Source organism: Homo sapiens, chromosome 7 (genome assembly GCF_000001405.40).
Source record: "Homo sapiens chromosome 7, GRCh38.p14 Primary Assembly".
Taxonomy (NCBI): Eukaryota; Metazoa; Chordata; class Mammalia; order Primates; family Hominidae; genus Homo; species Homo sapiens.
Window position 1 is genome coordinate 138346946 of NC_000007.14, and position 243793 is coordinate 138590738.

At 40.9% G+C, this 243793-nt stretch overlaps 1 protein-coding gene, 1 long non-coding RNA gene, 1 other non-coding gene and 3 pseudogenes across 5 annotated transcripts, besides 15 other annotated features; 2 read left to right on the forward strand and 4 right to left on the reverse strand.

Annotated features, from left to right (window-relative positions):
- Positions 5547 to 6510: a transcriptional cis regulatory region, noted in NCBI's record as "candidate enhancer chr7.4907 targeted for multiplex CRISPR interference". NCBI's record gives its function as "positively regulates TRIM24 gene expression with high confidence in K562 cells {active_cell/tissue: K562}" and the evidence as "EXISTENCE:mutant phenotype evidence [ECO:0000015][PMID:30612741]".
- Positions 31282 to 31888: an enhancer, noted in NCBI's record as "NANOG-H3K27ac-H3K4me1 hESC enhancer chr7:138062972-138063578 (GRCh37/hg19 assembly coordinates)". NCBI's record gives its function as "activates a minimal SCP1, AML or CMV promoter by ChIP-STARR-seq in primed H9 embryonic stem cells {active_cell/tissue: H9 hESC(primed)}" and the evidence as "EXISTENCE:reporter gene assay evidence [ECO:0000049][PMID:30033119]".
- Positions 49122 to 49976: an enhancer, noted in NCBI's record as "OCT4-NANOG hESC enhancer chr7:138080812-138081666 (GRCh37/hg19 assembly coordinates)". NCBI's record gives its function as "activates a minimal SCP1, AML or CMV promoter by ChIP-STARR-seq in naive H9 embryonic stem cells {active_cell/tissue: H9 hESC(naive)}" and the evidence as "EXISTENCE:reporter gene assay evidence [ECO:0000049][PMID:30033119]".
- Positions 56744 to 57706, reverse strand: PTMAP10 (prothymosin alpha pseudogene 10; annotated as a pseudogene).
- Positions 72539 to 72833: a silencer, noted in NCBI's record as "tiled region #5293; HepG2 Repressive non-DNase unmatched - State 7:EnhWF". NCBI's record gives its function as "represses a minimal TATA promoter and a strong SV40 promoter by Sharpr-MPRA in HepG2 cells {active_cell/tissue: HepG2}" and the evidence as "EXISTENCE:reporter gene assay evidence [ECO:0000049][PMID:27701403]".
- Positions 86432 to 86964: an enhancer, noted in NCBI's record as "H3K27ac-H3K4me1 hESC enhancer chr7:138118122-138118654 (GRCh37/hg19 assembly coordinates)". NCBI's record gives its function as "activates a minimal SCP1, AML or CMV promoter by ChIP-STARR-seq in primed H9 embryonic stem cells {active_cell/tissue: H9 hESC(primed)}" and the evidence as "EXISTENCE:reporter gene assay evidence [ECO:0000049][PMID:30033119]".
- Positions 86965 to 87497: an enhancer, noted in NCBI's record as "H3K27ac-H3K4me1 hESC enhancer chr7:138118655-138119187 (GRCh37/hg19 assembly coordinates)". NCBI's record gives its function as "activates a minimal SCP1, AML or CMV promoter by ChIP-STARR-seq in primed H9 embryonic stem cells {active_cell/tissue: H9 hESC(primed)}" and the evidence as "EXISTENCE:reporter gene assay evidence [ECO:0000049][PMID:30033119]".
- Positions 93628 to 95995, forward strand: IMPDH1P3 (inosine monophosphate dehydrogenase 1 pseudogene 3; annotated as a pseudogene).
- Positions 111769 to 112279: an enhancer, noted in NCBI's record as "OCT4-NANOG-H3K27ac hESC enhancer chr7:138143459-138143969 (GRCh37/hg19 assembly coordinates)". NCBI's record gives its function as "activates a minimal SCP1, AML or CMV promoter by ChIP-STARR-seq in naive and primed H9 embryonic stem cells {active_cell/tissue: H9 hESC(naive and primed)}" and the evidence as "EXISTENCE:reporter gene assay evidence [ECO:0000049][PMID:30033119]".
- Positions 112683 to 113465: an enhancer, noted in NCBI's record as "OCT4-NANOG-H3K27ac hESC enhancer chr7:138144373-138145155 (GRCh37/hg19 assembly coordinates)". NCBI's record gives its function as "activates a minimal SCP1, AML or CMV promoter by ChIP-STARR-seq in naive H9 embryonic stem cells {active_cell/tissue: H9 hESC(naive)}" and the evidence as "EXISTENCE:reporter gene assay evidence [ECO:0000049][PMID:30033119]".
- Positions 112976 to 113365: a silencer, noted in NCBI's record as "silent region_18685". NCBI's record gives its function as "represses an Ori minimal core promoter by ATAC-STARR-seq in GM12878 lymphoblastoid cells {active_cell/tissue: GM12878}" and the evidence as "EXISTENCE:reporter gene assay evidence [ECO:0000049][PMID:35858748]".
- TRIM24 (tripartite motif containing 24) lies at positions 113314 to 243051 on the forward strand. Of its 3 annotated transcripts, none has more exons than NM_015905.3 (19): positions 113314 to 113967; positions 157345 to 157463; positions 168267 to 168414; positions 172244 to 172376; positions 178296 to 178412; positions 182171 to 182285; positions 191712 to 191858; positions 204118 to 204235; positions 207753 to 208021; positions 220536 to 220709; positions 223885 to 224058; positions 226562 to 226697; positions 229428 to 229500; positions 230475 to 230643; positions 232259 to 232587; positions 233617 to 233749; positions 234752 to 234826; positions 236905 to 237054; positions 237797 to 243051. In NM_015905.3, exons 1-19 carry the CDS (start codon positions 113604 to 113606, stop codon positions 238004 to 238006), a joined length of 3153 nt encoding a protein of 1050 aa, NP_056989.2. In that variant the 5' UTR covers positions 113314 to 113603; the 3' UTR covers positions 238007 to 243051. The 3 variants fall into 3 exon arrangements, with proteins under 3 accessions (NP_056989.2, NP_003843.3, XP_024302749.1); NM_003852.4 differs by having other exon boundaries at positions 207753 to 207919; XM_024446981.2 differs by lacking the exon at positions 113314 to 113967 and adding an exon at positions 113996 to 114357.
- Positions 113426 to 113675: a silencer, noted in NCBI's record as "silent region_18686". NCBI's record gives its function as "represses an Ori minimal core promoter by ATAC-STARR-seq in GM12878 lymphoblastoid cells {active_cell/tissue: GM12878}" and the evidence as "EXISTENCE:reporter gene assay evidence [ECO:0000049][PMID:35858748]".
- Positions 113706 to 114185: a silencer, noted in NCBI's record as "silent region_18687". NCBI's record gives its function as "represses an Ori minimal core promoter by ATAC-STARR-seq in GM12878 lymphoblastoid cells {active_cell/tissue: GM12878}" and the evidence as "EXISTENCE:reporter gene assay evidence [ECO:0000049][PMID:35858748]".
- Positions 115639 to 115933: a silencer, noted in NCBI's record as "tiled region #12555; HepG2 Repressive non-DNase unmatched - State 2:TssF, and K562 Repressive DNase matched - State 5:Enh". NCBI's record gives its function as "represses a minimal TATA promoter and a strong SV40 promoter by Sharpr-MPRA in HepG2 and K562 cells {active_cell/tissue: HepG2 | K562}" and the evidence as "EXISTENCE:reporter gene assay evidence [ECO:0000049][PMID:27701403]".
- Positions 132100 to 132660: an enhancer, noted in NCBI's record as "H3K4me1 hESC enhancer chr7:138163790-138164350 (GRCh37/hg19 assembly coordinates)". NCBI's record gives its function as "activates a minimal SCP1, AML or CMV promoter by ChIP-STARR-seq in primed H9 embryonic stem cells {active_cell/tissue: H9 hESC(primed)}" and the evidence as "EXISTENCE:reporter gene assay evidence [ECO:0000049][PMID:30033119]".
- Positions 132661 to 133221: an enhancer, noted in NCBI's record as "H3K4me1 hESC enhancer chr7:138164351-138164911 (GRCh37/hg19 assembly coordinates)". NCBI's record gives its function as "activates a minimal SCP1, AML or CMV promoter by ChIP-STARR-seq in primed H9 embryonic stem cells {active_cell/tissue: H9 hESC(primed)}" and the evidence as "EXISTENCE:reporter gene assay evidence [ECO:0000049][PMID:30033119]".
- Positions 135535 to 135638, reverse strand: LOC124901843 (small nucleolar RNA U13). The gene has a single exon (XR_007060678.1). It is a non-coding gene; the product is annotated as a small nucleolar RNA U13 (small nucleolar RNA).
- On the reverse strand, positions 143598 to 144428 carry RPS3AP28 (RPS3A pseudogene 28; annotated as a pseudogene).
- Positions 195301 to 195420: an enhancer, noted in NCBI's record as "active region_26743". NCBI's record gives its function as "activates an Ori minimal core promoter by ATAC-STARR-seq in GM12878 lymphoblastoid cells {active_cell/tissue: GM12878}" and the evidence as "EXISTENCE:reporter gene assay evidence [ECO:0000049][PMID:35858748]".
- LOC124901755 (uncharacterized) lies at positions 209845 to 218758 on the reverse strand. The gene is made up of 2 exons (XR_007060556.1): positions 218443 to 218758; positions 209845 to 212830 (listed from the first exon to the last, which is right to left on the reverse strand). It is a non-coding gene; the product is annotated as an uncharacterized LOC124901755 (long non-coding RNA).

Consider the following 243793-nt stretch of genomic DNA (forward strand, 5'->3'; position numbering starts at 1 on the left):
TACTCTGTGAGAAACACATAATCTAAAATTGATGGGTCTCACACTTTGCAGTCAATGGATATTAAATAGAGTAGTGAAATAAAAAATTGATGTATATTTTAACATCATTCATGGGCTGGAAGAATATGTCAATAGCTGTTGCTAATGCAATAAATAGCTCCAAATATAGCAACTGCAGCCATGTATCTCAATACTATAATAGAGTGAGCCAAAGGAAAAATTCAGAAAACAATAAATATACACAGACTACAAGTGCACAAGGCCAACAAGAATTCCTTACCACCACTACCACAAAATAAATCTTTAAATGTCTTCCTCACTGGATAGAAATTGTTCTTTTTTTCATCAACATCCTATCCCATGAGAGCTATCTATTGCCTGCTACCCCGTCCCTTCCGCCCCTTCTCCCTCAGAGAAAACTACCTTGGATGAACTACATTTTTAGAACATTAATTCACTAACTTCTAAAGCTTTCCTTGTGTGTGTGTGACAGGGTCTTGTTCTGTCACCCAGGCTGGAGTGCAGTGGCATGATCACAGCTCACTGCAGTCTCAGCCTCCTGGGCTTAAGCAATCTTTCCACCTCAGCCCTGCAAGTAGCTGGAACTTGAGGTGCATGCCACCATGGCCAGCTAATTATTTTTATTTTTTGTAGAGACAGGCTCTTTCTACATTGCCCAGGCTGGTTTCAAATTCCTGGACTCAAGTAATCCTACCACCTTAGTCTCCCAAAGTGCTGAGATTACAGGCATGAGCCACCATGCCTGGCCCATTTCTTTTTCTCTTTTCTCTCTCTCTTTTTTTTTTTGAGATGGAGCTTCGCTCTTGTTGCCCAGGCTAGAGTGCAATGGCGTGATCTTGGCTCACCGCAAACCTCTGCCTCCTAGGTTCAGCCCAGCCCATTTCTAAAACTTTTATTCTTTTATTTGCCAACTGCGTAGAGAAAAAAAAATGTTAGAAGAAAGCAAGAACCAGACATGTTTAACTCTCTTAATTGAGGGAAAACTTTTAAAATGTTTCCTTGCTTAATCAACAATACCTAATTTCTCTCCATTCTTACTTGGTTTGTTTGTAAAGGATATGGTATGTCTTGTTAAATAAATACTTCTTGCCAAGCTGTGCACTGATTATTAAGACATTTTTTCTTCATTTTTAAGTGTTCTAAACTCTGACGACTAATATTTCTGGAGATCTCAATCCTTACATGGGCAATGCTGTTATTAAGTCTCTATTCTTTTTTTTTTTTTTTTTTTTTTTGACAGAGTCTTGCTCTGTTGCCCAGGCAGGAGTGCAATGGCACGATCTTGGCTCACTGCAACCTCTGCCACCCAGGCTCAAGTGATTCCCCTGCCCCAGCCTCCCGAGTAGCAGAGATTACAGGTGCCCACCACCATGCCCGGCTAATTTTTGTGTTTTTAGTAGAGATGAAGCTTCACCATGTTGGCCAGACTGGTCTCGATTCTTAATTTTAGAAGAAATACTGCTTGTCCAAGGGCCATTCTTCTACGGACATATGTGCTAAATTGTATTCTCAAGAACACTGTTAAGTGTGACTTGAAAAACAAGTTTGTGAAACACTAAATCAGAGTTAAGCAGGTATATTTACATCAAGACTTCTCAAAACTTTGATATAGGATATTAAATAAGATGCATGAATCTTCAAATGGGGAGTGTTTCATACAACTTTTCAAAATATATTGACTTTTATTACAAGCAGCATAAATTGTTATATACTTAATGTTGTCCTGAATACATGTTGAGAAATGCTAAGTTAGAAATAGCTGAATCCACCCGGTGCTGGTCTCCAACTCCTGACCTCAGGTGATCCGCCTGCTTTGGCCTCCCAAAGTGCTGGGATTACAGGCGTGAGCCACTGCGCCTGGCCCCTGCCTTCACTTTTGTGTGCAGCCAACCCTAGACCATGGCCCCAGCTGAGCTGCAAGCTGACCTTAGAGATCTGCCAGCTGACCTTAAAGATCTGCCAAACCAGTCCAGACCAGAAATCCTCCCAGCCAAACCCACAGAGTCCTGAGAAATAACAAATATTCCTTATTTTAAGCCACTAAGTTTTTGGATAATTTGTTATACAGCAAATCTGATGGATACAAACAATCTAAACAGATTAGGAAAACAGCATCAGGCCTGGTGGCTGGCGCCTGTAATCCCAGCACTTTGGGAGGTCGAGGCGGGTGGATCACCTGAGGTCAGGAGTTCAAGACCAGCCTGGCCAACATGGGGAAACCCTGTTTCTACTAAAAATACAAACTTAGCCGGGTGTGGTGGCACATGCCTGTAATCCCAGCTACTCAGGAGGCTGAGACAGGAGAATCACTTGAACTTGGGAGGTGGAAGTTGTAGTGAGCTGAGATCACGCCATTGCACTCCAGCCTGGGCAACAAGAGTGAAACTCCTTCTCAAAAGAACAACAACAACAACAAAAAAGATTAGGAAAACAGTATGTCAAATGAAAAATAGCAAAAGCAACTCAACAATAATTCATTTTTAAAATTTTTACATAGGCAAATGACATAAATAAGCTATTGACAAAAAAAGAACTTAACCGTGAGTTTCTTAAGAGAAAAAAATAAAAACATATGTAATAACATAGGAAAGAGATACTTACAAAGTAGTATATTCAATATAACCTCAATTATCTAAAAAAAAAAATTGTCTATATTTTCTGAGAAATAAATGACTGGAAAAATACAGAGCCAAGTGTTGACAATAGTTATATTTGTAGATGGAGTTAAGAGAATTGTAGTAGAAAATTATTTCAGGAACTTTATTCATTCTCTCAAGGCCTCAGAAGCTTTTACCTTCAATATTCAACAGTGACGCTTCCTCTGAGAAATACTCTCAGAAATACTGTACAGAGACTATTTATGCATATGGATGTTATGTGTAAAAATTAGAGTAGAAAACTGTGTCAGTCAAAATATAGAGATTATATATGGTACAAATTCAGCTCTGTGACAGACAACACTAAAATGATTAGAGAAAAACACACTTGCCAAAAAATATAAGCCTAAGTCTAGTAGGACTGAAAATGTGCCAAAAGAGAACATGAGTACAGTGCCAAGTGAAAACCCTCTGTCAAGTGTACCCTCTCTGTCCAGAGAATTGCACAGATGGATTGGAGATGGGGAAAGACAGGACCTCCATCGACGTGAACATCCAATAGCTGCAATAGACAGTCTAGGCTTTCATTCATTGCAGTACACATAAAACACACTCAAGGAGATTGAAAAAAAAACCCTCAAGCATCCCATATTCTGATTCTGATCAAATGGAACTGCTTCACAGACTGATTTTCCTGAGGATTCCATAAGAACACTTTTCCAAGCCCAGGAGCAGTGGCACAGGCTTATAATCCCAGCACTTAGAGAGGCCGAGGCAGTTGCATCACCTGAGGTCAGGAGTTCAAGACCAGCCTGGCCAACATGGTGAAACCCCATCTTAACTAAAAATACAAAAATTAGCTGGGCACAGTGGCTCACACCTGTAATCCAAGCTACTCGGAAGGCAGAGGCAGGAAAATGGCTTGAACCTGGGGGGTGGAGGTTGCAGTGAGCTGAGATCGTGCCACTGCACTCCAGCCTGGGCAACACTCTTCCAGCTATACTCATCTGCTATGAAACCATCGCCAAGGAAATTTTATAAAACTGATTAAGGGAAAAAAAATAAAATTCAACTAGGCTTGCAGCATAATCAGCAGTAATCATTCAGCCAGCTTGCCCTTTTGCCCACTTCCTTGTAGCTTGTTGCTGCTTACTGCCCCAGGATAACGTAGCCCTTGTCACAAGACTCTGTTCATTTTCTGTTCTATAGATAAAATCTAAGACATTGTGAAGTAAGCTTTCCATTTCAATTTCTCTTTTAGGTTCTGCTCACTGATAAAACTACTGACGTCAGCTGTTCTGAAGGACCCAGCAAGGAGCTGACTCATGGAAGATTGCAGTTTCTACCTAATGATCTCATCCTCCTTACCCTGACCAATCAATGACCCCAATTTTCCAGCCCCTCATCATCCATGATCCACTTAAAAACCTTTCCCCAGAACTCCTTGGAGAGATGGATTTGAGACTTGAGGATTCCATCTTTCTCCTCACTCAGTGGCCTTGGGATTACTAAGCTCCTTCTCTGCTGCAAACCCCACTGTCTCAGTGTATTGGTTTATTGCTATACACAGGCAAACAAATCTGCCAATCCTATAAGACTTAGGAGTCTCCAAAAGTCTCTTAGACTCAGATTTGGGATTTTACCTGGGTGGAGGTAGATCTCTTTGTCTCTCTTACTGATACTCTGTGAATAATTAAAAGTGGGAGAGGGTGTGAATTTTAAAATCTTTGAAAACAACCCTACCTTTGCATGATTGTGTTTCTCTAAATAGACTTATGGGGTGAATATTGTCTGTTATCAAGAAATTATTGAGATTCTTAATTAGAGTTTTCAAAATTCAAACTTGACACTACTAATTTCACCTTCTCCTTTTTATGTTATTTTTAAATTTTTAAATTTTTATTTTTTTGAAACAGAGTCTCGCTGTGTTGCCCAGGCTGGAGTACAGTGGCATGATCTTGGCTCTCCGCAACCTCCACCTCCTGGGTTCAAGTGATTCTTCTGCCTCAGCCTCCCAAGTAGCTGGGGCTATGGGTGTGCACCACAACACCCAGCTAATTTTTCTATTTTTAGTAAAGATGGGGTTTCACCAAGGTGGCCAGGCTGGTCTCAAACTCCTGGCCTCAAGTGATCCACCTGCTTCAGGCTCCCAAAGTGCTAAGATTACAGGCGTGGGCCACTGCACCCGGCCATCTTCTCTTTCTTAATTTAATCTCTATGTAATTATTTTCAAAGAGAGAAAAATTAATGTTCTTAATTTTCATATCTTATTAACAATTTATTTTTTAATGGCATTATTTTTAAAATGGCAAATATAAAAATCTCAAGGGGCTGGTGTCCCTGGAATTTTTTTTTTTTTTTTTGTCATTGTTGTTTGGTTTTATTCACTGCTAAGAGTCATATGAAGTCCCTGGGCTTAAATGCTAGATCTAATAATGAAGATAATTTGGCAGTCATAGTGGCCCAGAGCATGAATTCAGTCAGAAAGGTCTCAAAGACACAGATTTCTATCAGTGTATATAGATAGCCTATTTCTCTATTTCTCCCAGCTTTTTTTTTTTTTTTGAGATGGAGTCTCGCTCTGTCGCCCAGGCTGGAGTGCAGTGGCTCGATCTCGGCTCACTGCAACCTCTGCCTCCCGGGTTCAAGTGATTCTCCTGCCTCAGCCTCCCAAGTAGCTGGGACTACAGGCGCCCGTCACCACACCTGGCTAATTTTTGTATTTTTTAGTAGAGATGGGTTTCACCATATTGGCCAGGCTGGTCTCCAACTCCTAACCTCAGGTGATCTGCCCACCTCGGCCTCCCAAAGTGCTGGGATTACAGACATGAGCCACCACACCCAGCCTATTTCTCCCAGCTTTATAGGCCCTGGACAAATGCCTAAAATGTTGTAAACTCCCACAAATAAGGGAGAGAGCCTAATATTCCAAAAGAAAATGGAGGGGCAAAGAAGTATTAATATTTATGGCTATAAAAGACAATATATAACATATTAAATCTGAATGCTGGCCAAGTAGATGATTGTGGCCAGCGGCATTCCTCAAAGATGGTCACAGCGTTATCTCCCATCCTTTGTACTCATCTGCAATGTGGCCTTCACATTCTTCCTATGATGAAATGGGGTCTACTTTCCTCCCCTTTACTCCAGGCTGACTTGTGACTCATTGCCTTTCAAGGTTAGATCAGACGAGGCATTGCAGCTTCCGCCCTGCTCACTAGAATACTCACTGTTGAAATCTGCAACTGCTAGATAAGTAGTGCAACTACCCTGAGGCCCGGACTAGCCCAACCCAGTCGCATGGTGAGACCTGGAGAGGCCAGATAGTGAGAGAGTGGAGGGCCGGCCCCAGCGGCTCTAGCCCCATGCTGTTGCAGCCCCAGCCATTCTCTGACAGCAACCTCAGGAAGGATCCCAAGCCAGACCCACCCAGGCAAGCCCTCTTGCAGCAAAGCCCTCCCCCTCACCCACACAAACCAGGTGTGTCCTAAAGGAAAAGTACTGAAGGGCCTTAAGGGACATGATCAGGCCATCTCTGTCCACCAACTGGTGTTTATCAAAGTTAGGCTCCTACGCTTCCACAGAGACTGGAAGACAGGGGCCTTATCTTTCCTAATGATATTTCAAAGGGATGGCTCCCAGGTCCTTGAAAAACATATTCCACAGTTGAAGAAAATAGATATACACCTCAAAAAGACAGAGAAAGGATTTACAATTGCAAGATTTCAAAGGTAAATGGTCCAAGACAAAGGAGGTCAGGGGTCTATCATCAGGTTTTGGCTGCAACTAACAGTAAATTCTTTTGGCAACCTTAAGTTTTTACAGGCAGAAATGTAAGGGGGGCTGGGTTATCCCGGGGCATGGCCTTTGGCCACTAGAAGCCCTACTGGAGATTAGTTAACTCTCTTAGTGTGGAGGTTGAATTGTGTGTTTCTTCTTCTGGAGACTTTTTCACAGCTCTATTTTGCTTTATTTATTTTATTTTATTTTATATTATGAGGCAGCATCTCGCTCTGTCACTTAGGCTGGATTGCAGTGGCATGACCATGGCTCACTGTAGCCTCATTCTAGGCTCAAGTGATCCTCTCATCTCAGCCTCTCAAGTAGCTAGAACTACAAGCATGCACCACCATGCCTGGCTAATTTTTATTTTTTATTTTATTTTTAATAGAGATGGGGTCTTGCTATGTTTCCCAGGAACTCCTGAACAAGCAATCCTCCCACCTCAGCCTCCCAAACTGCTAAGAGTATAGGTGTGAGCCAGTTCTTGCAGTCCTCAATTGTTACACACAAAAAATAACAAAGAACAAACTTTGTTACCTAAAAACGAAGTGCCTTTGTATCCAAAACCTAAAACAGGTAGCATTAGCTTTTTAGTTTTTCTTTGAGACACAATCACCCAGGCTGGAGTACAGTGGCAAGATCATAGCTCACTGCAACCTCCACCTCCCAGGTGCAATGATGCTCCCACCTCAGCCTCCCAAGTAGTTTGGACTACAGGCACTTGCCACCACGCCCAGCTAATTTTTTTGTATTTTTTTGTAGAGATGGGTATCTCACTATGTTGCCCAGGGTTGTCTTGAACTCCTGAGCACAAGTGATCCACCTACCTCAGCCTCCCAAAGTGCTGGGATTACAGGCCTAAGCCACCACACCTAGCCAGCTTTTTTTTTTTTTTTTCTAACGGATTTTGCTGTGTCACTCAGGCTGGTGTACAGTGGTGTGATCATGGCTTACTGCAATCTCAAATCCTGGGCTAAAGTGATCCTCCCACCTTGGCTTCTCAAGTAGCTGGGACTACAGGTGTATACCACCACACCCAGCTAATCATTTATTGATTGATTGATTGATTCTTGAAATGGAGTCTCACTCTGTTGCCCAGACTGGAGGGCAGTGGCACAATCTCGGCTCACTGTCACCTCCGCCTCCCAGGTTCAAGTGATTCTCCCATCTCAGCCTCCCAAGTAGCTGGGACTATAGGCACACGCCACCATGCCTGGTTAATTTTTGTATTTTTAGTAGATATGGGGTTTTACCATGTTGGTCAGGCTGGTCTCAAACTCCTGACCTTAAGTAATCCACCCACCTCAGCCTCTTAAAGTGCTGGGATTACAGGCATGAGCCACCACACCTGGCCAGTTTGTTTTTGTTTTTGTTTTTAAGACAAGGTCTCACTCTGTTGCCCAGGCTAGAGTGCAGTGGTGCGATTATAGATCACTGCAGCCTTGGTATCCGAGGCTCAAGCGATCCTCCTCAGCCTCCTGAGTAGCTGGGACTACAAGTGTGCCACCGTGCCCAACTAATTTTTTGTAGAGATGAGGTCTTACTATGTTTTCCAGGCTAGTCAAGCAATCCTCCCTCCTCAGCCTCCAAAGTGTTGGAATTACAGGCGTGAACCACCATGCCAGGCCCACAATACAATTACTGTATAAAAAGCAGTAAAAAAAAAAAAAAATTCCCAGCAACTTGGGAGGCTGAGGCAAGAGAATCGCTTGAACCCAGGAAGCAGAGGTTGCAGTGAGCCGAGATTGCACCATTGCATTCCAGCCTGGGCAACAAGAGTAAACTCCATCTCAAAACAACAACAACAAAATCAAAATAATAGCTGGGTGCAGAGGCGTGCACTTGTAGTCCCAGCTACTGGGGAGGCTGAGAGTAAACTCCATCTCAAAACAACAACAACAAAATCAAAATAATAGCTGGGTGCAGAGGCGTGCACTTGTAGTCCCAGCTACTGGGGAGGCTGAGGCAGGAGGATGGCTTGAGCCCAGCAGTTCAAGGCTATACTGAGCTAAAGCCATGATTGCACCACTGCACTCTAGCTGGGCAATAGAGTGGGACCCCATTTCAAACAAAAAAAAAAGTAAAGAAGAGCAATTTTACTGTGGTGTTAATTCCACCTAACATGAGTAACTCCATTTTGAGACATTAGGATCACAGATCATTATTATTTATCAAACTAACTACAAAACATGTAAATATATTCCATTAAATCAGGCCTAAATATAGCCCCAATTCGTCTTCCCTCTTGCCCGATTTCAAAAATGCCTATAACCACTTCAATGATACCACCATGAGAAGCTACAGTGAAAAGAGAAAATAGTCTTAACATAATGGTGTAAAATTCTACTTTTGCGATCTTTACGAAAATGCAATACCTTACTAGGACTCCTCAGAGGAATGCTAGGACTCCTCAGAGGAATGTGGATAGATCCTATGCAAGTGAAGATCTATAAAGTTTAAAGTAAGCCCATCTATGTGTGTGTGTTTCTTTTCTTTTATAATTTAAAGGGTTTTGTTACATTTTTAACAACTTGAGATATAATATACATATCATTAAACTCACCTGTCTAAAGAGCACAAGAGTTTTTAATACATCTAAGAAGCTGTACAACTATCCACAATCTATATTTAGAACATTTTCTTTTCTTTTGAGATGGAGTCTCACTCTGTCGCCCAGGCTGGAGTGCAGTGGCATGATCTCGGTTCGCTGCAACCTCTGCCTCCCTGAATATAAGCGATTCTCCTGCCTCAGCCTCCCAAGTAGCTGGGGTTAGAGGCATGTATCACCAAGCCCAGCTAATTTTTGTATTTTTAGTAGAGATGGGGTTTTGCCATGTTGACCAAGTTGGTCTCGAACTCCTGGCCTTAGGTAATCCACCCACCTAGGCCTCCCAAATTGCTGGGATTACAGGCGTGGATGACCGCGCCTGGCCTCCATTTGTTTTTTATATGTGCCCACAACAGAAGTAGAGACAGTGTGATTTGGATACTACACAGGTCTGCTAATAAAAAGTACATAAATAAATATTAAATAAGTTAATTAATTAAAAGAGTGCAATGGATCCTTAGCAGCACTGTCCGCTGCAGACAGCATTGCTGATCAGGCCCTGTCTCTAGGCCTCAGCTGTTGAAACTTTCAAGGGCAATACAGACGGCTTTCTGCCAATCCCTGTTAAGTACTAATGTGAGGAAAACCCACTGTGCCAGTAGAGGAAGCCTCCATACAAGAGTTTTCAAGTAAATTTCACTGCCCAGTTTATCAAACTTTCCATGTGGAGTGCTTCCTTCCCACTCCTACCCGAATTCTCAAACTCACCCTCAAGGAGTTTGTTTTGTTTTGTCATTTGTCTTTTTTTTTTTTTTTTTTTTAGAGACAGGGTCTTGCTGTGTCACTCAGGCTAGAGTGCAGTGGCAGGATCCTAGCTCACTTCAGCCTCCACCTCCTGGGCTCAAGCAACCCTTCCACCTTAGCCTCCTGAGCAGCTGGGACTACAGGTGCATGCCACCAAGCGCAGCTAATTTTTGGAGAGATGGGGTCTTCTTGTGTCACCCAGACTGGTCTGGAAATCTTGGGCTTGAGCAATCCTCCAGTCTCAGCCTCCCAAATTGCTGGGATTACAGGCTTGAGCCACTGTGCCTAGCCCTGGCTGGGGCTTTTTTTTTTTTTTTTTTTTGACAGGGTCTCTCTTTTGCCCAGGATAAGGGCTGTGGTGATCGCAGCTCACTGCAACCTCGATCTCCCAGGCTCAAGCCATCCTCCCACTTCAGCCTCACTCAGAGCTGAGACTATAGGTGCTCGCCACCAAGTCCAGTTAATTTTTGTATTTTTTGTAGAGACGGGGTTTCACCATATTGCCCGGGCTGGTCTCGAACTCCTTAGCTCAAGTGATCCTCCCACCTAAGCCTCCCAAAGAGCTAGGATTCCAAGAGTGAGCAAGGGTGCCCGGCCAGGTTTTTTTTTTTAACAAAAGAATCAACCGATGCCTCACAAGAAACAAACGCAGCGCCTGCTTCAGTACCAGTCCAAGGAGTGGTCCTGTTTACCTTTTTGCCCCTCCCTGCCTCCCTGCCTGTGTCTGCTTTTTTTGCAAGGAAAAAAAAAATCAAGACAAATGAAGGTGGGAGATCCGCCAGCTCTGTACAAACGCAGGCATTAGAGGCTGGCCAGAGCAGGCGGGAGGGCGAGAAACACCCTACTTTGCATCTCATTCATGATATGGGTTTTTTTTTTCTTTGAGACGGAGTCTCGCTCTGTCGCCCAGGCTGGAGTGCAGTGGCGCGATCTCGGCTAACTGCAAGCTCCGCCTCCCAGGTTCATGCAGTTCTCCTGCCTCAGCCTCCCGCGTAGGTGGGACTACAGGCCCCCGCCACCATGCCCGGCTAATTTTTTGTATTTTTAATACAGACGGGGTTTCACCGTGGTCTCGATCTCCTGACCTCGTGATCCGCCCGCCTCGGCCTCCCAAGTTGTGGGATTACAAGCATGAGCCATGGCGCCCAGCCATTCATGATGTGGTTTTGCAGCTTCTGATTAGTTAATACTGCCACCCCCAGAAAATGTCTCACATACCAGAAGAATGAAGTCCTAACAGCTTAAAGGGTGTTTTCTTTTTTTCTTTTCTTTTCTTTTCTTTTTTTTTTTTTTTTTTTTTTTGAGACAGAGTCTCGCTCTGTTACCCAGGCTGGAGTGCAGTGGCACAATCCCGGTTCACTGCAACCTCTGTCTCCTGGGTTCAAGCAATTCTTCTGCCTCAGCCTCCCAAGTAGCTGGGACTACAGGCACCCGCCACTACACCTGGCTAATTTTTGTAGTTTTAGTAGAGACAGGGTTTCACCATGTTGGCCAGGCTGGTCTCGAACTCCTGTCCTCAGGTGATCAACCTGCCTTGGCCTCCCAAAGTGCTGGGATTACAGGCGTGAGCCACCATGCCTGGCTGGGTGTTTTCACCTGATGTTTAAATTTGTTCATCTACTGGGCCTTGCGATAAAGAAAATTCTGCCAAGTTTTAGGTGCAGTTCTGTCTCAAAATGATCAGAATTCTGCCACCAGTGTTCTTTTGAGACAGTACTAAATGTAAAAGGGAATTTGGCTTTCATTTTTTCTAATCTCTGAATTGTCAAGCTTGGGTCAATAATCGCAGAAGTAAGCAGCCCTCTGTTGTGAGAAAAAGTTATAATCAGTATTCGTCTCCTTGTTTTGTAACTGTTCTCTCTAATTGTGTCATTTGTATTGTTTGAAAGTATTTCTTCTATAAAATTAAACTAACCTGTCTTGAGAAAAAGTTTTAATTTAATTTAATTTTAAAAGGCTGGGTGTGGTGGCTCATGCCTGTAATCCCAGCACTTGGAGAAGCCAAGGTTGGAGGGTCACTTGAGCCCAGGAGTTCAAGACCAGCTTGGGAATATAGCAAGACGCTGTCTCTACAAAAAAATTGTAAAATTGGCCAGGCATGGTGGCAGGTGCTGGTAGCTCCAGCTACTTGGGAGGCTGAGGTGGGAGGATCACTTGAGCTCAGAAATTCAAGGCTTCTGTGAACTATTACTAGAGGGATTCAACCCAAAAGGACTCCATCTTAAATAGGGGCTATAAAATGAGGCTGAGACCTGCCGGGCCACATACCCAAGAGGTTAGGTATTCTTAGTCACGGGATGAGATAGGAGGTCGGCAGGACAAGATACAGGTCATAAAGACCCTGCTGATAAAACAGGATGGGGTAAAGAAGCCAGCCAAAACCAAGATGGCAGTGAGAGTGACCTCTGGTAGTCCTCACTGCTCATTATCTGCTAATCACAACGCATTAGCATGCTAAAAGACACTCATACCAGCGCCATGACGGTGTATGAATGCCATGGCAATGTCCAGAAGTTACCTTATATAGTCTAAAAAGGGAAGGAACCGTCAGTTCTGGGAAATCCCCACCCTTTTCCTGGAAAAATCATGAATAATTCACTCCTTGTTTAGCATATGCTCAAAAAATGACCATAAAAATAACCAACCAGGCCGGATGCGGTGGCTCACGCCTGTAATCCCAGCTACTCAGGAGGCCGAGACAGGAGAATCGGTTGAACCCAGGAGGCAGAGTTTGTAGTGAGCTGAGATCGCGCCACTGCACTTCAGCCTGGGTGACAGAATAAGACTCCATCTCAAAACAAACAAACAAAAAAACCAACCAGCAGCCTGTGCTGCTGCTCTGCCTATGGAGTAGCCATTCTTTTATTCCTTTACTTTCTTAATAAACTTGCTTTCACCTTGCTCTGTGGATTTGTTTTATTTCGTTTCTGTTTTGATTTTTGTTTTAATTTTTGCTCTATGGATTTGCCTCAAACGCTTTCTTGCGTGTGACCCAAGAACCCTTTCTTGGGGTCTGGATCGGGACCTCTTTCCAGCAACACTATGATGACACCACTGTACTCCAGCCTGGGCAACAGAATGAGACCCTGTCTCTACCAAAAAAAAAAAAAAAAAAATTATAAAAGAATCAGACGTATTGAGGTATAGTTATTATCAACCTCAATAAGAATCTGAAGCAAAATCTGAGGCAATGTTGAGGACTGCAGCCCAGGACACACTTCCAAGTTTCCTTGAAAAGTCCACTGTTCAGCCTTTGTTACAGCAGGATTTTAAAGACAATGGGGACCAGGAATGGGCTGGTCCAAAGTTGTCTCACAGGAATTCTTACTGGTTTACAGAAATAGCATTGGTTTGTGATTGGCTATACGTTGTTGAACTACAGGGTATGAGTTATGGTGTCCAGCATGTGGCATTTTATGGCTACTTGGCGTCTGTCAGTCTGGAGCCCACATACCAAGTGGCTTCAAGAGGTACTTACTTAGCCTAAGCGGGGAGTGAGACGTGACCGCTGTTGCATTTCAATGCCTCTCTGGGTCTGATCATTAAATGGGGCTCACATTTCTTAGAAAAAAAGTTTCTTTTCTTTCTCATCATGGTAGAGTAAAATACGTTCTTTTAAGGTGTATAGATCTGAATTTTGACAAGCAAAAAAGTTGTGTAATAACAATGTTGAGTTTTGCCTAAGCCCTGTGATCTCAGATAACAGTGATGATGAAATCTCCCAAACTTTTATGTTCCAGGAAACAACTTATTGCAAAGAAGGACCCTTCCCCAAGAGACTGAGATATCTCCCTTGTTTACCCATAACAAAACCAGATACACAACCTCCAAATTCCCATGTGTTGCCTCCTAAAGGATTAGTTGGACAACTGAAATGAACGACTGAGGCATAGATCTCAATCATCAAGGTTTATCAAGCCAGTTTTAAGGTGTGTCCAGGAAAAAACATAAGCCATAGACACACTTGTGGCTGTTTTTTGGAAGAGGTTTTGAGGAGGTTTAGTATTTATTTATTTCCTTAAGGGCTGGGGAGACATATAGGTTAGACAGTAAGACAAGCAACCGCATTCCCATGAGACTTTAGTTAGCGCCCAGTAAGTCTACATTTTACATAAGATAAGGTGAAAGTTTCAACAGGAAGAGGAAGTAAAGAAGAAGTCAATTATGAAGATATTGCTGGGTAGGTGGAGGAAATGATTCTTGACTTTAATAAGCTTGTTAATAGACATGATCAGTTTTAGGAGCTAGACTTAGATTGTTGACTTGATTTACAATTGGCGTGTCCAGGTTTATGGGGGGCTAGCAAAGAATTTCTCATGAATGATCTGTGGGGGCAGCCCTTGGAAGACGCGTGAGGCCATTTACCTTTCCCCGGGGATCTGGTTGACGGCTAATGGTAGTAACAGCTATTCATTTGGAAGAGGGTGTTCAAGGACTCAGCCTCTGCTTAAGCTTCCTTTATGCATAAGAAGTTTGCTGGGTCCTAAGTATTACCCAGACTAGAGGGCAGTGGCACCATCACAGCTCATTGCAGCCTTGAACTCCTGGGCTTAAGCCATCATTCCACCTCAGCCTCTCAAGTAGCTGACTATAGGCATGCCTCACCACACCTGGCTAACTCTTTTTTTTTTTTTTTTTTTTTCGGTAGAAATGGGGTCTCGTCATTTTACCCAGGCTGGTCTTGAACTCCTCGGCTCAACCAGCCTTCCTGCCTCGGCCTCCCAAAGTTTGGCCATTGCACCTGGCCAAAGCAAGTGCTTTTAACCAGACTTTGAGTTTCTCTTTTACTTTCCAGGCTCTTGAACTTTGATCCACCCTCAGCCTGAGCCAGTATACAACCCTTCCTTACAGAATTCACCCAAGAATAAGCTGACCTCAGTCTAAAACATTTGCTTTCCATCAGACCATCTCCATCCTTTCACCCCACTTCCCCACACCTTTCTAGCCTCATTTACTTTTCCCTGCAATAGAAAAGCTCTTTCTGCCCAACCTTTGGGACACTTGGAGATCTTAGGGCAAGAGCATTCTTCCAGTTGGAAATAGTCTCTTTTCCTCCTCCTCTACCAATTATGCTTTCAAAGTACTGTTGCCCCACCCTGGCTTATACACTGTTTTGCTTTCCGAGGTTCCAGTTACCCGGGGTCAATCTCGATCTGAAAGTAGTATCTTAATAAATGGAAAAGTCCATAAATAAACAATTCATGAGTTTTAAATTGCACACTGTTCTGAGAAGGGTGATGAAATCCCACACCATTCCACCTGGGAAGTGGATCAGCCATTTGTCCAGTGGATCCATGTTGTATACACTGCCCACCCAAAAATCACTTAGTAGCTGTCTGGGTTATCAGATTTAGAGAACATTATACATAGGATTGTGTATATCTGCAGTTCAGGCATCCACTAGGGGTCCTGGGACATATGCAGATAAGGGAGGGAACTACTGTATTTCCTTACCTAAATTCAGGAGTTGTTTTTTGACAGTGAAGAAAATTAAAATATTTTGTCCGGGCACGGTGGATCACACCTGTAATCCCAGTACTATGGGAGGCTGAGGCAGGTGGATCACCTGAGGTCAGGAGTTCAAGACTAGCCTGGGCAACATGGTGAAACCCTATCTCTACTTAAAATACAAAAATTAGACCAGATGCGGTGGCTCACGCCTGTAATCCCAGCACTTTGGGAGGCTGAGACGGGCGGATCACAGCATCAGGATATCAAGACCATCTTGATCAACATGGTAAAACCCCATCTCTACTAAAATACAAAAAATTAGCCGGGCGTAGTGGCACGCACCTTAGTCCCAGCTACTCAGGAGTTTGGGGCAGGGGAATCGCTTGAACCTGGGAGGCAGAAGTTGCAGTGACCCAAGATCGCACTACTGCACTCCAGCCTGGTGACAGAGTGAGACTCCATCTCAAAAACAAAAACAAACAAACAAACAAAAAAACACACAAAAACTAGCTGATCACGGTGGTGGGCACCTGTAATCCCAGCTACTCGGGAGGCTGAGGCACGAGAATCACATGAACCTGGGAGGCGGAGGTTGCAATGAACCGGAATCTTGCCATTGCACTCCAGCCTGGGTGACAGATCAAAACTCTGTCTCAAAAAACAAAAACAAAAATATTTTATCCCAAAATATATTTCTTTGACATATTTTGAAATGGCTGCAGCTTGGCTAGCAAACAGAAGTGGCCTTGCTAAATTGTCTTAAGTGGGGAAAATTTGGATCTATAAAAAATCTCTGCTAATGCAGCCATGACCTCTCCGTTTCTATCTCTTTCCCAGATCCAGTAAAGACTGCGCGTCTGACACCTTTAAAAGTCTCAAAAGGAAACATTTACCATCTGTTCTTTCTGAGGGAGGCTTCATCTATATAACAAGAAGACCACCTTTGCTAGCCAAGCCACCTTTTTTCCCCCTTCCCACAAACTGTTTTACCAGAATCCAAGCCCCCATTCTTTCTGTAACCTCTAAATGGTATATAAATTTCTGTAACTCATTGGGAAGTTGGGTCTTTATTCTGAAGTCTCCTTTGTATACACATTGTTAAAAGAAAAACATCCGCTGAATTAAATTTAAAGGAGTATAATTGAGCAGTGAACAATTCGCAAAGTGGGCAGCCCCCAGAATCACAGCAAATTCAGACAGACTCCAGGGATGCCTCGTGGTCAGAGTAAATTTATAAACACAAAAGTAAAATGACGTACAGAAATTGTAAGCCAGGTACAAAAACAGCTAGATTGGATACAGGTTGGCATTTGCCTTATTTGAACACTCAGCAGTGTATAGTGGGTGAAGTAAGGCTGCTGGGTTTGGCCAGGACTCAGCGATTGTTACAGGCACATACTCCTAGGTTAGGTTTTCAATCTTATCTACCTATTAAGTTAGGTTGCAGTTCATCAATATGGACTCAAATATAGAAGTACAGAGTCCTTCTCAGGCCGTATTTTATTCGCTTTAACAATTCCCTCCTTTTGGCCATTTTCTCAATTTTGAGAGATTAACCAAAACTTTAGTCACCATCATAAATGCACTTACTCGGTCTTGAAACCTACTGGGAAACAGTAGAACAGTGGGTTTTGCAAGGTAGGAACAAGGGCTAGAACAGAGGGTACCTCCTTATGCTGGAACATCCTGTTTACAGGAGAAAAACAAAACCCGGTCTGTTCTAGGATCTATGTGTTTCCTTAAAGTCTTAGTTTGATTATGTCACATTTAGCATGACTGACTCCATTTTGGTTTGGTTTGGTCTGTTGGGGCCTAGTGTGTGAGCTCAGTCCAAAACAATGGCCTCTCATAATTTTGTTTAAAATTTTTGGTCAGGTTCTCATTTAGGTGAGAGTGTGTCAAAAACTTAGGGCCTTAGGTAACTCTCAGTTACCATCATTTTGGGTTTCTGGTCTCAGCATATCATCCATAAGTTAAGGTGTCCTCAGGGTCACACACTTCTTTCAGCTCTTGTCATTCCAGTTGGAGAGAGACCATTTGACATTCTAGAGATAGCTGGATGCAAACACTTAAAACCTTTGAGAGAATACAGTATACCAGACTATTATGACTTTTGGAAGGATAATACCAAGAGTTTGGAGTACGCGCCTTACCCAGTGTTCCCATGAACCAAACCACCTAAAATCAAATAGATCAAAAAGAATGAGGTAGATAAAGAGTCGACTTGCTTAGCTAAGCAGTCTTTTCATTAATCCCCTATAACTGAATCTGTATAATACCCAATGTTTTCTTCATAGGCCATAAGTGCCAGCAGCTGCCCAGATACTTTTTACGTTTAGCAATTCTATTATTATTATTATTATTGAGACAGAGTCTCTCTCTCAAAAAAAAAATCTTTAAGTTATAGGGTCTGCTATATGATCTTTCAGTCGACACTACTAGCAATGTAAAGGAGTCACAGTTGTATCCCATCTTTGGCAGTACTTGGTATCCTCAGAGTTAGGGAGTTTTATTCATTCTAATAGGTAACAACATATTTCTGAGTTGGCAAATTACTGGCCTCCACTGTGAGAGAAACCCCAGCCACAACTCCAGCACACAAGAACTTCAAAACGTCTGAACCACAATGGGCCAGGCGTTCCTCCAGGACCGCCTCCCCCAGGATCTTGCTTCAAGTGCCACAAATCTGGCCACTGGCCAAGGAATGCCCACAGCCCGGGATTCCTCCTAAGCCATGTCCCATCTGTGCGGGACCCCACTGGAAATCAGACTGTCCAACTCACCTGGCAGCCATTTCCAGAGCCCCTAGAACTCTGGCCCAGGGCTCTGTGACTGACTCCTTCCCGGATCTTCTCAGCTTAGCAGCTGAAGACTGACACTGCCCGATCGCCTTGGAAGCCTCCTGGACCATCACAGATGCTTTGGGTAACTCTTAAAGTGGAGGGTAAGTCTGTCCCCTTCTTAGTCAATACAGAGGCTACCCACTCCACATTACCTTCTTTTCAAGGGCCTGTTTCCCTTGCCTCCATAACTGTTGTGGATGTTGACGGCCAGGCTTCTAGACCTCTTAAAACTCCCCAACTCTGGTGCCAACTTGGACAATATTCTTTTAAGCACTCCTTTTTAGTTATCCCTACCTGCCCAGCTCCCTTATTAGGTCAAGACATTTTAACTAAATTAACTGATTCCCTGACTATTCCTAGGCTACAGCCATACCTCATTGCTGCCCTTTTCCCCACTTCAAAGCCTCCTTCACATCCTCCCCTTGTATCTCCTCACCTTAATCTACAAGTATAGGACAACTCTACTGTCTCCTTGGAGACAGATCATGTACCCCTTACCATCTCATTAAAATCTAATCACCCTTACCCTGCCACACTTTAAAAGGATTAAAGCCCGTTATCACTTGCCTGTTACAGCTTGGCCTTTTAAAGCCTATAAACTCTCCTTACAATTCCCCCACTTTACCTGTCCAAAAACCAGACAGGCCTTACAGGTTAGTTCAGGATCTGCGCCTTATCAACCAATTGTCTTGCCTATCCAACCCATGGTGCCAAAGCCATATACTCTCCTATCCTCAATACCTCCTTCCAAAACCCCTCCATAACCCATTATTCTGTTCTGGGTCTCAAATGCGCTTTCTTTACTATTCCTTTGCACCCTTCATCACAAAGCCTCTCTTCACTTTCACTTGGACTGACCCTGACACCCATTAGGCTCAGCAAATTACCTGGGCTGTACTGCCACAAGGCTTCAAAGACAGCTCCCATTACTTCAGTCAAGCCCAAATTTCTTCCTCATCCATTACCTATCTCTGCATAATTCTTCGTGAAAACACAATGCTCTCCCTGCCGATCGTGTCTGACTGATCTCTCAAACTCCAACCCCTTCTACAAAACAACTCCTTTCCTTCCTGGGCATACTTTTGCCTTCGGATACCTGGTTTTGCCATCCTAACAAAACCATTATATAAACCCACAAAAGGAAACCTAGCTGACCCCATAGATCCTAAATCCTTTCCCCACTTCCTTCTCCATTCCTTGAAAAACAGCCCTAAAAGCTGCTCCCACACTAGCTCTCCCTAACTCATCCCAACCTTTTTCATTACACACAACCAAAGTGCAGGGCTGTCTGGTTGGAATTCTTACACAAGAGCTGGGACCCCGCCCTGTAGGCTTTCTGTCCAAACAACTTGACCTTACTCTTTTAGCCTAGCCCTCATGTCTGGGTGTGGCGGTTGCTGCTGCTTTAATACTTTTAGAGGCACTCAAAATCACAAGCTATGCTCAACTCACTCTCTACAGTTCTCATAACTTCCAAAATCTATTTTCTTCCTCATACCTGACACATATACTTTCTGCTCCCTGGATCCTTCAGCTATACTCACTCTTTGTTGAGTCTCCCACAATTACCATTGTTCCTGGCCCGGACTTCAATCCTGCCTCCCACATTATTTCGGATACCACACCTGACCCCCATGACTGTATCTCTCTGATACACCTGACATTCACCCCATTTCTCCATATTTCCTTCTCTCCTGTTCCTCACCCTGATCACACTTGGTTTATTGATGGCAGTTCCACAGGCCTAATCGCCACACACCAGCAAAGGCAGGCTATGCTATAGTATCTTCCACATCTATCATTGAGCCTACCACTCTGCCCCCCTCCACTACCTCTCAGCAAACCGAACTCATTGCCTTAACTCAATCCCTCACTTTTGCAAAGGAATTACACGTCAATATTTTTACTGACTCTAAATATGCCTTCCATATCCTGCACCACCATGCTGTTATATGGGCAGAAAGAAATTTCCTCACTACACAAGGGTCCTCCATCATTAATGCCTTTTTAATAAAAACTCTTCTAAAAGCCGCTTTACTTCCAAAGGAAGCTGGAGTCATTCACTGCAAGGGCCATCAAAAGGCATCAGATCCCATCACTCGGGACAATGCTTATGCTGATAAGGTAGCTAAAGAAGCAGCTAGTGTTCCATCTTCTGTCCCTCATGGCCAGTTTTTCTCCTTCTCATTGGTCACTCCTATTTACTCTCCTACTGAAATTTCCACCTATCGATCTCTTCCCACTCAAGGCAAATGGTTCTTGGACCAAGGAAAATATCTCCTTCCAGCCTCACAGGCACATTCTATTCTGTTGTCATTTCATAACCTCTTCCACGTAGGTTACAAGCTGCTAGACTGCCTCTTAGAGGCTCTCATTTCCTTTCCATCGTGGAAATCTATCCTCAAGGAAATCACTTCTCAGTGTTCCATCTGCTATTCTACTACTCCTCAGGGAGTGTTCAGGCCCCCTCCCTTCCCTACACACCGAGCTTGGGGATTTGTGCCTGCCCAGGACTGGCAAATTGACTTTACTCACATGCCTCGAGTCAGGAAACTAAAATACCTCTTGGTCTGGGTAGACACTTTCACTGGATGGATAGAAGCCTTTCCCACAGGGTCTGTAACCAGGCCATCACTAATCATTCTATACGACAAATGTTTCTTCTAACAACCCCACAATATCACCCCTTACCACAGAATCTTCCTTTAGCTTAATCTCTCCCACCGTAGGTTCCCACACCGCCCCAATCCCGCTCAAAGCAGCCCTGAGAAACATTGCCCATTATCTCTCCATACCACCCACCAAAATTTTCACCACCCCAACACTTTGACACTATTTTGTTTTATTTTTCTTATTAATATAAGAAGACAGGAATGTCAGGCCTCTGAGCCCAAGCTAAGCCATCATATCCCCTGTGACCTGCACGTCTACATCCAGATGGCCTGAAGCAACTGAAGACCCACAAAAGAAGTGAAAATAGCCTTAACTGATGACATTCCACCATTGTGATTTGTTTCTGCCCCACCCTAACTGATCTATGTACTTTGTAATTCTCCCCATCCTTAAGAAGGTTCTTTGTAATTCTCCCCACCCTTGAGAATGTACTTTGTGAGATCCACCCGCTGCCCGCAAAACATTGCTCCTAACTCCACCACCTGTCCCAAAACCTATAAGAACTAATGATAATCCCGCCACCCTTTGCCGACTCTCTTTTCGGACTCAGCCCACCTGCACCCAGGTGAAATAAACAGCCTTGTTGCTCACACGAAGCCCGTTTGGTGGCCTCTTCACACAGACACATGAAACAGTCAAGAATTCGAGACCAGCCTGGCTAATATGGTAAAACCCCTTCTCTACTAAAAATACAAAACTTAGCCGGGTTTGGTGGCATGTGCCTGTAATCCCAGCTACTCAGGAGGTTGAGGCAGAACAATCACTTGAGCCTGGGAGGTGGAGGTTGCAGTCAGCCGAGATCATGCCACTGCACTCTAGCCTGGGCGACAGAGTGAGACTCCAACTCAAAAAAAAAAAAAAGTTCAGTTTATTAATTTTTTTTCTTTTAAAGTTCTGCTTTTGGGTTCTAAGAAATCTTTGCCTAATCCAAGGTCATGAAGTTTTTCTCCTGTTTTTTTTTTTCTTAGAAATTATGGGTTGAGGCTGGGCACGGTGGCTCATGCCTATAATCCCAACAGTTTGGGAGGCCAAGGCAGGTGGATCACCTGAGGTCAGGAGTTCAAGACCAGCCTGGACAACATGGCAAAATTCCATCTCTACTAAAAATACAAAAATTAGCCAGGCATGGTGGCATGTGCCTGTAATCCCAGCTACTCAGCAGGCTGAGGCAGAAGAATCACTTGAACCCGGGAGGTGGAGATTGCAGTGAGCTGAGATGGCACCACTGCACTCCAGCCTGGGCAACAGAGTGAGACACATCTCAAAACAACAAAAAAAGAAATTATGGTTGAGTTCTTGCTTTTGCATATGGGTGGTGAATTGTTTCAACACTATTTGTTGAAAAGGCTATTCTTCCTCCATTAAATTGCGTTATTGAATGGATTATTTATTCTGTTCCATTGGTCTCTTGCTGATACCACACTGTCTTGATTATAGGACATTTACAGTAAGTCTTAAAATCAAGTAGTATGAGTCCACCAACTTTGTCTTTCTTTGCAAAATTGTTTTGGCTATTCTAGTCCATTTGCTTTTTTGAAATTGCCTTTGCAAAACTTATAACAGTGAGAAAGTTATGACAGTGAAAGAGATCTGATTGCCATCTTGCTGTTAACCTCCTAACTGTTCTCATTCCTTCCTAGGCATAGGCCAAGCTAACTATATGAGAAATTTGTGTACACTTTAACCTTGAAACAAAGATGATAACAGCTCTTTCACAAAACAAACTCCTTTCTTGCCTGGGGACCAGACCACCTTTGAAAGACAAATTAGCTGCATGATCAGAAATTGTGGTTTATAAGTCATGCACCCAAAGGCCACAAGATTTCTAACCTCTTCAATTGTGCCTGTGGATAACATCACTATTGTAAAAGCTAAGATTGGTGTTCAAGGTATTGTTCTTTCTTTTTTTTTGGAGACTGGGTCTTACACTGTCACCTAGGCTGAAGTACAATGGTGGTCCTTGAACTACAGACCTCAAGCGATCCTCCTGTCTCAGCCTCCCAAAGAGCTGGGATTACAGGCATGCGCCACTGCACCTGGCCTGAAATATTTTTAGACTCTGTCTTATGATGGACCAGCTGATGCCACCCAGACCAGTAATCTGGTGCAACCAGTTCTGTGATCCTACCCAGGAACAGAAGACAGCAAGAAGAACCCACTTTGACCCCCTATGATTTCATCTCAAATCCAACCAATCAGCACTCCCCATTCCCTGGCCACCTTGCCCACTAAATTTTTTTAAATCCCCAATCTCCAAATTTCTAGGAAGACTGATTTGAATAATAAAACTCTGGTCTCCTTTTTAACCAGCTCTGAATATATTAAACCCTTTCTCTATTGCAATCCCCCTGTCTCTATGAATTGGCTTTATCTGGGCAGCAGACAAGGAGAACTCGTGAGATGGTTACACTTTCATATACATTTTAGAATCAGTTTGTGAGGTTTTATCAAAACCCTCTGCTGAGATTTTGATGAGGATATGTTCACAGATAAATTTTGGGGGAAATTGACTTTTTTTTTTTTTTTGAGATGCAGTTTTGCTCTTGTTGCCCAGGCTGGAGTGCAATGGCATGATCTTGGCTCACCACAACCTCTGCCTCCCAGATTCAAGCAATTCTCCTGCCTCAGCCTCCCAAGTAGCTGGGATTACAGGCATGCACCACCACACCTGGCTAATTTTGCATTTTTAGTAGAGATAGGGTTTCTCCATGTTGATCAGGGTGGTCTTGAACTCCTCACCTCAGATGATCCGCCCACCTTGGCCTCCCAAAGTGCTTGGATTACATGTGTGAGCCACCATGCCCCGTGGAAATTGACATCTTAAGACTCAGTATTTTAATCCATGAATACAGCATATGTCTCCTTTTTTTTTTTTTTTCACTGCCCCCTCTCCATTTTAGATCTGTACTTGATTTATTAAATAGAAGTGTTATAAACTTTTTTTTTCCAGATAGAATTTTGCTGTAGTCACCCAGGCTGGAGTGTAATGGTGCAGTCTTGGCTCACTGCAACCTCTGCCTCCCAGGTTCAAGCAGTTCTCTTGCCTCAGCCTCCCAAGTAGAAGAGACTGCAGGCTACCACGCCTGGCTAATTTTTGTATTTTTAGTAGAGACAAGGTTTCACCATGTTGACCAGGCTGGTCTCAAACTCTTGACCTCAGGTGATCAGCCCACCTCGGCCTTCCAAAGTGCTGGGATTACAGGTGTGAGTCACTGTGCCCGGCCTGTTTTATTTTTATTTCCAATTGTCATTGTTAGTATAAAGAAATACAATTGATTTTTCTCTACTGACCTTATATATTATGTCATGCAACCTTGCTAATCTCACTTATTAGTTCTCATAGCTTTTTTCCTTTTTTTTGAGATGGAATCTCACTCTGTCATCCAGAGGTTGGAGTGCAGTGGCATAAACACAGCTCACTGCAGCCTCAGCCTCCCCAGCTCAGTGAGGTCATCCTCCCACTTCATCCTCCTGAATAGCTGGGACCACTGGCATTCATTACCATGATTGGCTAATTTTTGTATTCTTCGTACAGATGGGGTTTTCCCATGTTGCCTAACCTGGTCTTGAATTCCTGGGCTCAAGCAATCCACCCACCTTGGCCTCCCAAAGTGCTGGGATTCTGGGCATGAGCCACTATGCCTGGTCTCATGTAATTTCTCTTTAGCCTGTCGATACCATGGATTATGTTGATTGATTTTCAAATACTGAACCAATCCTGCATTCCTTATATAAACTCCACATTTTCAACTTACCTTCTGCTGGATCCAGTGTACTAATATGTCAAAGATTTATATTCAGGAAAGATATTGGTTTATGGAGTTTGTTTGCTTGAAAGTTAGTTACAGACATTTTGAGAGGTCACCCCTAAATATATGGGCATTGCCCTCCATGCAGCAGCAGGAGGCAGCCCAGGCCTGACATTTCCCAATCTCCTTTCCTCCCACACCAGAGGCTCCAAACAGAGATTGGAAGCTCACTGACACTTGGAAGGACTAAGAAACAGTCTTGGTCCTTTCATCCCCAGCATCTCCCACTCCCACCTAGCAGCACCAGTAGGCCCAGCAAGTGTTTTCACCACCACACATGGCACCAGCAGGGATTGAGGGGGTCCCTGCCAGCACTGGGCAAACTCATAATTGTGCTATCCTCCCTGTAGCACTGATGTCTCCCATGCCCACCTAGCAACACCAGGACCTGAGAAGTATATTCTGCCTAAGCAGGTGCCCCAGAAACCCCAGGTGAATCAAGCAGACCAGAATAGCACTATCAGAGCTCTGAAAACTAAATTGTCCTGGGGCCCACAGCCCAAAAAGGTAAGTCAAGACACACGCATTAACCCTATACAGATAATTACTTGCTAAAACAGAAGATTTAAATAGATTTCAGCCTCCTAACATAATACCAGAAATGTATAGGATGCAACAGAGAATCATTTGTTATACCAAGAACCAGGAACACCACAAATTGACATGAGAAAAGATTATCAACAGCCACAGTAGTGAGGTGAATCAGATGTTGGAATTATCTGACAGGGATTTTAAACCAATATCATTTAATGAATGCACTTGCAATGAAGAACTTTTAAAACTTGAAACCAGTTCAAAACAATGAAGAAAATTATTTGTTACTTATGTAAGAATTAAAATGTCTAGATATCGGCTGGGCACAGTGGCTCACGCCTGTAATCCCAGCACTTTGGAAGGCCAAGGCGGGCGGATCAAGAGGTCAAGAGATCGAGACCATCCTGGCCAACATGGTGAAACCCCGTCTCTATTAAAAATATAAAAATTAGCTGGGCATGGTGGCAGGCGCCTGTAGTCCCAGCTACTCGGGAGGCTGAGGCAGAAGAATAGCTTGAACCCGGGAGGCGGAGGTTGCAGTGAACCGAGCTCATGCCATTGCACTCCAGCCTGGGCGACAGAGCGATACGCCATCTCAAAAAAAAAAAAAAAAAAAAAAAAGCTTAGACATCAATCACAAAACAAGGTGGACAAATTACAGAAAGGAAAAATATTTGCAACATATGTGACAAGCAATGTGTCAATATCCTTAAACTATAAAACAAGAAAATAGAAATATAATATATAAAATCCTTAAATATAAAAATATATTAAAATCCTAAAATCCTTAAAATATAAAATCAAGAAGAAAATACAAATCAAAAAGAAAAAAACAGTCAAACAACCTGGTGAAAAAATGTGCAGGGGACACGAATAGACGTTTCACAAGAATGGCCACTAATGATATGAATAGATAGCCTTATATAAATAACTATATGTTAAAATTATAAAATATCATTGTTCTCGATCAGTTTGCAAAGTACTAGGGAAGTAGTTTCCATTACACTATTAGTGGGAGTGTTAAGTCTCTTCGGAGGGGATTATAGGGATGTCTATCAAATTTTTTAATGTATTAATACATTACCTTTGACCCAGCAATTCTATTTTCTAGGAATTTATCCTATGGACATAATCATGTACAGCCGTATAGACGCTGAGAATGGAGAATTTATTTATTTGTTTATTTATTTTGAGACAGAATTATCGCTCTTGTCACCCAGGCTGGAGTGCAGGGGTGCGATCTCACCTCAGTGCATCCTCCACCTCCCAGGTTCAAGTGATTCTCCTGCCTCAGCCCCCCGAGCAGTTGAGACTACAGGCGCCTGCCACCATGCTCTGCTAATTTTTGCTTTTTTTAGTAGAGATGGGGTTTCACCACGTTGGCCAGGCTGGTCTCGAACTCCTGATCTCAGGTGATCTGCCTGCCTCAGCTTCCCAAAGTGCTGGGATTATCGGCGTAAGCCACCACACCCAAAGAGAATGGAGAATTTATTAGAACATTTTAATAACAAAAATCTGTATATACCCATTCACAGGTGAGTGGTAGAATAAATCATGGTTCATCCAAACGATGGCATTTAATATAACCAAAGTAAAGAATGAAGTGTAGCTATGTGTGCTAAATGAAAAGGTATCTATGATATATTATTGAGAAAAAAATAAAAGCAAAGTTATAGAGAGTTATATAGTATGACCCCTTTTGAGTAAAAAAAGCAAATAATTATAGTTTAAAAGTTCATCAGTCTCGGCTCACTGCACCCTCTGCCTGCCAGGTTCAAGCAATTCTCCTGCCTCAGCCTCCCAAGTAGCTGGGACTATAGGTGCACGCCACCATGCTTGCCTAATTTTTTGTATTTTTAGTAGAGACGGGGTTTCACCATGCTGGCCAGGCTGGTCTCGAACTCCTGACCTCATGATCCGCCAGCCTTGGCCTCCCAAAGTGTTAGGATTACTGGCATAAGCCACTGTACCCAGCCAGTATGTGTGACTTTTATGATACAAAATTATTTAAATAATTAATAATAAAAAGATAAGAAAATCAAAGAAAAAAATGAACAAAGTATAACCAAGTACCTTAGCTTTAAAATGCATCTTAGATTATTTTTTTTTCTAATCTCAGAATGTAGTCTTGAAATGTACTTTAAAATCCTTTGTTTTCCTCTCTGTCCCACCAGGCACTTCCTTGCCTGTGCTCAATTATCTAATTATGTACTTCCTTAGAATTTCCAGGGGCTAATCTTGAAAGAAACCAGGCATGGAGACCCAGTTTTGCAGTTCTCTGCCATCTAGAGATTACCTCAGGAAGTTAATCTACAACCTGGCCATTGTCAAGATAAGATGGCACCAGCCCACACTCCAGGTGAACTATAACTCAAGACAGCCATTGCAACAAGACACACAGACCCTGCACCCTACACCACTCCCATGTATCTCCCAGACCAGGGCTCCCTTCTTTTTTTTTTTTTTTAATTTTTAATTTTATTTATTTTTATTTATTTCTTTATTATTTATTTTATTTTTTATTTTTTATTTTTTGAGACAGAGTCTGTCTGTTGCCCAGGCTGGAGAGCAACGACACAATCTCAGCTCATTGCAACCTCCACCTCCCGGGCTCAAGTGATTCTCCTGTCTCAGCTTCCTGAGTAGCTGAGGCTACAGGCACGTGCCACTATGCCCAGTTAATTTTTGTATTTTTAGATAATTTTTGTATTTTTGTATTTTTTGTATTTCACCATATTGGTCAGGCTGGTCTTGAACTCCTGACCTCAGGTGATCCACCCACCTTGGCCTTCCAAAGTGCTAGGATTACAGGCATGAGCCACCACACCTGTCCCAGGTCTCCCTTCTTAAACCCCTTCACTCTGCCTAAAAATTTGATATGATTCTTTGAGACCTGAGCACAGCCATTCTCTTCAACTGCTACCATTTGAATAAAATTGCTTTCCTTTTACCACATGGCACTTTGTTTTTTGGCTTCCAAGTGGCGAGCAGCCAGACCTGAGTTTGGTTACAAAAGGACTTAAACTGGCAATTTTTAATAATGAAAATAGCCAAAAATGTTCAAAAATGTCTATTCTCTCAAACACACATTTGAGCAAATATACAGTAAAGTATTTTCAAAACATTTCTCATCCATGAGTTTGGATGAGATTTAAAATATTTGACAAATATTTGATGAGGCTATAGAAAATAGGTATACAAAGAAGCACTGATGTGATTTCAGATAAAGTTTCAGGAATGAAACAGTTTAGCAATTTTATTTAAAAAATTTTTTTTTCTACCAAGCACGGTGGCTCACGACTGCAATCTCAGAACTTTGGGAGGCTGAGGCAGTTGGATCATCTGAGGCCAGGAGTTTGAAACCAGCCTGGCCAAGATGGTGAAACCCCATCTCTACTAAAAATACAAACATTAGCCAGGCATGGTGGCAGGCGCCTATAATCCCAGCTACTCATGAAGCTGAAAAGAGATAATCACTTGAACCAGAGATGTGGAAGTTGCAGTGAGCCGATATCAGGCCACTGCACTCCAGCCTGGGCAATAGAGCAAGACTCCATCTTAATAAAAAATAAATAAAATTAATATTTTTTCTTTTACTATCATTCCCAATGTTTATCAAAAAGTTGAAAATGCATATTCTTTGAACCAACAATTTCACTCCTATAAGTTTTTCCTAACAAAAAAATTGGCTGGGCATGGTGGCTCATGCCTATAATCCCTAGCACTTTGGGAGGCTGAGGCAGGAAGATCACTTGAGCCAGAAGTTTAAGACCAGCCTGGGCAATATAACCAGACCCCATCTCTACAAAAAATAAAAATATTAGCTGGGCATGGTGGCATACACCTATAGTTCCAGCTAACTGGGAGGCTGAGATGGGAGGATCACTTGAGCCATGGAGGTCAAGGCCTCAGTAAGCCAAGACTGCCCCACTGTACTTCAGCCCGGGCAACAGAGCATGACCCTGACTCAAAAAAAAAAAAAAAAAAGCCAGGCATGATGGCTTATGCCTATAATCCCAGCACCTTGGGAGGCTGAGGCTGGCGGATCACCTGAGGTTGGGAGTTCGAGAACAGCCTGACCAACATGGAGAAACCCCATCTCTACTAAAAATACAAAATTAGCCAGGTGTGGTGGCACATGCCAGTAATCCCAGCTACTCCGGAGGCCGAGGCAGGAGAGTCACTTGAACCCAGGAGGTGGAGATTGCGGTGAGCCGAGATCATGCCATTGCACTCCAGCCTGGGCAACAAGAGCAAAACTTCGTCTCAAAAAAAAAAAAAAAAGGAAGAAGAAGATAAAGAAGAAAACAAACAAGATATAAAGATTTATTTATAAGGAACTTTGCCATAGTGCTAATTATAATTTTAGATCATTTTTAAAGCCCAATTGTCCATCAATAGGAAATCAGTAGAACTATTGTTCATTCTAAAACTAAATACTTGACCAGCCATTTTTAAAATAAGGATATATACCTGTACTATTGATATGAACAGAGCTCTATGTAGTATTGTTAGGTTAAAATGCAGGATACAATATATCACTCTAGTATATAGTATACAAATAAGCATTTTTTGTATATGTGCATATATGTCCTATAGCTAGAAAAATATGACAATCTACATTAAATCTGTAAAATATTCTACCAAAAAAAAATTAAACCTGAACCCAATCAAACCACTAGATCTAACTTCCAGTTTTACCAGAAATTTAAGGACAAGAGGAGCATGATAAATGATACCATCTAAATTCAGAGTGTAGAAAATTCAATAACTAAATGGAATTGTTACAAAAGGGAGGAAAGATCTGTTTTTTTATTAAAAGAAATTTGTGAGATAAATCAAACAAATGCAATGTGCAGACCTATTTGGATTGTGATTCAAACACTGGAACACAGGTCTGGTGCAGTGGCTCACGCCTGTAATCCCAGCACTTTGGGAGGCTGAGGCAGGTGAATCACCTGAGGTCAGGAGTTTGAGACCAGCCTGACCAACATGGTGAAATCCCATCTCTAATAAAAATACAAAATTAGCTGGGTGTGGTGGTGCATGCCTGTAGTCCTAGTTACTTGGAAGGCTGAGTCAGGAGAATTGCTTGAACCCAGAAGGCAGAGGTTGCAGTGAGCTGAGATCATGCCATTGCACTGCAGCCTGGGCAACAAGAGTGAAATCCATCTCAAAACCAAACAAACAAACAAACAAATAAAAATGTTGGAACACAAGCTGGGTATTAGAAGATGTTAAGAAATTAACACTTTTTTTTTGGTCAGGTGTGATGATATATATTTTTTTAATGTCTTTATCCATTGGGGATACATACAGAAGTATCTATAGGTGAAATGCTGCAATTTAATATGAAATAATAAGCAAATAAAGAAAGTAGAGGAGTGTATTAGTCCATTTTCATGCTGCTGATAAACACATACCTGAGACTGGGCAATTTACAAGTGAGAAAGTTTTATTGGATTTACAGTTCCACATGGCTGAAGAGGCCTCACAATCATGACAGAAGGTGAAAGGCATGTCTCACATGGCAGCAGACAAGAGAAGAGAGCTTGCTCAGGGAAACTCCTTTTTTAAAAAACCATCAAATCTGGTGAGATTTATTCACTATCACAAGAACAGCACGGGAAAGACCCACCCCCAAAATTCAACTACATTCCACCGGGTTCCTCCCATGACATGTGGGAATTGCAGGAATTACCATACAAGATGATATTTGGGTAGGGACACAGCCAAACCATATCAAGGAGTATACATCAAAAGAAGATTTCTAAAAATTGATAATTTTTGCAAATAGATGATGGCTACATAGTTCTGTGCTATGTTATTCCCTCCACTTTAAAATATACTTAAGATTTCCATAGTAAGAAGCTTTATTAAATATATAAATAATTGGAAAAAATTCAGTGGCATATTTACAAGTTATCTCTATGTGGTGAGATTGGGAATTATCTACTTCTTTAACTTTTGTGTGCCTGAATTAGATGATTTTTTTTTTTTTTTTTTGAGACAGAGTCTTGCTCTGTTGCCCAGGCCAGAGTGCAATGGCTCGATCTCAGCTCACTGTAACCTCCGCCTCCCGGGTTCAAGCGATTCTCCAGCCTCAGCCTCCTGAGTAGCTGCGATTACAGGCATGCACCACCACGCGCAGCTAATTTTTGTATTTTTAGTAGAGATGATATTTCGTCATGTTGGCTAGGCTAGTCTTGAACTCCTGACCTCAGGTGATCCACCAGCCTCAGCCTCCTAAAGTGCTGGGATCACAGGTGTGAGCAACTGCACCCAGCCCACCAGATGATTCTTTTTTTTAATTTTTTTAGTATTTATTGATCATTCTTGGGTGTTTCTCGGAGAGGGGGATTTGGCAGGGTCATAGGACAATAGTGGAGAGAAGGTCAGCGGATAAACATGTGAACAAAGGTCTCTGGTTTTCCTAGGCAGAGGACCCTGAGGCCTTCCGCAGTGTTTGTGTCCCTGGGTACTTGAGATTAGGGAGTGGTGATGACTCTTAACGAGCATGCTGCCTTCAAGCATCTGTTTAACAAAGCACATCTTGCACCGCCCTTAATCCATTCAACCCTGAGTGGACACAGCAAATGTTTCAGAGAGCACAGGGTTGGGGGTAAGGTCATAGATCAACAGCATCCCAAGGCAGAAGAATTTTTCTTAGTACAGAACAAAATGGAGTCTCCTATGTCTACTTCTTTCTACACAGACACAGTAACAATCTGATCTCTCTTTCTTTTCCCCACATTTCCCCCTTTCCTATTAGACAAAACCGCCATGGTCATCATGGCCCGTTCTCAATGAGCTGTTGGGTACACCTCCCAGATGGGGTGGCGGCCGGGCAGAGGGGCTCCTCACTTCCCAGACGTGGCGGCTGGGCAGAGGGGCCCCCCACCCCCCAGACGGGGCGGCTACCGGGCAGGGGCGCCCCCCACCTCCCAGACGGGACGGCTGCCGGGCGGGGGCGCCCCCCACCTCCCAGACGGGGTGGCTGCAGATGATTCTTTAATTAAAATATTTGTGGAAAAAAAGTAAGGTTGAATTTTCTCTTAAATCTAAAATTTTCTGACCCAATCTTTTATCAATCCACTATGCTAGCTCACTCACTCCCGTTTCAACTATATTTTTACCTCACTAATCTCCTCCATTCTTCAAACACTACTTTCTCCTCATATGTCTCAGCTGCTGTCACTTTCCTCTCAATCCAGATAATATTGAATGCATCAATCACTCATGTAGGATATCAGCAACTTCTTTGCAACATTTTTCTTCCGTCCCATCCACCTGGCAAAACCCCAACCACTGGATCAGCCAGACTAGCTGCCTTCTCAATACCAAAACTGCTGAATGTTCACTTTCTGGATTTATGGTCTCTAACCTCAAGTGGGCTCAGAAAATATACTAGGAAGTTCTCTATTCAGATCTTCTTCCCATTTTTCACAGTGACTTTTACACACAGGCTCATCTGCAGAGAGCAAGCCAATAGAGAAAACTGCTCCAGTTACCGCCCCTCACCTATAATCCTAATCTGCAAATTGTAGTCCATTTTGTGCTGCTACAACAAAATACCTGAGACTGGGTAATTTATAAAGAATAGAAAGTTATTGTCTCACAGTTCTGGAGGCAGGGAAGTTCAAGGTCAAGGCACCAGAAAGTTTAGCGTCTGGTGAGGGCTGCTCTCTGCTTCCAACATGGTGCCATGCTGTTCCATCCAGAGGAGGGAAGAAGTGCTGTGTCCCCTCACAAGGTAGAAGGCAGAAAGGCTACAGAGCAGAAAGCTGCCTGAAGCTGATTTTATAAGGGCCTTAATTACAATCACGAGGGAGGAATGGCTTTATGGCCTAATCACCTCTTAAAAGCCCCATCTCTGGCTGAACGCAATGGCTCATGCCTGTAATCCCAGCACTTTGGGAGGCTGCAGCAGGTGGATCATCTGAGGTCAGTAGTTGGAGACCAGCCTGGCCAACAGCCTGTCTCTACTAGAAGTACAAAATTAGCTGGGTGTGGTGGCAGGTGCCTGTAATCCCAGCTACTCGGGAGGCTGAGGCAGGAGAATCGCTTGAACCTGGGAGATGGAGGTTGCAGTGAGCCGAGATCACCCCACTGCACTCCAGCCTGGGCATCAGAGCAAGACTGTCTCAAAAATAAATAAATAAATAATAAATTATATAGGCAAGAAACTCGTTAATTATTTGATCTGTATTTTTACAATTGGTGCATATATATTACTATACTGTCCGCAACTCTTGTCTGCATGTTATAGAAAACTTAACTAGCAGTGACTCAGAAAAATGAAGTTTTGTTTTGTTTTTTTTTTTCATATAAGGAGTTTGTAGATAGGGAATACTGGCATCAAGGTCCAGGCCAATGTTCTGAGATGCTCTTTGCATATACTTCATGACTAAAAATAGCTGCCAGAGCTCTGGACATTAAGTCTGCTTTCAAGAGAGGAAAAAGAAAAAACAGAAGAGATGGTGTTGGCCACATCTGCCTCTTTCATGAGGAAATAAAAGTCTTTCCCACTATGCACCAATAGTCTTCTGTTTATGTACCAGCAGCCAGAATTGCCTGCAAATAAGATTAAGAAGGTCAGTATTTGGGAGGCTGAGGCGGTGGATCATTTGAGGTCAAGAGTTCGAGACCAGCCTGGCCAACATGGTGAAACCCCATCTCTACTAAAAATACAAAAATTAGCCAGGAGTAGTGACACATGCCTATAATCCCAGCTACTCTGGAGGCTGAGGCAGGAGAGTCACCGGAACCCAGGAGGCAGAGGTTGCAGCAAGCCGAGATCTCGCTACTACACTCCAGCCTGGGAGACAGAGCGAGACTCATCTCAAAAAAGAAAAGGTCAGTATTTTAGGCTTTCCCAGTCTTTGTGGTAGAGATCACCGTGATCTGTGTCTACCATAAAATTGCAGGTGAATTCAACCCTAAACCATTGTGTTCCTTGGACAATTAAGGTCTTTCTGGAACATACATAGCGGAGGAAGCAATCTGGCATCATTTTCTTTTGTAATCTTATGCTTAAACTCTCCTAGTGCTTAAAGCACCTGTTCACTTTTTATTTTATTTTATTTGTATACTTTTTTTGCTTTTTCAGTTTGTTTTGTTTTTTGTTTTTGAAACAAAGCCTCATTCTGCCGCCAAAGCTGGAGTACCGTGGCAAGATCTCGGTTCACTGCAGCCTTGACCTCCTGGGCTCAAAGATCCTCCCACTTAAGCCCCCCGAGTAGCTAGGCATGTAACACCATACCCACCTAATTTTTGTTTATTTTTTGTAGAGATGAAGTCTCAGTATGTTGACCAGCAGGCTGGTCTTGAACTCCCGAGCTTAAGCAATATTCCTGCCTCAGCCTCCCAAAGTGGTTGGATTACAGTTACGAGCCACTTCATCCGGCCTACTTTTTTTTTTTTTTTTTTTTTTTGAGGGATGGGGTCTTGCTATGTCGCCCAGGGTGGTCTCAAACTCCTGACTTCAAGCGATCCTCTCGCCTTGGCCTCCCAAACTGCTGGAGTTACAGGTGCTAGCCACCTTGCCTGGCCTGATTTCTTTAGAGATGTAGTTCATTTTAAGTTTTACTAGAAGGAGGTCAGATGCAGTGGCTCACACCTGTAATCCCAGCACTTTGGGAGGCAAAGGCAGGTGGATCACTTTAAGTCAGGAGTTTGAGACCAGCCTGGCCAACATGGTGAAACCCGTCTCTACTAAAATTACAAAAATTAGCCAGGCATGGTGGAAGGCGCCTGTAATCCCAGCTACTTGGGAGGCTGAGGCTGGAGAAGCGCTTAAACCTGGGAGGTAGAGGTTGCAGTGAGCCGAGATCGCGCCACTGCACTTCAGCCTGGGTGACAGAGTGAGACTCCATCTCAAGAAATAATAATACTAAATAAATTTTACTAGAAGGAAGCTAATACAATTATAGGCAAGTCAATCTGTTGGACAAAGATTCTGGGTTCAGCACCACATATTTCTGTCACATCATGAAACTGCTCCTCTTTGGAGCCCTGTGACAAAATTCAAATATTATGTTTTATAATTCATATTTTCTTAAATAAAAATTATAAAAACAAGAAAGACTAAATTATAAAGATAGAAGGTTAGGCTAGTGTAATAACAAGATACAGCTTCCCATAATTAATTCAGATAGTAAAATTTGTTAATAATTTTAAAGAAGAACTATAGAGATGGGAATCAGTGATCAAAGTAGTTATGTATTTAAGACCAATATTCATTTATTATATTTTTAATAATAATGAACACACCATAATCTATTTTTAGTAATAACATAACAAAAATACTATCACCATAAGATATTCTTTCTTCCCACCTTTCACGAGCTAATTATACAAACAAGCTCTGAGAGCTCAATATCCACCACTTCCATTTTCTTTGACTTTCTTGTTTTTGTCTACGGTGTGACTTTATTTGGCATTTAGATTCTCACACGACATTCATAACAAAATCAATTCCAGGTAAAATAAAAATTAATGTATAGAATGTGTTATAAAGAATAGTAATTTAGGCCAGGTGTGGTGGCTCATGCCTGTAATCCCAACACTCTGGGAGGCCGAGGAGGGCAGATCGCTTGAGCTCAGGAGTTTGAGACCAGTCTGAGCAACGTGGCGAAACCCCATCTCTACCAAAAATACAAAAAATTAGCTGGACATGGTGGTGTGTGCCTGTAATCCCAGCTACTTGGGAGGCTGAGATGGGAGGATCGCTTGAGCCCGGGAGGCAGAGGTTTCAGTGAGCCAGGATCACACCACTGCTCTGGAGCCTGGGTGAGAGAGTGAGACCCTGTCTCAAAAAAAAAAAAAAAAAAAAAGAAGGAAAGAAAAAAATAATAATTTAAAAGCCTTGGTTCTGATGCATGAATAAACAAACAGATCAGTGAAACAAAATATAAACTATAGAAAGAGGTCCAAATGTACATGGAAAGTTAGTAGAGGATAAAGGCAACATATAAAAACAGTAGGGAAAAAGCTGATTTGTGATCAATGGTGTTGGGATGCTGGGAAGCCATCTGGAAAGAAATGAACTTGGCTCCCTTCCTCCTTCCTTTTGCCAAAATAAACTCCACATGACTCCAAATTTTAAATGTAAAACTGAAATCTTAAAAGTAGTAGACAAAAACATAAATTAATTATGGTATGTGTCTAAATAAGATGCAAATCCTGGAAACTATAAAGGAAAAGATTCATAAATGGACTACATAAATATTTAAATTTTTCTGTATGGCCAAAAGTACCACAAACAAACTGAAATAACAAAATAGGGGAAAAAATAAAACATATAGGCAGAGTACTAATTTTCTTGAAATTGGAGAGTCTTAATAAACAATTGCTTTGACTCAGCAATTCCAGTTTTGAAAATTTAACCATTGATATTTCTGCCTATGTACACAGACATACTTACAAAACGGTTCATTGCAGCATTATATGAAGTATAGTAGACTAAGAGGCATCGCTGTTTATCATCCTGAGCTATTCAGTAGAAAATTGGGCAGCTATTTTTTTTAAATGGGCTACATATACACATACTAATCTAGAAAGATATCACAGGTATACCAGTAAGTAAAAGAGAAAAAGAGCAGAAGAAAGTTTGAAACAGGTTATCATTGCTTAAAGGCTATATGTGTGGGTATGAATTGATGAAAGAACAGACCCATTAGTATTTCTGGAGATCTGGGTTGGGAAGAAGTATAATTTGACTTTTTTTCATAAGCATGTAACATATGTGCATGTATTTCTGTTCAAATAAAAAGTAATTTATATACAAAAATAACTTAATACTTACCAAATTTCTAAAGGGGAAGAACTGTAAGAGTAAAGGCAACAGAAACAATCAGGAGGGAAAAGATTTTATCAATTTGACAACATAAAATTAAGACACCTAGGCCAGGTGCAGTGGCTCACAGTTGTAATCCCAACACTTTGGGAGGCCAAGGCAGGAGGATCACTTGAACCTAGGAGTGAATTCAAGACCAGCCTGGGCAACATAGGGAAATTCCATCTCTTCAAAAATTTTTTTAAATTAGCTGGGCATGGTGGTGTGCACTGATAGTTCCAGCTACTCAGGAGGCTAAGATGGGAGGATCACTTGAACCCAGGAGATCGATGTTACAGTGAGCTATAATCACACCACTGCACTCCAGCTTGGCCAACAGAGTGAGACCCTGTCACAAAAAATTAATTAATTAATTAATTAAATTTAATTAATTAAATAAATATGTGGCCAGGCATGGTGGTTCACGTCTGTAATCCCAGCACTTTGTGAGGCCATGGAGGTAGATTGCTTGATCTCAGGAGTTGGAGATCAGCCTGGGCAACATGGCAAAACCCTGCTTCTACAAAAAATATAAAAATTAGCTGGGCATGATGGCAATTGCCTGTAGTCCCAGATACTCAGGAGGCTGAGGCTGGAGGATGGCTTGAGTCTGGGAGGTGGAGGTTGTGGTGAGCTGAGATCGTGCCACTGCACTCCAACCTGGGTGACAGAGTCAGATCTTGTCTCAAAAACAAACAAAAAATAAAATAAAATATCTAAGCTAGCACAGTGACACAGGCCTATAGGCTCAGCTACTTGGGAGGCTAAGGCAGGAGGACCACTTGAGCCCAGGAGTTCAAGGCTGTAGCGTGTGATAAATGCACCTATGAATAGCCACTGTACTCCAGCCTGGGCAACAAGGCAGGAGAGACTCTGTCTCTATTTAAAAAGGGGGGAAAAGAATAATCTAAGATAAAATTAACACAATACAGTACTACTTTTTTTCTCTCAAATAAGCAAAGGTTTCCTAACACAATCACATTTAATGCTAGCACAGATAAAGGGATACCATCACCCTCATGCATGCTGGTGAAAATTTCACATTTAAGAAAGCAATTTGGTGCTGGGTGCAGTGGCTCACGCCTGTAATCCCAGCACTTTTGGAGGCCAAGGCGGGTGGATCACCTGAGGTCAGGAGTTCAAGACCAGCCTGGCCAACACAGTGAAACCCCGTCTCTACTAAAAATACAAAAAAATTATCTGGGCGTTGTAGCACCTGCCTGTAATCCCAGCTACTTGGGAGGCTGTGGCAGGAGAATCGCTTGAACCCGGGAGGTGGATGTTGCAGTGAGCAGAGATCACACCATTGCACTCCAGCCTGGGCGACAGAGCAAGATTCCGTCTCAAGAAAAAAAAAAAAAAAGCAATTTGGCGAACTGATTTCCTTTAAAATTAATTAGAAAAGCCTGTTGATCAAGGAAAGGTAAGTTTATTAGAGGCACTGCAGTAGGGAAGAACATGATCTTGCCAGAATCCAGTAGTTTCTCAGAATGGGAAATTAGGACAGAATGTTTTTAGGGTTTCATTACCTGGGTTGGGTGATGTTTAAAGAAGGCCTTACAAAATGGGGGACTGTTGGGGATTGAGTATAGTTTATGGCATAACTTTTAATTGGTGGGTACAGTGTGGCAGCTGAGTCTTGATTTGTAGGTATGAGTCTTAATAAGTAAACTAATTTGTTGATTCATAAGATATTTCCTGCAGCGAGCAGCTGACTTGCTTTTACTTGTTCTCAGTTTTGTTTTGTTGTTGTTATTATTATTATTTTTTTTTTGGCCCAGGGTCTTGCTCTGTCGACCAGGTTGAAGTGCAGTGGTGGGATCAGGGCTCACTACAGCCTCAACTGCCTGAGCTCAAGCAATTCCCCAACCTCAGCCTCCTGAGTATCTGGGACCACAGATGTGCACCACCATGTCCCGCTTTTTTTTTTTTTTTTTTTTTTCCTTTAAGAAATGAGGTCTCGGCTGGGCGCGGTGGCTCTGGCCTGTAATCTCAGCACTTTGGGAGGCCGAGGTGGGTGTCTCCCCTGAGGTCAAGAGTTCAAGACCAGCCTGGCCAACATGGTGAAACCCCATCTCTACTAAAAATACAAAATTAGCCAGGCATGGTGGCACATGCCTGTAATCCCAGCTACTCAGAAGGCTGCAGCAGGAGAATCGCTTGAACCTGGGAAGCAAAGGCTGCAGTGAGCCAAGATGGCACCATTGCACTCCAGGCTGGACAACAAGAGCGAAACTCCATCTCCAAAAAAAAAAGAAAAGAAAAAGAAATGAGGTCTCACTATGTTGCTGAGGCTGGTCTCAAACTCCTGGGCTCAAGTGATCCTCCTGGGATTTCAGGTATGAGCCACAGCCCCTGGCCTACTGTTCCCAATTACTTATTTATTTATTTATTCATTCATTTTGAGACAGAGTTTTGCTCTGTTGCCCAGCCCAGAGTGCAGTGGTGTGATCTTGGCTCACTGTAACCTCTACCTCCCAGGTTCAAGCGATTCTCCTGCCTCAGCCTCCAAAGTAGCTGGGATTATAGGCGCCTGCTACCACGCCCAGCTAATTTTGTGTTTTCAGTTTCACCATGTTGGCCAGGCTGGTCTCGAACTCCTGACCTCAAGTGACCTGCTTGCCTCAACCTCCCAAAGTGCTGGGATTACAGGCGTGAGCCACCATGCTTGGCCTCAATATTGGTCTCAATATTGTTTAGCAGAGAGAAGGGTGTACGCTTCACCTTAGAATTATTTAGCTCTGGGACAGGAAGTATGTTTGGTCCCAGAATTGTTTAACTTGGGGAAAAGAAAATATGCCTGCTCCCAGTACTGTTTAATAAAGGGACAGGGAAAAACTTAGAATGCAATTCTCACATCAAAAGGCTCAAATGCTCCTTTAAAAAAAAAAAAGTATGTTTCTGTCATTTATTTTTACAGAGAAAAAAAAGAAAAAGTAATTATAAAAATAAAATAACAAAACAGCCTTAACTATCCTTCATATTATAGAGTCCTAGGATAAAGTTTACATACTCGCAGCTCAGGTTCTATCTAAAGCACTTTAACTGTGGTGATGTGAGATAATGTACCTTCTTTTGGGATTTCACACCAATGATGTAATCCATGAGCTAAATTTTTTCAAATGAATAAAGAAATATTCTTCATATTTAAAATATTTCTTACAATATTGCACTGCATACTTTCTGGTATTTTTGACCAGCCAGAGGGATGATATTCAACATATTTTAATAAGCAGCAGTGCATAGGTGTTGAACAAGCAGAATGTGAATGGGATGTAACAAAACCAGTTTTTTTTTTGTTTCTTTTTTTGTTTTTTTTTTTTTGAGATAGAGTCTCGCTCTGTCACCCAGGCTGCAGTATAGTGGCACGATCTCGGCTCACTGCAACCTCCGCCTCCCGGGTTCATGCCATTCTCCTGCCTCAGCCTCCCGAGGAGCTGGGACTACAGGCACCCACCACCACGCCCAGCTAATTTTTTTTTTTTTTTGTATTTTTAGTAGAGACGGGGTTTCATCGTGTTAGCCAGGATGGTCTCAATCTCCTGACTTCGTGATCCACCCACCTCAGGCTTCCAAAGTGCTGGGATTACAAAACCAGTTTTAATATACTAACATACACCAGAAAAATACCAACCTAGCTATTGCACAAGCAGACATCAAATCCACAAATCGATGAGAAAGAAGACTTCACCACCCACTACAGAATCGTAGTGAGCTTAACACAACATAAATTTATTCCTCATTAATGTTACACGTCTTTTTTTTTTTTTCCAATTTTATTTACTTTTTTTGAGACAGAGTCTCACTCTGGCAGGATCTGGGTTTGCTGCAACCTCCGCCTTCTGGGTTCACGCAATTCTCCTGCCTCAGACTCCCAAGTAGCTGGGACTACAGATGTGTACCACCACGCCCAGCTAATTTTTGTATTTTCAGTAGAAACGGGGTTTCACCATGTTGGCCAAGTTGGTCTCGAACTCCTGACCTCAGGGGATCTGACTGCCTCAGCCTCCCAAAGTGCTGGGATTATAGGCATGAGCCACCACACCCAGCCACTGATGTTACACTTCTACTGAGAGTTTATGGGGCTCTGCTGTGTCACTCAGAACCCACAATGATAGAGCAGTCATTACCTGGAATAATGCCAATCACTGTGCAAAAATGAAACAAAGCCATTGAGGTTCTCACATTAGCAATTATGGGTCACTTCTGCTCACAACTCATTTGTCAGAACTAGTAGCTAGACCCCACACAATCACAAGGGGCCAGCAAGCACAATTTTATATGCTCAAAAGGGGTTAACAAAACATATACTGAATGGCAGTAGTAACTACCACAGGATACCTATCATTGTCTGATGGGTTCTTCCTGCCTGCTGCACAGACAAAATCAATTCACTGATACAACTGCAGTATTGCAGTAAAGAAAGAATGTAATTAATGCAAGGTCAGCCAAACCGTAGGATGGGAGTTTTATTATTACTCAAATCAGCCTCCTGGAGAACTCAGAGGCTAGGGTTTTTATGGATAATTTGGCAGGCAGAGAGCTAGGGAATGGGTGCTGCTGATAGGTTGGAGATGAAATTATATAGGTGTGAGGCCGGGCGCAGTGGCTCACGCTTGTAATCCAGCACTTTGAGAGGCCGAGGCAGGCGGATCATGAGGTCAGGAGTTCAAGACCAGCCTGGCCAACATGGTGAAACCCTGTCTCTACTAAAAATACAAAAATTAGCTGGGCATGGCAATGGTTGCCTGTAATCCCAGCTACTCAGGAGGCTGAGGCAGGAGAATCGCTTGAACCCAGGAGGCGGAGGTTGCAGTGAGCCGAGATCGAGCCACTGCACTCCAGCCTGGGCAACTGAGCTAGACTCCATCTCAAAAAAAAAAAAAAGAAATTATGCAGGTGTGGAAGAAGTCCTTGTGAGCTGAGTCCATCATGAGTCATGGGTCTAGGTGGGGTTAGTCAGTGGCCAGAATGCAAAAGTCTGAATAACATTTCAAAAGACCAATCTTAGGTTATCCAATCCTGATGTTATCTACAGGAGCAATTGGGCAAGTCACAAATCTTGTGACCTCCAGCCCTATGACTCCTGAGCTAGTAAAAGATTATAGAAACTATGCCTATCTTATCAGAATTCAGGCCCCTCTCATAATCCTAATCTTGTGGCCTTTCATTAGTTTTACAAAGGCAGTTTGATTTTGGGAAGAGCTGTTAAAGCAAAGATGTTTGCTTTAAGGTTAAACTATAAACTAAATTCCTCCCAAAGTTAGCTTGGCCTATACCCAAAAATGATCAAAGACAGCTTGGAGGTCAGAAGCAAAATGGAGTCAACTGGGTCAGATGTCTTGCTGTCATAATCTTGCAAAGGCAGTTTCAGCATCACTGCCAATCATTTAGGCTAGAAAAGGGAGTTTGAGAATTCAGTGTCTTATCTGTGTAGTTTTATTTATCTGCTTCTCCTTATACGGGAGTGGGGGTCCAGGGAGGAAAGGTAGTAATGATTGACTTTGCTATTAGAATTTTTGAATAAAAAGAACAGACCTCAATCTCAAGGAGGGTTGAGGAAAAAGTGCAGTCAACTTGGGATAATGGATTAATATTAAGTTTAAAAATACTATTGAAAAATCTTTGTGACACTTTATACTTCCATGAATTCTAAATGTTTTTTGCACCATTTTCTCCAATGAACCAATTAATATAGTGCTTGGCAAGGGAGTAGCATCAATCTGGGCTGGGCGTGGTGGCTCAAGCCTATAATCCCAGCACTTTGGGAGGCCAAGCCGGGTGGATCACCTGAGGCTGGGAGTTTGAGACTAGCCTGACCAACATGGAGAAACCCCATCTCTAATAAAAATACAAAAAAATCAGCCGGGTGTGGTGGTGCATGCCTGTAATCCCAGCTACTCGGGAGGCTGAGGCAGGAGAATCGCTTGAACCCAGAAGGCGGAGGTTGTGGTGAGCTGAGATTGTGCCATTGCACTCCAGCCTGGGCAACAAGAGTGAAACCCCGTCTCAAAAAAAAAAAAAAAAGAATCAATCTGTTCTTTGGTCAAGAATTCCTTCTCAACAAAGAGTGCAAGGAAGGCATATCAGGCACAGAAAAGCATTATTTAATATCAATGAGTCAGTCCGGGCATAGTGGCTCATTTCCCTGTAACCCCAGCACTTTGGGAGGCCAAGGTGGGTGGATCACTTGAGGTCAGGAGTTTGAGATCAGCCTGGCCAACATGGTGAAACCCTGTCTCCACTAAAAATACAAAAATTAGCTGGGCGCAGTGATATGCGCCTGTAGTCCTAGCTACTCGGGAGGCCGAGGCAGGAGAATCGCTTGGACCCAGGACCGGAGTTTGCTGAGCTGAGATTGCGCCACTGCACTCCAGCTGGGGCGACAGAGTGAGACTCGGTCTCAAAAAAAAAAAAAAAAAAAAAAAATCCATGAGTCAATGAATGGAATAGAACTAATAACTCATACTGGGCTGGTTAGAATAGAAGACCCTGTAGGAAATAAAGGCAAGAGAAAGTTAGATTGATTGAGATCAGTCACCAGGGAGCGTCACCAGTGCCTTCCTTTCTTGTGTATAACATTTTATTCTAGGCCCCTTTCACCTTCTCCTGGGATTATCACAAAATATTTCTAGACATTGCATTTGCCTCCAATCTGCTTCTTTAAATGTTTTCTAATTATTAGGGCAATGTGTTCCTCAAATGTCACTTTCATTATATGAATCTGCAATTGTAATCTATGTTCATCCCTTCAGTCTCTTGAAGGCCCTATCCATTTAGCCTCATATTATCATTTACTTGGAATTTTACAGGTTAGTTAAGGCTATTATGAGGGATAATATTCACAAGTATTTTCTGAAAGTAGAAATAGGCTGGATACAGTGGCTCATGTCTATAACCCCAGCATTTTGAAAGGCAAAGGCAGAAGGATCGATTGAGGCCGTGAGTTCAAGACCAGCCTGGGCAGCATAGCGCCAGGCGCAGTGGCTCACGCCTGTATTCCCAGCACTTTGGGAGGCTGAAGTGGGTGGATCACTTGAGGTCAGGAGTTCGAGATCAGCCTGGCCAATATGGCAAAACACCGTCTCTACTAAAAACACAAAAATTACCTAGCTGTGGTGGTGCATGCCTGTAATGCTAGCTACTGGGGAGGCTGAGGCACGAGAATAGCTTGAACCTGGGAGGTGGAGGTTGCAGTGGGCCGAGATCACACCACTGCACTCCAGCCTAGGCAACAAAGCAAGACTATGTTTCAAAAAAAAAAAAAAAAAAAAAAAAAAAGACCAGCCTGGGCAGCATAGCAGAACTCTGTTTCTAAAAAAAAATAAATAAATAAAATTAAATTAAATTAAATTAAAATTAAAATAATTTTTTTTGTTTTGTTTTGCGATGGAGTCTCACTCTGTTTCCCAGGCTGGAGTACGGTAGTACGATCTCAGGTTAGTGCAACCTCTGCCTCCTGGTTTCCAGCGATTCTCCTGCCTCAGCCTCCTGAGTAGCTGGGATTACAGGCATGCACCACCACGCCTGGCTAATGTTTTGTATTTTTAATAGAGACAGGGTTTCACCATGTTGGCCAGTCTGGTCTCAAACTCCTGATCTCAGGTGACCCGCCTGCCTCGGCCTCCCAAAGTGCTGGGATTACAGATGTGAGCCACCGCAGCCACCCCCCACCAAAATTTTTTTAATTAGCCGGGCTGAGCACCATGGCTCACTCCTATAATCCCAGCACATTGGGAGGCCAAGGCAGGAGGATTGCTTGAGCTCAGGAGTTCTAGACCAGCCCAGGGAACATAGTGAGACTCCGTTTCTACAAAATTTTCTTTTAAAACTTAGCCAGGCATGGTGGCACACTCCTGTAGTCCTAGCTATGCAGGGGGCAGAGGTGGGAGGATTGCTTGAGTCCAGGAGGTTGAGGTGACAGTGAGTATGATTGCACCACTGCACTCCAGCCTGGGCAGCAAAGTGAGAACCTGTCACTAAAAAAAAACAAAAAAAAGTATAAATAGATAGTGTTCTAAATCACTGTAGAATGACTATAGTTAACAATAATGTATCATATAGTTTCAAATAGCTATAAGGCGGCTATTGAATGTTCCTAACACAGAAATGATATATAGTTAACAATATGTGGCCAGGCATGGTGGCTCAAGTCTGTAATCCTTTGGGAGGCCAAGGCAGGTGGATCACAAGGTCAAGAGATCGAGACCATCCTGGCCAACATGGTGAAACCCCATCTCTGCTAAAAATACACAAATTAGCTGGGTGTGGGTGTCTCAAAAACAACAACAACAACAACAAACAATATGTATCATTTCTGTGTTGGGAACATTCAATAGCCTCCTTATAGCTATTTGTTAACAATATGTATCATTTCTGTTGGAAACATCCATATAGTTAACAATATGTATCAATATGTATAGTTAACAATATGTATCAATATGTATAGTTAACAATAACTGTTGATACATTTGTATCATATCATTTCAAATAGCTATAAGGAGGCTATTGAATGTTCCCAACACAGAAATGATACATGTTTGAGATGATGAATATGCTAATAATCCTGATCTGGTCACTATATATTATATGTATCAAAACATCACTAGGTATCCCATGAATATGTACAATTATTGCCAATTGTTTTAAATGGAGGAGAATAATGGCTATCATAAAAAAAAAACAAAAGATAACAAGTGTTGAAGAGGATGTGGAGAAAAGGGAGCCCTTACACACTGTTGGTGGGAATGTAAATTAGTACAGCCATTATGGAAATCAGTATGGAGGCTCTTCCAAAAATTAGAAATAAAATTACCATATGATCTACCAATCCCAATACTGGGTATATATCCAAAGGAAATGAAATCAGTATGTCGAAGAGATATCTGACTCTCATGTTTGTTGCAGCACAATTCACAATAGCCAAGATAAGTAATCAACCTAAGTTTCCACCAACAGATAAATTAATAAAGAAAATGTGGTATCTATACATGATGGAGTACAATTCAGCTATGAAAAGGAATGAAATCCTGTTATCTTATTTGACGTGGATGAACCTGGAGAGCTTATGTTAAGTGAAATAAGCCAGGCACAGAAAGATAAATACCATATGATCTCACTCATATGTGAAATCTAAAAATGTGTTCACATAGAAGTACAGAATACAACAGTGTTTGCCAAAGACTGGGGAAGGGAGGGGCTGGGGAGAGTAAGAATGAGATGAAGCAGGGACTCCTCTTAGGGGCCTGTTGGACACCCCCCCAAGCATGGAAATAAAGGAAAACCTTGAGTTCCTTCAAGGGAAACTCCAGGCACCCAGCTAGCCTTGAGAAGTAAATGAACTGGATAAGCAAGAAGGTAATAGTAGCTTAAAGCAATAGCCAAGAAAGTTCAAGTCACAAAATGATTGATTCCAAATAAAATTTAAAGACAACATCTTAACGTTTGTCACTGAGATGTTTCTCAGAAACCCAGACCCCCACCAGAAGTACAGAAGTTCTTTCTGAACTTCTTCCTGAGGGACCTGGGGGAAGTCAAACCCACAGGCTACATCTAAGATTCTTTTCTGAGGACCCCAAGCTTTAGACAAAGCTTCCCTTCCTTCCTTCCTTCCTTAACCAGTTGCAAATGGAACAATCTTTGAATCTCCCTAAGACCTATAAGTAGCCCCCCCACCTCACCCCTGCCATATGGTTTTGATCTGTGTCTCCAACTAAATCTCATGTCAAATTGTAATCCCAGTGTTGGAGATGGGGCCTGGTGGGAGGTGATTGGTGATTGGATGGTGGGGGCAGATTTCCCTTTTGGTGCTGTTCTTTTTTTTTTTTTTTTTTTTTGAGACGGAGTCTCGCTCTGTCCCCCAGGCTGGAGTGCAATGGCGCGGTCTCGGCTCACTGCAAGCTCCGCCTCCCCGGTTCACGCCATTCTCCTGCCTCAGCCTCCCGAGTAGCTGGGACTACAGGCGCCCGCCACCACGCCCAGCTAATTTTTTGTATTTTTAGTAGAGACGGGGTTTCACCATGTTAGCCAGGATGGTCTCGATCTCCTGACCTCGTGATCCGCCCGCCTCAGCCTCCCAAAGTGCTGGGATTACAGGCGTGAGCCACCGCGCCCGGCCAGATTTCCCTTTTGGTGCTGTTCTTATGATAGTGAGTGAGTTATCATGAGATCTGGTTGTCTAAAAGTGTACAGCACCTCCTCCACCCGCTTCCCCCAGCTCTGGCCATGTGAAGACGTGCTGCCTGCTTCCCCTTTGCCTTTGCCATGATTTTAAGTTTCCTGAGGCCTCCCCAGCCATGCTTCAGCCTGCAGACTGTGAGCCAATTAAACCTCTTTTCTTTATAAATTACCCAGTCCCAGGTACTTCTTTATAGCAGTGCAACAACGGACTAATACACCCGCCTTTAAGATATCCCACCACTTTAGGCCAAAGTATAACCTCCATGCATTGATTTACAATTTTGCCTGTAACGTCTGCTTTCCTGATCTGCACCCCACCATTAAAAACCCTCGCGTGTACGTATGGCGCGGTGGCTCATCCCTGTAATCCCGGCGCTTTGGGAGGCTGAGGCGGGTGGATCACCTGAGGTCAGGAGTTCCAGACCAGCCTGGCCAACATGGCAAAACCCCGTCTCTACTAAAAATACAAAAATTAGCCGGGCGTGGTGGCGCATGCCTGTAATCCCAGCTACTTGGGAGGCTGAGGCAGTAGAATCGCTTGAACCTGGGAGGCAGAGGTTGCAGTGAGCCGAGATGGCACCACTGTACTCCAGACTGGATGACAGAGCAAGACTATGTCTCGAACAAACAAACAAAACCCTTGTTTGTAAGCTTTTGGAGAGGTCAGGCCTTAAGCCTGAGCTGCCTGATTGTCTTTGTTTGGCGCTCTGCAAATAAACGCCCTCCTTTCTCCCACTGCGAAACCTCAGTGTGGATGTTTGGTCTTAGCGCACCCAGCAAACAGACCCCAGTTCGGTTCAGTAACAGGAAGAGAATGGTCAACAAGTAGGAAGTTGTAATTAGGAAGAAAAAGTTGTGGTGTCCTGCACAAAGAGTGACTATAGTTACCGATAATGTATTGCATATTTCAAAATAGCTGGAAGAGAAAATTTTGAATGTTCTCACTACAAAGAAATGATAATGTCTGAGGGGAGAGATATGCTTAATTACTCTGATGTAATCATCACACAGTGTATGCATGTGTATATATAAAACAAAGCATCACATTGTACTAAACAGATATGTACAGTTATATGTAAATTTAAAAGTTTTTAAATAAAAAATAATGGAAATATAAAAGTTATCCACAGTTATATTATTTCTATAGAAACAATTGTTTTTCTTCTTCTTTTTTTTGAGACAGGGTCTCACTCTGTCCCCCAGAATGGAGTGCACTGCCTGGACTTCCCAGGCTCAAATGATCCTCCCACCTCAGTCTCTCAAGTAGCTGGGACCCCAGGAGCCCACCACCACACCTGGCTAATTTTTTTTTTTTTTTCCTAGAGATAGGGTTTCACCATGTTGCCCAGGCTGGTCTTGAACTCCTGAGCTCAAGCAATCCACCCACCTCAGCCTCCTGAAGTGCTGGGATTACAGGTGTGAGCCACCATGCCCAGCCATAACAATTCTTGAACAAGGCACTTAATCTCTCAAAACTTAAAAATTTTTTTAAAAATTAAATTTCTTATTTCTTTAGAGACAATGGTCTTCGTATGTTGCCTAGGCTGCTGTGAAACTCCCGTGATCCTCCCACCTCAGCCTGCCAAAATGCTGGGATTACAGGCATGGGCAACCGCGCCTGGCCAAAACTTCAATTTTTAAAAAATCTGATTCAAGTCATAGAAGAGTTGCTAAAAAATCAAACAAACAAAAATCTATAAAATGTAGGCAATTTTTTTTCCTGAGAATTAAATACATAAAAAGCATTTAGTAAAGTGCCAGGCATACAGTAATAGTTCCCACAAAAGTTTATTAAATTTTATTTATTTAAAAATTTAGACCCCTTTCTACAAAAAATAAAAATAATTAACCAGGCATGAAAGCACATGCCTCTGGTCCTAGCTACTTGGGAGGCTGAAGTGGGAGAATCGCTTGAACTCAGGAGGTTGAAGCTGCAGTGAGCCGTGATCACACCACTGCACTCCAGCCTGGGCAACAGAGCAAGACCCTGTCTCAAAAAAAAAAAAAATTACCGACTAACATCTGCATAAATATTTAAATAACAAATTGAGAATAAAACTTAAGAAAAAAATCAACTAAGTATCAAATAATTACTTTCTTAACTCTTAAACTGCCTAATCTAATGACATTCTAAGGCCAAAGAAAAAACTGATTTTGCTCCCAATTCTTGGTTTCCCATTAAGTGAGGTCTATCTGCAAGTTAAGGTTAAAAGTTCCTCTTGAACTAGAACCTTATAAGTGATTGTGCTTCACCTCAGGTGGTTCCCTTCCAATCAACATTCTGCCCATTTTCCTTCCCTTTGCACTTAAACACTTTTAGCACCATATAGCTTCCTGGCTCCAAATTACACTCTTAAATTGCCATTTAAAAACTGCTCTTCCTTAGAGCCAAGCAAAAGGACAGTATATTACAAAAGCAAAGATCACAGCTATACCCAGCCTAGGTCTACAACCTGATTGTCCGCTTTCAATGCTGAGAAGGTTGTCCTGGCAACCAGCTTTACTAACTTGCTCTATTTCTCTCTCCTAAAGCCTTTGAAGTGAGCCCCTCCTCCTTCCCAGCCTTTGAAGTGGTTCTGAATAGAATACTAAAGATTACCTATTAACTGGCCTAGCAGATTTTGATCACCCCAGAAACACCTGGGGCATTTTCTTGAGCCACAGGCACAGCACAGGCACAGAGTTTCATGTGATTACAGCCCAACCTGCTAGTGTAATTATTAATAACTAATCAACCAACTAATATTTCTTGAATATTTCCCATATCCTGGGCACTTTGATGGGTTCTACAAATATAAGAGTGAAATCCAGTCTCTGACCTCCATAGTTTCAATCTAGTGCCACCTAATCCTCTAACCTGCACTCTCCAGGGTAATAGCCATGGCCATACATGACCATCAAGAATTTCAAATGTGACCGGTCCAAAGTGAAATGTACCATAATGAAAAGTATTCATTGGAGCCAGCTGCAGTGGGATGCGTCTATAGTCCAAGCTACTGGGGAGGCTGAGGAAGGAGGATTGATTGATGCCAGGAGTTGGAGATCAGCCTGGGCAACATAGTGAACCCCATATCTACAAAAAACTTAATAAAAAAAAAACTTAGCAGGGCATGGTGGTGCATAGCTGTAGTTCCAGCTACTCAGGGGGTTAAGGCAGGAAGGTTATTTGAGTCTAGGAGTTTAAGGCTGCAGTGAGCTATGATCATGCCACTGCATTCCAGCCTGGGTAGGAGTGAGACCCTATCAGCGGGGTGTGGTGACTTACACCTGTAATCCCAGTACTTTGAGAGGCCAAGGTGGGTGGATCACTTGAGATCAGGAGTTCGAGACCAGCCTGGCCAACATGGAGACACCCTGTCTCTACTAAAAATACAGAAATTAGCCAGGCGTAGTGGCAGGTGCCTGTAATCCCAGCTACTCAGGAGGCTGAGGCAGGAGAATCACTTGAACCCAGGGCACGGAGGTTGCAGCGAACCAAGATTGTGCCACTGCACTCCAGCCTGGGTGACAGAGTGAGACTCCATCTAAAAAAAAAAAAAAAATGAAAAAGAAAAAAAGAAAAGAAAAGAAAGAAAGAAAAAGTTAATCCACAGATTGGGAGAATATATTTGTAAATCACATATCTGATAAGGACCTCATATACAGACTATATAAAAGAAATTTTATGATTTGATAATAAAAAGACAATCAAATTTAAAAATGGGCAAAGGATCTAAAAGACATTTTTCTAAAGAAATGGCCAATAAGCACATGAAAAGATATTCAACATCATTAGCCATCAGGAAAATGCAAATGAAAACAATAACAAGATGCTACTTCACAACCACTAGGAAAGATGGCCTATAATAAAAAAGACAAATAGTAACAAGCATTGGAGAGGATATAAGAAACTGGAACCCTAATACATTGCTGGTGGGGTGTGTTTTGGAAAATAGTCCGTCAATTCCTCAAAACCATAAACATAAACTTACCATAGGACCACACAATTTTACTGATAAGTAGAGACCCAAGAGAACTAAGAGTGTATATCCACACAAAACTTGTATACAAATGTTTATGCAGCAATATGAATGATAGCAGAAAATGAAACAAACTAAATGTGCATTAGCTGATGAACAGATACGTAAAATGTGGTCTATCCATATAATAAAAAAATTATTTGACAATAAAAATAAATTAAATACTACTGATATGTTTTACATTGAAGCTTGAAAACATCAAATGCTAAGTAAAAGAAGCCAATCACATAAGATTACGTATTGCAAGATTCCATTTATATGAAATGTCTAGAGTAGGCATATCTATAGGGACAAAAAATAGATTTGTGACAGTCTAGGGTTGGTGGGACTAGAGACAAATGGAATGGCTGTGGAAGGATGTGGGGGGTTTCTTTTGGGTTTGATAAAAAGGTTCTAAACTTAGATTGTAGTGTTGGTTGCACAACTCTGTAAATACACTAAAAATTTTGAATTGTTTATTTTAAATGGGTAAATTGTATGGTATGTCAATTTCATCTGAATAAAGTTGTTAAAATGTAATCAAGGTATTTCTAATAAAGAGTGAAAGCCAACTGCCACTGTTCTCAGCAATCATCTACAACACTGTCTTTGTCCATTTGTGCTGCAATAACAAAATACCTGTGGCTGGGTAATTTAGAAAGAACATAAATTTATTCCTTACAGTTTCAGAGGCTGAGAAGTCCAAGATCAGGGCACTGACAGGTTTGGTGTCTGGTGATGGCTCTGTCTCTGTTTCCAAGATGACAGCTTAAATGCTGTGTCCTCATATGGCAGAAAGGAGGGTGAGGCAAAGGCCTATGTTGTTCCCTCCAGTCCTTTTAAAGGTTGTTAATCCCACTTATGAGGGCTCAAGAACAGACTGGGCAACATAGTGAAACCCCATCTCTACAAAAATTAAAAAAAAAAAAAATTAGCCAGGCATGTTGGCATGTGTCTCTAGTCCTAACTACTCAGGAGGCTGAGGTGGGAGGATTGTTTGAACCCAGGAGTCCAAGGCTGCAGTGAGCTATGATCATGCCACTGCACTCCAGCCTGGATGACTTATTCCCCAGGACTTAGTCACCTCCAAAAGGCATTATCTCTCAATGCTATCGCAGTGGAAATTAAGTTTCAATATGTGAATTTTTTTTTTTTTTTTGAGACAGGGTCTCACTCTCTTGATGAGGTTAGAGTACAATGGCAAGATTATAGCTCATTGCAGCCTCCAACTCCTGAGCTCAAGTGATCCTCCTGCTTCAGCCTCTCAAGTAGCTGATACAGGCACATGAAACCACACCTGGCTAATTTTTTTAAATTTTTTTGTAGAGATGGGGTCTCTCTGTGTTGCCTAGGCTGCTCTCGAATGCTTGGCTTCAAGCGATCCTCCTGCCTTAGCCTCCCAAAGTGCTGGGATTACAGGTGTGAGCCACTGCTCCCAGCCCACATGAATTTTGCAGGACACATTCAAACCATAGCAAACAGGGACTTGGCAAATTGACAAATTTTATGCATTTTTCAATATCAAAAATCACAAACCAGATGGAGCTTTAGGAGCCTTCTCCATTCCATGCTTCACTACATACTAATCAGACTTGGCATTCAAGATATATTGTTGTGCCATTCCAGCTACATGTTCTTAAATATGCTAAGAAATAAAAAATGATTAGAAAGTAATATGGAAAAATGTTCACAGTCATAGTCTCTCTGGATGGTGGGACTTTTATCCTGAACTTTCCTAACTTTGAACAGCATGTATTAGTTTATAATCAGTAAAAAAACATTATCTTTAAAATAAAAAGGTATTTTCCTATCTTACTGGGGAGCAGTGTGGTAGTAGTGATTAATCAATATTCATAATGTATTATCCCTTGGGTCCTGGGGGCCTAAAACAAGTAAATATGATGTAATGAATATTTTTAAATCTTCAATAAAGTTATTATAAAATTTCAAAATTTTATAATAGGAGATAGCAGAATTTGTCATCACTTTCTGAGGAATGGTGTTAGGTATCTGTGAAGTCCACAGAGCAATCTTTTTTTCTCTTTCAGACAGCGTCTCACTGTCACCAAGGCTGGAGTGCAGTGGCATGATCATAGCTCACTGCAGCCTTGGAATCCTGGCTTCAAGTGATCCTCCCATCTCAGCCTCCTGAGTAGCTAGGACTACAGGCACATACCACCATGCCTAGCTAATTTTTTAAAAGTTTTCTGTGGAGACAGGGTTTCACTATGTTGCCCAGGCTGCTCTAGGGCTCTTGGCCTAAAGCAGTCTTCCTGCCTCAGCCTCCCAAAGCGCTGGGATTATAGGCATGGGCCATCACACCCAAACCACAGAGCAATCTTCTTTCTCAACATTGCTATCACAACTATTGAACATGGCCATCAGGGTAGGCTATATTGGGCTGAAGCAATGCAGAATATGCCATGTGCCACTCTGGCTTAAGGATTGTTTTGTGCTAAAGGCAATTGAGAATCAACAAATTCAGGAAGAGTTTTGTTCTCGCCATCTGCCTAAAAGCAGGCCGTAAATTTTTCTTTAATGAAAGTGTCACAGACATACACACACACGCATACACACACACACATTCCCCCTAACCTCTCCACCAGACCAGGGAGAGAAGAGCCACTCATCCTCAAGACGGGAAGTTGATGCCAAGATGAGTTTGCATAAACAGGTCTTACTCAAGCAGCCCTTATCTTCCATTAGTTCCCCCAGATGTTTCCTAGCCTTTTCCCCACAAATGATCATCCTTTAAGTCCAAACCCTCTTTCCATTGTTAAAAGGGTATATGAATCCCTGAGTCTAATCTCTTCTTTGAGTTTCACTTCTTTCCTCTGAACTCGTGTACACATAAATACTAATGCGGATTGGGTACTTTCTCCTGTTAATCTGTCTTTTGTCAGTTTAACTCACATACCTCCAGTTACAGAAATTAAGAAGACAGAGGCAAAGCTTTTTTCTCCCTGACATTTCTTGATTTTTAAAAATTATTAAATAATCTTCTTTACATAAAAATATTTTAAGAACTAAAAATTTATTAATATTGTTTTTATTGCTTTTATTTGTCAAGTATTGTGTAAAATTTATTAGGTTTTTATGTATTCCTTTTCTCCCTCAACTAGAATCCAAGCTTGAGGGAAAGACTATGTCCTAATGTAATGAGTGTTCAAATTCCCCTAAAATAGACCTTTTGAGGGAAAGGGAAAAATAAAATAAAATAAAATAAAATAGTCCTTTACATAGTGAAGGTAATCAGTAAGCAGTTATTAGATCTGTCTGTTATAAAACATTTTTTAGCAACAAAAAAGCATGCATTGTTGGTTGCTTTACATAAATGTCTCCAGCAACTACTTTGTGCTTAGCTACTAATCCACATATTTATAGCTCATTTTATTCTATGCCATATCGCCATGTTTACAAATCATCCTTTGGTTTTTATAGCCTATTTTATAGTTGCCTTTAAAATTTTGGTCTTTTGTAAAAGTCATCCTATATTCTAAAAACAAAAATGACTTATGTTTGAGTAACAAATGTGTTTTAATTTATGAAAAGTCTTTCTTGCATCTTATATTTCCATATCATATTTACTGAAGCTTGCATTTGAGTAGATTCTTATGATTTCTTTCTTTAGCAGAATTTTGCAGCTATTAAAATTAAAAAGCAAACTTTCAGTTTGAAATTAAACATTGATCTTACGGAATGTATTTAATAGTAATCAAATATCTGTAAGCAAATGTTCCTCATAATTAAAGTATGCCGTTCTAAATCTTATCTGTTCTTGGGCAATCTCACCACATATGAAAAAGATTACCTTTCATTCTGTCTTCACACTCCTTGATATTTGGATGAGTCAAAGGGTACATACATGTGAAGCAGTCCTACATTCTCTATCACTAGACTGAGTTGAAAGACTCTTTCGTGTTTCATGTAAATATCAGAACCAAATAAGATGGAATTTTTTAATCACCTCCTTCGTCGTTTCTTTCCTTACTTTCCTTCCTTTCCCCACCCCCACCAGTCTATCCCCAGTCATCTCTTCTTTCAAACTATCTCCAGATTAACAGTCAATCATATAACGTTCCTGCATACAAGGTTTTAATGGTTCATCCATTGCCTGAATAAAGCCTAATGTCAATACTAAAAGGAGACACATGGTGAAGGATATTGACTATTGTCTGGCTTGTCAAGGTGACATTTGCCTTGTTGAAGTCATCATTTTTGTGGTACGTCTTCATTTGAATTATGTTTGTCAATTTGCTAAGAGCACCGGTTCTCACTAAAGTAACGGAAGACTGACATGTAAACAACAATACTGCTATGGTCTCAATATTTGTGTCTCCCAAAATTCATGTGTTGAAACCTAACCCTCAAGGTGATGTTATTAAGAGGAAGGGCCTTTTAGGAGTGATTAAGTCAGGAGGGCAGAGCCCTTATGGATGGAATTAATGCTGTTATATAAAAAAGGCCTCAGGAAGCTCAGTCCCTTCTACCATGTAAGGATGCAGCATAAAGATACCATCCATGAGAAAGCTGGCCTTCTTCACACACAGAGCCTGCCACTGCCTTGATCTCAGACTTCCCAGGCTCTGGAACTGTGAGTAATAAATTTTATTGTTTATAAGCTACCGAGTTTTAAGGTATTTTGTTATACCAGCCTGAACAGACTAAGACAAACACCAATGTATTTAAGTACAATAAGAAATTTGGCCAGACGTGGTGGGTCATGCCTGAAATACCAACACTTTGGGAGGCCAAGGTGGGACTACCACTTGAGCCCAGTTCAAGGAGGTCAGCCTGGGTAACATGGCAAGACTCTCTCAAAGGGGAGGGGAGGGGAGGGGAAGGGAGGGGAAGGGGAGGGGAGGGGAGGGGGAGAGAGAGGGGAGGGGAGGGGAAAAGAAAAGAAGGGAAGAATTTTTGTTGTTGTTAGAGCAACTCCGCAAAATAAAATTCCTGTTACTTGTTGGACAACATTGTTTTATACATACATCAAACAGGCCAAAAAAATAATAAACAGCAACTCCATAGACAAAAAAGGGAAAAAAAAGAAACCTTTTATCTTTGGCCTTTTTAACCATCTCATACAAACCAACTACTTGTGGTACAGCTAAGTACATACCCAAAAAAGTTACTGGAATGCTCGTGTTAGATATGAGTTCTAAATTTCTTTTCAAATAATTACTATGTCAGTATGTTCAGTTCTTTGCCTTCTACTTTTAAACTTAACTTCCTCGTAAAGCAACCTTTTTCGATTACCTACTCCATCCTAACTCATTCCAATTACCTACTCCACCCTGACTCATTCTGATCACCTGCTCCACCCTACATTCCAATCACCTGCTCCACCCTAACTCATCCCAATTACCTGATCTGCCCTGACTCCCGCCAGAGCACTCACCCTGTCATTCTCTTTAAATTAGCCAATCGGAATTAGTTCAGCCTGTGCGGTCCAACCCTAGCCAATAGGGGAACGACACAGCGGCAGGGGCCACGTGCGTCAGGGATAAGAAGCCCTTCCCCTCCCTTGTCCAAGTGTGAGCTCACCATTGCTCCGTCTGTAAGGGCGCACCCTTCTATATAGAAGTAACTTGCCTTGCTGAGAATTAAAAAGAAAATTTTATATTTGAGTGCTATTCCTTTTGCGGCACCGAAACTTTATGTATAACACTTGGAATAAGATTGTTTTTCTGTTGTCGTTTTTGCTTTTTTTTTACAAGTTTTTTTTTTCTCCTTTGAGATTATAATGAACGTAGTCACACAACAAGTAAAGTCAGAAGTAGGACAGAGAACGCTCTGAAGGCTGGTTTGGTCATCCAAGATCATTAAAAACGGCGGACCCTAACAATATGTACAAAAATATAAAATGTAAATAAAAAATACAAATTTCCTTTTTAAAGTACATTTAAGAAAAAAAGCAGGGCCTTGGAAGTTTTGGTTCTTTTTCGTCCCCTGTTGCAAATTCTCATGGTTTGGGTTGGGTGGTGGAGAGCGTGTGTCACCCGCGGGTGGCACTGCCCGCGGTGGGCGGTGGGCAGTGGGTGGTGGTGGGGGGGCCTCTCTACTCAAAGGTGACCATGTTTAGATTCTGAGACGGGAAGTGGAGGGTGAATAGGTCACAGCGGTCTTTTTTTTTTTTTTTTTTTTTAGTTTAACTTTTCCTTTTTTGCTGTCTAGTCATCCTCGTGGGTCTTCTGCTTCTTGGTATCGACATCGTCATCCGCATCATCTTCAGCTGCCCGCTTGCCTGTAGCCAACTCAGCTTCCTCGTCGTCACCTCCATCCTCTTCTTCACCGTCACCTTCTTCTTCCTCCTCCTCTTCCTCCCCACCTTCTTCCTCTTGTTCATCTACCTCATTGTCAGCCTCCGGTCCCTGTTTTCCTCATGAGCATTCCCGTTAGCAGGGGCTTCTCTTCCATTTTCCGCCTCTTCCACAACTTCCTTCTTCTCCCGTAAGTCCTTGGTGGTGATTTCGGAGCTGGTGTCTACGGCTGCCTCTGACATAGGGGGTCACGCGGATGATCCAATGCAGGGGATTAAAAAGAAGCGAGAGTTCAGGGACTCTGCGCGATAAAGCTGCCCAGCCGGACAAGGAACAGTGCAAAGATGGCTTTTTAGAGCAGCCAGTGGGGAAAGGAAGGAACTGGCAAAAGAACTAGCTATTCTGACCACATCAATTCTGAATTCTTTTTTTTTTTTTTTTTTTTTTTTTGATACATAGTCTCACTCTGTCACCCAGGCTGGAGTGCAGTGGCACGATCTCAGCTCACTGCAACCTCCATCTCCTGGGTTCAAGTGATTCTCCTGCCTCAACCTCCCAAGTAGCTGGGTTTACAGGTGCCCACCACCACTCCCAGATAATTTTTGTATTTTTAGCAAAGATGGGGTTTCTCCATGTTGGCCAGGCTGGTCTCAAACTCCTGACCTCAGGTGATCTGCCCGCCTTGGCCTCCCAAAGTGCTGGGATTACAGGGGTGAGCCACAGCGCCCAGTCTAATTCTGAATCCTTAGAAATGTGTGAAAAGCTAGATTATAACTGAAATTATGTGTGCTTAGAATCAGGGCAAGAAGCAATGTGTTTTAAGTGCATGATGGCATTAGGCTTGATATTTCAGCAACAGATTTATACTGTATGTTGAGTCTTTAAACAGAGTGTCCAAAATATTCTTTTTAAAAAAAAAAAAAGTTTATTTGAGACAGGATTTAACTTTGTCACCCAAGTAGAAGTGCAGTGGCACAATCACAGCTCACTGTAGCCTCCACCTCCCAGGCTCAAGCAATCCTCCCACTTCAGCCTCCCAGGGTGCTGGAACTACAGTCACAAACCACTATGCCCAGCTAATTTTTGTATTTTTTGTAGAGATGAGGTTTTGCCATGTTGCCCAGGCTGGTCTCAAACACCTGAGCTCAAGCAATTCTCCTGCCTCGGCCTCCCGAAGTGCTGGGATTTCAGGTGTGAGCCACCCAGCCCAGCCTTTGTTTAAAAATTGTTAAGAATTTTGACATTGACAGAAGAACATCAAAACAAGTGCAGGGCCCTTCTGAGCTCATGGCCCTGTGTGACTGGCCACACATTCATAAAGCCAGCCTAAATATAAAACAATCCTGTAGTGCAAACTACCACCCACCATCTAAACCCAGCTTGCCCTCTGTTTCTCTAAATAAAGTTTTATTGGAGTGCAGCCATGCTCATTGGTTTCATACATGGCTGTTTTGGTTCTACAAGAGGAGAGTTTTCCGTACATGCAACAGAGATTGTAAGGCCCACAAAGGCTAAAATATTTACCATCTGGCTGTTTATAAAAGTTTGTTGCATCCTGCTATAGTGTGTAATCTGTCAGTTCTTGCCCCATACTTGCTATTCTAAATGAGCACTCAGCCATCTACAACGTGCTCCACTCTTCTCCTCGGAAACCATGTAGAGTCCACCTGGAGTCTATAGCTACAAATCAGAAGAATTTGGACACTGCTGACCTGCTCACAGACTGAAATGCCAAGAATTTCTGTGGCACTGTAAGGACAGCAATAACTGTGAATTCTCCATGGGGAAGCCTGCAAAGCTATATGATCTCTTCTACCCGAATCTCTTGTGTACCTGAGGTTTCTCACCACGCTACCACAAAACAATATACAGCTGCCAACTCCCAGTCAGCAACTTGCCTGGAGTCTTACGTTCCCCTCATAAAGGACAGGTCTCAAGGATTGCTCTTCTTGACTGGCTATTAATAAAGTCTCTAAAATCCTCTAGCACCATGTCTGGCATATCTGCCTCCCACCTAAATTCCCCTGGACCAGGTGCCCATGTGCTATGGTCTGAATGTCTGTCCCCTCCGAAACTCATGTTGAAATTTAATTACCATTGTAACAATATCAAAAGATGGGATCTTATTTTTATTTTTTTAATTTTAATTTTAATTTTTTTTAGACACAGTGTCTCACTATGTCATCCTGGCTAGAGTGCAGTAGCACAATCATGGTTCACTGCAGCCTCAACATAGGCTCAAGAGATCCTCCTGCCTCAGCCTCCTGAAGAAGTGATACCTTCAAGAAGTGATTAGGTCATGAAGGTTCTACCTTCCTGAATGGATTAATGCCATTATCTCAAGAGTGGGCTTGTCATGGCAGGAGTGTGCTCATTATACAAGGGCAAGTTCACTCCGCTTTCTTCCCCCTCTTCCCCGCTTGCCTTCTGCCATATGATGACATAGCAAGAAGGCCCTCACCAGATGCCTGCCCCTTGATATTGAACTTTCCAGCCTCCAAAACTGTGAGCCAATAAATTTCTGTGTATTATAAGTTGCCCAGTCTCAGACATTCTGTTATCACAGCACAAAAGACTATGTAACCTTAATACCTGGGCTAGGTCCTATTAGGACTTTAAGGATCATAGTTTACTCTGAAGGCTAGCTATCTAGTCAGCCTGCTATAGTTTCATGGATGCTAGTAGAAGACATGAGACATCTGGGTCAGAAATAAAGGACTGTTTATTACTTACAACAATAGCAATAGCCAAAGTAACAGCATTTTGGAACCAGTTCCCCAAGCCTCAGTTTCCACAGGGTGACACAAGCGCCCGTTGGTGTCTGCACAGGCAGTGAGTTCTGTTACAGGAAAAGCACCCTGAGCTTGGAAAAAGAATCCTATTATAATGGGCTATATAGCACACTTGTCCTTAGCCCTAGAAGGAAAGATTATTTTACTACACTGGATAGTAAGCAAACTTGTTCTTTTGCTATGAAGGGAGACACTATCTCTATCCTTCAAGACAGTTTGCTATATAAATGTCCTCTAAAGACAGATTAGAACAAAAGGCAGTCAGTGCCCTGGTTGCAAAATGTGCAGAAATGCAAGAAATTCTTGGAGAATTGTCTCTCAACAGCCTCCATATGGACTTGGTCCTTTATGGTGACTCTTCCCTCTCACTCCTATAGCTATAAATGAGCCCCTTTTTTCCTGTGAGCAAGCTGGAGTTTTGCTAATGATCTTCTCCCAGGTTTGAGTCCTTCTTTTCTAGTTTGCAGATTTATACTGGGCACTTTAGAGAAATATACCCTACCCATCGCATTGCCCCCAAACCAATATATAACTAAATGGTCTCTCATGTTTTGTGACTTTTCAAGTAGAATTTTATCAATTGTTTTTGTGTATATATAGCCATACAACTTAGGTATCACGATATGTTTAAAGCACTTAGCCATTTCCTCCCCCCAACCATTCACCATGTTCTTCCCAAATTCTTAAAGCTGTGTATGTGTATAATGCTACAAAAAATATGATATTAAACTCAAATGCCAGGGCATTCCAGCCATCATACATAAATGTTAGAGATTATTACTGGAATCATGTTTAGAATGTACCATGTAAGGAGTCTATTGTGCAAATGAGAGACTAAACGGAGTGGATAAAACGGAAAAGGAAGAGGAATCAGGAACTCATTCCAAACAAAAACATCATCCAGAGGAAACAGGATAAGCCTGTCCAGACACAGGAAGCTATAACGAGGAAGGAAAAGCAATTCTCAGAACAGATGGGCGGAAACTGAGCAACTAACAGAGGTGGAGCCATGTTTATTTGAGAAAGTGTATTCTGAGATTTGGGGGTTGAACAGAATCTGTGCTTATTCCCCATAGCTCCTGGATCTATAATGATGCTATATGTGGATACTGAACTGGCATGCATGAGCTCCTGTAAACGATCAAGCTATTTCTTAAACCTATAATTCTCTGTCACTTGTAACTTCCTGTCTTTTGAAAAATACATGTATGTTTTTATTTGAATGGATACTAACTTGATTAATTCATTTCCTAAATATTTGAATTTCTAGAGAACTGTGAAAGTTTATGGAGATGATTGAAAAGGATATTGAAATCAGGTCTATCCCAGAAAATATAGGACAGATGGTTATGGGGCATTAAAAAAAGAGAACTGTTAAGCCTACAATCCAGCATCCTATTGTCTGCTGTATTTTTTAAAAGCTTGCAGAGTAAAGCATATGTTATTGTTTCATCTCTTTTGATACAAGTAAATTCCTTCAAACACATACAATTAAAAATAATCCACTCTCAAGTAAATTGTATGTCTATGTGAATAAAAATGCAATCCCTTGTAGATGAGTTTTATGTTTCCCAGCTGTCCATGAGATTATTATGTATCATAAATTATATACTCTGTACTCTGCATTCCTTTGCAGCTACAAATGAAAAGATTTAGGCTTTTTTAAAATTTCTTACTGAAGTAAAGACCTCACTAATTATTCATCAGCTATAAAGACTTTATAATTGTTCAATATTTTGAAGCATTTGTGCACATAAACTAACCCTCATTTTAATAGTTTATTCATCTAACTGCTTTAATAAAGATAGAGTACCTCTTTTTTTCATACTCTAAACATCAAATGCAATCTTTTCAAAACAACTAGAATCATTGATTTTGAGAGCTGAACAATATTTCATTTTCTCAAGGTAAATAAAAAAACTGAGTCTCAGTGATTGCCTAAGAATCATATTCCCACAAGATCTGCCCAGCTAGAAGTGCATTAAAACCATTTTTTCAGACCCTTAAGGGTTCATGCTCTTTCTATAACATGCAGATTTTTCTCTTCATGATTCTTATAGGGAATTGATTCTAAATTTATTCAATTTATTAGTGCTCAGACAGATGTTTGTATATCTCTTATAACATGACCACTGGGCATTGCTTTTTTTGATTCTTTAGTTATCTAGGATTTTATTCTGTATTACTATTCCAGATGAATATTTTAAATCCTTAATTTATTCTTGTAATAAAAGATAGGCTTTTCTTTGGGGGCAAGTCCATTTTTCAAGCTAAACTGTGGAAAGCTGGAACTCCAAACCAAACATAAATTAAAATTTAAATTTAACCGTGTTGTGATGCCAACGAACCACTGATGGTTTTCAAAGTCTTCACGAAGGCTGGTAGAAAAACTTCACAGTGAATGAATTTTATTACTTCTGACTATAACGTCCCTACCTAGGGTGCTTCTGTAATGTTTGTGAGACTGAAGTACTTAGAAATGTGCTCCTGGCTACATTTTACCTTATTTTCTTTTTCTTTTCTTTTCTTTCTTTCTTTTTTTTTTTTTTTTTTTGAGATGGAGTTTCGCTCTTTTGCCCAGACTGGAGTGCAACGGCACAGTCTCAGCTCACTGCAACCTCTGCATCTCAGGCTCAAGCAATTCTCCTGCCTCAGCCTCCTGAGTACCTGGGATTACAGGCATATGCCACCACGCCCAGCTAATTTTGTATTTTTAGTAGAGATGGGATTTCTCCATGTTGGTCAGACTGGTCTCAAACTCCTGACCTCAGGTGATCCACCCACCTCAGCTTCCCAAAATGCTGGGATTACAGGTGTGAGCCACCATGCCCAGCCTATTTTACCTTAGTTTCATCTCTTCATTATTCTTGTTCAATTAGGCCCCCTGGATACCTTAATTTTTTTCTTGGATCACAAATTCTTTTGTGGAATTCTTTGCAAATAAAATTTCTACTTTCTGTAGAAAGAACGCTTATGGTGTAAAGTCTCTGTGCTCCTCAGTGTTGGTGGCTATAAGGATTTCTTGCCATGTCCAATGCGTAGGCTTTTCCCAAAAGGCTTATGCTGTGGCTCCCTTCCACGTGTTCACATTGCCATCATAAGGCACAACTGGCCAGGCACGGTGGCTCACGCCTGTAATCCCAGCACTTTGGGAGACCAAGGCAGGCAGATCACTTGAGGTCAGGGGTTCGAGACCAGCCTGGCCAACATGGTGAAACCCCATTTCTACTAAAAATACAAAGATTAGCCAGGCATGGTGGCGCACACCTGGAGTCCCAGCTACTCGGGAAGCTGAGGCAGGAGAATCCCTTGAACCCAGGCGGCAACTAAATTCCTTCAACACATATAATTAAAAAATAATCCACTCTCAAGTAAATTGTAGTCTATGTGAATAAAAATGCAATCCCTTGTAGATGAGTTTGCAGAGGTTGCAGTGAGCCGAGATCATGCCACTGCACTCCAGCCTGGGTGACAGAGTGAGACTGTCTCAAAAATACATACATACATACATACATACATACATACATACATACATACATACATATGGCACAACTGTGTCTGTCTTCCATTAGCACTTTTTTGGGGAGGAATTGCCATATGAATGGGTGCACCAATATATTTTCCCAGTGACAGTATACAAGGGTTCCCTTTTCTCCATGTCCTCACCAATACTTGTTATCTTTTGTCTTTTTTGATAATAGCCATCCTAACAGATGTGAAGTGATATCTCAGCGGTTTTGATCTGCGTTTCCCTAATGGTAAGTCATGTTGAGCACCTTCTCATATACCTGCTGGCCATTTGTATGTCTTTTTTGGGTAAGTGTCCATTCTGTTTGCCCATTTTTAAATCAGGATATTTCTTTGGGGTTTCTTGTTTGTTAATTTGTTTGCTATTGAGTTGTAGGAGCTTCTTATGTATTTTGGATATTAATCCCTATCAGATCTATGGTTTGCAAACATTTTCACCCATTCTGTATGTTTCCTTTTCATTGTGTTGTTTCCTTTGCTGTGTAGAAAGTTTTTAGTTTGTTGTATTCCCACTTCCCACTTGTCTATTTTTACTTTCTTTTAACCTATGCTTTTGGTGTCATATCAAAAATCATCACCAAAGTCAATGTCAGGATTCTTTTTCCTGTATTTTCTTCTAAGGAATTTTATGTTTTCAGTTCTTATATTTAAGTCATTAACCCTTTTTTTTTTTTTTTTTTTTTTTTTTTGAGATAGAGTCTCCCTCTGCCACCCAGGCTGGAGTGCAGTGGTGCGATCTCAGCTCACTGTAACCTCCGCCTCCTAGGTTCAAGCAATTCTTCTGCCTCAGCCTCCCGAGTAGCTGGGATTACAGGCATGTGCCACCAGGATTGGCTAATTTTTGTATTTTTAATAAAGACAGGGTTTTACCATGTTGGCCAGGCTGGCGTGGAACTCCTGACCTTAGGTGATCCACCCGCCTCGGCCTCCCAAAGTGCTGGGATTGCAAGTGTGAGCCACCGCTCCCAGCCCAATTAATCCATTTTGAGCTGGCTTTTGTGTATGGTGTAAGATAAGGGTCCAGCTGTCTTCCATTAGAATTTCATCCATGGTTAAAATGGACAAACTTTTCCTGTAATGGCCTTAAAGTAAGCTGTAGAATTTTATAATTTTATTTTATATTTATATTATTTATAAACTATCTTTTCCTCCAAATATATTTACTAACTATAGGACTTTTTTACCAGTTAAAATTTTGTGTCCATCAGTTTATATTGGTTGGGCACAGTGGGTCATGCCTATAATCCCAGCACTTAGGGAGGCTGAGGTGGGAGGCTCACTTGAGCCCAGGAGTTCAAGACCAGTCTGGGCAACACAGCAAGTGAAAATTAAAAATTAATTTATATTAAATATTTGTACATTTTTCCTCCCTTTCTTATTCCAAATATTCCTTTTTTATAACAGTATTTCAAAATCTAAGATTTTTTACGTCATTGTTTCTTTTTAAATCATGCAACTTTCTGGTTTTTTTTTTTAATTCTTGTTTATTTTATTATTTATTTTTTGAGACAGGGTCTCACTCTGTGACCCAGGATGGAGTGCAGTAACATGATAATGGTTCACTGTAGCCTCGGCCTCCTGGGCTCCAGCGGTTCTCCTGCCTCAGCCTCCCAAGTAGCTGGAACTACATGTGTGCCATCATGCCTGGCTAATTTTTTTGTAGAGGCAGAGTCTTGCTATGTTGCCCAGGCTGGTCTCCAACTCCTGGCTTCAAGCAATCCTCCCTCCTTGGCCTCCCAAAGTGCTAGGATTACAGGTGTGAGCTACTGCACCCTGCCAGGAAGATCTTCCTTGATAAGATACCGAAGGCAAAGGACAAAAAGGTTAAAATATTGATAAATTTGACTACATGAAAATTTTAAAATTTCTGTATGACAGAAATATGCTAGGAACAAAATTAAAGAAAATGCATAGACTGATAGTAAATATTTATAACAGGCAAAAGGTTATAAGCCAGAATGTTTATGTACTTTTATTTGTAGATAATCTATATTTAAGCCTCCTTTATATCAATAAGAAAAAGACAAATAACTCAATAGAAAAGCAAATTTGTATGAATGAGCAATTTATAGGAGGAAAAATATAAATAGTCAATAAACATATGAGAAGATAACAACCCTCATTGGTAATCAGGGAAATGAATGCTGAAACAAGAATGAAATACCACCTTTCAACCAACATATTGGTAAAGATTTAAAAGTTTGCTAATATCCATATTGGTGAGGTTATAAGAAAATGGATGGTCTCTTACATTGCAGGTAAGAGTATAATTAGTAAAACCACTTTGGGGGCAATTTGGCAATATCTAGTACTTTTCAATATGCGTATACCTTATGAACCAGCAGTTCCCCATCTTTGTATCTATGCTAAAGAGGCACTAACAGTTACATGCAAGAAAACTCATGCAAAGGCTCATTAAGTCATTTTTATCATGAAACATTAGAAACAACTAGCATCCGGAGAAGAGGAATGGCTACATAAACTGTAGCTATATTATACAATATTACGCAACATTTAAAAAAGAGGTATTGCTAGGTGCCGTGGCTCATGTCTGTAATCCCAGCACTTTGGGAGGCCAAGGCAGGCAGATCGCCTGGGGTCAGGAGTTCAAGACCAGCCTGGCCAACACAGTGAAACCCCGTCTCTATTAAAAATACAAAATTAGCCAGGCTTGGTGGTGTATGCCTGTAATCCCAGCTACTTGTGAGGCTGAGGCAGGAGAATCACTTGAAACCAGGAGGCGGAGTTTGCAGTTAGCCAAGATCATGCCATTGCACTGTAGCCTGGGCAACAAGAGTGAAACTCTGTCTTAAATAAATAAATAAAAGAGGTAGCGCTGGGCGCAGTGGTTCATGCCTGTAATCCCAGCACTTTGGGAGGCCGAGGTGGGCAGATCACCTGAGGTCTGGAGTTCAAGACCAGCCTGGCCAAGATGGTAAACCCTACTAAAAATACAAAAATTAGCCAAGTGTGGTGGCAGGCACCTGTAATCCCAGTTACTGAGGAGGCTGACACAGGAGAATCGTTAGAACCCGGGAGGCAGAGGTTGCAGTGAGCTGAGATTGCGCTACTGCACTCTGGCCTGGGTGGTGTTGCGAGACTCTGTCTTAAAAAAAAAAAAAAAAAAAAGGAAAGCAAAATAAAGCAGGAAACCTAAAGATACATAGAATAGCGTATCAGTTTCCTAGGGCTTCCTTAACAAGCCACCACAAACTAGACATGGGTGCCTAACCTTTGGCTTCCCTAGGCCACTTTGAAAGAAGAATTGTCTTGGGCCACACATAAAATACACTAACAATAGCTGATGAGCTAAAGAAAATAAAAAAGGCCCGCGCATAATTTTCATGATATCTGCCACTATAGATAAGCAAAAAAGTCTTTGCATTCAAAGAGTTGGACACCACTGGCTAACATAAACTTATATATCATTTCACTGTTCTAGAGGCTAAAAGTCGGAGCTCAAGGTGCTGGCAGGACCCTGCGCCTGCTGAATCTTCCTGGCTTTTGGTGGCCCCGGGTGTTCCTTGGCTTGTGACAGCACAACTCTAATGCCCCGTTTTCATGTGGCATTCTCCCTTTGTGTCTTCTCATCACCTTTCCTCTGTGCATGTCTGTTTCTGTGTCTAGATTCCTCCTTTCTAAAAGAACACCACTGGCTGGGCACAGTGGCTCATTCCTGCAATCCCAGCACTTTGGGAGGCCAAGGTGGGCAGATCAGTTGAGGTCAGGAGTTCGAGACCAGCCTGGCCAACATTGCGAAACCTTGTCTCTACTAAAAATACAAAAATTAGCCCAGTGTGGTGGCAGGTGCCTATAATTTCAGCTACCTGGGAGGCTGAGACAAGAGAATTGCTTGAACGTGGGAAGTGGAGGTTGCTGTGAGCCAAGATCACGCCACTGCACACCAACCTGGGCGACAGAGTGAGACTCTGTTTCAAAAAGAAAAAAAGGACACCAGTCATACTGGATTAGGGCCCATCCTAACAACCTTGATTATCTGTAAAGACCCTGTTTCCAAATAAGGTCACATTCTGATGTACTGGGGGTTAGGACTTCAATGTATCTTTTTTGGGAGAGACACAATTCATCCCATAACAAATGGTATACCATATATGGAAAAAAAATACCATATCTTTTATTTTCTTTTGAGGCAGGGTCTCTGTCACTCAGGCTGGAGTGCAGTGGCTCAGTCTTGGCTTGCTGCAACCTCTACCTCTAGGCTCAAGCAATTTGGCCACCTCATTCTCCCAAGTAGCTGGGACTACAGGTGTGTGCTACTGGCTAAATTTTTTTGTATTTGTGTGTGTGTGTGTGTGTGTGTGCGCGCGCTAGCTGAAATTTTTGGATTTGTGTGTGTGTGCTAGCTAAATTTGTGTGTGTGTGTGTATGTGTGTGTGTGTGTGTATAGAGATGGGGTTTCACTATGTTGCCCAGGTTGGTCTCAAACTCCTGGGCTCAAGCAATCCACCTGTGTTGGTCTCCCAAAGTGCTGGGATTATGGGCATGAGCCACCAAGCCCGGCCTCATATATTTTCAAGAGTTCATATGTACATATATAAAGACAGATGGAAATATTTAGAAAAATACACAACTAACCAGGCTCAGTGGCTCACAGTGGGAGCACCGCTTGAGCCCAGGAGTTAGAGGCTACAGTAAGCTATGATTGTGCCACTGCACTCCCGCGTGGTGACAGAGCAAGACCCTGTCTCCAAAAACAAACAACAACAACAAAAAATACACCTAACTGATAAATTAGTTACTATTGCTGGTGGTAGAAGATCATATTGGTGGATTTTAGTATTTTAGCCTTTAGCTTTGTTGGCAATGTTCACATTTTTACAAGATAATGAATTACCAGAATAATTTTTCAAAAATCATGGCTGGTCCAATGATAGTGGGTTATCAGAACTTATTAACATTAGTGTAACTAAAGTTGGTAGATAATCCCCCCTGCTAAATTTGACTGGCTAAATAAATAAAAATAAAAATAAAAATCATACAATCCAGAAAGATGTTAATTAAAAACAATAGAATGCTTCCCTACACTTCTTGACCTCTTAGTTCCATTTCCAGAGGAAATCACTTAAAAAAAAAAGTTTTTAGAGAAGAAGTCTCACTATGTTGCCCCATCTAGATTCAAACTGCTAAGCTCAAGGGATTCTCCACTTCAGCCTCCCCCACGTAGCTGGGACAGCAGGTGCATGCCACCATGTCCAACTGGGAGCCAGTTTTTAACTCTTAGTAGTTATCTCCATTGATCTAAATAACATACTTCAGGAGATAATAATAATACCCAACTCCTAGGACTTATTGAGAGAAGTAAATGAACTAAGCCAAGCACAGTGGCTCACGCCTGTAATCCCAGCAATTTGGGAGGCCGAGGCAGGTGGATCACTTGAGGCCAGGAGTTCAAGACCAGCCTGGCCAATATGTCAAAATCCTGTCTCTACTAAAAATACAAAAATTAGCAGGGCATGGTGGCGCATGACTGCGATCCCAGCTATTTGGGAGGCTGAGGCAGAAGAATCGCTTGAACCTGGGAGGCAGAGGTTGCAGAGAGCTGAGATCGCACCACTGCACTCCAGCCTAGGCAACAGAGTGAGACTTTGTCTCAAAAAAAAAAAAAAAAAAAGAGAGAATGAGCCAATACATGTCAAGAACTTAGAACTGCTCTTGACACATTAATACTTAATATAGATTGGTTATTACTACTTTCATTAATTATTATTTTGTCATCTATCAATTTTAGTCAATTACCTATTGATTTCAGCAGTGATAACTGAGGATTTGGGGCTCTGATACCACTCCCTCCTTTCTCTCACCTTCTCAATTCATTTGCCTTTTCAACTACTCATTAACTCTTTTGGAGGTCTCCTGAGTTGTTCTAATTCTCCCATTGTTTCAGCTTCAAACTCACCAGTATCTAACCAAATGAATCTTGTCAGAATTGCTGCACTGAAATTTGGAAGAGAATCTGGTTGCATTGATCGTGGAGAAGTGATTTTTAATTTCTTGCTGAACTGGTCCCTTTCTTGATTATCTTTCTTGGCCTTTCCTTTTGTCAATCAGCCCATTGCAATCTGGCGTATTACTGTGCTTCTCGTCTAATATGCTTCTCTCCAGCTTCTAGAGGTCCAGTTTCAGATGCTGACCTAACTAATACTGTCACTCTTCCAATTTATTTATTTATTTATTTATTTATTTATTTATTTATTTGAGACAGAGTCTCACTCTTTCACCCAGGCTGGAGTGCAGTGGCACCATCTCTGCTCACTGCAACCTCCGTCTCCTGGGTTCAAGTAATTCTCATGCCTCAGCCTCCCTCAGCCTCCTGAGTAGCGGGGACTACAGGCGTGCACCACTATGCCTGGCTAATTTTTGTATTTTTAGCAGAAACAAGGTTTTGCCATGTTGGCCAGTCTGGTCTCAAACTCCCAGCCTCAAGTGATCCACCTGTCTCAGCCTCCCGAAGTGCTGGGATTACAGGCATGAGCCACCGCACCTGACCCAAATTTTTCTTAATGAATCAAAAGCTCTTTTACTGTTGTTTTTACATTAATGGTATGAGTCTTACCAAGTTAGAGCTCACTGAGAAAGCCAGCTCTCAACCCACATGTCATCTCATGTGCTAGCTAATGAACTTGATGTCACCAAATTAACTGGCATGTCAACTTCCCTTTGGGTTGCACTCTGCTTGTGACTTTCATTACACCTATCACCATCCTGACTGCAGGGTTAACCTGCTTCCAAGTTAACTCTCTAGAGCAAGAAAAAGAATGCTTTTTCTGGCTTCCCTCAGATGGAATTGAAACAGACCAAAAATTTTAAAAATACTTTATTGAATGATAAAACAGAAATGCACATAGAATATGAGACATATCAGTGGTCTGGCTCACAAAGAAGAGATATCATATCTTGCAAGCCAGGGTTTCATATGCCTTTTGTATCCAGTCTGATAAACTTCCTTCCCCCTAAGTGAATACCGTTAAGTGGTCTTAAAATAGCTTCTCATACACGAACTGAGTTTGCCCATAGTAAACCTCCAGTAGTGTGATATTCTAATACAATAACTGTATACTAGAATTACCCACAAAGGGTAAGAGGGAGGAACAAATAGTTTTTCTTTCACTGTGCATATCTCAAGTTAAAAGAACAATATCAAGGTAAGACAGTGTCTGCTACACAATGCACAGAGACCTTGGTTTCTGTGGGGCTGAAATCATGGACATTTCTATCACCTAGTAAGGAAACAAAGGTTGTGGAGAAGCAGCTGGTCCAGAAGAAACAGAACACAGCTTAGCATTACATGATCTAGATTCTACTAATTGTTCTTCCAATTATTCAACTAGAGCTCTTTGTCCTTGGAAAAGTGAACTTTTCTGAATCTCAGTTTCCTTATCTAAAGAGTGAGCATACCAATATTTACACTACTTATCTCTCAGTGTTGTTCAAACAATTGTTAAGGTAACAATTTATTGTAAGCAGAGTCAAAGTTTACTTCAGTCTTGCTCGAGGGAACTTGAAGAAAGTTCATAGATTTCTTTCATAGACTCTTTGTCTGATACTCATGGGTAGCTAGATAACATTTTTAGACTAAGTACAAGGAAAACTATCTTGGTACAGGTTATTGGGCTCCTCATGTGCACGTTACTGTTTTTTTTTATTATTATACTTTAGGTTCTAGGGTACATGTGCACAATGTGCAGGTTTGTTACATATGTATACACGTGCCATGTTGCTGTGCTGCACCCATTAACTCGTCATTTACATTAGGTATTCCTCCTAATGCTATCCCTCCCCCCACCCCCGACCCCATGACAGGCCCTGGTGTGTGATCTTCCCCACCCTGTGTCCAAGTGTTCTCATTGTTCAGTTCCCACCTATGAGTGAGAACATGCTGTGTTTGGTTTTCTGTCCTTGGGATAGTTTGCTCAGAGTGATGGTTTCCAGCTTCATCCATGTCCCTAAAAAGGACATGAATTCATCCTTTTTTATGGCTGCATAGTATTCCAGCAAGTTACTCTTTACAAAACTGTGTGTGGAGATCTAACAACCCATGAAGAACCCTATTATAAGACATTGTATTGTGGTTCAATTTTTTTTTTTTTGAGATGGAGTCTCCATGTCTGGCTAATTTTTGTATTTTTACTAGAGATGGGGTTTCACCATATTGGCCAGGCTGATCTTGAACTCCTGGCCTTGTGATCCGCCTGCCTCAGCCTCCCAAAGTGCTGGGATTACAGGCATGAGCCACCTCGCCTGGCCCAGGCCAGTTTCAATTACACTACCTTTCTAATTTTGCATAAAATTAAACCACAGGCCGGGTGCGGTGGCTCACACCTGTAATCCCAGCACTTTGGGAGGCCGAGGCAGGCAGATCACAAGGCCAGGAGTTCAAGATCAGCCTGGCCAATATGGTGAAACCCCATCTCTAGTAAAAATACAAAAATTAGCCAGGTGTGGTGGTGGGTGCCTGTAATCCCAGCTACTCAGGAGGCTGAGGTAGGAGAATCGCTTGAACCGGGAGGCGGAGCTTGCAGTGAGCCAAGATTGCGCCACTGCCTTCCAGCCTGGGCGACAGAGCAAGAGTCCGTCTCAAAAAAAAAAAAAAAAAAAACCTGGCCCAGTTTTCCCATAGAACTAAAGCTTGAGAAACTTACATTTGTCTTAACTGAGTTCCTTTCTCAGGAAACTGACTATCAGGGCTTTCAGATAGGATCAAGGAACTGAAGTGTTCCAGATCATCATACCAAGACAATGAGACACCTGTTGGCCAACTCCTCTTCCTCATCCCTTCCTAATTCCTATTTGCCTTCCCCACTATATAAACCCCAAACTTTAGTTGGTTAGGAGATGGATTTGAGACTTGTCTCCTATCTTTAGGCTGATGTCACCCAAAAGAAAGCCTTTCTCCCTGTCAATATTTGTTGTCACAGGGATTGGCTTTCTGTAAGGTGAACAACCAGACCTACACCAAACCCCTGGCGTTCAGCAACATGATAGCCTGTACCTGTCACCTTGCTTCAAAGGTTATCAACACATAACCAATCTTATTGATATACACTCCTATCTATTCCACCACCCCAAATGGATTATTTTAAAGCAACTTCCAAATTTCACCTATAGGTATGTAGGAGATTAGAACACACCACCTCCAAATATGCCACTCTGGGATAAAGATTATTTTGAGCTGACAGCAATTGAGGAAGAGCAAACATAGGAAGAGCTCTCTGCCATCCCCTGTATGCCTGAAAGCAGATCATAAAATCCCCCCGTGAAGGGCACCCTCGGCAACTTCCCATACCAGGGAGGGAATAAGCACCTTAACACGTGAGACAAGAAGTCACCAAGAAAGGGCCTACATAAACCTCACTAGCCCTTTCCTTCCATTAGTTTCCCCATGTATTTGCCTTCCTATAATTTGCCACCCCTTGAAGTGCAAAGACCCTTTCTTTCATTTCATCACTTCTCTTCAAATGTATTCTCTTTTGCCTGAATGGTATAAAAGCCTCCAAGCTTAGTTTTTTCTTTAGAGGTTTTTTTCTCTTCTCTCCGTGAGCACTTCCCACCCCTACCATAGAAAACTTCTTTTGTTTTTTTTTTTTTTTTTGAGAATGAGTCTCGCCCTGTTGCCAAGGCTGGAGTGCAATGGCATGATCTCGGCTCACTGCAACCTCCACCTCCTGGGTTCATTCGATTCTCCTCCCTCAGCCTCCCGAGTAGCTGGGATTACAGGCACGTGCCACCACACCTGGCTACTTTTTTGTATCTTTAGTAGAGACAGGGTTTCACCATGCTGGCCAGGCTGGTCTTGAATTCCTGACCTTGTGATCTGCCCACCTAGGCCTCCCTAAGTGCTGGGATTACAGGCATAAGCCACCGCCCCCGGCCACCATGGAAAACTTTTAACATCAAATTCATTTGTGTGACTTTTCTCCTGTTGATCTTTCTCTTGTAAGTTTGTTTTGAAAATTAAGCCAGAGACCTAAGAAGGTAGAGGAAAATTTTCTTTCCCGACAGATACTTGAGTTTATACTTCTAAGATGTTCTCTCCCTCTCTCTTTAACATAACAAAAAAACACTAACAGACCATCATGGTTGTTCGCATCTATAATCCCAGCACTTTGGGAGGCCAAGGTGGGAGGATCTCTTGAGCCCAGGAGTTCAAGACTAGCCTGGCCAATATACTGAGACCATATCCTTACAAAAAAAAGAAAAAAAAAAATATATATATATATATGGACACACATATGCATACATATAAAAGATTAATAATATTTCCTTAATATCATTAAATATCCAGACAGTGTTCAAGGTTCCTTTACCAGTTCATAAATGTTTCATTTTTACAAATGTTTTGTTCCAATCAGCACCCAAACAAGATCTTCTCATTGCATTTCCTTTTTTTTTTTTTGAGATGGAGTCTCACTCTGTCGCCAGGCTGGAGTGCAGTGGTGCCATCTCAGCTCACTGCAACCTCTGCCTCCAGGGTTCAAGTGATTCTCTTGCCTCAGCCTCCCGAGTAGTTGGGACTACAGGTGCATGCCACCACACCCAGCTAATTTTTGTATTTTTAGTAGAGATGGGGTTTCACCATGTTGGTCAGGATGGTCTCGATCTCTTGACTTTGTGATCTGCCTGCCTCAGCCTCCCAAAGTGCTGGGATTACAGGCGTGAGCCACCGTGCCCAGCCACATTTGGTTGATATATTTTTTATGTCTCCTTTAACCTATGGTCTCCTTTTCTCTCTTTTTTTTTTTACTAGCCATTTTGTTGTCATTGATGTTGAAGAACCCAAGTTGTTTGTATTTGTATAAATACAAAACAATTCTATATAGAATTTCCCACGATCTGGATTTTGCCAATTGCATCTCTGTCATTTTCTCACTCAAGCACACACATATTCTTCAGCTCCCAGTGTAACCTACCTGTAAACTGGTACCATAGTTAGATCTAGCGGTGTGATCAGCTTCAGCTTCAAGTTTGATTTTTTTTTTCTTTTTTGCAAAAATAGTTTGTTGATGATAATGTGCACTCCCGGTTGCTTTATATCCAGAGGCATGTAATAACTAATGCTGTTTCTGTGATGCAAGATCAGCCTTTGGTTTCTGGTGCTATCAGCCGGATCCATTTTTTTTTTTTAGACGGAATCTCACTCTAACACTCAGGCAGGAGTGTACTGGTGCAGTCTTGGCTCACTGCAACCTCTGCCTCCCGGATTCAAGTGATTCTCCTGCTTCAGCCTCCCAAGTAGCTGAGATTACAGGCCCACACCACCACGCCTGGCTAATTTTTTTGTGTGTATTTTTAATAGAGATGGGGTTTCACCATGTTGGCCAGATTGGTCTCAAACTCTTGACTTCAAGTGATCCACTTGTCTCAGCCTCCCACAGTGTTGGGATTACACGCATGAGCCACTGCTCCTGGCCAATGATGTGGTTTTCTGTTGACTATCAACTCTTGAATTTTCACGTGATATGCTTTAATCTATTCTTCTTCTTCTTTTTTTTTTTTTTTTGAGACGAAGTCTTGCTCTGTCACCCAGACTAGAATGCCATGGCACGATCTTGGCTTACTACAACTTTGGCCTCCTGAGCTCAAGTGATTCTCGTGTCTCAGCCCATGTAGCTGAGACTGTAGGCGTGTGCCACCACACCTTTTTGACACACCTGGCTAATTTTTGTATTTTTAGTAGAGACGGGGTATCGTCATGTTGGGCAGGCTGGTCTCCAACTCCTGGCCTCATGTGATCTGTCCACCTGGCCTCCCAAAGTGCTGAGGTTACAGGTGTAAGCCACCACAATCCATTCTTCTTTTCGATATTTGAATTATCCCTTCTGTCAATAAGAGTTTGTTGTCTCTTCAAGTTAGTTTTTTATTTATTTTTTATTTTTATTTTTATTTTTTAGATGGAGTCTCACTCTGTCACCCACATCTGGCTGATTTTTGTATTTTTCGTAGAGATAGGGCTTCACTACATTGGCCAGGCCTGTCTCAAACAACCAACCTCAGGTGATCCACCTGCCTCGGCCTCCCAAAATGTTGGGATTATAGGTGTGAGCCACCGTGCCCAGCCTTCAAGTTGGTTTTGATAAACTTTTGACATGACCATGTAGTCTTTGATAGTTTCCTTGCTCTCTCATAAAGAAAAGATGTTCCAGAATCACTTTACACATTTTCTGCCCCAAATCTGAGATCAGTCATTTCTCCAAGGCATTCTGGCTTAAAGAATCTCTTAATCTCATCAAAGTTGTGATATTGTGAAATATATATTCGGTGTTCATCCTGTTTCTTGGCATACAGCTCCTAAGACCCTTGGATTCTCCAGAGTGATAAGAGTCTTTTGTTTGAGAAGTGACACTGTTGAAAAGTGTAAAATAAATAGATAAATAAAACAAAGAATTATCTTTTGTATGCTCATGTGACCCCTACATAGCTTCAGGATGGGAGCTGGTCACCAGAAAAACCAAGGCATGATCAGAGGGTTGAAACTTTCAGTACCACCTCCCAACCTCCAGGGAAAGGAGTGGGGCTGAAGATTGAATTGCTCATGAATGGTTAATGATTGAATCAATCATGCCTGTGTAATGAAGCATCCGTAAAAACCTAAAAAGGCTGAGTTCTGGGGGCTTCAAATAACTGAACACGTGAAGGTTTCTGGAGAACGGTGCTCCTGGAGAGGACATGGGAGCTCCGTGCCCCTTCCCACATACTTTGCCTTATGCATCTCTCCCGTCTCCCTGTTCATCTGTATTCTTTGTAATATTTTCTAGTATAAAAAGGTAAGAGTAAATGAAGTGTTTCCCTGAGTTCTGTGAACTGCTCGAGCAAATTTATTGTTATTATTATTATTATTGAGACAGAGTCTTGCTCTGTTGCCCAGGCTGGAGTGCAATGGCGCGATCTTGGCTCACTGCAACCTCCACCTCCCGGGTTCAAGCGATTCTCCTGCCTCAGCCTCCCAAGTAGCTGGGATTACACATGCCCACCACCATGCCTGGCTAATTTTTGTATTTTTTAATAGAGACGGGGTTTCATCATGTTGGTCAGACTGGTCTCAAACTCCTGACCTCAGGTGATCCACCCACCTTAGCCTCCCACAGTGCTGGGATTACAGGTGTGAGCCACCACACCTGGTCTTATTATTATTATTATTTGAGAGGGAGTCTCACTCTATTACCCAGGCTAGAGTGCAGTGGTGCGATCTTGGCTTACTGAAACCTCCACCTCCCAGGTTCAAGCAGTTCTCATACCTCAGCCTCCTGGATAGCTGAGATTACAGGTGCACACCACCACACCGAGCTAATTTTTGTATTTTTAGTAGAGACAGCGTTTCACCATGTTGGCCAGGTTGGTCTCAAACTCCTGGCCTCAAGTGATCTACCTGCCTTGACCTCCCAAAGTGCTGGGATTATAGGCATGAGCCCCCATACCTGGCCTCATCTAGCAAATTAATTAAACCAAAGGAGAGGATTGTAGGAACCCCAATTTATAGCTAGTCAGCCAGAAACTCAGGCCACAAACTGTGCTTGCTACTGGCATCTGAAGTGGGAACAGCTTTATAGGGCCGAGCCCTCAACCTTTGGGATCTGAAGCTATCTCCAGATAGATAGATGGTATCAGACTCTGAAATCCGAATAAGGTCTATGGATTGTAAAAAAGAAAAAACAAAAAGATAGTGTCAGGCCAGGCGCGGTGGCTCACACCTTTAATCCCAGCACTTTGGGAGGCCAAGGCGAGTGGATCACGAGGTCAAGAGATTAAGACCATCCTGGCCAACATGGTGAAACGCCATCTCTACTAAAAATACAAAAATTAGTTGGGTGTGGTGGTACACACCTGTAGTCTCAGCTACTCAGAGGCTGAGGCAGGAGAATCGCTTGAACCCAGGAGGCAGAGGTTGCAATGAGCCGAGATAGCGCCACTGCACTCCAGCCTGGGTGACAGAGCAAGACTCTGTCTCAAAAAAAAAGAAGACAGTGTCAGGGTTGAGTTGAATTAGGGAAACCCAGTTTGTATCCACGGCAGAATTGGGAGAATTGATTGCTTGCTTGTTGCGTGGGGAGTAAAACCCCACACACGTCGGGGGTCACAGAAGCATTCTTTGTTGATTGTTGAGTGAAAGTGTTACCAGCAGCAAATCTTACAGGTCTGCAGCAAACTCAGTTGTTGCCTCCTTGGAGGAAAGAATTCAGCCAAGGGGCAGAAGGCAGAGTGAGAGACTGAGACAAATTTTAGAGCAGGAGTGAACGTTTATTTAAAAGTTTTAGAGCAGGAACAAAAGGAAGCAAAGTACACTTGCAAGAGGGCCAAGCTGGCGACTTGAAAGACCCAATTGCCCTGTTTGGCCTTTGACCTGGGGTTTTATACATTGGCCTGGGTTCTGGGGTTTGCATTTCTTCTCCCTTGATTCTTCCCTTAGGGTGGGCTATCCACATGTGTGGTGGCCTGCCAGCACTTGGGAAGGGCCGCATGCTCAGTATGTTTACTGAAGATGTGTGCGTGCTCACTCACTTGGGACATTTTTTTCCCTTATCAGTGGAGCATTCCTTGAGGAAGGTCGCATACTGGTAAACTCCACCATTTTGCCTCTTAGTGCTCATGCTTGAGCCTGCTCATCCAGCTCCTGAGATCTTATCGGGAAGCTGCTGGTCACCAGCTTCAGGTGTTTTCTATCTATTGGGAGACCATCTTTCCCTGGCACCAGCTGTAACCAATTATTATTTTAGCCAGCCGGTTTAACAACCACCTGACCATCACCTGATGGTTGCCCAACATTCCTCTCTGCCCTGCTCATGTCTGCCTAGCTGTCTATTCTAACAAAAGAATAGGAAAAGCACTGGTTTTGCCTATGTCAGAATAAAAGTCTATCTGAAAATTGCTCAAAACATTTTCTTAGAAATGCTGGATACTTCACAGAAGAAGGTTTAATTACATCATATAAGAAAAGCTTGCGGCTGGGCGTGGTGGCTTACGCCTGTGATCCCAGCACTTTGGGAGGCCGAGGCAGGCAGATCACAAGGTCAGGAGATCGAGACCATCCTGGCTAACACGGTGAAACCCGATCTCCAGTAAAAATACAAAAAATTAGCCGGGCGTGGTGGTAGGCGCCTGTAGTCCCAGCTACTCAGGAGGCTGAGGCAAGAGGATGGCGTGAACCTGGGAGGCGGAGCTTGCAGTGAGCTGAGATCAAGCCACTGCACTCTAGCCTGGGCAACAGAGTGAGACTCCATCTCAAAAAAAAAGAAAAAAAGAAAAGCTCAAGGCCAGGCATGGTAGCTCACGCCTGTAAACCCAGCACTTTGGGAGGCAGAAATGGGTGGATCACCTGAGGTCAGGAGTTGAAGACCAGCCTGGCCAACATGGTGAAACCCTGTCTCTATTAAAAAAAATACAAAAATTAGTCGGGCATGGTGGCGTGTGCCTGTAGTCCCAGCTACTCAGGAGGCTGAGGCAGGAGAATCGCTTGAACCCGGGAGGCAAAGGTTGTAGTGAGCCAAGATCGTGCCACAGTACTCCAGCCGGGTGACAGAGAGAGACTCCATCTCCAAAAAAAGAAAAGAAAAGAAAAGCTCACACCTGTAACCCAAGCACTTTGGAGGCCAAAGTGGGCGAATTACTTGAGCCCAGGAGTTGGAGACCAGCCTGGGCAATGTGGCAAGAACTTGTCTCTATAAAAATAAATAAATACATAAGCAGCAGTTCTGCTCTAAACCCTTTTTTTCTCAAACTTAGGACAATGTTACTTCTCATGGAGTAAGCTATTTTACAAATTAATTAAAGAGCTGTACAAAATTTATGCTTATTATAATTAGGAATAGTCCTAAAGTAAGGAGTGAGAAGCAGGATAGAGCTTATGAATACATTTTGGGGATTAGATACAGAACCCAATTTTTTGCCCAGCATTTGGACTAATGCTTTGGTTCCCTGCTTCCTTCTTTTTTATTGATTGATTTTAAAATACTTCAGTTTTTAAGAGCAGTTTTAGATTCACAGCAAAATTGGTGAAAGTTTCAGAGATTTCCCATATACTCCCTACCCCTACACATGTATAGATTCCCCCATATCAACATCCCACACCATCATGGTACATTTGATGAACTTACATTGACATGTTATTATCACCCAAAGTTCATAGTTTATATTACAGTTCATTCTTGGTTGCTTTGACATTTTATTTATTAAAATATTTTGCTTGATTAAAAAAAAGAGCTGTTTACTGGAAAAGCAGAAAAATGCATAGAAGAAAACAAAATCACCTGTATCTCACTCAGGGAAAAACCACGGAAACATTTTCATATATACACTTCCAGGTCTTTCTTTCCATCCTTGCTTCCTTCCTTGCTTCCCTCCTTGCTTCTTTTTTTTTTTTTTTTTTTTCCATAAGTTAGTTCTTCACCTATTTATCTGGGACATATCCTATATTGTCCTATATTGTGTCCTATATATCCTATATTGTGTTCCAACAGGACAGTCTTAAAAGCTATGTAGCATTTCAATTCATAGATATAACTATTTAAGCAAACTCTCAGTACTGGTTTATTGATTGTTTCTAGTTTTTTGGCTATTAAACTATTGCTGTAATTTTTTAAAAACCCTCTATACATGCTGGCCAGGTGCAGTGGCTCACACCTGTAATCCCAGCACTTTGGGAGGCTGAGGTGGATGGATCACAAGGTCAAGAGATCAAGACCATCCTGGCCAACATGGTGAAACCCTGAGTCTACCAAAAATACAAAAATTAGCTGAGCATGGTGGCGCATGCCTGTAGTCCCAGCTACTCGGGAGGCTGAGGCAGGAGAATCGTTTGAACCTGGGAGGTGGAGGTTGCAGTGAGCCGAGATTGCACCACTGCACTCCAGCCTGGCCACAGAGCAAGACTCCATTTCAAAAAACAAGCAGGGCCGGGCGCGGTGGCTCACGCCTGTAATCCTAGCACTTTGGGAGGCAGAGGCAGGCAGAACACGAGGTCAGGAGATGGAGACCACGGTGAAACCCTGTCTCTACTAAAAATACAAAAAATTAGCTGGGTGCAGTGGCAGGCGCCTGTAGTTCCAGCTACTCCGGAGGCTGAGGCAGGAGAATGATGTGAACCCGGAAGGCAGAGCTTGCAGTGAGCCGAGATCATGCCACTGCACTCCAGCCTGGGCGACAGAGCAAGACTCCATCTCAAAACAAAAAACAAAACAAAACAAAAAACAAAAACAAACAAACAAAAAACAACAAACAAAAAACCCTTCTATACATGCCATTATTTACATTGGTGCATACTTTTTCCCAAAAACAAAATCCTTACAGTAGAATTTTGGGTCAAATATGTGAAAGTAATTTAGAGCTTTGCTATACCTTTCAAACTGAACTGACTTATACTCCTACTTGTGCACTAATGCTTTTGTAACACTATGCTTTTATAAAAAGTAATAGGAGGGCCAGGCATGGTGGCTCACACCTGTAATCCCAGCACTTTGGGAGGCCAAGGTGGGCAGATCATTTGAGGCCAGGAGTTCAAAACTAACCTAGTCAACATGATGATACCCCGTCTCTACAAAAATACAAAAATCAGCCAGGCATGGTGGTGCACACCTGTAATCCCAGTCACTAGGGAGGCTGAGGTGGGAGAATCTCTTGAACCCAGGAGGCAGAGGTTTCAGTGAGCCCAGATTGCACCACTGCACTCCAGCCTGAGCAACAGAGCAAGACTCTCACTCAAAAAAAAAAAAAAAAAAAAAAAGTAATAGGAGGCAGTAACTACCAGTCATACAGCTAATGGCTTCTAGAGAGGCTAAGGCTAAGTGGATATCGCTTTCCATTTCCAAGGAATGGGTGCTCACCAGTGTAAGAGACAAACTGGATTCATTCATTGTATAATTTAGAAAATATATATATACTTGAAGCTCTAAAAAGTTCTGAAATCCACTATTCCAGTAGAAAGCAAGGCTTCAAATTGCGTATTTTACTATCGAATCTCATCTGGAGTGATTCAACTCAAATATTTATGAGCAATGAATAATGAATTGAGTGTAATAACTAGTTATTTCTCTCAATGATTGATACTTATATGAAAGAAGAAAAATTTTCAAGAGGTAAAGTGTGATTGGACCTCATGATCTCAATATGAATTTTGACCCTTATGGAATAAGTTGTGGAAAATCATGGTTTTAAAATAACTTCACGGTGGAAGGAGAGAGAGAGGATCAGAAAACATACCTATTAGGTACTATGTTTAGTACCTGGGTGATGAAATAACCTGTACACCAAACCCCTGACATGAGTTTACCTATATAACAAAACTGCACATGCAACCCTGAACCCAAAAGTTAAAAAATAGATAAATAAAATAAAATAACTTATCTTTTTACTTTGAGGTAGAACTGGTGTTGGGGAAAGAGTTTGAAGTAATAAAAAAAATTATTTTGTTTTATTTTATTTTAATAAAACAGAGTCTTGGCTGGGCGCGGTGGCCCACACCTGTAATACCAGCACTTTGGGAGGCTGAGGCAGGTAGATCATGAGGTCAGGAGTTCAAGACCAGCCTGGCCAAGATGGTGAAACCCCATCTCTACTAAAAATACAAAAATGAGCCAGGCACGGTGGCAGGTGCCTATAGTCCCAGCTACTCGGGAGGCTGAGGCAGGAGAATTGCTTGAACCTGGGGTGGGGGCGGAGGTTGCAGTGAGCCGAGATTACACCACTGCACTCCAGCCTGGCTGACAGAGTGAGATTCCATCTCAAAACAAACAAACAGAGTCTTGCCGTGTTGCCCAGGCTGGTCTTGAACTCCTGGGCTCTAGTCATCCTCCCACCTCAGCCTCCCAAAGTGCTAGGATTATAGGCCTGAGCCACTATGCCTGCCCTATGAAGACATTTTTGAAAAGATTTCCAAAGATAGGAGATTCTGCAAAGTATAGCAACTATCAACATGAGGCCATTGAGCTCCTACCATATTCAAGGCCCTGTGAGAGGCTAGTGAGTGTAGTAAGCCGAGGAGACTGAGATGGTCACCCCCTAAAAGTCTAATGAGGAGACCATTGATCATAATACAATGTAAGTTACACTGGAGTTCTGAAAAGGATGTTGGAAATAAGAGCTTGGAGCCACAGAGAGAATGAACACTCAGACTAAGGATTTCTCAGCAAGGCAAATTTACTTCTGCAGAAGGGTGCTGCCTGCATCAGTCACAAGCCCAAGAGCACACCAAACAAAGAAGGGAAGGGATTGTTATCTCTAATGCAGTTAGTCCCTGTTGCTGTGTCCTGCTCTCATTGGCTGGGGCTGGACTGCACAATCTAAACTAATCCCGGCTGGCTATTTTAAATGGAGCAGGGGTGTGGGTTACAGCAGTGGGGTGAGCAGTTTTGGCGGGAAGAATACTTTTGGTGGGAAGGACAGTTACAGGCAGGGCAGGTAACCAAGGGAACAGGTGTGAATCAGATTAGAACTGGCGGGAATGTTGTTTACCATAACTAGGGACAAGGAGGCACAAAGAATGAGGAAGTTAGGCTCTGAAAATAGAGAACAAAGAACAAGGAAGCTGAACAAGCTGATTCTTTGAAGAGGAACTCCCTGCACCTAATAAGGAGAATTCCAATTCTTTTGGGAAGTCAAGTTAGGAGAGGTGGTGAGGCTACTTCAGAAACACCCTACGACTTTGATATGGTTTGACTGTGTGTCCTCACCCAAATCTCATCTTGAATTGTAGTTCCTATAATCCCCACATGTTGTGGGAGGCACCAGCTGTAGATAATTGAACCAAAGGGGCAGTTTCCCCCACCCTGTTCTCATGATAGTGAGTTCACACCAGATCTGATGTTTTTACAAAGGGCTTTCTCCTTCACTGGGCACTCATTCTTCTTCTCCCTGATGCCATGTGAAGAAGTAGATGTTTGCTTCCCCTTCCACCATGATTGTAAGTTTCCTGAGGCCTCCCAGTCATGCTGCACTGTGAGTCAAATAAACCTCTTTCCTTTATAAATTACCCAGTCTCAGGTATGTCTTTATTAGCAGTGGGAGAACGGACGAATACAAACTTCTAGTACGTCTCGTCGTTAAAGTCTGTAACAGGTAATGCTTTACTATGATTACAATGTTAAAAATATGGCAGTTGGGCACAGTGGCTCATGCCTGTAATCCCAACACTTTGGGAGGCTGACACAGGAGGATCACTTGAACCTAGGATCTCAAGACCAGACTGGGAAACACAGTGAGACCTCAGTCTCTACATCTCTACAAAAAATAAACAAAATTAGCCCGATGTGATGGCCCATGCTTGTAGTCTCAGCTCCTCAGGAAGCCAAGGTGGCAGGATTGCTTGAGCCTGAAAGGTCCATGCTGTAGTGAGCTGTGATATCACCACTGCACTCCAGCTCGGGCAACAGAGTGAGACGCTGTCTCAAAAACAAACAAACAAATATATATATATATATATATATATATATATATATGGAAAGACAGAGAGAGAGTGGTAGCAGAGAAGCTGAGAAGCAGGGTGCAGTGGTATGCACCTGTAATCTTGGCTACTTAGAAGACTGAAACAAGAGGATCGCTTGATCCAGAAGCTTGAGACCAGTCTGGGCAACATAGTGAGACCCCCCCCGCCCGCCATCGCCAAATATACATATATTGATACATTTATATAGCAAAGAGACACTATTCTCACGAGATTACTTTTCAGGCTAAAGAGGAGTAGAAATACATATGGTTACAGTCTTGCCAATGCGCCACAATGTAGCAATCTCTCCTTGTGAGGTATCACCTGGAGTTCTTTGTCTCACAAGCAAGAGAATTAAGGAGCTTGAACATAAAGGGTCAGGTTGGAGCAAAAGTTTAATAAGCAAAAGAAGAAGCCTCTCTGCAGTGGAGAGGGAGCCCAAAAGAGGGTTGCCGTTTTTACAGTTGAATGCAAAGGCTTTTATCAGAAACTGATGGGGGCAGGGCATCTCATTTGCATAAGATGCAAATTTCTGGTAGCTCCACACCAACCTCCTAATGCACCTGTGAGCCCTTAGCTTGAGTTACTCCATATTGCTTTGTTCCCCTTACTGCACATGTGTCAGCAGACAGAATTTTCCATTGCAGACACGTCTAGGCAAGTCAGCTGTGTAGTCTTTCTTATCTGTGTGGCTGTGGGCATGTCTTAGGCAAGTCCCCCCTGTGCAAGTTCCCTTATCTGTGCCTGCTGCTTGATTTTTCAGGCTGTTCTTTTGTTTGAAAGAATTCAGCTGAGGACCCACCCTAACTGCCTGCCTGACCGGTTTATTCCTTTCTCCTCTCTCAATATGATCATAGAGCTATGCACTGGTATTATCTCTTTAAAAATCATTTGAATAATACAGAAAAATGTTCAGGGTTGGTAATGATTTTTTCTCCTAATTCTGAAGGCTTTTCCCCATTGTCTCTAGCTTTCTGTGTGGCTGTTCAGAAGTTTGGTTTCATTCTGATTCTTAGTTCTATATCTATGACCTGGTTTGTTTGTTTGTTTGTTTGTTTGTTTTTCCTTCCTTTAGAAGCTTTTAGAATTGGCCCAGCATGGTGGCTTGTGCCTGTAATCTTGGTACTTTTGGGAGGCGGAGGCAAGAGGAGTGCTTGAGCCCTGGAGTTTGAGGTTGCAGTGAGCTATGATTGTGCCACTGCACTCCAACCTGGGTGACAGAGCAAGACTCTGTCCATCCTGTCTCTAAAAAACAAAACAAAACAAAACAAAAAAACAGGCATGGTGTCATGTTCTTGTGGTCCCAACTACTTAGGAGGCTGAGGTGGGATGGCTTGAGTCCAGGAAGTGGAGGTTGCAGTGAGTTGATTACTGCTGAGATCACACCCTTGGGCAACAGAGTGAGACCCTGTATCAAGAAAAAAAAAAAAAAAAAAAAGAAGCAGCAGAAGCTTTTAGGATGCCTTCTTATTCTATGGGTTCTTAACAGCTTTCCCTTCTTTCTTGCTGCCTAGTCCCAACTGCAGGTGTGCACATTTCCTTCCTTTCCCAATGATGATAGCTAAGACTTGGTGGAAACACTTTGTTTTTCTTTTTCTTTCTTTCTTTCCTTTTTTTTAGAGACAGGTTCTCCTCTGTCACCCAGACTGGAGTGAAGTAGCAGGATCACAGATCACTGCGGCTTCCACCTCCCAGGTTCAAGTGACCCTCTTTCCTCAGCCCCCCAAAGTGCTAGGATTACAGGCATGAGCCACAGCACTAAGCCTCACTGAAACATTTAACAAGACTTTAATAAATACTTGATGATTTCAGAATAAAATTTTCAGACATCAGACTTAATTTTTTTGGTTTTTATCGTTCTTAACCCACAGCAACTATTCGACTAACTTTTTACCATAATGGCCAAAATGCTCCTTTTCTAACTCCTTAAAAACAATGACTTTTCACTCAAAAATATACTAACTAAATATCCTATGAGAATATTTTGAGCTTATGGTTTCAAAGACCCACCCACAGATGACCTTGGCATGACAGTTTCTAGTTAGAGAATATTGCATGCAGTACATTTGAATTGTATGCTATGTTTGACTTTTGTTTTGTCAATGTTTCTATGTGCATTAAGTGACAGAGATTCTTCAAGTTGTTTTAAGGTCTTCTTGTGTTTAGCCTTCATTTGTCCCAAAGTTTTTTTTGTGTTATAGTTTTATTTAAAAAGCAGTTCAAATGCAAAATAGCTATGAATCTCCAAAAGGTAGAAGTATTGGCAGAAAAAATAAAATAAAATAAAATAAAAAAACAGGTCCAGAGAGAAGAAAACTAACCATTAAACTAAGATGAATGAGATAAAGAAAATGAAAAGGGAGTAAGAATAGAGTATATTGAATGTTTTTAAGGGAGAGCTCACTGTAGTGTGTATGATAGTTTTTGAAAATTACAAGAAGAGAAAGAAAAATTCTGGGACCGGCACAGTGGCTCACAATGAGCATGTAATCCCAGCATTTTGGGAGGCCAAGGTGAAAGGACTGCCTGATCCCAAAAGTTGGAGAACAGCCTGGGCAACTTGGTGAAACCCCATCTCTACAAAACAAACAAACAAACAAACAAACAAAAACCAAAAAAAACAAAAACAAAACAAAACAAAACAAACACCAAAAATTTGCTGGGCATGGTGGCACATGCCTGTGGTCCCAGCTACTCAGGTGGAAGGATTGCCTGGGGCAGGGGAAGTCAAGGCTACAGTGAGTCGTTATTCAACCATTGCACCCCAGCCTGGGCGACAGAGTGAGACACTATCTCAAAAAAAGAAAGGAAGGAAGGGAGGAAGGGAGGGAGGGAGGAAAGAAAGAAGAAAGGGAGGAAGGGAGGGAGGAAGGAAGGGAAGAAGGGAAGGAGGGAGAGAGGGAGGGAGGAAGGGAAGGAGGGAGAGAGGGAGGGAAGAAGGGAAGGAAGGATTGATTCTGAATTCGTTATATATTGTGGGAAATGGATCATATCCCCAAAAAGAGCTTCCTCTAGTTTCAATCTAAAGAAAGAAGAAATTATTACCAAGTTCACTTGACTCTAATCTTTTTGTTGTTGTTATCAAATATGGGATATTCAGTCTTGAATTAAATGATGTGCTGTCAACAATCCAGTCTATGTCATGTAGCACGATCAGTGTGAGGCAGGAAAATAGCGTCTGGAGGCAGGAAATATAAGGCCAATTCCCACTTCAGCTATGACAGGAAATATCCTCTCCATAGGGTGTAGGCTGAGTAAATAACTTTGTCATTCTCTTCATTTACATAAGGCATATTCCAAGTACAGGGTATATAAACTCCAAAAATTCTGTAACAAGACGCTTGAGCCCCTATGCTTGACCCACTCCCACACTGTGGAGTGTACTTTCATATTCATTAAATCCCTTCATTCCTTCCTTGCTTCGTTTGTGAGTTTGTCCAATTCTTTGTTCAAGACACCAAGAACCTGGACACCTGCCACCGGTGACAAGTGTAGTGCTTTTTTGGCAGTTTTTCCTCCAGCATGAAGGGATGACCAGGCCTGAACATCATTTCAGCAATGTTCGGTGCCACTGATTTTCTGTGAGTAACCAACACAATAAAGGATTTAACTATGGACAACGCCCAAGAGTAAGCAGAAGCAATTGCATGGGGCAGTCTGAGTCTAGGAAACAAGCATTTCTCTACATGAGAGTCTCAAGGGAAGAATATTTAGATATACAATTCTGTCTGCATTAAGACAAAAGTTATAGAACCCTGAAGAGCACTTTAGCCCTTAGACCACACCTTCACTTTAGAAAGTGTCTTCATTCACATTTGCACAACTAAAGCAAAATGAGAATGGTTTTCTTAGAACTCAGAGATGGTTGACCTCCATGTAAATCAAGGCTTTCCCTCTAGCAGGCCGAGACTTGTTTGCATATTTTAAATGACAATTGTTTTCTATTTTCAGTGTCTACTCTCAGTGGAGCCCAGTCTTAATATAGGTTACCCTCTCACACATCAAAACCAACTCTTTTTCTCTCCTTAATACCATCCCAAGGCTCTGGTCTACATCCTTGGCACTAGAATACAAAGAGAAATCAACACAAATGCTGTCTCTGGGAAGCCCATACTTGTGTTGGGGAGAGAGATACAATTGTATATACAATTAACTATAATAAAAATAAGAATGAGTCAAAATACAGTTACAACCTAATTCTAGAGGTCCTCAAAGGTAGAATTAATGGTGATGACCCAGACTAGTGACATAAAGATCATGAGTTAATATTTTAGCAACCATTAGCATCTGCATGCCACCTGCCATGACTGCTTTCTCAATAGTATGCACATATGCAGTGAACAGGTGTTATAAATAAAGTTTCATTGCCGCAAAAGAAATAGCACTCAAATATAAAATTTTTCTGCTCAGCAAGGCAATATTCTTCTATAGAAGGGTGCGCCTTCACAGATGGAGCAATGGTGAGCGCACGCCTGGACAAGGGAGGGGAAGGGGGTCTTATTCCTGACGTGCGTGGCCTCTGCTGCTGTGTCCTTCCCCTATTGGCTAGGGTTAGACTGCACAGGCTAAACTAATTCCGATTGGCTAATTTAAAGAGGGTGACAGGGTGAGTGATTTGGCAGGAAAAATGGTTATGGCAGAGCAGGAAATAGAAATGAGTTGGGCTGGAGGATGAGCAGGTAATCGGAATGAGTCAGGGTGAAGCAGGTAATTGGAATGAGTCAGGGTAGAGCACGTGATCGAAAAAGGTTGCTTTATGAGGAAGTTAAGTTTAAAAGTAGAAGGCAAAGAATTGAACATACTGACATTGATTCTCTGAAGAGAAATTTAGAACTCATATCTAACAATGGTATGCTTGTATACACTTAGAATTTTGCATTAAGTCCATGTATTTCTATTCAAAAAAATGCAATTTCATTTTTAAAAATCACAATTAGGTTTTTTAAATAGAACTTGAAAAACTAATTGCAAAGTGTATTTGGAATAGTAAACATTCAAGACCAGTCTAAATAATCTGAAAAGAGAAATACAACAGAGTAGATGTAGCCTCTTAGACTGAAATACTATATAATAAAGATGCATAAATTAGAAGTGTATTTAAGAATAGACAAATCAATAAATAAAAGGGAGACACATGCATATATGGAAATCTGATATAAGCTACAGGTGGCATTTCAAATTACAGAGAAACAGATGAGCCATTTAATGAATGTGGTTGGTACCACTAGTCATCTATATGAAAGTAAGAACAAATTTGGTTTTCCTTCCCTTCCCCACCTTCGGAAATAATAAAATGTTCATGTCACAGAGTTGTTATTATATTACATGATTGTGCAAAAGAATAAGGTATATTTATGTGCAAAAATATGAAGAAATCTTCAGACTGTAAAGTAAAAGGGGTAAGTCACAGAAAAAATATATATAGCACAATTCTATGTGTGTGTGTGTGTGTGTGTGTGTGTGTTGGGTTGGGGAAGACAAACCCCAGGCTCCAAGTGCACATGTGTATATGAATACATATGCAGAGAAAAATACCCTGGAAGTATGTACAACAACTGTTACCATGGTTACCATAAGGAGGAGAGTAAGAGGTGGGTAGAGCTGTGGGAGCCATTATTATTATTATTATTATTATTATTTATTTTTTTTTTAGACGGAGTTTTGCTCTTGTTGCCCAGGCTGGAGTACAATGGCATGATCTCGGCTCACTGCAGCCTCCACCTCCCTGGTTCAAGTGATTCTTCTGCCTCAGACTCTCGAGTAGCTGGGATTACAGGCATGCACCACCATGCCTGGCTAATTTTTGTATTTTTAGTAGAAACGGAGTTTCACCATGTTAGCCAGGCTGGTCTCGAACTCCTGATTTCAGGAGATCCACTCATCTCAACCTCCCAAAGTGCTGTGATTACAAGCATGAGCCACCGCACCCAGCTGGGAGCCATTATTCTTTATTCCAAGCTTCCATAGTGGTTAAATTTAAAAATAAATAATACTGTGAAACAGTCACACGGAAAGTATTATAAAAATTCTAAATCTCTAAATAAATATATGGTTATTTAATAAATCAAGCAGTTCAATTGGCTTTTTTTAATTAAAAAATGTTTTTCCTTTTTTTTTTCTTTTTATTTTCTAGAAGTCGTAGCTTTGAAGGGTAAAAAAATGTTTTTTCTTAAAGATGCAGGTTTTTGCTATGTTGCCTAGACTGGTCAAGTACTACTGGGCTCAAGGGATCCTCCCACATCAACAAACAGGTACCTGTCACCCTGCCTGGCTCTCAACTAGGTTTTTGGAAAAGTTTTCTACCTGCTAGTCTTGGGGTGGGGCAGTGGTTCTCAAAATGTGGTGTGAGAAACCCTAATGGTCCCTGATGCCATTTCAGGGGGTCTGTGAGGTCAAAACTATTTTTAAAATAATACTGATATGTTATCTGTATTTTCCTCCCATTCTTTAATGAGTTTACAGTAGATTTTCCAGGAGAGAAAGAGGGTCATGAAGTTAATGAGATAGATGGGACTATGGGAAGTAGCAAGATTTTTCACTGTCTAGCTTTCTTGTTGTATTTTAATCTTTAAACCGTAAGAATGTGTTACCTATTAAAATATATACATTAGAAAATCTTCAAGATGAATACTTGTATAATCTCTGGGTATGCGAGGTGTTCCGGTTGCCTTGAATGATGGAGAAGTGGAGCTGTGGCCCCACCCAGGTCTACGTTATATGACGGAGAAGTAAACTTGATATTATTTGAGCCACGGAAATTGTCATATCGTTCTAACTCATAACTAAACTAATAGAGGCTTAAATGTCTCTTCTTCTTCTTTTTTTTTTTTTTTTTTTTTTGAGAGAGAGTCTTATTCTGGGGCCCATGTTGGAGTGCAGTGGTGCAATCTCAGCTCATTGCAACCTCCAACTCCTGAGTTCAAGTGATTCTCATGACTCAGCCTCCTGAGTAGCTGGGACTACAGGTGTGTGCCATCACACCTGGCTAATTTTTGTAGTTTTAGTGGAGAAAAGGTTTCGTCATGTTGGCCAGGCTGGTCTCGAACTCCTGGCCTCAGGTGATCCACTTGCCTCGGCCTCCCAAAGTGCTGGGATTGGAGGCATGAGCCACTGCACCAGCCAAATGTCTCTTAATACAGCTCCTCTCCAACCAGTTATGTTATAGAATAATAAACCAGCATTCAAATAGATTTTATAAATCTATAGATGTCCATATGTATTACTGGGTTCCTTTATCTACTTGCGGTGCTATAACAAAGTACCATAGACTGGGTGACTTAAACAACAGAAATATCTCTGTTCTGAAGGCTGGGAAGTCCCAGGTTCTAGCCAGTTCCATTCCTGGGGAAGACACTGTTCCTGGCTTGCAGACAGCTGTCTTCTCCCTAGGCTCTTACATGGCCTTATTATTTATCTATTTACTTATTTATTTAGTGTGTGCCTGTGGAAGACAGACCATAGCTCTCTTTCTGTTCTTATGAGGATACCAATTCTATCGGATCAGGGCTTGTGATAAGATAAATATATATTTGATCTTTGTCCCAGTTTCTGACACAGAACCCCTAAAGTTCTTGTAATTTCCTGAGTGATAAGTGTGCTAGGAGTACCTTTTGTTCTAATATTTGGTCTTTGACCCTGGTTGCAGACACAAGAATTTCTAAAACTCTTGGAGTTTCTTCAGGGATGGGGAATGGGGATGGGCAGTGCCTTTTGTTATTCATAATAAGAACCTTTTAACCATAGAAGATTTGTGGTAATGATGTGACTCTTGCAAGGTGGAATCTGGTAACCAGAAAGACAAACACTTGGCCGGGCACAGTGGCTCACGCCTGTAAACCCAGCACTATGGGAGGCTGAGGCGGGTGGAGGTCAGGAGTTCAAGACCAGCCTGACCAAGATGGTGAAACCCTGTCTCTACTAAAAATACAAAAATGAGCCAGGTATGATGGTGGGCACCTGTAATCCCATCTACTTGGGAGCCTGAGGCATAGAATTGCTTGAACCCAGGAGGCGGAGGTTGCAGTGAGTCGAGATCACACCACTGCACTCCAGCCTGGGCGACAGCAACAGAACGAGACTCCATCTCAAAAAAAAAAAAAAAAAAAAAAAAAAAAACAACCAACACTTTGTTATAAATAAAGTTTTGTTGCTGCAAAAGAAATAGCACTCGAATATAAAATTTTCTTTTTAATTCTCAGCAAGGCAAGTTACTTCTATAGAAGGGTGAGCCCTTACAGATGGAGCAATGGTGAGCGCACACTTGGACAAGGGAGGGGAAGGGGTTCTTATCCCTGGCACATGTGGCCCCTGCTGCTGTGTCATTCCCCTATTGGCTGGGGTTAGACTGCACAGGCTAAACTAATTCTGATTGGCTAATTTAAAGAGTGTGATGGGGAGAGTGGTTTGGCGGGAAAAATGGTTATGACAGAGCAGATAATCAGAATGAGTCAGGGTAGAGTAGGAAATCAGAGTGAGTCAGGGTGGAGAAGAGTCAGGGTGGAGTAGGTAATCGGAAAAGGTTGCTTTACGTGGAAGTTAAGTTTAAAAGCAGAAGGCAAAGAATTGAACATACATATTAATTCTTTGAAGAGAAATTTATAACTCATATTTAATAACTTCCTCCTCTTGCATTTTTCCTTATAGCTTTTTCTTTAACTCCTTTAACATGTCTTGGCTTAGTTGTTCTGCCTGATTTTCCAAAAGAAGGAGCTTCTCTGGTTAAGGTGGAGAATAGTTAAGGGAGATCTTAGTAAGTACCACTTCTGTGAGCCTCGGCACCAACCCATGGATGCATGATATGACACAGCACCCGACAAGATTAAGTACACCTATTACGGCTACGAGGGAGGTAAGAATCGAGGTTATTACTCCTTTCCATTTACCAAACCACTTTTCTAGCCATCCTGTAAAGGGGTCATTTACCCCCGAGTTGCTGGCTAATTCATTGGATAGAGCAGTCAGTCCTTTCAATGCCTTTGTTATACTTCCATTAGGGGCGGTGTTGAAGGTGCAACATTGAGTTTTAATCATGACGTAAACTCCTCCTCTTTTTGCTAATATCATGTCTAAGGCTATCCTATTTTCTCAAGCCATCTGGCTAGTAGCCCCTAACTGCTCAGCTATTCCTTTAACAGCATCTCTAGTGTAGTTAATAAATCGCTGTGGGTTGTAATAGATGTAGTTTATCCAATCTACATTTTTATTAATTGTCACCCACCAAAATATTGAATCAAATCCTGCAGCTATTTCATTTCGGGCTTTAAATTGATCTGGTATTCCCCGTGGGACTTCAATTGTGTCTAAATAGATGTGAGAGTCGAAAGACCCATAAGGGACTTCTCTCACTTTACGATGTCTTATTTTTCCTTCCTCTGGTTGATGAAATGCCAGGGTGAAAGGGATACCCAACTGGACTAAAGCACAAGTGCCACTCCAGTTATTTGGCAGTGTCCAGTAAAGGTCCACCACAATACTACTACACATCCGCTCGGGGATGAACAAGGGCTGACTGATTGGTAAGCTCTTGAAAATTCTTAAGCTCGAGCCTGCCCGGCCTGCGGCAACAGCATGGACACGGTGCAGTGTCAGCAGCAGCAGCGGCAGCAGCAGTGGCTGGCAGCCACGCAGGTGTTTATGTCTGGTCGTGGGGTCTCGCGGCAGCATGGCAGACTACCTGATCAGAGGCGGCACCAGCTACATGCCTGAGGACGGGCTCACAGCGCAGCAGCTCTTCACTGGTGCAGCAGCTCGCGACCGCCTCACCTACAACAATTTCCTGATTCTCCCAGGATTCATAGACTTCATAGCTGATAAGGTGGACCTGACCTCAGCCCTGACTTGGAAGATCACGCTGAAGATGCCACTGATCTCCTCCCCCATGGACGCTGTGACAGAAGCTGACATGGCCATCGCAATGGCTCTGATGGGAGGTATTGGTTTCATTCACCACCACTGCACCCCAGAGTTCCAGGCCAATGAGGTGCGGAAGGTCAAGAAGTTTGAACGGGGCTTTATCATGGACCCCGTGGTACTAAGCCCCTCACACACTGTGGGTGATGTGCTGGAGGCCAAGATGCAGCATGGCTTCTCGGGCATCCCCATCACTGAGACAGGCACCATGGGCAGCAAGCTGGTGGACATCGTCACCTCCTGAGACATCAACTTTCTTGCTGAGAAGGACCACATCACCCTCCTCAGTGAGGTGATGACACCAAGGATTGAGCTGGTGGTGGCTCCAGCAGGTGTGATGTTGAAAGAGGCAAATGAGATCCTGCAGCCGTAGCAAGAAAGGGAAGCTGCCTATCGTCAATGATCGCAATGAGCTGGTGGCCATCATCGCCCACACCAACATGAAGAAGAACTGAGACTACCCTCTGGCCTCCAAGGATTCCCACAAGCAGCTGCTGTGCGGGGCAGCTGTGGGCACCCGTGAGGATGACAAATACCGCCTGGACCTGCTCACCCAGGTGGGCGTTGACGTCATAGTCTTGGACTTGTCCCAAGGGAATTCATTGTATCAGATGGCCATGGTGTATTACATCAAACAGAAGTACCCCCACCTCCAGGTGATTGGGGGGAACATGGTGACAGCAGCCCAGGCGAAGAACCTGATTGACGCTGGTGTGGAAGGGCTGCACGTGGGCATGGGCTGCAGCTCCATCTGCATCACCCAGGAAGTGATGGCCTACAGCTGGCCCCAGGGCACTGCTGTGTACAAGGTGGCCGAGTATGCCCGGCACTTTGGTGTGCCTACATAGCCAATGGCGGCATCCAGACCATGGGGAACATGGTCAAGGCCCTGGCCCTTGGAGCCTCCACAGTGATGATGGGCTCCCTTCTGGCCGCCACCACGGAGGTCCCCAGCAAGTACTTCTTCTCAGATGGGGTGTGGCTCAAGAAGTACCGGGGTATGGGCTCACTGGATGCCCTGGAGAAGAGCAGCGGCAGCCAGAAACAATACTTCATGGAGGGGGATAAGTTGAAGATCGCGCAGGGTGTCTCCAGCTCCATCCAGGACAAAGGGTCCATTCAGAAGTTCGTGTCCTACCTCATAGCGGGCATCCAGCATGGCTGCCAGGATACTGGGGTCTGCAACCTGTCTGTCCTTTTGTCCATGATGTACTCAGGGGAGCGAAAGTTTGAGAAGTGGACCATGTTGGCCCAGATCAAGGGTGGCGTCCAAGGCCTGCACTCTTACAAGAAGAGGCTGTACTGAGGACAGGGGTGGAGGCCGAGGTGGTGGAGGGGGTGCACCCCAGTGTCCACCTTCGGGCGCAGCCTTCCTCCATAACTGAGTGGTCCACAGATTTGCACTACGGGTTCCCCAGCTCCTTTCCAGGGAGAGAGGAGGAGAGGTCCAGAGGGGTCCGTGGCCCCTTGCTGGGCACCCCTGCAGAGTCAGGACTGCTCCCTGGGCCAGACTGCCCTGGGAGCCCCATCAAGCCTAGCCAGCCGGGCTCTCAGGCCTTTCTTGCTTCAGCCTGCTCCAGCCTGGCCCCCACCCCAGGGGCAGGTAGCCCCTCCTGGCTTCTCCTGTAGGGCACCTCCCTGCCCCCAGCCCCCCAGGAAATGGTGCTCTCCTGGCCCTGCCTCTGGCCCTTCCTGGGCCGCTGCCCCCTCAGCCTGTGGCACTTCTGAGCTCCTGACCTAGGCCAAGGGGAGGTCTCTGCCCCCTTCCCTGGCCCTGGACTACCCTTGGGCCCTGCTCCTCAGGCCACTTCCCTGTCCCTGTCCCTGGGGAGGAGGCTTCCCTGGTCATGGCCGCTTGCCTGTCATTTCTGACTCACCACCCTCCCCAGGTATACCGTTCCTGCCCTCTCCTCAGCTGCAGTTGAAGGCTTTAACTTTGCACACTTTGGGATCACAGTTGTGTCATTGTGTATTAAATAATCAGAATAAATCAAGCAGGTCTAGATAGAAAGAAAGAAAGGAAGAAAGAAAGAAAGAGAAAGAAAGAAAAAGAAAGAATAAAAGAAAGAGAGAAAGAAAGAAAGAAAAGAAAAAAGAAAGAAAGAAAGGAAAAAAGAAAGAAAGAAAAGAAAAAAAGAAAGAAAGAAAATTCTTAAGCTCACTGCATCCCTTCAGGTCTCCAAGGAACATTAAGTTTCCTCCCTGTTGTGAGAGACATGAAGTGAACTTGGTGTTGGGAAACGGAAGCTGGATGGCCCTCAGGGGCTGACCCGCAGGGTATCAGACTTTGGGATATAGCAGAGAGAGAGGTTGGCATGACTTGTTACCCCAGGCTGCAGAATCCTGGAAAAGAGCTACCATGCAACCCATGCCCAGTCAACTGGAGGACCACCCTAGTGGAAAGGGGACAATCTGGGCTTCTGGCCTGCCACGTGCACAAGCATAACAGTTGCTTTTGTTTAACGTGTGGATGGAATATTTGATCCATTCCAACCAGGCATTTACATCTTGGTATCCAATCTCAATTGTCAAAGCTTGTTTTAAGTCTTTAACTTCTACCATCGCTATCTTGGCCTTGTCGTTAGATGGAGGAGGAACAATGGTTCCGTTGTGAGAGGTTTTGGAAAAAGGCTTAGAGGAAGGTGCAGGCAGTGGGGGATCAAAGAAACGCATTTCAAAGAATCCCATAGGGTCTGTTCCAGAAACCTCAGCCTCCATACCATAAAACCGGCTTAAAGAAGGAAACCGGTTTAGAAAAGGGGAAGAACTTTGGGGGCTTGAGATAATAACCTGTATAGGATTGCACTGGTTTAGCTGACAGTTGAGGGTGCTGTCCCTTTAGTAAAATGAATGTATGGTTTTAGGAAACTACAGAAACTGGTTGGGGCACTCCATCCTTGCTCTTTGGTGGTTCACAGAACATTGGACCAACTACGGCATAAAAGCTCTACATCGGGGGGCAAGACTCCCGGTTGCCACTGGGGTCTTTATCGAAATCTCCCCAGATTAAATGGTCCCAATTCACTAATGCCCAGTCTGAGGAGAGCCAGGAGGCACACAGGCACTTTTCTAAAGCAGAGGGCTGTCTTTGACTTAACAAGTCCCCACAGGGTATAACAAGGCAAGCATCAAATGCAATAGTTTGAGGCAAAATGGACTTGGTTATGTTAATAACTAGATGGTCAGCGATAGAGCGAGGAAAGAAGAAAGAGTAATAGAATAGATGAAAGAGAGTTACATTTTTCTTAGCTTTAGTTTGGTAGGGTTTCCCCCCACGACTATGGTCGTGGACCATAGTCCCAGGCGGTGCTTTCTTGACTGGTGTGGTGAGTCCATCCTCTCTCTGCTGTGCGGACTGAGGTTTCAGTAGTTAGGAGCACTAAGTAAGGACCTCCCCAGGCTGGCTCGAGCTTCTCCTCTTTCCAGCTCTTGATGAGGACGTGATCCCCAGGCTGATGCTGATGCACCGGGAACTCCAAGGGCGGCACCTGTGCTAATAGACCTTTAGTTTTAAGATAAGAGAAAATAGAAGATAGACCAACTATATAATTTGTAAGGAATTGATCTTCTGTTTCAAAGGTAGGTATATCAGCAGTGGAGTGCAAATAAGGTAATCCATAGAGCGTCTCATAAGGAGAAAGACCAATATCTTTCCGTGGTGCAGTTTGAATTCTCAGCAGGGCAATAGGAAGACACTTGTTCCATGGCAATCGAGTCTCTAAGACTAATTTGGTTAAGTGGTTCTTTAGAGTCTGATTCATCCTTTCTACTCTCCCTGATGAGGGGGTGTGCCAGGGAGTATGGTGTTCCCATCTAATGTCTAATGTTTGGGATAGCTTTTTAATAATGTGTGCAGTGAAATGAGTTCCACTGTCTGAGTCAATATTTTCTATTAGTCCAAACCTGGGTACTATATTTTCAATTAGGGCCCTAACTACATTATTGGCTGTTGCATTTGAAAGGGGATAGCTTCGACCCAGTGAGTGGGGTGGTCTACTATCACTAGTAAATATTTTAGATGATCTATTGGAGGCATTTCTGTGTAATCAACTTGGATACTTTGGAATGGCCTTAAGCCTGGATTCCTTCCCCCGAGAGGTAATATTTTTATAGTATGTTAATTAGTTTTCTTAAATACTAAGCAACTATCTGTAACCTGTTTGGCCAGAGTATAAATTCCTATGCAATCATAAACTCTGAGAACTGCTCTCTGGTCTTGCAGTATCCATTTTCCTTCTGAATTCTCTTTAGCGCCTATTTTTATTAGTTTTTCTTTTTCAGCAGAAGAGAAAATGGGGATTATGGTAGGAGGAGGGAGGCAGGGAGTTAAGTGAAAAATACGCATTTCAGAAGACACAGCAGCCTGCTTGGCTACCTGATCTTCTAGGTTATTTCCTCGACTTTCAAAACAAAGGCTTTTCTGGTGTCCGGGAACATGGACAATAGCTATTTCTTCTGGCAACGGAAGATTATTCAATAGTTGGGTGATCAGCTCCTTGTGAACAAGGTCTTGACCTTTACTATGAATGAGACCTCGTTCAGTCCAAATTTTCCCAAACGTATGGGCCACTCCAAAGGCATATCTAGAATCACTATAGATGGTTCCTTCCTGGTGCTGCAAGTGCTTTAAGGCTTGGCTGGGTGCAAACAGCTCATACTTTTGAGCAGACCAACTGTTGGGCAATTTTCCTGACTCTATTTCTGCAAGAGTTTCTCCAACAATCATTGAATACACATTATGTCTTTTTTCCTCAATCACCTGGGAAGAACCATGTATGAATAAGTACCATCCAGTCTGGAAGGGGGTTTCTCCTAGGTCTGGTCGAACCTTTGTATGGTAATCAATTAAATCTAAACATGTGTGTTCCCTCCTTATATTTGAATTCCTTGTTAGGAAACCTGCTGGGTGGAGTGAATTATCAGTGGTCAATGTTAAATCATCCTTTTCTAACAGAATGGCCTCATACTTTAAGATTCTCGAGTCAGTAAGCCATCCCCCTGCTCTATGGTTTAAGATAGTTCTAATTTCGTGAGGCGTGCTTACTGTCAATTTTCTCCAAAGGTTAACTTTCTGCTTTCCTCGACTAGTATTGCCGTAGCCACGATGGACTGGATGCATTGGGGCCATCCACGAGTGACTGGGTCTACGATCTTTGATAGGAAGGCTACGGGCTGCCGATGGCCTCTGTGTTCTTGAGTCAGTACTCCTAAAGCTACCCCACTGTCCACATTAACAAAAAGGTGAAATGGCTTTTCTAGGGAGGGTAAAGCTAAAACAGGGGCAGTTATGAGCCTTTCCTTCAGCTTCTCGACTTGATCAACTTCCTCAGAAGTCCACAGGAGATGGTTAGGCTTCTCCTGGGCAAGTTTTTGATATAACAGTTTACTGTGTAGTGCGTATGAGTCAATCCATAAATGACAGTATCTGACTAACCCTAAACATTTCCTGAGTTCTTGTTTAGTTTGAGGCAAGGGTTGGTACACGATTCCCTCGATTCGTTCGGGCCGTATTCTTCACTTGCCTGCACTTATTAAGTGGCCTAAATATTTAACTTCAGGCTCTACATACTGAAGCTTTCTTTTTGAGACTGTAGCCCTTCAAACTGCAGATGTTTAGGAATATGTGTAGAGAAGTCAGTTACCTTCTCTATATCTTCACCAGATATAAGAATGTCGTCCACATACTGAAGAAGGCATATTTGTTCTGGGATGACAATTCTTTCTAGTACTTGTTCTAAAATTTGGCCAAAAAGATTAGGGGAGTCTGTGAACCCTTGGGGCAAGATTGTCCATCGATATTGTTGTTTCCGCCCTGAGTGGGGATCCTCCCACTCAAAAGCAAATATATCTCGGCTATCTTCAGCCAGGGCACATGCCCAAAAAGCATCCTTCAAATCTATTACAGCAAACCATTGATGATTATATGCAATCTTGCTAAGAATGGTGAAAGTATTGGGGACAATAGGGTGGGTAGTCTGGACTATTTGGTTGATAGCTCTAAGGTCCTGTACTAGCCAGTATGACCCACCTGATTTCTTGACTGGCAGCATTGGGGTGTTATAAGGTGACATACAGGGCTCGAGAAGCCCATCCTTAATGAGGCCTTTGATTATAGGTTTCAACCCTATCCTACCTTCTAGAGGAATAGGGTATTGCTTCCTTTTTACTACTCCCGGGGTTTTTAGCTTGATGTGGGTTAGAGGCACTTGGAGTTTCCCTCAGTTTCTGTCTTTGGACCAGACATTTGGATTAACATATTTTTCATCTGCGGTGGTGAGTAGGTTTAATGAGGTGAGGAATCCTCTTGGGCTGACTTGTAGACTTATGGCCAACTTAACATTAAATTAGTTCCTGCTTCAGGGATTAACAAGAACTGAATATGAGCTGAGCAATCCTCGTATCTAATTTCTGTGCTTTCTAAAATTTTTGCTCTAAATCCTTCCCCTTTTACCCTGGAGACTAAAAGTTCCTCTGAGGAGGAGACAAGATTAGATGGGGGAAACAAACAGAGGAGCGAACAGCCCCTGAATCGACTAAAAAGGTGATAAGCTCATGTTTAGGCCCCACCTCCAAATGTATCAAGGGCTCCTGGTGAGACTCAAGATAAAAGAGACAGAGCCCCTGACCCCCCTATTCTTCCTCGAAAGTCATGAGTGGAAGGGCTTCTTTCTCCTTTCTTAGTTCAGGACATCCTCTCTTGAAGTGGCCTGTTCTTCCACATCTGTAGCACCTATCTTGTCCTTCCTCCCTCTTAGTTCTGGGATTCTTTAACCCTGCTCCCCCATACTATTTAGGGGGCATGGTAGACGAGGACCTTGGTCCTCCAGATGGAGGCTGGGGTCATTTAAAAGAGGGTTCAGACTCTTTATAGTTTCTGGCTCCCTGGAAACTTTGTCTAGAAGTACCTGGGTTTGGAGCCATCTGTTGGAAGGTGGAAAACATAAGTTTTGTCTTTTGTTTCTGTTTTTCTTTGTCCCTTTTCATGTATAATTTCTGAGCTTCCCCAAGAAGCTCACTTAGGGGACGGTCTTCCCAATTGTCTATCTTTTGTAACTTTTTTGAAATGTCTGGCCAAATTTTAGTGACAAATTGGAGTTTCAACATTCCTTGCCCAAGGGGATCATCCAAATTGAGGCCTGCATACTGCCTCGTTTGCTCCTTCAGTCTGTCTAGGAATCTCATAGGCCCTTCATCCTTTTCCAGTTGTATATCAAATGCTTTAGAAAGATTTTGGGTTCGGGGTACTGATTCCCAAATTCCTTTTATTATCATCTCCCTTAGGTCCTGCATATTTTCCCGGTGATCTGCATTGTTATTGTCCCACCGGGGGTCTCAGGTGCTGAATTTCTGGTCCGTTGTAGGAACGTTTTCACTGGGAGGGTGCTCACGTTCCTAAATTACCATAGCAGCCCTACAAATCATACTCCTTTCTTCCCCTGAAAAGAGGATGCCCATGATGGACATTAACTGGACCCAAGTGTATAACTGAGGCCTAAGAATTGGTCAATTTGGTCTGCCACTCCATAAGGGGTCATCTAGTAGCAGTTTAAGCTCCTTTTTAAAATTCCGACTTTCTGAACTGGTTAAGGGAGCATTTACAAAGCCAATGGCCCCCTACTCCTTGTGGTACCTCTTTCAAAGGGAAGAAGGTTGGGGCCAACCTCTTAGGTACAGAGGGAAATGGGAAATTCTGAATATCTTTTTTACATTGTTCTATCTCATGCTGAAGTCCTTTTAGAGAGGGGTATTTAAGTTGGGAGGAAATAGGCTGGTGGGACGGTAATTTCCAAGAGTCAGAGTTGTAAGGAGGAAGGATAACGTGAGTAGAGTGAGGATTTGGAACGGGATCTGAGGCGGCAGTGGCTGTCTGAGGGGAAAGACTGGGGACACTGAACGGGGAAAGATAGTCTAGGGGATCCCATGTGCTGGAGTCTTCAGGCATGAGAGTTGGCTCCTCTGACTTTTCATTTTGAGGTGCCAGATTGGGTTCTTCCCTATTTGTTTTTAAGGGGAAAAGGAGCGCAGGTCCTTGCCTCCAACAAAGGGCATAGCCTAGTTCTTCTGGAGACATTGGACTTTTATCATTAACATATTGTATTAACAGCTGACACATTACATCCTCATTTGACCCAAACTTTGGCCAGAAGATTGAGGGTTTGAGGATGGGTCCCTGAGTCCAAATAAAACAGCAATATTTTATCATTTGTTGCTTTTTCCTACGTTTAGTCCTTTCATTATCCTTCCAGTGTTTTAGCATGAGACCTAGGGGGCTATCCGGTGGGGATATCTTTGTTATCATCTTTATCCCCCTTGCTTCCTGTCTTGCTTAGGGTATTTCCCATCTTGATGGTTTGGGGGTAAGGTTCAAGGTTCGATTTCCCTTACTGGAAATTTCTTGCCTTTTGGGTGAGGCTCAATTTTCTGCACTGGAAATATCTTGCCTTTTGGGTGAGGCTCAATTTCCCCCACTGGAAATTTCTTGCCTTTTGGGGTGAGGCTCAATTTCCTCCACTGGAAATTTGTTGCCTTTTCTACTACTGGAGGTTTGTGTGAGGTGCAATCCCCCCAACTGGGGATGTCTTGCCTCTTTTTAACCTCTAAGCCACCCTGACCAAGGAGTACTTCACCACCCCCTTGCAGCTTTCTTACCTTGGTCCTGACCACCAAGGAAATACTTTACCAGCTCCCATGGTGTCTTTTCCTTGGTCCATGCACAGACTTGCATGGTCATTATGGAGGATCCTTTAAGATAGGTTGCTGGCCAGTTTCTTTCCGCGTTGCTGAGAGCTGGAGTTATTCCTCACACTGGGTGGGTCTTGATTTGTCACCCCCCAGGCTGCCACAAGGGGGCGGAGCGTGCCTCCTCACAAGAGAGAACCAGAGACCACCCACGGAGGGGAATGTAATCATGGGCAAGCCCCCAAATTGTTATAAATAAAGTTTCGGTGCCAAAAAAGAAATATAACTCAAATATAAAATTTTCTTTTTAATTCTCAGCAAGGCAAGTTACATCCATAGAAGGGTTCACCCTTACAGATGGAGCAATGGTGAGCGCACACTTGGACAAGGGAGGGGAAGGGATTTTTTATCCCTGACGCACATGGCCCCTGCTGTGGTGTCCTTCCCCTATTGGCTAGAGTTAGACTGCACAGGCTAAACTAATTCCAATTGGATATTTTTTTGTTTGTTTTTTTTTTTGTTTTTTTTGAGACAGAGTCTTGCTCTGTCTCCCAGGCTGGAGTGCAGTGGCGCAATCTTGGCTCACTGCAAGCTCCGTCTCCTGGGTTCATGCCATTCTCCTGCCTCAGCCTCCTGAGTAGCTGGGACTACAGGCGACCACCACCATGCCCAACTAATTTTTTGTGTTTTTAGTAGAGATGGGGTTTCACCGTGTTAGCCAGGATGGTCTCGATCTCCTGATCTGGTGATCCGCCCGCCTTGGCCTCCCAAAGTGCTGGGATTACAGGCGTGAGCCACTGCGACTGGCCCCAATTGGCTAATTTAAAGAAAGTGATGGGGTGAGCGGTTTGGTGGGAAAAATGGTTTTGACAGAGCAGGTAATCGGAATGAGTCAGGGTGGAGTAGGTAATCAGAAAGATTGCTTTACCAGGAAGTTAAATTTAAAAGTAGAAGGCAAAGAATTGAATATACTGACATGTTAATTATTTGAAGAGAAATTTATAACTCATATTTAACAACTTGACTGGACAGATGGAACTTGCAGCCCCACACCCTGACCTCTGAGAAAGGGAGAGGGGCTGGAGATTGACCTAATCACCACTAATCAATGATTTAATCAGTTATGCCTGTGTAATGAGGCATCCATAAAAACCCTAAACGACGGGATTTGGAGGGCTTCCAGGTTGATGAACACATGGAGGTCTTGGGAATGTGGTACTCCCAGAAGGGCATGGAAACTCTCTGCATCTCCTCCCCACCCCCATCCCTTGCCCTACACAGCACATCTCTCCCATTTGGCTGTTCCTGAGTTTTATCCTTTATGATAAACCAATAAACATAAGTAAAGTACATTCCTGAGTTCCGTGAGCTGTTCTAGCAAATTATCGAACCTGAGTAAGGGGCTGTGAGAGCCCTCAATTTGTAACCAAGTTGATTGGAAGCACTAGACACCAGGGACTCGCATTTGGCATCTAAAGTGGGAGGCAGGCTGGGTGCAGTGGCCTGTAATCCCAGTTCTTTGGGTGGCTGAAGCAGGAGGATGGCTTGAGGCCAGGAGTTCGAGACCAGCCTAGGAAACAGTGAGAGCCTATCTCTATTAAAAATAAAAAAAGAAAGAAAAAATAAAGTGAGGGGCAGTCTTTTCATACTGAATCTTTAGCCTGTGGATTCAGACATTAACTCTGGATAGTTAATGCCAGAATTGAATTGAATCTTTAGACACCCAGTTGGTGTTTGCAGAAAATTGGAGAATTCCTTGGTGTGGAAAACCCACACATCTCGTGCCCAGAAGTGTTGTGAATATAGAAGAAAAGTAGTTTCCTTTTACAGCCCCACTCTGATGACCTCATTTAACTTTACCCCTAAAGATCTAAATACAGTTGCATTGGGGATTAGGGCTTCTATATATAAATTTGGTGGTGGTGTTGGTGGTGGTGGGTGGGAGGGGGAATGGGCACAATTTGGTCCAAACCTTTGGGTTAAAAGCTTACTAAAATTATATGTATTGTAATTCCAATGATGTATTGCAGGTGTATATGTATAGAGTATAGTTACATAGACTCTAAAAAGATGCTCCCCAAGTAACAATGAACTGTGGTAGTAAGATTTAGGGATGCAGTGACAGGCATCTTTGGGACTCTCGGTTGTCTACATTAAGAATAAGTTATAGGCCGGTGAGGTGGCTCACACCTGTAATCCCACCACTGTCGGAGGCCGAGGTGGGAGGATCGCTTGAGGCCAGGAGCTCAAGACAAGTCTGGGCAACATAGCAAAACCCTGTCTCTGCAAAAAATAAAAATAGCTATGTGTGGTGGCAAGTGCATGTAGTCCCAGATACTTGGGAGGCTGAGGTAATAGGATCACTTAACCAGGGAAGTCAAGGCTACAGTGAGTGTGATTGTGTCACTGCATTCTATCCTGGGCAACAGAGCAAGACCCTGTCTCAAAATGGAAAAGAACAAATTATAGAACAGAGAAGCAGAAAAGCAGGCATAAATAAAAGTTGATAGGCCAGGCATGGTGGCTCACGCCTGTAATCCCAGCACTTTGGGAGCCAGAGTTTGGGCGAATTGCTAGAGCTCAGGAGCTCAAGACTAGCCTGGCCAACATGGTGAAACCCCATCTCTACTAAAAATACAAAAATTAGCCAGGCATGGTGGCAGACGCCTGTAATCCCAGCTACTCAGGAGGCTGAGGCTCCTGAGAATCGCTTGAACCCAGGAGTCGGAGGTTGCAGTGAGCTGAGATCGTGGCCACTACACTCCAGCCTGGGTGACACAGCAAGACTCCATCTAAAAAAATAAATAAATAAAAATAAAAATAAAATAAAAGTTGCTGTATATCACCACCATGAAAACAAACGTTATGTAACAAATGAAGATTTGTCTCATATAAGTAAACTTAAATGTTTCAAAAATCCAAAAGAATGTCATTTCTTTTTTTTTTTTTTTTTTTTTTTTTTGAGATGGAGTCTTGCTCTGTCATCCAGGCTGGAGGGCAGTGGTGTGATCTTGGCTCACTGCAAACTCTGTCTCACTCCCACCACCAACCCCTTCTGGGCTCAAGCAATTCTCCTGCCTCAGCCTCCTGAGCAGCTGGGATTACAGGCACCCACCACTAAGCCTGGCTAATTTTTTTTGAATTTTTAGTAGAGACGGGGTTTCATCATGTTGGCCGGGCTGGTCTCGAACACCTGACCTCAGATGATCCACCCGCCTTGGCCTCCCAAAGTGCTGGGATTACAGGCGTGAGCCACCTCGCCTGGCCAAGAATGTCACTTTCAAAAGTACAAATGCATACAATGAATTCTACCTCCAAGGAAAATATTTCTTTAAAAGGAGAAATTGCTTCTGCTATTGCTGCATTTTTTGTTGTGTTGTGCTAGGATACTTGGCTTACAAATTATTTCCTGTGAATAAACCATGTCATCATTTTCATTGAGTCCTTTCAATCTCCCACTTTGGTCCACTCATCCAACTCACTTCCTGGCTCTCTTCACTATTTGCCCCTCATAGAGTGTGATGCATGTCCTCATTTTCCAGCTCCTAGTTGCTCTGTTTTTCTTTTTCATTTCTTCTTATGTTATCTGCAACCATTATTTTACTCCATTTGTTTTCCTTCATTTGTTCTCATTGTCTTCCTCATTCTCACCCTCTTTTCCTTCTCTTGATCCTCTTATTGGCTTACTCTTTATTGAGTTTTCCATTGCCTTTTTCCTCTTTTTCCTCTCTGCAATCCCTACCCTCATAATAAAACCTGGTAAAAAGTGCTTCCACAGAAAAGGCAGAACATTAACATGTAGGGATTCACTCTGCCCCGATATTCCCAGAACAGTGCTGCTTGAGTCTAGCCCGAGCCCTTCTGGTGATTGCCCATCCATAGAGTCGGTAAGTTGACCAGAATCCCATTAGTCAATATTCAGTTACAGCTTACCACTCCATTACTTCTGTTCTTCAGAGAGGGGAATAGCTATGCCCCTCTCTTGCCCTACCTCCACTCCCACCCCCACCCCCCACTGCCACTCCCTGGCTCTTTTCCTCCACACTAAATGTTCAGAAGACATTATTTACCTGGGGAGGGGAAGACTGGGGAGGGGAAGCAGTGAGGGAAAGAAATATCTCCTATAATTATCTGTCCTGAGCCTTCCATCTCTCTCTCTCTCTTTTTTTTTTTTTTTTGAGACAGAGTCTTGCTCTGTCTCCCAAATTGGAGCGCAATGGCACGATCTCGGCTCACTGCAATCTCCACCTCCCAGGTTCAAGCGATTCTCGTGCCTCAGCCTCCCGAGTAGCTGGGATTACAGGCACCCACCACCACGCCCAACTAATTTTTGTATTTTTAGTAGAGATCGGGTTTCATCATATTGGCCAGCCTGGTCTTGAATTCCTGACCTCAAATGATCTGCCTGCCTCAGCCTCCCAAAGTTTTGGGATTACAGGTGTGAGCCACTGCACCTGGCTCTTCCATTTCAGTAGAAGATTCAAAAAAGCTAAATACTTGAGGAAAGGAGATATAATTGAGGCAAATACTGAGAATACCACAGAGGGTGAGAGGACCAAAGCATGAGGAAGAAAGTTATAGATGTTTGGTCTCCATGATATTTCTGAGATATTAAAGAAATAGGCCCGGTGCGGTGGCTCACGCCTGTAATCCCAGCACTTTGGGAGGCCGAGGCAAGTGGATCACGAGGTCAGGAGATCGAGACCATCCTGGCTAACACAGTGAAACCCCATCCCTACTAAAAAAAAAAAAAAATACAAAAAATTAGCCGGGTGCGGTGGCAGGCGCCTGTAGTCCCAGCTACTCGGGAGGCTGAGGCAGGAGAATAGCGTGAACCTGGGAGGCAGAGCTTGCAGTGAGCAGAGACAGTGCCACTACACTCCATCCTGGGCGACAGAGCGGGACTCTGTCTCAAAAGAAAAAAAAAGAAATAGGAGCATAAATGATTCTTAGTCTAAATGAATTACAATCTAGTAGGAGAAACTACATGTCCTTTATGTAGGGGGTTCCCAGGATCATCCTTAGTTTCCACAATTTGCTAAAAGGACTCAAAAGATTCAGGAAAAGTTGCTATACTCTCAGGTACAGTTTGTTGTTGTTGTTGTTGTTGTTGTTGTTTTTGAGATGGAGTTTTGCTCGTCACCCAGGCTGGAGTGCAATGGCGAGGTCTCAGCTTACTGCAACCCCCACCTTCTGGGTTCAAGTGATACTCCTGCCTCAGCCTCCTGAGTTGCTGTGATTACAGGCGCCTGCCACCACACCTGGCTAATTTTTGTATTTTCAGTAGAAATGAGGTTTCTACCATTTTGGCCAAGCTGGTCTTGAACTCCTGACTTCAGGTAATCCATCCTCTTTGGCCTCCCAAAGTGCTGGGATTACAGGCGTGAACCACTGCGCCAGGCCTAATCTATATCCTTTTGCTGTAATAAACTGTACCTGAAGCCAGGCACGGTGGCTCATGCCTATAATCCCAGCACTTTGGGAGGCCGAGGCAGGTGAATCACTTGAGGCCAGGAGTTCAGGACCAGCCTGGCCAACATGGCAGAAAACCTGTCTCCATTAAAAATACAAAAATTAGCCGGGTGTGGTGGTGCATGCCTGTAGCCCCGGCTATTCTGGAGGCTGAGGCAGGAGTATTGCTTGAACTCGGGAGGGGGAGGTTGCAGCGAGCCAAGATCGCGCCACTGCACTAAAGCCTGGGCAACAGAGCAAGACTCTGTCTCAAAAAGAAAAAGAAAAAGGATACATGTTAGAATTAGCAAAAGGGAAAAGGTGCATAGACCAAGTCCAGGAGAAGCCAGGAGCGAGCTTCCAGTTGCTCCCTCCGGCACAGCCCCACAGACAGTGCTTCATTCTCCCAGCAATAATGTGTAACAAGACATATGAAGTCTTGCCAACCAGGGAAATGCACCCAAGCCTTGGATTCCAGGTTTTTTATTGGAGATCCTGTAGGCATGCAGCACCTATGTGACTGGTCTTGGCTACTCACTTTCCAGCTTCCCAGAGATCAAACTGACATATAGTGGCCAAGGGCCTCACGTATATAAAACAGGTGTGAGCCATAGGTCACATCCCGAGCATAAACTCTCTGGTCAAATTAATACAGTATGGCCCAAACTCTCAAGCTCTCCTCTTATCAGGCAGGATATTCCAAAAGGGCAGCAGTAACCCCCCAGGAGCGAGTCAAGGGTCAATCCTCTCTTTGGAATGTGCACCATTTGAGTAACCTAAGCTTGCTAAGTTAACCCTTTATTGCACATCCAAGAAGTGTGTTATGTTGACTACAAAATTTTTTAAAAATTATCTAAATTTTTAATCTTCCTGATGGTAGAAAATTTGATGTAGTCATATTTGAGATAATTTGCTTTTGTTTGTTGTGGTTTTGGTCATTTAAGTTCTAAACTCAATCACTACCATATTCATTCTCCCTTTTATCTATCGCTGATTTGAAGGTCCAAGGGTTTAAGAGGGCCATGGCATATGTGGGGAAACACATTAGGTTTTGGGAGGCATTCTTGGTTTACCGTGGCATATGTAGAGTGTGACTTGCCTCCATTCCCGCCCCCCCCCCATAATAAAACATCTGCAAATATTTTCTGTTGTTGTTTTTAAGAAACTGGGTCTTGCTATGTGGCCAAGGCAGACCTCAAACTCCTGAGATCAAGTGATCATCCCTCCTCTGCCTCCTGAGTAGGGGGTATTGCAGGCACGGGTCACCCTACCCGGTTAACAATACAGGTTTTGTTTTCGTTTTTTTAGAGACTGAATCTCGCTATGTTGCCCAGGCTGGAGTGCAGTGACTATTCACAGGCATGGTTATAGTGCACTGTGGCCTGAGACTCCTGGTCTCAAGTGATCCTCCCACCTCAGCTTCCTGAGAAGTGAGGACTACAGCAGTGCACCCTTGTGCTTGGTTTCCATTGGCTTTTGACTGTGGGCCTCCCCATGGACCCCACTGAGATAGTCTGAGATGGCCTTTGGTGCCTACTCATTGCATTCTCCTTATCCTGACTCAAGTCATCCAGACCTCTCAGCTACTTCTGGAAGTCTGAGAATCTTTTCCTTCTTCCTCTAAATCTATAAGAAATTGGGTGAAGGGGTTAGTTCAGACCCTGTATGTCTAAACACGCCTCACAATCAGAGTTCTACTGAAAAATGATTTTCTTTTTTCTTTCTTTTTTTTTTTTGAGATGGAGTTTCACTCTTGTTGCCCAGGCTGGAGTGCAATGGCGCGATCTCAGGTCACCGCAACCTCTACCTCCTGGGTTCAAGTGATTATCTTGCCTCAGCCTCCTGAGTAGCTGGGATTACAGGCATGTGCCACCAAGCCCAGATAATTTTGTATTTTTGGTAGAGATGGGGTTTCTCCATGTTGGTCAGGCTGGTCTCGAACTCCTGACCTCAGGTGATCTGCCCACCTTGGCATTCCAAAGTGCTGGGATTACAGGCGTGAGCCACCGCACCCAGTCCCGAAAAATGATTTTCTTTTCCTTTTTTTTTTTTTGAGACGGAGTCTTGCCTGTCACCCAGGCTGGAGTGCAGCGGTGCGATCTCGGCTCACTGCAAGCTCCATCTCCCGGGTTCACGCCATTCTCCTGCCTCAGCCTCCTGAGTAGCTGGGACTGCAGGCGCCCACCACCATGCCCGGCTAATTTTTTGTATTTTTATTAGAGACGGGGTTTCACTGTGTTAGCCAGGATGGTCTCGATCTCCTGACCTCGTGATCCGCCCGCCTCGGCCTCCCAAAGTGCTGGGATCACAGGCCTAAGCAAGCCACTGTGCCTGGCCGAAAAATGATTTTCTTAAGTGTCCCTGGAAGTTATAGAATTTCCACCCACTAGCACCTTTTGAGGGGTGGGATGAGAAATCTTACTAGCATCTAATGCTTTTTTTTTTTTTTGAGACGGAGTTTAGCTCTTGTTGCCCAGGCTGGAGTGCAATGGCACGATCTTGGCTCACTGCAACCTCTGCCTCCCAGGTTCAAGCAGTTCTCCTGCCTCAGTCTCCCGAGTAGCTGGGATTACAGGCATGCAACACCATGCCGGGCTAATTTAATGTTTTTAGTAGAGACAGGGTTTCTCCATGTTGGTCAAGCTGGTCTTGAACTCCTGACCTCAGCTGATCCGCCTGCCTTGGCCTCCCAAAGTGCTGGGATTACAGGCATGAGCCACTGCGCCCGGCCAGCATCTGATGCTTTTATTCTCCTTGCTGATGCCCTTCTCTTCCAGTTCAGACAGCTTTGATCTCCTCTCTCATAGGTGGTGGTAGTGGTGCAGTTAAGAAACAAGAAACAGCGCATCATCCAATTAGGCGGAAGCACAGGATGGATATGGGAAAGCAGTAACATCAGACAAGAAGATCAGATGGGAATAAAATTGTGGAGAGCTTTGGATGCAGTGGAGAGCCACAGAAAATTATGGGATAAGGGAGGGACATAGGATGAGAGCTGTAATTAAGGAAGAGTAATCTATTGGTAGTGTGGATCTTTGTGAAATATATTTGAACACGCTTTGTAGGGCAACAATATCCAAATAAAGAAATCATATGATTAAGAAAAACAAACAGTAAATTCATTTTCTGGACTTGAAGTTCCATATATGTGAACAAAGTACAATGTACGATTGTTTTACTCATGTGAAATTAGGAAGGCTAAAACGATGGAAGATCATTTTCTGTAAAACCATGGTGATTTGAAAAACTTTAAGCTAGTGGGTTTGATCAAATTACATGGAATTCTTTCAAAACCAGCCTATTCAATTTTACTTCTCAGTTTTCCTTCCCTACCACCATCATCTGGGGAATAAGAGGGACTTGTCTTTAGTAGGCTTGAATCCTGTATACCACCTATGTAATGAATTTTTAGCATATTAAGGGAGTTGATTTTTGAATACAAAATTCCATTCCTATTATGTGAATGTTTTCAAGGTGTAGCTTCAAAAATATACAATATGGTTTGAATTCTGGGGAAGGAGTGTTCAACTTTGGGGTGGCTTTAGGGGATAACAGATAAGTCAGAATTTTGAAGGAACTAAAACAAAGGGAACAGCGTGTACAAAGCAGGGTGGCCTTACAATTGCTGCAGCATGAAGCATGAGAGTCGCGGCGACTTCAGCTTGAGAGGCATATACGGACGAAATCGTGGAGAGATTTGTGAGTGGGTGAAGACCTGTGGGACAGACTTCCGTTTCTGGACCCACCCAGGTCAGAATCACTTGAGATGCTATCAAAATTGAATAACTGAATACGGAGGTGGCCCAAGCACCTGTTTTTCACTAAGCTTCTCAAGTTATTCTTATGCAAACTAAGGTTTAAGAGCTACTTCCATGCAAAAAAACAAACAAACAAAAAATCCCAAGCTTAAACAGGAACCAATGGGTGGGGGAGGCGGGAAGAGCTGTTGAATGTCTTGTGATTAAGTAAAAGAACCTCTCACTTGAGGCCTACGGAGGTTGTGTTTAAGGGCAAGGTCTTGAAGGAAGGCTACGTTGCCTAGCCCTCCCCCATTGCCATCCCATATAGTCCTCCAGGAAAACTGTGATTTTAGCAAAGCCTTTCATGACCCACTCCATCTTTCTCTAAAGTCCAGTACCGCTTCATTAGTATTGACAAAAAAAAAAAAAAAAGGTAAATACTTCTTAAAGTTACGTGTTACAAAATCTTGTTTCCTTCATTCCGTTTCTATTCTTCAAGTTCCTTAAAAGCTGCGCCATTTTTTGAGTGAAAAATGTGCGTAACTTCTGATATCAGCGTAGAGAGGTGAGGGAGGGAGGGAGGGAATAAAATAAGAGGGAGGGAGGAAATACAAAAGAATCCTGAAGTTATGAATTATTTGGGTAACAGTATTGAGGTTTATTTTTGCTTAATGATGCTATATTTATGCAATAAAAACATTTGTCAATCTGTATTAATTCCTGGGAAAACGAACCACTTTTAGTCACTTAAAAAGCAAATCACTGACTTTAAAAATTAATTTCACCTTTTTCATTGGGGAAACCCTTTAAAAATTTCCAACTTGCACGAGAACTTCCCCCCCTTATTCTTCATACTCATTCATTCTAGAGATGAGTAAAATTAGGTTGCAATATCCCTGCTGCCTCCAGAGTACCTCTTTCACACAGTATTTTAAAAAATTATTTCCTTGTTTGCTCTTCAGTACCTCCACTCCTTCCTCCTGTGACCCTCCGACCATATTTACTCCTCCTACAAGACCAGGTCTCCAGTAATGAAATCAGTTTTCCAAGCAGTTACTTAATTAACGGCATTGAGTAGACAAGTGAGGTCCCGCCCCCTAGGAGGAGCTAACACCGCGGACCGAATCAGGCGGATGGTCGTTAACAAATGAACCCTTAATCTTTTCAGAGGAGGAAACATACACAAAGGCCCAATCAGAAGCCGCGATTTCAGGCGTCCGGAGGGGGCGGGGCTGGGCAAGCACCTCCCACTTCCCAACCTCCCGCCGCGGCCGACGGAGCCTCGCGGGCTCCAACAGGTCCCGCCCCCTCGCCAGGCGCGGCCGCTATTGGGCGGCGCGCTCCACACCGAAGCCTCAGTTGCTGGGAGAGGGAGGGCGGGGGCGGGGGCGGGGCCTGAGGTGGGCCAGGGGGATGAAGAGAAAGGCGGGGAGGCAAGGGCGGGCTGGGCGTATTCCACGAGCGCCTCGGCGGTTGGCGAAGCGGACGGGGTGCAGCCTCCCCGGTGCGAGGAACGGTCTCCGCTGACAGATACCCTCCTTCCGGCCGCGCCACTCGGGAGGCGGATCCCGTGGGCCTGAGGAGGCTTCCCCCGCCCGGTTTGCTTTCCCTCCCTCGCTGGCGCTGCCGCGAGTCCACCGAGCGGCCTCTGAGGAGCAGCCGCAGGAGGAGGAGGAGGTCGTCGGGGGCGGCGGGCGGAGACCGCGCTCTCGCTTCCCCGGCGGCGGCAAGGGCAGGACAATGGAGGTGGCGGTGGAGAAGGCGGTGGCGGCGGCGGCAGCGGCCTCGGCTGCGGCCTCCGGGGGGCCCTCGGCGGCGCCGAGCGGGGAGAACGAGGCCGAGAGTCGGCAGGGCCCGGACTCGGAGCGCGGCGGCGAGGCGGCCCGGCTCAACCTGTTGGACACTTGCGCCGTGTGCCACCAGAACATCCAGAGCCGGGCGCCCAAGCTGCTGCCCTGCCTGCACTCTTTCTGCCAGCGCTGCCTGCCCGCGCCCCAGCGCTACCTCATGCTGCCCGCGCCCATGCTGGGCTCGGCCGAGACCCCGCCACCCGTCCCTGCCCCCGGCTCGCCGGTCAGCGGCTCGTCGCCGTTCGCCACCCAAGGTGAGAACCGGCCGCGGCCGCTGGGGAGCCCGGGGAGAGGGCCAGGAGGGGGCGGGCGCCCTTGTGCGGCGCGACCCGCTGTCATGTCGCCGCCGCCCGGGGTGCGCGGCGGGGGAGGGGCGAGCAGGAGGGTCTGTGCTGGCGACGGTGACATGGAGGGCCCGCGCTCTGCGGCGTGTCGCGCTCGGCCAGCAACTTCCCCGGGCGCTGTGGACTTGACCGCGCCGCCGCCGCCGCCGCTGCTCCGCATTCTCAACAGCCGGGCGGCCCCTGCCACTCGCACTTTTGCAGACCTCTGTCGGAGTCTCCTGCAGCCGGAATCTCGGGTTCTTTGCCGGCTGCAGCCAGTTAACTGCTACCCGCCCGCTGCCTCCACAAAGCTTTGTCCAGGTCCATATGATCCTGATCATCTCGTCTATACTCACGTTATTTGAGCTGCAGGGGAGAAGGGAGGGATGAAGATGAAGTGATGGTGACTTTCTTTGATGATTGATTGCAGATCGGATGTCATTTATTTCTTATCTTGCATGTTTGGGGCTCTTTACCTTAATGAGTTCCCAGTTCTCTTCCCTCTCCTCTGCTGGGGACAAAGGAACCAAGAGACGTTGTTTTGTTGTGTGTCTCTTTCAAAGGTTTTATTTTGAGACGGCGAAGAGAAATAATACAAAGTGATTTGGGTTTTCTGGTATTTTATAGATAAAGCTGGAAGTTACTGTTCTCTTTGTGGTGTTTATTACTGTAAAATTAGACTTTTGACAGGTGTTCCATTGCTAACTTTGACAGGTTTGAAACATTTAAAGTAAGTTTGAGTACAGTTTCGGGTAGAACACTTGGCGGTTTTTAAATTTTATTATTGCAAATATTTGAGCACCTCCTTTTTAAAAATACAGTGTAACTGGAAAAGCATTTTTAATACTTTTTAGAGGAAATAGTTGATTTAGTTTGAAATAAAATGCTAATTAAGTAATTATGCTAGGTCAAGGGGCGTATGAAATGGATACTTCAAATAGATTGTGGGCTGAGACTCATTTATTTGACTGCATGTTAGGAGCAGTATCCACTTGTAGGAGACAGTTTTCCGTGGGTCTCCGTTTCTTCACTCTTGCCAGCACCCTTGCCAGCGAGATACTGACTGCCCTTTGTTTCTATTTTTTCACGGATATTATCTAAAGAGCAGCCTTGGAAGATAGAGATAGTGTCTTCCACCAGAGCAAAAGGCGGGGATACATATTATCCAGTATAATAAGAATAACGTCTCCCTCTGGAGCGAAAGGGTAGGCATGCTTACTGCCCATCTTAAAAGATTAGGGTTCCCTAAGCTTAGGGTTCCTCTCCTGTAGAGAAGGAACTGCCTGTGTAGATGTCAACTGGCTCTCTTTACGTTGTCCAATGGGAACCTGGAGTTCTGAGAACTAGTGCAAAAATCTTTTTTTTTTTTTTTTTTTTGAGACGGAGTCTCGCTCTGTCGCCCAGGCTGGAGTGCAGTGGCGCGATCTCGGCTCACTGCAAGCTCCGCCTCCCGGGTTCACGCCATTCTCCTGCCTCAGCCTCCCGAGTAGCTGGGACTACAGGCGCCCGCTACCACGCCCGGCTAATTTTTTGTATTTTTAGTAGAGACGGGGTTTCACCGTGTTAGCCAGGATGGTCTCGATCTCCTGACCTCGTGATCCGCCCGCCTCGGCCTCCCAAAGTGCTGGGATTACAGGCGTGAGCCACCGCGCCCGGCCAAAAATCTTGATGATGCTTTGGCTTATGCTGTTCCTGTGAGTAAAAAACAAACTGCCCTGTGTCTCTGACCCTTGAATGTCTTCTGTCACCATCCATGAAACTGGTAAGGTTATTTGTTAGCTTGCAGGTTGGACACTCTCAGATCCTTCGCAGTAGTTTGCTCTGAAGAGGCCCACGACTGGAAAGTTCGAACAGGTGAAAGCTTAAACCTTAGTTCTTATTTATTTATTTATTTATTTTTTTTTTGAGACGGAGTCTCGCTCTTCTTGCCCAGGCTGGAGTGCAGTGGTGCGATCTTGGCTCACCGCAACCTCTGCCTCCTAGGTTCAAGCGATTGTCCTGTCTCAGCCTCCCGAGTAGCTGGGATTACAGGCATGCGCCACCACGTCCGGCTAATTTTGTGTTTTTTTTTTTTTTTTTTTTTTTTTTGGTAGAGGCGGGGTTACTCCATGTTGGTCAGGCTGGTCTTGAACTCCCGACCTCAGGTGATCCGCCCACCTTGGCTTCCCAAAGTGCTGGGATTACAAGTGTGAGCCACCGCACCTGGCCTGTTCTTATTTCTTAGACACAGTTTAAGGTTGGTTTTTCCTTCCTTCCTTCCTTCTTTCCTGCGTTCTTACCTTCCTACCTTCTTACCTTCCTACCTCGCTTTGTCGTTCAGGCTGGAGTGCAGTGGCACAATCTCAGCTCACTGCAACCTCTGCCTCCCTGGTTCAAGCGATTCTTGTGCCTCAGCTGGGCGCCACACCTGGCTAATTTGTGTTTTGTTTTAGTAGAGACGGAGTTTTGCCATGTTGGCCAGGCTGGTCTCGAACTTCTGACCTCAGGTGATCCACCTGCCACAGCCTCTGTAGGTGCTGGGATTACAGGTGTGAGCCACCCCACCCGTCCTCTTCCATTTATATTTTAAATGGTTAAACAGGCTTGTAGCCAATTAAGATCTGAATTGTGCATGATTATAGAATTATGACATATTGTTTGCCTGGCCATGACATATGGACTTGAATTAATGAGAACATGGGTCGTAAAGTTATCATCCTCAATTCTGAGACAAGTTTGTGATTCCATACTTCTCAAAATGTTCTGTGTAATTACAATCTGAATATTTTTTATCTTTATGCTGTATTGTACGCAAGAGTTCAAAGAAAGCGTTTAAATTGGAAGATGTTTTTGTTTTTATACTAGGAAAAACGTTTTAACAAATTGTACTTAAAAGTACACCTAAAAAGAATTAAAGTTATCTTTAAAAAATTAAAAATGCTATCCTGAGTCTTAGTGACTTGGGTATTTTGTCCCTTTATCTCTCCTTGCATACTTATTTTAATACTAGCTGAAGCAAAAATTTAGACTTTTTTTTTTTTTTTTTTTTTTTGAGACGGAGTCTCGCTCTGTCGCCCGGGCTGGAGTGCAGTGGTGCGATCTCGGCTCACTGCTAGCTCTGCCTCCCGGGTTCAGGCCATTCTCCTGCCTCAGCCTCCTGAGTAGCTGGGACTACAGGAACATGCCACCACGCCCGGCTAATTTTTTTATATTTTTTAGTAGAGACGGGGTTTCACCGTGTTAGCCAGGATGGTCTCGATCTCCTGACCTTGTGATCCGCCTGCCTTGGCCCCCAGAAGTGCTGGGATTACAGGTGTGAGCCACCGCAGCCAGCCAAATTTAGACATTGCTTAACTAAATAACGGGTTCATTTGATCAAACCAGTTCTTCATTTTCCTACTGAATTTGTGAGTACAGGCATCACAAGTCAAGTAATATCTATTACACAAAGGTTAAATAGGTAGTTGGGATGGAGAACTGTGTGAGCCTTGGGGTAAAATGGTAGGAAATGATGGGGAGTACAAGCAGGGGGGCAGACTCTTCTTAGCTATAGCAATTTGTCATGTGAGTGCAGGGCAAGTATTGAAGGATCTTTTATTTATTTAATGCAAATTCTGAATCTGGATTTTTGAACAAAATTTTTCTAGTATTAGATATTGTCAACTAATTAAAAATGTGTGAATATTTATACACATAAATATATATACACACACACAATTAATTTATGGGCCCATGCTATAGGCCAAACAATAGGTTTGTTGAGGCCAAATATGTTATATTTCATACACTTTTTAGATTTCAAAAACTGGAGATTTTCAAACTTTAACACCACTAAACTTTAACACCTAAAAAAAATTTAGATTTTTAGGCCCCTCCCTCCTGAAAATCTGATTCTACCTAATCTGGCGTAGTTGCAGAATGCTAGGGTATAATACAGTTACACTCTAGAATTGTTTCTTTAATGCAAGCAGTATTCTAAAACTGTTTCAGATCTAGTTTCCCTTTCTATAAAATACTTTTCATGCTCTCTTTGTCATCCTAAATGAATTTCATGGGGAAAAAAAATCCTAACACATTTTTCTTACAAAAGTAAACATAATGTTTGAACTGTTTTAAAGGAGAAATAAAATGAAGCAAATAACAGCAGAAAAGTATAATTTATAAATGCTCAGATACAATTACACTGGCCACCAAGCTCCCATTGAGAACATTTGTTTTAAAACTTCGGTTTAACTGTCCTTTTTTCTCAGGCTACATGTTGGAAGGAATGAGGGTGAATGACCACAAGTTAAAATTGGATGACTCCTTCAGTCTTGACTGTCATTTTCTTAGTATGCAGTTATATCTAGGAGAGAGGCAAAACTTTAGGAAATGGATTTTCTTTTACGTATGTTAAGAAAACAAACTGATCTTAGAGAAATGTTATAATATTGTGTAGTATTTTGTGTTGTTAACGTACTGTTCAGCTAATGAGTAGCAAACTGGGAGTTTGAGAGCAGTTTTTTCCTCTCTACCTAAAAGACAATATTGAAGAGCTATTTTTAACAAATACTGAGAACATACTTTTGAAAGGTATTATTTGTCTAGAGAGGGTTAAAATATAAGACTAAATCCCTTTTCCAAGATTTCTTTACTAACTGGCAGTATACAAGATACGTAACTATTCTGGGACTGATTTCTTGGCAAAAAGTATAAATCATCTCATGAGTGCAATCTTTAATGGCAAAGGATTAATATTTAAGAATGATCTGTGTTACCTGTCAGTCCTATATATATAAAAATATACATATTTTTATTCACCTGTTAGTAGGTATCAGTATTTTTTAGTTTGGAGCTATTATGAATAAAACTTAAAGGTATTTGTAGAAAAGTCTTGGTGTGGATACATTGTCATTTCCCTGAGGAAATAACTTAGAATTGGAATTTCTTGTTTTTATGATAAATGTATGTTTACACTGCTTGTACTACTTTATAGACCCTCCAGCAGTTCTCTCCAAAGTTTGTTCACACTCTCCCCAGTTTTGGGTATTGTCTTTAAAAGTTTTTTTTGTTTTTGTTTTTGAGACGGAGTCTCACTCTGTCGCCCAGGCTGGAGTGCAGTGGTGCCATCTTGGCTCACTGCAACCTCCACCTCCAGGGTTCAGGCGATTCTCCTGCCTCAGCCTCCCAAGCAGCTGGGATTACACTACACCTGGCTAATTTTTTTGTATTTTTAGTAGAGACAGGGTTTCACCATGTTGGCCAGGCTGGTCTTGAACTCTTGACCTCAGGTGATCCACCCGCCTCGGCCTCCCGAAGTGCTGGGATTACAGGCGTGAGCCACTGTGCCTGGCCTGTCAGTCTGTTAAATTTTAACCATTCTAGTAGGTGAGAAAAGCTATCTCATGGTTTTGGTTTTCATTTCTCTGATGAATAATGATGAGCATCTTTTCTTGTGCTTAGTAGTCATTCTTTTTTGGTGAGATTTTGGTTTGTCTTTTGCAAATTTCAAAACTTAAGTTGCTTTTTTTTTTTTTTTTTTGGAGACAGCATCTCACTGTGTTGCCCATACTGGAGTGCAGTGGCGCCATCTCAGCCCACTGCAACCTCCGCCATGTTGCTCAGGCTGGTCTCTCAACTCCTGAGCTCAAGTGATCACCCATCTCGTCTCCCAAAGTGCTGGGATTATGGGCGTGAGCCACCACGCCTGGCTGGGAGTTTGCCTTTTTATTGAAACGTAAAGTTCTTTATATATATTCTATATCTAGGTCCTTTGTCAGATACATGTATTGCAGGTATTGACTCTGGCTTGCATGCTCATTTTCTTGGTGTCTTTTGAAGAGCTAAAGGTTTAAATTTTGATTAAGTCTGGTTTATCAATTTATTTTATGGTTAATGACTTTTGTGTCCTATCTAACAATTTTTTGCCTACCCCAAGTTTACTAAGATTTTCTCCACTTTTTAACCCAGCATTTTTATAGTTTTAGCTTTAAAATATAAACCTGTAATCCATTTTGTGAGTTATTTTTTGTGTGAGGTTGAGGTTCATTTTTTTAAAAACTGTATGTTAAAACACCATTTATTAAAGACAGTACTTTTTCATTATATTATTTTGGCATTTTTATACAAAAATCAGCCATCTGTGTGTGGTCTGTTCTTTATTGATTTGTCCATTCAGCTAATACATAATGTTTTTTGATTACAGTACTCTTCTCAGCAAATTTTGAAATTTGACAGTTTGTTCTTTTTCAAAATTCTTATGATTCTTTGAAGTCATTTGCATTTCTTTACATTTTAGAATCAGCTTTTCAGTTTCTACACAAAAGTCTGTCATGGTTTTGATTGGAATTACATTGAATCTAGATATCAATTTGGGTAAGGGGGAATGTGTTTTGTTTTGTTTTGTTTTGTTTTGTTTTTTTGAGATGAGTCTTGCTCTGTTACCAGGCTGGAGTGCAGTAATGTGATCTCTGCTCACTGCAACCTCCGCCTCCCAGGTTCAAGTGATTCTCCTGCCTCAGCCTCCTGAGTAGCTGGGACTATAGGCATGCGCCACTACGCCCAGCTGATTTTTGTATTTTTTAGTAGAGACGGGGTTTCACCATGTTGGCCAGGATGGTCTCGATCTCTTGACCTGGTGATCTGCCCGCCTCGGCCTCCCAAAGTGCTGATATTGACAGGCGTGAGCCACTGCACCCAGCCATAATGTTCTTAACAATATTGGTTCTTCCAATCTGTGAATATGTGTTATCTCTTAAATTCTCGGCACTGTCTTGTGGTTTTCATTGTAGCATTCTTGTACAATTTTTGTTTACATAGTATAAATATTAAACATTTTATAATGTTAAATGATATCGTATATGATATTTTTAAAATTTTCATTTCAAACTGTTGGTAGTATATTGAAATACGATTATTGGTTTCATCCCATTATCTTGCTAAATTCGATTATTAAGTATCTTTTTTTTTTGTTTCAAGGACTCCTTAGGATTTTCTATGTAGTCTACAGGGAGATAGCTTTACTTCTTGCTTTCTATTCTTAATAATTTATGTCTTCTTATTGCACCAGCAAGGACTCCAATACAATATTGACTAGAAGTTGAATTTCAGTATTAAATGAGAAAGGATTTCCTTACCTTATTCCTCATCTTAGGAGGAAAACACTCAATTTTTCACCATTAATATGTTAGCTGTTTTCTATAGATGCCCATTATCAAAATGAAGAAGTTCCCTTCTATTTTTAATATGCTGAGAATTTTTATTATGAATGGGTGATGAATTTTGCCATGTACTTTTCCTGTGTCTATTGAAATGGTCATGCAATTTGTCTCCTTTTTTTGTTAATGTATGAATTACGTTGATTTTTAGATGTTAAATCAATCTTGCATTCTTGAGATATACCTCACTTGGTTTTGCTACAGGTATTTTGAAGCTTTTATGAATTGCCTGCCCTTTTTTAAGGTGAAATGTTCTTTGCTTCCTATAATGCTATGTTATGGTCTACTTTGCCTGATATTAATGCCATTGTTTTTTTAATCTATGTGTTTGAATGGTATATTTTTCCCATGCTTTTACTTCTAGCTTTTTAAAGTATCTCGTAGATAGCGTATAGTTGTCTTACTTTTTTATCCCAGCTTTTAATTTTTGCTTTTGTTTAATCCATTTATATTTTATGTAATTGTTGGTATGGCAAGGTTTAAGACTGACATCTTTTTATTTGTTTTCTCTTTGTTCCTGCTTGGCCTCCAGTATCTTTGCTTCTCTCTCAATCCCTTAGCAGCTGCTCTCTGGTAAACTTCCCATGGACTTGCTCTGCACATGCGTAGTAGCCTTCAGCCAAGGACTTGGCAAAACCCTTACATAGACTACTGGCACCCTTTCTCTGTTCAGCTCCCTTCTCCCAAGTGCTTTGCCCTATATATTCCATCTGGTTCACAATCCCCGAATCTCTCTGGCTCCTTTGCTATGTTCTGCATTGGCTGTAGCTCCATGAACCATGATCACAAAATAGTCCTCAGTTAGGGAATCAAGATTTAGGGGGCTTATTCACCTGAGCTTTTCTTTCCTCATGGATCACAGTACTGCATTGCCTTTTGTCCATTGTCTGAAAAGTTGCCTAAGGTATCTGTCCTGGTAATATACAGTAATTAATGACAGGAAAGCTTGTCTCAGTACTAGTTACTCTATTCCTGGTGGAAAACTGATGTCAGAAGAATGCTTTTTAATTTCATTGTACCTTTTTAAATATACCCAAATGTGGGTAATTTGTAAACTTTCATTTTTAGGTCTCTAGATTTCTCTGTTTAATTTTTCTTCAAGAAGTTAAACTATCAACTAGATGCACAAGTTTTTCAAATTTCTTTCTGCAATGTAACCTTGACCCCTTTCTCAATTTTTTTTTTTTTTTTTGAGACAGTGTCTCGTGCAGTGGCCATCTTGGCTCACTGCAACCTCCACCTCCCCGGTTCAAACAATTCTCCTGCGTCAGCCTCCCAAGTAGCTGAGATTACAGGCACACACCACCACACCTTGCTAATTTTTTTGTATTTTTAGTACAGACGGGATTTTACCCTGTTGGCCTTGAACTGCTGACCTCAGGTAATCCACCTGCCTCAGCCTCCCAAAGTGCTGGGATTACAGGTGTGAGCTGCCGAGCCCTTTCTTAATTTTACTCCAGCATTTTGAATACACACTTAGACCAGTAGTCTCCAAAATGGCATGACTAAGTGCCATTATATTTTATTCTGTAATGTGGTGTGGCACACCACATATGCAATAAAATATCCATTCAGGTGAGGGAAGACATTAGAACTTCTTTTCAGAAATTGAGCTTTAAAGTACTTGATATATAGTTTGTCACAGTCACATGAATAAGCATGTCAAATGGCTACATTTCACATATGCTGTATGGAGTATCCTGAGAGAAGGGATTAAGGCTGCCTCAAGCCCAAATGGTATTTGTGTGAGTTAGAAATTAAGAGTCCTCTTGACATACAGGACCAAAGGATGTGTGCCTTAGGAAGTGGAATGTGGACCCCCATTTGCCTGTAAGTCTACATTTCCCCTCCAGTCAGGCAGTTCCTTGTACTGTATAACCTATCTTAACTGTACACAGCTGCCCTAGAGGTCATGGGATTTCGATACTGCAGACTCTGTTGTTTGTTTTTGCCTCCTACAAGTATAATTTTTTTTTTTTTTTTTTTTTTTTTTGAGATGGAGTCTCTCTCTGTCACCAGGCTGGAGTGCAGTGGTGTGATCTTGGCTCACTGCAACCTCTGCCTCCTGGGTTCAGGCGATCCTCCTGCCTCAGCCTCCCAAGTAGCTGGGAGCATAGGCGTGTGCCACCACACCCAGCTAGTTTTTGTGTTTTTAGTAGAGACAGGGTTTCACTATGTTGGTCAGGATGGTCTCAATCTCTTGATCTGCCCACCTCGGCCTCCCAAAGTGCTGGGATTACAGATGCGAGCCATCGCGCCCAGTCTTTGTAACATAATTTTATATGTACTTGTAAAAATAGGTTTATGGGTTTTAATATCTGTTTTTAACTAAATGTCTGTCAAAAAATAGAAGATTATGGTAGGCCATTACCAGGCCTCTGGCATAAAACCCTTAATCTCATTTCCTAGGGAAGTCCCATATGGAGGCTGCTCACAAAAGCCCCTTAATTTCAGCAGTTTGGGAAGTCCCTAAGTTGTAGGATATAGGGTACATGTATAATAACCTTAAAAAGTGATCGCTTGTTTCAATTAACGACAGAGACAGTTCCATTTAAGTCTGTAACTTCACCAGTGTTGTATAGATGGATGTATACCTGTCATTCTTGGGACCTGAATATGCAATTAGCTGACAAGGGGATTAGCTGGCAAGGAGATCCCTGTCCTATAGAAAGCTGTAGCTGTTACTGTCTCAATTTTGTGTTTCATGTTATCAGTGTGTGGAGTTGATGGAGCTTTAATTTTTCACCAGCTTTAAATTATTTGAATCTTAGAAGTCTTATTTTCAGTTATGATAAAGATAGTACTCCTTTGCAGGTAGAATAACATTAAAGTGGCAGAGCTGGCACTTTATAGGCTCTTATCAGTTTTATTGTGAGGTTAACAACTGATTATCTAACCAGATCTAACAAGAAGTGGGCCTAAAAGTTCAAAATTAACAAGATTACTCTTTGAAATTGACTGACATCCTCCATTACAAATGATGGACCATGCATTAAGTGTATACTGCATCTGAAAGCATTAGTTGACAATAGTGTGAAGCTATCTTGATTAGCAAAACATTTAAAAATATTTATTTCATCTTGATTTTATTCCTTATATGTTTTACGCTAATATGATTTATTATGTATAGGATGTACTAGCACTGTAGTATATGTACAGTACATGTTCAAATATTTGTGTCTAAAATAAACATAACTATTATCTGAATTGCCTCAATATTTTTGCTTTTCATCTAGTCTTTCAAAACCTTTTTCAAATGCCATATCCTCTTTGACATTATGAAACCACCTTATTTCTCAAAGGACTTTCTTCTGATTTTTTTTCTAATATAAATAATCTATAGGTTCTCATCTCATAGTATAATAAATTTATTTTTATTTTATTTATTTATTTATTTATTTTGAGACAGAGTCTCACTCTGTCATCCAGGCTGGAGTGCAGTGGTGCAATCTTGGCTCACTGCAACCTCTGTCTCCTGGGTTCAAGTGATTCTCATGCCTCAGCCTCCCCAACAGCTGGGATTACAGGTGCGCGCCACCACAGTTGGCTAATTTTTGTATTTTTAGTAGAGATGGGGTTTCGCCATGTTGGCCAGGCTGGTTTCAAACTCCTCACCTCAGGTGATCCGCCTGCCTCAGCCTCTCAAAGTGCTGGGATTACAGGCATGAGCCACCGCACCCGGCCTGGTATAATACATTTAAAAGAAAAATGTCTTCTATAGGAATTAGGAATCCTGACTACCAGAAGATCTTTATTTTATTTTGATTATAGGTGAAGAGTCTCCCTTATATCTCTTACCAAAGGCAGCAGTGTTTTACAGGGTCATGCTCCTCCTGCAAGGTCAAGTAAGAGAAGACTAAAAAAAGAAAAAAAACCAACCATGGAAAAGCATATAGGTGGAGAGATAGATAGTGAAAGCCAGATTGGGGTAGGTTAAACAATGAGAGGGAGATGAAAAGACATAGTTGGAAAGTTTAGACAACTCTGAAGTGGGGAGGAATGGGATAAGGTAATACTTAAGGGGAGAAAAAAAATAAAAAGTTGAGGAAGGTTTCTCACTTTCTTTTTATATAAATCAGGCTTAAAAACATTTAAATGGACATGGAAAGGATCCACGAGAACTACTGAATTTATAAAAAAAAAAAAAGATTTGGTGAGGCTTCTGAGAAAGCAGAAAGGCATTGATCTGAGGCATGGGTAGAGATTGGTGACTTTGGATAGGAGACACACTTTCTCTTGTGAATAGGAGAGAAGGTAAGAATAGGTGCTAAATACAGGTGTGTGTGTCCTCAAAATGGGTGGAATTTCTGTATTCTGAGCCCCCCACTGATTTCTCCCTTAAATAGAAAGTGAGGTCGTCTGCTGAGAATGAGAGGGTAACAGGAGTGGAACAAGGTTGAGAAGGGAGTTTTGAAGTTGACCAATAAAATGTAGTGTTAGTGCAGGTTGTGTTGAGGCTTGTTTGGTGCTAAAGACCATGAATTAACAACGATACCTATCTGTCTTCTTATAGTGCTATCTAGTGCCTTTTTGAAGCAGGGTATTTTAGGGCAGTGCTACTCAAGGCATGAGCTGCGAACTATTAGGGTCTGAAACAAGATAAGGACATTGCCACAGAATGTTGACCAGTGTACTGCTTCCTTCATCCAGCTGAACTAAATGTCAGCTGAACTAAATGATCTTGGTTGGTTTACATTCTGACACAAGCTCTTAAAAAAATTTTTTTTTTAAATAGAAACAGGGTCTCACTTTGTTAGTCAGGTTGAACTCCTGGACTCAAGCAGTTCTCCTGCCTTGGCCTCCCATTCAATCCCTTACGATGGTTAATAATTCCTTATGTTGGCTGGGTGCGTTGGCTCATGCCTGTAATCCCAACACTTTGGGAGGCTGAGGCAGGCGGGTTACCTGAGGTCAGGAGTTCGAGACCAGTCTGGCCAACATGGTGAAACCCTGTCTCTACTAAAATTACAAAAATTAACCAGGCGTGGTGGCATGTGCCTGTAGTTCCAGCTACTCGGGAGGCTGAGGCAGGAGAATTGCTTGAACCCAGGAGGCGGAGGCTGCAGTTAGCCTAGATCATGCCACTGCACTCCAGCCTGGGTGACAGAACGAGACTCTGTCTCAAAAAAATGATAATAATAATTCCTTAAGTTAAACTTCATTTCAAATTAATGTGTGGTTTCTCTCTACTTACTGTATGCAGACTGATGCATCATTTTGGGCAACAGTGATTTGTCTTTTTCAATGCCTTACATTAAGAAACACATGATTGTCTTTCTGTCCCGTTGTTAGTGTTGGCCTTGATCACTTGTTTAAGGTGGTGACTGCCAGATTTCTCCACTCTAAAGCTATCTCCTCCTCTCCTTTTGTAATTAACAAATAACCTTTTAGGAGATACTTTGGAGTCTGTGTGAATATTCTGTTCCAAAAAAACTTAGATTGGCATCCACTGATTTCTTGCCTTTATCAGCTATTACTGTGATAGTACAAAATGGTTTTTCTATCACTGTATGCTTACTAGTTGATAGTCTGCTGTATGGATAACCATTTTCTTTTCCATTTATCTATCATGGACTTATGAAATATTTTAGTCAGTATGTTATAGCCATTCCTTTCTTTACTTCTTTTGACAATCAAATTGCCCAAATTTGGACAATAGAAACCTCTTAAAGTTGACAGTCATGGCTCACTACAGCCTTAACCTTCCAGGCCTGAGCCATCCTCCCACCTCAGCCTCCCAAGTAGCTGGCACCACAGGAATCTACCACCATACCTGGCTAATTTTTATTTTTATTGTAGAGACGGGATCTCCCTACATTGCTCAGTCTGGTCTTGGACTTCTGAGCTCAAGTGATCCTCCTGCCTTGGCCTCCCAAAGTGCTAGGATTACAGGCATGAGCCATGGCACCCAGTTGAGCACTTTTTTATTTCCTGGCAAAATAAGAATTTCTAGATTTATCTTGTACTTTTTCTTTTTTTTTTTTTTTGAGACGGAGTCTTGCTGTATCACCCAGGCTGGAGTGCAGTGGCGCTATCTCAGCTCACTGCAAACTCTGCCTCCCGGGTTCACGCCATTCTCCTGCCTCAGCCTCCCAAGTAGCTGGGACTACAGGCGTCCGCTACTGCGCCCAGCTAATTTTTTGTATTTTTAGTAGAGACGGGGTTTCACCATGTTAGCCAGGATGGTCTCTATCTCCTGACCTCGTGATCTACCCGCCTCAGCCTCCCAAAGTGCTGGGATTACAGGTGTGAGCCACCGCGCCCGGCCTATCTTGTACTTTTTCTATGCCAGCTCTCCAAGGAGCCCCAATTCCTTATTTTGGTGAAATCCAGTTTATCTTTTATGGATTATTCTTTTGTGCCATATTTAAGAAATCTTTGTCTAACACAGGTATTTTATCCTGTTTTCTTCTTGGAAGTCCCATAGTTTTGAGGTTTACATTTAGGTCTATGATCCATTTTGAGTTAATGTTGGTATGTGGTATGAGATATGGATCCAAGTTCATTTTATACATGGATATGCAGTTTTTCTAGCATTGTTGTTAGAGGACTGTCCTTTCTCCACTGCATTGTCATTGTCAAAAATCAGTTGTCCGTGCATGTCTGTGTTTATTTCTGGACTCTCTTCTGTTCCATTGGTCTTTTTGTTTATCTTTACACTAATATCATGCTGTTGAGTCTGTATTAAAGCCAAGAGATCTTATGTCAGGAAAACAATAGGGAAGATGTTCTGCAGGAAATCCTTGTGTCTAACTGTAGAACTAAATTTAGTGACAGAGAAAAGGGGTGACAAAGTAGTATATACTTGTTATGCACCCTAACAATGTAGGTATAATACAGTTATTCAAGAGTATAAGGGATATCATTTATGTGAATACTTCCTGAGGAAGCTGTTAGAGAATTAAGTTTCAGACAGCCAAGAAATGGTTTAATAGGCTCATTGATTGATTGTTTTATAAAACTTAACCAGGGCATCAAGAGATATTACTACTTTAAATAGATGCTGTGTGTTGTGGTATGGGAATGGTGAGGGGGGAAGAATGGAGCTAATTTCTATGTTGCTTATACTAGGGAATCAAAAGATAGTATCTAACAAAGAGAGGACTTAAGGATATTATATAAAGATAACCATTAGGACAAAAGCCCAAACCTTTCTAGATAGCAAAAGAAGTATTGGCAGGGGGAAGGAGGTGGTGGGAAGGGTACAGAAAGGAGAGCAAAAGAAACAAATACAATGAAATTATATATTCTCACTGTGACAGAATTGAGACCATATAGTGATATTAGTAAATGGGCTTAACTGGCCTATTAAGAGAAAAAATATTTTTGGGTTAACATAGCAAAATCCAACTCTGTGGTTTTGTTTTCTTTCGTTGCTGTTTTGAGTCTGAGTCTTGCTCTCTCGCCCTGGCTATAGTGCAGTGGTGTGATCTCACTGCAACCTCCAGGGTTCAGGCAATTCTCCTGCCTCAGCCTCCCAAGCAGCTGGGACTACAGGAGCGATGCACCATACCCAGCTAATTTTGGTATTCTTGGTAGAGATGACGTTTTGCCATGTTGGCCAAGCTGGTCTCGAACACCTGGCCTCAGTGATCCACCCACCTCAGCATCCCAAAGTGTTGGAATTACAGGCGTGAGCCACTGTGCCTAGCCCAACTCTGTCTTTTATATAAAAGATACATCTGCAAAATCGAAAAACTCAAAGATTAGGAGGTTGGGCAAAGATATGCCAGACAAATATAATAAAAAGGGGTTATTATAGTTATTTTGCGCAAGGTAAAACTCAGGCCAGAAATCATTAAAGAGGTAGGACACATTATAAATAATGCTACAAGCTGCAGTCTGTAATGAAGATACGTTATTGGGTGCATGGATATTCATGACAGCTTTCATTTAAAAAAAAGAAGCTTCAGGAGAGTCATTAAGAGTTAGGAGCATATTAATAATAGAAGACCTAAAATCCATCTCAGTTCAAGATAGATCAACTGGACAAAAACTTCAGTAAGGCTATTGAGGACCTAGATTAACACAACTGAAAGGTAGATCTTAGGGTCATCTATTGCATATAAGAGAATATACATTTTTGTAAATGCGCATGGGATGCTCATGAAAGATGATTATTGAGGTACAAAGAAAACTCTTAAAAATTTCTCCCAGGCCGGGCGTGGTGGCTCACGCCTGTAATCCCAGCACTTTGGGAGGCCAAGGTGGGTGGATCATGAGGTCAGGAGTCCGAGACCAGCCTGACCAACATGGTGAAATCCTGTCTCTACTAAAAATACAAAAATTAGCCGGGCATGGTGGCGTGCGCCTGTAATCCCAGTTACTCAGGAGGCTGAGGCAGGAGAAATGCTTGAACCTGGGAGGCGGAGGTTGCAGTGAGCTGAGATCATGCCACTGCACTCCAGCCTGGGCGACAGAGCGAGGCTCCGTCTCAAAAAAAAAAAAAAAAAGAAATTCCCCCAAAATAGGTACAGCATTATACTTTGACATTATACTTTTTGGGTGAAACTGAGGAAAGGAAGATAATCCATTATATTGCCGGTGGGAATGCAGAATGCTAAAACTGGAAGGGAATTTGGTAATATCTAGTAAAATGCAAATGCATTTCCTCATTGACCTGGCAATCTCCACTTCTAGGAATGTATCTCAGAGATACAAATGCAAAATAATAAAGTGAGGCGTGCACAGTGTTATTTGTCTGTAGCACTGTTGATAATAATAAAAGATTGATATGACCACCAATAAATGACTGGTGGAATAAACTATGGTATATTACTGTGCCGATGTAAAAAAGGAATGAAAAAGATATGAATACTGCTGTGGAGTGAATTCCATGATGTACTGTTAAGTAGAAATCAAGGTGCAGAAGAATGAGTATTATATGCTACCCTTTGTGTCTCTGTGTGTGTGTGTGTTTCTTAGCTCTATCCACTAAAAGGATCTAAAGCAACAGTATCTCCATGACAATAAGAAAAAGAGAAAATATGTGCTTATATTTACAAATAAACAACGGAGGCCAGGCATGGTGGCTCACACCTGTAATCCCACACTTTGGGAGGCTGAGGCAGGAGAACTGCTTGAACCCAGGAGGCAGAGGTTGCAGTGAGCGGAGATCAGGCCACTGCACTCCAGCCTGGGAGACAAACAGAGACTCCACCTCAAAAAACAAACAACAGAAGAATAAATAATTAAAAATGACTGCTAGCGAGGCAAGAAAAAGTTGGGAAGGAATTAGAGAAGAAAATTAGACCTCTGTAAATGTAACTGGTTCACAGTATTGACTTTGGAACTATGTAAATGTTTTATGAAACTGAACAAATATAAGTAACTCTCCCTGCTTCCCCAGCAAACAAAACAAATGAACGTTGTTCTGTATCAACCAGATAGTTTTACCTACATAGTAAAGGATTTTTGAAACTGATTTTTAAATCACAATATTGATTGTGCATTCCTAGTATGCTATATTGTAAGCACAAAAAAACTTATATTGCATTCAGTGGTGTGTTTTTAGTGGTTATGTTGGTATTTTGAAACTATTCAGGTTTCATGTGAGGTAAAGCAAGCAGATACTTGTGGTAATATCATTAGGCATAGAAATTCTCAGGATAATGATGAAGGAAAGCTCCAGGATGGCAGCTTGCAGCAGGCTTGAAAAGGTTTGGAGCTGGATGAAGGACTTCATATTTCAGAGAAGGATACATTTGAGGGCACAAATGTAAAACTGTTTGATTAGCTGATATATTTGAACATATTGAAAAGGGTTTGCAGTTCTGTCGGAAAGTTTGCTGCTGATTTAGTGATAAATACTTAAAAACTAAGCAGATTTTTAAAATGCAGGCAATTGATAATTCGAGAATGAAATTGCTTGAGAAAGGAAATACTGTACTATGCTCTGCACCTCAGTTGTGAATATTATTAAATGTTTATAATATATAAACATGTTTTATTTATCAGATTTCCAACTAAAATTATAAATTTGTTGGAAAACTAATAGAAATAAATGTCAGGAGGATAAGGAGGGAAAGATTTTTTGATGGGGTCTTACCTACATTTTCCACTGTAAGGCTGGACAGGTAAGCCTTGTGGTTTATAAATCTTGGAATGTTGTAATTTAAAAAGAAATTGGTTTATGTACTAGTATAATTAAAGGAAACTGAGAAGTATATTGATTAATATTATAGGTCAGGGTAAATTATTTTGTTTTGGGCACAGTGGTTCATGCCTGTAATCCCAGCACTCTGGAAGGCTGAGGCAGGAGGATCGCTTGAGACTAATTCAAGACCAGCCTGAGCAGCATAGCAAAAACCCTGTCTTTTTATTTATTTATTTATTTTTGAGGCAGCATCTTACTCTGCGGCCCAGGCTAGAGTGCAGTAGTGCAAACACAGCTTACTTCAGCCTTTATCCCCTGGGCTGAAGTGATCCTCCTACCTTAGCCTCTTGAGTAGCTGGGACAACAGGTGCATGCTACCACACCCAGCTAGTTTTTGTTTATTTTAGAACTCAGGGATTCATGAATGGGCAGTATCAGTTGAGCAAGTGGCTCAGTGCTCCAAAGAAGGGGCAGGAGAGGGAAACTTTGATAAGGTGTTCTTGGCATCAAGACAGTAGAAAGTACCTAGTTAGAGGCTAGTTGGCAGTTTCTGATTCATAAAGTCACTAGAGGTTAGTTGGTGGTTTCTGATTAGTTAAGCTTAAGTTCACTTTGAGTTTGGTTTCTTTTTGCTTAAATAGGAACCCAAGGTGCTGTGGCCATCTCAGCATAGTGGCCTTCCAATTCATTATTTTAATAGGGATTAAGAAGACTAAAAGTTAAGGCTCCATCCTTGACTTTTTAAAAAAGCTTAATCTTCCCTTAACAAATTCTGTCAATTCTCCTTTCTACATCTCAGAAATCGGTTGCCTTCTTTTTATCTTCATTTCCTGAGGTCATTTCAGCTGCTTCCTAATTGTCCTTCCTACCTCTGAGGGTGCCTTCTCATTTTTGTTGAAGAGGTCTCCCCACCATGAACTGAAAACTTAGGATGCTTAAGCTTTTCAAAAAGTGTGAGGGAAACACATGTACAATTAACATATTAAGTGAATAATTATATAACCACCACTTAGATCAAGAAACACACATAGCCAGTAACCCCAAAAGTTCCTTGTCTGCTATATTTTTATCACTCCTTCCCTTTCCCTTAGAAGTTAACCGTTTGTCCAACCTTTTTTTTTTCTTCTTCTTCTTCTTTTTGACAGGGTCTTGCTCTGTCACCTAGGCCAGAGTGTAGTGGTGCAATCAGGGATCACTGCAGCCTTTATCTGCCAGGTTCAAATGATCCTCCAGCCGTAGACTCCTGAGTAGCTGGGCGTGTGTCACCATGCCTGAATGAGACGGAGTTTTGCTCTTGTTGCCCAGGCTGGAGTGCAGTGGCGGGATGTTGGCTCACCGCAATCTCTGCCTCCTGGGTTCAAGCAATTCTCCTGCCTCAGCCTCCCAAGTAGCTGGGATTACAGGCATGTGACGCCTGGCTAATTTTGTATTTTTTAGTAGATATGGGGTTTCTCCATGTTGGTCAGGCTGGTCTCGAACTCCCGATCTCAGGTGATCTGCCTGCCTTGGCCTCCCAAAGTGCTGGGATTACAGGCGTGCCACTGCGCCCGGCATTTATTTTATTTTTTAATTTTATTTTTTTTTGAGACAGAGTTTTGCTCTTGTTGCCCAGACTGGAGTGCAATGGTGCGAGCTCAGCTCACTGCAGCTTCTGCCCCCGGGTTCAAGCGATTCTCCCACCTCAGCCTTCCAAGCAGCTGGGATTACAGACATGCGCCAACACCTCCGGCTAATTTTTGTGTTTTTAGTAGAGACAGGGTTTCGCCATGTTGGCCAGGCTGGTCTCAAACTCCTGAACTCAGGTGATCCACTAGCTTCAGCCTCCCAAAGTGCTGGGATTACAGGTGTAAGCCACCGCACCCGGGCCATGAATTAAGTTTTTAAATTTTTTTTTGTAGTGACGAGGTCTCACTTTTACCTAGGCTGGTCTTGAACTCCTGAGGTCAAGCAGTCCTACCACCTCAGTCTCCCAAAGTTCTGGGAATACAGGCGTGAGGCACTGCACTTGGCCTGCCCCACTTTTATGTTAACAATTCCTTCATTTACGTAATGGTGAATGCTGTAACCTAGCTTTGTCTGTTTTGGGACTTTGTGTGAAAGGAATGGTGCTGGTGTATTTTATTTCTTCCTATCTTCATTTAACATTGAAGGGATCATCCATGTTGTTGCATATAGCTATAGTTTATTCATTTTTAATGCTATATAATACTTTGCACAAATATACCACAATTAAATTTTCCATTCTGTTATTGCTGTGTATTGGAAATGTTGCCTGTTTTTTGCTCTTTTTAAAGCAATGAAGCTATTAACATTCTTGTTAATATATCCTGCTGTTCGTATATGTGAGTCCTGAGGTTTTGGTGTGTGGGTGTTTTTTTGTTTTGTTTTGTTTTTTTAAATACGGTAAGGCAGAATTCCTGATCATAGAGAAGGTGAACGCTCAAGTTAACTTACCAACTCTCATATACCCACTAGCAGTTCATGTATGTTCCTGTTGGCTCAGATGTAGATGTTCACTAACATTTTGTATTATCAATCTTTTTATTTTTTGGCAACCTCGTGGGTGTTTCCTGTTAACTTATTGGGATCTGAGAAGCTTTTCCTAAGTACCAGTTAGGTTGAGCACTTTCCATATCCATCATTTAGATTTCAGCTATTGTGAAGCACTTGTTTGAGTCTCTCCTATTTTTTCTTTTTGTTGGGTTATTTAAACTTTTTTTTTCATTTTTTAAAAAGTTATTATTATTATTATTTTTTAAGACAGAGTTTCACTCTTGTTGCTCAGGCTGGAGTGCAATGGTGTGATCTCAGCTTGCTGCAACCTCTGACCCCCAGGTTCAAGCGATTCTCCTGCCTCAGCCTCCCGAGTAGTAGGGATTACAGGCATGCGCCACTACGCCCGGCTAATTTTGTATTTTTAGTAGAGATGGGGTTTCTCCATGTTGGTCGGGCTGGTCTCAAACTCCCGAGCTCAGTGATTCACCTGCCTTGGCCTCCCAAGTTATTATTTTTTTTATGAGACTTGATCTTGTTGTGTTGTCCAGGCTGGTCTCAAACTCCTGGGCTCAAGCAATCCTTCTGCCTCAGCCTCCCAAATATCTGGGATGACAAGTATGCGCCACCGTGTCTGGCTATTTTAATTTTAATAGGAGTTATTTTATATTCTCGCTATCTTCTTCCATTCTGTTTGCCTTTTTTATAGGGTCTTTTATTTTTTGAATTTGAATTTTTGAATTTTATGAATCTCTGTGGTAAGTACTCTCGTTTTAAGAATCTTTCTGGGCTGGGCGCTGTAGCTCACACCTGTAATCCCAGTACTGTGGGAGGATCACTCGAGCCCAGGAGTTTGAGACTAGTGTGGGCAACATAGGGAGACCTTATCTCAATACAAACAAACAAACAAACAAAACGAGCCAGGCATGGTGGCACAAGCCTGTGATCTCAACTACTTGAGAGGCTAATGTGGGAAGATTGCTTGGACCCAGGAGGACCCAGGGCTGCAGTGAGCCTTCATCATACCACAGCACTCCAGCCTGAGTAACAGAGCAAGACCCTGTCTCCAAAAAAAAAGAAAAAAGAAAATATTTTATTTTAAAAGCTCTATAATTTTTCCTTCACATTTGGGTTTTCGTTTCATCTGCAGTTGATTTATGTGTATGGTGAGGTTGCAGTCCAGTTTCACTTTCTACCTGCTATCCAAGCCCCATTAGCGGAAAATAGTACCATTCTTTTCCCAGTGCTCTACACCGCCGTGCTTATAATTATGTATGCGTGAGTCTGTTTCTTCCTTAGCGTCTGATTTCTCTTTCTCAGGCAGTTTTAATCTGTTGATCTATTTGTTACTACCTGCACCAGGGCCACACTTTTTTTTCCTTTTAGAAAAAAGGGTCTTGCTATGTTGCCCAATTTGGTCTCGTACTCCTGACCTCAAATTGTCCTCCTGTCTTGGTCTTGGGATTACAGGCATGAACCACTGCTTGGCCCACATTCTCTTTACAGTAGTTTTTGACAGCTGGCAAAGCAAGTCCTTATGTAACCCCTTACCAATACCTGTAATTATTTTTCAGAAGCATCTTCTAATTGTTTTTTAGCTATTTGAATTATCACATAAGAATCCACCTGTCAGGTTTCACAAAAAAACATGATAGGCTATTGGGATTATGAGAAATTGATAAAAAAAATCACTTTGGGGAGAATATTATTATGCTTCTTAATTTTTTTCCTTTAAGTCAGATGGGTAGCGTGGTAGCATCCTAACAAAGTTTGAAGGAGGCACATCGTACACATATGCCTGAAAACCTGATCATCATGCTTATGAACCACAAAAGGATCTTATGCTTTCTTTACCGACTCGTTAAGTATAATTATTCCCATTGAGATTTTGCAAGTCTTCTCTTAAAGTTTTTCTAGGTACTTGATAGGTTATGATGCTACTGTAAATGATATTCCATTTTAACTTCATTCTACCTTTTTGTTCCTGGTAAATATAAATACAAATGTGTGGGGTTTTTTTTCCTTTTTATTATTTTTTGTAGTGATGGTGTCTCACTATGTTGCCCAGGTGGGTCTTGAACTCCTGGACTCAAGTGATCCTCTCACTTTGGCCTCTCAAAATGCTGAGAGCTTTTGGCCACTGTGCCTGGCCCAAATATGTTTTATGTCTTAATTTGTTTTTGTTTTTTTGAGCCACAGTCTCCTTCTGTCACCCAGGCTGGAGTGCAGTGGCACAGTCAGGGATCACTGCAGCCTCAGCCTCCTGGGCTCAAGTCATCTTCCCACCTCATCCTCTCGAGTAGCTGGGACTACAGGCATGTACCACCATGCTCAGCTAATTTTTCCTCATTTTTGTAGCGGGGGGGGTCTCACTTTGTTGCCCAGGCTGGTGTCAAATCCCTACACTCCTCTGGCCTCAAATGCCTACACTCCTCTGGCCTTGGCCTCCCAAAGTGCTGGGATCCTAGGCATTAGCCACTGTGCCTGGACCCAAATGTTAAAAAATTTTTTTTTCAATAACTTTGTTAAATCTTTCTAATTCTAGTAAGTTCTCTGTAGCTTTGTTTGGCTTCTCTTGTATCTAATCATATCATCTGTGAATAATGACAGTGTTTATTATTTCCAATCTTTATGCCTTTTCTTTTTCTTGCTTTATCATGCTGCCTAAATTCTCCATTGTTGAATAAAAGTCAAGCCAGTGGAAATTTATCTTGTTCCTGATCTCAGAAAGGAAGCTTCAACATTACACCATTAAATAGGAAGTTTGCTGTAGGATTTTATATAGATCTTTTATAAGCATATAGATATTCCCATTGGTGAGGGAGGGATTCCTGCCATAGGATTATGAGGTTGGCCCAATACATAACAACTGACACTGGGCAGATGAAATTGACAACAGTTTATTAGTCACATAGACTTGTATAGCCCTGGGGAGGACACTACATTGCCAGGCAGGGCCACATGATGGTTGCACTTGGGACGGAGTAAACAAACAGGGACTGTGGGAGGTAGCCTTTTTATGTAGTATCATGAAAGTGGGGTGCCCCTGGTTCCCACAGGAGGATGAGATTGGCTTGTTTGAATAATTATATAGGTTGGCAAGGAACTGAAACTCAATATTTAAGCATAAGCAGAAATTGTGCCTGGTCGCTTTGATAAAGAGTATTTGGTTAAGGGACCCTCTCTGTGGAAGTAGAGTGGGGAGGAGAACTTGTGGTTAGGCTGTTCAAAGTCCTCCCGGTTTTACCAGAATCAAGGCAGTACATAATATTGAACCTCAATTCTAGGCCATATACCTCCCCATTTATTTTCTAATATTCACAGAGGCATGTGTGTCTGTGAGTGTATCTTTTTGATCATAAATAGATTTTTTTTTTTTTTGAGACGGAGTTTCGCTCTTGTTGCCCAGGCTGGAGTGCAATGGCGCGATCTTGTCTCACCTCAACCTCCGCCTCCCGGGTTCAAGTTATTCTCCTGCCTCAACCTCCTGAGTAGCTGGGATTACAGGCATGTGCCACCATGCCTGGCTAATTTTGTATTTTTAGTAGAGATGGTGTTTCACCATGTTGGTCAGACTGGTCTGGAACTCTTACCCTCAGGTGATCCACCCACCTAGGCCTCCCAAAGTACTGGGATTATAGGCATGAGCCACCACGCCTGGCCTTAGATTTTTTTTTTTTTAATATACTTTTTCTTATGTATCTAGTGAAAGCATAATTGTTCCTTTAATCTGTTAGGTGGTGAGTTCTAAGAATTGATTTTCTAATAGTAAAATAAACTTTCCTAGGCAGAAGTCTACTTTGTGATGGCATATTATTCTTTTCACATGCTGTAGGATTTGGTTTGCTAATACTTTGTTTATTACTTTTATGTTTATGAATTACCTTGGCCTGTGGTTTTTCTTTGTAATACTGCCCTTATGAATTTTTTTGTAGAGTTAGGCGAACTTCATAAAATGAATTACAGAGTGCTACTGATTTAATTTCCCTGAAGGAATTTCATGATACTTACAATCCCTGTGTAAGTTTGGAATTAAAGTATTTCTTGAATATATGGTAGCAGTCAGGGACTGGGCCTTTCTTTGTGGGAAGATTTTAACTCTGGATTCAGTTTTCGTAAAGGTTTATCTATAGGACTCTATTCTACTTGAGATACTATGGTAGACAGTTTCTTTTTTTCTAGGAATTTATACATTTTATATAAATTTTCAATTTTATTGATATAGGTAGTTGATAATAACCTCTTGGTAATTCTTTCTCTGTGTCATCTAACGTTATGAATTTTCTTTTTCATTCCCAGTGCTGATTTTATAGGCCTTCCCTATTTCTTTCTCTTTCCTCAATATGGATTTTCAATTTTATTGGTTTCTTTGAAAAAATACATTAATCGTTCTGTTTCATTTTATTAATTTCCTTTTATTTGGGAATATTTTACTATGCCTTGTCAATGTTTTGAGTACTTTTTTTTACAGTAGTAAAATATACATAACATAAAATTTACTACTTTAATCATATTCAAGTATATAATTCTGTGGCATTAAGTACATTCATAGTGTTCTGTAACTTTCACTGCTATTTCCAGAACTTTTTCATCATCCTGAGAAGAACTTTTTTTTTTTTTAATTATACTTTAAGTTCTAGGGTACATGTGCACAATGTGCAGGTTTGTTACATATATATGCATGTGCCATGTTGGTTTGCTGCACCCATTAACTCATCATTTACATTAGGTATTTCTCTTAATGCTGTGCCTCCCCCATCCCCTCACCCCATGACAGTCCCTGGTGTGTGATGTTCTCTGCCCTGTGTCCAAGTGTTCTCATTGTTCAGTTCCCACCTATGAGTGAGAACATGCAGCATTTGGTTTTCTGTTTGCTCAGAATGATGGTTTCCAGCTTCATCCATGTCCCTACAAAGGACATGAACTCATCCTTTTTTATGGCTGCATAGTATTCCATGGTGTATATGCGCCACATTTTCTTAATCCAGTCTATCACTGATGGACATTTGGGTTGGTTCCAAGTCTCTCCTGTTGTCAGTAGTGCCACAATAAACATACATGTGCATGTCTTTATAGTAGCATGATTTATAATCCTTTGGGTATATACCCAGTAATGGGATCACTGGGTCAAATGGTATTTCTAGTTCTAGATCCTTGAGGAATCGCCACACTGTCTTCCACAATGGTTAAACCAGTTTACACTCCCACCAACAGTGTAAAAGTGTTCCTATTTCTCCACATCCTCTCCAGCACCTGTTGTTTCCTGACTTTTTAATGATCGCCATTCTAACTGGTGTGAGATGGTATCTCATTGTGGTTTTGATTTGTATTTCTCTGATGACCAGTGATGATGAGCATTTTTCATGTGTCCGTTGGCTGCATACATGTTTTCTTTTGAAAAGTGTCTGTTCATATTCTTTGCCCACTTTTTGATGGGGTTGTTTGATTTTTTTCTTGTAAATTTACATTCTTTGTAGATTCTGGATATTAGCCCTTTGTCAGATAGGTAAATTGCAAAAATTTTTTCCCATTCTGTAGGTTGCCTGTTCACTCTAATGGCAGTTTCTTTTGCTGTGCAGAAGTTCTTTAGTTTAATTAGATCCCATTTGTCTATTTTGGCTTTTGTTGCCATTGCTTTTGGTGTTTTAGTCATGAAGTCCTTGCCCATGCCTATGTCCTGAATGGTATTGCCTAGGTTTTCTTCTAGGGTTTTTATGGTTTTAGGTCTAACATTTAAGTCTTTAATCCATCTTGAATTAATTTTTGTATAAGGTGTAAGGAAGGGATCCGGTTTCAGCTTTCTACATATGGCTAGCCAGTGTTCCCAAAACCATTTATTAAATAGGGAATCCTTTCCCCATTTCTTGTTTTTGTCAGGTTTGTCGAAGATCAGATGGTTATAGATGTCTGATGTTATTTCTGAGGCCTGTATTCTGTCCTACTGGTCTGTATCTCTGTTTTGGTCCCAGTACCATGCTGTTTTGGTTACTGTAGCCTTGTAGTGTACTTTGAAGTCAGGTAGCATGATGCCTCCAGCTTTGTTCTTTTTGCTTAGGATTGTCTTGGCAATGCGGGCTCTTTTATGGTTCCATATGAACTTTAAAGTAGTTTTTTTCCAGTTCTGTGAAGACAGTCATTGGTAACTTGATGGGGATGGCATTGAATCTATAAACTACCTTGGGCAGTATGGCCAATTTCACAATATTGATTCTTCCTATCCATGAGCCTGGAATGTTCTTCCATTTGTTTGTGTCCTCTTTTATTTTGTTGAGCAGTGGTTTGTAGTTCTCCTTGAAGAGGTCCTTCACATCCCTTGTAAGTTGGATTCCTAGGTATTTTATTCTCTTTGAAGCAATTGTGAATGGGAGTTCACTCATGATTTGGCTCTCTGTTTGTCTGTTATTGGCGTATAAGAATGCTTGTGATTTTTGCACCTTGATTTTGTATCCTGAGACTTTGCTGAAGTTGCTTATCAGCTTAAGGAGATTTTGGACTGAGACAATGGGGTTTTCTAAATATACAATCATGTCATCTGCAAACAGGGACAATTTGACTTCCTCTTTTGCTAATTGAATACCCTTTATTTCTTTCTCTTGCCTGATTGCCCTGGCCAGAACTTCCAACACTATGTTGAACAGGAGTGGTGAGAGAGGGCATCCCTGTCTTGTGCCAATTTTCAAAGGGAATTTTTCAAAGGTCAGTTTTTGCCCATTCAGTATGATATTGACTGTGGGTTTGTCATAAATAGCTCTTATTATTTTGAGATACGTTCCACCAATACCTAGTTTATTGAGAGTTTTTAGCATGAAGGGCTGTTGAATTTTGTCAAAGGCCTTTTCTGCATCTATTGAAATAATCATGTAGTTTTTGTCTTTGGTTCTGTTTATGTGATGGATTACGTTTCTCAATATGCATATGTTGAGCCAGCCTTGCATCCCAGGGATGAAGCCCACTTGATCTTGGTGAATAAGCTTTTTGATATGCTGCCGGATTTGGTTTGCCAGTATTTTATTGAGAATTTTCACATCGATGTTCATCAGGGATATTGGTCTAAAATTCTCTTTTTTTGTTGTGTCTCTGCCAGGGTTGGCAGATTTATGATGCTGGCCTCATAAAATGAGATAGGGAGGATTCCCTGTTTTTCTGTTGATTGGAATAGTTTCAAAAGGAATGGTACCAGCTCCTCTTTCTACCTCTGGTAGAATTGGCTGTGAATATGTCTGGTCCTGGACTTTTTTTCGTTGGTAGGCTCTTAATTATTGCCTCAATTTCAGAGACTGTTATTGGTCTATTCAGGGATTCAACTTCTTCCTGGTTTAGTCTTGGGAGTGTGTATGTGTCCAGGAATTTATCCATTTCTTCTAGATTTTCTAGCTTATTTCTGTAGAGGTGTTAATAGTATTCTCTGATGGTAGTTTGTATTTCTGTGGGATCGGTGGTGATATCCCCTTTGTCATTTTTTATTGCATCTATTTGATTCTTCTCTTTTTTCTTCTTTATTAGTCTTGGTAGTGTTCTATCTATTTTGTTGATCTTTTCAAAAAAAAAACAGCTCCTGAATTCATGAATTTTTTGAAGGGGTTTTTTGTGTCTCTATCTCCTTCAGTTCTGCTCTGATCTTAGTTATTTCTTGCCTTCTGCTAGCTTTTGAATTTGTTTGCTCTTGCATCTCTAGTTCCTTTAATTGTAATGTTAGGGTGTCAGTTTTAGATCTTTCCTGCTTTCTCTTGTGGGCATTTAGTGCTATAAATTTCCCTCCTCACACTGCTTTAAATGTGTCCCAGAGATTCTGGTACGTTGTGTCTTTGTTCTCATTGGTTTCAAAGAACATCTTTATTTCTGCCTTCATTTTGTTATGTACCCAGTAATCATTTAGGAGCAGGTTGTTCAGTTTTCATGTAGTTGTGCGGTTTTAAGTGAGTTTCTTAGTCCTGAGTTCTAATTTGATTGCACAGTGGTCTGTGAGACAGTTTGTTGTGATTTCTGTTCTTTTACATTTACTGAGGAGTGCTTTACTTCCAACTATGTGGTCAGTTTTGGAATAACTGCAGTGTGGTGCTGAGAAGAATGTATATTCTGTTGATTTGGGGTGGAGAGTTCTGTAGATGTCTCTTAGGTCTGCTTGGTGCAAAGCTGAGTTCAAGTCTTGGATATCCTTGTTAAACTTCTGTCTCATTGATTTGTCTAATGTTGACAGTGGGGTGTTAAAGTCTCCCATTATTATTGTGTGGGAGTCTAAGTCTCTTTGTAGGTCTCTAAGGACTTGCTGTATGAATCTGGGTGCTCCTGTATTGGGTGCATATATATTCAGGTTAGTTAGCTTTTCTTGTTGAATTGATCCCTTTGCCATTATGTATTGGCCTTCTTTGTCTCCTTTGATCTTTGTTGGTTTAAAGTCTGTTTTATCAGAGACTAGGATTGCAACCTCTGCTATTTTTGCTTTCCATTTGCTTGGTAGATCTTCCTCCATCCCTTTATTTTGAGCCTATGTGTGTCTGTGCACGTGAGATGGGTCTCCCGAATATAGCACACTGATGGGTCTTGACTCTCGATCCAATTTGCCAGTCTTTGTCTTTTAATTGGGGCATTTAGCCCATTTACATTTAAGGTTAATATTGTTATGTGTGAATTTGATCCTGTCATTATGATGTTAGCCGGTTATTTTGCCCGTTAGTTGATGCAGTTTCTTCCTAGCATCGATGGTCTTTACAATTTGGCATGTTTTTGCAGTGGCTGGTCTCAGTTGTTCCTTTCCATGTTTAGTGCTTCCTTTAGGAGCTCTTGTAAGGCAGGCCTGGTGGTGACAAAAATCTCTCAGCATTTTCTTGTCTATAAAGGATTTTATTTCTCCTTCACTTATCAAGCTTGGTTTGACTGGATGTGAAATTCTGGGTTGAAAATTCTTTTCTTTAAGAGTGTTGAATATTGGCCCTCACTCTCTTGGCTTGTAGAGTTTCTGCCGAGAGATCCACTGTTAGTCTGATGGGCTTCCCTTTGTGGGTAGGTAACCTGACCTTTCTTTCTGGCCGCGCTTAACGTTTTTTCCTTCATTTCAACTTTGGTGAATCTGACAATTATGTGTCTTGGAGTTGCTCTTCTCGAGGAGTATCTTTGTGGTGTTCTCTGTATTTCCTGAATTTGAACGTTGGCCTGCCTTGCTAGGTTGGAGAAGTTCTCCTGGATAATATCCCGAAGAGTGTTTTCCAGCTTGGTTCCATTCTCCCCATCACTTTCAGGTATACCGATCAGACGTAGATTTGGTCTTTTCACAAAGTCCCTTATTCCTTGGAGGCTTTGTTCATTTCTTTTTACTCTTTTTTCTCTAAACTTCTCTTCTCGCTTCATTTCATTCATTTGATCTTCAATCACTGATACCCTTTCTTCCACTTGATCGTGTTGGCTACTGAAGCTTGTGCATGCATCACCTAGTTCTCATGCCATGGTTTTCAGCTCCATAGGTCATTTAAGGTCTTCTCTACACTGTTTATGCTCGTTAGCCATTCGTCTAATCTTTTTTCAAGGTTTTTAGCTTCCTTGTGATGGGTTTGAACATCCTCCTTTAGCTCGGAAAAGTTTGTTATTACCAACCTTCTGATGCCTACTTCTGTCAACTCATCAAAGTTATTCTCCGTCCAGCTTTGTTCCGTTGCTGGCGAGGAGCTGCGATCTTTTGGAGAAGAGGCGCTCTGGTTTTTAGAATTTTCAGCTTTTCTCTGAGCAGAACTTCTTTACCCATTAAGCAAGAACTCCTCCCTATTGCCCCTTCCTCCTAGCCCCTGGTAACCTCTTTTCTGCTTTCACAAATAGAACTTTTTATTTGCCACAATTAGAAAACAGATTATTGGACTGTGGTTCATATCCAACAGCTCATTCAACATTAGCACGTATCTCATCCCCAGTTGCTTTTCCAGCACTGCTACCTTCACTGTGAAGCTCCATGAGTTTTTCCAGTTCAAACCTGGGCTTCTTCAGCATTTTTACTTTTCTACTGAAAACATCATGGAGAGGAGAAATAGATTGGCAAGCCTTTTCTATGTCTTTTCCAGTGCTATCCGGAATCAATGTATTGACCACATCTTTCAAGTCATTTGTCTGTACCTGTCAGGTCATGATTTCCAGCATCTTCTTCTGGATTTGGCAGACCTGTTGGTGCAGAGCATAAGAGATCTTCCGTATCTGATTGTTGGTTTTTTTAGTAAAACCAATACAGAACAAATGAAACAAGTAATCATAAGTAGTAGTCTTGATGTCAACATGAGCTTCAATCATGGTGTGCCATTTTTTCACCCTGGAACACATTTTGTCCTGGAGTAAGACCCATGCCATGGAAGTTAAGTCAGGCAATTTTTGCCCTGAACATCTTTGATAATCAGTTTGAATTTTCTAAATGCAACTTCATCATTCTGCAAGTCAACAAAGACTCACTGCAAACACATAACCCTTGAGACCATCAGATGCAATTTTTGTTCCTTGGTTTTGGTGATTAGTGTCTTTCTGATATTTCTTGGACATAGCAGGAGCTTTCACATCATACCAATCTTTCTAAGAAAATGGATCAACTACCTTTTTGGCTCCCTTTGCTGCCTTTCATAAGGTGCTTGTTCTTGACAACTGCTATCGTGCTGCTCCTCTTTCCTTCTGTCCTTGGGAGTTTGCCTATTCTAGAACCTCATAAAAATAGAATTATGCAATATTTGTCCTTTTCTGGTCTGACTTATTTCCTTTAGCATAGTATTTTCAAGTTTTATCCATAGCATAGCACATATCAGACATCACTTCTTATGGGTGAATAATACTCCATTGTAAGGGTATAGCACATTTTATTTACACATTGATCTTTTAGTGGATATTTAGGCTGCCCACTCTTTAGCTCTTACGAATAATACTGCTACGAACATTGGTGTCCAAATATCTGTTAGTCCCTGTTCTTCAGTTCTTTTTGGGTGTATAGGAGTAGAATGGCTGTTAGCTTTTTGGTGAACTACAAAACTGTTACCACAGCAGCTCCACCATTTTGCATCGTGTCAGCAGTGCACAAGAGTTATAGCTTCTCCACATCCTGGACAACATGTATTTTTCCTTTTATTTATTTAATTTTTTGGATGAGAGCCATCCCTAGTGGGTGTGAAGTGGTAATCTCATTGTGGTTTTGATTTGCATTTCCCAAATGATGTTGAAAATCATTTCATGTGCTTGTTGGTTGCTGTTTTTTTTTTGATCTTCTTTGGAGAAATGTCAGATAGGCACAGTGGCTGAACACTTATAATCCCAGCTATTTGGGAGTCTGTGGTGGCAGGGTCACTTGAGCCCAGGAGTTCGAGACCAGACTGAGCAACAAAGGGAGACCCTGTCTCTACAACAATGTAAGTAAAAAAATTTAGCCAGGCATGGTGGTACATGACTGTAGTCCCAGCTACTCAGGAGGCTGAGGCAAGAGGAACACTTGAGCCTAGGAGGTGGAGGCTGCAGTGAGCTGTGATTGTTATCACTGTCCTCTAGCCTGGGCAACAGGATAATACTCTGTCTCCAAAAAAAAAAAAAAAAAAAAAAAAAGGGAAAGAAAATAAATGTCTATTCAAGTTCTTTACCTATTTTTGAATTTTTGTTGTAAAAGTTTATATATCCTGGATACTAAGCACTTACAAGATACATGATGTGCAAATATATTCTCCCATTCTGTCGGTTGTCTTTTTTACCGTCTTGATAATGTCCTTTGATGTACTGTAGTTTTAATTTTGGTGAAGGGGACATCCTGCAAAGTAGCAGAGTAGGAATTTCTAGGAGTTAATCCTTACATTGAAACAACCAGTAAACTGGAAAAAATGACCAGAATCAACTTGCAGTCTGTGGTGCCAGGGGAGTGCTTGATGAAGGGAGAGGCTACTGCTCTTGCAGAATAGTTTGGGGAAAGTCTCAAATGGACTGTGCCAGCCATCAACAAGCAAAAATAAGCCATCCCTTAGACGTTGGAAAATTATAGTTGTAAAGTTACCGCAGTAACAAGATCTGAGTTTATCCTGCTTGGAGCTTATTGAGCATCTTACATGCATGGATTCATGTTCTTCATCAAATTTAGGAAGTTTTTAGGTATTAATTATTCCATATGTTTTTTGCCTCTTTCTCTTCTAGGACTTGTTCAATGGTGTTCCACAGGTGCCTTAGGTTCTGTTAATTTTTTCTTTATTTTTTCATTTTAATCTTCAGACTGGATAATTTCAATTATTTTATCTTCAAGTTTGCTGTTTCTTCTTCCTGCTCAAATCTGCCATTGTACTGCTGTATGAATTTTTCATTTTAGCTCTTGGGCTTTTCAGCTTCAGAATTTCTTTTTGGTTCTTTTCTATAATGTGTGTCTCTTTACTGACATTCCCTGTTTGTTCATATACTCTTCTGATATCCTTTAGCTCTTTGTGCATAGTTTCTTTTATCTCACTGAGCATATTTGAGACAGTTGATTTAACATCTTTGACTAGTCGTTTCACTGTCTGGGCTGTCCCAGGGATAGTTTTCTGTGAAATTATTTTTTTCCTATGAACCAGCTATGTGCTATGATTTATAATTCGTTTGTTGAGAACCAAACAATTTAAGTATTACAATGTGTTGGTAACTCTGGAAAACAGATTCTCCTTCTACTCAGGGATTTATTTTGTTGTTTGTTGAGGTCTAAAGTTGTCTATTAGTATAGTGACTTTTCCAAGAAATTTTTGCGAAGTCTTTGTTCCTTGTTATGTATGTTACTGAAGTTTCTGTCCCATTATCTCTGTATCTGCTTGCAGCCTCTCATATTTTAAGATGTCTGGATTTTTTAAAAATAGTGTGTAATCCTTTTTAAGTGTTCTGATAGATGTCACCAGAGAAGCCGCTGTAAGCCTAAGGGGGTCAAATATAACCAACCATCTCTGCTGATCCTCAGGGAACTGCCATACCAATTAAATCACACTCCAGCATTTTAGAGCACAAAGTCTTTACTGTTCACTATAGCAACAGCGAGCCATTCTAGGAACGCTGTCCCCATGTTGCAGCAGGACTATGGAATGGGTCATGGTAGCTGGTTTATGCATGCCAGTCTCTTACCAAAGGTAAGACAGTCACCTTGATAATACCAATAACCTTATCACAGCTGTCTAAAATGGTATTATTTCCCAGTAGTCTAATACAAGTCCATCTTCCATTTTTCCCCTTTTCCCAAAAATGCCCTTTATATCTGTTTTATTATTGTTGTTGTTGTTGTTGTTATTATTATTATTATTTTGGAGATGGAGTTTCACTCTTATTGCCCAGGCTGGAGTGCAATGGCGCGATCTCAGCTCACTGGAACCTCCGCCTCCTGGGTTCAAGTGATTATCTCGCCTCAGCCTCCCAAGTAGCTGGGATTACAGGCACCTGCCACCATGCCCAGCTAATTTTTATATTTTTAGTAGAGATGAGGTTTCACCATGTTGGCCAGTCTGGTCTCAGACTCCTGACCTCAGGTGATCTGTCCACCTCCACCTCCCAAAGTGCTGGGATTACAGGGGGCCGTGAGCCACTGCGACTGGTGTTATTATTTTTTAAATAGAGACAGGGTCTCACTGTGTTGCCCAGGCTGCTCTTGAACAGCTGGCCTCGAGTGACCCTCCCGCCTTGGCCTCCCAAAGTGTTAGGATTACAGGCATGAGCCACCACACCTGGCCATGTTTCTGTTAGTCTGGAATTACTTCTGTGATTAACATGAATGGTGGCTCATGCCTGTAATCCCAGCACTTTGGGAGGTTGAGGCAGGAGGACCACTTGATGGCAAGAGTTCAAAACCAGCCTGGGCAACATAGCAAGACCCCTTCTGTGTTTTAAAAAAGAAAAAAAGATGGAACAACAACAAAAAGAAAGATGTTAAACCTTACAATAAGGAGTGTGTCAACTAAAACTATACCAATATAGCTATTTTTCACCTATCAGGCAAAAATCCAAATGTTTGTTAACATACTCTATTTGAGACTTTGAGAAACTGGATATTGTTATACATTCCCAACAAGAGTATATTTGGTTGTTTCTAACAAAATTGCAGGTTTTTTTATCCTTTGACCCACAAACCCACTTCTAAGAATTTATTTTAAGGGTACATCTGCCACTAGTAAAGTGACATGTAGACAAGAGTTATTCATTGAGTCATCATTGTAATAGCAAAAAATGGGAAATAAGCTGTAAAAAAGACTGGTTGAGGTACATACCATGTGAGGAAAAAAAGAATGCAGGTAGATCTGTATTCACTGTTATGGAGTGATCACCAGGATGTATTGTTAAGTGAAAACAACAGCAACAACAACAAAAAGCTGCAGTACAATGTTTTTTGCAAAAAGAACTTCTAGGAAAAAGGAAAAAGAAATATTCGCATACCATGGCTTAATAAAAATGATTATTTATAGGGAAGGTGAAGTAGGGCAAATGGAATTGAGTGATAAAGATGGAAGAGAAATTTGCTATACTTTTTAATAAGTTTTTGACTTTTGAACCAATGTAAATGTTGTACATATTCAAAAATAAGTGTATATCTAAACTAAAAGTAAACTCTAAAAGTAGTGAACCTACAAAATGTATCGAATTGGCAACATAGCAGCATATTGTGGGATTTTATTATTGATTCTGACAGTCTGTTTCAACTAATGCATCTTAGTCTTTAAGAATATTTCTGCTGGATTTAGGATTCTGGTTAGGCAATTTTTGCACTTGGAAGACAGCCTTCTACTGTCTTCTGACTTACATTGTAGCTGACAAAAGTAGGCTAACAGGCCTACTTTTGTCTTTTTTCATGATAATTCATCCTTTTTTCTTTGTATTTAAGGCTTCTCTTTGTCTTTGATTTCTGCAGTTTTAGGATGGTATATTTATTTTCTTTATCTTTTTTTTATAGGGATGGGATCTTATTGTTTTGCCCAGGCTGGTCTCAAACTCCTGGCCTCAAGCAATCCTCCTGCTTCAGCCTCCCAAAATGTTGGGATTACAGGTGTGAGCCACCATGTCCAGTCTAGTGTGATGTATTTAGATGTTAGTTTCTTTTTATTCTACTTGAGAGTCATTGAACTTGGGAAACTTGTAGGCTCTGTTACTTCACTTCTACGAAATTCTTGCCCATTTTATTTTCTCTCAGTCCATCCTTTTGAGACTCTGATTAAATACTTGTTATATAATCGATATGTATATGTCTGTTTCTGGACTCTATTCTGTTTCATTGTTTGTATTTCTCTCCTTTCTCAAATACCACTCTGATTACTGTAGCTCTATCCATAGTAAATCTTGAAATCAAGTAGCATAAGTCCTCCAAATTTGGTATTTTTTGAATTGTTATTGCTATTCTCTGTCTTTTGCATTTTCATTAAATTTTAGGATCAGTTTGTTAGTTACTACAAAATGATCCCCTGCTGGGATTTTAATTGGGATTGCATTGAATCTTTAGATCAGTTTGGAGACATGGAATCTCAACTGTGTTGAGTCTACCAATCTAATAATGTTTTTAATGTCTCTATTTAGGTCTTCTTTAATCTTCATTTTGTGGTTTTTACTATACATGTCCTGCATATCTTTGGTTAATATTACCCCTATTTCATGTAGCTTTTTTTGGGAATGCTTTAGGATTTTTTGCATATACAATCACATCACCTGTGAATATAGTTTTACTTCTTCCTTTCCAATCTGGATTTATTTATTTTTTATTGTGTCTTTTTGCACTCACTAAAACAGTTCCGAACAGAAGTGCTAAGAGTGGACATCCTTGCCTTCTTCCTGGTGACAGCAGAAAGGATTCTGTATTTCATCATTAAATATATATTAGCTGTAGGTTTTTCAGAGATGGTCTTTATCAGGTTGAAGAAGTTTCCATCTGTTGTTAGGTTCTTGAAAGTTTGTTATGGATAGGTGAATTTTTCAGATTTTTTTTTCCTTTTTTTAATTGTATTTTCTTTAGTAGAGATGAGATCTCACTATGTGGCCCAGGCTGGTCTTGAACTCCAGGCCTGTAGTGATCCTCCTGCCTCAGCCTCGCAAAGCACTGGGATTTCAGGCATGAGCCTCTGTGCCCAGCCAAAATTTTTCAGATTTTTTTTTCCAGATATATTGAGATGATCAAAGAAGGCTTTTCTCCCTTATTTTGTTAACATAATGAATTATTTGAACGCTCAACCAGCCTTGTATTTCAGGAATAAACCCTGCTTAATCATGATGTATATGTATTTTTATGTATTTCTGGGTTTGATTTTCTAGTGTTCTGTTAATGATTTTTTGTTACTTTTTGTTTATGAGAGAGATTGTTCTGTAATTTTCTCTTCTTGTAATGACTGTCCAATTTTAGTATCAGGGTAATACTGGCCTCATAAAATAAGGTTGGAATTATTTCTTTTCTGAAAGAGTTTGCTTAGGGATGGTCTTACCTTTTTTAAATATTGAATAGAATTCACCAGTGGAGCCCTTTGTGTCTAGACTTTTCTTCGTGGGAAGGTTTTTTGTTTGGTTGGTTTGGTTTGGATCTTTTTTGTAGAGAAGGAGTTTCACCTTGTTCCCCAGGCTGGTCTTGAAATCCTGGGCTCAAGCAATCCTCCCATCTTGGCCTTCCAAAGTGCCAGTATTACAGGTGTGAGCCACCGCGCCTGGCCGATGGGAAGGTTTCAATTACAATTTCTTTTTTTTTTTTTTTTTTTTTTTTTGAGAAAGAGTCTCGCTCTGTCTCCCAGGCTGGAGGGCAGTAGCTTGATCTTGGCTCACTGCAGCCTCCACCTCCTGGGTTCAATCTCCCTGCCTCAGCCTCCCAAGTAGCTAGGATTAGGCAGCTACCACCATGTACAGCTAATTTTTGTATTTTTAGTAGAGACAGGGTTTCACCATGTTGGCCAGGCTGGTCTCAAACTCCTGACCTCAGGTGATCCGTCCGCCTCGGTCTCTCAAAGTGCTAGAATTACAAGTGTGAATCACCGCGCCCAGCCTGTTGTTGGTTTTTGAGACAGGGTCTGGCTCTGTCACCCAGGCTGGAGTGCAGTGGTGCAATCTCAGCTCACTGCAACCTCTGCCTCCTGGGCTTAAGCCATCCTCCCACCTCAGCCTCCCAAGTAGCTGGGACTACAGGCACACGCCACCATACCTGGCCAATTTTTTATTTTTATTTGTAGAGGTGGGGTTTCACCATGTTGTCCATGCTGGTCTTGAACTTCTGAGCTCAAGTGATCCGCCTGCCTCGGCTGTCCAAAGTGCTGGGATTACAGGCATCAGCCTCCGTGCCTGACCCTGTGTGGTTTTTTTATTTTTATTTTTACTTATTTATTTATTTTTTGAGACAGGGTCTCACTCTGTCACCTAGGCTGGGGTGCAGTGGCGCAATCTCAGCTCACTGCAACCTCTGCCTCCCAGGCTCAAGCCATCCTCCCACTTCAGCCTCTTGATCCTGTCATTCAACTCACTTGAGTAACTGGGACCACAATCACATGCCACCACTCCTGGCTAATTTTTGTTTTTATTTTATTTTTTATTTTTTTTCGAGACAGAGTCTCGCTCTGTCACCCAGGTTGGAGTGCAGTGGTGCAATCTTGGCTTACTGCAGCCTCTCCCTCCTGGGTTCAAGCCATCCTCCTGCCTCAGCCTCCCGAGTAGCTGGGATTACAGGCGCCTGCCATCACACCAGGCTAATTTTTGTATTTTTAGTAGAGACAGGGTTTCACCATGTTGGCCAGGCTGGTCTTGAACTCTTGAGCTCAAGTGATCCTCCCACTTTGGCCTCCCAAAGTACTGGGGTTACAGGCATGGCCAGTGTGCCTGGCCCCCTGTGTGGGTTTAGCTATAAATTTATTTACACGTTTTATTTTCCTGTATATGTTATATCTTGGTGAATATCTCATGCATGCTTAAAGAATGTGCCTTCTGCTCACATTGTTTTTTCTTTTTCTTTTTCTTTTTTTTCCGAGACGGAGTTTTGCCCAGGCTGGAGTGCAGTGGTGTGATCTCAGCTCACTGCAACCTCTGCCTCCTGGGTTCAAGCAATGCTACCTCCTCCTCCTGAGTAGCTGGGATTATAGGCATGCACCACCATGCTTGGCTAATTTTGTACCTTTAGTAGAGACAGGGTTTCACCATGTTGACCAGGCTGGTCTTCAACTCGTGACCTCAGGTGATCCTCCTGCCTTGGCCTCCCAAAGTGTTGGGATTACAGGTGTGAGCCACCATGCCTGGCCTGCTCACATTGTTTTTTTAAATGTCAATTGGATCAGGTTTGATTCTTTTGTTCAAGTCTTCTATATGTTTACTGATTTTTCTGTCTACTGCTCTATTGATTTCTGAGAGGGGAGAGTTGAAATCAACAAATGTAATGTGGATTTGTCTTTTTTTTTAATTTTTTTTTAGCTGTATCAATTTCTACATTATATTTTCAGAAGCTCTGTTAATTAGATGCATATGCATTTAGGATTCTGTCTTGATGAGTTAACCCCTTTATCATGTTCTCACTTTATCTCTTGTAAATAGTCCTTGTTCTAAAGTCTGCTTTGTCTGAGAGTATTATTAAGTCCTCCTGGTTTCATATTATGAAGGATGTTCACTGTGTACTGGTTACCATTTTAGCCCACTATATCTTGGGCTGTATTTTTACTACTTGCCTGAGTCCAGTGAGTCAAAACATTTATAAGCACAACAGGTTACATGAAGTCCAGTTTTATTACCCACAGATGGGCAGCAAGGGACAGGAGAAGCTTAGCATTCATTGCAAATCGGTCCCTCAAGGCTTGGGAAAGCTGCCCAGAGCAGATGGTCTCTTGTCTGTGGATCGCAGCTAAGGGACCCAGGAAAGAAGGTTTATGTCCCAGGAGCAACATGTTTCACTGGGCTAAAGCATTGGAGGACATCCTGTCTGAGGGTGGAGGGAATGACAGGAACAGAAACGGAGGCTCTTCCAACCAGCTCCTCCTTGTCTCAGGATGCTTCATTCCCAGCATGTTATACAGTTACACAAAGGTGTGGGGCAGGGCAGGGAACTGGCTTGATTCAAGGCAACCTGGAGCACTGCCCTGTACATGTGCTTATTATTTGAATGTGTATCTGTTAGCATTCTGTTTTTTTTTTTTCCTTTAACCTCTCTCTATGTATTTGAAGTAGATTTCTTGTAGATAGTATTTACTTGTTTTTTGTTATTTATGTATGTAAGAGTCAGTACTATTAGTGGTATTGACAGGACCACGGACAACACTATTTTGCGTTATATATATCCTCTCCCTTGTCTGTCATGGATGTTGGAATAAAGTTGCTGGATTGGTGGTGATCCATATCATGATCCTGTCATTTAACTCACTTGTGTTGTGATCTACCATGTGTAATAAGAGACTTTAAATCCATGTACATCTCTTTTGTGGAGCTAGGCAGTCAAAGAAGTGCGAGCCATTCCTAGCACATAATGTCAAAACATAAGCCCTGCATTATGCTTAGGTTTAGAAACTAAAACTTCACAGAAAGGAGATAACAAATCATATTCACATCTCAAAACCCAAAAACTTGAAACATTTCATTTGTAGAAAAAAGGAATAAGAGGCCAGGTATGATGGGTTATGCTTGTAATCCCAGCACTCTGGGAGGCTGAGACAGGCGGATTGCTTGAGGCCAGGAGTTTGAGACCATCCTGGACAACATAGTGAAACCCTGTCTCTACTAAAAATACAAAAAAAATTAGTGGAGTGTGGTGGCACAGGCCTGTAGTCCCAGCTACTCAGGAGGCTGAAGTGGGAGAATCACCTGAGCCCGAGAGGTGGAGGCTACAGTGAGCCAAGATCATGCTGCTGCATTCCAGCTTGGGCAACCAGAGTGAGACCTTGTTTCAAAAAAAAAAAAAAAAAAAAAGGAATAAGGCCAGGCACCATGGCTTATGCCTGTAATCACAGCACTTTGGGAGGCCAAGGCAGGAGGATCCCTTGAGCCCAGGAGTTTGAGAGCAGCCTGGGCAATACAGTGAGACCCAGTCTGTACATTAAAAAAAAAAAATTATCCAGGCATGGTGGTGCAGTTTTGGCAATTTTGTTGTATAAGTATGATAGGGTGTACTTACACAAACCTATGTGGTTTAGCCTACTACACACCAAGAGAATATGGTACAGCCTGTTGCTCCTAGGCTACAAATCTGCACAGCATGTTACTGTACTAAATACTGTAGTATTCATCTGTAACGCAATGGTATTTGTATATCTAAACATATCTAAAACCTAGAAAACTACAGTGTAAAAGATAAAAAAAAAAAGGTACACCTGTATAGAGCAGTTATCATGGTGGTGCTTGCAGGACTGTAATTTGCTCTGAATGAGTCAGGGAGTGAGTGATGAGTGCATATGAAGGGGGCCTAGAACATTATATACTTTTATATGACTGGCAGCTCAGTAGGCTTGTTTACACCAGCATCACCCTAAACACATGAGTAATGCATTGCACCACAGTATTATCAATATTACCACAGCTTTCACTAGGTGATAGGAATTTTCCAGCTCCATTTTATTTTTATTTATTTATTTTTTTTGAGATGGAGTCTCTGTCACCCAGGCTGGAGTGCAGTGGCACGATCTCGGCTCATTGCAACCTCTGCCTCCTGGGGTTCAAGCAGTTCTCCTGCCTCAGCCTCCTGAGTAGCTGGGACTACAGGCACATGCCACTGCACCCGGCCAATTTGTGTATTTTTAGTAGAGACGGGGTTTCCCCATATTGACCAGGCTGGTCTTGAACTCCTGACCTCAAGTGATCTGCCCACCTTGGCTTCCCAAATTGCTAGGATTACAGGTGTGAGCCACCACACCCGGCCTTCAGCTTCATTATAATTTTATGATACCACTGACATATATGCGATCCATTGTTGGCTAAAAAAATGTTAGGCAGTGGCCAGGCGTGGTGGGTCACGCCTGTAATCCCAGCACTTTGGGAGGCTGAGGTGGACAGATCACGAGGTCAGGAGATCAAGACCATCCTGGCTAACATGTTGAAAACCCATCTCTACTAAAAATACAAAAAATTAGCCGGCTGTGGTGGCACGTTGCCTGTAGTCCCAGCTACTTGGGAGGCTGAGGCAGGAGAATCACTTGAACCAGGGAGGCAGAGGTTGCAGTGAGCTGAGATCATGTCACTACACTCCAGCCTGGGAGACAGGGCAAGACTCCGTCTCAAAAAAAAAAACCAGTAGCAACAACAACAAAAAACCGTCATGCAGCTCATGATTGTATTTACTGTGTAATATGTAGTGCTTTGTTTTTCTAGTACTGAAAAAAAAGGTACATCTGGGGCTTGGGAATGAAGTTCTGGTAGAGATGTAAATTTAGGATTTACTAACATTTGGTTTCAATTTGTTCCTTATTAGGTAGAGGTATATCCATGACTCAGAATTTATTTGTAGCCTTAGAGGTCATACTTTGAGGGAGTCAATATAGATGAGATTGTGCTGGTCCTCATCTACCTGATTCAGAAAGAGCCAGCTATTGTCATCTGATTTTAGCTGGACGGTACAGGGCTTACTGCCCAGGTTTACCAGGTACCAGCCTAGGCTAGACCTGTTCTGTGCATTTACTCATGTGAAATTGTTACAACAATCCTGCCTCAGAGTTGTTCTAATGGAAGTGGAATATTGAGCACACTAACTAGAACACAGCAAGTTCTCAATAGGTTAAGTATCATGATGATTATCATGTATTACTCTTTTATAGAAGATGAAAAAGAGGCTCAAAAAGATTGATTAGGAGTTACAGAGCAATCAATGAAGAGGGCTAATCTAGGTCTTGAACAGTTTTAAAGTCCATGCTATATCTCCATTTAAATACTTACATTGTAGAGTGTGCACATGACATGTCATTAGTGGTTATGTGACCACGGGCCAGTCGTAGCACCCAGTTTCCTCATCTGTAAATTGGGGGTAACACTTAATGTTTTATAAAGAATGTCTAGAGTTCTTAGCTGTGTGAAGCTGGAGGCATAATGAAAATTACGTTTACTCCATCTTCTCTGAAATGCATTGTGACATCTTTCCAGATTTTAAGTATTAATTCTTTGCCAGTACTGTGTGTTTAGATAGATCTTCCATCTTGAGGCTTGTCTTCTCATTTTGTTCATGGTAATATTTTCACTAGCTGTAGTTCTGTAACAAAGGTGAATATATTAATCTTTCCCTTATAGCTCTTGCTTTTTGTTTCTTGCTTAAAAATTTATTCCAATAAATTTGTATTCCAAGATCACAAAGATATTCTCTTACATTTTCTTGTGAAAGTTTTATAGTTGTTAATCTACTTAAAGTAGTTTTTTTTTTAGATCAGATGAAGTAGGGATCTAATTTCATTCCCCACCCCCAATAGTTGTTGCAGCAACATGAAAAGTTCATCCCTTTTCCCACTGATTTCTAGTGAACATCTGATATATATAAAGTGTGCATTTATGTAAGCCTTAAAAAAATCACACCATTTTAATTGTTACAGCTTTATAGTAGGTTTTATTAGTTGGGAGGCGTGTCCCCTCAGCTTGTGAAAATTCTATGGAAATTTCTGTTGGGATTGTTAATAGAGGTGCTTTGAATCTATAGATATGTTTGTGGGAGCATTGGTATCTTTACCATCATGAACATGCTTTCTTCATGATTTAGATATTTTAAAATATTTTAAAATATAGCTTAATATTTTCCTGCACAATGACCTTCACAATCTTTTAAAATTTATTTCTAAGTACTTAATATATTTTTGTTGCTATTGTAAAAAAATTTTTTTTTCATTAAATGTTTGTTTGTTGTTTGTTTATACATATGAAATTGGCCTTTGGATTACTTTGTATTTGTTCTTATGCATTTCATTAAAAAATATATCTGGGAACCTTATTGCAGTCTTCCATAGTTTAAATTATATGGCATCAAGTTTATATTAGAGTTTTTTTTTTTTTTTAATACTTTAAGTTTTAGGGTACATGTGCACAACGTGCAGGTTTGTTACATATGTATACATGTGCCATGTTGGTGTGCTGCACCCGTTAACTGGTCATTTATATTAGAGTTTTAACTTGTTTGTTATTTTTATTTATTGTTTTTACCAAGCACTACGAAAGACCATTCTTTTTTGTTCAAAGGAATACTATTTGCATTTGTTAAAAGGAAATGGTGTTTTACACTCTGTGGAGATTTTAAACAAAAGGAGCATGTCTGTGTTCTACTTCCAGAAATCCTAATTTTGCAGATCTAGAGAAAACCTGAGCTCCTTGTTCTTTTGAAAATCTCCCATATGGTTCTGTACGTTTCTGTTGGAAAACCACTGCTAGAGAAGTTGCTAAACAGTAAAAGCATTTAGCCCATGATGATGTGGGGGAAGGGAGGCATTTCATTTAAAATTATGAAAAATTTATTTATCATTTAATATTTCATGTGTGATGTATAGATAAAATTAGTATATTTACATAGACAATTGTTTTTAAGTGACAGCAGGTATGAATTTAAAAAGAATGGACATTGAAAAAGAACAAAGTCACAGTTTGAGATGTATTGGTTAAGTACTCAGTATATTTGTATTAAAACTTAGAATATAATTTTGTTTTTCCCAGTTGGAGTCATTCGTTGCCCAGTTTGCAGCCAAGAATGTGCAGAGAGACACATCATAGATAACTTTTTTGTGAAGGACACTACTGAGGTTCCCAGCAGTACAGTAGAAAAGTCAAATCAGGTAAGTGTATTACATCTTGAACCTTTTGCCTGCCAGCTCTTTTTTTTTTTTTTTTTTTTTTTTTTGAGACAGAGTCTCATTCATTCTGTTGCCCAGGCAGGAGTTCACAAGTGGCGCAATCTCCGTTCACTGCAAGCTCCTCCCCACAGGTTCACACCATTCTCCTGCCTCAGCCTCCCGAGTAGCTGGGACCACAGGCGTGTCACCATGCCCGGCTAGTTTTTTGTATTTTTAGTAGAGACGGGGTTTCACCATGTTAGCTAGGATGGTCTCAATCTCCTGACCTCTTGATCCGCCCATCTCAGCCTCCCAAAGTGCTGGGATTACAGGCGTGAGCCACCGCACCTGGCCTCTTTTTTTTTTTTTAATTGAGATGGAGTCTTGCGTTGTTGCCCAGGCTGGAGTACAGTGGTGCGATCTTGGCTCACTTCCATCTCCTCCTCCTGGGTTTGAGTGCTTCTCTCATCTCAGCCTCATGAGTAGCTGGGATTACAGGTGTGTGCCACTATGCCCAGCTAATTTTTGTATTTTTAGTAGACATGGCATTTCACCATGTTGGCCAGGCTGGTCTCGAACTCCTGACCTTGAGTAATCCACCCGCCTCGGCCTCTCAAAGTGTTGGGATTATAGGCGTGAGCCACCGTGCCTGGCCTCTTTTTGCCAACTATTGATGAGGCAACCTAAAATGCTGGAGATCTCTAAAATAAAAGGAGCCAAACATTAGTTAATTGATCTATAAAGTTATATAACATTTTAAAAGAATATAAAGAATAATGAATAATTCACCTTAAGAAATAAAACAGTGAAACAGTGACAGTCCAGAAGCTCTTGATTGCATACCCACATTCCAGTCTCCTCCAGAGAAACCATTATTCTATATTTGACATTACTTCATTTCTTTGTACTTTTACTGTGTATTGACAATGAGATTTTTATTTCAAGCTCAGTTTTTCACTTTTTTTCTATTTTAATGATAAGCTCTATAATGATACATGTGAAAGACACCATGTCTTTGATCAGTAAGGTTTTTACATTTTTAAGAAAGCCTTCTTTTCTGCATGGTCTTACTTTGAAAGCTTCATTTGTTTTTTGGGGGTGGTGGTTGTTGTTGTTGTTGTTGTTGTTGTTGTTGTTGTTGTTGTTGTTGAGACAGGGTCTCACTCTGTTGCCCAGTCTGGAGTTCAGTGATGTAGTCGTAGCTCACTGCAGTCTCCAACTCCTGGGCTCAAGTGATTCTCCCACCATAGCCTCCTGAGTCACTGGGACTACAGCTTTATGCCACCATGCCCAACTAACTAAAGGCTTACTTGGCAGCATTGTCCAAGGTGTTGGATTTAGAGATCCAATGGTGTTTTTCGTTTGTTTCTAATTTCTATAACCCACATGTAGAACATCTCTTTTGGCTTCTTAAATCTAGATGTCAAATCTATCATGCATAATCTATAGTACTCCAGTGGGGGTTAGCCATGTTGAGATTAATTCTACAGTTTGTGCTAAGTATAGTGTGTTAGTCTACTTTTGGATCTTGATTCATTGATGATTCCTCTAACAGTTCCCTTAACTTGGAACAGAAGATCTGGGAAAGAACTAAATCTGGTTAGGGAAAAGCAGTTGTTAGCTATGTTTTTCAGGACTCTAGTAATCACATGGTTAATTTCTGTACTTTTTGTTGAATTTTTAGTTTTTTGTTCCTTGGTAGAACTACAGGAATTTAAGGTTCACTTTAAATGAACATAGCTACTACTGACTAAAATACCTGTTTTTGTAGTTTGGAAAGTATCCACAATTCTTCCTGATGTGAACCTTGTCAAAGGCCAAAACAGACACGCTTGCTGTGGGAGATAAACTTTCTAATTGTTTAATTGTGAAACCACCCTTAAAGAAAGAAACATATTTATGTAGGCTACAGTGTTGAGCACTTAAGTCCTCTGAAAGTTCTCTTCTAAATACAAATGATTTTGTTTCTGTCTTCCATTGCATCATGTCACTTTGCTTTACATGTGATTATAGCTATTCTAGATATTCATTAGTCATATTCATAGTAGTATCTGTGTATGCTCAATCCAGAAAACTAAAAAATACAGTAGCATAAGTAATCTTCAAATGTAAAGTAGCATAAATAAATGTCAATCAGATGGGATATTCCTATGACATAAAATGATGATAATAGGACATGAGAGTTAAAGGGATTCTAATCCAAAGGACAAGTTTAAGAGGCTGCTTTATACCTCCGTATGATCAATTAGTTTTCAGTACGTTTATGTTTATTTAGTCTGCTTCTGTCACAGAAACATAGTAGGAAGAAGTTAAACTAGAGATGGAGTCCAACATTTAGACATCCTAAATGTTGATACTGGGCATGCATGGGTTAGGGTAGGAAATGTGGTATGAGAATAGGGTGCTGCTGGGGGCATTTGGTGAGGATGGAGACTGGAGATGTCATATGGGGGATGAATTTGAACCAGGCAGTACTTAGCAAGAGGTAGTGGGAGCTGAATTAGCGTGGTAGCAATAAGGAAAGGAAGTTACCACCCAGAGAGAACTTGATATGCCTGATTGGGTGTGGAAGGTGAGAGATGTTTTACTGCCTGGATGGTGCCTTTCACAGACATCATGATAAAGTGGGTGGGAGTTAGGTAGAGATAATAAATTGGTTTTGAATGGGATTGAGTTTGCATTGCCTGTGAGACTGTAAAGTAGAGGTGTCATCCATGGTTAGAGTGGTGCTCTAAAGAGAGTTCATAGCTGGAGATTTTGAAAAGTTTTAAAAACTTTTTGTTGTAGATAATTTCAAGCATTACTAAAGAAACAGTTGACATAACAAACGCCCATGGACCCATCGCCTAGATCAATAGCCATCAACTCTTGTTTTGTGCATACTCTGATACTACACCACCAACCACTAGATTACATTGATGTTTATTCCAGCCATTATATGATTTCATCTGTAATTTTTTTTTTTTTTTTTTGAGATGGAGTTTTGCTCTTGTTGCCCAGGCTGGAGTGCAATGGTGAGGTCTTGGCTCACTGCAACCTCAGTCTCCCAAGTAGCTGGGATTACAGGTGCCCACCATCACGCCTGGCTAATTTTTGATACAGAGACAAGGTTTCACCATGTTCGCCAGACTGGTTGCAAACTCCTGACCTCAGGTGGTCCACCCACCTCAGCCTCCCAAAGTGCTGGGATTACAGGCATAAGCCACTGCATCCGGCCTCATCTGTAAATATTTTGGTATGTACTTCAGTAAAATATTTTTTCTGTAAACATAACTACCATATGAATTTCTATGTAAAAATAAAAGGACCAGCCTGGGCAACATGGTGAAACCCTGTCTGAGCGAATAAATGAATGAATGAACAAGAAAGAAAAGCAAGCAAGCTGGGTGTGGTGGTGTGCACCTGTAGTCCCAGCTAGTTGGGAGGCTGAGGTTGCAGGATCACCTGTGCTCAAGAAGATGGAGGCTGCAGTGAGCCATAATCATGCCACTGCACCCCAGCCTGGGTGACAGAGTGAGACCCTATCTCAAAAAAAAAAAAATTTTTTTTTAAATGCTTAATGATCTCATTATTATCAAATATCTAAGCAGTAATCAAATGGATCTGAATATTATAGGTTTTTTTAAACAATGGTTTGTTTCTATAAGGATCCAACAAGGCCTACACAGTACATTTGGTTGATTTGTCTCAAACCTAATTAATCTCAAGTTACCCCTTTGCTTCACTTGCTTTCCTTTTCTTCCTATTTAATGTTTTTGTTGCATAAACTGAGTTGCATATTCAATAGAGTTAGCTTTATTCTGAATTTTGCTGATAATTTCCATAAAGTCATTTAACGTGCTGATTATATATCTTGTGAAACTGAATAAAAATGTAGTGGCTTGTTTAGGTTCTGGTTCCGTTGTGGGAGAAGGGTAAGAATATTTTGATCCATATGTCCATGTGTATGCTCATCAGGAAGCATATGGTGTCTGGTTGTCTTTCTTTTTTTCTGATGTTAATGGCCATTAATGATCACTGCCAAGATCCTGTATTTCATTAGGGCTTTGAAAAATAGTGACATTTTTATTCTATTATTCCTCTTTATTTCTTAACTGGAATAGAAAGAGAAAGCTTCCTTCATCAATTCTTTGATTACCCTAAGCTATAGTGCATCCAGGAAAGGTCAGTTCAATTTTGATTCCTTCCCTTTAGTTGCCAATTTTTAGAGCAGTAAGTTAATTTCTTAGGATTCTTCAGAGGTGACTAATAAGAGGAGTGTGTGTGTGTGTGTGTGTGTGTGTGTGTGCGCGCGCGTGTGTGCGTGTGTGTGTGCGTGTGTGTGTGTGTGTGTGTGTGTGTCACTCTGTTTGAGTCTGCAATAGTCATTGCTGTCTCCCTTGCTGTTTTTTCTGTTCTAGACCTTGAAGCAGCCATTTCTCCTAGGTGCCTTGATTCCTTTTCATGGGAAATAATATTTGGAGACCACAGTATGGTACGGTGGGTGCTCATCATCATTGAGTTGGTCACCTATCTAGGCCTTTCAGGGAATGATCTAACAGAGACTTTATTTATTTATTTAGAGACAGAGTCTCACTCTGTTGCCCAGGCTGGAGTGCAGTGGCGTGATCTCCGCCCACTGCAACCTCCTCCTCCCAGGTTCAAGCGATTTTCCTGCCTCAGCCTCCCGAGTAGCTGGGACTACAGGCTTGTGCCACCACACCCAGCTAATTTTTTGTATTTTTAGCAGAGCGGGGTTTCTCCATGTTGGCCAGGCTGATCTCAAACTCCTAACCTCAAGTTATCCACCCTCCTCAGCCTCCCGAAGTGCTGGGATTACAAGTGTGAGCCACTGCACCCAGCCGAAATGTTGGTTCTTAATTGCATTGATGTAATTTGTTTTCTCTAGGAAAAAAAAGTTTATATATATGTATAATATATATATAATATATTATATGCATAATTTATATGCGTAATATATAATACAGTCTTGGTGCAATTAGGAATCATTTTAATTCTTAAAATTAAGAATTATAAGGCCAGGCATGGTGGCTTATGCCTGTAATCCCAATACTTTGTGAGGCCGAGGCAGGCGGATCACAAGATTAGGAGTTTGAGACCAGCCTGACCAATATGGTGAAAGCCCGTCTCTACTAAAAATACAAAAAAATTAGCTGGGCATGGTGGCACCTGCATGTAATCCCAGCTACTTGGGAGGGTGAGGCAGGAAAATTGCTTGAACCCAGAGTGGGTGTTGCAGTGAGCCAAGATTGCACCACAGCACTCTAGCCTGGATGACAGAGTGAGACTCTGTCTCAAAAAAAAAAAAAAAAAAAAGGAAAAAGAAAAGAAAAAAAGAATTATAGACTAGATATAAGATTTTCTGAAAAGATACAAATACAATTCTTAAAGTATCACAGAGGTAGCAACTTTGAGAAGCAGCTGAGGGAACAAATGCAAAAGGATGGAATTATTAAAAGATAAAAGCTCAGAGGAAGGGCCTCGTGGAACTTAAACACCTGAGAAGGAAGTGCATCTTGGCTGGTGATGGGGTCTGGGTGTTTGGCTTGGGACTCAGGCTTCTGACGGGCAGAAGTAGTGGTGCTGGCATCTCTGAAGTGAATTACAGTAAAGCTGGTTCTACAGATATTGGAAAAACTGCAAACTAGAGCTAGCTCCATTGTAGGAAGGAACTGCTGCACCTGGGATGAAGCAGCATCACTAGTGTGATGCTCACAGAAGTTACATGCAGGTAGGAAGAAAAGAGGAAGCCGACTATGAGAATCAAGTGCCTTCTTCTGACATTGCATTCTCCTTCCAGCACTACCCGTTGTTAGACTCGAATGTGAAACCAGCTTGTAAAGCATAAATGTTGCTTGCAGAATAAGAGTTTATACTAGAGTGGAGTTGGAGCTGAAAATAGAAGTTGTAGAATGTTTGTATCAAAACAGAAAGCAAGAAAGACAGCAGTTATATGTATGCACTGGAGATATTCAATCAAATCATGTGTGTGTGTGGTTTTTTTTGTTTGTTTGTTTGTTTGTTTGTTTTTAAAGAGAAGGAGTCTCACTCTGTTGCCCAGGCTGGAATGCAGTGGCGCGATCTTGGCTCACTGCAACCTCCACCTCCCGGGTTCAAGCAATTCTTCTGCCTCAGCCTCCAGAGTAGCTGGGACTACAGGCGCATACTGCCACATCTGGCTAATTTTTTGTATTTTAGTAGAGACAGGGTTTCACCATGTTGCCCAGGCTGGTCTCGAACTCCTGAGCTCAGGCATACCACCTGCCTTGGCCTCCCAAAGTGCTAAGATTACAGATGTGAGCCACTGTGCCCAGCCAATCAAATCATGTTTTAAAGTTACCTGAAACAAATAAATCTTCTCTGTGCAGTTAAGTCACCCACTTGATTAGGCAGGTTCATTTATTAAATTTTGCTTTTGACATTTAGGAATTTAAATTTTTAAAATATTGTATAACTACATGTAAAACATTCATGTTGTTTGAAAATAAAATCTATAAACTTCTATCCCTGTCTTGTCTACCCATCTACCTTATTTCTTCCCAACCTCATAGGTAACTATTTAATGTCCTTTATGGATTATCCTTCCTTTTTAAATATTATGTTAATGTACAATTTAAAAATAAATCATCCCACTCCATCCCATCTGTATCACTCTGTTTTTGCATTGCTATAAAGAAATACCTGAGACTGGGTAATTTATAAAGAAAAGAGGTTTAATTGGCTCACGGTTTCACTGGCTGTACAGGAAGCCTGATGCTGGCATCTGCTCAGCTTCTGGGGAGGCCTCAGGAAACTTACAATCATGGTGGAAGGTGAAGGGGCAGCAGGCTTGTCTTACATGTGGCCGGAGCAGGAGCCAAAAGAGGGTGGGAGGTGCCACACACTTTTTTCTTTCTTTCTTTTTTTTTTTTTTGAGATGGAGTTTTACTCTTGTTGCCCAAGCAGGAGTGCAATGGCCAGTCTTGGCTCACTGCAACCTCTGCCTCCCAGGTTCAAGCGATTCTCCTGCCTCAGCCTCCCGAGCAGCTGGGATTACAGATGTGCAGCTAATTTGTTGTATTTTTAGTAGAAACGGGATTTCACCATGTTAGCCAAGCTGGTCTCGAACTCCTGACCTCAGGTAATCCACCCGCCTCAGCCTCCCAAAGTGCTGGGATTATATGCGTGAGCCACTGCGCCTGGCCATGCCACACACTTTTAAATGAACACATCTCCATGTGAACTCACTACCATGAGAACAGCACCAAGGAGGATATCCACCCCCATGATCCAGTCACCTCCCATCAGGTCCCACCTCCAGCATTGGGGATTACAATTCTACATGAAATTTGGTCAGGGACACAGATCCAAACCATATCATTCCACCCCAGCCCCTCCCAAATGTAATGTCCTTCTCACTTTCAAAACACAATCATGCCTCCCAACAGTCCCCCAGAGTCTTAACCATTTCAGCATTAACTCTCAAAAAGTCCTAAGTCTTATATTTGAGATGAGAAGGACAAGACAAGTCTCTTCTCCCTATGAGCCTGTAAAGTCAAAAACATGTTACTTCCAAGATACAATGTAGGTACAGGCATTGGGTAAATACTCCCATTCCAAAATGGAGAAATCGGCCAAAAGAAGGGGGCTGCAGGCCTTGTGCAAGTCCAAAACCCAGCAGTGCAGTCATTAAATCTTAAAGCTCCAAAATAATCCCCTTTGACTTCACATCTGTCATCCAGGACACACTGGTACTAGGGGTGGGCTCCCAAAGCCTTGGGCAGCTGTACCTACCCCTGTGGCTTTGCAGGGTTCAGCCCCCACAGCTGCTCTCATAGGTTGCTCTCATGGGTTGACATTGAGTATCTGTGACTTTTCCAGACTAAAGGTGCAAGCTGCTGGTGGGTCTACCATCCTGGGTTCTGGAGGACAGTGGCTTTCTTCTCACAGCTCACTTGGGAGGGCCCCAGTGGTGACTCTGTGTGGGTGCTCCAGCCCCACATTTCTCCTCTGTACTGCGCGAGTAGAGGTTCTCCGTGAAGGCTCTGCCCCTGCAGCAGGCTTCTGCTTGGACATCCAGGCCTTTCCATAAATCTTCTGAAATCCAGGCAGAGAGAGGCTCCCAAATCTCACCTCATGCATTCTGTGTATCTGCAGGTTTAACAGCACATGGAAGCTGCCAAGGCTTATGCCTTGCACCCTGTGAAGCAGTGGCCTGAGCTGTATTTGGGCCTCTTTGAGCCATGGCTGGAACTGGAGAGGCTGGGACACAGGGAGCAGTGTCCTGAGGCTTCTCAGGGGAGTGAGCCCCTGAGCCTGGCCTGGCCTGTAAAACCATTCAGTCCTTCTAGGCCTCTGGGCCTGTGACAACAGTGGCTCCTCAGAATGTCTCTGAAATGCCTTCAAGGCCTTCCCCCTACCCCCAGTTTCTGCAGCCTGCTTGAATTCCTCCCTTGAAAATGGGCTTTTCTTTCCTACCACATGGCCAGGCTGCAAACTTTCCAAACTTTTATGCTCTGCTTCCCTTTGAAATATCTAAGTTCCAACTTCAGGTCACTTATTTGCTCATACATAGGAGCATAGGTTGTTAGAAGCAGCCAGATCACATCTTGAACACTGCTGCTTAGAAACCAGATACTCTAAATAATCTCTCAGATTCAGAGTTCCACAGATCCCTAAAGCCAGGGGCACAGTCCAACCAAGCTCTTTGCCAAGGTGTAACAAAGGTGACCGTTGCTCCATTTCCCAATAAGTTTATTTCCATCTGTGACCTCCTCAGCCTGGACTTCATTGTCATATTACTATCAGCATTTTGGTCCCAACAATTTAACAAATCTCTAGGAAGTTCCAAAATTTTTCTCACCTTCCTGCCTTCTTGTGTGCCCTCCAAACTGTTTGAAATTCTGCCCATTACCCAGTTGCAAAGCTGCTTCCACATTTTAAGGTATCTTTAGAGCAGTGCCCCACTCCTCAGTACCGATTTTCTGTTATCAGTCTGGTCTCACATTGCTATAAAGAAATATCTGAGACTGGGTAACTTATAAAGAAAAGAGGTTTAATTGGCCCATGGTTCTTCAGGCTGTACAGGAAGCATGATCCTGGCATCTGCTCAGCTTACGATCATGGCAGAAGGTGAAAAGAGCAGGCTCATCCACATGGCTGGAGCAGGGGCAAAAAGAGAGGGGGGAGGCGCCACACACTTAAACAACTAGATCTCGTGAGAACTCAGTCACTATCATGAGAACAGCACCAAGGGGGAAATCACCCCCATGATACACCTACCTCCCAGCAGGCCCCACCTCCAACATTGGGGATTACAGTTCAGCATGAGATTTGGGCAGGCACACAGATCCAAACCATATTACCATCTTTCTTGAATAAGCAGTAGCATTACACACACACACTTTTCCTGTTTTATTTCATTTTATGTACTAACAATCTCTCCTGAGTGGTGTAAATAGAAATTACTTATTTCTTTTTATAGCTTACTGTGGAGATTACATTCTAGATTACATCCTTTTAGAGATGCTGTGTGAGGCTAAGGAAGTAGATGAGATCAATCCCTATAATCAAAAACTACAGAATCAGAGGAGGAAGGGTGGGATCCACAGTGACAATCAGGTGAGATAGGAGGATTGGCAGGTATTAAGGAATTCACATGATTTCTAGGAAGCAGAAGTCACTGGTATCAAGTGATGTTAGAAAGATTGAAGATGATAAGAGCAGAGAAAAGGTAGATTTTGGTTTATGGACATATCAGGTATTTGGAATTTGGTTAGTGTCAACTGCTGAGTGAAGTGGAAAAAAATTTTACTGTCAAACCTGTTCTCATCTCCACATCCCACTTCCAGCAACCCTCACCAAAGCCACTGAAAAATCCTAGCTTGTCATTATACAGAAACACTTGCTCCTTTTCTAATTTGTTCTCTACATTGTAGCCATTGTGACATAAAAATGCAAATCTGGCCGTGTCACTTTCTTAAAAGCTTTTAATAGACTTATTTGGACAAACACCAAAATTGCCTTGTGACTCTGCTTAATCTGGCCCCTGTCTCTTGTCCTAGCTTCTTTTGCCAGTCTTCCCCTGAATCGCACCACTTCAGTCATACTTACCTTCGTTCAGTTCTTTGAACCTGCCTGCTCTTCTTGCTTGGGACTTTTTGTACATGCTGTTCTCTCTTCCTAGAAGTAAAAGCCTTCACTGGGTAATCCCTCCTCATGCTTTCCCCAGCCTTCCAACCCCACTAAAATGAGATCCATTTCTTCATCATATGCTCTTATAACTTTCCATAGATTTCCTTTATGGTAATTCTCAGTTTGTAATTATATATTGATGTGCTTATTCTAATAATGTACATCTGCCGCACATTTAATCTTCACAACTACTCAGTAATATCTGTATTATTACCCTCATATTAAAGATGAGTACTCTGTGTAACCTGCCCAAGACCACTGAGCTAGTAAGTGAGGGAACTGGGATTTTAACCTGCACTATGTACAAGACTGTAGTTATCATAAGGGCAGCGACCATGTTTGCTTTTCCTGACTGTTCTGTTCTCACACCTAGCATAATGTTTGGGAAATACCTAGTTGAAATATTTGGGATGCTGAATTAAGGAGAAAATATACTTATATTCTTGTCTCTTCACAGTATTTTCATTTCTTATGTGTATAATGTAACACACAAGGTCAGTTTAAAATTTCCCAACACCATTAGGAGGCTAACTGATTTAGCCTGGTACAATTGGTGTATCATGTACGCATAGCTCGAGATAGGACCACCTTTTCATTTTCTCAAAAATTTACGTGCCATGGTTCTTTTGTCAGGTATGTACAAGCTGTGAGGACAACGCAGAAGCCAATGGGTTTTGTGTAGAGTGTGTTGAATGGCTCTGCAAGACGTGTATCAGAGCTCATCAGAGGGTAAAGTTCACAAAAGACCACACTGTCAGACAGAAAGAGGAAGTATCTCCAGGTAATAAATGAGATCTTTGCATTTTTTTCCTTCTATCTTTCCCCGTCTTTTCTTCCTTCCTGTATTGACTTGTTTTGACACATTTGTTTTGATAAGTATTAAATATACTGTTTTAAGTAAAAGAGGTTTATATTATCGAAATTTAAGTACTTACAAATTTTGGAAAGTACGAATAGATGTAGAACCCTGTTTTACATTCATACTGCCTGTCCTCCTGCTTCTATAAATGTCTTCAATTGGTGTGAATATAGAACAAATGGAGAAAAAAATTGCTTTTTCTTATTTTTCTTTTATCTCTAAGATAACAACAAAGAGTGGGCTTAAATATTTTATAACTCTTCCTTTTGATATTCTTGTTGTAAACCTGCATCATGATATTTGTCTGATATGTGGATAGCCAGAGAGGCTTTTTTATGTAATTATTATTTCCAGTTTTATGTAATTATTATTGTCTTGTTTTTAATGTACAGTTCACTCATATGTTTTTTATTTTGGTAAAATACATGCAACATAAAATTTGTCATTTTAACTACTAAATGTACAATTCAGTGGTATTTATTACATTTACACATTGTGCAACCATCACTACTATTTTCAAAACTTTTTTATCACCCCAATCAGCATCTTTGTACCCTTTAAGTAATAACTCCAATTTTCTGGCCGGGCGCGGTGGCTCACGCCTGTTATCCCAGCACTTTGGGAGGCAGAGGCAGGTGGATCATGAGATCAGGAGATCGAGACCATCCTGGCTAACACGTTGAAACCCCGTCTGTACTAAAAACATACAAAAAAATTAGCTGGGCGTGGTGGCGGGCACCTGTAGTCCCAGCTACTCGGGAGGCTGAGGCAGGAGAATGGCGTGAACCCGGGAGGCGGAGCTTGCGGTGAGCCGAGATCGCACCACTGCACTCCAGCCTGTGTGACAGAGCGAGACTCCGTCTCAAAAAATAATAATAATAATAATAACTCCAATTTTCTTCCCCTAGCTCCTAGTAACTTCTAACCTATTTTCTTTTTGTTGAGAGTGAGTCTTGCTTTGTCACCCAGGCTAGCCGTAGTGCAGTGGCACGATCTCAGCTCACTGCAACCTCTGCCACCTGGGTTCATGCTATTCTCCTGCCTGTAACTGGGATTACAGGTGTGCGCCACCATGTGTGGCTGAATTTTGTATTTTTAGTAGACACAGGGTTTTACCATGTTGGCCAGGCTGGTCTCGAACTCCTGACCTCAAGTAATCCGCCAGCCTTGGCCTCCCAAACTGCTGGGATTACAAGCGTGAACCACTGCACCCAGCCTTTATTTTCTGTCTCTATAAATTTGCTGATTCTAGATACTTCACGCAAGTGGAATCACATGGTATTTGTCCTTTGATATCTAACTTATTTTACTTAGCATAATATTTTAAGGATTCATCCATGTAATAGCATGTATCAAAATGTAGCAAAACCGTTTTGTTTTTTTTTTTTTTTTGAGACTAGTGAAAGACTTGGTGTAATCCCAGCACTTTGGGAGGCCGAAGTGGGATGATTGCCTGAGCCCAGGAGTTCTAGACCAGCCTTGCCAACATGGTGAAACCCTATCTACAAAAAAAAATTAGCTGGGCGTGATAGTTACATGCCTGTAATCCCAACAACCTGGGAGGTGAGATGGTGGGAGGACCACTTGAACCAGGGAGCTCGAAGCTGCAGTGACCTGTGATAATTGCCATTACACTCCGTCTGCGCGACAGTGTGAGATCCTGTCTCCAAAAAAAAAAAAACCGTCTTAGCGTTGCTGGAGTTAATTCCATATTTCATCTTGATGTGTTGTGCTTTTAATATTCTTGTGATATATTGGCTGATTTTTCTCTATCTGGTTATTTTCATTTTCATTCTGAATTCTATATGTTTATATATTTGTATCTTCAGAAATATTTCTTGTATTTATCTAATTATCAGTTTTTTAGTTCATTAATTTTATCTGTAATTCCTCTCAGGTTACCTTAGGGTTTTTGTGTGTGTGTGTTTTGTTTTGTTTTGTTTTGTTTTTTTAGACAGAATCTCACTCCATGACCCAGACTGGAGTGCAGTGGTGCGATCTCAGCTCACTGCAAGCGCCACCTCCTGGGTTCAAGCGATTCTCCTACTTCAACCTCCCAAGTAGCTGGGATTATGTAATCCCTGTACCACCATGCCTGGCTAATTTTTCTATTTTTAGTAGAGACGGGGTTTCACCATGTTGGCCAGGCTGGTCTCGAACTCCTGACCTCAAGTGATCCACCCGCCTTGGGCTCCCAAAGTGCTGGGATTACAGATGTGAGCCACCACGCCTGGTATAGGCCAGCATACTGGTTTGTCAATTTTGACACTATTGACATTTTGAGCTAGATAATTCTTTATCGTTGGGGACTGATTTGTGCATTATAAAAAAAAAATGCAAATGGCTGATTACTGAGCATTGTTTCATTTCAGTTATTAAAGAAATGCATTCTAAGATAGTAAAGTATGTGTCTTCTCTCTTTCTCTCTTGCTTTCTCTCTCGCATTTATTAAATTGTCAAAGGTGAAAAATTTTGAGAGTTCCCCCTGTGAATACAGTTAATAGCCACTCTACACTGGTTGAAGTACAAATTGGCACAATTATTTAGCTTTTTTCTGTATGAATTACCCTTTGACTCAACAATTCCACCACGAGGAATTTACCTTATGGAAACATTTAAATGATTTATAATTTTCATATGTTTATTTCAGCATTAAACTTTCAAATATCCTTAGCAGGTGGTATAGTGGTATATCTATTTCGTGAAATACTATACAGTTAATAAATAAGAATGAGATGGATACATATACTAATACAGAAAGTCATCTAAGGTAGAGTTAAGTGAGAAAAAAAATCTTTAAAAGACAATATATGTACTACCATTTATTGTTTTATAAAATGTAACACTGCACTATACTATATGTACTTCCATACTTAGAAAAACAACCAGAGGAGTGCACACCAGGTTATTAATAGTAATTATCTCTGGAGGTAAGATTATTTCTGAAATGTTTGGATTTTGCCTTTAATTATTAGTAAGATAACTGCGGTTTACTATTTAACCATATTTATTCATATTCTGATTTTTTCACTTAACATTATGACATAAACATTTTCCAGTTTTATCCCCACACTGGAAAACTAGAGTGTAATAATGAAAACATTATTATTTCTGTGTTAATGGGTATTCTCTGTTAGGATTTTTACAAAAGTGGGTTATTTGACTACTCCTTTTAGGCATTTTTATTATATTTTCTTTCTTCCTCCCTCTTTTTCCATCTCTTTCTCTGCCTCTCTGTCTCTGTCTGTGAGGTCTCACAGTGTTCCCAGGCTGGACTCAAACTCTTGGTGCTCAAGCAAGCGATCCTCTCAACTCAGCTTCCTGAATAGCTGTGACTACAAGCGTGGGCCACTGTGCCAGGCTTGATTTTCCAAATTGCATTTTCAAAAAATCTCCTCCCATATTTGGGATAGAAGACATCCAGGTGGTTCATACTCATTTACCAGGGCTGTCTTAAGACTTTTTAATGCAATAAAACATATTTTTAACTACACACTTAGTTCTTTCATTTACTCCTGAACTAATGTTAATTTCTACTTGGAAAATGAAAAGGTTATTTACTTTTTTTTTCCTGAAATGCTGACAATATGTGATATCTTAATATCTGTAATTCTTAGTGAAAGTTATGGTATAGTATAGGTGAAGCTGTAGTGTTTATATCAATAGATGTGAATTCAAATGAGCAATCTAATAATTATTTACTATTCAATTATGTTAATTTTCTTCTCTTTGTCTCCCATTGTTTCTGCAGAGGCAGTTGGTGTCACCAGCCAGCGACCAGTGTTTTGTCCTTTTCATAAAAAGGAGCAGCTGAAGCTGTACTGTGAGACATGTGACAAACTGACATGTCGAGACTGTCAGTTGTTAGAACATAAAGAGCATAGGTACCAGCATCTTTGGTTATATATATAGATTCATATGCAGCTTTAGAGGACTAAAGGACTGCTGCCAACCCTCATCAAATGGCAGTCTGCAAATAGGTTTTGTTTGGCCAGCACTATGCTGGCCTGTACTGGGGTTTGTCACTTTTGACACTATTGATGTTTTGGGCTAGGTAATTCTTTATTGTTGAGGACTGATCTGTGCATTATATGGTGGTCAGCATCCTTGACCTCTACCAACTAGTTACCAGTAGCAACCCTCTAACCCTCCCCAGTTGTGACAACAAAATGTGGCTCCAGACATTGGCAACGTCCTATGGAGCAAAATCATCCTGAGTTGAGAACACTGGCCAACACACTGTTTTAAAATATATAGAACTAGTTGCCAGCATTGTAAAATGGGGAGATTTTACATTTTTTAAATATCTAGATTTCTGGCTTTTTTGAGAAAACGGAAGCTGTTCTAGCCCTGGGTCTGTATACTTCATGTCAACATTTGAGGCATGCCTTTTCCAGTTCATTATAGTTCCTAGCAAAGCTCACTTTTAAATCTGATCTCAACAGTCATTCAAAGGTCAGCAACAGATGATTTAGACAGTAAGATTCGGATTGATACAAATATAATTGCTTATGATGGTCTAGGCTCCCGATAATGGCAGACTAGATAATTTGGATCAACAGTGAGAATGACTAGAAAACCTGCACAAAATACAGAAATTGTCTATATGAAATGCTAGAGCAAATAGTAAAGCATTATTGGACAGGATTGGGTTGGAGTTGGGGCTAAGAATGGTGGGGGCCTTTTTCTCCCCTTGAGGTATTTGCCCAGAGATTGAGGAGTAATTTTGATAGGCTCACAGGGCTGAGAAATCACAGCTTAGAGTGCAAGGATCATGCATGGTGAATGTGTCTCCTTGTCTTGAGTTGGGACCCTGAAAGTCTGCACTATTATAGTAAAGATAAATTAGCTAGTAAGTTGTTCCTCACAGGGACTAAAGCTCAGCAACTAAAATTGGATTAAAGTGAAATCATATCGCTGGCTCCTCAAGTTTCCTTGTAGAATCAAATGTAAATCCTTGCTAGAAAGAAAAAGAAAACATCTAGGCCTCCAACTTATTCAATAATGAATTTTGCAAAAACAGTATTCACAGAATTAGAAATAACCAGGTTTGTTAGGAGATTAGACAATGCGAACATAGTGAGACCCCATCCCCACAAAAAATTAGCTGGGCAAAGTGGTGTGTGCTTGTATTCCTAGCTACTTGGGAGACTGAGGTGGGAGGATTGCTTGAGCCCAGGAGTTCAAGGGTGCAGTGATAGTGCCACTGCACTCCAGCCTAAGTGACAGAATGAGACCCTGTCTTTAAAAAAGAAAGAAAGAAAACCCTAAAAATTACAGTAACTGAAATTAACTCAGTAGAAGGGCTTAAGAACAGATTTGGCCTAGCATGAAACGAGAATTAATGAGCTAGAAGAAAATTAAGAAAATATCCAGAAAGAAGCATCATCAGCAAGAGGAGGATGAAAAGTAGAAGAGATTAAACATCTAATGTGGATGTAATTGCAGTCCAAGAAGGATGGAAAGTACAGAGAATGGGAAGGAAGCAATACTCGAAGACAGAATGTAATGGCTGAGAACTTTCAGAAGCTGACGAAAGGCATTCAGCCCATATTTAAGAAGTTGCACAAACCTCTAGCAGGATAATTAAGAAAGTAATATTTTTAAAGTGCAAAAAGAAAGTAACTTTCAAATCTAAAATTCTGTACCTGGTAAGCATATTCTTTAAATATGAAGGTGGTTGAAAAACGTTTCAGGCAAAATAAACTGGGAGAGCATATCCCTGCTAAACTCTCATTTAAAGTACCTCTTAGTAGAAGAAAAATAATAGGAGATACAGAAAGGAAAATGGAGCAATAGGTATGAGTAAATCTAAATGAATGTTGACTTAGGAAACAATAATATCTTGTTGATGTGGTGTGCGTATATGTATATCACATAGCAGCAAATGTACTAAAAGGGTATGGAATTTATGTTCTAAGGTCCATGCATAGTCTAGGAAGAGGGTGAAAAGTACCAATATTAGATGATATGTAAAAATCTGTTCTTGTAATGTCTAGAGTAGTCACTAAAAGAATAATAAGTACATATAATTACCAAGGTGTGGAGAGTTGTGGGGATGTGGAATAGTTAATCAGTATAAACAAAGGCCAAAAAAATGAGAAAAAGAAATAAAGAACAGATGGAATATAATGAGACCTTGGTAAGTTGGTAGATCTACAAATATACTATAATTATACTAAGTGTGAACAGACAAAATGTTCCAAATTACAAGACAGGTTTCGGACTGGATAAGAAGGAAAATAGAAAAATGTGCTATTTTCTTTTTATGAGAAATATCTAAAAACTCAATGTATAAAATACTTAATGGGAAAAGACACACCATATAAATATTAACCAAAGGCAAGATGGTATAGTAGACAAAATCCATTATTTGAGGTAAAGAGGGACACTTTGTAAGGATGAAAGTCTCTCTTCATCTGAAAGATATGAGTTGTAAATTTATACAGGTTATAAACTTACAAAAAAATGACAGAATTTCAAACTAATAGAAAACTCCATAGTCACAGTGGAAAATCTTACCACTTTATGCAATAATTGAAGCCGAGCAGTGTGGCAGGTGCCTGTAAGTGCTAGCTACCTAGCTACTCGGGAAACTGAGAAATCACAGGTGGGAGGATGGCTGAAGCCCAGGAGTTTGAGTTCAGCCTGGGCAGCATAGCAAGACCTATCTCTAAAAAATAAGTAAGTAAGTAAATAAATAAATAACAAAACAAGCAGACTAAAAAATCAGTAAAGATAGAGAAATAAGGGCCAGGTGCAGTGGCTCACACCTGTAATCCCAGCTACTCGGGAGGCTTAGGCAGGAGAATCACTCGAACCCAGGAGGTGGAGGTTGCAGTGAGCTGAGATGGCACCATTGCACCCTGGCCGAGGCGACAACAGCAAAACTCCATCTCAAAAAAAAAAAAGATAAATAAGATTGAATACCACAATTAACATAACGTCTTATGGACATTGTGGAACACTGTACCCCAAAATATACATTCTTACAATAAAATATTTTTAACTGACCATATGCTAAAGTCTTAAATTTGAAAATATTGAAAAATACCATATATTTGGAAATGAAATTCTTGTGATAACTAAAGTCTACTGATACACAATCCTGGAATTCTAGATTAAAGGAAAAAATTATTTAGAAGACATTATTGAGACAAATGATATAATTAAGAAACATGGTCTATAGTTTAAAGTACTGTAAACAAAGTCATTTTTTTTTTAACTGTACTATGGGCACATAAGAAAATCCTTTTTTTTAGGAAATGCACACTGAATTATTAAGGGGTTGAAGGGCTATGAGGAGGCAAACTAAAAATTGATTAATCTGTATAAGGAGATATATGATCTCTATATACTTGCAAATTTAACTTTGAAATTGTTTTAAAATAAACAGTTTAATACATTCAAATCATCAAGAAGAAATTCCAGTAGATGGTAGAAAACATTTTCATCTGAATGATAGTGAAAAACATCAGTCAATCAAGCCTTGAGGTTTTTCTTTTTAATAACTGAAGCCATATTTGGAGGACAATTTATATTATTAAATGCATATGTTATATGTTGAGGATAAAGTCAATTCACTAAACATTTATTGCAGTTTAGGGAAAGTAGGTAATTAAACCCAAAGTAAGTGGGTTTTAAAAGAAACATAATAAAGACAAGTGTAGAAATAGTCAAAGCCAAAAATTCAGTCTTTCAAAAGACTAGTAAATAATCAACAATTCTCTGTATGAGTGATTGAGAGAGCAGGCCCAAATAACCACTACCAGGAGTAGGAAGGTGGCATTACTCCATATTTCAAATGCATTTTCAAAGATAAAAAGGATATCTGTCAATAATAATGAAAATTTTTACATGATATTGGAAAACTTAGAGAATGAAGCTTTTTAACAAAACTTTTGCTAAATACAATAGAAAGTCAGAATAGTCTTTTAATGTTCATTCATAATTTAAAACCTTCCCACAAAGAAAATTACACATGCAAATGACACAGATGAATGTACCATATAGTTAAGGCAAAAATAGCCCCTTTTGGCCGGGCGAGGTGGCTCACGCCTGTAATCCCAGCACCTGGGGAGGCCGAGGCGGGCGGATCACAAGGTCAGGAGATTGAGACCATCCTGGCTAACATGGTGAAACCCCGTCTCTACTAAACATACAAAAAATTAGCCAGGCGTGGTGGTGGGTATAGTCCCAGCTACTCGGGAGGCTGAGGCAGGAGAATGGCGTGAACCCAGGAGGCAGAGCTTCCAGTGAGCCGAGATGGGGCCACTGCACTCCAGCCTGGGCGACAGAGCGAGACTCCGTCTCAAAAAAAAAAAAAAAAAAAAAGCCCCTTTCTTATACAAACTTGTCTGGAGAATGGCAAAAAAATGAATTCTTTCCAACTTGTTATATGAAGCCAGCATAACCTTTACACCAAAACTGACAAGGAATAGAAATGGAAAATTACAGGCCAGTCTCACTCATGAAATGAATGTAAAAATTCCAAGAAACGGAAAATAAGTAGGAAACAGATGATTTGAGAGGAGGGGAAAACTTGCCTTAAATCTCGTAGTATTGTCATTTTGGGACAGTGTAATCACAACCAATTTGGCCTCATCTTAGGGATACAGAATTCATTTAACATGCCAAAATCATTGATGCTAAAATCTTGCATGTCATATTAAAAGAATAAAGGAAAAAGTATATGCCTATCTCAATAGAAGCAGTAGAAACATTCCATAAAAATTAAATATACATTCATGATACAACATCTTAGCAAACTAGAAATAAAAAAGAACTTCCTAAACCTGATAAAGATTATTTATGGAAAGCAGAAAACGTACTTAATATTGGAATATTGAAAGTCTTTGCATTGAGATTAGGAACAACATAAGGGTGACCATTTTGACCATTTCATGTAACCTTATATTAAATAAGGGTAGTAAAGAAAAAGTTTACTAAGGTAAAAAAAACTTGAGTTGCCTATAAAAGTATTTGAAATGTTATAATTCACAGATATGATTATATACTAAGGAAATCCAATGTAATTATTAACTGGGTATCCCCTTTTTCTAACTGGCAACCCTATTTAGTTACATGTAAACATTTAAAATCACATTATATAAAATTGTTAATTTAGAAATACTGTATTTTGTACATTTTATAGAAAAACTTAAATAAAATTCTTGTTATGTATCTTCTATATCGTTGCCTTTCTATCTTCTCTAGAACTTCTCTTGAGTTATCAAACATAGTCTGGCAAAGTAAATCATCTTTCCTCAGTTTCAAATTGGAAACTTTTTAAAGTGCTGTATCTCATTATACTGTTGCTTAAAAGTTTTATTACAAGGCATAACATCAAGAATTTTGCCCTTCTCTGTCTGTATTTATCCTGATTTATCTTGTGGCCCCTAGAACATAACTACCTATTATTTAAAAGTGGTCTTTTAAAATGTTTATTTTCAGCAGGCTTGCATAATGTAGAAATTACAAAATAGTTAATAAATCTGATTATGTATAATTGACTATTTTTTGCCAAGTCCACCAAGTGAAAGTGAACTCTGTAAGCTTATAAAAACTGAATGATGGATGCATGTGGTTCTCAAACTTTCAAAATATTTATGTGTCCATAATCTTTCTTGAGGGATAATTTGAGAGGTGAGGGAAACTTGCCTTATTAGGGATACGTTTGATGTTTTAAAAGATTATTATATAAATTCTTTATAATCCTATTTTATGTTTTTATGTCTTTTTTTATTCTTGGACTTTTTCCTCATTGTATATTTTTATATGAAATAATTTGCTTATTTCTTCAGATACCAATTTATAGAAGAAGCTTTTCAGAATCAGAAAGTGATCATAGATACACTAATCACCAAACTGATGGAAAAAACAAAATACATAAAATTCACAGGAAATCAGATCCAAAACAGGTAATTTTATGGTATTATGTAATCATTTTTATATAATTTGTTAAGTATATTCACTTTTAGAACATTTTCCTTAAGTCACAGTTAAGTAATACGTTGTTAGATGACTGCAATAACACATGACTGATAAGACTTTCCCAGAAACTTAGTTGGAAAGCATTCTTTTCTGCTGTAAAATTTCAAAACTAATAATAAACTACACTTAGTATTTTAATAGCTCATTTATCTAATAGGTATTGATAACTTATTATCACTTATTTTCCAATTTTAAAGAAATACCAAAATTTAAATGCCAAATCAACCATTTTTTTGCCAGTATTGTAAAATATTTTAACACTTGAATAAACCCTTAATTGTTATTTTAAGGTTTGCTGAAATTTGAGATGCCTGCCTTATGCTGCAATTTTTTTAAAACTGCAAACAGGTGGAAATTTTAAGACACTAGGATACAGGGATTGTTAAACTGTTCCGCACACTTTTTACTTCTTGTCTGATAAAATGCTTACTTACACAATTACTTGTTATGCCTTTTGCCCTGGTAAGAAAATCATCAACTGTCCAAAGTCTTAGACATCAGTGATTAGGGAGAACCACTAACCTCCATGGAGCGGGGGCAGCTGGAGGTGTTGTCTAACCCCTTTTTAAAATCCCATTTAGGGCACATACTGACATTTAATTTACACACCTATGAAATCCCATGACCTCTTCTGTTGTTTTACACACAAAAGAAATGTCACTGCCTAAATAAGTCAAGAAATGTTTATTAGAATGAGCCAGCGTAAAAGAGACCTCACAGAGAATTTAAATGTTTTTCTATGTATAAATTGTGTCAGACTTTAAGGCAGTCATCACAATCTATTATTATCATTTTGGAACATAGCTGGGGGTGGAGCATTTGGGAATTTTTTTAAGGTAATTAAATCCCTGTATTACCTGATTCCCTTAAAAGAGATTTTTACACATAGTTTTACCATTTCTTGATGCCCCAGCATCATTCTTATATCTGTTTATTATTATGCATTATGTTGTGTATCTTTTAGTTTTTCTTGTTATCAGCTCTCATTTGTTTTTACCTCTGTTTTTGTTTTTTGTTTTTTGTTTTTTTTTGAGACGGAGTCTCACTCTGTCACTTAAGCTGGAGTGCAGTGGTGTGATCTCAGCTCACTGCAACCTCTGCCTCCTGGGTAGCTGGGATTACAGGTGCCCACCACTGTGCCCAGCTAGTTTTTGTATCTTTAGTAGAGATGGGCTTTCACCATGTTGGCCAGCCTGGTCTTGAACTAGTGACCTCAGGTGATCTGCCACCTCAGCCTCCCAAAGCACTGGGATTACAGGCGTGAGCCACCATACCTGGCCCTGTTTTTACTTTTCTCTTTGACACAACTATAGTTAATGAAATACTATTTTCTTTATTTACCATATTCTAATCAGAATAGTATATTTTGCCAAGTAGAATAATTGGTGGGTTTAAACTTTTTTTATTCTGAGTAATTGAAAATTTGTAATGAATATTTATTGAATGAATGAAGAGAGATAATTATAGGCATTTCTACCATCTAGTGGCAAAAGGTAGCAATCATAAAATAATTAATTTTAAATTAAACATCTGCCCTTAATGAAATTTATCCCTTTGACTTTTTTCTTACTGTTTCACTGAGTATATGGTTTGATTTATGGTCAAAGTTTACATTTTTTTTTATGTACCGCTGTCAATTTTTTCCACTATCATTTGTTGAAAAAACTTTCTGTTGAATTGTTTTTCAGCACCTTTATAGACCATATATATGTGTGGGATTATTCTGTTCCATTGTGTTTTTCTCATTGCTAGTACTTCACTTTCATGATCATGATCATTGTAGTTTTTTATAGTAAGTCTTAACATAGTGTTTTTCAAATTTCTTCTTTTATTTTTATAAATGATTTGTGCTTTTTTTCTTCTACAAAATAATAACATTGTGTGTAACAATTTTGATTTCTGAATTGAGGCAAAAAATTAAACAATCTTTGTTAAGTGCAAATTGCTTACATATCTTTATAGCCTATGTGATTATAAAAGGGTACATTTATTAGAGTAACTGGTAGTCATTTTTATGCATTTGACCCCATGGCACTGTTTTTCCCTTACTCATCCTATTCTACCATCATGAATATTTAAATGACTTTTTTGAGATTGGTTGCTTCTCAGGCTTATCTGGTTCCCTTGATCCTGTAGTAATGTTGATGTCAAACAATTATCTGGAAGAATTTCCAGCAGGAAATAAAGTCTCTGCCAGTTTGGTCTTGAGTTTTGGAGGGTAACTATGGGAGAAGCTTACAGAAGAAATGAAGCTTTTAATTTAATCTCACAAAGTTTGGTGGATGCTCTGTTATTTTCTATAAGATATTCTGGTGTGGTACCGTATGTTTTTCTTTCTGTAAGAGTGTTGCTGGAATCAGGAGACTGGAGAGACCAGTAGGTGAAACAGGAGGATTTTATTGAGTGCACTCATACCCAGCGGATTAATATCCAAAGACCAGGCCTAGAACAAAGACTGGGCCTAGAACAAAGGCTGGGCCTAGAACAAAGACTGGACTTGGCTTTTATACACACTTCTAAAAGGGGATGGGCTAGTTTGAAACAAGCTTACAGTGGCGTGAAGCATAGTGGTGTGAAAGCTCAGGTACAGAAGCAGAACAAAGGCAGTTAATCATACTTTGACAGGTTCATAACTCAGGCTTACAATGACTCTTGCTATGCGGCCTAGATGGCTGTTATCTAGGCTTGCTCTAGTGCCTTGTGCTGGCTTATCTCATAACCTTCACTATGGTGTCTAGATGGCTACAATCCAGGCCCGCCCAGGCATGTCTCATGACTTTCACTGAGCTGCTTAGATAAAACAATGCTTGAAGTTACTAGTTATAGAAAACAAGAATCTATAAACTCATAAGTTTACTCATACCATAGGAGAAAGAAAAATAAAGAAAATTTGTTTTTTTCTTCTCCCCATGTTGGGGGAGTGCTGGGAGAGTCTTCAGAGCACATTCCTTTGAGCCCTAGCTTCTTAGATAATATTATCAAGACTTTCCTGGGTCTGGGCTGTGCCTGTTTCTGCCTCTGGGATAAGTCAGCCTAATACATGAAAGCTTGTTTTTCAAACTTGCTTTTCTCTTTTTAATTTTATTTTTCTTTTTTTTTCTTTAATTTCCCACCTCAAGAGAAGTATGTGGTTGATAAAACATAGTTATTTGGCTGCTAATTTTGCAAAGAATGGGTTAAGTAGCAAACTACTATTTTTGTCTTTTTCTATTTAGGTGTATGAATACTGTAGCAGTTAAGAATACTAAGAAAAGAGTGTCACATATACACTTTTCTAGCTTTCGGTTGCAATTAATATAGTAGAACATGTTCAGAATCATCATGGTTTATAAATCCTTTTTGGTCCACCCCCACCCCCCCCCCCATCCTTTTAGGTAGAGCATTGATTTTCCTGGGTGTTCTCATAATTTTTCCAAACCATATTTTCTTAAAATGTACTCATTCTCTTCTAATTTTATATATATTTTTAAGATTCAAGACTTAATTTTAAGATTGAGTGGTGATATCTTTCAGAAGAATTATATTTCTGCTGTCTCATCTTCAAGACAGTCAATTTAAAGTGAAGGACTCAGAAATAGAGCTTCTAAGGGCTGAAAACATTTTGGTCTAATTTAGACATTAAAACGTCAATTTTAAATATTATACAAAAAAACTGCCTTATGTTTTTCCCCGTTTTAATTTTCAGAATTATTGAAGTAAATCAAAATCAAAAGCAGGTGGAACAGGATATTAAAGTTGCTATATTTACACTGATGGTAGAAATAAATAAAAAAGGAAAAGCTCTACTGCATCAGTTAGAGGTAAGTGACTGCCCATGGGATAGTATATTGATTCAACATAGTATTTCCTAAAGTACTGTGAAGTAGAAATCATAGTGCTTTTTATATAGTTGTTTCATTGTGATTTAATATTTTTTTTTCCCACTCCCAAGTTTTCCTTTGCTGGGTTTTGTATTGTAGCTGACAATTTAAAGCTTTATAATACGCTATGAATGTCTGATGACTGATTGTTTTCTTTATAGCACAAATTATAATGCCTTGCTTGTAGGAGGATCTCTGAATGTTAAACAGATGAGTTATTTTCGAGATGCACTGAAATGAAAATTTTGCATCACCAAGGTGGTTTAGTGGAGCAGAATTTTCTAGAAAGATACACTGTTCGATTTAGTTCTCAAATATATATATTTAACCCTGTGAGAAGTTAGGTAAAAGAATATGGCTAGCCCTGCCCTCAACATTTTGTAATTGTAATTGCGAGAGCAGCACTTAGGGAGATATGCCCAAGGCACTTAGTTGTTTCTCACTGCAGGTAAGAAAAACATTACCATCTTCCTCAGCTTTTTAAAACTCATGAAGGTCAAGATCCAAACTTGGTGTTTGACTTCAAATCATATAAGGTTATAACAGCTACATGGTACATTAATGTATAATATTAATTGCATGATTTTTAGGTATTCTTTTAGTACGTTGACATAGAAAGCATATTGATACAGTAAAGAAGCAAATGAGAAAAAAAAGAATCCTAATGTTTGAAGATTTGAGGAAAAATAAGACTTCTAGAAATAATTTAGGTCATCCTTTTTATATCATAATTTACCAAATTAAAAGGTTTCTGTCAGAAAGTTCTATCCCTTCTGGGAAAGCATGGTCATTCCTGTGTATTATCAGCTGTACAGGAAACAAAGACTAAAATAATTCTCTGTTCTTTTGGAAACGTAGTTATTTAGTGAGGAAGTATTCTGGGCAGGAACAATCAGACCCCATTTATAGTAACTATTTGTTCAAGGTCTGTGACTTTAAAAAAAAAAAAAAATTTAAGTACAATTTTAAGTTTCCAAAACTGCTTAAAATCAAATATCACTTTGATTTGCTTTCCCAGATATTAGTAGTGCATACATTACTATGTCTGTGTTTTCAAACTTGACTGTACATCAGAATCACTTGAAGAGCTTTACAAAGGAGATGACCAGACTTGCAAATCTGTAGGAATGAACCTGGTCAGTATATCTACTGATGACCAGGTTCATTCTTAAAATTAAAAAAAAATTTTTTTTGAGACAGGGTCTCACTCTGTTGCCCAGACAGAAGTGCAATAGCGTGAATCACGGCTCACTACAGCCTCCACCTCCTGGTCTCAGGTGATCTTCTCATTGCAGCCTCTCGAGTAATTAGGACTACAAGTGTATGCCACCATGCCTGGCTAATATTTTTTTTTTTTTAAGAGGGGGGGTTTTGACACGTTGGCTCAGGCTGGTCTCGAACTACTGGGCTCAGGCAGTCTGTCTGCCTCAGCCTCCCAAAGTACTGAGATTACAGGTATGAGCTACCCACCTTGCCCCCCCTTTGTTTTTTTTGGAGACAGTGTTTTACTTTGTTGTCCAAGCTTGAATGCAGTGGTGTTTTCACTGCAGCCTTGACCTCCCAGGCTCAAGCAATCTTCCCACCCCAGTCTCCTGAGTAGCTGTGCAACCACACCTGACTAATTTTTTATTTTTGTAGAGATGAAGTCTCACTCTAGTGAATTTTCTTATTTTACTTTTTAGAGACAAGGTCTCACTCTGTCACCCAGGCTCGAGTGTAGTGGTATAGCCTTGGCTCACTGCAGCCTCAAACTCCTGGGAAACTGGGACTACAAGCGATCCTCCTGACTGAGAAGCTGGGACTACAGGGCGTGTGCTGCCACTCCTGGCTAATTTATTATTATTATTATTATACTTTAAGTTCTAGGGTACATGTGCACAACGTGCACATATGTATATGTATACATGTATACATGTATACGTGTATGTTACATACGTATACATGTTACACGTTACATGTTACATATGTTACATATGTTTACATGTGTTACATATGTATACATGTGCCATGTTCGTGTGCTGCACCCATTAACTCGTTATTTACATTAGGTATATCTCCCAATGCTATCCCTCCCCCCTCCCCCAACCCCACAACAGGCCCCGGTGTGTGATGCTCCCCTTCCTGTGTCCAAGTGTTCTCATTGTTCAATTCCCACCTATGAATGAGAACATGCGGTGTTTGGTTTTTTGTCCCTGCGATAGTTTGCTGAGAATGATGGTTTCCAGTTTCATCCATGTCTCTACAAAGGACATGAACTCATCATTTTTTATGGCTGCATAGTATTCCATGGTGTATATGTGCCACATTTTCTTAATCCAGTCTATCATTGTTGGACATTTGGGTTGGTTCCAAGTTTGTGCTATTGTGAATAGTGCCGTAATAAACATACGTGTGCATGTGTCTTTATAGCAGCATGATTTATAATCCTTTGGGTATATACCCAGTAATGGAATGGCTGGGTCAAATGGTATTTCTAGTTCTAGATCCTTGAGGAATCGCCACGCTGTCTTCCACAGTGGTTGAACTAGTTTACAGTCTCACCAACAGTGTAAAAGTGTTCCTATTTCTCCACATCTTCTCCAGCACCTGTTGTTTCCTGACTTTTTAATGATGGCCATTCTAACTGGTGTGAGCTGGTATCTCATTGTGGTTTTGATTTGCATTTCTCTGATGGCCAGTGATGATGAGCAATTTTTCATGTGTCTGTTGGCTGCATAAATGTCTTTAGAGAAGTGTCTGTTCATATCCTTTGCCCACTTTTTGATGGGGTTGTTTGTTTTTTTCTTGTAAATTTGTTTGAGTTCATTGTAGATTCTGGATATTAGCCCTTTGTCAGATGAGTAGATTGCAAAACTTTTTTCCCATTCTGTAGGTTGCCTGTTCACTCTGATGGTAGTTTCTTTTGCTGTGTAGAAGCTCTTTAGTTTAATTAGATCCCATTTGTCAATTTTGGCTTTTGTTGCCATTGCTTTTGGTGTTTTAGACATGAAGTCCTTGCCCATGCCTATTTCCTGAATGGTATTGCCTAGGTTTTCTTCTAGGGTTTTTATGGTTTTAGGTCTAACATTTAAGTCTTTAATCCATCTTGAATTAATTTTTGTATCAGGTGTAAGGAAGGGATCCAGTTTCAGCTTTCTACATATGGCTAGCCAGTTTTCCCAGCACCATTTATTGAATAGGGAATCCTTTCCCCATTGCTTGTTTTTGTCAGGTTTGTCAAAGATCAGATGGTTGTAGATGTGTGCTATTTCTGAGGGCTCTGTTCTGTTCCAAAGGTCTATATCTCTGTTTTGGTACCAGTACCATGCTGTTTTGGTTACTGTAGCCTTGTAGTAAAGTTTGAAGTCAGGTAGTGTGATGTCTCCAGCTTTGTTCTTTTGACTTAGGATTGTCTTGGCAATGCGGGCTCTTTTTTGGTTCCATATGAACTTGAAAATAGTTTTCTCCAATTCTGTGAAGAAAGTCATTGGTAGCTCAACGGGGATGGCATTGAATCTATAAATTACCTTGGGCAGTATGGCCATTTTCACAATATTGATTCTTCCTATCCATGAGCATGGAATGTTCTTCCATTTGTTTGTGTCCTCTTTTATTTTGTTGAGCAGTGGTTTGTAGTTCTCCATGAAGGGGTCCTTCACATCCCTTGTAAGTGGGATTCCTAGGTATTTTATTCTCTTCGAAGCAATTGTGAATGGGAGTTCACTCATGATTTGGCTCTCTGTTTGTCTGTTATTGGTGTATAAGAATGCTTGTGATTTTTGCACATTGATTTTGTATCCTGAGACTTTGCTGAAGTTGCTTATCAGCTTAAGGAGATTTTGGACTGAGACAATGGGGTTTTCTAAATATACAATCATGTCATCTGCAAACAGGGACAATTTGACTTCCTCTTTTCCTAATTGAATACACTTTATTTCTTTCTCTTGCCTGATTGCCCTGGCCAGAACTTCCAGCACTATGTTGAATAGTAGGAGTGGTGAGAGAGGGCATCCCTGTCTTGTGCCAGTTTTCAAAGGGAATGCTTCCAGTTTTTGCCCATTCAGTATGATATTGACTGTGGGTTTGTCATAAATAGCTCTTATTATTTTGAGATACGTCCCATCAATACCTAATTTATTGAGTTTTTAGCATGAAGGGCTGTTGAATTTTGTCAAAGGCCTTTCCTGCATCTATTGAGATAATCATGTAGTTTTTGTCTTTGGTTCTGTTTATATGCTGGATTACATTTATTGATTTGCATGTGTTGAACCAGCCTTGCATCCCAGGGATGAAGCCCACTTGATCATGGTGAATAAGCTTTTTGATGTGCTGCTGGATTCGATTTGCCAGTATTTTATTGAGGATTCTTACATCAATGTTCATCAGGGATATTGGTCTAAAATTCTCTTTTTTTGTTGTGTCTCTGCCAGGCTTTGGTATCAGGATGATGCTGGCCTCATAAAATGAGTTAGGGAGGATTCCCTGTTTTTCTATTCGTTGGAATAGTTTCAGAAGGAATGGTACCAGCTCCTCCTTGTACCTCTGGTAGAATTTGGCTGAGAATCCATCTGGTCCTAGACTTTTTTTGGTTGGTAGGCTATTAATTATTGCCTCAATTTCAGAGCCTGTTATTGGTCTATTCAGGGATTCAACTTCTTCCTGGTTTAGTCTTGGGTGGGTGTATATGTCGAGGAATTTATCCATTTCTTCTAAATTTTCTAGTTTATTTGCATAGAGGTGTTTATAGTATTCTCTGATGGTAGTTTGTATTTCTGTGGGATCGGTGGTGATATCCCCTTTAACATTTTTTATTGCGTCTGTTTGATTGTTCTCTGTTTTCTTCTTTATTAGTCTTGCTAGCGGTCTATTTTGTTGATCTTTTCAAAAAAACCAGCTCCTGGATTCATCAATTTTTTTGAAGGGTTTTTTGTGTCTCTATCTCCTTCAGTTCTGCTCTGATCTTAGTTATTTCTTGCCTTCTGCTAGCTTTTGAATTTGTTTGCTCTTGCTTCTCTAGTTCTTTTAATTGTGATGTTAGGGTGTCAATTTTAGATCTTTCCTGCTTTCTCTTGTGGGCATTTAGTGCTATAAATTTCCCTCTACACATTGCTTTAAATGTGTCCCAGAGATCCAGGTACGTTGTGTCTTTGTTCTTATTGGTTGCAAAGAACATCTTTATTTCTGCCTTCATTTTGTTATGTACCCAGTAGTCATTCAGGAGCAGGTTGTTCAGTTTCCATGTAGTTGAGCGGTTTTGAGTGAGTTTCTTAATCCTGAGTTCTAGTTTGATTGCACTGTAGTCTGACAGACAGTTTGTTATAATTTCTGTTCTTTTACATTTGCTGAGGAGTGCATTACTTCCAACTGTGTGGTCAATTTTGGAATAAGTGTGATGTGGTGCTGAGAAGAATGTATATTCTGTTGATTTGGGGTGGAGAGTTCTGTAGATATCTATTAGGTCTGCTTGGTGAAGAGCTGAGTTCAATTCCTGGATATCCTTGTTAACTTTCTGTCTTGTTGATCTGTCTGATGTTGACAGTGGGGTGTTAAAGTCTCCCATTATTATTGTCTGGGAGTCTAAAGTCTCTTTGTAGGTCTCTAAGGACTTGCTTTATGAATCTGGGTGCTCCTGTATTGGGTGCATATATGTTTAGGTTAGTTAGCTCTTCTTGTTGAATTGATCCCTTTACCATTATGTAATGGCCTTCTTTGTCTCTTTTGATGTTTGTTGGTTTAAAGTCTGTTTTATCAGAGACTAGGATTGCCACCCCTGCCTTTTTTTGTTTTCCATTTGCTTGGTAGATCTTCCTCCATCCCTTTATTTTGAGCTTATGTGTGTCTCTGCATATGAGATGGGTCTCCTGAATACAGGACACTGATGGGTCTTGACTCTTGATCCAATTTGTCAGTCTGTGTGTTTTAATTGGAGCATTTAGCCCATTTACATTTAAGGTTAATATTGTTATGTGTGAATTTGATCCTGTCATTGTGATGTTAGCTGGTTATTTTGCCCTTTAGTTGATGCAGTTTCTTCCTAGCATCAGTGGTCTTTATGATTTGGCATGTTTTTGCAGTGGCTGGTCTCAGTTGTTCCTTTCCATGTTTAGTGCTTCCTTCAGGAGCTCTGGTATGGCAGGCCTGGTGGTGACAAAATCTCTCAGCCTTTGCTTGTCTATAACGGATTTTATTTTTCCTTCACTTATGAAGCTTAGTTTGGCTAGATATGAAATTCTGGGTTGAAAATTCTTTTCTTTAAGGCTGTTGAATATTGGCCCCTACTCTCTTCTGTCTTGTAGAGTTTCTGCCGAGAGATCCACTGTTAGTCTGATGGGCTTCCCTTTGTGGGTAAACCGATCTTTCTCTCTGGCTGCCCTTAACATTTTTTCCTTCATTTCAACTTTGGTGAATCTGATAATTATGTGTCTTGGAGTTGCTCTTCTCAAGGAGTATCTTTGTGGCATTCTCCGTATTTCCTGAATTTGAATGTTGGCCTGCCTTGCTAGGTTGGCGAAGTTCTCCTGGATAATAACCTGCAGAGCATTTTCCACCTTGGTTCCATTCTCCCCGTCACTTTCAGGTACACCAATCAGACATAGATTTGGTCTTTTCACATAGTCCCATATTTCTTGGTGGCTTTGTTCGTTTCTTTTTACTCTTTTTTCTCTAAACTTCTCTTCTTGCTTCGTTTCATTCATTTGATCTTCAATCACTGATACCCTTTCTTCCAGTTGATTGAATCAGGTACTGAAGCTTGTGCATTCGTCACGTACTTCTTGTGCCATGGTTTTCAGCTCCATCGGGTCATTTTAGGACTTCTCTACACTGGTTATTCTAGTTAGCCATTCATCTAATCTTTTTTCAAGGTTTTTAGCTTCTTTGCAATGGGTTCAAACTTCCTCCTTTAGCTCGGAGGAGTTTCATCGTCTAAAGCCTTCTTCTCTCAACTCATCAAGGTCATTCTCTGTCCAGCTTTGTTCCGTTGCTGTCTAGGAGCTGCGTTCCTTTGGAGGGGGAGAGGCGCTCTGATTTTTAGAATTTTCAGCTTTTCTGCTCTGTTTTTTCCCCATCTTTGTGGTTTTATCTACCTTTGGTCTTTGATGATGGTGATGTACAGATGGGGTTTTGGTGTGGATGTCCTTTCTGTTTGTTAGTTTTCTTTCTACCAGTCAGGACCCTCAGCTGCAGGTCTGTTGGAGTTTGGTGGAGGTCCACTCCAGACCCTGTTTGCCTGGGTATCAGCATTGGAGGCTGCAGAGCAGCGAATATTGCTGAACAGCAAATGTTGCTGCCTGATCGTTCCTCTGGAAGCTTTGTCCCAGAGGGGTACCCGGCTGTGTGAGGTGTCAGTCTGCCCCTACTGGGGGTGCCTCCCAATTAGGCTACTTGGGGGTTAGGGACCCACTTGAGGAGGTAGTCTGTCCGTTCTGAGATCTCAAACTCCGTGCTAGGAGAACCACTACTCTCTTCAAAGCTGTCAGACAGGGACATTTAAGTCTGCAGAGGTTTCTGCTGCCTTTTGTTTGGCTATGCCCTGCCCCCAGAGGTGGCGTCTGCAGAGGCACGCAGGCCTCCTTGAGCTGCAGCGGGCTCCACCCAGTTCGAGCTTCCTGGCCGCTTTGTTTACCTACTCAAGCCTCAGCAATGGTGGGCGCCCCTTCCCCAGCCTCGCTGCCGCCTTGCAGTTCGATCTCAGACTGCTGTGCTAGCAATGAGCGAGGCTCCGTGGGTATGGGACACTCCGAGACAGACGTGGGTTATAATCTCCTGGTGTGCTGTTTGCTAAGTCCGTTGGAAAAGCTCAGTATTAGGGTGGGAGTGACTCGATTTTCCAGGTGCCGTCTGTCACAGCTTCCCTTGGTTAGGAAAGGGAATTCCCTGACGCCTTGTGCTTCCCGGGTGAGGCGATACCTTGCCCTGCTTCGGCTCACACTCGGTGCACTGTACCCACGGTCCTGCACCCACTGTCCGACAAGCCCCAGTGACATGAACCCGGTACCTCAGTTGGAAATGCAGAAATCACCCATCTTCTGCGTCACTCACGCTGGGAGCTGTAGACTGGAGCTGTTCTTATTCGGCCATCTTGGAACCACTCCTCCGCCACCCCTGTTTGTTTTTTTTTTTTTTTTTTTTTTTTTTTTTGTAAAGACGTGGTCTCACTATGTTGCCCAGGCTGGTTGGAGTCCTTTTTTAAAGGCAAATAAAAATAACCCCTTTTATCTGTTAAGACTCATAAGAAATTGGCTGAAATAGATATTAGGATAGAGGACCAAAAATCCAGGGCTTCTGATTCTTAATTCTCAACCTTCTCCAAAGTAAACAATTTCTATTCCTACTAGAATGTTTCCAAAGAAACACTTAATAAATTTTTACAGAGGTCAAAAATAGTCTACTAGGCAAATTACTGTCTCTCTGAACTTAAATTAGATATGGCAGAGCCGTTGGATGTTGTTAGTAGTCCATCAAACAGACAACTACCATTTCCTCCTTAATTCAATGTAGCTCAAGTGTATTTTCCAAATCTGGAACTGACTAGGGCTAGGATCTGGGTTCGCTTTTTATTGAGAATGTAAGTCCATGTTGTAGTATAGCAATTTTACTTGTAAACATTTCTAATTTGTCTGAGACAGCAGAAAGTCCTGTTTTCCTCCTTTTTCCTTGCTAGGTCTAGGATGAGGTTTTTGGTTAGGAACCTTTAAAATAACCCAAGTTCAGTGTGCTCTACTTTTGATTATCCATCTTCTCTAAGGAAAGCACATACATACCTCCTTTAGAGAAATCTATATTCTTTTATGTAGCTTTTGTTAGAGTGCATTGGCCCACTCATTCAGTGCATCTGTTGGCTCCGATGTTAATTCTCAATAGACAAATAATATGATGCCTTTTAAGAAAATTACCACATACAAAGGGTAAGTGTCATCTACAACACAGCATGACTCTGTTTTGCACAAACTACTTGCAATTCCAACTGTTAAATAGAATCCCTAAAAGGTGAAATCATATGATTGAGTAAATTATGTGATAGAGTTACTTTATAGGTTTGCTGGACAGTACATCTGTTTTATTTGTGAATGTTGAATTTCATAGACATTTACTGTACTATAGCTAATCTTTCCTTTTTTGTGTATTGTAACATGCATGAACAGAGTTAAATCCCAGAATATGTAAAACCTGATCCAGGGCCTTGAGGAGTGAGGGGCCACATTGGGATGCAGTTTTTTGCCATAGTGAAAGTGATCCTTTATACTAATAGGGAAAACAGAGTATTTTTAGTTTCAGTAAATTGAGTAATTAGAGATTGTAGTTATTCTAATTTGTTTACCTGGAAATGACCATCAAAGTCTATGTTACATGCTGATACTAATTTTGAAACTATTTTCTTGTTTTCAGAGCCTTGCAAAGGACCATCGCATGAAACTTATGCAACAACAACAGGAAGTGGCTGGACTCTCTAAACAATTGGAGCATGTCATGCATTTTTCTAAATGGGCAGTTTCCAGTGGCAGCAGTACAGCATTACTTTATAGCAAACGACTGGTAAGATAAAGTATGCTATTTAATATACTGTAAAAATGCACAGTAAAACAATGGAGCCATTGTAATGCTTAAAATTTATTCTGCTTGTGCATCAGTGCTTTTTACCTATTTCTAATATCTATCAAAATATTTTGGTTTTAATATTTTTACCTGGCATAATTTGGGTGTAATTTCAGTTTTAATTTATCATTAATTCCTTTTTTTGTTCTTTCCAAGTATTCACTGTCTTCATAGCAATTGAAGTTAATATCAAAAATAAGGATGATAGTGAACATTTTCTGATTATCTATAGTGTGCCAGGTACTAATTCTAAGAATTTCCATGTAATATTTAAACTTTTACCTCATTCTTATGAGATATACCTATTCACCCCCCTTGTACACATGATGAAACTAAGGCATGTGATTATGTAACATGTCTAACATCACACAATATGAGGTATAGCCAGGGTTTATAATATGATCTCAGACATGACCTGAGCCTGTGTTCTTCTTCTTGGTGCTGCACGGCAATCTGTAGTGCTGGATATTTTTGCCACAGAAAAATAGCTCTGTGATTTGGTGAACTATTTGACATTGGTCTAGAACCTTACTACTTCACATATGACTACCACATCACTTGAGGATTCTGGTCAGGAGATCTGGGGTGGGGCTTGTGAATTTCTAACAAGCCTTCAGGTGACTCTGATGCTGCTTGGTCTGTGGGCTGTGCTTTGAGTAACAAAGATATAGAAGACATTTAGCTACATTCTTAAAAATTCCTGCTTTACATTAATCTTATTAAAGATTCAACAGAGATTTATACTCCGAAGTATACTATAAACCATAGGTTCAGTTCCAGACTATCGCAGTAAAGCAAATATCATAATAAGCCAAGCCATACAGTTTTTTTAAGTTTTCCAGTGCATATAAAAGTTTTGATTATAAATACTGTAGTGTAACTGTGCAGTAGTATTATGTTTTTTAAAAAAACAGTGTATATACCTCAATTAAGTAATCTTTTTTTTTTTTTTTTTGAGACAGAGTCTCACTCTGTCGCCCAGGCTGGAGTGCAGTGGCGTGATCTCCACTCACTGCAAGCTCCACCTCGCCGGTTCACACCATTCTTCTGCCTCAGCCTCCCGAGTAGCTGGAACTACAGGCGTCCGCCACCAGGCCTGGCTAATTTTTTGTATTTTTAGTAGAGACGGGGTTTCACCATGTTAGCCAGGATGGTCCCGATCTCCTGAGCTTGTGATCCACCCGCCTTCGCCTCCCAAAGTTCTGGGATTACAGGCGTGAACCACTGCACCCAGCTTAAAGAATACTTTATTGCCAAAAATGTTAATCATCTGAGCCTTCAAGAGTCATAATCTTTTTGCTGGTGGAGATGTTGATGGCCACTGGGGTTGTAGTTGCTGAAGGTTGGGATAGCTGTGTCAATATCTTAAAATAAGATGACAATGAAGTTTGCATTGATTGACTCTTTTTTAGTGGAAGATTTCTCCGTAGCATACAATGATAATTTGATAGTATTTTACCTACAATAGAACTTCTTTCAGAATTGGAGTCAGTCCTCTCAAAGCCAGTAGCTGCGGTATCACCTAAGTTTATGGAATATTCTAAATTCTTTGTTGTCATCTCAACAATGATCACAGCATCTTCACCAGGAGTAATTTCTATCTCAAAAAACCACTTTTCTGTGCTCATCCATAAGAAGCAACTATTCATCCATTCAAGTTTGATCATAGGATTGCAGCAATTCAGTCACATCTTTAGGCTCTACTTATTATTCCAGTTCTCTTGCTGTTTCTACCACATCTGTAATTCCTTCTTCACTGAAGTCTTGAACTCCTCCAGGTCATCCCTAAAGGTTGGAATCAACTTATTCCTAACTCCTGTTATTGTTGATATTTTTGTCTCCTCCCATGAATCACTAAGGTTCTTAATGGCATCTAGAATAATGAATCCTTTCTAGAAGGTTTTTAATTTACTTTGCCCAGATCCATCAGAGGAATCACTGTGTATGGTGGCTATTATACTAGCCTTATGTAACGTATTTCTTTTTTGTTTTTGAGATGGAGTCTCACTCTGTTGCCTAGGCTGGAGTGCAGTGGTGTGATCTTAGCTCACTGCAACCTCTAGCTCCCAGGTTCAAGCAATTCTCCTGCCTCAGCCTCCCAATAGCTGGGACTGTAGGCATGCGCCACCATGTCCAGCTAATTTTTCTATTTTTTATAAGAGATGGGGTTTCCCTATGTTTTCCAGGCTGGTCTCGAAACTCCTGACCTCAAGTGATCCACCCGCCTTGGCCTCCCAAAGTGCTGGGATTACAGCATGAACCACTGCACCCAGCCGCATAATGTATTTCTTAATAATTATTTCTTAAATAATACTTGAGGCCATGCACCTATAATACAACACTGAGAGGCTGAGGCAGGAGGCTCACTTGAGGCTTGGAGTTCGAGACCACCCTGCGCCACAGGGTGAGACCCTGTCGCTACCAAAAGGAGAAAAAAAAAGACATGAGAATCAGAATTACTTCTTGATTCATGGGCTGCAGAATGGATGTTGTGTTAGCGGGCATGAAAACAACCTTAATCTCATATATTTCCATGAGAGCTCTTGGGTGACCAGTTGTATTTGTCAATGAGCAGTAATATTTTAAAATCCTTTATTTTCTGAGCAGTGGGTCTCAAAAGTGGGCTTAAAATAATAACTAAAATATATTGTAAGTAGATGTGCTGTAATCCCGGCTTTGTTTTCACTTATAGAACACAAAAGCAGCGTAGATTTAGGATAATTCTTGAGGGCCCTAGGATATTTGGAATGGTCAATGAGCATTGGCTTCAATTTCAAGTCATCAGCTACATTAGTCCCTAACGAGAGTCAGTCTGTCCTTTGAGGATTTGAAGCCATGCATTGTCTTCTCTCTATGAAATTTCTAGATGGCATCATCTTCCAATAGAAGTCTGTGTCATCTACGTTGAAATGTGTTGTTTAGCATAGCCACCTTCGTCAATGATCTTAGCTGTATCTTTTGATTAACTTGCTGCAGCTTCTACATTAGCACTTGGTGCTTCACCTTGTACTTTTATATTGTGTATACTGCAGAATGGATGGTTTCTTTCCATAAATCTCATGGACCAACCTCTGCCACCTTAAAACTTTCTTTTGCAGCTTCCTCACCTCTCACAGCCTTCATTGAATTAAAAAGAGTTTTAGGACCTTTCTCTGAATTAGATCTTGGGTTAAGGTTATGTTATAGCTGGCTTGATCTTCTATCAAGACCACAAAACTTTCTTCCTATCAGCAATAAGTCTGCTTGGCATTCTCTTCATTCATGTGTTCACTGGAGTAACACTTTCGATTTCCTTCAAGAACTTTTCCTTTACATTCACAACTTGGCTAACTGGTGTGAGAGGCCTAGCTTTCAGCCTGTCTCAGCTTTGGACCTGCCTTCCTCAGTAAGCTTACTCATTTCTAACTTTTGATTAGTGAGAGTCATGCAACTCTTCCTTTCACTTGAACACTTAGAGACTATTGTAGGGTTATTAAATTGTTGTGTCTGAGACTACGGAGGCCTGAGGAGAGGAAGAAAGAATGGCTAAATTGGTGGCACAAACAGAATATACTATTTATGTTTGCTCTTACATGGGTGTGGTTTGTGGTGTCCCAAAACAGTCACAATATTAACATGAAAGACCACAATCACTATAACAGATTATTGTTAAGAATTACCAAAATGTGACAGAGACACGTGAGCATGTGCTTGCTGTTGGAAGAATGGTGCTGATTTTCTCAATGTGGTGTTGTCACAAACCTTAAATTTGTAAAATTTACAGTACTTACGAAGCGCAGTAAAGCAAAGCTCAGTAAAATGAGGTATGCTTGTATTACTACCTCTAAATGAAGTTTTCTGTCACCTATTCCAAAAAATGGAAGTCCAGAAATTTTCTATACAATTTTAAAATAAGGAAATGTGATTCTGGATAAACTTTATAAAGTAACTTCAAATATTGAGTGACATCAGAGTTCTATAACTTTTCTTAATCATGAATTGTATTTAATTCTTAGGATTTGTTTTCCTTTCATAATTATCAGTGCTATAGTCTCCATCCTGAGTCTTATTTTTTCATTAGTTTTAATGGAAAACATCTATACACTATATACCTTCTGTATTCTGTTACTTACATTTTTTTGAAAGTCAAATAGAAAAGGGATAGAGGGAATAGAGAATTGTGTTTTTCAACTTAATCCATCATGAGTATGTATGTGTAAGACACATTCATGCAATCAGATAAGCATTCCGTCAATCTCCTTATCAATTTAAAAATGTGTTTTTCATTGTGTTCTGATTTTGTTTGATTGTATTATGGAGAAAATAAAAATAGATGGGATAAATTAATTTACACAATGAACTGTTGAAATAGGAATGAAAGAGATAGTCATCTATATGATACATAGAAGAAAATAGGAGCAGTGAATCATATAGTACCAGTATTACCATATTCTTGGTTAACTAAATTTTAAAATCCTGTGGAACCCAAGTGAGCACTGATGCATTTCTAGTAGCAGCTGTAGATAATAATTTGCCTGTAATGCATGCAGAGCTGAGGTTCATGATTATTTTTAAACATTTAGAAGATTTTCTAACTTCAGAAAATGTGAAAATCATTATATTGTATAACTCTGTTCTCCAGAGTTCTGCTTTATAAATATAGCCATGTTTACTCAGGTTATCCTTTAAGTGATGGATTTTATGTGCTTAAAAAATGGAAACGAAATGCCTAGCAGCCCTGAAACCTCAAGCTTGGCTTGCTATTTTAAAAAATTTATTTATATTTTACTATATATTTAAAGTGTACAACATGATATTCTGACATATATGCATATTGAAATTATTGTTTCAGTCAAACAGATGAATATCCATTATCCTACTTACCTTGTATCTATGTGTATGGTAAGAACACCTAAAATCCATAACATTTTTGATATACATAACAGTGTTATTATGGAGGTTTTTTTGGTTTATTCTTTTGGTTTTCTGTTTTTTTTGTTGTTGTTGTTTGAAACAGGGTCTCCCTCTATCGCCTAGGCTAGAGTGCAGTGACATGATGATAGCTCCCTGCAGCCTCAAACTTGTAGGCTCAAGCGAGCCTTTTGCCTCAGTTCCCCAAGTAGCTGGGACTACAGGTGCATGCCACCATAGTCCAGATTTTTTTTTTTGTAGAGACAAGGTCTTGTTCTGTCACCCCAGCTGTCTTGAACTACAGGTGTGAGCCACCACATCTGGCTGGCATTACAGTGTTATTAACTGTAGTTCTTACTCTGTACATTAAATCTCAATGCTTATTCATTCTACCTACCTGGAAATTTGTACCCTTTGACTTCTCTACATTTCCTACCCACCTAGCCCCTAGTAACCACCATTCCAGTTTGTCTTCAACTTTCTAAAAATATTCCATGTATAAGTGAGATTATACAGTATTTTCATTTCTGGATCTGGCTTATTTCACTTACCATAGTGTCCTCAAGGTTCATCCTTGTTATCACAAATAGCAGGATTTCTTTCCTTTTTTAAGGTTGGATAATATTCTATTGTATATATCTACTGCAATTTATTTGTCCATGCATCATTGGATACAGGTTGTTTTTCTATCTTGGCCATTGTGAATAATGCTGCAATGACATGGGAGTGTAGATATCTCTACAAGGTCCTATTTCATTTCCTGTTGTAATATACCCAGCAGAGGGATTGCTGGACCTACAGTAGTTCTGTTTTTAATTATTTGAAGAACCTCCATATCGTTATCCGTAGTGGTTGCACCAATCTGCATTCCCACCTAAAGTGTACAAAGGGTTCCTTTTATCCGCACCCTGGCCAACACTTGTCTTCCTTGTCTTTTTGATATTAGCTGGATCCTAACAGGTATGAGATGATAGCTCATTGTGGTCTTGATTTGAATTTTCCTATTGATCAGTGATGTGGAACATCTTTTCATATGCCTATTGGACATTTTTATGTCTTCTTTGGAAAAATATAAATTCAAACTCTTTGCCCATTTCTTAATCACGTTATTTGGGTTTTTGCTATTGAGTTGTGTGAGTTTCTTATACCAGTTGAGCATCCCAACGGAAATCTGAAATTCTCCAAAATTCAAAACTTTTTGAGCACCATCATGACACCACAAATGGGAAATTACACACATAAGAATTGAACACACCTTGGATTCATGCACAAAATTATTAGAAATATTGTATAAAATTGCTTTCAGGCTATGTGTGTTGAGTATATGAAACATAAATGAATTTCATGTTTAGACTTGGACCGTATCCCCAAGATATCTAATTATCAATATACATAATACATAAAATCTGCGTGTGTGTGTGTGTGTGTGTGTATCTATATATTCACATAAAAACTATCAAGAATCTTACTGTCTTGCCTTCTCTTCCTGGCGTGGAGGCACCAGCATGGTGACTGAGGTCACTGCACATTGGAGAGGGTTGGGGAACCGCAACAGGCATGAAGCTGGCAGCCACGGATGTGAAGTGGTGAGGGAGGAATACGGAAGTGGTAAGAAGAATTAGCCAGTGTCATTTGGATTTTGGTTACATTGAGTAAATAAGTAAATGGATTGAATAAGTAAGTAAATATATTGAAGGTAATCGCAGCCAAGTTTCCAGAGAAGGTGTTTAGAAAGAAGTTAGGCTAGGAAGGGCCCAAAGATGTGTTGGATTGGAATTAAGAGTACAAGTATGAACTTAGAGTTTTATTTTTATTCTTGGACTCAGATCTAGCAATAATTATAGATGTATATGTCCATCTGTATGTGTGTATGTATTCGTTGTTGGTGTGCTGCATCCCAATAGCAGTGAGGTCACTTCCTTCCAGATCTTGGTTTCAAAATACCAAAGAAAGGGGGGGAAAGTAAAAGTTGTGCCCAGAACATGTTGTTATACCAGAAAACTACCAAAATGCTCAGAGAATAATGGGGACATGTCAAAGGGAACAGGATTCAGTGTAAAAGGGCTCCCACTGGGAAAACCAAGAACAAATTTGAGGATCAAAATAAGTCACTGTAATAATAAATTATAACACACTGAATTAAATAAGATTACATGAATTCATAACATAAATCAGTAAACAGTAGATTATTTGGGGGAGAAGTTGATAACAAAACTAAAAGTTATAGAAAGAACAATGGGTATACAGAAGCACATTTGACCACTATCATAGAGATAATTTGGGAGGACTAATTAGTGGCTGTAAATATGCTGGGTAGAGGACTGATGGGGAACAGAGTATTAGTAGAATCTCAGAATACCTCTTCAACTTTAAGGTTAAGAAATTGAGTAGCAGAATTATAGATCAAGATTAATATCACCAGTGGTATGACAAGTTGACATCCTACGTTTCCTGGCACGTCATCATTTGTGTGGTATTCTTGCCAAGAATACTGTAACTAAGTCTGATCAGGAGGAAATATCACCCAGGTTAAAGGTCATCCTGCGGAATGTAAGGCATAAAATCTTCAAAACACATCAGGGACATGAACGAAAGGGAAAGACTGAGCAACTGAAAAATGAGGCAGCTAAGCAACTTATATCCTTGATGGCATCATGGAAAAGACTGCTGAAACTGTTGGCATTTGGATGAAGTGTTTAAACTGGATGGCTGTGTTGTAACAGTTGGTTTATGAATTTGGAATCTGGGATTTGGTTATGTTAGAAGATCTTTGTTTTAGGATATCCATACTGCAGTATTTAGGGAAGACAGGACCTCATTCCTGTAGCTTGCTCTCAAAAGTTTTGGAAAAAGACTAATAACGTGTGTAGGAGCAGTTGGGTGGGCACTGGAGCAAATGTGGTCATAACTTAACACTCAGGGAATTTGGGTGAAAGGAATGTAGGGTTCTTTTACTTTTCTGGCAGTGTTTCTATGATTTCAAAATTATTTAAAAATAAATGATTAAATGGCTATTGTCAAAAAGATAAAGGTAACAAGTGTTGGAGAGGATGTGGAGAAAGGGGAACGCTTGCATCCCGTTGGTGAGAATGTAAATTAGTACAACCATAGAAAACAGTATGGAAGTTCCTTGAAAAATTACATATAGAAGTATCATGATCCAGCAATCTCACTTTTGGGTATATATTCAAAGGGAATGAAATCAAGATCTTGAATAGATGTATGTACTCCTGGGTTCATTGCAACATTATTCACAATAACCAAAAAATGGAATCAGTGTAAGTATTCAACAGATAAATGGATAAAGAAAATGTGGTACATATACCCAATGGAATACTATTAAGCTTTATAAAAGAAGGAAATCCTGTCATTTGCAACAACATAGATGAACCTGGAGGACATTATATTTACTTCATGATCTCACTTATACGTGGAAAAAAGTTAAACTCAGAGAGAGTAGAATGGTGGTTACCAAGGGCTGGAAGGGATTCAGGGTATTGGAAGGGATGTTGATCAAAGGCTGCAAAATTTCAATTAGATAGGAGGAATAAGTTCACCAGAGCTATTATACGACATGAGACCTAGAATTAATAACACTGTGTTTGTATTCTTGAAAATTGCTAAGAGAATTGATTTTAAGTGTTCTCATCACAAAAAAATAAGTATATGAGGTAATACATAGATTAATTCAATTTAACCATTTCACAGTGTATATTTCAAAACATGCTGTACACAGAAACATATTCAATTTTTATTGGTCAATTAAAATAATGCTTTTTAAAAATAAATTATTAAATTTTAGATAAAACAATTATTAAATTTTAGATAAAACATAGTTCTTAGAATATTTCTTATGGTTAGCATGACTGCTGCCTGGTAAACACTTTGCTACATATTCTACCTAGTCCCAAAATAAGTTATTTATTTATTTATGTTTTTAGAGACGGAGCTTCCCTCTGTCACCCAGGCTTGGATTGCCTCCCAGGTTCCAGTGATTCTCCTGCCCCAGCCTCCCAAGTATCTGTGATTACAGGTGCATGCCACCACACCTGGCTAATTTTTTTGTATTTTTAGTAGAGACGGGGTTTCATGATGTTGGCCAGGCTAGCCTCGAACTCCTGACCTCGTGATCTGCCCGCCTTGGCGTCCCAAAGTGTTGGGATGACAGGTGTGAGCCACCGTGCCTGGCCTATACGTATGTTTTAAAAGTATAGCCAACGGGATTTGCCGACAGGTTGAATATAGGGTGTAAGAAAAAGAAAGGAGCCAAGGACTTTAAGTTGTAGGGAAAAACAGTATTACCAATAATTGAGATGGAGCAGGTTATAGGAAGAGTACACCTGAGGATAAAAAGTACAGTCATGTGTTGCTTGATGACGGGGATGCATTCTGAGAAATGGTAATTTCGGCATTGTGTGACATCATAGGATATACTTACACAAACCTAGATGGTTTACTCTTTTGCTCTGATCTGTACAGCATATCACTGTACTGAATACTGTAGGCAGTTGTAACATAATGGTAAATGTTTGTATATTTAAATGTAGAAAAAGTACAGTCAAAATACAATACAAAGGATTTAAAAATGGTACACCATGGAGGTTGCAGTGAGCCGAGCTGAGATCGCACCACTCCACTCCAGCCTGGGTGACAGAGTGAGAGTCAAAAAAAAAAAAACAGTATACCTGTATAGGTATAAGGCATTTACCATGAATGGAGCTTGCAGGACTGGAAGTTGCTCTGGGTGAGCAAGTGAGTAGAATGATGAATGACTGTGAAGGCGTAGGACATTACTGTACACTACTGGGGACTTTATAAGCACCTTACTTTTAGACTACATTAAATTTATTTGAAAATATTTTTTCTTCAATAATAAATTTTAGCTTACTTAAGGAAAGCTTACCGTAACTTTTTAACTTTATAAACTTTTTAATTTTTTAAATGTTTTGATTTTTGTAATAACCAGTTAGCTTAAAACACAAACACATTGTACAAATTCTTCCTTATATCTTTAATTCATAAGCTTAGGTATTTATTTGTTTATTTTAAAACCTTTTGTTAAAAACCAGGACAAAAACATACACATTAGCCTAGGCCTATCCAAAGTTCATATCATCAATATCACTGTCTTACACCTCCACATTTTGTCTCACTGGAAAGTCTTCAGTTCTCATCTCCTATTATAATAATGCTTTTTCTGAGACTATCTCTTGAAGGACTTGGCTGAGGCGGTCACTTTTTTTAGTAAGTAATAGGAGTACACTCTAAAATAATGAGAAAAAGTATAATATAATAAATACATAAACCAGTAACATAGTCATTTATTATCATTATGCAACTGGCAGCACTGTAGGTTTGTTTACACCAGTATCACCATAAACACTTGAGTAATGCCTGGTGCTGTGATGTTACAACAGCTCCAGCATCATTAGGCAATGGGAATTATTCAGCTTCATTAATTTTATGGGACCACTGTTGTACATGTGGTCCATTGTTGACTGAAACATTGCTATGTGGTACATGACTACATATGAATGTAGAGGAAGGGAGAAGTCAAAAAACTGAGCCCTGGGCATTCCAGCACATAGCGGTGTGGGAGAGAGGAAATCACCAACAATGGAGACTGAGATTGTGCACTGCCAAGAAGCAGAGGAATCCCTGCCCTTACTGGGGAGTTCAAAAACAGGTTGGCATTGGAACCTAAATCTATTCTCAGTGGCTCCAAAAGAGTAGCAGCTAGTGAAACAAGGGAAAACCATGGGATTATAGCGTGCTAGAAACCAAATGAAAAAAAGCATTTCCACGAAGGCAGACTGACCACCTGTGTGAAGAGCTACTACAAGCCTGAACATAATGGTTTCAGGAAAGAATGGGCAGGGAAGAATAGGAGACGGTAAACCTAGAGGAGTCTTTTGAAGAGTTTTGCTGCAAAAGAAATGGGGTAGTTGATGATGGGAGAAAAGGAGTAAAGAGTTTTGTTTTTAGCTGGAAAAACAAAGCATATTTATATGTTGATGGGTGTGATCCAGTAAAATGGGAAAATTGGTGTTAACAGAAGAGGGATGAAAATTACTGGGCAGGCAAGACGGGGTGTGCTTTACTGCACAAGTGGAAGGCTGGCTTTAACTAGAAACATGGACGTTTCATCATCCATTGTAACAGGAGGGGATATTGACTGAAAAGTGGTGGAAGTTTGTGGAAGATCTTTGATTGTTGCTAATTTTCAGTGAAATGCTAAGCAAGTACATTAGCTAAGATTAAGAATGGGGGAGGAAATACTGATGATTCAAAAAGAAAAAAGAAAGTAGGAAATAGTTATTTAAGAAAGTAGGGAAGTGAATGGACTAGAGAAATGTCATATGTTAGCCAGTCAGCCTTAATGTTAGCCAGTCAGCAGCCTTAATGGCCTACCTGAAGTAAGTGGTCATGTGTTTGAAGTGAGATCAGTTCAATTATATTCAGGCAGAATGTGGGATTTAACCAGGGTAGGTTGTTTTATCTAGGGCAAACGTTGAGGAGAGTGAAGTGAGCATACATAATTGAGTGAGAGAAAGAGGAGTTGATGGTGTGTGTGTGTGTGTGTGTGTGTGTGCAAAGTCTTACAGGACCTGGTGGGTTTGTAGGATTATTGGTATTTGGGCACTAGAGGAAGTGAATCATTTGGTTGGATATTGAAATCATCAAAAATTGCCACAGGACTAATGTTGGAGATGGTAATAGTGAACCAAGAACTAAAATCTTCAAGGATTGAGGGAGAATGAGTAGATGTTCATTGATGACTGCAGCGTGGAGGAAAGTGGATGGTGTGGTGTGATGATATGAGATTCAAAGCTGGTTGTATTCAGGGCGATGGCAGGAACAGAACTGTAACAAGGAACAAGGAGAACCACCTCACTCACAGGCCCAGTTCCATTTCCTAAACAGACGAATTTGTATTCCCTGTAACTCATTAGCCCCTAGTCTTCTGAATCCTTTTCTAAGAGAGTAAGTAAAATAAATGAAAGCATTAAGATACATTAATAATTTTTATTTTACAAATATTTGAGTTAGTGATTCTGCAGAGTTTTATTAATAATTCAAAAAACTGACTTTAACCTGTCACTTCAAAATAGGTTAAATAGTGCAGCTGAGTTACGCCTCAAAAGTTTTTAACTTGTTTTGGAAAGAAAATTGTGTTGTATGTCCAACAAACCTATATATGATTGTTTATTGTGTATTGATGTACATACCAGAGACTGTTTTTGTATATTTACTGGGCGCTTAATAAATTATTTGCCTAATATTTAGTTATCTCTCCTTTTTCTTCTAGATTACATACCGGTTACGGCACCTCCTTCGTGCAAGGTGTGATGCATCCCCAGTGACCAACAACACCATCCAATTTCACTGTGATCCTAGTTTCTGGGCTCAAAATATCATCAACTTAGGTGGGCCATTACCATTACATACATTTCTCAGTGGCATTTGTCTGTAAAACTCAATGATTATGACATGTTACTGAAAATATGTTCACTTAGGCTGGGCACGGTGGCTCACATCTGTAATCCTAGCACTTTGGGATCTCTCAAGGATCACTTGAGCCCAGGAGTTCAAGACCAGCCTGAGCAACATAGGGAGAGCCCATTTCCACATAAGATTTCTAAGTTAGCTAAGGGTAGTGGCACATGCCTGTAGTCCCAGCTACTTGGAAGGCTGATGCTGGAGGATCGAAGAAAATATGTTCTCTCACTTTGAAAACGTTTTCATTATTTTGTTTTAAAAAGACATGTTGTTTCTAATAGTATTTCATTAACGTATGTATATGGTAACAAATATACATGAATATAAACACACATACATGTATAGCTGATAAGAAAACATTCTATAACATTGACTGACAGGGTGTCTAGACTTAGGGATTTAGGTGTCCTGTCCTGTCCTATTCCCTTAACCCCCCAAATCTGGTTTGTTCTCTTAGCTCTAAATTTATCAGAATGGGTTAACTTGACTTGTCATTGATAAAGGATTTTTGATATCCTGAAAGTTTTATTTTAAACTACTATATTTTTATTGGCTTATCTTTACAACTATTCAATAGGAACTTAATGGTTCAATCCTTTATCTTGCTTAGGGAAGACTTTTAGTTTTCTTCTTTTGCCTGATCAGGTAATAGTTATATAGATATCTTACTAATTGAAGTAAAACATACATACTGACAAGTACCCAGATCTTAAGCAATCAAGTACTGCATAATGATATCTCAATCAGTTAACTGCATCTATGACTTATAAATACAGTTTTTTTTTTTACTTTATCTTTCGTATGTTTAGATACACAGATACTTACCATCGTTTACAGTTGCCTACAGTATTGTCCAGATAATTCAGTACAATTGCATGCTATACCGGTTTGTAGCCTAGACTCTACCTAGCAATAAGCTATGCCATATAACCTAGGTGTGTAGTAGGCTATACAGTGTAGGTTTACATAAGTAAACTGATGTTTGTCTAAAGATAAAATTACCTAAATGACACATTTATCAGAACATATCCCCATCCTTTAGCAACACATAACTGTATTAGAACTCACTGAATTATCACAAAAAGAGACTGTCATTTTGGTAACATTAGGAAGAAAAGTATCCTTGCAAGCAGTTCAGCAGAAAGTTACTACTTTAGCTTCTTTATTGTACTATTTGCTGAGTAGAAACACCTTTTTGCCTTCTTTCTTAATTTCTCACAGGGAAACTATACAAACAAATTTAAGAATTCCCTACACATTGTCTGTTTATCAACAAACAATATTATCTTTGATGATTTTGGTGGGGGGTTGGGGGGTGCTCGTTGAATTTGTTTCAGAGTCATCAAAGATGGTTTCTTATCCCCAACACTAGATTCTGGGTAAGAAAAGAAAATGGCTGGAGAAAGAGCCCATACTCACCAGGAAAGGAGGAAATAGGCAATCTAACCCATAAGGGAAGAACAAAAAGAATCCCGGAAGCAAAGGTGATAAGGAGACCCCTGCAGACTAGTTTAGATACAGACATATGTATATTGATACATAGCAGGAAACTGGAATTATTACACACTCATTTTACCAAAAAGCATCTTTAGAATACAGAACATGTGTATAAGTAACTTATTGCCACACCTGACTCTACCACCACACATTCATCTGAACTCTGAACCCATCACAAGATATAAATCCAAACAAGTGGTCATATGTGCTATGTACTTATATCACAATAGGTAAATACACCCACATATAGACATAAGTACATTTAAGAATTATATTTAAAACTGTACACACATAAATGGATATAGTTTCAGATAAATCTAGTTTAGCCAAAACAAAAACAGGATCTCCTAGTCTAATAGTTTGTGAAACCGACATAATGAAGTTAATATATTTTACTGTAGGATTTCTTAGAGCTGTCATTTACAGCACTGTAAATTCATATACAATGAGATTTGCATTGTAAATCTCTAAAGAAGGAGACAAGTTTCCTAAACTTGTTACCCATGGCTTCTGAGAAACATATAAAAGCGCTAGGGGAAAATATTGATCTAGATGAATATTTTGTTACTGTCTTGAGTGACTTTAGATAAGTTTTACAACCTCTCTAAACCTTAGATCCCTTATGTGTAAAAGAGAATGTTATTGTTTCTTCTAAACATACACATATACCTTCTTGTCATAGTGAATTACACACAGTAAACATTTAATGAATAACTGTATATTTTTAGAATGCATATGATTGGTAAATCATAAACATTTAAGTTTCTACTGTTGAAATCAAGCTTGATTCAGGCCTTTCAAGGGCACCGTTAAACTCTTAAAACTAGTTTTAAGCCAGTCAATGTATTCTGTATCAAAAAGTTAACATAGTATGCATTGTAAAGGTATAGGAAACTTGAGAGATCACAACTTGTTAATAGTAAAGATTCAGAAATACTTTTTGGGATTGTTTTTAGAGCCAATGTTAGGTTCGCTTGTTTTGATATATGACAGCAGTTCTCAAAGTATAGTCTGGTACTCTTTCAGGGGACCACAAAGGCCACCCTTTTCCAGCTACACGTCTGGATGAGTGTTGTGCCAGACCTCTGTTGACTTCAGTAGGGATAGGACCATGTTTGAGAGGCCCAAGAAGAGACCTGGAGCCAGTGAATGAGACACAGGGCTTATTTAGGGAACTTACATACAGGACAGTCCAGTGGAAGTGGGCTGGACAGGAGAACCACCAGCAAGTAGTTTATATAGCACTTAGCACCCTCCCGCTAGCAACCTCCATGTGGCAACCTTCATTTAACACAAAGCAAAAGGCATCCATCCCCAATATGGCCTGGATTCCACAGGCTGAGCTGGGGGTTCAGATATTCTTCATTGATAAAGAATGATAATCTCCGGGTTGGCCACTCCTAGGTTCCTTAACGCAGAACTCCAAACACACATTCTTCTTAGGCCATACAGGGTCACTCACAGGGTACACTTAAGTTATTGCTGTCAGGTGCTGTCTGCCATACAGTGAGACTGAAATTTTTTTCATATATTTTAACTTAACAATATATTATGATAGATAGTGCAGAAACAGATAATGTGATTTCAGCTATTAAGCCAGACATTCAAACAGATTTTTTAAAACATCAAACAGTATTTTAAAATATCAAAAAATGTTTACCAAATATTTTACAATATAGTTTTATAAAAGCATGTTGTTATGGTTTTATTCTTAAATGAATTAGAAAGTTTTAAAAATTATTCTTAATTTCTAATATTATAAATGTTGATGACTAGAAGTTAGATGAACAAAAGCTGTTTGGGGGTTCTCTTTCAGAGTGTTAAAGGGCTCATGAGATCAGAGAATTTCTTGGCAATTTTGAAGTTCTGCAAAAATAGCTTTAGAAAATGTGATATTTCACCAACTATCTGAAAAACTGTTTCCCTTAACCTTTTCTTTTTAATTAGGTTCTTTAGTAATCGAGGATAAAGAGAGCCAGCCACAAATGCCTAAGCAGAATCCTGTCGTGGAACAGAATTCACAGCCACCAAGTGGTTTATCATCAAACCAGTTATCCAAGTTCCCAACACAGATCAGCCTAGCTCAATTACGGCTCCAGCATATGCAGCAACAGGTAATGGCTCAGAGGCAACAGGTGCAACGGAGGCCAGCACCTGTGGGTTTACCAAACCCTAGAATGCAGGGGCCCATCCAGCAACCTTCCATCTCTCATCAGGTAAATTTGGAAGCAGGCCTGTCCTCACTTAGATAATTATAGTATAATTGTGTTTAGCAGCTCAAAATAACAAAGACATCCATTTTCCATACTCTAAATATCTGCATTTATAAAAATTTATCACATTAAGGATCCCTGATTTAATGCCTAGTTTTTAATCCCTACTTAAAAAGGATTTAATGGTTTATTGAGTTGATAAATCTATTTTCATCTACCCTTCATTGTCTTTAAATTATAGTGAAGGATAAATGTTTGTATTCCTAAATAACCCAGGCCTGTGATTGATGGGAAAAGTTGTGTGCCTATAATTCCTATATTGGTGCTTCAGAATGATGAATACATTAAGAATCTGCCCTCTTTGAGGATGCAGTGTTCAGTAAACCACATTGCATCTTAGAAATTAAGGCAGAGTGAAATAGAAAAGGGCAGAAGTGTGATTCATTATAATCTACCTTTTTCAAACTTTATTTCTGAGCAAATATACTGTCTACCGTTCTTATTTTTACTATAATCCAATTTTTTTTTTTTTTTTTTGAGATGGAGTCTCACTCTGTCACTCAGGCTGGAGTGCAATGACACGATCTCAGCTCACTACAACCTCTGCCTCCCGGGTTCAAGCGATTCTCCCACCTCAGCCTCCCAAGTAGCTAGGACTATAGGCATGTGCCACCACACCCGGCTAATTTTTTGTATTTTTAGTAGAGATGGGGTTTCACCTTGTTAGCCAGGATGGTCTCGATCTCCTGACCTTGTGATCCACCCACCTCAGCCTCCCAAAGTGCTGGGATTACAGGCATGACCCACTGTGCCCAGCCCCTAATTTTATTTTTTAAGTTGCTTCCCCTGTCACAGGATTCTTAGACACTAACTCAATCAACCATAACAGTTTAGGAGGGGGGCGGAAATCACCTTACATCTTACCAGACCATAAGCATCTTCATGGCATGGTCGACATCTTACATACCGTAGCACATTACACTGGCATTAAGTGTCATTTTTTTGGTTGTCAATATGTAAACATTAGTCTGGATGAAGGTGGCAAAAGACTTCTATGACTACCTTTATTCTCCCTTAAGGACCATTTTGGGCTAAGAAAAATTATCCCTTAGATAAATTTAAAAGCTTTTCCATGTAATTTCCTAAGTATGTTCTGCTTGTATTTCTATGATATAAAACCCTTCAATTCATAAAATTTTCATAGAAAAATAAAAACATTGCTATGGCTTTTAGGTTTATACTTTTTTAAAGTTTCGAGATTTTCTTATTTTTCTCTAATATTATTTTTCTACTCTTTACCTACAGAATTTCACTTGCTTAGAATCAGCTTCTAAATGTATTTTTCACTGGGTCTGTAATTGCTGGCCACTCTTGAAAGTTAATGAGAGGTAAACCCAGTGCCAACTAATTTTTAAGAGAGAAGCAGTTGACCCAGGTGAGGATAGTAAATTCCAAAAATAGGAAGAATAAAAATAATAAAGAGGATAGGACTGTACTTTATAGCTGTCTGCCTTCACAGTGTCAAAGTTTCAGGTGTTGCTGCTTCAACCTTAAAAGATTATTTATTTGTCCCCTGTGAATGTAGGGGGAAATAGGCTCCTCTTTGAGAAGTTGTGATCATACAGTTAAGATATACTAAAAAGAATATTTATTTTGCAATACATTCCCAACTGTAGAGAATCAGTCAAGAGGAGACTGGCATATAAGGTTACCTTTTTCTTCTAGGACTGGTCTCAATTTCCAGGGCTAGTATTTATGAGCCCACAGAGCAGGCTTGCTTTCTAGCCTTTGCCTTGTTGCAGGAATCAGAGGACCAGAGAGACCAATGGATGGAACAGGAGGATTTTATTTAAGTGGCCACTGGCCCAACAGATTCACATCCAAAGGCTAGGTCCCAAACAAAGACAGGGCTTGACTTTTATACACACTTCTGAAAGGGTGTTGGCTAATTTAAATGGCACAAAACTCGTGGTACAGGCAAGGAGGCTTACAGAGGCAGAACAAAGGCAGTTTGAATCAAACAGTGACAGATTTTGTAATCCTTAGCATAGCTTGTGACCTTGCAGCTGCATTGAAAGAAAAGCAGGAGCTTATAAAACCTGGAAATTGAGTAATGGTAAGGGGCATGAGGAGATAGTAAAGGAATTTGTTTTTCTTAACTTTGCTCTGAGTGGGTGTTGGGAGAGTCTCTGGAGCTCCTTCCTTTGGGCTCTGGCTTTCCAGATAGTGTTTTCAAGGCTTTGTCAGGGCCCTGCCTATTGCTGGCCTTGGAGTGAGTCAGCTAAGTACAGGAAAACTTGTTTTCCTCTTTTTAATTTCGGCTTCATTCCCCCCTTTGATGCTCCCTGTAAATGAAGTTTAATGGAAAGCATCTCTATCACTTAATTCTTCATGAAAAGGCAGGTTTCTTCCTTTGACAAAGGTTGATATTTAGTTAGAGCCATTAGCTGAGTGGTAGTTTGCCTGGTTACAAGAGTCTCTATGGCCGATTGGATGTTTTTAACAAGGAGGGGTAAGAGACAAGGGAGTATTAAGCAACCTCCTAGTATGGCCAGGACTATTCCTATTAAGGTTTTAAATCCTCTGAGGGATGAAAACCAGCCCCCGAAGAGGGTATCTGGAGACCATCCTTTCTAAGTCTGGGCTGGAACATGGGCTAATTTTTGGATTTTTGCAGTTATATCTTCAATGACCTTTCCATTGTCATCAATTTCTAGGCAGCAATTAGTTACATTGAACTTTCTGCATACCCCACCTTCCTGGGCTATGAGACTAGTCTAAAGCCAGTCTATTTTGAGAAATAGCATTTCTCGTTTTTGTGGCTTGTTAGGCCAGTAGATTTAAGGCCCTTGCAGCGACATTAGTCATGATTTCAAGCACTGCCTATAACGTTATGATGCAGTTGAGCATGTAAATAGAGGTACAGTATCCATACATTCCATCTTCCGCCCAGGTGGCTGACCCATAATATTGGATTATTCTCTCAGGGGGCCATTCATCATCTTTCTAATTCCTATGGTTATGCCCCTTTTATTTCTCCTTTTTGTTTCATCATAAACAGGGTATCCTAAGGCTTCTCCTTGCCTTAGAGGGATTAGGCAGAAGGATGGTCTGATTGTCCCTAGTACACAGGCCTCTGGCAGCTGCCCATATGCCCATGACCCACAGATCCAGTAGAGGCCAGAGGGTGCCTGCCAGGCATTTGGAGTTTCAAGCTGGTACCAAGAGTGATGTAAAGAGGGGAAACAGGAGAATGGACTAGGGTGGGGTGATTTGGAATTATTTATCCTGCCCCACCATAAAGTCTTTCCTGTTGTTTCATTGTAATATTGCTGTCCTAGGCAAGTTAATTCTATCCTACCCAGTTGGTAAAGGCCTTTCCCCAGCGAACAATGCAGAATCTCCCGATAATAGAGATTTTTTAAGGGCCAGACGCTCAAGCTTGTGAATGTTGGTTCAGGGGAGAGGACAGTCAGAGTAAAGTTACCTTGGGGCATTAGCTCCTTTGCTTCCTACTGCCATTGATCCCCTATGATGGTTCCTCCACATGCATAGCATGAGGAGACATGTAGGCTACTGACTATGTTTTCAGCCAGTTGGGCAAACAGGTTGCTGGCCAAGGGAGAGGATTCAGGCAACTCCTGGTGGATGTGCTCATAGAATGACTCAAAAACTCGGAACTGTTGGGTTGAATCGGTCCAGGTTTTCTTTATAATATACAGACTGACTTCTGAGTTTACTTTTTGACCTTTGACTTTGAACCCCAGTGTCCTGGGATAGCCTGTAGTCCATATGGGCAGACCTGGCTCTAAGATGGTGAGATGTGCAGGATAGCAAATGCTAGGTTTATGAGTTGGTTTTTCCAGTAGTTTCATATGTATGACTTGCCTTGGTGGTTGTTGATAAGTGGACCAAGTCATGCAGCTCCAGCGGGCTATTAACGGGGACCTAGAGGAACAAACGGGGCACACATTTTTGCTTGGAACAAGTACCATAGTGCCCTGTGGGGCCAATGATAATGGACCACTACAGGATTGCTACCTCCTGGCAAACATTGAAGTATAAGGATATGACCTCCCCATAAGGGGAAGAGGCTTTGATTTGGTTTGGAAGATCCCCTTCCTTAGTATGAACTTCAAACCAAGTCTCAATAGGTGGGGACTTAGGGTCCTAACATATGTAGGGCTGGCTATTTCCTGGGTCACAGATTGAATAGGTTACCTGGTTATGAGCACAAGTTCCTAAGTGGCTCCCTGCGCACTCATAATAAATATAGTACAGCAGAGTCCTAGTTATGGTGCTCCCCGACCGCGTAGTATGTATGCAGTGGGGGCACCCTTCTATGAGTCCATTTTCTGACACTGGTATGAGGAGTGCCATGATGGGGATGAGTAGCAACAAAGTAAAGAGTAGCATGTTTATACCCAGCAGGGACAAAAGAGGTCTTTGCCCCCAGGAGGAGGTTGGATAAAGAGACAGGATAATAGTAAAACAATTAGTATTATAAGGAAAGCTATTGGACCTAAGAATTCTAACCACATTTACTTCCCTGATGGTGCTCACGCTTCAGCCGTGCATAGACTAGTCAGCTTCTGGGGTGACTAGAGCCGGGCTGTTGTCTCCTCAAGCTTCAGCCGTGCATAGACTGGTCAGCTTCCAGGGTGACCAGAGCAAGGCTGTTGACTTCACTGGCAACCTGGTCCCACCGTAGGATCAGCTGGGTCAGATGGTCTGGGTCCTGTTGGCTGGTCCACTTGTCTTGGGCTGCTGGTTTCAGCTGACTGTGGTGGATCCAAGGCACAGTTCCTGCAACTTTAACAGCAGTGGGAGTGGACAAGATTACAGTATGGGGCCCATCCTATATGGGTCCTAAAGTGGTTGGGTTCCATTTCTTAACCTAAACAGAGTCCCCAGGTCTAAAAGGGTGTGATGGGTCTGTTAGGCTTATGGGCATTCTTTCCTGTACCCAGCCATGGATTCTTTGCATGGCTTATCCCTAAAGCCTGCATTTGCCTTCTTAAGGTTAATTCCCCTAGTTCATGGAGGTCACCTTTAATTTGACCTATGATTGGGGATGGCCAACCGAACAAGATCTCATAGGGCAAATAGCCAGTTTGTTTGGTGGGGGTGCACCTGACTCAGAGGAGGACCATGGGCAGGACTTGATCCCATCTCAGATGAGTTTTTTGCCAATATTTCTTCAGTAGCTGTATAAGTGTCCAATTCATGTGTTCCACTTTTCCTGAACTCTGTGGCTTATAGGCTATGTGTAACTTCCATTTTATTTTTAACAGCCTTGCTAGATCTTGAGCTATTTCGGCTACAAATGCTGGACCATTGTCTGACCCTGGAGTCAAGGGCAGTCCAAATCTGGTGATAATGTCTCTTAACAATACTTTAGTCACTTCTCATGCTTTCTCTGTTCTGGTGGAGAAAGTCTCGACCCATCCTGAAAAGGTGCAGACAAGCACTAACATGTACGGATAGCCTCTGGCTCGGGGCAGCTCAGTGAAGTCCATTAGTAGGTTTTTACAGGGTGTGGCTCCTATTTACTGTATTCCTGGGGCCGAGTGGGCCCTTGCCGTGGGTTGTTCTGGGCACAAATTAGATATTGTTTGCAAACGGCTCGGGTGATGGCAGTGAGCCACAGCACATAGAAATGGTGTCCAAGTAGTCTTTCTAGTGCCGTTTTCCTTATTATATGAGTTCCTTGATGGAATTGTCTTACAAATTTGGGGGTCACTATTTCAGGGATGGCTAGCCTCTCATCAGAGAATTTCCACCATCGTTCTTCAATGTAATGTCCAGTCTGTTTGGCACACCAGGCCCTTTCATTTGGAGAGTAATTTGGGACCTCTGGGAGGAGAGGCAAAGCTAGGGCTTCCTTTTTACAATGCGGGGTAGTCATTCCTGCCTGTTTTGCCTCCATGTCTGCTTTTCTGTTTCCTTTGGCCTCTAGTGTTCCTGCCTTTTGATGCCTTTGCAGTGCATAACAGCCACTTTCTTTGGGGCCTATACAGCATCTAAGAGCTGTAGGAGTTCTTCCTCGTACTTTATTTCTTTGCCCCCAGCAGTTAAGGGTCCTCTTTCCTTATATATAGCTCCATGAACATGCAATGTGGCAAAGGCATATTTGGAGTCAGTATAAACATTGACTTTTTTTGTCTTTTGCTAGCAAAAGGGCTCTTGTCAGGGCTATTAGGTCTGCTTTTTGGGCTGATGTTCTGTGGGCAGAAACTGAGCCTCTACCACTGAGTCCAATGTTACTACTGCATACCCAGCCTGCCGGACCCCTTCCAATACAAAATTGCTTCCATCTGTAAAGTATTCAACATCTGGGTCCTTGAGGGGTTGGTGTGTAAGATCTTTCTGGCTTGAGGATACCTCGCCTACTCCATCTACACGGCAATGAAGGGGGCCTCCTGGTTCCAAATCAGTTGGGAGCAAGGTAGCCAGGTTTAGGGTATTTATGTGAGGATTTTTGCATAGGAGCCCTTGGTATTGAGTCATTCTTAGGTTTGATAATCAAGGATGCCATCTCTGATCCATTAAAGTTATAACCGAGTGCAGTACCTGGATGGTCAGTTGCTGCCCTAGAGTCAGTTGGTCAGCTTCCTGTGCTAATAGGGCTGTGGCAGCTAGTGCTTTGAGGCACAGAGGCCATCCTAGTGCCACAGAATCCAGTTGCTTGGATAATTATGCTACCGGGCCATGCCATGATCCTATGACCTGAATTAGGACCCCTATAGCAATTCCTTTTCACTCATGGACATATAGAAAGAAAGGCTTAGTTAGATCTGGCAATCCTACGGCTGGGGCCTGAGTTAGGGCTTCTTTGATCTGCTTAAATGCCTTCTCCTGGTCAGCCTCCCACAGGAGGGGCTCCTTTTCTCCCCTCTTTTGTGGCTTCATATAATGGCTTGGCCATAAATGAGAAATTTGGGATCCAGATACAGCAGAACCCTGCTGCCCCTAGGAATTCTCTTATTTGTCGCTGGGTGTTTGGAGTGGGGAGTGCACAAACAGCCTTCTTTCGCTCACTGCCAAGCCATTGTTCCCCTTGACTTACTTCAAAGCCTAAATATTGGACTCTCCTGGAGCAGATTTGAGCCTTCTTCCTGGACACCTTATACAGGAGATGGAGGAGGTCTTGGGTTCCTTGAAAGCAGTCTTCTTGGGTTGGGGCTGCCAAAAAAAGGTCATCTATATATTGCAGCAAGGTGCAGTTGTCATTTGGCGGGGTGTAGGCCTTGAGGTTTAAAGATTGTGGGAGATTTTTTGAATCCTTGTGGGAGTCTTGTCCAGGTGAACTGCGACTCGCCCCATTTGCGACTCTCAAAATGGGCTAATTGGTGCCAGGTGAAGACAGAAGAATGCATCTTTCAGGTCTAGGCAAGTAAACCAGGCAGCACTTGCTGGAATAAGTCCCATCAAAGTATATGGGTTTGGTACTATCGGGTGGATGTTTACTGTAGTGTGGTTCACAGCACACAAGTCCTGCACTGGCCTGTATTCTCCAGATGGCTTCTGTACTGGCAGGAGTGGGATGTTCCAGGGTGACTGGAATTTGACTACAAACATGATTCCATGTTAGTAGAGTCGCTCACTCTAAGTGTTTGTGAACACCTCATATGGCTTCCGGGAAAACCAGGTACTGGCAAACTAAACTGGGGTTGCCCCTGGTTTTAGCTCTACTACCACTGGCATCTAATCTTTAGCCAGCCCGGGTGGGTTATCTTCAGCCCATACTCCAGGAATTTTATTAAGTAGCCTCTATAATTCAAGTATTCCTGGTTTGTGAGACAGTTCTGGTGGCTTTTTTGTGTATAGCCTCCATTCCTCAGTTTGCAGGACGGTAAGGGTTAACACCATGGCCTTTGGGTCAGTCAGGTTTAGAGTCATATCCCCTTGTAGCCCAAAAGCAATCTGTGCTTGCAGTTTTCAGAGTAGGTCTCTCCCCAGCAGGGGAACTGGGCAATTTGGGAGGTACAGGAATTCATGTTGGACCTCTTGTCCTCCTATAACGAACCTCCTTGGCCAACAAAGTGGCCTCTTCTCTGAGACCCTGGTGACCCCTACAATAGTTGTATAGTTTTTGGATAGTGGTCCTATGGATCGGGTTACTACCAGCTATTCAGCCCCATTGTCCACCATAAAGTCCATTAGCTGGCCCCCCACTTCTAATGTGACCATGGGCTCCTGGGGGCCTAAGGAGAAGGAGCCTGGTCTGTCCTTGTCCTTATATTCTTCAGTCCCTGCCACCCCGATCAGGTCGGTATCTGGTTCCTTCAGGGTGCAGCAGCCTTTGACTGGTGGCATTTTTGTTTCATAGCCTCCGCCATTTTCTTCACTGCCCTCTGGACACTGATTTTTTCCAGTGTCCCTTTTAGCATCATGCACATTGGTGCTTATCTAACCTCAGCCGGCTTTTGAGCCTCTGTCTGGTTTGGCCCCATCTCCGTCTGTGCCCGTGTCCACATCCGCACCCTCTTGCAATGCTAGTTTCCCTTACCGTAAGGGTCACTGCTAACATATTGGCCTTTTTCCTAAGCCTCCGATCTGCTTCCTTTTTTGCCTCTTGGTCACGGTTAATATACATCTTGGTGGCCACTCCTATAAGTTGGGTGGCATTCATGCCTGCGAAATTTTTTAGCTTTTGCATCTTCCACCTGATGTCACCCTGGGCTTGTCCTGCAAATGCCGTGTTCACTGTGCACTGATTTTCAGAGGCCTCAGGGTCAAACGGAGTGTAAAGCTGGAATGCCTCACAGAGTCTCTCATAAAACTGGCTAGGGCTCTCATCAGCTCCTTGAAGAACTTCTGAGATATTTCCTATATTGATTGCCTTTTTCCTGCCTTCCTTTAGCCCTTGCAAGAGTGCTTCTCGGTACCTCTGTAGGTACTGTAATTGGACTGCATGATTTGAATCCCAGTGGGGGTCTGCTTCTGGAAACTGGCCCTGAGTGTATGCCTGAACGTTAAGTGTGCCTTCAGGTGCACTGGCTTCTAGGCAGCAGAGAGCTGCCTGGATTACCCTCCAGCACTCCTCAGTGTTAAACAGTGTCAAGAGGAGCTGCCTACAGTCTGGCCACGTAGGATTGTGTGTCTGGAAGATGGATTGCATTAAATCTATGAGGGCCTGGGTCTTCTCCATGTAGGAGGGGGTATGGTGTTTCCAGTTTAGGAGATCAGTGGTTGTAAAAGGCTGGTAGATGAAGTTCCGTTGCCCCCCTTGGACTTGACCCTGTTCATCATAATAGATGGGTCCCCGTGTCTCCCTAAGAGGCATTTGCATAGCCCAAGCATGACCAGATTGGAGGCAGCCCACTTGATCATCTTATCTTTCTTCCCTGACCTCCTGGGGCTCCGATCTTTCCTTTTGGGGTGAGTCTTGGAGCATGTTACCATCTGAATCTGACTCCTTGGGGGCCGTTGGCCTCAGTAAATGGGGGTAGATTGGAATATATGGAAGAGGAATTTCTATCTCCTCTGGCAGTTCCTGCAAAACTGGTTTCTCTTGCCCTTCCCATGACTTTTTCTTTGTCTCCGTATTTGCCAGCAAAGCTGATTTTACTTTCACTTTAGGCTCGGTCTGAGCCACAAGCATTTTGCAGTAAGCTGCCAGGCAGGGCTGCAACCATGCAGGTCAAGTTTGAACTACATTTAGCCATGAGTCAATATAAGGGAATTGGTCTGGGTGCCCTGGCTGTCCTTCGACCCCAATCACCACCTTAAATACATGGCCAATTGTTTCCCTATCTGTGGTTCCTTTGGCTGGCCATCCGACACTAAAAGAGGGCCATTCTATTTCACAGAGTTCTCAACCTCTGAGGGGTCAACTTCATCCCGTAATCCCCTGCATAACCTTTCTTAAAATTCTTTAACATACATTGTAATGGGGTGGGTTTTGACGACTTCCCTCTCATTTCCTCCCAGTTACAGCGCAACACACTCACTCTCACTTTCACTTCGGACCGATTAGACCGTCCCCCTCGCAGGAGTATTTCAGATGCCACTTAGCATTGGAGGCTCTGTTTTGACCCCCACAATTACTAAATTGTGGGGCACCTCCCTAAGCCATATGTGGAACACTGTTAGTCCCGGTCAGTCCCATGGTTCTCTCAGAGTGTATGGTCTACGCTAAGAGAACTGCGGCCCCCACACATCACTCCCCGCATTGGTTCCTCCTGGAACCGCCTCTTTCACATGCACTCACACACTTCCCCGCTCCCAGTTCCTCTTTCTCAACTGACTCTGCAAGCCACTCTCATGTCCTGGGTTGGTTGGGGTGTGAGCTTGTGAGCTTCCCTGACTTTGCAAGCCACTCTCACGTCCTGTGTTTGACCACTAGTTACACCCCGGGAGGTGATCAGGCTCCCCTTCCATTCTTATGGGACAGGTCCTGCCTCGGGCTCAAACCTTACCACAATCCTGTAGTGCACTGTTCCTGGAATCATCCTGTTCCTGCTTAGGTTCCATTGTGCTGTCAGGTAGGGTCAAGGGAGAGCTGATCACCCCTCTGGGTTGAAGTTCTCCCAGTGGCGCCTGGGGTCACAGGTCTCTCCCGGCCTGGGGCTCCAGTCTCACAGGCGAAGAGACAGTAAACCTTTCGTCTCCAATCCCGGGCGAGCCCCCAGAAAATGTTTCAGGAATCAGAGGACTGGAGAGACCAATAGGTAGAAGAGGAGGATTTTATTTAAGTGGCCACTGGCCCAACGGATTCACATCCAAAGGCTAGGCCCTGAACAAAGACAGGGCTTGACTTTTATACACACTTCTGAAAGGGGGTTGGCTAGTTTAAATGGCGTGGTGGGAATCTAATGGCATGAAATTCATGGTGTAGGCAAGCAGGCTTACAGAAGCAGAACAAAGGCAGTTAATCAGTGACAGGTTTCATAATCCTTAGCATAGCTTGTGACCTTGCAGCTGCATTGAAGGAAAAACAGGAACTTACAAAACTTGGAAATTGAGTAATGGTAAGGGGGATGAGGAGATAGTAAAGGAATTTGATTTGCTTAAGCTTGCTCTGAGGGGGTGTTGGGAGAGTCTCTGGAGCTCCTTCCTTTGGGCTCTGGCTTTCCAGATAGTTTTATCAAAGCTTTGCCAGGGCCCTGCATATTGCTGGCCTTGGAGTGAGTCAGCTAAGTACAGGGAAACTTGTTTTTCTCTTTTTTATTTCTGCTTCAGCCTCATTTGTGATTCCTTCACCCAGCCTTCCTGTAATCAACCAGGGTTGTTCTTGGAGACTTTGCTTTGAAAATATGTTTTCTGGCCAGGCACAGTGGCTCAAGCCTGTAATCCCAGGACTTTGGGAGGCTGAGGTGGGCTGATCACTTGAGGTCAGGAGTTCGAAACCAGCCTGACCAACATGGCAAAACCCCATCTCTACTAAAAATACAAAAATTAGCCAGGTGTGGTGGGGCATTCCTGTAATTCCAGCCACTTGGGAGGCTGAGGCAGGAGAATCACTTGAACCCAGGAGGCAGAGGTTGCAGTGAGCCAAGATCGGAACAAGACTCCATCTCAAAAAACAAACAAACAAACAAACAAAAAACAGAAAATGTTTTCTTCTATGGAGACTCATCCTCTAAGTTGTAATTACTCAGTATCTTAACAGCCAGCTAAGCACCCGAACATGTTTTGGTAATGATATGGCAGACTAGATTTGGATTAAAGCCTTGGTGTGCTGCTTGGTGTTAGCTGTGTGACTTTTTTCAAATTATGTTTTCAAACTTTTAGTTTCCTAATTTGCAAAACAAAGGTAATAATACCTACTTCATAAGACTCAATAACATAATAATATGTAAAATGCCTGCCAGGGCTCAATAAGATCTAAAACTTACTAAGTGTTACTAATATCAACTATTTTCATTATTAACGATTTGTTCATTTTGAGTACACCCACTGAGCCAGATTACTTGTTCAAATCCCAGCTCCATGCCTTATTGTCTTTGTTAATCTTGAGCAAGTTACTAAATTTTCTGTGCTTTATTTTAGCTTTCTTATCTATAAAATAGAAATAATCTGTGCTTTATAATAATATTGCTAAGAATAAATTAGTGAATACATGTGAAGCATTTAAAGCAGTACCTGGCATTTAATAACTGCTCAATAAGTGTTAGCAGTTATTATTCTACCATCACTTTATTTTTAGGAGGTTTCAAAAGGGTAGTTCTTTGTGAAAGATAATTGTGAAGGACTTAGAAGGATACCAAAGACACATTTTATTTACTTCCCAACATGGCCTAGGTCCAATTCTGGTACAATCTACTTACAAAATCTAGGTGGCAATCCCTCTCCCAAGGTTCTTTCCTAGTAAGGTTCTTTTAAAAAAGTTGTTTACACAAATTCTGAAAGTCTGCCCATCCCCCACCCCTCATTCCCTTATGTAAATCTTAATAATTGATTGATCTGTGGCAGAGTTCTATTTTTCTGTAAAAGTTTTATAAGATAGAGATTTATAATTTGTTTTTCAGAAGAAGATTGTTACTAAATTGGTTTAATTTCTTTTTTCTAGCAACCGCCTCCACGTTTGATAAACTTTCAGAATCACAGCCCCAAACCCAATGGACCAGTTCTTCCTCCTCATCCTCAACAACTGAGATATCCACCAAACCAGAACATACCACGACAAGCAATAAAGCCAAACCCCCTACAGATGGCTTTCTTGGCTCAACAAGCCATAAAACAGGTATATATCTACCTTCTTTTCTCAATTGCTTTTTCTGCTGCTTTCTACTTTCAAATCACAAAGAATTTACAGATTAAGCAACAGGTTATAAAGAGCCAAGAGCAAGCCTTCTTTTTCATTTTTTAAATAAATGTGAATTGCAAAGTTTGATGCTTTTTATCAGTAAGAGAAATTAAACCACTTATGTAGAAGTGATGGCCCAATATAATCAATGACCATAGGTATTAATTTTTATAATATGGTATGGATAACTTTTAGGTGAGTATATTAAATTTCCTAAGATAAAAGTATTCTAACAAATACAAGTTACATTCCACAAAATAGAACAATAAATGAATCTTTGAAGCGTCTCAAGAAGATTTCTTGGAAACAAAATTATGGCACAGTTTCAAGAGGGAATACATATATATCTGATGAAGTTTAATATTTAATTCATATTTAATATGATACAGCTTATTTATTTTTATTTTTTTATTTTTTTTGAGACAGAGTCTCTCTCTGTTGCCTAGGCTGGAGTGCAGTGGCGCAATCTGGGCTAACTGCAAACTCTGCCTCCTGGGTTCACACCATTTCTCCTGCCTCAGCCTCCTGAGTAGCTGAGACTACAGGTACTCGCCACCACGCCCAGCTAATTTTTTTTGTATTTTTAGTAGAGACTGGGTTTCACCGTGTTAGCCAGGATGGTCTCAATCTCCTAAACTCGTAAGCCACCGTACCTGGCCTCCTTTTTTTTTTTTTTTTTTTTTTTTTTTTTTAAAGTCTCTCTCTGTCACTCAGGCTAGAGTACAGTGGCATGATCTCAGCTCACTGCAACCTCTGCCTTCCGGGTTCAAGCAATTTTCCTGCCTCAGCCTCCAGAGTAGCTGGGATTACAGGCGCCCACTACCATGCCTGGCTAATTTTTGTATTTTTAGTAGAGACAGGGTTTCACCATGTTGGCCAGGCTAGTCTCGAACTCCTGGCCTCAAGTGATATGCCCGCCTCAGCCTCCCAAAGTGCTGGGATTACAGGTGTGGGCCACCATACCCGGCTGTATTATTTATATACTTAGTGTCTTCAGGTAAAAATATTTTCTGTGTTTTACATTATCTTAAAGTTATCACAGTGTTTTTTCTTCTCAAAGCTCCTATGACAACAGCCTGTCTAGCTGATTGTAGACTGATTTTGGTTTCTCCAAGACCAAAATAAAGATGATGCAATTTTCATAATTCTATAACATCCATTTTAATAAAATCATTTTAATATTTTATTCTAAAAGTATGTACACTCTGTGTCTATACATATCTTCGTATAATCAATTTGCCTTTGCTATATCATCACCAAATTCTCTTAAACAATATTTTAATTATTTAAAATAAAATTCATACCTATTATTTCATCATTAGAAGGAAAGTAAAAAGGACCCAAGCTTCAGTTTGGCCTTAAATTCTACTTATTTTCCTAATAATTTTGTGGCACTTACGTAGTCTTTTCGCATCTCCCTTGCCTCAGCTATAAAATGCGTATCTTGCAGAGTTATGTTGAGAGTTTATTCTAATGTATATACAAGCACCTAGCACATGCTCAGTATTCAAATGTTTACCTCTTCCCTATTTATTGTATTTTAATGAGTAGATACTCTAAGCATGTTTTTTTAAAATGGTTGTTGACCAAAAATGTAAACATGAATGAATAAGTAAAGGAACAAGCCAGGAAAAAATCTACTGGGAAATTGCTTTTAAGTAGTAGATGAGTTTAACAAATTAGAGTATACTCATACAGTGGAATACTTTTCAGATATTAAGAAAATGCAGTAATCTAGATATGATTTTCTGAGTACGTGAGGAAAAGCATGTTATAGAATTTTTGTGAGGTGTTATCTCATTTGTATGTGTGTTTTCCTCCAGCCTCATCATGTACATAGAAAAAAACCTGAAACGATCCACCAACTGATTGTTCTTGGTAGAGGAGGAGGAAAGGGGGCATAGAGGTGGGGAATATGAGGGAGGAGTAGGTGGTAAAGAAGACATTCATGTCCAACTTCATATGTTTCTGTATGTAGTTTCTACAATGGAATATATAAATTAGGTTTTTCAAAATTGGAATGTTTCAGACATTTTATATAGTGCTGTTCATTTGTGAATGACCATGTTTGGAAAATACGGCATCTTGCAGTACACTTAGTTACTTTCCTTCTTCCAGCATGAAAATTTTCAAACATAATAAAAATTGAAAGAATTATATAGGGAACATTTTGTTCTACTTGCCTTATTACATGTTTATCTATTCCTTTGTCCATTCATCAAGTCATCCTTTTTTTTTTTTTTTTTGAGGCAGAATCTCTCTCTCTGTAGCCCAGGCTGGAGTGCACTGGTGCAATCTTGGCTCACTGCAACCTCTGCCTCCTGGGTTCCAGTGATTCTCCTGCCACAGCCTCCCAAGTAGCTGGGATTACAGGTGCCCACCACCACGCCCGGTTAATTTTTGTGTTTTAGTAGAGATGGAGTTTCACCATGTTGGCCAGGGTGGTCTTGAACTCTTGACCTCAAGTTATCCACCCACCTTGGGCTCCCAAAGTGCTGCGATTACAGGCATGAGCCACCATGCCCAGCCCATCATGTTTTTCAATAGGTTTTGAGTAAATTCCAGACAGCAGCATGCTTCACCTCTATATACTTCAGCATGCCTATCATCATCTTAATGTGTTTATCTCAGCAGGAATGATAGTACTTTCCTCAGATATTTATCGAGGCCTAATTATCTGTTCATATATGAGAAGAGGAATATAAAATCCTGAAAGTACCAGTCTGTAGCTTAGTATTTTCAAGTATTTCAGATAGGGATAGAAGAAATGTATGTTTTCAACCCTCCATCTTTACCTTGAAGTTGCTATGTATATATTTACATTTTTTTTCCAATATGTATAAACCTGCCAAGATTGGGTACTGTGATTTTCTGGTATATACTAACTGTTGTCTTCCAGTAAAAATCAGTGCTTTTTACTGTTTTGGTTTTTTTTTTTTTTTGACAAGATTAATGAAAATTATATATACTTGTGCAGTCTTTTGCTGTCCCATTCTCCTTCCATGTAAATTACAGTTGAACTCTTCTACTTCATTTTGTGTGAGTGATTACATAGATGTTGTATTTTATAAGCTTGTTGATAGCCTTTGTTCTTCTCTTCTTGTTACTGTAGTGGCAGATCAGCAGTGGACAGGGAACCCCATCAACTACCAACAGCACATCCTCTACTCCTTCCAGCCCCACGATTACTAGTGCAGCAGGATATGATGGAAAGGCTTTTGGTTCACCTATGATCGATTTGAGCTCACCAGTGGGAGGGTCTTATAATCTTCCCTCTCTTCCGGATGTAAGTAGACACAAAATTTATACTAGCCTCTGTTGAAAACTGTTGGCCGGGTGCAGTGGCTCACTCCTGTAATCCCAGCACTTTGGGAGGCTGAGGCAGACAGATTACTTGAGGTCAGGAGTTCGAGACTAGCCTGGCCAACATGGTGAAACCCCGTCTCTACCAAAAAATACAAAAATTAACCAGGCATGATAGCACACGCCTGTAATCCCAGCTACTTGGGAGGCGGAGGCTGTGGTGAGCTGAGATCATGCCACTGCACTCTAGCCTAACAGAGCGAGACCCTGTCTCAACAAAGAAAGAAAATTGTTAGTGAATTTGGATCTGGTAGAAGGCATGAATTTGTTGGATTATAGGTTGTTTGTTTTTACAAGTTAATTTTAATCCTTTAGAATATTACAACAGTAGTAAAAATAAAAAGATTATGAACATTGGACACATAATCTAATGTCTTTCAAGCCACCGGAGTTAAAGGTGTTTGTAAATGAGTGATTATGGTGATGGATCATGGAATCTAAGCTGGGAAAGGAGAAAAGTAAGGACATGGAAAGATATGCTGGGACGTTGAATGGCTGGACATCAGAAGAGATGAAGACAAGTTTAATAATAGAAATCCTGTTAGATCATACTGACAAGTGCAAAATTACCTCTGGTTTATACTACATGTAAATTAACTCACTCTCCAAACTCTTTGTCAGTATGACTTTTTGTTATTTATTATATTTTTAAATGATTTTTATTTTTAATAGAGATGGGGGAGACGCCCTATGTTACCCAGGCTGGTCTTGAACTCCTGGGCTGAAGGGATCCTCCTGCCTTGGCCTCCTAAAGTGCTGGGATTACAGGCATGAGCCACTACACCCAGCCAGTATGACTATTCCAAAGGCAGAAAGTCTGCATTCTGTAGACAGATCTCCATATATAAGTTGATTCTGTGTTTGATCCTTTTTTTAATCTAAAGTTAGATAACCTACTGTCGTGCACATATACATACGCACCTAATGTTAAGAAGCTTTTAGGAAATATCTTGTACTCTTTACTTGGATCAAATTACCTATAAGATTGTGAAAATAACTTTTTTATTTTCATTATTTGTTTTTCAAGTTGAGATCAATTAATATTTCCTAATAGTTGCATTGTTAATCTTACCAGAGTCATTCCATTTTTAAAATAGTTTTGTATACTTTAAATGAGTAGAATACATATATTTTCTCATGCATGGATGGTTCATAGGAAAACTTACATCTAATCCCCATAGTTTTATTTGGCTTTTAGGATTATCCCACAAAGTAAACAACTTTCCTTGTATTAAGTTCTCATGAATTTAGTCATTCTAGTACTTTTTGTACTCTTTGAAAAATATTGGCCAAGTATTGCCAAAAGAATATTAAAACAAAAATGACCCTGTATATTAACCACCTGGCCCGATTTCCCTGCCCCCGAACCCACAGAAAGTAAAATTCTTTCTGCTTTTTCCTCTGCAGTCCTCATACAGGTGAACCTTTTTCCACCAGGCTTTCTTACCTGAAATTCCTCTTAGGAATTACAGAATAAGCTGAAATGAGTGACTGTTTTCTCATTCCTCCCAAAGGTGCTTCATAACTAGTACCATTCTAGGTGCATAAGCAAGAAATTGATTCATTATATACAAACTGTGCCCTATGGCTGTAGGACTTAATTATCTTATAGAATCCTGGTTGAACAAGAGTAGAACTATGTTAAAGAATTGAACTGGATTTTAAGCCCAAAGACATTGGTGGGAAATTTGGTATATGTAGGCATGAAAGAATTTTTGTGTCTAAAGTATTAAACTCTTACTCATTAGGGATTTGTAAATATTTTTGCCTGGCAATGAATAAGGAAAAGAAGTGTTATTTGTATTCCTGTTATATTAAAGCAAGAATCTTTAGGGTTCACCTTTTCTCCTACAAAACAACAGTAATGTATTCAGTGAGGTTAGTGCTGTAGATATATGGACTTCGTCTATTTAGCACATACCCAGAGTATCAGTTGTTAAAGTATCCCTTTCAGAGGATCCACTAGGTCCTATCTATCTGTGTGAGGCTAGATTTTCTTCATATTTTTCAAGCAAAACCATATACCACAATAGATTGAATGCTGTTTAGGGAGACATTAAAGAGATTCGCAAGAAATGTAAAATTGTGATAGTCTTCTCACCAAGTTTATGTTTTTCATATGGCAAGCTTTTGTCGTTTATAAGAATTTTTTCAATTTTTAAGAGTGTGAATGACATGATATTCCTTTTGACTCCTGTTTTTGAAATAGCGTCCTCAATATTTTACTAAGGTGAAACACTAAGATAGTGAAAACCTTTATTCAAGGTTGTTTATGGGGAAAATATCTGTTAGAACTTCTCAAATGTGGTATCTATGTTTTGTTATTCGATAATAATTATTAAGTTATTGAAGCTTTCTTATAAATTTAAAAGTAGCTTTTAACTTGCAAAATCAGAATGCCCTGAAATAATTTCTTTTCTTGTAAGATTGACTGTTCAAGTACTATTATGCTGGACAATATTGTGAGGAAAGATACTAATATAGATCATGGCCAGCCAAGACCACCCTCAAACAGAACGGTCCAGTCACCAAATTCATCAGTGCCATCTCCAGGCCTTGCAGGTAAAGTGGGCTTCTTTTGATTTTTGTGAAAGTTTTTCTAGTTTTCACTTTACTTGGAATAAAAAATTACCCCTCTTCTCCTTTTTTGTTGAATGCTTAATCTGAGTTTTTCACTATTTAAAATTAGTATGCTTTCAGAGAAAACAAAGGTTAAATTTCTTTATCCTTTCTTTCTTTTGAGTCACAGTCTCGCTCTGTTGCCAGGCTAGAGTGCAGTGGTGCGATCATAGCTCACTGCAGACTCACTCCTGAGCTCAAGCGATCTCCCACCTCAGCCTCCTGAGTAGCTGGGACTGTAAGTATGCTGCTCTACCAAACGTGGCTAATATTTTTTGGTAGAGACAGTCTTGAACTTCTGGCCTTAAGCAATCCTTTCTGCCTTAGCCTCCCAAAGCTTTGGGATTACAGGCATGAGCCATCATACTAGGCCTTCTTTACCTTTTCAATTTCAACAGAACTTCTCACCATTATAGTACTTCCAGGGGGAAATTGGTGTTATATTCTTTCTTGTTGATAAGTTGCCTGTGATGTGGTCTTTAAGATGTAATTTGCCTAGGGTCAAAATGTATTAGTGACAATAAGTAGCAATCACTCTTCTGGTGATTTGTTTGGTGTTTAATTGTGTTTGTGAATCTTGACATACCTACTCATTTCCTCTGAGAGAAAAACGCTAATATTACTTCTGAGGACGTAGGTACCTTAAACCAAAATATGAAAAGAGAATTTAAGTCACTCAACAGTCACATGAACACAATTTAAATGGGGATGCCCGTTTTAAACAAACTTATGACAAAATATAGCAGAGAAACTGTTTATCATATGACAAGTTTATACAAATAAGGAACACATGTGGTATTGCCAAAGGACATGATAAGTAGATAATTCCCTAAAGAGGAAATACATTTATCCAATATAGCAGATGAGACAAAAATTCATTCTTACTAGTGGTCATAAGAAAAATCAAACAAGATAGAATTTCTAAGTTACTGAATTAGCTAAGACTTAAATAATAAAAATAGTCATTGAGAATGTGATGAGAGGTACTCTCATACATAGGTGGAAGGGGTATGAGTTGGCAAAACATTCCTGGAAACCATCATAGCAATATTACTAAAGTTTACATTTATCCAATATTGTACTGTGGGCAAAGTACCTTATATGTATTACCTAGTAGGATATTTGCTTCAAGGGGCTTGGAAAATGTATGTACCCTTGAACCTAGTAATTTCCATTTTAATATGCCAATTATAAGGAAATAATTAGGAACTGGATAGGCAGATCGTATTTATTAATATTTATATTACTATTAAGGCATTATTTGCAGTAGTTAAAATTTTGAAGCAGTGCCCAAATATGAGGATAAAAATAAATTAGAATGTGCTCACTTGTAAACAGATTATTTACCTATTCAGACAATGCTTATGTAGAGTTTTTAATGGCATGCTCATGGACTACTGTTTAGTGAAAACAAGTATACAGAACCATATAAAAGATGTAAAAGTATGTTTAAAACTGGAAAGAGATATATCAATCAACCTTAGCAGTGTTTATATATGGATGGAGAAGTTATGGGCTACTTAAATGTTATATATTTTTATAGTTTTCAACTATTCTAAAATGAAGCATGTATTCTTATATTATCAGGAGATTATAAATAGCCATTGTTTTGATTGATTTTGAGGCAGGGTCTCACTCTGTTGCCCAGGGTGTAGCAATCATGGTTCACTGCAGCCTCATACGCTTGGGCTCTAGTGATCCTCCTGCTTTAGCCTTCCCAGTAGTGGGGACTACAGGTAGGTGCCACCAGGCCTGGCTAATTTTTTTTTTTTTTTTTTTGGTTAGAGACGGGTCTTTGTTGTCCAGGCCTTTTATTTTTAAATTAAATTCTCCAGAGTTTACAAACCAATGAAATGATAATCTTCATTTTATCAGCCACATCCTGTTGTTCATCAAACCTTTTAGAACTTCTGTCAATTCGGAATTTTTTTTCTACTTCCCACTTTCATTGTATTCCTACTTGTTACTGTTTAGTTTGGGCCTTCATCAGTTCAAATCAATTATTTGCAACAGTTTTCCTTCTTTCTTGGCTGCTTTTAATTAGATCTTCCTTGTTCCAGTCTACACTACCACCAGAGCATAGCTTCTTAATCTTTTTAGGGCAGTAGTCCAGAATCCCTCTTTTGTTTATTGCCTTAAGTCTGAACCCATTGATCTTTCTGTGTCTTCCATTAGTTGGTTTAATTTTGTTTACTTGGTTTTCTTTTTTGAACTCCTTTTCTATCAGCCCGTACCACCTTTCGTTGTCTTCTGTAGCTTCCACTGGCACTAGGGTCTCACTGAGATCTTACCCCTGTTACTCTAACACAGAAAGACTTGGCAATGTTTGGAGATGTTTTTGATTGTCACACCCCAAGCTGGGAAGTATAGAGAGATGCCACTGGTATCTAATAATTGGTGGAGGCCAGGGATGTTGCTAAACATCCTGAAATGCAGAGACATTCCTCCACAACAAGGAATTATCTGGCCCAAAAGTCAATAGTGCAGAGGCTGAAAAACCCTGCCGGTGTAACAGGCTGTAACAGACTGCTGAAAATTCAGCAACTACTTACTGTTTCATAGAATTTCATCATGGTTCCCAGTTTCAATGTAGTGCTAAGTGAACACATTCAACAGGACTTCAATGCATAATTATTCATTCGTTTTATGAATGTATGGTTTCCCCCTCCTCAGGACCTGTTACTATGACTAGTGTACACCCCCCAATACGTTCACCTAGTGCCTCCAGCGTTGGAAGCCGAGGAAGGTAAACTGACTAAACCATATTTTCTAGTATATAAAAATCTCTAATTAGATTTCTTTTGCCAGTGTTCAACATGTTTTGATACTCAATATATTTTGAACAATTTCCTTTATTTTTAATTAAAATTTTAATAACTACTATATATTTTAATGAATTAGTTAAGGGATTAACAAAAGTACAAATTTACCTTTGAAGATAGAAGAATATTTGTCAATATGTTGAAAATAAGAAATGTTGGATATTCATATAATAGCAAAGAAAACATAAAAATGAATAGGCATAACACAGTACACTATATAGAAACACAAATTTAGAGAAAAGATAAAATTTTATGCTAATTTGATCTCTAATGACTAAATGTTGATTCTACTTTAAAATAAATATACAGTTATTGAAATTCTATATTTTAAGCAACTGCTCTCCTCTTCCCTGCATTATGCCTGAAAATTCCTCCTAGCTAGTGAACCCAGTTCTTACTTTATCATATGGAAGAATTGTCTGAGGGAGAAAAGTTTGCCTTTAATCCCATGAGAACATAGTGAATCTCTGTAAAAGCTTTTTGACCCACTACCTTCTTTAAATAGTATTGTGTAAATACATGATTATTTCATTGTCTTCACCAAAGTATTCACTTTGCTACTGACTAGAGAAGGAAATGAGAAAGCCTAAAATCAGATGCCAGTTCTAAGATACTAAATCTGGTTGCCTAATTGTAAAGCCTCAGGTTTTTAAAAGTTTAGGTTTATTGAAACATCTTTCTAGATATATAACTATTTAGATAGGTTAATATGTAAAACATTTTTATCATAAATGAAACTTGCATACACCAGTTTCATTTGTTATGCATCATTAATTGCTGATGTTAACATACTTATTGTTGTGAAGATACAGTATTTTAGAAAGTTGTTGTTATACTTTTTATGAGGTATTTAGCTTAACATTCTTAGATTGCTTTTTCTTCTCTCTCATACTTACAGCTCTGGCTCTTCCAGCAAACCAGCAGGAGCTGACTCTACACACAAAGTCCCAGTGGTCATGCTGGAGCCAATTCGAATAAAACAAGAAAACAGTGGACCACCGGAAAATTATGATTTCCCTGTTGTTATAGTGAAGCAAGAATCAGATGAAGAATCTAGGCCTCAAAATGTAATTATGAATGCTTGCAATGCTATTCCTATGCATGGTGGGTAGGGTGAGAGAATCTTTTAAATAGCTCTTAGGAGTTTTTTTTTAATGTTATATTTAAAAGGATTTAAAGACAATTTGAGGGAATCTCTCAGTAAATTAAACAAAAAGACAAAGATGGAAAAACAGGAAAGTTTTTAAAAATCAGAGGCTCAGATATGGAGGCTGGGCAGTTAAAAGGAGATATTCTTTCTTTAATCAGAGTTTTATACCCAGGCAAATTATCAATCAGATTGACTTGAAGATTAACTAAACATTTTCGTGCAAGTTCTCAAAATAATTCTTATGTACTCATTCTCAGGAAGATACTTGATAATATGAATCATCAAAAATATAGTAAAACAAGAAAGAAGACATAAGATTCCAAAAATGGAATCTGACACAGAAGAAAAAGGCAACCCCCAGTACAGCAGCAGCAGCAGCTTGTGCAGTAGTCTGTAGCAGGAAGACATAGGACTCCCAAGGGAGAAAAATGCTTCAACAGTATTGAGAATCTCCTGTTGGAGATTGTGAGAATAACATAGAAATAGGTACCTAGAAAGATAAGCAACTGAAAATATAAGGTAATTACAGAGTCTTAGTAAAAACAAAAAGTTGTACAAAAAATGTCTTAGTACATTTTGTGGGTCTGCAGTGAACAATATTTAAATAATAATAATAATGATGTAAACAAACACCTGAGTACGAATGTAACTAAAAACTGTGATGCAATCAGGATATAACCTGAATATGCACTTAACCAAAAATTGTGATTTTCAGAATACTTAACCAGTACAAGACAAATACTGATCAGTTAGAATAGATACTGGCAATAAACAGTTATACCAGTACCTACCAACTAAAACAATCAATGCTTAATCAAAACTAAGTTAAAGGGATGGGGTGAATGGTGGTGGTGGTGGTTTTGTGTGTGTGTGTGTGTGTGTGTGTGTGTGTGCGCGCACGCACGAATGGAAGCAGGACGGGGTTGGAGAATCAGAATGTAAAAACCTAATCTCCTGATCTTCACTAGTAAGGATTATAGATGTATTGCAATTTTTAACAATCATTTTATTTAGAAATATGGAGGTAAACAGCAGAAGAAAAAGCTAGGTTTGAAAATAGTTCTTCCAAGGAATAAGTGCTTTTAACTATATCTACATTTATTACTTTGAAATTTTTGAAAACATTTGAAGGAGATTGTTTTTGTTATTGATTTGAAATTTTCACCATCCTGGGCTTCAACAGAAAGTTTAGATTCATCTTATAATTTTTGTATCTTAGGTATAATTTGAATGAACAGCTCCAGTGAGGTATATATATATATATATAGGTCATGTGGTTGACTTCCACTCTACCCAACCCATTCTCTAATTTCTGTAGCCATCCCCAGACTTAGATTTTTTCTCTATTTATTTTGGTATTTTTTAGTAGAGGTTCATGTCTTCTAAGCCAGTTAGCAATAAACATATACCCTTCTCCTGAAGATTCCTTTGAAGCAGCCAGGTGCTCACCAGAGAGTGGTCTACAGTTCAGAATTGCATTAGTGATAAAATTTTTTTTAAAGCCAGTTAAATATATTTTTTTTCTACTACAGGCCAATTATCCAAGAAGCATACTCACCTCCCTGCTCTTAAATAGCAGTCAGAGCTCTACTTCTGAGGAGACTGTGCTAAGATCAGATGCCCCTGATAGTACAGGAGATCAACCTGGACTTCACCAGGACAATTCCTCAAATGGAAAGTCTGAATGGTTGGATCCTTCCCAGAAGTCACCTCTTCATGTTGGAGAGACAAGGAAAGAGGATGACCCCAATGAGGACTGGTGTGCAGTTTGTCAAAACGGAGGGGAACTCCTCTGCTGTGAAAAGTGCCCCAAAGTATTCCATCTTTCTTGTCATGTGCCCACATTGACAAATTTTCCAAGGTAAGATAGTACTTCCCTTCCCACATTCTTTTACTGTAAACTTTTGAAGATTATTTTAACAGAAAGCCTTTGAAAAAACTTAAATGAAATTCCACTTGGCACAAGTGTATACTCCAAAATCCCAATGAATAGTCTAGGTTTTCCCATACCCTTCCGCTTATTCTTTGTGCTTCTTTCAAAAAACTAATCATTCAGCCTGAGCAACACAGGGAGACCCTGTCTGTCTGTACAAAATAAAAAATTAGCCGGGTATGGTAGTGCATGCCTGTAGTCCCAGCTACTCAGGAGGCTGAGGTGGGAGGATTGGTTGAGCCTGAGAGGTCAAGGCTGCAGTAAGCTGTGCTTGCACCACTGCACCCCAGACTGGGCAACAGAGCAAGACCCTCTCCCTAGTCATTACAAAAAGAAAAAAAAATAACAGGCCCTTTAAATTATCACAAGGGATCATCATAAGGAACAATGTCCCTATGCATAACAGCTACCACAGTTTATTATGTCTTTTTGCCAGGCATCGAACTGTATCTTTTACAAGTATTTCAAGTAAATTCTCATACCCTATGGGGATGATGATCATCATCATGACCAAGATGGTTAAGAGCCATTGGGTTGATCTCTCAGTTCTTGGAAGGCCATACTTTTGAAAATTTAATTTTATAAACTTAAGAGTAACAAGAATAGTACAAAGAGCTTTTCTAGTTCCTGAATCCTTTGGAGGAAAAAAATTCAATTATGCCCTAGATATGTGAGCCCTAGATTAAATTTGTTTAGGTGTTTCTTTTTTTTCAATATATGTATCTCACACCTTCTTAACTAGATTTTGATGTTTGTTAGGCCCTTGCATTATATTTCTGCTGTTTCCTCTCAGCATGGTGCAGTATACCTAGTGGTATGTGGTAAATGCTCAGTGATTAAAATTCATGCCAAATGAACAATTCTGTATCATAGATGTCATGGAGGAGGTGGGAAAGGGAAATAGTGAAGAGAGGAAATGATGCATTAGGAATTCAAAAGTACATTGTCCCCTAACAGTGGAGAGTGGATTTGCACTTTCTGCCGAGACTTATCTAAACCAGAAGTTGAATATGATTGTGATGCTCCCAGTCACAACTCAGAAAAAAAGAAAACTGAAGGCCTTGTTAAGTTAACACCTATAGATAAAAGGGTAAGTCTTTGGTAAGATGCATTATTGTATTGTAGTGCAATATTGTACTGTGGTACCTTTTGTCAAAGAGGTGTATATCCATCCAGATTTTATACTGATCCTTTTTATTTAAGAGTATTTTTTTTTGTTTACAAAGGTACATGAATCTTAAAGACTGTAACTTTCTTTAAATTAAAAAAATCACAGAATTAATGCATGTATTTTATAGAAGCTTATTGTACCTGAACAAGATGGAATATGTACCCTAGACTTTTAATCTACCTTAAGTAAATTTCTATTTTGTTTTATTTCCTACTATAGATAAGATTTTTCCTTAGAACTGCCACCAAGGAGCTGGGTTTTTTCTTTACTCTTCCTGGAAATAATTCCTTTTTTTTCACTGAATGGGACTAGACTTATGCATCAAAGCCAACTGATATATTTAACTGTAAATAACATTTAAAGCTACCAAGTCAACACTTTGTTACCAAAAAAACTCCTTTGCTAAATTATTAAGTAGAACAGTCAATATGAAAGTTGTCATGCAAGAGGGGACGTGCCCATTCACTGCCAGTACTACTCAGTGGTTACTGGGATAAACCCATAAAGCAGGGAAGTATATGAATAGCAGAGCACATGGTTGGACCTTCGGCATGCAGAAAGGTGCCTTAGGTCTGGATGCATATTGAGAAGGTCCACCTCCAGTTCTCCTAAGAGACGTACGTTCTTCCTTTATAGACTATTACTAATTTATAATACACAGACTGGAGCAATAAGTGCAAATTTATTGTTAGAAAACTTCAAATGGTTTTCTAGTGATTGTCTTAGTTCATTCAATTACAGGGCCTGTTCCCAAATATTGGGAAGGAGAGCAAAACTCCGAGAATCAGTAATTTTTTTGTATTCATCTGGGTTTTAATTTTTAGTCTGACACTTTGGGACCTCTGAGATTGTTATTTAAAATAAGCTGTGAATTCATTGTTTTATAATATTTTATCTCAGTTTTTATTTATTTTTGCTTAGAAGTGTGAGCGCCTACTTTTATTTCTTTACTGCCATGAAATGAGCCTGGCTTTTCAAGACCCTGTTCCTCTAACTGTAAGTATTAATGTCATTTTCTGCATGTTTACACAGTGGAATGCTTTTCTGGAATTTTATGAGAATCTAGCTTATATTACCATTTTTCAGTACTTTTTAATATCTAAACCTTAAATCTTAATAATACATACTGAATGCTTTGATCCTATGTAGGTACATTTTAGTAAGTGGCCCAAAACTTCTGTTCATTTCTCAGGTATTCTTTCTTCTTTCTTTTCTCATCTATTTTACTTACCACTGGGATGTTTAGGGTGATTTCTGTTAATTTTCTGTATTTCAGGAGTTTTAGGCATGTTTCCGAAGCTGTTGGAAAAAAAACTTTGAAATAAAGACATCTCTCCCTGCTACATTTTCCGTACTTATTTTTCTTTATAGGTCCAGACTTCAAGTAAATAAGTAGACGTTACCAATACAAAAAAAGTTGAGGAAGTATGTGCGCAGGTGCTATTGACTTCAGAAAGGTTCATATTGAAAGTTTGATGTGACTGTGGCCGGGCGCGGTGGCTCACGCCTATAATCCCAGCACTTTGGGAGGCCGAGGCGGGCGGATCACGAGGTCAGGAGATAGAGACCATCCTGGCTAACACGGTGAAACCCCGTCTCTACTAAAAATACAAAAAATTAGCCAGGTGTGGTGGCAGGCGCCTGTAGTCCCAGCTACTCGGGAGGCTGAGGCAGGAGAGTGGCGTGAACCTGGGAGGCGGAGCTTGCAGTGAGCCGAGATCATGCCACTGCACTCCAGCCTGGGCAAAAGAGCAAGACTCCGTCTCAAAAAAAAAAAAAAAAAAGTTTGATGTGACTTTAACGCATAATTTTAGAGTGCTGGAAAGGGCCTGGTACCCCAAAAGAGTATTCTTCTAATGTCTGAACCCCGGAGGCGGAGGTTGCAGTGAGCCGAGATTGCGCCATTGCTCTCCAGCCTGGGCAACAAGAGCAAAACTCTGTCCCAAAAAAAAAATTTTTTTTCATTTGTTCTACAGTTTGATAAATCTCAAATTAATACAAAGTTGAGAAGAAAATCAGCTTAGTAAATACAGTCAGCTTCTCTCTTAAGAACAGGTTTTGAGAACTTGATATAGGAAATAAATACCTCCAGGGAGAAGGGTCTTTTGTACCCAAAAGAGGCAGGGTAAAGAAGTCGAGAGGCTTGTAACAACATTACCAACTTGAAAATGTAACCTTGAATTGTACTTTTTATTATCCTGGCTTACAGTTACGTTATTAATACCAACAATGACAAAGTAGCCCCCTTTTTCTTAATAAATATCATCTCATTTAGTCTGTACAAAATGCTGTGAGTTTGGCAGGATTATCCCTATTTGAAATATGAAGAAACTGAGGTTAAGTAGCTTACCCAGGACCATGACACTGAGCAGCAGAGCTGGGGATTAAACCCAGATTCAAAGTCCTTCTTCCTCTTGTATAATACATGCAGCAAAAACATGTCAGATTCTACTAGAAATGATATTCTTCCTAGTAATTGCTTTTTGTTTAATAATGAAGAAAAAAATCTAGATGATTAAGAGGAAATATGTGAAGACAAGTTTTTTCATTAAAAATAATTGGGGCTGGGTGCAGTGGCTCACGCCTGTAATCCCAACATTTTGGGAGGCTGAGGCAGGCAGATTGCTTGAACCCAGGAGTTTGAGACCAGCCTGGGCAACATGGCAAAACCCCATCTCTACAAAAAATACAAAAATTAGCCGGCTATGTTAGCGCATGCCTGTAACCCCAGCTACGCGAGAGGCTGAGGTGAGAGGATCACTTAAGCCCAGGAGGCAAAGTTTGCAGTGAGCCGAGATTGTGTCACTGCACTCCAGCCTGGGTGACAGAGCAAGACCCTGTCTCAAAAATAATAATTGGTTAAACTTTTGGAAAAAGTCACACAAACCTTTACCAGTGTGTGTGGAAGGCAGTGGGCACTTGTAAACACTGTTAAATGGGTTTCTTTACTAATGGCAAATAGCACAGAGAAAAGCAATGAGAACATTCTGAATTTTAGAGCACATCTCATAGAATATATTTAGGACAAGGTGGAATTTAGCTATTTGTATTATAACATCTCATTTTTTTAATAGGTGCCTGATTATTACAAAATAATTAAAAATCCAATGGATTTGTCAACCATCAAGAAAAGACTACAAGAAGATTATTCCATGTACTCAAAACCTGAAGATTTTGTAGCTGATTTTAGATTGATCTTTCAAAACTGTGCTGAATTCAATGAGGTGAGGCTAGGGGAGGGAAGGGGGCAGGAAGGAACAGCAGTGTGAAAATCATTTTATTACTAAACACCTTGTCAACATAGGAGACCAAGATGTCTGAGTTAGAATAAATTTCCAACTTTTCAGATCAGGGAATGCAAGAGATAATTCAGATAACTCTGTCCACATTTATATTCAAAGGTTTATTAGATGGTGATGGAAATGCAAATTACAGCTGATAACTGAAAGACAAAATGTTTTTCTCTGACCTAGACATATTCTTTATCATTCCCACCTGTATTTCTTATTTTTATGTTGATCTTGAAATATTAAGGATGTGGGCCAAATAGCTCTAATTTAAAAATTTCTCATCTGTCAGTTCATCTACACATCAGTCAGACTTAGAACCTTTTGCTGCTGGTGGTTTGTTCTCTGTTACTCATTCTAATAGTACTACATTTAATTTGTTCTAAAAATACCTGGTTCATGATCCTATGGTTATGGAATCCTAACTGATATGTGTTTGGCAATATAGTCCTACCATTACCACCTTCTTTTAGAATAATCCAGGCTTTTACTTTTATCTTTTTTCCACACTTCTGAATCTTTTATTTTAGCTGGCCTTCTGTACAGAGACTTTGTCTAGTCCTAAACTATTATTTCAATGACTATGCATGAACACTTTTCAAAACAGCTCATTAATATATATAATCTCAGAAGTCAAAAGTGTGTCCTTTTTTTACTCATTTTTATTTTTACTCCACAGCCTGATTCAGAAGTAGCCAATGCTGGTATAAAACTTGAAAATTATTTTGAAGAACTTCTAAAGAACCTCTATCCAGAAAAAAGGTTTCCCAAACCAGAATTCAGGAATGAATCAGAAGATAATAAATTTAGTGATGATTCAGATGATGACTTTGTACAGCCCCGGAAGAAACGCCTCAAAAGCATTGAAGAACGCCAGTTGCTTAAATAATATGCAGCACCACTAGCTTGTGCTGGTTTTTAGATTTTTTTGTTTTCAAAAAAACATTTGTCAGTAATTTAACATCACTACAAAAAGAAGAGTTTGTGACTATTCTCATCTCTGTTTTGGACGTTTACTAGACTTTGATTTCCTTAATAGCCCATTTCTGTTAACCTCTTATCACTAAGAAAGAAAGGAAAGAAGGAGATGAATAGAAGAAAGAAAATGGAAAGAAGGAAAAAAGGAGGATAGAAAAAGGATGGAAGAAAGAAGCATTGAAAACAAAGACATTCTTCCCACTTCTTGGATTTTTAAACCACAGTCTGGAGTGATAGCTACTGTAGAAAGGAAATAGACTTTGTATGAACTCTTTAAGTTGAAAAGTAAAAAATATATGTGGTTTGGATGTGTGCTTTAATTCAGCTTTAGAAATTAATACCACTACCCGTGAATTATATGGCCTGACAATATGAATTAGGTGTACTGTACTGAAGAACAGTACTCCACAAACATGGGTGGTAACAAGAGTTCCATCCCAGGAGGCCAAACGGTGCAACAGAAGGGTAGGTTAGATGCTATTAAGAAGGCACTTAATAGTACATCATGTAAGATGGCAACTGTATTAAAGAAAAATCCGGAAAACAAATGTTTGATTTTTGTTTTTGTTTTTATCTTGTCTGTAGAGGTATTTTGGTATAGCAGGTTTTCAAGGCCATTTTTTATACATTTCTAGATCTAGATTTTCAACTTCTTCCACTGAGGGAAGTATATACATTTGGGTTTGCTGTGTGTCTATGTGAGGTTTAATTGTACAGGTGATCCTTTTACAACAAGCCTCATTGTTTGCAGTATAGCTTTTAGTGGAACTACCCAAAATATAAATACAGCAGCGTGCACTGTATTTGATGTGAGGGTTCTTCATCATATACCCTACTGGGCATTAAATATAAGTTCCTCTGAAAGGGACTCGTTTTTGTGGTTTTCATCTGTCTATAATTTGGAATGAAAATGTGTTGTAGGATTTTGGGAGCAGGCAGCTGGGGGGAATTAATAGTGATTTTTTTTTTTTCCTGAAGCATCTATCTCATGTTTTTCTTTTGAGAGTCAGAACATCAAACTTAATCTTTGATCTGACTTCTGATTTTATTCTTCTGATTGATTGATAGAGGTACAAAAGACTTATCTTCTGAGGACAAGCATATTCTTAATGTGCCAGACCTACCCGGTTCAGCTGATATAGATAGATAGATAGATAGAAGAAAATTGCTGTGCCATACATTAATCCAGCATTTGACACAATATCTAAATGGTTTGCCGAAGTTAATCTGTATTTATAAAACATTAACTGGAGTAAATTTTTCTCCTTAGGATGATAGAATAAAAAGAGCTCACTTGAAAGAAGGCTATTATTTGCATTATATCACCTGCCATAAATTTAACATAGAAGACTTGGTTTTATCTACATGGCTTTACTTCTTAAAGTGGAAAATATCCTGTGGCTAATTCATTGGGTTTTCAGGTACTGCTAAAGATAAAATACAGGGAGAAAATAACTTGTTAGCAATAGATCCCCATTGTTTATATATATAGGTCTTGTTCATAATATGTCAATTATGTATTGTTAAAAAGTCCTACTCACTTTTCAAATATGTGTTACATGGTAATGTTTGTCATTGTTGTTTTAAAGTTGCATTTGACATTTGTTCTCCAAAGAGTGTTTGAACAGATTTTGATAACAGTGCATACACCTTTTGTCTTTTTTTGCTCCAGCATTTTATTTTTAGCACAGCAGCTGTGGAGCTTTTGCTGATAATTTTATTGTTGGTATCTTAGAATACTGTTCGTCTGACAGTTTATTCTTCCATACTTGTCTCCCAAGTTAAAACAGAGCAAAACAGATAAATTATTTTGAGAATCATCACAAAAGGGAGTTAGAACTTGTGAGACTAAAACTATAATTTCCTAAATGTGACTAATGAACCCCAAACTGTCACTATTACATTCAGTGCCATATTTATCTTTCAAAACAGTATTTGTTTCACCCTAACCATCTTTGGCTGAATGAAAGGCAGTTGAGAACCATCTTTTGGTCATACATAATATAATTATATTAAAAGTAAAGATCGGGGCTGGGCGCAGTGGCTCACACCTGCAATCCCACCAGCACTTTGGGAGGCCAAGGTGGGCGGATCACAAAGTCAAGAGTTCGAGATCAGCCTGGCCAACATTGTGAAACCCCGCCTCTACAAAAAATACAAAAATTAGCCGGACATGGTGGCGTGCAACTGTAATCCCAACTACTCAGGAGGCTGAGACAGGAGAATCACTTGAACGCAGGAGGCAGAAGTTGCAGTGAGCCAAGATCTCACCATTGCACTCCAGCCTGAGTGACAGAGACTCAGTCTCAAAAACAAAAAGTAAAGGTCTTGGGTTTCTCTCTGTAAATAGCCTTTGTGTAATGGTCTTTAGATTAATATCCTTTGACTTTATTAATAAGTACCTGTGTGCCCAGGTGGATCTCAGCTAAGTCATCCTTAAATTCTGTTCAAATAGAAATAAACCATAAAATGAGCCTAACTATAACCCACACTCACTTATCAAGCATTCCCCCAAAAGTTCAGTGCGATTCAGGTAACCTTGACCTAAACTTGTACACTCCGGTGTACATCTTTGACCATAAACTCTGGGAGATTTCCCTCTGGATTTGGGATCAGGAGCCCAGTAGGGCCCCATTGCTGAATGTTTATCACACTTCTGGCTAGGGCTTATGGATGAGCAGACCACGTAGGAGCTAGGATTTACTCAGTTCCACCTCACTGACAGCTTTTCTAGGTGCCAAGCAACTGACTTTTCCTGTGTAAGGAAGCCCAAGTACTTGACCAGTGATATATATGGCCATGGCAAAAGTATAAATGGATGGATGTAGACCATATTCAACGCAGAATACATTTTAGATCGGTATCTGGCATTGTAATCATTTTGTCTTTTGAATTAACATGCCCTGCTTGTCTTTTCTGAATGGAAGGGTAGGAAAGTGGAAGGTACTAAAAAGGAAAATGTAGTTTTAGTTTCTTTTCTAAGCTAAAGAACTGGCTTTACTACTGCTATATTTTACTACCACATAGTAGTGTAGATGTAGTATAACTTGCTTAGGAATGCTTTCAAAAAGGTTACCTCCATAGTCAAAAAAAGGGGGAGTATACAGCTGATTGTTGCATTTATGAAACTGCATTTCAATATGCTATGCTGTTACTGTGCTTAGACACTTCCTTACGTTTGAGTTCCAAGGAGAGAGAGTGAGAAGAGGAACTCCTTTTGCTGAGCTCTGGTCCAAATTAATGTGAATCCCCAAAGTAAATTGCTGCATATGAACAACAGGTTTTAGGTTTAAATTGAAGATACATTCATTTTATATGTATTTGTTGTGAATGAGAGAAATTGAGTGATCTGATTGGCCATTAAAATTATGGTGAATGGGTCGGGCGCAGTGGCTCACGCCTGTAATCCCAGCACTTTGGGAGGCCGAGGTGGGTAGATACCTGAGGTCAGGAGTTTGAGACCAGCCTGACCAACATGGTGAAACCCCATCTCTACTAAAAATACCAAAATCACCAGGGTGTGGTGGCCCATGCCTGTAATCCTAGCTACTCGGGAGGCTGAGGCAGGAGAATCGGCTTGAACCCAGGAGGCAGAGGTTGCAGTGAGCTGAGATCGCACCACTGTAGTCCAGCCTGGGTGTCAGAGCAAGACTCTGTCACAAAAAGAAAAATTATGGGGAATGGCCGGGCGCGGTGGCTCACACCTGTAATCCCAGCACTTTGGGAGGCCGAGGTGGGTGGATCACCTGAAGTCAGGAGCTCAAGACCAGCCTGGCCAACATGGTGAAACCCCACCTCAACAGAATATACAAAAAAATTAGCTGGGTGTGGTGGCGGGTGCCTGTAATCTCAGCTACTTTGGGATGCTGAGGCAGGAGAATAGCTTGAACCCAGGAGGTGGAGGTTGCAGTGAGTCGAGATTGCACCATTGCACTCCAGCCTGGGCAACAAGAGCAAAACTCTGTCTCAAAAAAAAAAAAAAATGGTGACCATGCGTTCAACCATATAATTTCTTACTGAAATTGAGCTCCTCCTTTTGAATAACCATGTACATATTTTTAAAAGTATTTTATAGCCCTATGTAAATTAATAGTTGATGTCTTTTTATAAATGTTTATTGCATATTCATCTTGAATGTGAATTTACTGTTGTAATTCACATACTGGTGTCATGTTTCTGAGTGAGAATAATGCTAGTCAGTCAGATCACAGATTTTTCTCCATGAAGGTTTTACTTATTGAGAGGGACATCTGAGGCAGTAGTCTTCGTCTTTAATTTTTGGGGGCAGATTGGTGCTTTGGTTTTAATAAAAACTAACTTTGATGGATTTTTACTGTCAATATTTTACCACAAGGATTTTTTAATAGAAAAATTACTGAATGTTACTTCAGCAGAGTTCTATCTACTTTGAGTCTCCATTACTACTACTGTTGTTCCCCTAGCTGTAACATTGATCCATATAGGGGCAAGCTACTAGTCCATAAATAGCTGTAATAGGAAAACAGTTTTTTAAAATTCTAACACGTGTATTTCACCAGCCTTAAAAGATTTAAAAAAAAATCTGACAGGAAGGAAAGCGGGTGGTAAGTATCTTGGATTATTCTGCCTCATACCAGCCACTCCCAAAGTAGGAGGACCAAAGATGCCATGAAGACTTCTAGTTGTCTGGAAGTTATTTGGGGAAGGGGGGAAAGACACAGAGTGGGGACCTTTGGAAGTCATTTTAAAAATTTAGCTATGTTAATTCCACTTGTAAAGTTTGAAAGGTTTTGATTCTTGTAATTTCTGAGAATTACTATGTTTTAAATTTACTATTGGATATTTAACAGATCTTTCATGGGGCCAACCTATTTGCTTCCTTAATTTTCAAATTAAGTCCTAATTTGAGTCCTAAAAAAATCTTTCCTTGTTAGTTGCAAGTTAAACATTTAATAAAATTATTTTCCCACGTTTTCACATGTGGTATGGAATAAAGGCTGTTTTAACATTCCCTGCGAGATACTTGGGAAGGTGGATTCTTTGCCTATGTACTAATGCCTTTAACCCCAAGACAACTGAACCAGAAAAAAGTCAGTCAGGAATCTTTCCATTGCAAATGACTGAATGCCAGTTGCCATTGCTTTGGGGGAGAGGATAGAATATACAGATCAACCAGAGTTAAGCCCTCCTCACCTTTTAAATGAAAATGTACTGACCTGAGAAGTGGCATTTCTCCAAGGGAAAATCAGGGTGTTCTCTTTTTTTTTTTTTTTTTTTAGGCAGGTCTCCCTCTGTCATCCAGGCGGAAGTGCAGTGGCACCATCATGGCTCATTGCAGCCTCCATCTCCTGGGTTTTAGCAATCCTCCTGCCTCAGCCTTCCAAAGTGCTGGGATTACAGGCATGAGCCACCACATTCAGCCCAGGGTGTTCTTAACAAGAAGGAACAACAAACTAGGCAACCAAGTGCCAAACTTTGATGGTGATGCTGGTTATCTGACTGCTCCTTTTAGGGATTCACTAATGAGGTTGTATGTTAAGAAAACCCGAGGTACAAACAGTCCAAAATAAATATTTTGGCATTCATATTATAATAGTAGTTTTTGCAAAATCTCAGGCCAATATCCCTAATGAACATCAATGCGAAAATCCTCAAGTGAAACACTGGCAAACCGAGTGCAGCAGCACATCAAAAAGCTTATCCACTACGATCAAGTTGG

Coding starts and splice junctions, on each gene's coding strand:
- TRIM24 (NM_015905.3), top strand. CDS start 113,604: ATGGAGGTGGCGGTGGAGAAGGCGGTGGCGGCGGCGGCAGCGGCCTCG. Junction 113,968..157,344: donor GTCGCCGTTCGCCACCCAAG/GTGAGAACCGGC, acceptor TGTTTTTCCCAG/TTGGAGTCATTCGTTGCCCA. Junction 191,859..204,117: donor TACTTTATAGCAAACGACTG/GTAAGATAAAGT, acceptor TTTTTCTTCTAG/ATTACATACCGGTTACGGCA.